Source organism: Schistocerca gregaria, chromosome 3 (assembly GCF_023897955.1).
Source record: "Schistocerca gregaria isolate iqSchGreg1 chromosome 3, iqSchGreg1.2, whole genome shotgun sequence".
Taxonomy (NCBI): domain Eukaryota; kingdom Metazoa; phylum Arthropoda; class Insecta; order Orthoptera; family Acrididae; genus Schistocerca; species Schistocerca gregaria.
Window position 1 is genome coordinate 150,433,580 of NC_064922.1, and position 288,358 is coordinate 150,721,937.

Here is a 288,358-nt window from a genome sequence, read left to right on the forward strand (position 1 = left end):
CAATAACACTGTTCCACCGATAAACCTGAAAGGACAAAGAGCTATCGAAAATTATATTTTCCGACAATTATCTGATAAATATTTTACATTGTTCAAATGTTTTTCAATCGAGAGTTTGAATCCCACTACTGGTTCTGGGTGGAATCCGAAATATAGTAATAGTCTTTTCGTCATCCTCCTAGAGACAGAGGTTTTATTATGGCCAGGCCAAAGCCCAACAAAAGAAATGAATTATTCCCCGCAAACCGGAAGAAGACGCTTCGAGTGTAACATTGACAATTACTCTCTCCCAGTTTTCCACATTTGCTACGTCGATTACAAGGCTTTTGCAACTAAGTAGTCCTTTCTTTTTAAATTTTTCTCCTAATTTCTGTTTCTAAGAACAGAGATAAAGTTGCGGAAACTATGATCCACTAATACTTATCACTGGCATTGTTATATATGAACGCTTCATAACATTTATCGACTGCATAAGCGAGTCTGTCTTGTTTTTGGTCAAAATGATGAAGTGCGGTTTTCACATAACTTTCGTGATTGGCTTAATATGCAGTTTTTAGAGGATATCAAGAAGCTTCGTCTTCAACGTAAGCTAGCAATTTCTCTATACTATTACCTGTTAACGACATATCCTCTACACCCTTACACGTTCCGTAATTTTGCGACTTCCTTTTCTGTATAAATTCCTACATCTGATCAGTGACGTTGAAGAAGCCTGGAAATCAGTAATGTTCATCTCACTTGCAATTCAAAGGCCCAGTTTCATAGATTGCCCTCGGTAACGGTGCACTGACTCTCACGAGCAGTTCTAAATATTCGAATAGTTTTTCTTTCACACTTTTGCGAGTTTCATTTTGACACACATTTCGCATTTTGTGTAAATCTCTCATACATTTATACAATACATGTTCAGGTTTTAAGAAACGTAACCGTCTTTGCAAACTGCATAAGTTTAAGCGTTTTTTCCTCTTTCGTTGAACCAAAATATTTCAGCGTTTTCTCTGACACCGAAATCTATTACTGTACATGTTTCTTTGAATATACTGTTTTTGTTCTGGACTTTGATTAGCGCAACAATCATTATTCACACTATAATTAACGGAATTGTCTGAGCTATTTCCTGTTTCTTCTAATGTTTCTAGTGAAACGTCGGCGTCATTGGAATGACTTGCTAAGACATTAACTAATAAATAACATATATACATTCTTTCGTTGTTAACTTCATTAATTTTATTTTGTAAAGCTGAAAATATTAATTGTATTCCACATTACTGTAAAACTGTGGAAGCTGCGAGAAGACAGATTCTATTAGCAAGCATATGCGAAGAAATCACAAAGAAAATTTATTCAGATTTATCTCCATCGATGCTACAAAATCAACTGCTGTTATTATGGATATTAAATGAGTTGCAAATTCGAGCGAATAGTAACTGAGAACAACTATGTCAGAAATTATTAAAGAAAACTGAAATTCACTTTACAACTCACGATCACGTTGTGCCCTGACATCTTGTTTACCGACTTCAATCAAGGATATGTACCCATTGTGTTGCGCTCGCTCTGTCAGCTACAACTGAAACGTCCCCTTAGAAAAATTGTACACGACTGGTCTATGTGAAACGTCCCCTTAGAAAAATTGTACACGACTGTGCTTAAACTGACACACAATAGTGTTTAGCGCAACGCAATCTGACTTTCAATAATCCCTACAAAAGAATGGCCCTGACTAACATTAACCTATACCTTTCACAAATCACTTACCTCACAAAAAATCTTCGTTACTCGAACTACTGCAATACAGCGAGCACCACTACTGCTAGCTAAATAAAAGATTCAAACTACTGAAGGCACTAACTACTGATAGGCATAGTTGGCGAATGAAAGATTTTAATAGAGAACAAACAATGTATTTACCTTAATAGTCATAAAATATATATATATCAGTTCATGACACCAATTCTTACAAATTTCAAAACTCCGCCATCTCTCTCCCCACGTCCACCACTGCTGGCGGCTCACCTCCAACTGCGCAACGCTACGCGCTGTTAGCATCCAGCTGCCGCTGCCAGACACTACAATGGCAGACAACAATGCAAACTAGCCACAGACTGCACACGGCACAGCCAGTGATTTTCATACAGAGCGCTACGTGGCGGCGGCGTTACCAATTAAAAAAAAACTAAACATCCTACTTACACAACTACAGCAGGGATGTACACTTCTCCAGCCACCTGACCAACTAGGAATTTAGCAAACTTCAACATTCTTTTAAAAGAACATGCAGTGTATCTCTTGCAGACAAAATTTTGACGTATTGTTTCTTTCGGTGTATTCTTCCTGCATAAGAAAATTCAGGGCAGGTGTCGACATGTTGGGATTGACAGATCCGTTGTCAACACTTTCATATCTATAGTGGTCTAGAGATAGCGTCTTTGATTATTAATCAACATGTCCTCGGTAATGGTTTATTTCCCTGGCGGGGCTTAAATCATGAATAAAAATCATCAGCAATGGAGGCCGGACATTTCCAGCATAACAAGTGACTTTCATTCTGTCAGCGGCCTTGACAAAGAGGGTGGAGGAGCGGCCGGAAATTCGGAGGAGCGGCCGGAAATTCAGGTAGTCTCTTGCCCTTTGGGCCAGTAACAGCCTCTAAAAGGTGGAAGAATAAGTAATGATCAACGGCTCTAGGCTGCACAAGGCAAGAAAACCACTGCATTAAAGTCAACTAATCTGTATCCACAGGATATGTGGCAATTTGAAAAGTGCAATTGGCAAAAGATTCCGGGCTAGTTACCTCCGGGAGGGAGCTGCCAAAGGGGAGGAGAGCATCAGAAAAAGATTATATAACCAGGGAAAGGTCTACGTGGAAGGGAGTGGAATGTCAGAGTTTGAACCTGGTAGAGAAGCTAGAAAATCTGAAAACTGAAAATGCAAAGGCTCAATCTGGATATAGTAGTGGTCAGTGAAGTGAACCAAAAAAAAATAATGTTAGGATTTCTGATCCGATGAATATAGGATAAAATCAACAGTAGCAGAAAATGATGATATAATGTGAGTATAATTCGTTATGAATAGGAAGACGGGGCGGAGCGTGGGTTAATGTGAACCGTTGAATGACATGACTATTCTCGTCATAATCGGCAGTTAACCAACACCGACAATAATAGTTCAGTTGTATCTAACGATATCACAAGCAGGAGATGAAGAGATGGAGAAAGTATATGAGGATGGGTAGTTCAGTAAGTAAAGTAGTCATGGGGGGACTGGAATGCGGTTGTAAGGGAAGGGACAGAAGGAAGAGTTTCTGGAGAAAAAGGGCTTGGTAGTAGAAATTAGACATGAGAAAGACTAACTGAGCTCAACAACAAATTTCAGATAGTAATAGCGGATACTGCGTTCAAGAATCGCAGGAGGAGAGGGTATACTTGGAAAAGGCCGCGAGACACGGGAAGATTCCAGTTAGATTACGTCGTGGTTGGGAAGAGATTCCGAAATCAGATATTGGAGTGTAAGGCGTAACCAGGAGTAGATAAAAGTTCAGATCAGAATTTAATAACGATGAAGAGAGAGCTGAAATTTAAGAGAATAATTAGGAATAATCAATGCGCAAACAAGTCTGCTGGGGTAGAACTAGGGAATGAAGAAATACGCTTGAATTTCGCTGAGGCTGTGGATACTGCGATAGTGAATAGGTCTGCAGACGGCCTGGTAGACACACCTCTGCGTGAAGTCAAGATAGCTGTTGGGAACCTGTGAAGCATCAACGATGCTAGTGAAACGTTATTGGAGTTCAGTCATTTATTCTCAATGTTTACAAATCGTGCTTCTTCCGCACCAACCTCGGCTGCTGCTTATTCAGTTTCGTGTTGGATTTCAGCTGACTTCCGTTGAGTCAGGTCAGCGGTTGCACGCCCAGCAGAAGACGTCAGCGAAGCTGGGGCCGCGGCGGACTGCAAGCAAGCAAGGAAGCTGACTGGGAAGAAATAATGGGTAATAGAAGAAATATTTCAACTGACCGATGAAAGAAGGAAGTACGAAAATGCTCAAGGAAATTCAAGAATACAGAAACACAAATCACTTACGAATGAAATAAACAGGAAGTGTTGGGAAGCTATGGCGGAAAGGCTGCATGAAAAATGTGAAGAAATCGAGAAAGAAATGATTGTCCGAAGGACTGACTCAGAGTACAGAAAGTCAAACCAGCCTTCGTAAAATTGAAAGCAAGGTTGGTAACATTAAGAGTGCAATGGGAATTCCACTGTTAAACACAGAGGAGAGGTTGGATAGGTGGAAGTACACTGATGGCCTCTATGAGGAGGGGGACTTGTCTGACGACGTGATAGAGGAAGAAACAGGAAACTGAGGGTAGAGATAGGGGATCCAGTGTTACAATCATAATTTACGAGGGGCGTTTGAATAGTCCGTGCAAAGTCCGAGAGATGGCACCACTGGCGCATATAGAGGTCATGTTCAGTTGTTAGCAGCATCTTTGGAAAGAACGCACACCAAGTTTCAGCCATATTGGTCAATTTTTTTCTGTTTGGCATTCGTGTGAATCAAGGAAGTCAAAAATGGACGAAAAAGAATTTGTGTGGTGATTAAACATTACTTTATGGAAGGCACAATGCCTCTGGAGACTAAAGAGAATCTTCATAAACACTACGGTGACTCTGCACCTTCCTTTAGAACAGTTTATAAGTTGTTTCAGATATTTCGGAGTGGTCGTATGGGCACAAGTGATGCTCTGCGTTCTGAACGCCCTGTGGAGGTTATGAATCCAGAAATCATTGATAAAATCCATGATATGGTGATGGATAACAAAAGAGCTAAGGTGCGTAAGATTGCTAGAGCTGGAGGGCATCTAGAATGAAGGCGTCCATAATATTTTGCATAAACATTTGGACACGAGTAAGCTATCCGCAAGATGGGTTCCGCGATTGCTCACTCTTGACCGAAAACGGAACCGTGTGAAGTGTTGCAAGGATGGTTGGCAGCTGCTCAGGAAGAATCCTCAGGACTTAAAGCGTCGTTTCGTTTTTGTGGGTGAAACTACTATACTCCTGAGACCAAACAACAATCTAAACAACGAGTTAGCAAGGAAGAATCTGCACCAAGAAAGATGAAGACCATTCCTTCGTCCGGAAAGGTTATGGCGAATGTCTTTTAGGATTCGCAAGGGATAATCCCTATCGACTATCTGGAATATTATTCATCGTTATTGGACAGTTTGAAAACCGAACTGCAAGAAAAACGCCGCAGAAAAGTCCGTTTCAATCACAGCAATGCACCAGCACACACCTCAGCAGTTGTGGTTGCAAAATTAATGGAAATAGGATTCCAACTCTTTTCACATCGCCCCTGTTCTCCAGACTTGGTTCCCTCGGGCTAATATTTGTTCCTCAATTTGAAAAAATGGCTGGCGGGACAACGATTTTATTCAAACGAGGAGGTGATTGCAGCAACTAATAGCTATTTTGCAGACTTGGACAGTTCCTATTATTCTGAAGGGGTCAAGAAATTAGAACACCGTTGGACGAAGTGTGTAAGTCTAAAAGGAGACTATGTGGAAAAATAAAAAAATGTTATGCCAAACACGTGAGTAGTTTTTAATTTTTGCACGGACTTTTCAAACACCCCTCGTAGAAGAGCTTTGGACGACTTAAAAACAAATAAAGCAGGAAGGATAGATAACTTTCTGTCGGAATTTATAAAATCACTGGGGGGGGGGGGGAAGTGGCAACACACCGACTATTCATCATAATGTGTAGGGTATATGAGGCTTGTGAGAGAGCTTCAGACTTTAGGAAAAATATCATCCAAGACTGCAACAGCCAACATGTGCGATAATTATCGAGCCATCAGTTTTATGGAAATAAAAGAAAGCTCCAAGAGTGGGATTAAAATTCAGGGTGAAAGGATATCAACGGTAAGATTCGTTTACGACACTACTATCCTCACTAAAAGTGAGGAAGAATTACAGGATCTGTTGAATGGAATGAATAGCGTAATGAGTGCAGAATATGGATTGAGAGTAAATAGTAGAAAGACGAAGGTAATGAGAAGGGCAGATATGAGAACAGTGAGAAATTTAGCATCGTAGTTGGTGATCATGAAGTAGATGAAGTTGTGGAATTCTGCTACCTAGGTAGCAATATAACTTATGGTGCAGGGAGCGAGGAGGATATAAACAGCGGACTAGCAATAGCAAAACGGGCTTTCCTAGCCAAGAGAAGTCTTCCAGTATCAAATGGTTCAAATGGCTCTGAGCACTATGGGACTTAACTCCTGAGGTCATCAGTCCCCTAGAACTTAGAACTACTCAAACCTAACCAACCTAAGGAAATCACACAACACCCATGCCCGCGGAAGGATTCGAACCTGCGACCGTAGCCGTTGCGCGGTTCCAGACTGCAGCACCTAGAACCGCTCGGCCACTCCGGCCGGCCTTCCAGTATCAAACATAGGTGTTAGTTCCAGGAAGAATTTTCTGAGAATGTACGTTTGGAGCCTAGAATTGTACAGTAATGTGTCATGAACTGTGGGAAAACAGGAACATAAGAGAATCGAAGCATGTGAGATGTGATGCTACTGAACAATGTTGAAAATTAGGTATACTAATAAGATAATTAATGAGGAGGTTCTCCGCAGAATCGTCGAAGATAGAATACATGGAAAACACTGGCAAGAAGTGATGGGATGATAGGACATTTGATAAGACATCAGGGAATAATTTCCATGGTACTAGAGGGAGCTATAGAGGCTAAAAAATACATAAGAAGCTAGAGATTAAAGTACGTCCAAGAAATAATTGAGAGTATAGGTTGCAAGTGTTGCTCTGAAGTGAAAGGGATGGCACAGGAGAGGAATTCGTGACAGGCCGCATCAAAGCAGTCAGAAGACTAATGCTAAAAACCGATCGTTAGTAAATAAGTCGCTAAACTGCATCGATATCTTCCATTCATCCGAGATGCTGGGTATCGCAGACACTACTAAAAGAGTAGTGGCCTAGTTCTCTAGCATTAGCGAATTTTTGTATTAAATTAACATTACAACGAATCTGTATACTGGATTATACTGTTAAAAGTGTGTATCCAAAGTAAGTTTGATTTTAGACATTTCACTTTCACTCCTTATCCTATTATGAGACTTGTATACGATGTAGCTGTGCCACGCGCCGTTGAAATTTGATATTAAATCCACATCCAGTTTTGGTAGTAATAGGTATCAGATCCTTTACATTCAGTTATCTGTGCTCTGTAATAATAGTTTCCTGTGATGCACTTAAAATATTTCTTAACATGCAGTTACTATATTTTAAAGCTCAAATGTACAGACCAGATCTCCAAAACACAAGTTATAAAACTAAGTTCTTTTCCGAAACATGGCTGTGTTTGGTGCATAGTTAATTTTTAATAGAAACATTCACTGCACGAAATACGTTCTTAAGACAAAATGACAAACAAATTAACGTTCACGAAAGAAAACAGTCTCCGAAACTGACCGCTGAAAGTTAATAGAATGCAAACGCAAGTTGTAATTTTTTAGTCACGGGTGTATTTAAGACACAGTTGTATTTTACTTCGTAACTTGCTTAGTCCAATGAAACAGTAAGTTAACATTCTGTGACGCAATTTTACGCAACATTAGTGTTGATTTTACAATTTGCAGTTGCAGTTATCACATGGCGCAGATACGCAATAAAGCGATAAGGTATCTTCACCGTGGGACAAGTGGCATAGTAGGAACACTAACTGGTTTCTTAACCTTCGTAACGTTGTGACAACGAGCACTTTGTTCCACCTACCTAGGCCGGTGACGTAACTCAAGCCGTATGAAATTACACGCAGTAGAGGTAGAGGTGATAACAGGCCGTGATAACAGCACGGCGGCAGTTTCCGCACAACCACTGCAGCATACTCCCAGCGGCGCTGTGTAAACACTTCTTTCGTCTAGTTACCACAAGAGGCAGTTTACACGTGTGACACATGCCACTGGCCCCCATTTCATGAAACGAACTGCTTCATATTTTAGGAAAAAAATGGACTCGTAGCAGTTTTCGATTCAAAACAGTAATACTGTTTAATTTTGTGTGCTTATGATTGTGCAGCACCGGAACCAGTAGATAATGGACCTAAAATTTTGTCTATTTCCCAACAACTGAAGAATATATTTGTCGTAATTCACTATAGTTAATTACAGAGTTATTACAAGTTGACACAAGAGTTATATTTACATGTTCCGTTCCATTCTGGTATGCTTTGCATTATTGCGAACTTTCGCCACAATGTCATCGAAACTGTTTTCCACAGTATGGTTGGAAACGCTACATAAAATCATTTGTTGACAGACCTTCACACCAGTCGACGTTTTTCGTTAATCGAGAGAATCGGACAACCAGAATTAGAATGAATTAACGTTAGTGATAATTAAGCTCACTTAATGGCATTTATACGATCTTCTTTTTCTTCATTCCACTCACAAATTTTGAGCACAGGCAGAGAGTCTTTGCTGTAAATCTGTGTACCATATATCGACGAACGATTTACTTTTAGACCCATTCAGACATGAGAGCATGCTCAATCTCTCCCACAAAATCCCGCAATATCAGGTTTCCACCTTTCAGCACAGAACGTAGTTCCGCTTTCGCAGCCAGTAAGAGTCCAGATTTCCATGCAAATGCATGTTACATGCATCTTTTCAAGTTTTAGCCATCTGCAATGCATCTTTCACAGATTTTTTTCTATGTAATAGCACGAATTTAGGCATTTATAATTTATATTGCATCATTTTTCTGGCTACAGTGCATAACTGCATTTATCAGAGAACTTGCATGATGCCATCTTTTAAGTCATGTTGGTAAGACTCTGCCGAGCGGTTCTAGGCGTTTCAGTCTGGAACCGCGCGGCCGCTACGGTCGCGGGTTCGAATCCTGCTTGGGGCATGGATGTTTGTGATGTCCTTAGGTTCGTTAGGTTTAAATAGTACTAAGTTCCAGGGGACTGATGACCTCAGATGTTAAGTCCCATAGTGCTCAGAGCCATTTGTTAAGGCTCTGCTCCTCAATCAGTGGTAACTTTTAGACCGTCTGCTGTTCTCCGTCTGTAAAGACTCGTTTTTCTTAGGAACCGGTTGAGTTATCCGGTTGAAATTTATACCCATTACCAAGGCGGCGAAAAAATTTAAATCTTATCTGCTGAATGGAATCAAAAGATACTGCCATTTATGTCACATACTTTGATACCTAAAAAGTCACTCATGAGAACTACAGTTGAACCATCTACATATACAGTTAAATTTTTAGCCTTAAAATCGAGTCCTACTCGCACTTTAACGGGTTTTTTCATATTAATTACGCTAAAATATTTACAGACTGTACACCACGTATTAAAATGCAGCAATAATTTGATATTTTTATTATTTCTTATGAGTACTGTGCCTAATAAATTTAAATAAAAAGTGTCCTCTAGTTGTTAAGTGATGCAGCCTCGTGTATGGTAACGGTCGAGAAAGCAATTACAATATTTTGTCCCATCCTAAAATAATTTACATGTCTAGCCCTCGCACTACATCGTGTGGCTCAAACAGCACGTCTAAAATATGGCAACGTGAATACGCTGATATCCTCCCCAAAGAGGATAAATAGCCCCATGAAATATAAAGATTTAATAAATTTGACAACATTAATTAAATCATACGCAACTATTTTTCTATTAAAGATAATCTTGAAAATACCTACCCGTATTGCCGCATTTAGAGATAAGCTGCCAGATTAAGCTATGCCATCATACCCTATTTAGCCAGATTGGGTGCATGGATATCGCTGCCTTCTCTTACTGTGATGATTCTGATCATAGTAAGTTGGTAAGAGACCGTAAATTTGCGCGTATTTGTTGACGTTAACATCTGTTTGCTTCATTCAATCGTAAAACCTTAATGGGAGCCGGAACGATGAAAAGACAAAATAAAGGTTTTTAGGTTTTTTCATTATAAAATTATTTGTAGTTTTCTGAACTAAAAAATCAAGTTTCACCCTTTTAAGTGAATTCTAAGTGTATTTTTTTATCGCTGCAAAGCTGACGCGCCGCATAAACGGTTGTAGCGACTTGGTGTGTCACCTCTGACGGCGCCGCTCGCTGGCTGCAGGCAGGGTATCTTTGCGAAATTAGACAGTGTTTTGTTTTCCAGCGTTGTATGGCTTTATCTCTGTGACAAGTTACTATCCCGTTAATTGAATTTTTCCGTTTTAGGATGTAGGCACTGATGCAGGTTGAATTAAAGACGGCAAGTGGTTTTGAAGAAAACAGATTTTTAGCGAGATTTGGTTTACATGAAATCAAATTCTGCACATTTGCCCGCGTCAATAACGAACAATTGGTGGTATCTTTCACAGTTATTGAAGGGGTTGAAAAATATTTCCAATCACCCTACAGAGGACTGGTTGTTCCAGAAAGACATAAGCTGACCAAGATTATCGGATCAAACCCTGATTTTGAATGTACGAAGCTGACGAAAAAATATTTTGTGATGCAAATGGAAAAGACTTTCACCTTATTTGGCTTAGTCTGAAATTTCTGCACTTCACTATGCGCCCTGTTATGACGCAGGAAGGTTATTTTATACGTACGAAAACGTTCTGTCACATAAGCGTTTGAGCTCATATGTAGAAAATTTGGAGCAGTTTTTGTCGTCCACTGTTTTAGAAGTTAACAGAAATGAATATAGAACTGAAGTTTGAGACCGCACACTTTTATCGCTTTGCTGCCTCATTGTACGTGTTTAGTGATATGAATGCATGCATCTGATAGTGTACGACAATGCGGCCTCTAGTCCCGGGGTTTTACTGTCGAGGATAGTCCTATGGAGCCTGTCGATAAATTTTATTCTGTTCAGAGGGCGAAACGCTATGAGTTTATCGTACGTCGCATTTTAATTTTTGACATATGGTGGAATAGTTTAGAAACAATTTGGAGATAGTACAAGTCCGGGTTTGCAATGGCAGGCAGCTGTCTTTTCTCCTCGCCGACAGTGCGAGCAGTGGAAACCTGCAACTTACTGTTGCGGATGAGTAAGACCAAGAATAAGAATACTCTAGTCACTAGGTCAATTTCATTGTGTGTCCTGACAAGGTGTAAGTAGTTAGTAGCCTAAAAATTTTATTTCACTTTAACGATGGAGAATTCTATTATTCGTAAAAAGCTGAAATTACCGCTTATATCAATAAAATAAAACTGTATCAGAACCTACGGTCATATTCTGTACCGAGGCAATTTAAAACGTTAAAAAACATGAGAACTTATTTCTAGTAGGAGACCCATAGTTCATCAGTTTTACGGGCCCCTTAAGCTGGCTCTGCTCACCAGTATATCCGCCACATACAGGGCGATACCGTGATTATGCTACAAACTTTCAGGGATGGTTGACTAGGAACAGCAAATTATCAATTTGAAGTAAGGAACCACGGTCGGGAATCGACCGAGTCGAAAGGTGTGAGCGTAAACCTACTGAAGTTCCGGTGGGGCGCTCAAACTAAGGCCCCCACTTCGGAACTTTGACCACGACGTGCAGAAACTCGGCTGGAAACCTACCAGCACCCTCAGATTATTTCCCTTCTTAATGGGCTAGTAACAGCATGCGTAACTTTGTGTCAGAGGGACCGAAAATCCTAAGTCTTCCATACAGTAATAATGATTTCCATTCACCTGCACAAATTTCGCAAGATGTAACATTTACAGCTGTTGCTCATAATGACGTCACCTAGGTCAATCCAGACGTGGCATCTTAGCATGAAGCTCTGTGGTACCCATACTAATATCCCCGTTGTCGTTTGAACAGTGTCGCAGGTAGCGAGAATTATTGTCAGGAGGTCCTCTTCAGTCTCTACAGACGTCTCGTAAACAACGCTTTTCACGTAGCTCCAGAAAAAGAAATCAGGTGGGATGAGATCAGGTGAGTGTGTTGGGCAAGAAGCAGGACGTCCACTTCCTATCTCCTTTTCAAGGAATGACTGATCGAAGTGTTCACGAACCTTGAGTCCAAAGTGAGGTGGGACCCCATTATGTTGGAGCCACACTCATTGACGAATAAGTGAGATATTTTCCAGGAACCTGGGTAGTATTTCACTAATGAATACTGTGTACACACTACACTAGTTAATATAAATGCGAAAGAAAAAGAAACGGGCGTAATACGTAATCATTGAGCATACCTGCCCTGTTGTTGACTGATAATCTGTGTTGATGGCTCTTCACAACTGTAGTGTGGGGATTCTCATTGATACAGACATGAGTACTGCGACTGTTTAGCATTTCATATCTGTTAAAACAGGTTCCATCCGTAAAAGGTACACACGCAGGAAAGCGAGGACCGATTGTACAGCGCGTAAACTTTTAGATGGCAGACCTCTCCCTAGTCGGTAAACGCGGCACGCTTCGGTAGGCAGTTTCGACTGCTGCCAACATTACGTAGCTGACTGTGTTGTACAAGGTAGCCATTGTCGCCTGCTTCGTTATTGTTTTGCGCTGTACCGTTGTGCGTGTTTTTATTGTGCAGTTGTGCTAAACATTATCAAAATGAGTGACGAGGCAGTTGCTGGCCCATCTCAGGGGTCGCCAACAACCCCTACCGGTAGGCCTACGGTTAGTTGCACCAAGGTTCCATTCCAAATCAGATGATTGGTTTTTGAGCGCATAGTAGACAAACATACATACATTCATTTATATATATATATATATATATATATATATATATATATATATATATATATATATATATTTTAATGTACATGACTATTTCAGTTTCGTCTACGAACAACATTTAAAGCGAGTTTTACTTCCAAGCCTTTCATCTGCTTTCGTGTAAGCATGACGCACTCCCCTCTCAACTCTGCCGTCTTACAGTTAACACACTGTACGGCGACGCAGGAACCATCGGCTGAACACGACACGAGACTCGAAATCAAAGCAGAAGCTAAAGCTTACGCTTTCTGTGGATGGTAGGGGTGTGGCTGCATTTCCCGTAATACGAGGTGGAATCAAAAATTTTCGGGACTGGTACTGCCATCTGGAAAGTAGGAGTAGTAGATCTTTGCACCACTAGATCGCGAGAGCTGCATATTTGATGAGTCAGTGTGGGGAGTGGTATTCAGCTGAGAGGAAGTGTTGCGTGTCCACAGTGATTTCCGTAATATTCCATGTTTGGTGTGTGGCAATTTTACGATGGATCCGCGAACCGAACAGCTCGTGCGTATCAAATTCTGTGCAAATCTCGGGAAAAGTGCTACGGAGACCGTTGCAATGATTCAATAAGTGTCAGGGGACAAAGCATGAGCCGTACGCGTGTGTTTGAGTGGCATGCTCGGTTCAGGGCCGGCATCTACATCTACATCCATACTCCGCAAGCCACCTGACGGTGTGTGGCGGCAGTGCAGACGTCGAAGATGATGCTCACACTGGAAGGCCCGTTAGCCGCACAACGCCACAGATTGTTGCCAAAATTCAACAGTTTGTTCGTGCGGATCGACATCGGACCATTCAAGACCTTGCAGATGAAGTGGATATTGGTTATGGAACATATCAACTAATGTTGACTGATGAATCGGGCATAAATCGTGTCGCTGCAAATGTTGCCAAGGATCTTGACTGCAGATCGGAAGGCACAGCATGTTGAAGTGTGCACAGACATTCGTCAGACCGCATCTGACGATCCAACCTTCATGTCACGCGTTATCACCAGCGACGAGAGCTGGATTTACGGTTAGGACCCAGAGACAAAGCAACAATCATGCCAGTGGAAGAGCCTGCGCTCTCCAAGGCCCAAAAAACCGACACAGGTGAAGAGCAAAGGGAAGAGCATGATCATCGCTTCCTTCGATACCAAGGGAATTGTGCACAAAGAATTCGTCCCACCCAGCCAAACAGTGAATTCCGCATACTACTGTGACGTTTTGCGATGGTTCTGTGAAAACATGCTGCTACGATGGCCCTAACTTTAGCGTCAAGGGAAGTGGCTGCTGCATCACGACAGCGCGCCATGTCACATGTCCTTGCTCACAAGGACCTTTTTGGCAAAAAACAACACGGCGGTTGTATCCCATCCACCATAATCGCCAGATTTGGCACATTGCGACATCGCGCTATTCCCAAAACTGAAACTCAAGTTGAAAGGCTGTCGGTTGGAGACTCTAGAGAGGATTCGAGAAGCATTGCTGGCAGTGATAAGCACCCTCACAGAACAGGACTTCCTGAAAATGTCTGACCAGTGGCAGAGGCGCTGGGACCAGTGTGTACATGCGGATGGGTACTACTTCATGGGTGATGGTGACCGAAGGTAAGATTTTCAAGAGCTGGCAGCACCAGTCCCGAAGATTTTGGGTAGCACCTCGTACTCACCACATCCTACTCTGCGAAACCATCATTTTACGTGCAACTGGTCGAATGCTGGTTACAGGAGTCCTATCCACTTCAGCAAACATTGCATCTTCTTAGTTGGGAGTGCCGGCCGGAGTGGCCGAGCAGTTCTAGGCGTAACAATCTGGAACCGCGCGACCGCTTCGGTCACAGGTTCGAATCCTGCCTCGGGCATAGGTTTCTGTGATGTCCTTAGGTTAGTTAGGTTTAAGTAGTTCTAAGTTCTAGGGGACTGGTGACCTCAGAAGTTAACCCCAATAGTGCTCAGAGCCATTTAGTCGGGAGTGCGTGTAGTCGTCGTACTGTGGTACCAATTGTCCTGCTTCACATAGTCGTTGGAACAGTCTTGGACATATGGCGTCATCCGAATATCTTCTACGCGGATATTTGGTGGCGAACAAACTTTGTGTTTGTCTGCTGCTTTTATTTGCGTTATAGGTACAGAAAGCTGGCTAAACCCTGAAATAATTTCTGCAGAAATTTTTACGAAGTCTCAGACGAAGTTCAGGAAAGATAGATTAGGCAGAATTGGTGGTGGTGTGTTTGTGTTTGTCAGTAGTGATTTATCTTGTAGTAAATTCGAAGTAGATACTCCGTGCGAATTGGTATGTGTGGAGGTTATACTTAACAGCCGAACTAAGTTAATAATTGGCTCCTTCTACCGACCTCCAGACTCCGATGATATAGTTGCTGAACAATTAAGAGAAAATTTGAGTCTCGTAACAAATAAATACCCCACTCATACGGTTATAGTTGGTGGGGACTTCAACCTTCCCGCGATATGTTGGCAAAAATACTTATTCAAAACCGGTGGTAGGCAGAAAACATCTTCCGAGATTGTCCTAAATGCTTTCTCCGAAAATTATTTCGAGCAGTTAGTCCACGAACCCACGCGAATTATAACTGGTTGCGAAAACACACTTGACCTGTTAGCCACAAACAATCCAGAGCTAATAGAGAGCATCATGATTGATACAGGGATTAGTGATCATAAGGTCGTTGTAGCTAGGCCCAATAGCGTTTCTTCCAAATCCACCAGAAACAAATGCAAAATAATTTTGTTTAAAAAAGCATATAAAGTGTCACTAGAAGCCTTCCTAGGAGACAATCTTCATTCCTTCTGAAATGACTATGCAAATGTAGACGAGATGTGGCTCAAATTCAAAGATATAGTAGCAACAGCAATTATGAGATTCAGACCTCATAAATTGGTAAGACATGGAACTGATCCCCCATGGCACACAAAATAGGTCCGAAGGCTGTTGCAGAGGCAACGGAAAAAGCATGCGAAGTTCAGAAGAACGCGAAATACCGAAGATTGGCTAAAATTTACAGACGCGCGAAATTTGGCACGTACTTCAATGCGAGATGCCTTTAATAGGTTCCACAACGAAACATTGTTTCGAAATTTGGTAGAAAATCCGAAGAAATTCTGGTCGTATGTAAAGTACACAAGCGGCAAGACGCAGCCAATACCTTCGCTGGGCAGTGCCGATGGTACTGTTACCGACGACTGTGCCGCTAAAGCACTTGTTGAACGCACTTTTCCGAAATTCCTTCACCAGGGAAGACGAATGGGATATTCCAGAATTTGAAACACGAACAGCTGCTAGCATGAGTTTCTTAGAAATAGATACATTAGGGGTTGGGAAGCAACTCAAATCGCTTGATACGGGCAAGTCTTCATGTCCAGATTGTATACCGATTAGGTTCCTTTCAGATTACGCTGATACAATAGCTCCCTACTTAGCACTCATATACAACCGCTCGCTCACTGATAGATCTGTACCTACAACCTGGAGAATTGAGCAGGTCGCACCAGTGTTTAAGAAGGGTAGTAGGGGTAATCCATCGAACTACAGACCTATATCATTGACGTCAGTTTGCAGTAGGGTTTTGGAGCATGTACTGTATTCGAACATTGTGAATCACCTCGAAGGGAACGATCTATTGATACTTAATCAGCATGGTTTCAGAAAACATCGTTCTTGTGCAACACATCTAGCTCTTTATTCGCACAAAGTAATGAATGCTATCGACAGGGAATCTCAAGTTGATTCTGTATTTCTGGATTTCCGGAAAGCTTTTGACACTGTTCCTCACAAGCGACTTCCAAACAAGCTGTGGGCCTATGGGGTATCGTCTCAGTTGTGCGACTGGATTCGTGATTTCCTGTTAGGAAGGTCGCAGCTCGTAGTAATAGACGGCAAATCATCGAGTAAAACTGAAGTGATATCAGATGTTCCCCAGGGAAGCGTCCTGGGACATCTGCTGCCCCTGATCTATATAAATGACCTGGGTGACAATCTGAGAAGTCCTCTTAGGTTGTTCGCAGATGATGCTGTAATTTACCGTCTAGTAAGGTCATCCGAAGAACAGTATCGGTTACAAAGCAGTTTAGAAAAGATTGCTGTATGGTGTGGCAGGTGGCAGTTGACGCTAAATAACGAAAAGTGTGAGGTGATCCACAAGAGTTCCAAAAGAAATCCGTTGGACTTCGATTACTCGATAAATAGTACAATTCACAAGGCTGTCAATTCAACTAAGTACCTGGGTGTTAAAATTACGAACAACTTCAGTTGAAAAGACCACATAGATAATATTGTGGGGAAGGCGAGCCAAATTGTGCGTTTCACTGGCATGACACTTAGAAGAAGTAACAAGTCCACTAAAGAGACAGCTTCCACTACAGTCTTTCCTCCTCTGTTAGAATATTGCTGCGCGGTGTGGGATCCTTACCAGGTGGGATTGACGGAGAACATCGAAAGGGTGCAACAAAGGGCAGCTCGTTTTGTATTATCACGTAATAGGGGAGATAATGTGGCAGATATGATACGCGAGTTGGGATGGAAGTCATTAAAACAAAGACGTTTTTCGTCGATGCGAGATCTATTTACGAATTTTCAGTCACCAACTTTCTCTTCCGAATGCGAAAATATTTTGTTGAGCCTAACCTACATAGGTAGGAATGATCATCAAAATAAAATAAGAGAAATCAGAGCTCGAGCAGAAAGGTTTAGCTGTTCGTATTTCCCGCGCGCTGTTCGGGAGTGGAATGGTAGAGAGATAGTATGATTGTGGTTCGATGAACCCTCTGCCAAGCACTTAAATGTGAATTACAGAGTAATCATGTAGATGTAGATGTACACGAAAATCATCTCTGGAAGTTCCGTCACTATGTGCAAGCCTATTTGATTAAGGCTACTCGACGATATTACTTCAACTTGTAAACACAGATGGCAGTGTGCTACAGTGCAGAAGTTGTATACCGCGACTGCTCATGTCCGTACACAGTTCGCCATCTGAAACCTGTACAATTGAGTGTACGTCGGCACTGCCTATGCTAAAATCTTACCAACTGCAGTACTGGTACATATATTTCACTGTGAGGGTATCAGAACGATTTTCACATATAACTTTCAACTGAATCGGATCTGGACCAGGGTCATTTACCTCATATTGATATATTTACTCTTCTGCATCATCCCTGAAAGTTTGTGTCATCATCAGGCCATCACCGTGTGTATCAGTTGGCCAGAGCCAATCTGTATTAGGTCCTGGCTATAGAGGTTAAACAAGTTTGGACAGAGAACCGAATTTTGAGGTAAATCGTTGTTAATGTTGTGGAACTACATGTGGTCGCAGTAAACTTGGAACGGGTGTTTGCTCACACATCGATTAATAAGGTGATGATTTTTATGCAGGTTCATTAAAGTCCCTTTCTGTAGCCTGAGCTATACATTCGAGAAAACCCTAGAAAAAGAAAAAAATATATTTTCTTCCTTCTCGAATCCAGTTTCGAAATAAGTGGTTAAGGAGAGGGCCTGGTCACTGCAGTTATTATTGAGGAACAGGCAGCTTCCTCAAAATGATGATGCTTCAGTATGCCTGTGCTGTTTGTGTTTAAGATCAATCGCTCTCGTAATATGTATGGCAGAGAACAATGCAAAAGGTCTGCGTCTTCGTATAAGGTGTAGGTCTTTCTTCGGTTTTGTAGTGATAAGACTGTAGCCTTTTTGAAGTTTGGTGAAAGTCTACCTGATTCCATTAGGCAGCTGAAGAAGAAAGCAAGCCAGATCCACAGAATTTGAATTGCTCCGGTTACATCCCGTCGAAGATTACAACATTCGCGCCTCAGAGATTACTTAAAGCTTCTTGCACTTCTTAACATATCAATGACTGGGAATGTAAGTCATGTCACAATCACTTGGGTCACCTTGAGCGCATGACTGTTGGTCATTGTTACATGTATTTCTTAGATTTACCATTTACCTGCCGCTTTGTAATGGTATAAATAAGTTGCATGCGAGAGTGAGAAGTTATTCGTTTCGCATAGCTGAAGGCAACTAACTTACACCAGATACGTGACCTGTAGGTGCAGTACACACTAATAACATCCACATGTTAGGTTTTGTAATCCATTATCGATAAATACGAATACAATCAGTGTGTGAATTTCCGAAGAATCTTTTCGTACCTTTGTCACATGTTTCGGACGTGTTGTGGTTGGTCACTGGCTGACGAAATATCTGCAGCGATGCTATGGAAGCACAGGACTCGTATTTTACTGCAAACAGCTGCAAATATCTTTTCCATTGAGGCTTGGAACGCTGCATAATACAATTGGCGTATCTTGGTCATAAGTGGTGGCTCGATTTGTAATATATTGATTATTCCTTGCTACTATAGTGTTACCTTGAAGCTGTGAGAAAGGAGGACAGGTGTTCCAAAGCGCGGAAGCACGTACTAGAGTATAAAGCCAGCTTGATACCAGCTCTGGGAACAGCAACGTCAGTAGACTCGGAAGGTTTAGCAAGAGAGCGAAAACTCCAAAAACTGTTGACCCAGCAGTCCCTACTCCGGGGAGCCCGAGAGACGGGGCAAAATGACGTATAACAATAATGTTATAACCCTTATTTGGCAGAGCAGTTACGTTTAGCTTTCAGCTGAACAATGTTGATACCAAATACTGACTTAGTGCAACTGCATTAACATCCCCGCCTTAGGAACAGTAGAGGGGACCTGACTAAACCATGATTGGTAGGCACCTGCAAGAGACCTACGGGATTGGCTGGATAGCTTTAAGTGGGGAAGAACGGTGTCCCCATGCGGCTCTTTAATACCCCTAGACTCCGCATTTTGGCGGAGTTCTCAGTCAGACGATCTGACCGCCGAATCCGCGTCCGCCGACTCCAATTTCGGTCCAGCTCCGCGTAAGTCTGCTCTCTCACTTGGGGTGTCTGAGTGAACACTGTCACATTCATTATGTTTTGTTTTGCAACTACGTTGTTGCCTTAAGATGCTGTTAGTGTTTGCTACTGTGGTTAGCACCCACTCCTGGGGCTTCTGCACTGGCTTCTGTTCTAACAGTCTTATTCATGCTTTTTCTAACCCTAGAACTATCCTCCAGTATATTAGTTAGTCCTGTCTGGAATAAACAACTATTTCAGAAGTCTGTATGTCCAAGAGTCTCCACAACGAGTTCCCTACCGAGTCTCGCCACCTGCATTTCCAGAGAATACCTGTAGCAGTGTTGACTTAGACAGAAGAAAACAATCAAATGCCTTCACTGTGAATTGTCCTTGTGCCTTCTGCTCTGTACCGCTCGGGAGCGCAGACTGACCAGCAACCTCTTTTTCCCTCTCCCACCTATGTCAGGACACGCCAGATTGAAAGAGCAATTTTTTTATCTGAGAAATGGAGAAACGAATGAATAACGTTTGTTGAAACAGACGTGATCGTTAGCCTCCAGTTCACGACGAATTTTCCATAGTCACAGAAGTTGTATGGGAAATCATAAGGGTCCGTCTTCTGTCTTTACGTTGTCCGTGCAGTTACCAGAGGGTCAAGAGCGACTGCACTGGACTCGCATTCGGGAGGACGACGGTTCAATCCCGTCTCTGGCCATCCTGATTTAGGTTTTCCGTGATTTCGCTAAATCGTATCAGGCAAATGCCGGGATGGTTCCTTTGAAAGGGCACGGCCGATTTCCTTCCCAATCCTTCGCTAACCCGAGCTTGCGTTGTCGACGGGACGTTAAACATTAACCACCACCACCACCAAGAGCGACTGCGGAGTGATCCCTCGTACTCTTGCTTCTCAACTCCCGTTTATGATGCAAAATACAGCGTGGTTTTAAATACATTTTCCTTACTTGAGAATAGACCCAGGAAAAACGTGATATCGTAGGAGAATGAAACTTTGTGGAAATATTTGCAAGGACATGCTGAGGACAAGTAACGAATAAACCATTGAAAGAACCACATCTGAATTGGCACAAGAGAGGGTAATATTTGTTAACTGCGCACCATATTTACGTTGCAGCTTACAAACAGACGACCATCTGCATGCACGACAGCGTGGAGCAGCAGCTGATATAACCATTTGACAATTGCGCAATGGTAGACCGTGGCATGTTAAGATGTCGTGACACCGCTCGTGTACTGCTTGCAGATAGCACATTGCTTTCAACATTCTCAGCCATGGCAATAGCAACTTCTTCAAAATTTGTGGCGCAATTGGCCGTCGACCTCTCGAGCAGCAATTCCGAAACCGCCGTTGAATTCCAACTTCCAAATCATGTTCTTCAACCCCGGTTCGGAAAGAGCACCTGTCCATATTCCTTTAATGCTTCGATACTCGCGAACAGCATTGCTGATGTTTTCATAAAACATCTTCCTTGCTCACCTTGTCCAGACCCATGCTGACTGTCTGCAGCTGTAATGCACCCTGACGCTTGTGTTTGAACCCTACTAAACACTACGCCACCGTACCAACACCGTTGCCTAACGGTAAGTCATCACACTAACACTACTAACAACGCAAATCCTGCAGCACATATTCTGATCACCATGCCTATGATGTTTGGTACCCATACAGTAAATATGTTTGTCGTCTACACTGGCTCATGTACCTAAAGTTTAACTACTACCAAATAGTATTTTCTCAGTTGTGGGCCATTCATTAATGCTAGCTGTAATATTCCAGATTTTTCTCTGTCCCAAACTGTTATGCTCAACATATGTCGATGCGTCGTTCTGTTTTCTCTATGGCAGCGATACTGATGCTCAATCAGTTAATCATGCACCAACTACCGGCCTCCGCAGCCGAGACCGATTGCCCACGCCTGTGCTGCGGCGCTAGACTCTGAGTCAACCTGGTTCGAATCCTGGTGGTGGACGAAATTTTCACTGCTCGAATTTTAGGCAGCAATGGTAGATGCCGTGAGGTTCCTGAGCAGTGGTTTCTCCAGTGTCCTGGATTTAATTCCAAACTTCTTCGCAGTGGCTCATGATGTGTGGCCAAGTTACTCTGTTGACGGCGATCCGTCTGTCAGTTGGAGATTCGAAGCTCGGCGGCACCTTTGGTGCTATGTGAGAAAAGTAAACCAAGTGCCGGCAACACCTTCTCCCCTCTCTCATCATCATCGTACATCTCAAACATTACATTACACTACACGCATCTATTATACTCATGTTGTTGTTGTTGTGATCTTCAGTCCTCAGACTGGTTTGATGCAGCTCTCCATGCTACTTTATCCTGTGCAAGCTTCTTCATCTCCCAGTACTTTTTGTCAAGTTCTGCCACAAACTCCTCTTCTCCCCAATTCTATTCAATACCACCTCATTAGTTATGTGACCTACCCATCTAATCTTCAGCATTCTTCTGTAGCACCACATTTCGAAAACTTCTATTCTCTTATTGCCCAAACTAGTTATCGACCATGTTTCACTTCCATACATGGCTACACTCCATACAAATACTTTCAGAAAAGACTTCCTGACATTTAAATCTATACACGTTGTTAACAAATTTCTCTTCTTCAGAAACGCTTTCCTTGCCATTGGCAGTCTACATTTTATATCCTCTCTACTTCGACCATCATCAGTTATTTTACTCCCTAAATAGCAAAACTCCTTTACTACTTTAAGTGTCTCATTTCCTAATCTAATTCCCTCAGCAACACCCGATATAATTTGACTACATTCCATTATACTCATTTTGCTTTTGTTGATGTTTATCTTATATCCTCCTTTCAAGACACTGTCCATTCCATTCAACTGCTCTTCCAAGTCCTTTGCTGTCTCTGACAGAATTACAATGTCATCGGCGCACATCAAAGTTTTTATTTCTTCTCCGTGACTTTTAATATCTACTCCAAATTTTTCTTTTGTTTCCTTTACTGCTTGCTCAATATACAGATTGAATAAGATCGGGGAGAGGCTACAACCCTGTCTCACTCCCTTCCCAACCACTGCTTCCCTTTCATGCCCCTCGACTCTTATAACTGCCATCTGGTTTCTGTACAAATTGTAAATAGCCTTACGCTCCCTGTATTTTACCCCTGCCACCTTTAGAATTTGAAAGAGAGTATTCCAGTCAACATCGTCAAAAGCTTTCTCTAAGTCTACAAATGCTAGAAACGTAGGTTTGCCTTTTCTTCATCTTTCTTCTAAGATAATTCGTAAAGTTAGTATTGCCTCACGTGTTCCAACATTTCTGCGGAATCCAAACTGATCTTCCCCAAGGTCCGCTTCTACCAGTTTTTCCATTCGTCTGTAAAGAATTCGCGTTAGTATTTTGCAGCTGTGACTTATTAAACTGATAGATCGGTAATTTTCACATCTGTCAACACCTGGTTTCCTTGGGATTGGAATTATTATATTCTTCCTGAAGTCTGAGGGTATTTCGGCTGTCTCATAAATCTTGCTCACCAGATGGTAGAGTTTTGTCATGACTGGCTCTCCCAAGGCCGTCAGTAGCTCTAATTGAATGTTCTCTACTCCGGGGCCTTGTTTCGACTCAGGTCTTTCAGTGCTCTGTCAAACTCTTCACGCAGTATCGTAAATCCAATTTCATCTTCATCTACATCCTCTTCCATTTCCAGTACATCGCCCTTGTATAAACCTTCTATATACTCCTTCCACCTTTCCGCCTTCCCTTCTTTGCTTAGAACTGGGTTTCCATCTGAGCTCTTGATATTCATACAAGTGGCTCTCTTTTCTCCAAATTTTCCTGTAGGCAGAATCTACCTTACCCCTCGTGAGATAAGCCTCTACATCCTTACATTTGTCGTCTAGCCATGCATGCTTAGCCATTTTGCACTTCCTGTCGATCTCATTTTTGAGAAGTTTGTATTCCTTTTTGCCTGCTTCATTTACTGCATTTTTATATTTTCTCTTTTCAGCAATTAAATTCAATATTTCTTCTGTTCCCCTCGTCTTTTTACCTACTTCATCTTCTGCTGCCTTCACTACTTCATCCCTCAGAGCTACCCATTCTTCTTCTACTGTATTTCTTTCCTCCATTCCTGTCAATTGTTCCCTTATGCTCTCCCTGGAACTCTCTACAACCTTTGGTTCTTTCAGTTTATCCAGGTCCCATCTCCTTAAATTAGCACCTTTTTGTAGTTTCTTCAGTTTTAATTTACAGTTCATAACCAATAGATTGTGGTCAGAGCCCAAATCTGCCCCCTGGAAATGTCTTACAATTTAAAACCTGATTCCTAAATCTCTGTCTTACCATTATATAATCTATCTGATACCTTTTAGTATCTCAAGGATTCAACAATGTATACAACCTTCTTTTATGATTCTTGAACCAAGTATTAGCTATGATTAAGTTAAGCTCTGTGCAAAATTCTACCAGACGGCTTTCCTTTATCTCATCATAGATTTCCTCAATTTCTTATCATCTGCAGAGCTAGTTGGCATATAAACTTGTACTACTGTAGGTGTGGGCTTCGTATCTATCTTGGCCACAATAATGCGTTCACTATGCTGTTTGTAGTAGCTTACCCGAATTCCTATTTTCCTATTCATTATTAAACCTACTCCTTCATCCCCTATTTGATTTTGTGTTTATAACCCTGTAGTCACCTGACCAAAAGTCTTGTTCCTCCTGCTACCGAACTTCACTAATTCCCACTATATCTAACTTTAACCTATCCATTTCCCTTTTTAAATTTTCTAACCTACTTGCCCGATTAAGGGATCTGACATTCCACGCTCCGACCCGTAGAACGCCAGTTTCATTTCTCCTGATAACGACATCCTCCTGTGTAGTCCCCGCCCGGACATCCGAATGGGGGACTATTTTACCTCCGGAATATTTTACCCAAGAGGAAGCCATCATCATTTAATCATACAGTAAAGCTGCATGCCCTCGGGAAAGATTACGGCCGTAGTTTCCCCTTGCTTTCAGCCGTTCGCAGTACCAGCATAGCAAGACCGTTTCGGTTATTGTTACAAGGCCAGACCAGTCAATCATCCAGACTGTTGCCCTTGCAACTACTGAAAAGGCTGCTGCCCCTCTTCAGGAACCACACGTTTGTCTGGCCTCTCAACAGATACCCCTCCGTTGTGGTTGCACCTACGGTACGGCTATCTGTATCGCTGAGGTACGCAAGCCTCCCCACCAACGGCAAGGTCCATGGTTCATGGGGGGAGGTATGTCATATAATAAGACGGAGATATTGGCATGCACGTCCAGCTATTGGGCCTGTGTTATTACGAAGGCAGTTGAGATTAAATTAGCGAGCAACCTCGCTAACAGGGATGGAGGTTTTTGTTTAAACTCTCCCTTGTCAAAAAACAGTGGGACAGAGTCAATGCTACCTCACCTGCGAGTTCGTAGTCTCACTATCGATATCTCTGACTTTGGTTATCTTTGGTGGCACTAGTGTTCAGTGTGTGTGTTATCTTTCCTGCATCAGTCCGAGAACCGAGGTTTTAAATTTTTTTAAATTTGCATGTACGTCGCCTGTCCGCTGCAGTTTGTCTTGAAAATGGCGGGGGGTGTTCTCCCGACGAAATATGGGCGGTTGCTGAAAGTGTTACCTGGCTGAATTCCCGGAAGTTATTTGAAACACATATTCCTGTACACCACAGCATCATTAGTAAACCGTCGTAGACTGCTGCCCGCCCTGTTCATCACATCATTACCGAGCGAGGTGGCGCAGTGGTTAGCACACTGGACTCGCATTCGGTAGGGCGACGGTTCAATCCCGTCTCCGGCCATCCTGATTTAGGTTTTCCGCGATTTCCCTAAATCGTTTCAGGCAAATGCCGGGATGGTTCCTTTGAAAGGGCACGGCCTATTTCCTTCCCAATCCTTCCCTAACCCGAGCTTGTGCTCCGTCTCTAATGACCTCGTTGTCGAGGGGACGTTAAACACTAACCACCACCACCATCAGATCATTAATGTACACAGAACACAATAGCGGTCCATTCACATTTCCCTGGAGCACACCTGACGATACCACAGCAACAGTTATGTATGCACTTCAAAAATTTTGATTCGTTACATAGACTTGTGCTATAACAATTCATGGCCTGATCCCCACCTACTTTGCCGTGGTGTTCTTTGGCTTTTGTCTTGTCACTCCAACTGCCGCCTGCATGGTGTAAATTAGGAATTTGCCCAGAACTAATGATGTTCTTTCTCCCCACTACTTCTCATTTCAGACGTTATCTCTGGACTGTACGTATCGCCTTATTAGTTGTAGTTTAGTTGATTGCTTAGCATAAGCAGGTGGGGCAGTTAAAGTATATACGTCGACCGCGTCACGGCAGCAGATATCGCAGTGAAGAGCGGCGGCGCTAAGTGACGTAACTCATTTCGCGCCAAGGCCACAGCACCACAGCACCGCTGAGAGAGGCCCTGATAAACAGCGGTCAGTGCCGCTCGGAACCGCGAAGCAGACACTGCTGGGGTAGTTGCAGCAGCAGCAGCAGCAGCAGCAACAACAACAACAACAACAACGGCAACAGTTCCACACACGTGCGTACTTCCTGTAACACTAGAGTGGATTGTCATTGTTGTTGCGTTCTCCAGTCCGAGGAATGGCTTGATCCTACTCTATCCCGTGCAGGTCCTTCCATCACTGCCTAAATACAACATACATTCACTCGAACCTCTTTTTCAAGCCATGCCTCTACAATTCTTATTGCTATATGACCAAATTGCTGAAGTAATATTTGATGACCAGAATGTGTCCTATCAACCTGTTCCGTCTTTCAACAAAGATGTGCTACAAACGTCTTGTTTTCCCACTTAGATTCAGTATCTCTTCATTAATTATCCGCTCTACCTCCCTCCCCGTAATTTTCAGTATGCTGTAAAGCCAGGTTTGAAAAACTTCTCTTACTTTCGTGTCTGTTATATTTACCGTCCACTTTTAACTTCCGTAGAAGGATACAATCCAGACAAAAAATATTAAATGATGACCAGGTTCTCTTTTTCGCGCGTCTGCATTTTATACCTTCTCTGCTTCGAACATCGGCAGATATTTTGCTGTCCAAATTGAAAAACTCATCTACTACATTTAATGCCTCATTCCTCAATTACATTGAGCTGCGCCTAATTTAGTTAGACTACATTCTCATTCCATTGATTTACTTTTGTTGATATCCATCTTACAACTGCTTTTGAAGACACAATGCATTCTGCTCAAATGACTGACCACCTTAGCGCCTCTGTCAGTATTACCATTTCTGCCGGAAATCTGAAAGTTTTATTTTATCCCCGTTAACTTTAACTCCCTTTCCTAATTGCTGGTTGGTTTCTATTACAACCCGTTCAATGTGAGTGTTGAACAACATTGGACGCAGGCTGCAGCCCTGTCTCACTCCGTTCTCTATTACTGCTACCCTTTTATACATTTAGACTCTTATAATTGCAGTCTGTTTCCTGCGCAAATTGTAGAAAACATTATATGTAATTTATCCCTGGTAACGGGAGAGCTTCAAAGACTGTTTTCTAGTCAACATAGGTTTACCTTTCTGTAGTCCGTCTTTAACATAAGCCCTAGGATTAGTATTTCGCCACATGTTCCGTCATTTCATCGAAATCCTTGCTGATCCCCCATGAGGTTGACTTCCACCATACTTTCCAATACTTCGCGTCGATGCTTTGCAACAGTGAAATATTAAACTCATGGTTCTGTAATATTCCAACCTGCTTTCTTTGCAATCGGAATTATTTCTTGTTGAACTATGAGGCTGTTTTGTTTGTCTCATATACCTTACGTACTAGGTGGAATACGATGTAGGAAAATGTTTTCCCAAGGATCTCGATAAGTCTGAAGTCTCGACTGAGGTCCTTCATTGCTGTCTCAAATGCTCGCAATATATCTTCTTGGTTTCATCTACTTCTTGTTCCCTTACCATGATATTGTCTTCAAGTTCGTTTCCTTTATACAGGCCCTCCACGTATTCATCACACCTTTCAGAATGACGTTACAATTATGTAATGTACTAATTATGGGCTTGAATACATATCCGGAAACACTGCGTTACGAAAATTACCGTGCGTCATGTTGTGAGTAATTTTTGTATTTGAGAGATATTCTGCGATACTGAGACAGGTATCGTCGTCTATCCTGAGTGTAGTATGTGCAAAAAGTTTGAAGTCTTAGTCAGTCCAGAAAGTTTCGAGACTGGCTTAATTATATATAACGGACTGTTTAGCTTCTGATTTTATTGCTTTAGGTGCTTTACATAGTCTCCCGCAACTTGAGTACAAGCTGTGTGAAGCTGTCAGAAAAGTTCTTATTTGGAATGACTTTCAAGTCGCTCGCCACAGTTGCTTGATTCTCAATTATGACTTCATAGCGTCGACCCTTCATCTCAATTTTTGCACGTTGCCGCTTTGTGGCCATTTGCGATAATATGTTCTAGGAAAGGACTGTCTGTGTTTTGCACTTCAGTCAAGCCGCAACAGCCATCCGCTCGTCGTTGGTTTTGCGCAGGAGTAAAAGTGAGGAGGACAAACTTTGCAGGCGTTTTTGTCTTCAAAACATTCTGGGGAGTGTCTTGAACAGTTGATTTAGAGATGTCGCTCCACTGCGATGTGTGACACATATACAGGGTGTTTCAAAAATGACCGGTATATTTGAAACGGCAATAAAAACTAAACGAGCAGCGATAGAAATACACCGTTTGTTGCAATATGCTTGGGACAACAGTACATTTTCAGGCGGAAAAACTTTCGAAATTACAGTAGTTACAATTTTCAACAACAGATGGCGCTGCAATGATGTGAAAGATATAGAAGACATCGCAGTCTGTGGGTGCGCCATTCTGTACGTCGTCTTTCTGCTGTAAGCGTGTACTGTTCACAACGTGCAAGTGTGCTGTGGACAACATGGTTTATTCCTTAGAACAGAGGATATTTCTGGTGTTGGAATTCCACCGCCTAGAACACAGTGTTGTTGCAACAAGACGAAGTTTTCAACGGAGGTTTAATGTAACCAAAGGACCGAAAAGCGATACAATAAAGGATGTGTTTGAAAAATCTCAGCGGACTGGGAACGTGACGGATGAACGTGCTGGAAAGGTGGGGCGACAGCGTACGGCAACCACAGAGGGCAACGCGGAGCTAGTGCAGCAGGTGATCCAACAGCGGCCTCGGGTTTCCATTCGCCGTGTTGCAGCTGCGGTCCAAATGACGCCAACGTCCACGTATCGTCTCATGCGCCAGAGTTTACACCTCTATCCATACAAAATTCAAACGCGGCAACCCCTCAGCGCCGCTACCATTGCTGCACCAGAGACATTCGCTTACGATATAGTGCACAGGATTGATGACGGCGATATGCATGTGGGCAGCATTTGGTTTACTGATGAGGCTTATTTTTACCTGGACGGCTTCGTCAATAAACAGAACTGGCGCATATGGGGAACCGAAAAGCCCCATGTTGCAGTCCCATCGTCCCTGCATCCTCTAAAAGTACTGGTCTGGGCCGCCATTTCTTCCAAAGGAATCATTGGCCCATTTTTCTGATCCGAAACGATTACTGCATCACGCTATCTGGACATTCTTCGTGAATTTGTGGCGGTACAGACTGCCTTAGACGACACTGCGAACACCTCGTGGTTTATGCAAGATGGTGCCCGGCCACATCGCACGGCCGACGTCTTTAATTTCCTGAATGAATATTTCGATGATAGTGTGATTGCTTTGGGCTATCCGAAACATACAGGAGGCGGCGTGGCTTGGCCTCCCTATTCGCCAGACATGAACCCCTGTGACGTCTTTCTGTGGGAACACTTGAAAGACCAGAAACAATTGAACAGCTGAAGCAGTACATCTCATCTGCATGTGAAGCCATTCCGCCAGACACGTTGTCAAAGGTTTCGGGTAATTTCATTCAGAGACTACGCCATATTATTGCTACGCATGGTGGATATGTGGAAAATATCGTACTATAGAGTTTCCCAGACTGCAGCGCCATCTGTTGTTGGCAATTGTAACTACTGTAATTTCGAAAGTTTGTCTGCCTGAAAATGTACTGTTGTCGCAAGCATATTGCAACAAACGGTGTATTTCTATCGCTGCTCGTTTCAAATATACCGGTCATTTTTGAAACACCCTGTACGTTTCTAATGCCAAGAGGGAGAGCAAACACCTCTTGTAGAATAGTTGGACATGTCTCCGAACCAGATTGAACATGTGAGTCGAGAACAGACTTTACGTGCTGTTTGTAAAACACTGCGTCGTATTGTGATGGATCTGATTGTGTTCAAATGGCTCTGAGCACTATGGGACTCAACTGCTGTGGTCATTAGTCCCCTAGAACTTAGAACTACTTAAACCTAACTAACCTAAGGACATCACACACATCCATGCCCGAGGCAGGATTCGAACCTGCGACCGTAGCATCTGATTGTGTCCTTGGGCCCTAGCAGACCCAGCGTCTTCGGATCTAACAGCAACAAGAGAAACAACAGGCAAAATCTGCGCCTCTGTTTTGACTGTCTTCCACTCGAGATAGCGACAATGGATTCGCTTTCAAAACGAATCAGCAATGTTTAGAACGTGTTAAATTAAACGTGAAAGATGAAGGAAATAAACATGACGGATGCGAGAGCCCTGGTAAAATAAGGCATATAACCCATATGTTGTAGTAGCCAAAAAAAAAAAGGTCAGCTTCAGTAATAAGTGCACAAATACAAGGAAACTTACAACAATCATGACCTGTTTCTCTTTTAATGATTACAGAAGGAAATCAATGGGCTACCAATAACAAACACTGTACTGGAACGTTGCATAAATTTACTTAAATTACCTGGAGTTGAGGATACGCTTGTAGGACATCAGCTGAAGACAAAAAACTTGTCAATAATTGCAACGGGGACATCAGTTCTTCATAATTTTTGGGATCACTGAAACTGTTGGGAGATGTGCTACAGTTTCAAAGAGGAATTAATTTGGCAGTGCAAGAAGCAGTACAAACGAAAGCTGTAATAGTAGAGGAATACTGGAATACGCAAAGCAGATTACAAGCGATGTACTGTGAATAAGGGTTGTACATAGATTATGATGATTAGAAAAGACGGCACGGCACAAAAGCAATAGAAGTGGTGGTACACTAAAAAGTGCCTGGTCTGCTTTATTACACACTGTTATTATTCCATAGTGCAAGACGCAAGAGAAGTCCACAAATTTCCAAGCATGTGTCTAATATATCTGCTGACAGTGGACAACTTTTCTTTTTCGTAGGAGTGCCTATTTTGCATAATGTCATGACTTTGAGGAATTTACAGTCTGTTCTAAATCACCGAAATCTGGAGTCCCCCTTTAATAATGTAAGCGTATTGATTGTTTCGTAACGAAAATTCAAAACAGTATGTGTTGAGTTTTGCTGTTACTGTGAGGCCTTTGGGTAACTGTTAAAAAGACTGCGTTTCCACTAGCACATTATTTGATTTCCCAATCAGAATCTGATCTTATTCCGTCGCGATGCGCTATCTTTGGTGTTATCTGATGTTTTGAATCGCAAGATATTAGTGTACTAGCACACGAGGGAAATGAATTACACCGATGCGGACTCCTGAGAAACATCGCAGTTCACAGTGTAGAGTGAGAGCGATTTCGTTAAGTGGCAAATTTCTGATATACACCGTATAAAAAAGTTAAACTACAAGGGTTGCACAGAAAGTAACACACCCCATTTTTTTCTTCAACAATGTAAAAATTGCACACATGAAAGAATGGCGCTTTATCTACACCATTTTCCCAGGTAATCTCCATCCCGTTCCATGGCCTTCCTCCAGGGCGAAACAAGGGCGTGTATGCCCTGTCGTGTGGCGGAGCCAGTGCTTCACTGTGTGAACCACCTCCTCATCGTCCTCAAAATGTATTTAACGAATGGCCTCCATTTATGACCCAAACAAGTGGAAGGCCAGACGTGTCAGGTGCGACAGCCATGAATGGTCTCCCTGACTGCTGCAAGTTGTGGAGCTCCGCCGAACCGCCTTCTGATGACCTCACCCTCTGTGCTCAGCCACTAACTGCGCTTTTGTCGACAGCAGATGCTCCACAGACTTTCTTTCTCTGCAGTGAGAAATGCAATAACGGCACGTTGCTTGTAACGTGCGTCACCTACAGATGCCATTTAAAACTGTTCTGCAGCTACGCTATCTGTCGGAAGTGACGAAAACTTGGTCCGCTCACTTAGGAAACAACAAATAATAGATATGTAATGTTTCGTATTTGGCTGAGAAACAAAATGCGGTGCGTTACTTTCTGGGCAACCCTCGTGGATCTACGAAGCAGAAAAGTAGTCTGCTGCAAGCGATTTCTGCAGCAGCCGCTGGAGATAAGAATGTCTACAGCGTGTGTTGTTTCCTCTTTGCAGGCAGTCCACTATGAATGGCGCCCCTTTGCTGCTCCTACTGCTGGCGGTGGGAGGTTCTGAGGGAGCCAAGATCTTAGCCGCGTCACCCTTTCCTGCCATCAGCCACGTGTTGCCCATGAGGCAGATAGTCCTGGAACTTGCTAAGAGGGGACATGAGGTGACATTCATCTCAACAGATCCGATGAAAGTACGTACTCTCACTCTGTCCGGTATCTCTTCAATGGAACCTAGAAATGTGTTCATTGGCGACTCCATGGAGTGCTGTGTGCACAGCGACCATATATGTTAAATTAAAAGGAAGGTCAGCGTTGGCCGTAATATTGATGAAACTTCCTGGCAGATTAAAACTGTATGCCCGACCAATACTCGAACTCGGGACCTTTGCCTTTTGCGGGCAAGTGCTCTACCAACTGAGCTACCGAAGCACGACTCACGCCCGGTACTCACAGCTTTACTTCTGCCAGTACCTCGTCTCCTACCTTCCACACTTTACAGAAGCTCTCCTGCGAACCTTGCAGAACGAGCACTCCTGAAAGAAAGTTCGAGTCTCGGTCGGGCACACAGTTTTAATCTGCCAGGAAGTTTCATATCAGCGCACACTCCACTGTAGAGTGAAAATCTCATTCTGAAAACACCCCCCAGGCTGTGGCTGAGCCATGTCTCCGCGATATCCTTTCTTTCAGGAGTGCTAGTTCTGCAAAGTTCGCAGGAGAGCTTCTGTAAAGTGTGGAAGGTAGGAGACGAGGTACTGGCAGAAGTAAAGCTGTGAGTACCGGGCGTGAGTCGTGCTTCGGTAGCTCAGTTGATAGCCGCCACGGTAGCTCATCGTGTTCGGTCAGAGAGCTGGTTGGCCTCTGTAATAAAAAACCGAGTGGAAGGACCAACAAACGAACTTGAAAGGATGAAATGTAACGTCCGCAACGACCGAACACAACGATCAAATATGAACAAAATGAAAAAAAAAGAAAGAAAAGAAGTTGGTAGAGCACTTGCCCGCGAAAGGCAAAGGTCCCGAGTTCGAGTCTCGTTCGGGCACACAGTTTTAATCTGCCAGGAAGTTTCATATCAGCGCACACTCCGCTGCAGAGTGAAAATCTCATTCCGTAATATTGGTGTTTTATTGATAGCAGAATCGATTTTCGATAACATAGTGATCATCTTCAGTGCTGTGGTGTACAAATTAAACTCAGACACTGGTATCAAGTTATCAGTAACCAAAACTGAGAACCCATCACAATAACTCGATTCTGCTATCAATAAAACATCAATATTACGGCCAACGCTGACCTTCCTTTAATTTTGTTTTAGCCAGAAATGTTTTGCCTGATATATATCATAAAGGTACTTCTCACGAAGATTATTACGAGCGACTGACCTGCAACAGCGTAATCCTGGATCATATCGCAGGATACAATAAACTGAGCAGAACAGTCCTTGTGGAGTATGCACTGAGTTCATGTTTTCTTTTTTCTTTTTTTACTTTAATGTTCTTTATAGCACTCGTGCTCAAAAAAAGAATATATTCTCGCTATCCACATCTACATTTACGTGATTACTCTGCTATTCACAATAAAGTGCCGGGTTCAATGAACGACATTCAAGCTGTCTCTCTACCGTTCTACTCCCGAACTGCGCGCGGCAAAAACGAGCACTTAAATTTTTCTGTGCGATCTGTGACTTCTCTTATTATATCGTGATGATCATTTGTCCCTATGCACTTAGGTGCCAACAGAATGTTTTCCCAATCGGAGGAGAAAACTGGTGATTGAAATGTCATGAGAAGTTCCCGTCGGAATGAAAAACGCCTTTGTTTTGATGATTGTCACTCCAATTCACGTATCATGTCTGTGGCACTATCTCCTTTATTTCGCAATGATACAAAACGAGCTACCCTTCTTGTGAACTTTTTCAATGTCATCCGTCATTTTCTGTTGTGGTCTGCAGCCTTGACTGGTTACCTGCAGCTCTCCACACCAGTGTCTTCTGTGCTTGCCTCTTCATCTCCGAATTATTACTGCAAACTTAAAGCGTTTGAAACTACAAATTCCTTGACACTTCAACGCGTGTCACTCCATCCCCCCGTTTACTCAAGTTATGGTATACGATTACTCATCTTCCCCTCCCCCCCCCCCCCCCCCACCTTTTGCCCGAATTCGATTCAGTACATCCTCATTAGTTGCGCGATCTACCAATCTCATCTTCAGCATTTGTCATTGGCACCACTTTTTAATAGCTTGTATTCTATTCTTCTCTGCATTGCTTATATACTCGAGACAAATACCTTCAGAATAGACTTCGTAACATTTACATTTATGTTACGTAGACGTTGGAAAACTTCTCTGTTTCGGGAGCGCTTTCCTTGCTATAACCTGTCTGCATTTTGTATCATTCCTACTTCGGCCATTATCAGTTATTTTTCTGCTGAAAGAGCAAAGCTCATCTACTACTTTTACTGTGTCATTTCCTAATCTAGTACCTTCACTATCACTTGATTTAATGCGAATATATTCCATTATTCTTGTATTACTTTTGTTGACGTTCATTTCATAACCACTTTTCAAGACATTCTCCACTCCGTTCAGTCTCTCTTCCAGGTTCTTCTAACAGAATTGCAATGTAGTCGCTGAACCTCAAAGATTTTATTTTTTCCCTGAACTTCAATTCAATTTCCAAATTTCTCATTGCTTTCCTTTACTGCTTACTCAGTTTAAAGGTTAGACTAGCGGTTCTAGGCGCTCAGTCCGAAACCGCGCGACTGCTACGATCGCAGGTTCGAATCCTGCCTCGGGCATGGATGTGTGTGGTGTCCTTAGGTTATTTAGGTTTAAGTACTTCTAAGTTCTAAAGGACTGATGACCACAGATGGTAAGTCCCATAGTGCTGAGAGCCAGCCAGTTTAAAGGTTAAATAAAATCTTGCATAGGCTACAACTCTGTATCACTCCCTTCTCTATATCTGCTTCCCTTTCATGCCCTTAGAGCGTTATAACTACAGTCTAGTTTCTGAAATAGTGGTAAATAACCTTTCACCTCCTGTCTTTTATTCCAGCTTCCTTCATTCTATTTCAGTCAACTTTCTCCAGAACCTTCTCTATTTCCACAAATCCTATAAACGTACATTAAGCAATCTTCTAAGATAAATAGTAGGGTCAGTATTGCCTCGCCTGTTCCAAAATGAACATCTGTTTCTAAAAGCTTTTATATTCTTCAGTAAATAATTCGTAATAGTATTTTGCAACTGTGGCTTATTGAACTCATAGCTCAGTAATATTCACACCTGTCAACACCTGCCTTCTTTGAAATTGTAATTATTACATACTTCTTGAAATCTGAAAGTATTTTGCGTGTCTCATACATCTTGCATACCAGGTAGAATACTATTGTCATTGTTGGCTCTACCAAGGATTTCAATGATTTTGAGGTAATTTGTTTACTTTTGGTGTGTTGTTTGCACTTAGATTTTTAAGCATTCTCTGAAGTTCTCCTCGCTGTATCACTTCTCCTCCTTATCTATATTCTCGTTCCTTTTCATTGTACGGTCTTCAAGTTCATTCCCATTGTACAGAAACTATTCATGTAACTTCCACTTCCCAGCCTTCATTTCTTTCCTTAGTACATGTCTGCTTTCGGAGCTACTGATATTCGTAATGCTGCTTATCCTTTCTCGAAAGGTCTCTCTGATTGTCCTGCAGACGGCATCTGTCTTTCCCCTAGTCATGTATTCTCCTACAGCCTTGCATTTCTAGTCTATTTCCTCTCGCTTAGCCATTTTGTATTATCTATCAATTTCATATTTTAAACGTCTACATTCCGTTTCGATTGCTCCATTTCAGCAGTTTTATATTTTCTCCTTTTGTCATTTAAATTCACTGTCTCCTATAGTATCTATGGATTTCTGCTAGGCCTTGTCTTTTTACTTATGTATTACTTTCCTCGTCTCTCAAAGCTACCCACTCGTCTTCCGTTGTATTACTTTCCCCTGTTCATTCAACTGCTCCCTAATGTCCTTTCTGAAACTTTCAACAAACTCTAGATCTTTTAATTACTATAGATCGCTTCTCCTTAATTTTCTGCCGCTTTGCGATTTCTTCAGTGTACGTCTGCAGTTTATAAATTTCTGAAACTCTCAACAAAACCTGCTTCTTTCAATTACTGCAGATCACATCTTCTTACTTTTCTACTCCTTTGCGATTGCGCCAGTACTAGTCTGCAGCTCTTAAGTAACAAATTATGGTCAGAGTCCTCATCTGCCCCTGGAGTCTTACAGTTAAAAATCTGATCTCGAAATCTATGTTTTACCATTATATAATGGTTGTCTTCATCTCTCCTCCATGTGTACAACCTTCTTATTTGGTTTTTGAACTACGTGTTGGCGATTATTAAATTTAATGTTCAAATTTCTACAAGGTGCCTTCCCCTTTCGTTCCATTCCCTCATTTCATGTGCCCCTAATATTTTTCCTTGCCTTCCTTTTCGTGCTACTGAATTCTAGTTCCCCATCACAATTCTCGTCTCCCTTAGTTATCTGAACAACTTCTTTTATCGGATCATCATCAGACACCAAAACACTGACAGACTGCTTTTTTAAATTTGTTAAATCTATCTATGAACGGTGCCGTTTTACGTTGGGATATCTACTCTTTTTATATAACTGCCAAAATAAATGCCTTTGTGATGATTACTTATTCCTTTATTATCAAAAACGACAATGAGTGTAAGAAGAAACAACAGTAGGTAATGATTTTAATTGTCTGACGTGTTTACTTGGCTTTCTATCGGATTATACCTCCTTGAAAAGCAACCAGTGGCAGCTCGTGCGAAGTTTTACCACTACATCCTTTTGACTTATAAGGGTAGTAAGCATCACTAAACTGAACGTATAATTTAACGTATGTAAATTGAAGTGTTAAAATATATTCAAATTGCATAATTAATCGTTTAACATTGCGAGGACTGAAATAAGATACAAAAAAGGCAACAACAGGAACCTAACCCGAAGCAACAAACTGCCATTCGATATGTCTGACCACTGGGACCTTCTCTGAGTTGGTCACAGCGCGGCTGACAACATTACAGCACATGACACTGGTTCAAATGGCTCTAAGCACTATGGGACTTAACATCTGAGGTCATCAGTCCACTAGACCCTTGAACTACTTAAACCTAACTAACCTAAGGACATCACACACATCCCTGCCCGAGGCAAGATTCGAACCTGCGACCGTGGTAGCAGCGCATTTCCAGGCTGTAGCGCCTAGAACCGCTCGGTCGCAACAGCCGGCTCATGACACTGGATTCTAATTATTGTGGAGAGAGTGCCACAAAACATGTTTTCGTCCATTTCATAGCATTCGAAGAGAAATAGCATAATTTTAGCACGATAGAACGATATTAGGATTAAATTAATACCGTCAGCTGCGCACGGGCGTTGATATAGATTAACGGAGACAGGTGAAAATGTGTGCCCCGACCGGGACTCGAACCCGGGATCTCCTGCTTACATGTCACACATGCGCACGTGCGCAGCTGATGGTATTAATTTAATTCTAATTTATATTGTCGGATCCAAAGTATTTTCTAGTCATTGTGAAGTAATTCTGTGCAAAATATGTGAGGAGCAAGTGAAGATTTCATTTCGCAACAAAGCGGTACAAGCAAACATAAAAATGCAGTTTCCAAGGCTACTGGGAAAAATATCTCTTTACTCCCAGCGGGAATTGGAAAATTGGATCAAGTCGAAAATCGCAGTTTGTATTAGACTTGTGTAAACTTTTTATTGATGCTGGTATTTCTACTCCAGAGTCCTATGTTAGAAAAGTTTTTGGGGAAGTATATGGATGAATCAGAGGTCCGTAAATCAAGTTTGCGAAAGTCTTACTTACGTGGATATTACTATGAACTAATTAGAATAATTAAAAATGAAGCAAAAACTAAAATGATCTGGATTTAGGATGTCATAAGAGATAGAAAGGTTATTTTCAGATGTCGACAGACTTGTTTCCTGTTTTAAGAGGTTGCCCTCTCAGCCTTTCATAAAGACATGCGGCATATGTACTTCAGCAGCAGCTTACTACGCTTCAGATTTCTCGAGTATAGCGAAGGTGCTTGTCGCTCAGAAGGTTGAATTATCTTCAGTTGTAACAACAAAGAAACTTCTCCTATGGAAGTGATAAATGACTTAACTTTCTATGCAGCCGAGTTTGGTTTCCGGCAGCAAGTGATCTGCCAGCTTCAAGAAACAGGGCAGCCTTTGATGTGTCAATGAAAACTGTGAATGCTGCAGTGCAAAGATTGGAGATTAAGGCAGGGAAAAGTGTAAGACTATTTTCTAATAATCCTGATTTTGCGAAACTTAGAAAAATTTCAAAAGATTTAACAAGGTGACTCTTCTGTAACACTAGAAACGGACATTACAACAGTCCAGTGTTCGATTTGCTTCAGTTTCCCCTGCAGAAATTGAGAGGTCACTTTCTCCGATGAAAAACGTATTATCTGACAGAAGACACCAGAAAATATAAAAAAGCCTTTGGCTGTCATGATAACCAACAAGCCAGCAAGTCATTGTAATCCAAAGTCTTTCAAGAAAATTTTCATTTTTATGTCAAGTAAAAACAGCAGTTTGTTTAAAATTTTCAACTTACTTTAAAAATAAAATACATCACGATGTTCTTTCAGCTATTTTTGCCTGCCTTTTTTAATGATGTACTCTTATAACGCCTAAACTCTCTAAATCTCCTAATCACTGTGGAGCTAGTTCGCATATAGATTTATTCTACTGTGGTGAGTTCTGGCAGTTTACCTATCTGGACTATGATAATGTGTTAACTACGCTGTTCATGGTAGCTTACCCATATTCTTGTTTTATACTCATTATTAGATCTGCTCCTGCGTTACCCCTACTCAATTTAGTATTTATTGAAGCGGTACAGGACACGGGGATTCGGAATGGTGAACAACTGAGCCCAGGTTCAACAGAAAAATTAAATAATTTTATTTCAGTACAATAAATGTGCATGAAGCACATCCTGCTAACACTAGTGCCATTACAGCACTGTAAGAACCCAAAATCTAAATATTACAGAGGCATTAATAAGGAACAGTATCAAGGAATAGTTTAAATAAGCCCAAGGCAGAGTAGACCACTTATTAGAATTAAAAACGTCAGTAATGCAAAATACTTTAGAGGCGCAGATGAGAAACGGTATCAAAGAATTATTTAAATGTGCCAAAAAACAGGTTACACCACTTACTAAAATTAATTTCGAAACACCAGTATGCAAAATAGTTTAATTACAACCCATCATTTACCGACGAAGAACGCCATGGACTCGGCAGGAAAACTTTGTTCAGAAGCCGTTATTTACATTTGGCAACGGAAGCAAGAGAGCAAGACACCATTCTCTTAATTTTATATGGGTGAAATTCAAATGCTTCTAGGACTCTAAAAAGGAAAAAAAAACAGCGTTAATACACATACAATAAAAAATGGTTCAAATTGCTCTAATCTCTATAGGATTTAACATCTGAGGTCATCAATCCCCTAGACTTAGAACTACTTAAACCTAACTAACCAAAGGACATCACATACATCCATGCCCGAGGCAGGATTCGAACGTGCTACCGTGTCAACAGCGTGATTCCGGACTGATGAGCGCCTAGAACCGCTCGGCCACAGTCACCGGTTACATACAGTAGCATCTTATAATAAATATATGTATTTTAAGTTAAGTAACAGCCAGCCGCTTTTTCCTTTATCATTTAAGGACGAAAACGAATTTACCAAATGATACGAGTACCAGTCAGAGGATAAGCACGAAAATAGCCTCATGTATGACACCGGCCAGACTGTAAGTAGTTACAATTACTAGAAACACGCAAAATGCACACAAGTTGCTACTGACACTCCCTCTAGGAAATTTTAAACGAAAGGAACAATTTAATGCGGGCTTCCACGAGCACTGTCAACATTAAATTACACCCAAAAACAAGTTCATTCCCTTTGTGCCCCACTATGTAATACGGTACACAGGAGGTCACCATCAACATCCGTTTTATGATGATACCCACCGCAATTGTCTCGCAGCAAATACAGCTCGGCGAAGCAGTATCGAGATAAAATTAGAAGGAACCTTCCCCAAATAAATGCTACAAACTAGCAACGTAAATGACACTAAAGATGCGACGAGTTCATACATGGCTTCCCATCACGTAGCCACCCCAGACAGGAAAACATGCCGCCGCTGTTCGTAGCAATCCTGACGTATTTGTGACTGCTTGCAGACTGTCGCCAGTGCACCTATGATTTCCCCCCCCCCCCCCCCCCTCTTGTGCCTTTGTGCGGCATCCCTCTACCGATGCGCGATTAGAAAACCAGTGCCCTTGCGGCATGCCAAAGAAACTACAAGGACTTCGGTACGATATACTATTTAAAACCGTGTAATCAGCTTGAGTTAAAGTCCTTTTTCTTCTACCACCACACTTCACTATTTCCCACTGTATCTAACTTCATTCTGTCCATTTCCCATTTTAAATTCTCTAACCTACGTACCCGATTAAGGGATCTAATTTAATTTTCCACACTGCGACTCCTAGCATATTAGGTTTTTTTTTTCCTGTTGACGACATCCTCGAGGGGATGTCCCTCCTGGGACTCGAATGGGGGACAGTCTTACCTCCGGAGTATTTTACCGAAAGATGCCATCATCATCTGACCACGCAACAGACGAGATTGCCCACATGGAAAATAAGGGCTGTAGTTTTCCCTTGTTTTCAGCCATTCGCAGTACCAGAGCAGCAAGTCATCTTGGATGATATTATAAGGTCAGATTGGTTAATAGCCTCTCTTCAGGAGCCATAACGTCTGTCTGGCGTCTGAATAGATACCCTTCGTTGTCGCTGTAGCTGCAGTACATCTGTCTGTGTTGCTGAAGCGCTCAAGCCAACCGATATTGGCAAGTAGGGAGTCTCCCATCGAACCTGTTAAATGCCTGTACCCACATTGCCAGTTTACCAGGGTCGAAATGTGTAGGGCTGAAGCCGTCACGGTTACTTTTATCACTGTTGGAAAATTCTGCAGATTGCAGCATCCTATTAATTTTATTGGTAATGATTGAATAGATGCCTGTTGTGGTTCTATTTAAATTTTTTGGTTTACAGAAGCCTATAAAAAATTTGACTGAGGTCGACATATCTCCTGCATACAAATTCCTTAGGAAGTCTGTCAACTGGATGGAGGTGGTCATGCACGAGTGGAACCCTATGCAGATGGTGTCACGGATGGCCGGTACGTCACCTCCTCTCTGTGAAGAAGGGCTTAAAAGTCCAGAGATGATGAGCTTCATAAAGTGCGTGATTTTCCTTAGTCTAAACATTCAGTTGCCTCAGTACAGAAGACACGTATCTACCTACACGTTTGCTGTTACAGGTCGCCGTCGAAGTTCGACCTGTACATCGTGGAGAGAGCGCTGGTGCCGTGCTTCTACGGCGTGGCTCACGCAGTGGGTTCCCCACCAGTGGTGGGGCTCGTGACCCTCGGAGCCTACCCTTACGCCCACTGGACACACGGCAACCCGGACAACCCTGCCTATTCGCCCTGGTGGGTCCATGCTTACCCGGACCATTTGTCGTTTTGGCAGAGGCTCTACAGCTCCTACGTGTGGCTCCACTTCAATTATCTGTGGTTCAATGTTGTGTTGCCGAAACACGACGCTATGTTGAAGAATTACTTTGGGCTTGAAGTCCCATCGATCTTCGAACTTGAGAGAAATTTCAGTCTGATGCTCATCACCAACCATTTCACCGAAAGCTACCCCAGACCTAATCTACCCAATTTCGTGGAAGTCACTGGGCTACACATCCAGCCGGATATTAAACCTCTTCCCAAGGTACAGTATATTTAGAATGTAAGCAGCGGTATTCAGTAATTTACGTGTCACTTATTCTTTTATTCAAACAGTGGTACTGTATATTCCATCATGAGGTACTTCATGGATTTGGAACAAATCGACGCTTATGTTTGTAGATAGGGTATTGTGACCGCTTCTGGGTGTGGTTCTATGTTCTAAGGATACAAAACAAAAATATCAGTAATCCCCAAAAGACATGACATTTGTACCATTTAACAGCTCCTGTAGCTTTGATAGATGGTGAGCAGAGTACACACTTCTCTACAGGTCTGCCATATCCCATAGAGCTGCCAAACTGTGTTAAGTTCGTCACCAAATAGTCTGAGATGTTTTCTGTGGCACTGTTGTTGTTGTTGTATCTCTAAATAACTACTGAAACCTACATCCTTCTGAATCTTTTTACTATATTCATCTCTTGGTCTCCCTCTACGGCTTTTACCCTGACACTACCCTCCAGCGCTAAATTGATGATCCCATCATGTCTCAGAATGTGTCCTGTCAACCGCTCCCTTCTTTTAGCCAACTTGTGCCACAGAGTTCTTGTCTCGCTAATTCTGTTCAGTACCTGTTCAATAATTACGTGATCCGCCCATCTAATCTTCAGCACTCTTCTGTAAAACCACATTTCAAAAGCTTCTACTCTGTTCTTGTCTAAACTGTTTATCGTCGATGTTTCACTTACTTGCATGGCTACGCCCCAGACAAATCAGAAAAGACTTCCTAACACTTAAGACTATATTCGATGTTAACAAATTTCTCCTCTTCACAAACGCTTTTCTTACCATTACCCGCCTACATTTTATATCCTCACTAATTCGGCCATCATGAGTTATTTGCTTGCCTAAATAGCAAAACTCATCCATTACTTTAAGTATCTTGTTTTCTAATTTTCCCTCAGCGTCACCTGATTTAATCCGACTACATTCCGTTATCGTTGTTTAGCTTTTGTCAATGTTCATCTTTCCTCATTTCTAATCACTGTCCATTCCGTTCAACTGTTATTCCAAATCTTTTACTGTCTCTGACAAACCACACAGTTTTTATTTCTTCTCCATGCACTTTGATTCCTACTTCAAATTTTTATTCAGTTTTCTTTACTGCTTGCTCCATGTACAGATTAAATCACGCCGGGGATAGGCTACAGCCTTGTCTCACTCCCTTCTCAACGACTGGTTACCTTTCGTGCCCATCAATTCTTATAACTGACATCCAGTTTCTGTAGAAGTTGTAAATAGCCTTTCGCTCCCAGTATTTTAACCCTGCTACTTTCACAAATTCAAAGAGATTATTCGAATCAACACTGTCAAAAACTTTTTCTAAATTTTCAAATGCTGTAAACATAGGTATTTCTTTCCTTAACCTATCTTCTAAGGTAAGTCGTAGGTTTGTTTGTTGTTTGGGTGAGGAGACCAGATAGCGAGGTTCAAAAATGGTTCAAATGGCTCTGAGCACTATGCGACTTAACTTCTGAGGTCATCAGTCCCCTACAACGTAGAACTACTTAAACCTAACTAACCTAAGGACGTCACACACATCCATGCTCGAGGCAGGATTCGAACCTGCGACCGTAGCGTTCGCTCGGCTCTAAACTGTAGCGCCTAGAACCGCACGGCCACTCCGGCCAGCCGACAGCGAAGTCATAGGTCTCATCGGATTAGGGTAGGACGGGGAAGGAAGTCGGCCGTGCCCTGTCAAATGAACCATCCTCGCATTTGCGGCATTTGCCTGGAGCGATTTAGGGAAATCACGGAAAACCTAAATCAGGATGGCCGGCCGCGGGATTGAACCGTCGTCCTCCCGAATGCGAGTCCAGTGTGCTAGCCGCCTTGTTCGGTCTAAGGTAAGTCGTAGGGTCAGTATTGGCTCGCGTGTTCCTGCATTTCTCCGAAATCGAAACCTATCTTCCTCGAGGTCTGCTTCTACCAGCTTTCCCATTCTTCTGTAAAGATTGGTGTTAGTATTTCGCAAGCATGACTTATAAAGCGGGTAGTTCGGTAATTTTCACAACTGTCAACACCTGCATTCTTTCGAATTGAAATTACTTCATTCTTCTTGACATGAGGATATTTCTCTTGTATCATACATCTCGCCCACCAGATGGAAGATTTTTGTCGTGGCTGGCTGTCCCAAGGTTATCAGTAGTTCTGACGGAATGTTGTCTATCCCGAGGCCTTGTTTTAGATTTAGATTTAGACTATCACATCTCCCATCTCATCTTCATCTATGGCCTCTTCCATTTCTACATTATTGACTTGTACAGATCTTTTATATACTCCTTCCGCTTTTCAGCCTTCCCTTCTATGTTTAGGAGCCCTTGATATTCATGCAGCTGATTCTCTTTTCTGCAAAGATTTCTCTAATTTTACTGTAGCTCAGTATTTATCTTTCTTCTAGTGAAATATACCTTTAAACCCTCACATTTATCCCTAGCCACTGGTGTTTAGCCATTTTGCACCTCCTGTTAATCTCATTTTTTATCCATTAGTATTCCCTTTTGGCTGCTTCCTTGGCATATTAATACCGAATAATTTGGAGGACCATTGGGAGTGAAATAGGTGTTCGGCAAACCAAAAATGTGCACGTAAAGCACTAAGAACATGTCTGCTATCACCTTAGAAGATAGAGCTGTCCGCATAATACACATCATGAAGAATGTTGTATGTTCACGGTAACATGAAAAAGGGGGCTCAAGTCTTAGTGCGGAAAATACCGCGGGAACATCACAGACCACCTCCGGCCTTAGCTTCGTACTCTGCAGATTTCGGGGTAAATGCCATGTTGCAGTGTCTCAGAACACGACGCCTAGTATCATCTGAAGAGAGACAAAAGCGTTTCGTTAGACCACACTCATTACCCCTGCCTGTTACTGTCCAATTTGTGTGTTGTTTGGTTCACTGAAGATGTGTTGCTGTAAGTGAAACACCATCCCTTGTAGTCACGTTGGGCAGTCCTCTTTGGCTTACTGAAGACGTGCTGCCGCAAGAGGTACACCATTCGCTGTAGACACCTTCAGCAGTGGTCGTTAATTCGCCAACAAATCGGGAAACTTCGTTCATAGTGTGCTCTTGGGCTCGTCCAAACACTATACTTCTTCCTGCGATTGTGTCATATCTGCGCGTCAACACACCTTACTGCACTGACTCCGTACATGCACATCGCTTCATTGTCATTATTTAAATTAGAAGGGTCTCATGACCGTTTGATACCAATTCCACACCACCTACAGCTCTTCAGAAGGAACATGGTGTTCTTTTAAGTTAAGCTGAAAAGTAACATTATGTACAAAGAGCTCAATTTTGGGTCTAACGCTAACTAAAACTGATGACATACCAATTCCCTTTTGTTTTCCTAACATTATTTCCTTAGGATTTAACTGTTTTCTTCCTTCCTGCGCTGTCGTCAGTCATACGACCACACCGCCGCCTGAGAGATCGATCCGCCGGATGCGATTCTCTCGATAAACGCAACAGAAGAACGGCTGTGTCAGCCAAAGAGTACACAGCCAGTCGCAGTACTTATGCTGGCTCCGAGGCGCCGCTGGGCCACTTCATGTGCAGCAGGAGAGTAGTGCAGTTGTGCCAGTCTACAGTTCGTAGCGGCGCTCAGTGGTCAGCCATCGCCGACGTTAGTCATCGTCAGCAGCTCAGTCATTGCTGCCATCAAGTCTTTGTAGCCCAGTTCCCAGTTAGTCTTTAAATTCGCCGAATTCGACATTCAAGATTACGAGGGATTAATACGTGACTGCAAGATTTGTGACATGTAAATTATGTCATTCTACAGACGCTTAGTCTAATCGCGTCTTCTATAATTGTCAACCAACAGATCATGGCCTACAACAAAGTTAAGTAATAAATACTTCCTTATTTTGTACTCGTGCTAATTAATTGAGTTTTCCTATTGTAGCTACCAAGCAATCTGGGCATAGTAGAACCCACGTTTCCACCACGTTGGCTCCCTCATAGTTGCTAGTACATGTTGATGGACTGGGTTACTGTGGGAGATCGAGAGCCATCACTTCCCTCACAGTTTTTCTCTGGACAACAAACAGAAAAATTCTGCGGTGTGGTAGGCTCTATGGAATCGCAATGTATTAGAAACCTAATCTTCTCAATTGTTTCCAAGGATAATTTTGCAATGGGTCCATAGCCTGCTTGATGAAGGCTCAAGCGTCCTAAACACACCTCGACGAGCCCGATAAATCACTCTATTTTGATCCCATAAAAACTGTCTAGGACTATTTGGAACAGCGGGCAAAACGTTGCTATGAACCTCTCCACAATTTGGTGAGTCTACGACTCTAGAGGATCTGATCGTCAATATGTGTCTTCAGCTGGATACGGCAACGCCATAGAAACTTGGTGACTCTCTTCCACACTGATTTGAGGCTGTTATCGAGGATGGCGCCGATGTAACTCGATGTTAGCGTAATGTCTACTGGGAGTGACTAACTTTTTGTCCAGGAGGCATGCCAGTTACACAGTGAGGGAACGGACAGCATGAATAGAGATAAAAACGTAGTGCCCAGAGTTATTGGAGTGCCATAGCGAAATTTTTCAAATATATGCGCCACACTGTATTCCATATCATAGGCATGAAAGAGAAATATCATATAGCCACTGTGCGCTAAACGGATGTTATTATACGGGGGCCATTTTCCTCTTAAGGAAAAGTTGCATTAATGCACTGTATTCTATTCTGAGGACAGACGTCCCATGTTTCAATACGGAATAAATAAAACTAAGGAAACCTTGTATAGGAGTGCGAAACTGTGCTGCGGACTCTCGGAAGTCCTGCTTAACTCACGTTGCGTGGTGGGAGCAGAATGTAAGAGAAGCTCTTGAGACAGTGCCGGTCGCGCACCTGAAAACTGAACTCAAGTGCCTGGAAAGTTTCGAGAGATAACTATGAGGAGAAGTTATTCCTTGATTATCAGCTACAGACCTACAAACTCGCTCTCTCTCTCTCTGAAATTTGCAGAAGATCAGAAAGTATCATGGGCGTGTGTATTCATGTCTGTGGAGCGTTCATCCAATAGCTCCGCTAATTCAGTAGATTGCATAGAGAGTTTTTCATTCTACTTGCATTACACCACCAGTAAGATGTCAATCAACTAATAAACAGATACGAAGAGTCGTCAAATGGAAGATGCGATGCAATGATCACATGACGTACGACTATTGCTCATTATGCTCCACAATAAACTGAACACTTCTCCACCACGAGAAATTTTTGAGTATTGTTTTATGAAACGCGGCCGGGGAGCTGTCTTTGTCTTGAATGAGATTTTCACTCTGCAGCGGAGTGTGCGCTAATGTGAAACTTCCTGGCAGATTAAAACTGTGTGCCGGACCGAGACTCGAACTCGGGACCTTTGTCTTTCGCGGACAAAAGCTCTACCACTTGCCTGCGAAAGGCAAAGGTCCCGAGTTCGAATCTCGGTCCGGAACACAGTTTTAATCTGCCAGGAAGTTTAGACCTTTGTCTTGTTCCTTTGTTGATCATCGAATTAACGCGTTCTGTTACTGTGGGCACTACAAAAAGAGGTTACCGAACAACTTATCTACTTGACTGATCAATAATTTTCGTTTCATCTTAGAGGATACAACGGGATTTATACATTCATCCCCTCCGTGTCTCACCGACAGGACATCCAGGACTGGCTGGACGGAGCTACTGAGGGTGTGATCTACTTCAGCCTGGGCACAAACGTGCTGGGAAGCACAATGCCATCCGACAAGCGACGGGCTTTTCTCGACGCTTTCTCCCAGTTGCGGCAGAGAGTGCTCTGGAAATGGGAGAAAGACGATGCGACAGACCTGCCACCTAATGTGAAACTGTCCAAGTGGATTCCACAACAATCCGTATTAGGTACGTCGATTTTATGTCAAATTGTTCAATGAACGTTGTAACTGTTGTTGTGTTCTTCAGTCCAAGGACTGGTTTGATGCAGCTCTCCATGCTGCTATATCCCGTGCAAGCTCCTTCATCTCACACTACTTACTGCAACTTACATCCTTCTGAATCTGCTTAGTGTATTCATCTCTTGGTCTCCCTCTACGATTTTTACCCTCCACGCTGCCCTCCAATGCTAAATTGGTGGTCCCTTGTTGCCTCAGAACATGTCCTACCAACTGATGCCTTCTTCTAGTCACGTTGTGCTACAAATTCCTCTTCTCCCCAATCCTATTCAACACTTCCTCATTAGTTATGTGATCTACCCATCTAATCTTCAGCATTCTTCTGTATCACCACATTTCGAAAGCTTCGATTCTCTTCTTGTCTAAACTATTTATTGCCCATATTTCACTTCCATACATGGCTACACTCCATACAAATACTTTCAGAAATGACTTCCTCACGCTTAAATCTCTACTCGATGTTAACAAATTTCTCTTCTTCATAAACGCCTTCCTTGCCATTGCCAATCAGCATTTTATGTCCTCTCTACTTCGACCACCATCAGATATTTTGCTCCGCAAATAACAAAACTCATCTACTGCTTTAAGTGTCTCGTTTCCTAATCTAATTCTCTTAGGATCACCTATATTTAATTCTACTACATTCCATTATCCTCGTTTTGCTTTTGTCGATGTTCATCTTATATCCTCCTTTCAAGACACTATCCATTCCGTTCAACTGCTGTTCCAAGTCCTTTGCTGTCTCTGACAGAATTACGATGTCATCGGCGAAGCTCGAAGTTTTTATTTCTTCTCCATGGATTTTAATACCTACTCCGAATTTTCTTTTGTTTCCTTCACTGCTTGCTCAATATACAGATTGAATAACATCGGGGAGAGACTACAACCCTGTCTCACTCCCTTCGCAACCACTGCTTCCCTTTCATGTCCCTCGACTCTTATTACTGCCATCTGGATTCTCTACAATTTGTAAATAGCCTTTCGCTCCCTGTATTTTACCCCTGCCACCTTCAGAATTTGAAAGAGAGTACTCCAGTCAACATTGTCAAAAGCTTTCTCTAAGTCTACAAATGCTAGAAACGTAGGTTTGCTCTTCCTAAATCTAGCTTCTAAGATACGTCGTAGGGTCAGTATTGTCTTACGTGTTCCAACATTTCTACGGAATCCAAACTGATCTTCCCCTAGGTCGGCTTCTACTAGTTTTTCCATTCGTCTGTAAAGTATTCGCATTAGTATTTTGCAGCTGTGACTTATTAAACTGATATTTCGATAATTTTCACATCTGTCAACACCTGCTTTCTTTGGGGTTGGAATTATTATATTCTTCTTGAAGTCTGAGAGATTTCACCTGTCTCGTACAACTTGCTCACAACTTGCTCACCAGATGAAGAGTTTTGTCAGGACTGGCTCTCCCAAGGCCGTCAATAGTTCTAATGGAATGTTGTCTACTCCCAGGGCCTTGTTTCGACTCAGGTCTTTCAGTGCTCTGTCAAACTCTTCACGCAGTATCATGTCTCCCATTTCATCTTCATCTACATCCTCTTCCATTTCCATAATTTTGTCCTCAAGTACATCACCCTTGTATAGACCCTCTGTATACTCCTTCCACCTTTCTGCTTTCCCTTCTTTGCTTAGAACTGGGTTTCCATCTGAGCTCTTGATATTCATACAAGTGGTTCTCTTATCTCCAAAGGTCTCTTTAATTTTCCTGTAGGCAGTATCTATTTTACCCTTAGTGAGATAAGCCTCTACATCCTTACATTTGTCCTCTAGCCATCCCTGCTTAGCTATTTTGCGTTTCCTGTCGATCTCATTTTTGAGATGCCTGTATTCCTTTTTGCCTGCTTCATTTACTGCATTTTTATATTTTCTCCTTTGATCAATTAAATTCAATATATTCTTCTGTTACCCAAGGATTTCTACTAACCCTCGTCTTTTTAAATACTTGATCCTCTGCTGCCTGCACTACTTCATCCCTCAAAGCTACCCATTTTTCTTCCACTGTATTTCTTTCCCCCATTCCTGTCAATTGTTCCCTTATGCTCTCCCTGAAACTCTGTACAACCTCTGGTTCTTTTAGTTTATCCAGGTCCCATGTCCCTAAATTCCCACCTTTTTGCAGTTTCTTCAGTTTTAATCTACAGGTCATAACCAATAGATTGTGGTCAGAGTCCACATCTGCCACTGGAAATGTCTTACAATTTAAAACCTGGTTCCTAAATCTCTGTCTTACCATTATATAATCTATCTGAAACCTGTCAGTATCTCCAGGCTTCTTCCATGTGTACAACCTTCTTTTATGATTCTTGAACCAAGTGTTATCTATGATTAAGTTGTGCTCTGTGCACAATTCTACCAGGCGACTTCCTCTTTCATTTCTTAGCCCCAGTCCATATTCACCTACTATGTTTCCTTCTCTCCCTTTTCCTACTACCGAATTCCAGTCACCCATAACTGTTAAATTTTCGTCACTATCTGAATAATTTCTTTTATTTCGTCATACATTTCTTCAATTTCCTCATCATCTGCAGAGCTAGTTGGCCTATGGCCTATAAACTTGTACTACTGTAGGTGTGGGCTTCGTATCTATCTTGGCCACAATAATGCGTTCAGTGTGCTGTTTGTAGTAGCTTACCGGCATTCCTATTTTCCTATTCATTATTAAACCTACTCCTGCATCACCCCTATTTGATTTTGTGTTTATAACCCTGTAGTCACCTGACCAGAAGTCTTGTTCCTCCTGCCACCGAACTTCACTGATTCCCACTATATCTAACTATAACCTATCCATTTCCCTTTTTAAATTTTCTAACCTACCTGCCCGATTAAGAGATCTGACGTTCCACGCTCCGATCCGTAGAACGTCAGTTTTCTTCTCCTGATAACGACATCCTCTTGAGTAGTCCCCGCCCGGAGATCCGAATGGGGGTCTATTTTACCTCGGAATATTTTACCCAAGAGGAAGCCATCATCATTTAATCATACAGTAAAGCTGCATGCCCTCAGGAAAAATTACGGCCGTAGTTTCCCCTTGCTTTCAGCCGTTTGCAATACCAGCACAGCAAGGCCGTTTTGGTTATTGTTACAAGGCCAGATCAGTCAGTCGTCCAGACTGTTGCCCCTGCAACTACTGAAAAGGCTGCTGCCCCTCTTCAGGAACCACACGTTTGTCTGGCCTCTCAACAGATACCCCTCCGTTGTGGTTGCACCTATGGTACGGCTATCTGTATCGCTGAGGCACGCAAGCCTCCCCACCAACGGCAAGGTCCATGGTTCATGGGGGGGAGGCTGCCTGTACCACAATATTTATATGTATTTCTTTTTATTTATACATACAACCAAAATTTCTTTTTCATTAACAAAAGATCTAACTCTGAAACTTACTTACATTCCCAATGAGTTTTGCTATTTGGGGGGCAAAATATGTGATGATGGTAGAAGTAGAGAGGATATAAAATACTGATTGGCAATGTCAAAAAAATTGTTTCCGAAGAAAAGAAATATCTTAACATAGAGTATAGATTTGAGTGTCAGGAAGTCTTTTCTGAAAGTATTTGTATGGAAGTGGAACATGGACAATAAACAGTTTAGAGACTAGAAGCATTTGAAATGGTGGTGTTACAGAAGAATGCTCAAGATTATGTTGGTGCCGTGACTGCGGTAATCAACACTGTCAACACTTACTCCGAAGTATGGAATGCTAAATTACCTCTTAATTTTTCACTAATTCACTCAATCTATCATGCTCTTATGGTTATCATTTCCTGTGATAGCATTCACCTTATTTAACGTTCAGTTGTATGCAAACTCTCTGAAGAAGAGATAATAAGAAAAGGATTAAATGTAGTACTTCTAATGCAATTGCCAAATATAACTATCTGGTCAGATTTGTCTTTCCTTGCAGTAAGTGATGGGTAGAGCATACTTAATGTTACTGCAATATGAAATACACTAATTTTTCTATTTTGATTTCATATTTGCATGCCGCGCCATTCTTTTTTCTCAGTAGAGAAGTTTTAGGCTTTGCATTGGTAGTGACAACTAATCAAAGTCAGTCAAGACTTCAAGTTCTTTTTATCTTTTTGCTACATATTTATGAAGTGATTTATTTTGTATGTTGACTATATCTCTTTTTCAATTTATTCAAAGGAAAGGTTTCATTAATTATAATAATTTCTCATAGATGAAGAAGTATTGTTGGCGCTCATTATCTCGGCCTAGAGTGCCCCAAACTCAAACGACAACGACGGGGCTGTGATTATCTACCTCATCTGTGACTGTTTTCTTTCTGTCCCATTCCCGATAGTTTGAATATCAAGACGAAAACATCCTTAATTTTCTTCTGCAACCTTCAGTACTGCAGTACAAGTTTTGTGTGTAGCTATATTCTTCTAATTAATTTTTTTTCTAAAATCTGTGATATATTTTGCTGTGTATCACTTGTGTCCCACTCATCAATCACTAAAAGAATTCAACAGATGTTTTATCTTCCAAAAATTCAAAAAGTTTTCGTATGTTAAAGTTTGATGGCCAAAGTGACTTCTGTGCCATTAGTAACACACTTGTACGATGTTCACAGCACATCCTAACGTCAAAGTCTTCATCACGCAAGGTGGCCTGCAGAGTTTCAATGAAGCCACTTACTATGGTGTTCCTTTAATCGGAATTCCATTCATGGGAGACCAGCACTACAATGTCGAAAAATTCGTAGCTGCCGAGATTGGCTACAGGTTGCAGTTCCGGCACGTCACGAAGGATACCGTTTTAGAAGCTATTCGAACAGTTCTTGGGAATCCCAGGTACAAATTTTTCTTCTGGATTTTTCAAATATTTCGTGTGGTAATAGAAATGTCGCGAATAATACAACCCATAATTGCATTGTTTTCACCATGGTTCCAGTCGAAATAACAACCAAATTTATTAATTTAAAAGTAACAATAAAACTAAATGTGATCTTAAGACTCACAGCACTGATATAACTATTCACTAAACAAGTTTAACAATCTTCATTCTCTGAAGTTACGTGGTTTCGTCGTCTTACCACACATGGGAATGAGCCTGTACCAAGGAGAAAGTAAGTGGGTCAGTTGGTCCATCATTGCTACATGGTTTATTTTTAAAATCAATATTAGATATGACTTGTTGTTGCTATTTATGCTCTACATCTACAACTACATGATTACTCAGGAATTCACTATTAAGTTCCTGGCAGAGGGTTCCTCAAACCACTTTCAAGCTGTTTCTCTACCGTTCCACTCTCGTACGCCACGCGGGAAAAGCGAACACTTAAATCTTTCTGTGCGAGATGTGATTTCTCTTATTACATTATGATAATCATTGCTGACTATGTAAGTGGGAGCCAACAAAATACTTCCACAGGCTGAGGAGCAACTTGGTGATTGAAATTTCATGAGAAGACCCAGCCGCAACGAAAAACGTCTTTGTTTTAATGATTGCCACCCCATATCCGTGGCGCTTTCTCCCCTCTTCTCCATAATTTAAAACGAACTGCCCTGCTCTGAACTTTTTCGATATCCTCCATCGCTCCTATCTGATCCGGATGCCACAGCATACAGCAGTACTCCAGAAGAGGAAGTACAAGCGTAGTGCAGGCAGTCTCTTTTAGTAGACCTTCTGCATTTTGTCAGAATCCTGCCAATAAATCGTAGTCTCTGGTTTTCTTTACCCACAACATTATCTGTGTGATCATTCCAGCATAAGTTAATCGTAATTGTAATCCCCAAGTATTTAGTTGAGTCTACGACCTTTAGATTTGTGTGATTTATTGTATAACCGAAATTTAGCGGACTGCTTTAGTTACTCTGTGTTCTTACTGTATTATAACTTCCTTTGCGGTATATCGTATGTAACACATTACATTAACTACACATGTAGTTGATGTAATGCAGTATCAAAAACTGATTGCACAATATTTGTGTGTTTCCCTACGAATTTAAAAAAAAGTGTTTTTGTTTGTTTTCCATTGTCAGCAATTAGAAGCTTACGCACGTATTTCTTGGTCTCCTTACTGCTTTCAGTTCCATTTTTGTTGATGAACCTTCTGTATTTCCTCTGTTACAGTACGTCTTTTCAATCCTCTTGTGAATAATCTCCAACTATACCAAAAATTTTAATTTATCTCATTTCGTAATCTACTTCCTGAGTACTGCACAACTGGATTTATTTCTAACAAGTTACTCTTTCAGTGCCCAGTTCTTTTCACTTCTCGGTTTGCATTTTCCAGTATCATTATCTTCATCAAACGAATGACAACTTTCATTTTCTTTTGTAACAGAAATACACTGATTGATTTCACTTAATGCGTGCCTCTACAATAATTTGTAGTTTGACTAATGTATGAGAACCTCTCCCTTTTTTAGTACCAGTTTATTTTGTGCATCTCATAATTCTTTTTGGTTAAAGTACAAAGTTAGGAGTACTGCTTCGATTGCATTCTGCTTGAGCAGTCAGTTTCCCTTCAGTTGGTTCACTTGGTTATCTTCTCTTTTAGTAGACCTTCTGCATTTTGTCAGAATCCTGCCAATAAATCGTAGTCTCTGGTTTTCTTTACCCACAACATTATCTGTGTGATCATTCCAGCATACGTTAATCGTAATTGTAATCCCCAAGTATTTAGTTGAGTCTACGGCCTTTAGATTTGTGTGATTTATTGTATAACCGAAATTTAGCGGACTGCTTTAGGTACTCTGTGTTCTTACTGTATTATAACTTTCTTTGCGATATATCGTATGTAACACATTACATTAACTACACATGTAGTTGATGTAATGCAGTATCAAAAACTGATTGCACAATGTTTGTGTGTTTCCCTACGAATTTTAAAAAAAGCGTTTTTGTTTGTTTTCCATTGTCAGCAATTAGAAGCTTACGCACGTATTTCTTGGTCTCCTTACTGCTTTCAGTTCCATTTTAGTTAATGAACCTTCTGTATTTCCTCTGTTCCAGTACGTCTTTTCAATCCTCTTGTGAATAATCTCCAACTATACCAAAAATTTTAATTTATCTCATTTCGTAATCTACTTCCTGAGTACTGCACAACTGGATTTATTTCTAACAAGTTACTCTTTCAGTGCCCAGTTCTTTTCACTTCTCGGTTTGCATTTTCCAGTATCATTATCTTCATCAAACGAATGACAACTTTCATTTTCTTTTGTAACAGAAATACACTCATTGATTTCACTTAATGCGTGCCTCTACAATAATTTGTAGTTTGACTAAGGTATGAGAACCTCTCCCTTTTTTAGTACCAGTTTATTTTGTGCATCTCATAATTCTTTTTGGTTAAAGTACAAAGTTAGGAGTACTGCTTCGATTGCATTCTGCTTGAGCAGTCAGTTTCCCTTCAGTTGGTTCACTTGGTTATCTTCTCTTTTAGTAGACCTTCTGCATTTTGTCAGAATCCTGCCAATAAATCGTAGTCTCTGGTTTTCTTTACCCACAACATTATCTGTGTGATCATTCCAGCATACGTTAATCGTAATTGTAATCCCCAAGTATTTAGTTGAGTCTACGGCCTTTAGATTTGTGTGATTTATTGTATAACCGAAATTTAGCGGACTGCTTTAGGTACTCTGTGTTCTTACTGTATTATAACTTTCTTTGCGATATATCGTATGTAACACATTACATTAACTACACATGTAGTTGATGTAATGCAGTATCAAAAACTGATTGCACAATGTTTGTGTGTTTCCCTACGAATTTTTAAAAAAGTGTTTTTGTTTGTTTTCCATTGTCAGCAATTAGAAGCTTACGCACGTATTTCTTGGTCTCCTTACTGCTTTCAGTTCCATTTTAGTTAATGAACCTTCTGTATTTCCTCTGTTCCAGTACGTCTTTTCAATCCTCTTTTGAATAATCTCCAACTATACCAAAAATTTTAATTTATCTCATTTCGTAATCTACTTCCTGAGTACTGCACAACTGGATTTATTTCTAACAAGTTACTCTTTCAGTGCCCAGTTCTTTTCACTTCTCGGTTTGCATTTTCCAGTATCATTATCTTCATCAAACGAATGACAACTTTCATTTTCTTTTGTAACAGAAATACACTCATTGATTTCACTTAATGCGTGCCTCTACAATAATTTGTAGTTTGACTAAGGTATGAGAACCTCTCCCTTTTTTAGTACCAGTTTATTTTGTGCATCTCATAATTCTTTTTGGTTAAAGTACAAAGTTAGGAGTACTGCTTCGATTGCATTCTGCTTGAGCAGTCAGTTTCCCTTCACTTGGTTATCTTTCTGACTTAAACTGATATCACATTGTAACCTAGAACAGTAACGAAGCATATGTAATTGTACTACATATTACGATTATTATTTGCTTTCTAGATAGAAAATTTTCTTATAAGAATACAATGTATATGGAAACAAACCGCCAGACACATTTTCAGTTTTCATTCTGAAAATTGATTTTTCAATTACTAAGGAAGCAATTATCAAGTCGGTGCACACAGAGACAGGCAAACAAACACACACACACACACACACACACACACACACACACACACACACACACACACACACACGCACACACACATTATACGACAACACTGCGTAGGGCAAAAACTTAAAACGAACACGGCGATCTTGGTTTTACAACGTTTGTACCAAGTAAAACAAATCGCTCCTTCTAATTACTCAGAATGAGAAAATTCAATACAAATATTGTATTCACACTTTGAAATTGCTCATAAAAGAGTTAAAATAACGTTTGAAGGCGTCCAAATGTCCTTAGCTTAAGTCAGTTTAAGTAGTGTGTAAGTTCAAAATGGTTCAAATGGCTCTGAGAACTATGGGACTTAAACTTCTGAGGTCATCAGTCCCCTAGAACTTAGAACTAATAAAACCTAACTAACCTAAGGACATCACACACATCCCGAGGCAGGATTCGAACCTGGGACCGCAGCGGTCGCGCGGTTCCAGACTGAAGCGCCTAGAACCGCTCGGCCACACCGGCCGGCAGTGTGTAAGTCTAAGGACCGATGACCTGAGCAGTTTGGTCCCTTAGGAATTCACACACATTTGAACATCTGAATGATATGATGTCTTTTTTGAAATCCAGCTGCTGGATCTCACTTAGAATGGCGGCTATCACTACGTACCGGATAACTCACAGTGTAACGTTCCGTAGAGTTATTTTTTCAGCACTGTACAGTGTAGCTGAAAACTCGCAGAAAGCGTGGGAATATAGAAGTAGATGTAGAGAAGTTAGTTCGTTCAAATTTTGGGATGTTGTGTATCGTCTAGATCAGTGGTTCCCAACAGCTGGTCCCGGGACCCCGAGGGCTCCGCGACCTACGCCAGAGGGGTCCCCAAGATGCTGTTAGAATAAAAAAATATAGTACATATATTTCGTATGATAACAGATTTTTTGTTTTGGCCGCTCAATATTTTTCGATAATAGATATTTCAAAGTTTTTTCTAAGTACCAAAAATAGAAAACTTATAAAAAGTGTCTTAATTTGTCTGTTTTAGGTATTTGATACTGTGATATGACAAGTTACCAAACATGCTCGATTTTGTTGGGAACCCCTGGTCTAGATAAACCAGAGAACTATAGAATATACACTCCTGGAAATGGAAAAAAATTGACACCGGTGTGTCAGACCCACCATACTTGCTCCGGACACTGCGAGAGGGCTGTACAAGCAATGATCACACGCACGCCACAGCGGACACACCAGGAACCGCGGTGTTGGCCGTCGAATGGCGCTAGCTGCGCAGCATTTGTGCACCGCCGCCGTCAGTGTCAGCCAGTTTGCCGTGGCATACGGAGCTCCATCGCAGTCTTTAACACTGGTAGCATGCCGCGACAGCGTGGACGTGAACCGTATGTGCAGTTGACGGACTTTGAGCGAGGGCGTATAGTGGGCATGCGGGAGGCCGGGTGGACGTACCGCCGAATTGCTCAACACGTGGGGCGTGAGGTCTCCACAGTACATCGATGTTGTCGCCAGTGGTCGGCGGAAGGTGCACGTGCCCGTCGACCTGGGACCGGACCGGAGCGACGCACGGATGCACGCCAAGACCGTAGGATCCTACGCAGTGCCGTAGGGGACCGCACCGCCACTTCCCAGCAAATTAGGGACACTGTTGCTCCTGGGGTATCGGCGAGGACCATTCGCAACCGTCTCCATGAAGCTGGGCTACGGTCCCGCACACCGTTAGGCCGTCTTCCGCTCACGCCCCAACATCGTGCAGCCCGCCTCCAGTGGTGTCGCGACAGGCGTGAATGGACGGACGAATGGAGACGTGTCATCTTCAGCGATGAGAGTCGCTTCTGCCTTGGTGCCAATGATAGTCGTATGCGTATTTGGCGCCGTGCAGGTGAGCGCCACAATCAGGACTGCATAAGACCGAGGCACACAGGGCCAACACCCGGCATCATGGTGTGGGGAGCGATCTCCTACACTGGCTGTACACCTCTGGTGATCGTCGAGGGGACACTAAATAGTGCACGGTACATCCAAACCGTCATCGAACCCATCGTTCTACCATTCCTAGACCGGCAAGGGAACTTGCTGTTCCAACAGGACAATGCACGACCGCATGTATCCCGTGCCACACAACGTGCTCTAGAAGGTGTAAGTAAACTACCCTGGCCAGCAAGATCTCCGGATCTGTCCCCCATTGAGCATGTTTGGGACTGGATGAAGCGTCGTCTCACGCGGTCTGCACGTCCAGCACGAACGCTGGTCCAACTGAGGCGCCAGGTGGAAATGGCATGGCAAGCCGTTCCACAGGACTACATCCAGCATCTCTACGATCGTCTCCATGGGAGAATAGCAGCCTGCATTGCTGCGAAAGGTGGATATATACTGTACTAGTGCCGACATTGTGCATGCTCTGTTGCCTGTGTCTTGTGCCTGTGGTTCTGTCAGTGTGATCATGTGATGTATCTGACCCCAGGAATGTGTCAATAAAGTTTCCCCTTCCTGGGACAATGAATTCACGGTGTTCTTATTTCAATTTCCAGGAGTGTAGTTAGTTATACCATGAAATGCATCGGATAAACTGCATTACGATCATATTTATTTTACGATTACCTAACAGAAAAACACCAAATAAGAATTTTTTTCTGTAAGATAGAAATTAGTGAACTCTTTCTCTGTTGCTCACTTACTAGTGAAACCTGTTTAATTGCATCACTTAACTAGTCTGGTTTCGAATATTCCGTTTAGTCTCACTATGACTGTTAAAGTTACATTATTTCCTTCAATTCGCCGGCTTGTACTTCGTCCTGTTCTGTCTTTTATCCATTCCGTTGTGTATTCGTTGAAGCATCTGTGTATCATGTTGGAGTTGACACTTATTCTAAGGCTAAATGCTTCCTGATGAGCTGTCAAACCACTGCGTATTTTCAGTTTTTGTTAGTTTGCTTCCTAATGCTTCTATTTATAAATTTCATGTCTTATCAAGTTCCTAATAGCTTTAAATCTTCTCGGAAAACATATTTCTCTCTCTGTGTTTAGTCTAACGTTCTTCTTACTGCAATTTAGCTTTCACAGTTAAAGATCAAATTTTGAACCTTGCTCTCGTATTGTGACTGACCTTACTGTTTCACACTTACCTACCAAACTAATACACTTTATGAAGATTGTAATCCACTACTGGCTACTAAAATTGCTACACCACGATGATGACGTGCTACAGACGCGAAATTTAACCGACAGGAAGAAGATGCTGTGATATGCAAATGATTAGCTTTTCAGAGCATTCACACAGAGTTGGCGCCGGTGGCGAGACCTACAACGTGCTGACATGAGAAAAGTTTCCAACCTATTTCTCGTACACAAACGGCAGTTGGCCGGAATTGCCTGGTGAAACGTTACTGTGATGCCCCGTGCAAGGAGGAGAAATGCGTAACATCATGTTTCTGACTTTGATAAAGGACGGATTGTAGCCTATCGCGATTGCGGTTTATCGTATCGCGACATTGCTGCTCGCGTTGGTCGAGATCCAATGACTGTTAGCAGAAAGTGGAATCGGTGGATTCAGGAGGGTAATACGGAACGCCGTACTGGATCCCAACGGCCTCATATCACTAGGAGTGGAGATGACAGGCATCTTATTCGCATGGCTATAACGGATCGTGCATCCACGTCTCAATCCCTGAGTCAACAGATGGGGACGTTTGCAAGACAACAATGAACAGTTCGACGACGTTTGCAGCAGCATGAACTATCAGGTCGGAGGCCGTGGCTGCGGTTACCCTTGACGCTGCATCACAGACAGGAACGCCTGTGATGGTGTACTCAACGACTAACCTGGGTGCACGAATGGCAAAACGTCATTTTTTCGGATGAATCCAGGTTCTGTTCACAGCATTACGATGGTCGCATCCGTGTTTGGCGACATCGCGGTGGACGCACATTGGAAGTGTGTATTGGTCATCGCCATACTGGCGTATCACCCGGCGTGATGGTATGGGGTACCATTGGTAACACGTCTCGGTCACCCGTTGTTCCCATTGACGGCACTTTGAACAATGGACGTTACATTTCCGATGTGTTACAACCCGTGGCTCTACCCTTCATTCGATCCCTGCGAAACCCTACATTTCAGCAGGATGATGGGCGACCGCATGTTGCAGGTCCTGTACGGGCCTTCTGGATACAGAAAATGTTCGACTGCTGCCCTGGCCAGCATATTCTCCAGATCTCTCACCAATTGAAAAAGACTGGTTAATTGTGGCTGAGCAACTAGCTCGTCACAATACGCCAGTCACTACTCTTAATGAACTGTGTTATCGTGTTGAAGCTGCATGGGTAGCTGTACCTGTACACGCCATCCAAGGCCCAGGCGTATCAAGGCCGTTATTACAGTCAGACGTGGTTGTTCTGAGTACTGATTTCTCAGGATGTATGCTCCCAGATTGCGTGAAATTATAGTCACATGTCAGTTCTAGTATAATATATTTGTCCAGTGAATACCCGTTTATCATCTGTATTTCTTCTTGGTGTAGCAGTTTAATGGCCAGTACTATAAATGCTTAATCTGCAGATGGACGTAAAGTGGGGTGACAAAAGTCATGGAATGGCGATCTGCACATATACAGGTGGCACCAGTATCGGGTACACAAGATAAAAAAGGGCAGTGCATTGGCGGAACTGTCGTTTGTACCCACATGATTCATCCGAAAGTGTTTCCGACTTCATTGTGCGTGCAGGATGGGAATTAACAGACACTGAACGCGCAAAGCCAGTTGGAGCTGGACACATGGGACATTCCAGTTCGGAAAACGCTGGGCAATTCAATATTCCGAGATCCACAGTGTCAAGAGTTTGCTGAAAATAGCAAATTTCAGGCTGAACTCAACGACCGAGAGCAGCGACTTTTCCACAGAGTTTTCAGTGCTACCAGACAAGCAGCACTATGCCGAATAAACGCAGAAATCAAGGTGGGACGTAGAACTATCGTATCACTTACGATAGTGCGGCGAAACTTGGCGTTGATGGGCTGTGGCGGCAGACGACCGACGCGAGTGCCTTTGCTAACAGCACGACGGCGCCAGCAGCGCCCCTCCTGGACTCGTGACCAATCGGGTGGACCCTAGAGGACTGGGAAACCGTGGCCTAGGCAGACGAGGCCCAATTTCAGTTGTTAACCGTTGACGGTAGGGTTCGAGTGTGGCGCAGACCCCACGAAGCCACGGACCCAAGTTGTTAACGAGGCACTGTGCAGGACGGTGTAGGCTGCGTTTAAAAGCAATGAACTGATCACTGACAGCAAATGGTTATGTTCGGCTACTTGGAGACCATTTGAATCCAATTTTTATGGATGACTGTGCGCCATGTCACCGGGCCTCAATTGTTTGCCACTGATTTGTAGAACGTTCTGGACAATTCGACCGAAATTTGCCATCCAGATCGCTCGACATGAATCCCATCGAATGACTGTGGGGCTTAATCGCAGTTATGGGTGATTTAAAGGCAGCATGGCTCACTATTCCTGCTGGGGACTTCCGTCGACTTGTTGAGTCCATGCTACGACGAGCTGCTCCCCTACGACGCGCAAAAGGAGGTCCTACATCATGTTAGGAGGTATCTCCTGGCTTTTGTCAAGTCAGTGTTTCTCTGACGTGAGACATTATCGAAAGATAAAGACCTTGCACCAGTTAATCGGCTTCAGTGCCTAAGCAACACAAATATCTACACATTAAATGCAACCACATCGGAGGTATACCAATACAGACGTCAGACTAACATACAAGGTGCATTCCATAAGTAATGCAACCAAATTCATAAAAAATCGTTTATTGAATATGTTCTTAAATAATCAAACATTTTCAAAATAGCACCCTCTTGCGTCGCTACACTTCTGGAGGCTGTCTTTCCATGCCTGGAAACCATCCTGGAATGCCTTTTCCGGAATGTTCTTTAGAGCTGATGTAACATGAGCCTGGATGCTTTCAATCGTGTCCCATTGTTTTCCTTTCATGACTCCTTTTAACCGAGGAAACAAAACCAAGTCGGCGGGAGCCAGGTCAGTACTGTAGGGAGGCTGGGGAACCAATGGGTTCTTGGTTCTGGCCAGGATGTCGCTGACAATGAAGGCACTGTGGCTTCGCGCTGTTGTGGTGAACTTTCCACGTGTCACTGATGTCGCTTCGGCAGTGCGAGACCGTCCTTTTTAGTCTTTTGAGCACTTCTAAATAGAAATCTCAGTTTACTGTAGTCCCAGTAGGTACGGATTAGTGGTGGAGAATGCCTCTGGCGTCAAAGAAGACAATGAGCATGATTTTGATCCTGGACTTGCTCAACCGAGCTTTCTTGGGATGGGGCAACGATGGGGTGTGCCACTCTGAACTCTGCCTTGTTGCCTCAGTGATAACTGAGTTTAAAAAATGAGGATCATTTTAACACATTTCCAACATTTCTCGGCACTGAAACACTCGCATGTGCTTTTGTTAGTCGGTCAACACTCTTGGGACGAGTTTGGCACACACCTTCCTCATGTTCAAATCTTCGGCCACAATGCGGAAAACGGTTGTTTTTGACATGTTTAGAGTTTGTGCTATCAATTGAAGGCTGAGCCGTCTGTCAGAGTTCAAGCAATCGCGCACACGCGTCACATTTTCGTCGACTCGTGCTGTTGATGGCCGTGCACTGCGAGGTTCGTCGTGTTCTCCTCTCGAGCCTCCATCAACGACTTGTGCCATCGCAAAACTTGTGATTTGGACAAGCTATCATTCCCAAAGGCATGCTGAAGTAAACGTTTCGGTGGCGGACTTCCCAAGTTTAACGCAAAATTTGAAAGCGTACCGTTGCTCTATAGAATGATCCATTGTGCCGTGTTACATAAACTCAAAACGGGGTTGACGGAAACGCACGTCCTGACTCTCCGGCAGCTCGCAGCCGAATGATAAACAGAGCGTTTTGAAGCTAAAACCCCCCTCCACTTATCACAGCCTGTTACAACACGCTGTGGTGTACCGTTGCGTCAGAAAAAATTGGTCGCATTACTTATCGAACTCACTCTGTATGGTTCCTGGAGAAGGGTAGCAGCGTTTTCAAAAGTTACAAGGGCAACAGTTTGAGAAAGAGACCTGTTTGGCCTTGTAGCATTAGTCATTATGCGCGTACTGTGTTGGTACTACGAAGAGCTGAAAGGGCCTACATGTTCTGAGGACATGTCGCTCTACTGTTTCATTATTTGATGATCGAATTTTATTGGGTACATTTCGCGGAGTCCCGTATTTGTATCTGCTGGCGTTCTATGGGTGCTAGGTCAGGTGAGATCAGTATTATTAGTACAAAACCAAATAGGGTTAATGCCGTAGTAGGTCTAATAATAAACAAGAAAATAGGATTGCGGATGAACTACTATAAACGTCGTTATCGTAGGACAGACAGACACAAAGAGAATAACACTAGTACAAGAAGATATATTTTAGTTCCGTACAAGATGGAATATCGAAACAAAATGTGTATTGAGATTCAACAGATATGAGGGAGACAAGAATTCAATTGTGATAGGGGGTGTGAACTGAATAGAAGAGAATGCAAGAGACGGAAAACAGTAGTTAATTAGCGCGAAGGAATGAATTTCGCACAGAGCACAATTTAATAGATCGAGTCACTTGTAAGAATAACAAGCAGATTTGGAACGGTAGAACATACACTCCTGGAAATGGAAAAAAGAACACATTGACACCGGTGTGTCAGACCCACCATACTTGCTCCGGACACTGCGAGAGGGCTGTACAAGCAATGATCACACGCACGGCACAGCGGACACACCAGGAACCGCGGTGTTGGACGTCGAATGGCGCTAGCTGCGCAGCATTTGTGCACCGTCGCCGTCAGTGTCAGCCAGTTTGCCGTGGCATACGGAGCTCCATCGCAGTCTTTAACACTGGTAGCGTGCCGCGACAGCGTGGACGTGAACCGTATGTGCAGTTGACGGACGTTGAGCGAGGGCGTATAGTGGGCATGCGGGAGGCCGGGTGGATGTACCGCCGAATTGCTCAACACGTGGAGCGTGAGGTCTCCACAGTACATCGATGTTGTCGCCAGTGGTCGGCGGAAGGTGCACGTGCCCGTCGACCTGGGACCGGACCGCAGCGACGCACAGATGAACGCCAAGACCGTAGGATCCTACGCAGTGCCGTAGGGGACCGCACCGCCACTTCCCAGTAAATTAGGGACACTGTTGCTCCTAGGGTATCGGCGATGACCATTCGCAACCGTCTCCATGAAGCTGGGCTACGGTCCCGCACACCGTTAGGCCGTCTTCCGCTCACGCCCCAACATCGTGCAGCCCGCCTCCAGTGGTGTCGCGACAGGCGTGAATGGACGGACGAATGGAGACGTGTCGTCTTCAGCGATGAGAGTCGCTTCTGCCTTGGTGCCAATGATGGTCGTATGCGTGTTTGGCGCCGTGCAGGTGAGCGCCACAATCAGGACTGCATACGACCGAGGCACACAGGGCCAACACCCGGCATCATGGTGTGGGGAGCGATCTCCTACACTGGCCGTATACCTCTGGTGATCGTCGAGGGGACACTGAATAGTGCACGGTACATCCAAACCGTCATCGAACCCATCGTTCTACCATTCCTAGACCGGCAAGGGAACTTGCTGTTCCAACAGGACAATGCACGTCCGCATGTATCCCGTGCCACCCAACGTGCTCTAGAAGGTGTAAGTCAACTAACCTGGCCAGCAAGATCTCCGGATCTGTCCCCCATTGAGCATGTTTGGGACTGGATGAAGCGTCGTCTGACGCGGTCTGCACGTCCAGCACGAACGCTGGTCCAACTGAGGCGCCAGGTGGAAATGGCATGGCAAGCCGTTCCACAGGACTACATCCAGCATCTCTACGATCGTCTCCATGGGAGAATAGCAGCCTGCATTGCTGCGAAAGGTGGATGTACACTGTACTAGAGCCGACATTGTGCATGCTCTGTTGCCTGTGTCTATGTGCCTGTGGTTCTGTCAGTGTGATCATGTGATGTATCTGACCCCAGGAATGTGTCAATAAAGTTTCCCCTTCCTGGGACAATGAATTCACGGTGTTCTTATTTCAATTTCCGGGAGTGTATCTAGGAGCATAGTCGTATATGGTGCATGTTCACAATTTGTTGAATGTGAATTGCAGATTAAAAGTGAGTAAACTACAGGAAACTAATAAATGACGGAGTGGAACCTGTAAAGAATCAGAAGTTGTTAGGAATTTCAAAGAAAGCTCTACACAACTTTTGCCTCAAACAAGAAAAGTGAACGTAATAGAAGACGAATAGGTAGCTTTGAGGGATGTAATACTGATGACAGCAGACCAACTACTAGGCATAAAGACAAGGACCAGTAGAAATTGTTTGACAGTACACGAGATAATGAATTAAAATTACAAATGGAGAAAATATAAATACGCAGCAAATGAAGTGGGCAAAAATGGATGAAGGCATCTAACAAATGAGATTGACAGTAAGTGTTAAATTGGTAAGCAGCGGTCGCTAGAGGATATGGAAACCTACAGACACGTGCATGACCCTGGGAAAGATAGACCCACGTATAACATAAATTAGTAAATGTGAAGAAAAGAGATGCAACGTCATAAATATCAAAAATCTATATACCCAGCGAGTACTAAGCAAAAATGAAAAGGTTAAAAGGTGAGGAGTAATACAAAGGAAAGAAGCTTTAGAACAATATTGTCGAAAGCTAGGAGGAAGTAGATGAAAATGAAGAGACAGATGTGATAAAGCGAGAAGATCTTCAGAGATCATTGAAGGACCTAAGACAGAACAAGGCACCTAAAGCAGACCACAGTTACTCTGATTTATTGAAATCCTAGAGAGAGAGCCAGCCATGACGAATCTATTCTAACTGGTATGCAAGTTATATGAGGCAGACGAGGGAATAAACGAGGCAATATTGACCTAAGATTTATCTTAGAAGGTAGGCTGAAGTAAGGCAATTAACATTTACAGAATTTGTTGTTTTAGAGAACGGTTTTGACAATATTGATTGGAACACACTCTTTGAAATTTTGAAGGCAGTGGGGATGAAATAAAAGGAGTGAAAGATTATCAATAGACTGAATAGAAACGACACTTCAGTTGTAAGAGGGAAGAACAGGAAAGGGGGGGAGGGGGAGGGCGATAACTGAGAAGAAAGTGAGAGAGGTTTCTAGCCTATCTCCTGTGTTAAGTTTCCTTTAATTTACGTCTATGGTCACAATCTTTTCTGTTTAACAGATTACCGGTTTCGGTCTTTAATGACCATCATAAGATCTGTCTCATAAAAGACCGAAACCGGTAATCTGTTAAACAGAAAAGATTGTGACCACAGACGTAAATAAAAGGAAACTTATTACATATACGGGTCACTGTGTTTTTTCGCAACGATGTCGCAGCTTGTATCTCCTGTGTTCTTCAGTCTGTACATTGAGCAAAGAGTTGTTGCTGCCTTCGATATTGCGGCGTCATAATGGTGAGGTCGCGTTTTGTCAGTAGGTCGAACATGGAGTGAGGGTTAGTGGTTCAGTGCAAGCCCAAAGGCGTCAGTGATACAGAAACATAAGAAATAACATTTACTCATCGAGCAGAGTTTACAAAGGTCTTCAGAGCTGCCATCAGCGTCCAGGTGAATGTGCACGTCCTGTGAAGGAGTGCTGACGCCTCATCACATTGTGACGTCACTGCAACAGGTCAGTGTCACGACCACATGCTGTGCTGGCATCGGTGATGGGTCGAGGAAGGTGCTGTCCGGCCAGAGCTTTTGCGATGAGCAAGTATAGCTGCCACCTCAGTGCCCTCAAAGACAACCCATTGTGCGCTTAGGTGGAGACTGCTCATTGTGGTCCAGGATGCTGGTTGTCGCGAAGACTTGCTACACCCTGGTCACCCACCACAAATCGACCAAGACTGCAGCCAATCCTCGCGAGTCGCCCAAGAGGTTGGTTCGAGGCGCCTCGCCAGATCTGTGCAAAGAAGGCGGTTTGCAGGTCGTTTGTGATGGCCCAATACTGGAGGAGACCTGGCGGCTCTCCAGTGTTCTCATCCACGATGATCCCGTAGGCAGAAGTGGCAGACCACGGCTGTGGTATGCGACGGGTTGGCTGGCCCTCAGTGTTGGAGTCAGCAGGCAAGTAGCAGGCTGATCATAATCGATCAGCATGTCGTTATTTCACTGAAGCTCAATAGTCTGTCATTATCTCTGGTTCTAGCGATGTGGACAGAATGACAACATGATAGAAGGTATTTTTGAGCTCCAAAAGTCTATTTAACGGATCCAGACCACACGTATGATGTAGTGGCTCTGAATGTATGAGCGCATTTCTCCTCATTTATCCGTCCTGTTAGCGCTCCTTGTCTCGCTGTGGTAATTTAAGCAACGGTTCTGGGCCGCTGAGCTCGGTCCTTTCTGTCTAAGTTTGATTTTGTGCGACATTGCACTGCTTCTGTTGTTAAGAAGAATGGCCCAATGTTCCTTCGGGCAGTGACGAATGTCTAAAGGAACAGGAACTGCAGCGACTACAGCTGTTTTGAAATACATGAAATTTATTCGGTGTTGCCAACACGAACAACCATATGCTGTATAAGAGAATGACGACAGTGAAAATGTGTTCCGGACCGGAATTCGAACCCCGATTTCCCACTTTACGCGAGCGGTTGCCTTGACCACTTTGGCTAACCACGCACGAACCATTGGCTAGACTCAAACTTCCATACGTCGTCGTTCCTGCATCACAACCTGTAAACATTATGTAATTCCTGTGCAGGCGAGGACATTTTAATGAAAGTCGCTGCCTGCTGCATGCCGGAACTTGACAGTGAAGTTAGATGCTGTTACCTCACACTGCCCTTTTATGTAGCACAGGAGTGCTTGGAGTTCTGTCCCGTTTCGAAGTCCGCTGCATTGACGGTATATCTTGTTGACATAACTGTTGGCGCAGTGATAGCCTAAACTGTTCTAAGCTCGCCTAGGAGAACTTCAACAAAATATTAAACCTGCATAGTGAAATTATTATTCTGTCCAACCCAGTAAAGGATGCCAGGGAGAAATTAATAAAGGCAATTAAAAGTTCAGGGAGAAGAAATAAAACTTTAAGGTTTTGCCGATGAATTTATAATTCTGTCAGAAACCAAAGTAGGATGATCAGTTGACTGGATCTGATAGTGTCTTGAAAGGAGGTTATGAGATGAACATCAACAAAAGTAAAACAAGGGTGGTGGAATGTACTATAATGAAATGAGGCGATGTTGATGGAATTCGATTAGGGAATATACACAAATTAGTGGTCGAGTTTGGCTTTTTAGGTAGCAAAATAACCGGCGATGGGAGGAGAATCAAGCAAAAATTTCTGAAAAGAGAAATATTTTATCATCTAATAAAAATTTAAGTATTACGAAGTCTTTTCTGAAAGTATTTACGTGTTGTATTTTATGGGAGTCAAACCTTGACTTTAAACAGATCAGACAAGAAGACAATAGAAGTTTCTGAAATATTGTGACACAGAAGAATGTAAGAAATTAGATGGGCAGATCAGTAAATATTATCACGACTGTTACAACGAAGTTACAGAATTATGGACCAAGCCGAAATGGTCTTTAGCAGTTCTTGTATCACACAAAATATTTTAACGTCAATGTCAATAGGTACATGTTAATCTCTCAGATCTACCGACTGACGCGACAGTTTTTTCATTGATACCCACATACAGGTTGTCATCTTTGTTTCTCGCCTTCTTGTCTTCCCAGCTGCTGTTACACAAGTGATGTAGGTTAAATAGATTGCAATAAAGTCTAATAGAGACCGACAGCGTTTCATTTCATTTTAAAGCCTCTTCGGTGATCAGCAGTAAGTTAAAGCACGAGAACAGTTCATGATCCTACCAAACCAAAGTTTACGAAAACCAGTGTTGTTGCAGTGACCACTGAAGATGCTTTCAAACGAAGCAAAACGCGTTTGGTCGTAACTAGACGTTACTGCAGTTGCAAAATACGGTATTTAATCTACATAACTTGGATAACTGCGTAGTATGACTAATAATTTTACTGATCTATTTCGGGCAAGTTAATTAAAAACACGTCAATATGTCTGTAGATTCATTTAGATCCTGATATTGACTCAGCTGCAATGAACTTTTGTGAAGTATTTTCAAAATATCCTGATTTTGACGGCACTCCATTCTTACCACTTTGAAAGAACTGTATTGTGTCCATTTACTCTCAAGATGTATTAATGATATCGTACGATGTCAACAGGTATCGGGAAAACATGAAGAAGCTGTCAGCAGTGTACCGTGAGCACCAGGCACAGTCGCTTCCACAAGCCATCTGGTGGATAGAATACATACTACGGCACCAGGGAGCTCCGCACCTGCGGAGCGCTGCTATGGATCTCAGCTGGTACCAGCTGCTGTTGCTAGATGTCATCGCCTTCATTCTGGTTGTGGCGACAGTTGCTGCTATTGTGCTGTACTCACTGACGAGATATCTGATGTCTGTCATATGTAAGACCAAAAAACAAAAGACTCAATGAAGAAAATTGTTTCACTAGCATCAAAGGAGTAAAGGCCTTAATGCTAGTGACAGCCATTGGCTACATAAAAAACGATACGTTATGGCTTGTTAAAGGCAAGCTATGGTTTGATAAACACCGCTGTTTGTATATTTAGCTGTTTTTCTGTATGTGTGATAGTTGTATTCGGCCACCTGCTAGAAATGTATACAAGGTGATGTGAGGGGGATTGTACAGCTAATTGTAGATTGGCTCATCTATAACGAGACATTGAACTTGCAATTAAATGTTACGTCTTCGTCTTTGATTTGTGCTGATCAAATAAATTATATTTATTTTTATAATGTGTTACCGTTTTGTAGGTAATTAACAATCAGCCTAATTTCACTTTTTACGATTTTCCTAAATAAAAAATTACTATGTTTCGCAAAATTAAAAATTAGGGCCTTTTTATGTAGAGAGCCGACAAGCAATGCGTTAAGATTAAAGAAATTTGGCAAGAGCATTGGTTAGAACCTATTACCTGCTGGTCAGAAATGTAAGTGCCCTAGTTGTCCTGTAAGCAGTTGGCTGTTTGAGAAATGGACAAATGGTATATTAAATTGACGAGCATGAGGTCTAGATTTGCAAAAATGGGTTCATTTGCTTGAAAGTAATCAAGGTAATTAAAAAAAATCAGTCATTGGTTTGAGGGAAAATTTTTGTTCGCATTTTCATAGCCAAAAATGAGTGAGGAATTGATAAATGGAGTGTCAAGTTAACTGGCGTGGGATCGCGTTGTGAAGAAGAATATTTACTTGATTGAAGATGATCAGGGTAACTAAAAATCTTCATTAGTGATTTCAGGTAAATTTGAAATATTCACCAGTAGCTGTTGCTAGCTATGTAAATGAAGTGTCAAAAAGTTCATTTCCTCAAGGAACAGCTACTTTGTATGTAAATTTTAAAAATTTTTCCTGCAAAAAAGTACTAAATTTGCCACGAAGACAAAGGACGATAAAGCTCCCAAAAAGGTGTCCATAAACTTTGAGAGTGGTCATGGCTGTGAGTGCATAGTTAGTTGTGGATCGAGTGACAGACAGCCGCGCGATGCCGTGTTGGACAGTGAAAGGGGTGTGGTAACAGGTCACGTGGGACTGCGCTGAACTGTACACAGCGGCGGCAGCTTTGACGTTCCACCTCTAGATGTCGGCGCGTTTTTGGCCCCTGCTACTGGATCATTCTGGAAGTATGAGAAATCCTGTGACTAGTAGACGTTCAGGATGATCCAAAGACACGTGATCAGAATTTCCCGTGCTCTCTGGCCGTTGGGAGGTGGCGGGGGGAAGGGAGGCAGAGGTGGGGGGGGGGGGGGAGGATGGAGTGGGGAGGGCAAAGAATTGTGGAAAAGGCCGTCATGACTGGCCAGAGGGACCAGCTAAAATGCTGAATATATCTCAATTAAAAAATGTGAACCCATTGAAGGTACTGGAAATCCGTTACCACACATAAATGGAGAAAATTATGACGAGTGCGAGGATTTAGATGCTCACAAGGACCAATGTATGGATTTTAAGTTTTTCGTGTTAAATATTTTGTGAAAAGTGTATACTTGAAAAATTAATAACTTGACGACACCTTTACCGATTTTCATAAAAGAAGTGTATATGAATAGATTTCGTAGACACCTGTCGATTATCAAAAACAGAATTGTTAGAAATATTACCAGTTTTGAAATAAAGGCTGGCATATGTATTCCCTGTGGGAAAATAGTGAATTTTAACCAAAATTTAATTAATATGTTGAAAGCAGTGTCCGTATTGCAAAATAAACATACACACATCCAAAACGTATTGCATCACCTTGGTTCTGAGAGTTCCAGAACCTGTGCAGAAAATAGAAATAGAGATCAATGTAAACGTCATTTCTGCCCTCATTACTGCTCATGAAAACCACACATTGCATGTTGTACCACCAGGCAGCGAGACCTTCAGAGGTGGTGGCCCAGATTGCTGTACACACTGGTACCTCTTAACACCCACTAGCATGTCCTCTTGCATTGATGCATGCCTGTATTCGTCGTGGCATACTATTCACAAGTTCATCAAGGCACTGTTGGTCCAGATTCTCCAACTACTCAACGGCGATCCAGCGTAGATCCCTCAGAGTGGTTGGTGGGTCATCCATAAACATCCCTTTTCAATCTACCCCAGGAATGTTCGATAGGGTTTGCATCTGGAGAACATGTTGGCCACTCTAGTCGATGTCGTTATCCTGAAGGAAATCATTCACAAAATGTTCATGATGGGGGCGCAAATTATCGTCCGTGAAGACGAATGCCTCGCCAATATGGTTGCACTACCGGTCGGAGGATGGCATTCACGTATCCTACAGCCATTAGGGCACCTTCCATGACCACCAGCAGCGTACGTCTGCCTCACATAATGCCACCCCAAAACAGTAGGTAACCTTCAACTTGCTGCACTCACTGGAGAGTGTGTCTAAAGCGTTCAGCCTGACCAGGTTGCCTCCAAACAGGTCTCTAATGAGACTGCAGAAGTAGCCCTTGGGTGGCCTGAGCAGGGCATGTCATTGACAGTTACTGTCTCTCTGTATCTCCTCCATGTCCGAACAACATCGCTTTGGTTCACTCTGAGACGCCTGGACACTTCCCTTGTTTAGAGTGTGGCCCAAAGTTACAATGCGGGCACGATCGAACCGCAGTACTGACCATGTAGGCATGGTTGAACTACAGATGCCACGAGCCGTGTTCCTCCTTCCTGGTGGAATGACTGGAACTGATCAGCTGTCGGACCCCCTCTGTCTAATAAGCATTGTTTATACATGATTGTGTACATCTTTGGGCGGGTTTACTGACACCTCTGCGCAGTCAAACAGAATGTGTCTGTGGTACAATATCCACAGTCAATGTCTCTCTTCAGGAGTTCTGGGAACCAGGGTGACGCGAAACATTTTTTGATGTGTGTGGTTCAGGGAGTATGGGTATGCTTATTGTTAATCATTAATATTGATTAACGATAATATAACGTCAAATAACGTTTTCCATGACAGAATTTACTGGAAAACTAGTGCATTTAATGAAGAACTGAGAAAATTTGCATGAATATTCATGTATAACATATGTTCATAGTGATATATTTACAGTTGCTACACGTCATAGAAAAAAGAAACTATATGTGGGAATGCAGACTTTCCCAGCAAATCTCGTGGATGGAATTTTCTTGGGTTATCGGCCGAGCCAAGGCTACGCTCTGGTGCAACATTTCGACAAGTTTTATGATGGTACCTAAAGGTTATTGCTGCTGAGTAGTTGTTCTAAACAGCAGTCAAGAATGAGAAAACCAATTGCACCTTTGTCTGCAGTTACACTACTGGCCATTAAAATTGCTACATCACGAAGATGACGTGCTACAGACGCGAAATTTAACCGACAGGAAGAAGATGCTGTGATACGCAAATGATTAGCTTTCCAGAGCATTCACACAAGGTTGGCGCCGGTGGCAACACCTATAACGTGCTGACATGAGGAAAGTTTCCAACTGAAAATGTTCAAATGTGTGTGAAATCTTATGGGACTTAACAACTAAGGTCATCAGTCACTAAGCTTACACGCACACACCCACGCCCGACTCGAACCTCCACCGGGACCAGCTGCACAGCCCTAGACCGCTCGGCTAATCCCGCGCGTCTTTCCAACCGATTTCTCATACACAAACAGCACTTGACCGGCGTTGCCTGATGAAACGTTGTTGTGATGTCTCGTGTAAGGAGGAGAAATGCGTAACATCAAGTTTCCGACTTTGATAAAGGTCGGATTGTAGCCTATCGCGATTGTGGTTTATCGTATCGCCATATTGGTCGAGATCCAATGACTGTTAGCAGAATATGGAATCAGTGCGTTCAGGAGGGTAATACGGAACGCCGTGCTGGATCCCAACGGCCTCGTATCACTAGCAATCGATATGACAGGCGACTTATCCGCATGGCTATAACGGATCGTGTAGCCACGTCTCGAACCGTGAGTCAACAGATGGGGACATTTGCAAGGCAACAACCATCTGCACGAACAGTTTGATGACGTTTGCAGCAGCATGGACTATCAACTCGGAGACCATGGCTGTGATTACCCTTGAGGCTGCATCACAGACAGGAGCGCCTGTGATGGTGTACTCAACGACGAACCTGGGTGCACGAATAGCAAAACGTCATTTTTTTCGGATGAATTCAGGTTCTGTTTACAGCATCATGATGGTATCATCCATGTTTGGCGACATCGCGGTGAACGCACATTGGGAGCGTGGCGTGATGGTATGGGGTGCCACTGGTTACACGTCTCGGTAACCTTTTGTTCGCATTGACGGCACTTTGAACAGTGCACGTTACATTTCAGATGTGTTACGACCCGTGGCTCTACCCTTCATTCGATCCCTGCGAAACCCTACATTTCAGCAGGATAATGCACGACCGCATGTTGCAGGTCCTATACGGGCTCCTCTGGATGCACAAAATGTTCGACTGCTGCCATGGCCAGTGCACCTTCCTGATCTCTCACCAATTGAAAACATCTGGTCAATGGTGGCCGAGCAACTGGCTCGTCACAATACGCCAGTCATCATCTGCATTTCTTCCTGGTGTAGCAATTTTAATGGCCAGTAGTGTAGTTGAACTTTCGGTGCTGGATCTATGCAAGGCTCTGTTCAATAACAATAGCATGATGTAGTCAGAGAGAGGAGCCGTGCATGTCTGCTTTCATACCCCACAGCTAATTAGCTGCAAATAACGAGCTGTAGCTGAAACCTGCAGTCAAATAGTCCATGCATTGGCTAGAATTGCGAGTTAATAAAATATACAGAAACACGCAATAAAAGTTAAATGAATAATTTAACAATAAAAGTTCTATTCTTATATCTGTAATTGATGTAGCCGATAGACCGCGCGACCGCTACGATCGCAGGTTCGAATCCTTCCTCGGGTATGGATGTGTGTGATGTCCTTGAGGTAGGTTTAAGTAGTTCTAAGTTCTAGGGGACTGATGACCTCAGCTGTTAAGTCCCATAGTACTCAGAGCCATTTGAACCATTATCCGATGTTGAATAATGTTTAGTCAAGAAAAAACATCTGAAATAAACGGTAAGTGGTTGTATGGTATTTAATAAAAATAGAGACAGAAAAATACCCTTCTAAAATGTAACAAAGTTACGTTCAGAGCGTTACGACAATGGTATGAAAATCCCAAACAAAGCAGTCATCAAAGATACCCAAAAAGTAATCGTGAACACAACACTTAAATCAATCACCAGCTCAAAATAGTTCACAGCTCACCATGGTGATTCCCAAATTAATGCATGCAATATGAAGAATACCAACTCATATTATATCTATCCTTAGTTTCGAAATACAAGCGGAAAAGTTTGGACTCCTACTTTGGAGCACATTCAGACAGACAGAGTCCCATTAAAAGTTAGAGTCCACCGCCCAGAATCAGTCACCTACACGACTGATAAACTCGTGTTACCACAGGCAGGTTTGCCTTATTCCAGCACTCGACACCATGTGTCCGGAATCTCTCCTTTGAGCTCTTCACCAGAAAATTCGCAGTCACCACTTGACTCCTGTAGGGTACCGCTAGTGTCTGCTTTTCCATTGGCTTAAGGCTGTCCCCATCGAAAACACAACATTCTTACATTTTACAGACATCAATTGATTCTACTTGATCACTTCCTGGACCTAACTAACATAGTACACAATATTTATGTAAAGAAATGTTGTAAACATTCGGTTACATTCAGATAATTTACAATAAATGCATGTAATAAGCCAGCATTCTTTTGCAAGTGTGCTCATGATAAATGACTACAGATTCTCCTTAAACATTGTCTAAACATTATCTATACCTTCTTAACAGAAGTGTCTTTTGGATTACTTTTAAATCGCGTTCTCTGCTAACATATGCAACTGATCGCTTTTAAATTAGCATAGTTTTTTAAAAGCGCTTCCTATCAACATTTGAATAAACTTACTGGCAAAGCCGGCCGTAGTGGCCGAGCGGTTCTAGGCGCTACAGTCTGGGACCACGCGATCGCTACATTCGCAGGTTCGAATCCTGCCTCGGGCATTGATATGTGTAATGTCTTTAGGTTAGTTAGGTTTAAGTAGTTCTAAGTTCTAGGTGACTGATGACCTCAGAAGTTAAGTCCCATAGTGCTCAGAGCCATTGGAACCTTACTGGCAAAATAATAAAATGTTGAAGAAATAGATACACAAGTATGACAAAATGTGAGTATACGTTTGGTGCATAATTGAGGAGGATACAATGTTCTGAGAAACATTTGCACAATCAAAAGTCATAAAAAATCATAAGTCAATAAATAAAATAGAAGCACATGAGTGGCTTTTAGGGATGATAGCGATGCTATCATCTGTTGTTGAAATAGTATGAAGTGTTTAAAGTTGTTAATTGAAAGGTTTGCTCTGAAAATATTTAGTCCCAGTAAATTATTACCATTTATTGTTTTAAAGATATTGAAATTATTGCTGTGTCAGTGCATACACGTCATTTTTCTTGGATCGCCGATGTATTCCCATTGGCGTTAATATTTGACCGTAAATCATTATAGACTCTCAAAGAGATGTAAGAAGCCATATTTCAGCTTGTCTGACAGTCCACCATTTCTTAGAGTATTACCTGTTCTCTTAGGCTTCAAAATTCCCTATACCTGGATTTTCTCATTTCCGGCCACGTACTCCTTGTCTCAGCACATGCACTCTCCTAGACCAGTAGCCTATGCGGAACAGCCATGGCGTGGCGTTGGGTCCACTACCATTCGGCTGTACATCAAATTCACCTTACCTCATAGCAGTTCTAGGTGGACAGTTCTCTCACCACATATCCGTAACGTTACAATTCACTACTCTTCATCTTCGGGCAAGGTGTCAGGTTCATGTCCATTGCATGTCATTATAGCCGATGGTCCACAAGCTTCCCTGCTGTGCTTGCAAAGGCTGGGTCAGTCGCATGCCTCCAGAAGAGGTGTCACATACGGTCATGGGGATAGATGTACATGGTGTTGAGGGGGTGGGGGGTAACTCCGGTGTGCTGGTGGATCCAGGTATCACGTCCTAACATTGCCTGTCTGTTCCATCTGCTGCCTTCATCGCCTTCACATCAGAGTGCTCTTGGTGTATTCTTGCAGCCACCACATCCCATGTGGAGTTCAACTGGAAACTGCTATCCTGGTTGAGTAAGTCATTATGAACCCATATCTTTACTGCCTCTTTGATTATTGAGTTCCAGAACCTGTATGTCTGGCAAAACACCTTGATCTGTTCAAAGTTAAACATACTACCTCCGTTGGAGCTGTGATATGCAACTGCAGATTTGTTCATTTGGCCAAGGCGAGTGTTTCTCACATGTTCTGAACAGCGCTGCCAAACACACTACTGAGACTGTGCAACGTATTATTTGCTACATTCACAAATGATGCAATAGGCTCCAGGTGTCCGTAGTCTTAATTTCTCTATCATTGAGCCAAGCATATTTTTTATCTTAGCCAAGAAATACAAAATAGTCCTTAGGCTATTTTTCTGCAAAGTTCTCGAAATGTTGCTACATTCACAAATGATGCAATAGGCTCCAGATGTCCGTAGTCTTAATTTCTCTATCATTGAGCCAAGCATATTTTTTATCTTAGCCAAGAAATACAAAATAGTTCTTAGGCTATTTTTCTGCAAAGTTCTCGAAATGTTGGCCATGGGTGGGTCTGAGAAATGTTCAACAGAGATGCTGCAACTTAGTGAGTACACTCTCCATGTTGCATATGTCTTGTGATCTGCGCATCGGGGTAGTGAGTACGGATGTCCAACGAGCTGGATGATGACAGCCACTGACATTTAAGTACATGTCCATCTGAGTCTTTTTTCTGTGAACAGTGTGTCCCAGCGAGCCATCAGGTTCCTTGCAAGTTATCTTCGGCGTGCAGCCACACCCTGATTGCCTATGTTTAAGCCATGCAGTTTCAAGAGCCATTTCCTCGAAGTGCTGCATATACACTCCTGGAAATTGAAATAAGAACACCGTGAATTCATTGTCCCAGGAAGGGGAAACTTTATTGACACATTCCTGGGGTCAGATACATGATCACACTGACAGAACCACAGCCACATAGACACTGGCAACAGAGCATGCACAGTGTCGGCACTAGTACAGTGTATATCCACCTTTCGCAGCAATGCAGGCTGCTATTCTCCCATGGAGACGATCGTAGAGATGCTGGATGTAGTCCTGTGGAACGGCTTGCCATGCCATTTCCACCTGGCGCCTCAGTTGGACCAGCGTTCGTGCTGGACGTGCAGACCGCGTGAGACGACGCTTCATCCAGTCCCAAACATGCTCAATGGGGGACAGATCCGGAGATCTTGCTGGCCAGGGTAGTTGACTTACACCTTCTAGAGCACGTTGGGTGGCACGGGATACATGCGGACGTGCATTCTCCTGTTGGAACAGCAAGTTCCCTTGCCGGTCTAGGAATGATGGAACGATGGGTTCGATGACGATTTGGATGTACCGTGCACTATTCAGTGTCCCCTCGACGATCACCAGAGGTGTACGGCCAGTGTAGGAGATCGCTCCCCACACCATGATGCCGGGTGTTGGCCCTGTGTGCCTCGGTCGTATGCAGTCCTGATTGTGGCGCTCTCCTGCACGGCGCCAAACACGAATACGACCATCATTGGCACCAAGGCAGAAGCGACTCTCATCGCCGAAGACGACACGTCTCCATTCGTCCCTCCATTCACGCCTGTCGCGACACCACTGGAGGCGGGCTGCACGATGTTGGGGCGTGAGCGGAAGACGGCCTAACGGTGTGCAGGACCGTAGCCCAGCTTCATGGAGACGGTTGCGAATGGTCCTCGCCGATACCCCAGGAGCAACAGTGTCCCTAATTTACTGGGAAGTGGCGGTGCGGTCCCCTACGGCACTGCGTAGGATCCTACGGTCTTGGCGTGCATCCGTGCGTCGCTGCGGTCCGGTCCCAGGTCGACGGGCACGTGCATCTTCCGCCGACCACTGGCGACAACATCGATGTACTGTGGAGACCTCACGCCCCACGTGTTGAGCAATTCGGCGGTACGTCCACCCGGCCTCCCGCATGCCCACTATACGCCCTCGCTCAAAGTGTAAGGTGTCAGGCAAATCCAACACCTTACATGAAAACCCTGACATGATAAGCAAATCCGGTAGTATGTCACATGGCTCCGAATAAATCGTGACATTAAATTAACCAGAGTAATACGAGTAACGAGTGAGCAAATGCAATACCACAGACTAACACAAGAATGCCTAAATGCATGTCGTACCTTCCCACCGTGAGGCAGACGCAGTTCCGAGGGGAGAAACGAGGACAGAAGCCGAAAGCAGATAAGGGAGGGGCTGGGCACCCACGCTGCGAGCCTACCTGTACAACTATACAACCCGCACGTTTTAGCGTCAGGCTTTTTCGCGTCTCAGGTATGTCAAGGACACTCCCCAGCCCATGTTAAAAGATAGAGCCATCCAGAAGAGCAGTATAGATCTCACGATAACGCTAAAAGGACCACACTAGCTGCAGGTTTTAGCGTGAGACTTTTTGGCGTCTCTGTTACGTTGCAAACTTTAAAAACATTGCCCCACCACGAAAGGTATAACGTTTCCCATTGGATAGACAGAATTTTTGTAGGAGGAGCTTAAGTTTAACATTGAGACCCTGATTGGTCAGATGAAAACAAAGCCAAATAGTTTTTTTTAAACTAACTTCGGTAAATTGTAGTAAGGAGAAGTTGAGAGTTAGTTCCGAGACGGCGGGCTGGATGGCTGCTGCGCCGGCCGCTGCCGCCCTGACGCTGCTTAGACACCGACAAGGTAAAGAACGCACGCGATGCCGCATTTTTGAGCGCATAAGGCTTCACTCAGAACTGCAGAAGTCTCATCTGTTACACCCCTTTTTTCCGTAATACTAATGGTGATCGTTAATTAAAACTCATGGTGTTCACATTTGCCACTTGAAGAACAGATCTGAAACGCGATGATTTTTCTTTTATATAGTTATTGAGAAGCCACATCAGCCACTGTAATTTACGACAAGTTAGATAAATTATTAAAGATAATTGAGGGTCACTGTAGACCATTCTGATAGTTTTCTCTTTTGTGAAACTTAATTTAAACCTAGATTATAGATGTGATATGGCATAGGTCATCCTTCGATCGATTGTATAACTTGGAAACCCATTTAGGGAATATTCGTTCACATTTTTGTTGAACGCTGTTGGTTTTTACCATCCTGTATTAAAACATTTCCTTTTATCAATAGTGCAATTTATAAACGATGTTTTGTGATTAGAATAAATTTCCAATGGTAAACTTAACTGCTTTTTCGACGTTATTTTACCAGCTAACTAAAAATAGGAAAGCCTTGAACCCTTTCCACTAAATTTAGTTAGTATTAAGATTCTTTTACAGGGAGTGCAGTGGAGCTGACGCTGAGATCATTAAGTATTTGGTTATATCATCGATAGTCTCACTGAACTCTTCTGAATTCTACATGTCATGTGTGGTCTGGCGTCTCCTTACCAGCAACAGGTCCCAGGTTCAAACTAGTTAATTCCCTAAAAAACACGCTCAGAGCGTCGTTGCGCGAAAGTGGTAGGGAGACACGATATAGTACAAACAGACACCACCATGAATGTTTAGAAAAGTCCGTCAACTGCACATACGGTTCACGTCCACGTTGTCACGGCATGCTACCAGTGTTAAAGACTGCGATGGAGCTCCGTATGCCACGGCAAACTGGCTGACACTGACGGCGACGGTGCACAAATGCTGCGCAGCTAGCGCCATTCGACGGCCAACACCGCGGTTCCTGGTGTGTCCGCTGTGCCGTGCGTGTGATCATTGCTTGTACAGCCCTCTCGCAGTGTCCGGAGCAAGTATGGTGGGTCTGACACACCGGTGTCAATGTGTTCTTTTTTCCATTTCCAGGAGTGTATATATAGGTTTGGGATGCCTGACGCTAAGGGTGATCATATGGTGCCTCTGGCTAACTGTTGGTAGAATTTTCCACCACACTGGAAGTAGGTGACAGTGAGTGTATGGCAGATGCACAGTGTCTTGGTCAAAGTGGCTCCTTAGTAATGTCAAGGAGTCCTTTAGAGGTACTAGTGTGAATAGGAACGTTACATAAGTGCTGTCCAGGAGATTACCCTATCACCCTTCTCCAGATATACTTCCTGACGCGTCTTCACAAATTTTGTTTAGTTTTTGACATGGTGTGAATAACCGTGGTAACAGTGACCCGCGAGATGCTTTAGTAGTGGCACCAAGTGTTTAGCTATCGCCTTTGTTGGTGAATTTATGATGTACACTATTAGGCTTAGTGGAACTTCCTTCTTTGTGGTAGGGGGAGGGGACATATAGCTGTGGCGGTAATGGTGGTCTGGGGTACAGTCTTCTGACCATATCCTTGTTCATTTCTGAATGTCTTGCAACGAGACTGATACACTATTACAAGACCCAGCCTATAAGCAAATCGAGGAAGGTCATACACCAACGGACCGCGAGGTTTGAAGCATCATGTCACGGACTGCCCAGCCCCTCCCGTCGGAAGTTAGAGTCCTCCTTCGAGCATGGGTGTGTGTTGTTCTTAGCATAAGTTAGTTTAAGTTACTTTAAGTAGTGTGTAAGTCTAGGGACCGATGATCTAATCAGTTTGGTCCCTTAGGTATTCACACACATTTGACATTTTGAACATCATACACTCCTACAAAATTCAGGAATGGAGAGAAATATGGTCAGAAAGCTGTATCAGAAGGCTGTATGCAAGAGTACCAATACCATGACAGCTGTATGGCCTCCAACAGATACACAAGACTGGAGTTCCACTACATCCAGTTGTGGACACGATAAATACACCGATATATGGGATAGCTAAACCCTTGACACAGCGACTAAATCATCTCGTGGGTGACTGTCCACACCATGTCAAAAATTCTATAGAGTGTGTGAAGTGCTTTAGGAAATGTATCTTGACAAGGGTGGCCTTCTGGTCAGTTTTGATGTCACATCGCTTGCCACACAGGTACCACTAGGGCACTCCTTGACATTACTACACCATGTGCTCACTACGACCTACTTCCAACGTAGTGCAAACAGTTAGACGGAATTGCCATGCATTGCAAACCTATGTATGGAGCCCTTCGAGGGAAAGGCTCTTGAAACCACACACCTGAAACCAAAGGTGTTCTTCTGACATGTGGACGACGCATTCGTTGTGAGGCAGCATGGTGGAGAAAACCTAGAACTTTGACCACCTGAACAGCATAAACGACAATACAAAATTCAATATGGAGGTAGAGGAAAACAGATGCGCCCCCCCCCCCCCCCCCCCCACACACACACACACAGCGTTCCACGTCCGCGAACTCCCCACCACCGTTCGCGACATCCCTTTTGAAGGCGTGCAATTGGCACAGTCATTACATTGGAGCCAGGGCAGCCTATGGTCCAGAGGCTATATTGGCACGCAATGGACACGAACATCACACTTTGTCTGAATTTAACGAGTAGAAAACTTCTCGAAACTTTCCTGTAGAACAACGCCTTGGCTCTGCTGACAAGCTTCATAGTTGGCTCATGTTGCAACGCGAGGATATAAATAGCTAGCAGCCATCGTGGCGCGAACAGTCTGGTTTTGGGGGGGGGGGGGCTAGGAGCTGAATAGATTGATTCTGGAGCAGTCATTGTGGTGAATTTTGCATGTGTGGCATGACAGTCGCATCGTGAAAGTGTTGAAATTGTTATTAAGTATGTAGAAGTGGACTTATAACATTTACGCATGTGTCACTAGCAAAAACTTTCCGGACTTTGAACTTTGAAGACCTTTTCGTCAGGATTCGTCTCAGTAGCCTGAAATTTCACCACTGACCTTAGCGAGTGATTTCCGGGACTTGTAATTTTTGCCAGATCGCAACTGAGGAACTTTAGCTTAAATTTTAAGCGACTGGGTCTCTGAATTGTTGCAAGATTTCGGATTGGGCGAGGTATCGCCTGGGTTTATTTAAGTTCTCGCATTGGCGTAATAGCGTTCAGTACTGGCAATTTATATACTTATTGTTGTAACAAAAACAGGAAACAGGCCCAGTTTTTTTATACTCTCTATTACGTGACTGTAGTGAACTCGCTTTCCGCAATTTCCTCCCTTCATTTAACTGAAAGTTCAGTTTTTTGGTTGAGGATTTTAAGGCGAATGCGACGAGTCATTGGTTAGCCACTAGACTTAACGTAACCAAATTAAAAAAAAAAAGAAAAAAAACAGCCGTTCACGGTGGCTCAACTGGAACATTGATATGATAATAATCTGCACAGTAATGCTGGGACTCCAAGCTAATTCGTTTTTTTTTTCTTTGAACATGCTTTTAACGGACGGTTTCAGTTCCTTTTTTTATTTATTTTTTACAAGTTAGTGTGTACCTGAATTGAACAGTCAAGTCGCCCATGTCAAAATTTTATCTGTTCAAGACCTATCTATTTTGCGCATACAAAATTATGTTGGTGTTTATTGAACTATCAAAAGGATTTCCTTCGAATCAAGTACTACATCCAGTACATTTACAAAACAGAAGACGCTAAGAAAGCAAATTAGGCAACAACAAGGTTGTGCATTCTGAACAAAACTTGAAACAAAATTGAAAGGATTGGTCATTTTTTTTAAAATGATTTGTCTAACGGTAAGTAATAAAGAAAATAATCAAATCACTGGACGCCCATCTGAATAATGCTCGAAATAATATGCAGCAAATGAGGTGCATCAAGTGTTACTCTAAGCTATTTCGTTTCTTACTTTTAGACAAATCATTTCGCAAAACATCTGAACGATTTTTTAATCTTCCCTTTCGTTTCCGTCACTGCTTCTTCGATGTTGTTAAGTGGGCTTCTTTTGTGTTGGCAGCGCTGTATAGCGCTTTGCATTGGATCTCTGACTGCGCTTTCTTTGTAATAGACTCTGTGACTGGTTGGACTCGGAAGTGATAGTGTAGGCTAACGATCTGCACATGTTCGACTTGGAGACTGAATATTATTCATGATTACATGCCTTTGTACTAGATGTCAGTCACGATCTATATTCCTATCTGAACTGGATGTCACATTATTAAGGTACAAAAAATACGTTATTTGGTTTGCAACAAAATCTTTCCTTTGCTAGCCACATGCCTAGTAGTAGTTAGTGGCTTTAGTAGTTAGAATCTTTTATTTAGCTGGCAGTATTGACTCTCGCTGTAATGTAGTAGTTCGCGTAATGAAGATGTTTGTAAGTGCTTGATGAACTGTATAGGTTATTGTTAGGATTTCTTTTTAGTCAGGGCCATTCTTTTGAATTAGTGATTTGAAGTCAGGTTATTCTTTTTTTGTGGAGTCAGATTGCGCTTAGGCCAGTGTTGACATGATAAGAAAAAGCAAAGAGAAAGTAGGCTCACAACGTTCAGTTTTACTCAGCTGTTTCAGAATCAGATAACTTAAAAGTTTCATCTTCTCAGTCATTCTGCAGCTTAAGTACAGATTCACACATTTAAGTAAAGAAGTTTCAATGTATAGGTTGAACTATATGGGCGAATTATTTCTTATTATTTCTTAAACCGAGTACTTCGTTCCTAGTTTTCCATTCTTATTGTTCGCTCTTGATTCTTGTAGATAGTGTACGTTACTGGTCTTTCCCTGTAGCTTATACGTATTATTCTGAGTTTTTCGATGCTCTAGGTCAGCAAATCCTATGAAGTATCTTAATTTTTTCTGCTGTATATTGTTCTTCTTAACAAGTTGGATATATGAGCTGTTAAGCTGACCTGCTATAGTTTTCGCACTTTTTGGCAGACCTGCTCGCACAGATTATCGCGCTAGCTTGTAAGATAGGGAGTCGAGACATATGCTTCAACTACGCCTCGATCTTGTACATTGGGCAGTGTGAGTGCGGTTTTCAGACGTTTTTCCACCCTCGTTCAGTCGAATGTTCAATGTCTCACAATCATTGCTCTTGGAAATGTGGTACGCAAAAATTTAAAATACCATAACACACAGAACAGCGTTTACACGACTCAAAGGCAGATGGGTCACACGACAGAAAGGATATCCAACCACGGGGTTATGTAATTCAAATTACGTGAAATAAATCTGCCAAATCGTTAGGAGGAGTCGACCCTGCACTATGGGATGAATGCTCATACTGGCTCATACAGAATCATAATGCCATCTAGGGGCAGGTGATATTTAAGATAAGTATTAAAATAGCACTGATAATGTGTCATAACTATGAAGCATATAATAAACACCCACTGGATCCTGTTAAACTGTTAATAGGGTAGGACTCACAACAGAAAAGAAAGTTTGCATCGTTCTCTTTGTTTCTGGATGTAAATGAGTGAACTATTCATTTTTTATTACGATGCTTTTCTTCCTGCTGCTAAAATGCCTGCAATTTTAAGCAAGTCAGCATCATTCTTGTCCTGTCACTGTAACAGGCAGTCTGTTGTGCTGTGAGGACTGGGTTATACTCGCTCACCTGTAACGCATTCTGTCTTTCTGACTGTAATGCTGCACTCATCTATTGCTCAGAATAGGTGATATATTTGATATAACATAAGAAAGTGAAGTATAGAAATTTTACGTTGTTTCGTGTGCGGTTGTTAAAAGCGAACGAAACCCGAAAATCTATTTCTCTTTTGGAATATATGAAGAGACAAAGGTAACTACATAGTGCGAGAAGCCATCCAACAGTAAGTTTAAAGATTCACAAGGCCCGGCAGCTATATCGCTAGTTCCATCAAGCAACGATGATGTGAACACGTTACTGATTACCAGCCACATAAGTCTGGAAGTCAGACTTCGATGACTCACTTCCCACACAAAAAACTTTTGTTTAGTTGTACTTAGTTTTGCAGCCTTTCTCAGCAGTTGAGGATGAAGGTTTCATCGCTTTGTCAAGGGTTTGAATCTAGCATATTGCCTGCCGAGCAGCAAAATAACTTCTGTAAGTATGGCCCCAGCAGGATAGGAAAGGTACATGAATGCTGTACGAGAACTTACCTGTAGCTGAAACCGTCTGCTTGGCCACAAACGCATAAAAATAATGAAAACTATGTAGGTGTGACAGCACAGTTCATAACAGAGTTTTCTGAAATTCAGACAGTTTTGTTAGTGTTTATCAATGGAGGATCTCGGATGAGTGTCCATTTCGCGGAAGAAATCATGAAGATTAATTAGCCCTTAAACGTTTCAGATAAGCTTCTGGTCGTAATTACTGATAATGTGACGAACATTAAAAATGAAACAACAAATGATGTCCAGTGGAAACATTTTGGGTGGATATCACCAACAAGCCAAACCGACCGGTGACATAATACAGAAAGAGTGTTGTTTCTATCTTCACATACAGAATATGAGTTGCTTGAATACATACTGCAGATAAGAAAAACCTGGGTTTAAGTCCAAAGCAGCTCATTCAAGACGTTCCAGCGAGGTGTAACTCCACTTATTATACGCCTCAGCGCTCAGAAAAACTGGCAGATGCTGTGAGAATAACTGCAGCGCTAATAAAGAGCTTTAGGTTTTATCAAAGAAGAACTTGATAAATTGCAAAGAACTAAATGGAATGATGGAATCACTTGTAAAATGTATGTGGGAGACAGTCGCGTTCTACTTCTTGCTGATGGTCTCGTAAATGTTTGTAAGAAAATATGAAATGAAAAATTCTCCATGGTGGTGCATAATGTGGTCACCACTCTTGGATAAAGAATGGATTACACGAATGAAAGATATTGTTTATAAAAGAAAAACAGCAGTGTCCCGGTTTTTAGAACACAGATTTAAGTTACTGGCTTGTATTGATAACGTTTCTCTCCATTCAACCACAACGCATAAATTAATGTCTTGCAAGAGAAGTTTTTCAAAAGCAATCAATGCAGTAGATGGTGGCGCACTCAAAGCCGCGCGGGATTAGCCGAGCGGTCTCAGGCGCTGCAGTCATGGACTGTGCGGCTGGTGCCGGCGGAGGTTCGAGTCCTCCATCGGGCGTGGGTTTGTGTGTTTGTCCTTAGGATAATTTAGGTTAAGTAGTGTGTAAGCTTAGGGACTGATGACCTTAGCAGTTAAGTCCCATAAGATTTCACACAAATTTGAACATTTTTTGAACTCTCTTAAGTAGAAAACATATTTAAAAGGTAATTTTTTTTTAAATACGTACTCTTGTTTGTTGCAGGATGTATGAACACACTGTTTAGTACTCCAATATATTTCAAATATATCAAAATTCCAAATGATTTGTTTAACCAAATGATATATTTAGAAAACGTTACTACAGTAATATTATGTATTTCACTTCTTTCACTATACTTTATGGCCCATGTGAAATATATCACCTTGCAGGAACTGGAGCGTTGTAACCTATCGCTCGTAATTACTATTTCAGAGTATTTCTACTGCCGTCTATCCTGGATTAGCAACGCTGTAGAACTACTCCACAGTTAGTTCCCGATTATCGTCCGATTATGTCTGCGTTTCAGTTTCAATATTTAATTAGTTTTAAGCAATAATTTAAAACCGTATGCCACGTAACACCATTACAAAGAAAAAAACTAAAAACTTAGAAGTCATTACAAGTCCGCATGCCTTATTTCACCTTCACTGCACGTTCCTGTAAGTGTATTTCTTATACTTCCGTAGCTTATTGGAATATGACAAAGCCACTTTCAAAAACACGTCAACTTAAAAATTAAACTTCGAAGAAAATACTGACGCCAGCAGGAATCGGGCATCGACGTACTTCAATGAAGAGAGGTGAAAATTTGAGCCGCACCGGAACTCGAACCCTGATCTCCTCCTTAAAGTGAGCGGTTACCTTAACTTCTTTTTTTTAATTTATTTTATTTGTTAGAGAGTAGGAGGTAATAAGTGGTATTACATATGGTGTAACAAATAACAGACATAAACAGCGTCTCTCTGTACAAAACAATCACGGACCGCGTCCGTCAAGGTGTGTTCCTCGCCGATCCCGTTGTACCTCCTGTTGGAGCCACGCACTTCTTCGTGTGTGACGATGACTCTTTCTTGTTCGGAATCATCATACTCAGTAATTACATTCTCCCACCTGGTAGGTCCCAACTGCGTAGGGGGTCAAGCAAGGCATTGCCTAAAAAAGTAGCGTAATATGCTCGATATTTCTGAGTCTGTAGAATCAGTAAGTGCCATTCTTGTGGCATATGTCTAGCACATTCTTACCGCCCTCTCGAAAAAGGTAACGTACAGTCATACCCCAAAAATTCGACTTGCTTCGGCGTGAACAACGGCCAACTATTATATTGTATTATGTAACTATATATCTAATGAGGTATTGAATAGAATTGGGGAGCAGAGGAGTTTGTGGCACAACTTGACAAGAAGAAGGGACCGGTTGGTAGGACATGTTCTGAGGCATCAAGGGACCACAAATTTAGCATTGGAGGGCAGCGTGGAGGGTACATATCGTAGAGGGAGACCAAGAGATGAATACATTAAGCACATTCAGAAGAATGTTGGCCGCAGTAAGTACTGGGAGAAGCTTGAACAGGATAGAGTAGCATGGAGAGCTGCATCAAACCATCTCAGGACTAAAGACCACAACAACAACAACAGCTATAATATTAACGTTAACTTTCTGAAAATAGACATTATGAGAAATGTAGTAGCATTATAAAGTTTATAACTTAAATACGGCAAGCAGTTACCAGTTGTGTAATTTACAATTTATAATTCTTTTGATTTATAAACTCCTGGAAATTGAAATAAGAACACCGTGAATTCATTGTCCCAGGAAGGGGAAACTTTATTGACACATTCCTGGGGTCAGATACATCACATGATCACACTGACAGAACCGCAGGCACATAGACACAGGCAACAGAGCATGCACAATGTCGGCACTAGTACAGTGTATATCCACCTTTCGCAGCAATGCAGGCTGCTATTCTCCCATGGAGTCGATCGTAGAGATGCTGGATGTAGTCCTGTGGAACGGCTTGCCATGCCATTTCCACCTGGCGCCTCAGTTGGAGCAGCGTTCGTGCTGGACGTGCAGACCGCGTGAGACGACGCTTCATCCAGTCCCAAACATGCTCAATGGGGGACAGATCCGGAGATCTTGCTGGCCAGGGTAGTTGACTTACACCTTCTAGAGCATGTTGGGTGGCACGGGATACATGCGGACGTGCATTGTCCTGTTGGAACAGCAAGTTCCCTTGCCGGTCTAGGAACGGTAGAACGATGGGTTCGATGACGGTTTGGATGTACCGTGCACTATTCAGTGTCCCTCGACGATCACCAGAGGTGTACGGCCAGTGTAGGAGATCGCTCCCCACACCATGATGCCGGGTGTTGGCCCTGTGTGCCTCGGTCGTATGCAGTCCTGATTGTGGCGCTCACCTGCACGGCGCCAAACACGCATACGACCATCATTGGCACCAAGGCAGAAGCGACTCTCATCGCTGAAGACGACACGTCTCCATTCGTCCCTCCATTCACGCCTGTCGCGACACCACTGGAGGCGGTCTGCACGATGTTGGGGCGTGAGCGGAAGACAGCCTAACGGTGTGCGGGACCGTAGCCCAGCTTCACGGAGACGGTTGCGAATGGTCCTCGCCGATACCCCAGGAGCAACAGTGTCCCTAATTTGCTGGGAAGTGGCGGTGCGGTCCCCTACGGCACTGCGTAGGATCCTACGGTCTTGGCGTGCATCCGTGCGTCGCTGTGGTCCGGTCCCAGATCGACGGGCACGTGCACCTTCCGCCGACCACTGGCGACAACATCGATGTACTGTGGAGACCTCACTCCCCACGTGTTGAGCAATTCGGCGGTACGTCCACCCAGCCACCTGCATGCCCACTATACGCCCTCGCTCAAAGTCCGTCAACTGCACATACGGTTCACGTCCACGCTGTCGCGGCATGCTACCAGTGTTAAAGACTGCGATGGAGCTCCGTATGCCACGGCAAACTGGCTGACACTGACGGCGGCGGTGCACAAATGCTGCGCAGCTAGCGCCATTCGACGGCCAACACCGCGGTTCCTGGTGTGTCCGCTGTGCCGTGCGTGTGATCATTGCTTGTACAGTCCTCTCGCAGTGTCCGGAGCAAGTATGGTGGGTCTGACACACCGGTGTCAATGTGTTCTTTTTTCCATTTCCAGGAGTGTATTATTTTCTCGTTCCATCTTAGCTCTGGAACAACAGCAGAAATCTGAAGCTAACTTTTGGAGCACACATGCCGTAGTACCAGGAAACAACCACGTCCCCTACTTGCAGTGTGGTGGTGGAGAGAGGGCAACACGTAAGGGAGGTGCTGGGCAGCTTCATTGAAGCCATAGTCTTAACAGAAAAGGCAGATGCTAGAACAGGACATTTTCCATTTCGACAGATCTCCCACTTAACTTTTAAAAGACTACAAATTACAATGATATTTGCGTTCCCAATCACATTCAGTGAATCATAGTGGCAGTCTTTTTAGTATTGTGGAATGTAGTTGACATCTCTATGTTTCTCCTACAGACAAATTTAAGTTTGTTGCTCAGCAGTGGGTTCGACCGATAATTTATTTTATCTTTGCACATGAAGGGGTGACTAAAGAGATTGTATCTATATATAAACGCATACTCGGCAAAGCCACTGTCCAGTGCGTGAAGGGTGGTACTTTTATCCTTTTTGGTTATTCTCTCCCCTGCTCCGCTCAAAAATGGAGCGAGGGAAAAATGATGGCACCTATTCCACTGCACGAGACCTTATCCCCTTTATTTTGTCCTTACGCAAAATGAACTTTGGAGACAGGAGGACCATCTTACAGGTCTGTCACAAATGCTTGTTGCCAAAATATTCTCATTAACATTTTGCGAAAAGAACGTCCTATTCCTTCCAACAAGTGCTTTTTAGGCTCGCAGAACATTTCCGTAAAACTATCATACTGGTAAAACCAATCAGTAATACATCTGTGAGCACGCCACTGAACTGCTTTCCCTTTAATCCGCCATAGTGGGGACGTAAAGCACTCGACTAGTATCCAGATACATAAGCAATAATCAATGTTGGGGTTAAATAAATGCTACAGTGAATTTATACAAGGTTTCACTTTATAATTTGCAAAATGGAGTTACACTTTTAAAAGGTTGTGAATAAACTACGTTTGTATTTACACGGTATGTAGATTTAGTTTCTTTTGCTATACAACATAGCTTAGAGTAAATAAATAACCTGGCAAGTGGATAATCAGCTAGTCTGGTGAGCTTACGAGTCATTTAGTAGACAATTTTTGCCTGAGCTGCTCGCAAGAACTCTAATATGTGTTCTTGAGCTCTGATATTAAAATCCGCATCCCGTTCATGCTACCTAATAACTGTAAGAGACCTCACATTTAATGTTGTGTAGTCTGTATATTTAAATGGGTATAAGGCAAGGTCTTTCACCCCTACCGTTCAGTCTATACATCGAAGAAGCAATTACGGAAATAAAAGAACGATTCAAGAGTGGGATTAAGGTTCAGGGTAATAGTATATATACATCTACATCTATGCTCCGCAAGCCACCTGATGGTGTGTGGCGCAGCGTACTTTGAGTACCCCTATCGGTTCTCCCATCTATTCCAGTCTCGTACTGTTCGTGGGAAGAAAGATTGTCGGTATGCCTCTGTGTGAGCTCTAATCTCTCTGATGTTATCCTCGTGGTCTCTTCCCGAGATATACGTAGGAGGGACCAATATACTGCTTGGCTCCTCGGTGAAGGTAAATCCTTGAAACTTCAACAGAATCCCGTACCGAGATACTGAACGTCCCACCTGCAGAGTCTTCCACTGAAGTTTATCAATCATATCTGTAACGCTTTCGCGATTATTAAATGATTCCGTAACGAAGCGCGCTGCTCTCCGTTGGATCTACTCTATCTCTTCTATCATCCCTATCTGGTACTGACCCCCACCGATGAGCAGTATTCAAGCAGTGGGGAACAAGCGTACTGTAACCTACTTCCTTCGTTTTCGGATTGCATTTCCTTAGGATTCTTCCAATGAATCTCAGTCTGGCATCTGCTTTACCGACGTTTAATTTTATATGGTCATTCCATTTTAAATCACTCCTAATGCCTACTCCCAGATAATTTATGTAATTAACAGCTTCCAGTTGCTGACCTGCTATATTGTAGCTAAATGATAAAGGATCTTTGTTTCTATGTATTCGCAGCACATTACACTTGTCTACATTGAGATTAAATTGCCATTCCCTGCACCAAGATTGGCTGAGTGGCTTCACTATCCTGAGTAAAAGCGGAGGAGGATTACAGGGTGTGCTGAATGGAATGAACAGTCTAATGAGTACAGAATGTTGCCTGAGAGTAAATCGAAGAAAGACGAAAGTAATGAGAAGTAGCAGAAATGAGAACAATAAGAAACTTAACATCAGAATTGGAGATCACGCGGTAGAAGAGGTTAAGAAATTCTGTTACCTAGGAAGCAAAATAATATATGATGGACGGATCAAGGAGGACATAAAAAGCACACAGGCACTGACTAAAAGGCCATTCCTGTCCAAGAAAAGTTTGAGGAAGAAATTACTAAGAATGTATTTTCGGCGCACAGCATTGTATTGTAGTGAAACACGGAATGTGGGGCAACCGCAACAGATGAGAACTGAAGAATCTGAGATGTGGTGCTACAGAAGCATGTTGAGAATTAGGTGGACTGATACTGAGGTTATTCGCAGAATCGGAGGCTGGAAGGAAAAATATGGGACATACTAACAATAAGAAAAGACAGGCTGATAGGACATGTGTTAAGACATCAAAGAATAACTTCAATGATACGAGAGACAGCTGTGGTGGATAAAAACCGTACAGGAGGACAGAGTTTGGAATACCTCTAGCAAATAATTGAGGACGTCACTTACAGCTGCTGCTCTGAGATGGAAAGGTTGGAACCCGGAGAGAAATTCGTGGCAGGCTGCATCAGACCAGTCAGAAGACTGATGACTCATAAAAAGAAGTCTGTATAGCCTGTGACGAAATACCAGTGATGCAAACAAACTGGTCTTTTAGTAATATAAACTTATCTTCCACCAATAAGAATATTTTAAAGTTCACATGTAGAGATCTGATCTCCATAGTCTAAGTTTACAATTAAAGTTTTTTTCTCAAAAAGTGCATCAATAATTTTTCACAGAAAACTATCAAATCTGTTCGATTCGTAACTCATTGAATGAAGTACTTCAATAAAAAATAAATGTCGTGTGACTAGGGCCTCCCGTCGGGTAGGCCGTTCGCCGGGCACAACTCTTTCGATTTGATACCACTTCGGCGACTTGCGCGTCGATGAGCATGAAATGATGATGATTAGGACAACACAACACCCAGTCCCGGGAATCGAACCTGGGCCCATAGGACTGACATTATGACCACTCTGCTACCAGGGGTGGACAGTCTTTCGATGTAAGCTCACTAAAAATATAAATTACCGTTAGACGATGGAATGCGACTTGCACTCTCAGTTTTAACAAGGAAACAAAACCAAAAATTACCTAGTTACTGATTTATAATTTACATTTCGCAGTGTCGTTTAAGTCTTTTCTTACTTCGAAATTTACTAAGACCTATGAAACAAGTGGTTACACTTCAGTTGCGCAACGTGGCGCAACATGATTCAGTATTCCAGTTACAGTTTGGCAGCGTTAGCGCCAGCAGATGGCGTAGATATAGGAAAGCGATAAGACGTCTTCACTCTGGAATTGGTCACGTGTTACAGTCACAGAGTGGTTACCGAAAAGCGATAACGGTGTGACATGGTGCCCTTACTCCACCAAACGACGACGCTGACATACCTCCCTACTTGTGAAACTTTGCGCAAGAGGCGAATGTGATAACAGGGCCCTGATAACACCAACAAGGAAGAACTGCTGTTCACACTCTATTCAACAGATTTCTGTAATATGCACTCACTAGAACTGGTAAACTACTGTAGGCTACTGTACGTTATGGTAAGTTACCCTACACTACGGTAATTTTCCTAGTAGCTTTGGTCTGTTAAGATAGTAACGGCATTACCTATATGCTTTATGTGTTGCATACCTATCGGGCGTTGCCTCATTTCTATCGTCTTGTTTCCGCCTGTGATTAGACTCTTACTAGGTTCCCCTAGGTAATGACAGCGGTGAACTGTTTAGCAACTGAGTGAGGATATATCTTGAGGTTACTGCAAAAACGTGTTAAGTGCCGATTTCTTGATTTTTAGGTTATGCATGCATTCTGTGTCAGAAAATGAGTATCTTTCGTCTGGAGAAACCAGGTAAGAGGAGTTGTCACTCTAAGAAGTTAACCACATGTGGCAGAAATCTGTGAAGTGCATGGTTAAATATTCTATACAGCAAAAAAATATTTAAGTACACTTAAATGCTTTGTCGATAGGCTTCTTGAAATTCTTTGAACAACAACAATCCATCAAGTGCACTTAATGGATTTCAGCAGAGAACCGCACACGATGTAACGGAGATAAATTTTATAAGTACCGGGTGATCACAAAGTCAGTATAAATTTGAAAACTTAATAAACCACGGAATAATGTAGATAGAAAGGTACAAATTGGCACACATGCTTGGAATATTTATACAGACTTTTTGATCACCCGGTATATCGTGGTATGATTATATTCCTTAGCTTCAGCTACCAGACAAGTGATGTTAAGTTGGTGTAAAATAATATTACCTTAAGTAATCAGTGTGACATCAATATTATTGTTCATTGTCTGAAAGATATCGATGATTCACTGAAAAGCCAAAGGAACTGGTACAGGCATGCGTATTCAAATCCAGAGATACGTAAAGAGGCAGAATACGGCGCTGCGGTCGGAAACGCCTATATAAGACAACAAGTGTCTGGAGCAGTTGTTAGATTGGTTACTGCTACTAAAATGGCGGGTTATCAAGATTTAAGTGAGTTTGAACGTGGTGTTATAGTTGGCGCAAGAGCGATGGGACACAGCATCTCCGAGGTAGCGATAAAGTGGGGATTTTCCCGTATGACCATTTCATGGGTGTACCGGTACTGTGAATGTCAGGAGTCCGGTAAAACATCAAATCGCGGTCATCGTTGCAGCCAGAAAAAGATCCTGCAAGACAGGGACCAACGACAACTGAAGACAATCATTCAACGTGACAGAAGTGCAACCCTTCCGAAAATTGCTGCAGATTTCAGTGCTGCGTCATCAACAAGTGTCAGCGTGCGAACCATTCAAAGAAACGTCATGGGCTTTTGGAGCCGAAGGCCCACTCGTGTACTCTTGATGACTGCACGACATAAAGCTTTAACTCGTGTACCCTTGACGACTGTACGACACAAAGCTTTACGCCTCTCCTAGGCCCGTCAACACTGACATTGGACTGTTGATGGCTGGAAATATGTTGCCCAGTCGGACGAGTCTCTTTTCAAATTGTATGGAGCAGATGGACGCGTACGGTAATGGAGACAACCTCATGAATCCGTGGACCCTGCATGTCAGCAGGGGACTGTTCAAGCTCCTGGAGCCTCTGTAATGGTGTGAGGCGTGTGCAGTTGGAGTGGTATAGGACCCATGATAGTCTAGATACGACTCTGACAGGTGACACGTACGTAAGCATCTTGTCTGATCACCTGCATCCACTCACGGTCATTGTGCGTTCCGACGAACTTGGTTAATTCAAATAGGACAATTCGACACCCCACACGTCCAGAATTGCTACAGAGTGGCCCCAGGAACACTCTTCTGAGTTTAAACAGTTCCGCTGGCCACCAAACTCCCCAGACACGAACATTATTGAGCATATCTGGGATGCCTTGCAGTGTGCTGTTGAGAAGAGATCTCTACCCCCTCGTACTATTACAGATTTAAGGACAGCGCTGCAAGGTTCATGGTGTCAATGTCCTCCATCAGTACTTCAGACATTAGTCGAGTCCTTGCCACGTCGTGTTGTGGCACTTCTGCGTGCTCACGGGGGCCCTGCACAATATTACACAGGTCTACCAATTTTGTTAGTAGACTGTGGTAAATGTGTGTTTAATATTATTCTCAACCGACAGCAACAAAGCTGGTGATTCATTGTTTGCCTCTAATAAAAAAACAAAGTGACATCAGTATTATTGTCGATTATTGTAACTGATGTGCACACAGCTGAACACCCATTGTAGCGGAAACTGCTGTGAGTTCAGTGAGTGCAGTAGCATTGTGCCAGTTGCCTACAGTGATTTGAATTCTAAAAAATGTGTTCAAGAAGCGTCCTGCTCGTTCCATTGCCCAATAAAATGATACACACAGAAGATGAAAGTTCAGATAAGCAATAAAATGGTACCCTAAACATAAACTTAATGCTTAGATACACTGATATTTTAATATGCATGAAATAATTTTATTTCTTAGTTTTATTTTAAGGAAATGGATTTGAATCTTCAAGTGCATGAACTGGATGAAGATCAGATGATGCAAGTAGAGCACACGAGCGTTGTGCAGAAGAGAAACGTTTTGAGTCTGATTGTTCCGCCAAGGATCCTGAATATGAACCAGGTTCCAGTGGTACAGGCAGTACATACCTCTTGACTAAAGAAATCAATGCTGTAAAAGATAGAAACAGTGGTAACCGATCAAGATAGAATAAAAGTGATCCCAAAAGATAAAAGAAGAATATAATAAAAAAGTATAAAACTGGATCTAAAAAACCAAAGCCAGTTAATTCTGAAAGATGTAGATACAACTGGAACAAGAATTTTTCAGATGAAATAAAGTACTCCTTTTGTAGAAGCTTCTGGAACTGCGATTATACGAGGCAAGACGATTTTATTCTTGGTATCACAGTGAGTCTAACTGCAGCATGAAGACCAAATACTTTTCAGTGGCTAAAACAACGTAGGATTCTAAGGTTTACTATTTAAATAAAGACAATGAAAAAGTCAGAGTTTGTAAGAATTTCTTTATTAAAACTTTATGTATTTCGGTTGTCATTGATACTGCATATAAAGGGAATGATGAGAGTGGACTTTTCATAGGAACTGATAAGAGAGGCATATCAATTCCATATAATAAAACTAAACCAGACGACGTGTAGAAAGTTAAAGGACACAGAGAATTTTACTGTAATGGACTCCAACTACTCAAGGAAATCCACAAAACGACTGTACTCAGAGTCGAAACTAAGCGTATCTAAAATGCATAGTTTGTACAAAGAAGAATGTTAAATTTCATATCAGTCAGCGAAATAACTTGTAGAAGAATATATCATCAGAACTATAGTTTCGCCTTCTACAAACCTAGAAAGGATTAATGTCAAAAATGTGTAAATTGTGAGAAAGCAAAGAGCTATGAAGAAAAGAAAGCACTGGAAACAGATATATCAGATGTAAAGCAGACAAGACATATATGTGTTCCGCATCTGATTTACAATCTGTCTTGCAAATACCTTTAAATGAAGTCAGTCAAATGCACAATAGTCTGAAAATCTGCTCATACGATTTCAGCATCTAAGAATTTTCGGCCCCAAGTGATACATTCTTCTAAGGTTGGACCGAGATAAACGGGAAGAAAGGTAGCTCAGAAATCGGTACCTGTGTCGTGAGTACAATAAACTGGTTCGACCAGAAATAAAACACATTTCAATCTTCTCTGACACTTGTGGGAGTCAGAACAGGAATCAAAACATAGCTGCGCTGTTCCTGTACTTGGATCAGGCAAGAAATTTAGACATTATTGAACACAAGTTTTTTGAATCTGGTCACTCATGCATGGAGTGGACAGCATGTATAGTGCCACTGAAAGCGCGAAGAAACATGTGCCTGTCTATACCGTTCAGGATTGGGTAAACATATTCGGACTAGCAAGATCAAAAAGGGTTCGAAACAAGAAAGGTTCACCTTATGCATTACACGAATTGAAACATGCACAATTGAAAGATTTATCTAAGTTTTCTGCATCTATCATTAAAAGGAGAAATACAGTCTGGGAAATAAAGTTAACTGGCAAAAAATGAAATGTTGTCGCTACCAAAAATGCTAGCAAGGAGTGACAGACTACAGGTACAATCACTCATCAGATTATAAGGAAATACATTGATTTAGTAAAGGATATTGTTTAAATATGAAAAATATTGACCTACAAGATCTTCATTCTAAGATTATCCAAATAAGTGGAAAGCAAAAGAAGTGCCTGATCACCTAGAAATTTGAACTGTTCAGTCCCACTAATCATATGCCCATTCTGTGTAATTAAAAGGTTTTATTGAATGCGTGTTAGAAACTGAGTATTACCGTGATTTAGCCTTTTCTACAAGGCACCAAATTATATCTTGAACTGAACTATTTGAAACAGTGCCAACATTGCGCACAATATCCTTTACTACCAAGCTAATATCATCAGTAAACAATAATATTTTAGAATCACATGTAATACTGAGGGTATATCGTTTATACACTCCTGGAAATGGAAAAAAGAACACATTGACACCCACCATACTTGCTCCGGACACTGCGAGAGGGCTGTACAAGCAATGATCACACGCACGGCACAGCGGACACACCAGGAACCGCGGTGTTGGCCGTCGAATGGCGCTAGCTGCGCAGCATTTGTGCACCGCCGCCGTCAGTGTCAGCCAGTTTGCCGTGGCATACGGAGCTCCATCGCAGTCTTTAACACTGGTAGCATGCCGCGACAGCGTGGACGTGAACCGTATGTGCAGTTGACGGACTTTGAGCGAGGGCGTATAGTGGGCATGCGGGAGGCCGGGTGGACGTACTGCCAAATTGCTGAACACGTGGGGCGTGAGGTCTCCACAGTACATCGATGTTGTCGCCAGTGGTCGGCGGAAGATGCACGTGCCCGTCGACCTGGGACCGGACCGCAGCGACGCACGGATGCACGCCAAGACCGTAGGATCCTACGCAGTGCCGTAGGGGACCGCACCGCCACTTCCCAGCAAATTAGGGACACTGTTGCTCCTGGGGTATCGGCGAGGACCATTCGCAACCGTCTCCATGAAGCTGGGCTACGGTCCCGCACACCGTTAGGCCGTCTTCCGCTCACGCCCCAACATCGTGCAGCCCGCCTCCAGTGGTGTCGCGACAGGCGTGAATGGAGGGACGAATGGAGACGTGTCGTCTTCAGCGATGAGAGTCGCTTGTGCCTTGGTGCCAATGATGGTCGTATGCGTGTTTGGCGCCGTGCAGGTGAGCGCCACAATCAGGACTGCATACGACCGAGGCACACAGGGCCAACACCCGGCATCATGGTGTGGGGAGCGATCTCCTACACTGGCCGTACACCTCTGGTGATCGTCGAGGGGACACTGAATAGTGCACGGTACATCCAAACCGTCATCGAACCCATCGTTCTACCATTCCTAGACCGGCAAGGGAACTTGCTGTTCCAACAGGACAATGCACGTCCGCATGTATCCCGTGCCACCCAACGTGCTCTAGAAGGTGTAAGTAACTACCCTGGCCAGCAAGACCTCCGGATCTGTCCCCCATTGAGCATGTTTGGGACTGGATGAAGCGTCGTCTCACGCGATCTGCATGTCCAGCACGAACGCTGGTCCAACTGAGGCGCCAGGTGGAAATGGCATGGCAAGCCGTTCCACAGGACTACATCCAGAATCTCTACGATCGTCTCCATGGGAGAATAGCAGCCTGCATTGCTGCGAAAGGTGGATATACACTGTACTAGTGCCGACATTGTGCATGCTCTGTTGCCAGTGTCTATGTGCCTGTGGTTCTGTCAGTGTGATCATGTGATGTATCTGACCCCAGGAATGGGTCAATAAAATTTCTCCTTCCTGGGACAATGAATTTACGGTGTTCTTATTTCAATTTCCAGGAGTGTATTTGCCATCTATGTTATCAGCGTTGTAAACTTCCTGCTACTATTCTTCCTTAACGAGCTTTATAAAACTCTCTACTGCCGTTGGATTAGCGTTTCTACATAGTTAGCAATTATATATAACATTTGTTTGAGTACAAAAACCTTTTAGTGTTAAAATTTATACATCATGGTCTGAATGGTCATTCACCCATTTACTAACAGAATGGTCGTCTGGTAGTGAAAATGAATAAAAATATTGTCTGTAGTCGTACTACTGTTCCCCTGCACACTGACAGGAGAAAATATAATCCACATCAGATCATATGAATTTACGAGATCTTCCAACATTCTTCGTCTTGCACAATCACATACAAAACTAATATTGATGTCACCACATATAACTAATTTTCGGTACTTCCTATAAAGTGAACCGAGAACCCTCTCTAGCTTGAGCACAATTGCTCTGAAAGACTTAGAGGACCTATACACAGTTTCACTAAATTCAACTGCCCCTGCACGACATTCAAATACCTGTTCAGTGCAGTGCATTGATACAGCTACGGACTCCTATAGAATAGTGTTTTTTATATACACGGCCACACCCATCCCGCGTATAACTCCCTGAAAAACAGCCAGCTAATCTGCATCCTGGTAAGTTGTACCCTGATGTACCAATAATGGCAGAGTCAGTATCTATAAGTAGTTCACTAACTATATGTCAAATACACTGCTAAATCTTTCACTACTTGAATACCTGACCTTCTTTGAAGGTGGTTCCTTTGTTAGAGAGACTTCCTTTAAGTGGGGATGTGTATCAGCTTACTTCAGTCTAAAAGAGGAGCAGCTCTAACACCAAATACTATAGGAATTTTCCCATGAGTGATCCCACCACCGCCCACTACACTGTCATCTATAAGCTTTGCCAACCTGTTGAGGTGCAGGTCATGCCTATTGAAACCCGATCTATTGATAGACTCAACTGGCTGCACTGCAATGTGAGCCATGCCCTCCGCCATCAGTGTCTTCTCAAGACCCATGTTAACACGCCTAACAGCAGCATTAAGATGAGGCCGATCATGACGCTGAAATTTCCAGGTAACCACCTACATCATATTCCCCGCCCCTATCAATACTATTCCCAGCACCACTCACAGTCACTATCAGACCCTGTTTCGTAAAATCCCTACATAACTCCCCTAAGTCAACAGTTACGTGAGCCAACCTAGCATTAGGCTTCACAATGCTGGTGAACTGGTACTCACTCCCCAACACTTCCTGCACTGCTAGCCTACACCAGTACCATGTGAACTAGCTAACAGCAGAACCTTCTTCTTTCTATATGAAACAGCACCTGTCCTAGAGTCCTTAACTAGTGAGGTCTGCTGCACATTTCTTACACCTACAGCTACGAGAGGCTCCTCTCCATTAAACTCTGACAATCGGCTAAGTCTATTGGTGATACGTAAAATACAACTCTCTGAATATGTCCTCCTCCTAGCTGCCTTCTGGCCAAATGCCAGTTCCCATTTCCCAGCGCCCTTCACCCTCCTCGTTCTATCTACACTGCTGGCCATTAAAATTGCTACACCACGAAGTTTACATGCTATAGACGCGAAATTTAACCGACAGGAAGAATATGCTGTGATATGCAAATGATTAGCTTTTCAGAGCATTCACTCATGGTTGGCGCCGGTGGCGACACCTACAACGTGCTGACATGAGGAAAGTTTCCAACCGATTTCTCATACACAAACAGCAGTTGACCGGCGTCTCCTGGTGAAACGTTGTTGTGATGCCTCGTGGAAGGAGGAGAAATGCTTACCATCACGTTTCCGACTTTGATAAAGGTCGGATTGTAGCCTACCGCGATCGCGGTTTATCGTATCGCGACATTGCTGCTCGCGTTGGACGAGATGCAATAACTGTTAGCAGAATATGGAATCGGCGGGTTCAGGAGAGTAATACGGAACTCCGTGCTGGATCCTAACGGCCTCGTATCATTAGCATTCGAGATGACAGGCATCTTATCCGCATGGCTGTATCGGATCCTGCAGCCACGTCTCGATTCCTGAGTCAACAGATGGGGACGTTTGAAAGACAACAACCATCTGCACGAACAGTTCGACTACGTTTGCAGCAGCATGGGCTATCAGCTCGGAGACCATGGCTGCGGTTACCCTTGACGCTGCATCACAGACAGGAGCACCTGCAATGGAGTACTCAACGACGAACCTGGGTGCACAACGGCAAAACGTCATTTTTTCGCATTAATCCAGGTTCTGTTTACAGCATCATGATGGTCGCATCCGCGTTTGGCGAAATCGCGGTGAACTCGCATTGGAAGCGTGTATTCGTCATCGCCATACTGGCGAATCACCAGGCGTGATGATATGGCGTGACATTGGTTACACGTCTCGGTCACCTCTTGTTCGCATTGACGGCATTTTGGACAGTGGACGTTACATTTCAGATGTGTTACGACCCGTGGCTCTACCCTTTATTCGATCCCTGCGAAACCCTACTTTTCAGCAGGATAATGCGCGACCACATGTTGCAGGTCCTGTACGGGCCTTTCTGAATACAGAAAATGTTCGACTGCTGCTCTGGCCAGCACATTATTCAGATCTCTCACCAATTGAAAACGTCTGGTCAATGGTGTCCGAGCAACTGGCTCGTCACAATATGCCAGTCACTGCTCTTGATGAACTGTGGTACCGTTTTGAAACTGCATGGGCAGCTGTACCTGTACACGCCATCCAAGCTCTGTTTGACTCAATGCCCAGGCGTATCAAGGCCGTTATTACGGCCAGAGGTGGTTGTTCTGGGTACTGATTCCTCAGGATCTGTGCATCCAAATTGTGTGAAAATGTAATCACGTGTCAGTTCTAGTATTATATATTTGTCCAATGAATACCCGTTTATCAAGTTGCATTTCTTCTTGGTGTAGCAATTTTAATGGCCAGTAGTGTCTTTACCAGGCCCTTGATAATAATGAGATCCGTACTGGGACCAAGGAGAAAAATAAAGTAAAGCTGAAAGGCATTGCTTTCCTGGCTGTCCTTGAAGAGTCTTGTGTTTTTGCAGGTGGAATTTTGAATTATTCGCTTGTAAAAGTTTATAAACGTAGTCATGGTACTGGATGGTTTACCGTGGCTATTGTTCGTTGTGGAGGTATGGAGACTATTACTGACTTGTAAGACTTGTGGATGAGAGCAGGTTACTGCGGGAACAAAAGATATCCACGTCGCCGACTTACAGAGGAAACTATAGTTCAAAGTTGCAGAGTACATGAGTGTGGAAGCTAAGTGAAAACGCCAATCATGACGTAAAGAGAAACACAATACCATATCATCAGATTTACTGAATATGTGATATTTGACGTACAGAGTACATTCAATGAGTCAAATTCAAAAAACTATGTTTGAAAACAAAACTGAGAAGAGCCTAAAGATGCTCTACAATCCCGCCTTGCCTTCGTCTGTCATATCGTCTTAGTGAAGCGTGGTGACGGAAGTAGCACAAATCTTGGAAAGTACACATTTTGTGTTATTTTTCTGTGGAATACTCTGTTCCTGTTGTACATCAAAGACTGATTGCAAGTACCCCATTTAATAAGACTGTTTAAATAACTCTAGGAACTGTATTAATTCAAGAATTAGAAAACACCTTCAATCATACGCTCACCCCATGCGACTAGTATTCTCAGAGTACTCAGAACGCTCTCATCCGTCCAATCCATCTGGACAAAACACTGTCACATTTGTCTCGGATGGAATACGCTGCACTGATACCGCCAAAAGAAGTGAATATTTTTGTCGACTGTGTTACCTGAAAAGTGAATGTAGCTACTGGTTCTTTCCCTTCCTTGGCTGGTCGGTTGATTTGGGGGAGCGGACCAGACAGCGAGGTCAATGGTCCCATCGGATTAGGGAAGGATGGGGAAGGACGTCGGCCGTGCCCTTTCAAAGGAACCATCCCGGCATTTGCCTGAAGCGATTTAGAAAAATCACGGAAAACCTAAATCAGGATGTCCTCACACGGATTTGTACCGTCGTCCTCGCCAGTGTGCTAACCACTGCACTACCACACTCGGTATCCTTCGGTTAGCACACTGGACTCGCACTCGGGAGGACGACGGTTCAATCCCGCGTGCGGCCATCCTGATTTAGGTTTTCCGTGATTTCCTTAAGTCGCTCGAGGCAAATGCGGGGATGGTTCCTTTGAAAGGGCACCGCTCAGTTGCTTCCCTTCCCTACTCCGATGAGACCGATGACCTCGCTGTTCGGTCTCTTCCCCCCAAACAACCCAACCCCCCCCCCCCCCCCTCCCCTCGGTATCCTTCCTTGTCAATTACGATGTTGTGTAACTAACATACACATTTGGGTGTAACGTCAAAATTATCAGACCATTAATTTCAAAACTTTTGTCAGCAATCGCCGATTACTAGCCAGTATTCAAAATGCAGGTTCAATCACTTGCCCATCTGAGAGAGACACCTCTTGAAAGTAGTTCGCCTTGGTCCCAGTTTTGACATTGGGAATGGTCTCAACAGGTAAATCTTCAATTCAGCTGCTTCGCGCCTAACTACTTGCAGACTGTGTGTTGAATATCACTCAGTGGACGAGCTTCATCGGTCGGCCATAGTCATACGACCATGCGGACGAACTGTTAGTCGGACGACTACGCTTCCAGTGGACGTGCAGGCTACAGGAACGTAGCGTTGGCGTGGTATGCGCAGTCAAATCAAGGACAATAATTAATCGAAACTGTTGCTGTCCTATCTTTCACCGCTTGCCTATCTCCAGGTAAAAAGCTATGTTACCTCAAGTTCTTCTGTCTTCTGACCGTTTCAGTATCGGGTATCGAACGAATAACAGGTGTTGCCGTATCAAATTATAGCACCAGGTTCAAATGGCTCTGAGCACTATGGGACTTAACATCTATGGTCATCAGTCCCCTAGAACTTAGAACTACTTAAACCTAACTAACCTAAGGACAACACACAACACCCAGCCATCACGAGGCAGAGAAAATCCCTGACCCCGCCGGGAATCGAACCCGGGAACTCGGGCGCGGGAAGCGAGAACGCTACCGCACGACCACAAGATGCGGGCTATAGCATAAGGGAAAAGGGGGAAGGTCACAGATACTTAACAGAAAAGCATTACATCAGCGGAATAATTATAAATAACACACAGTAGAAAACGAGATAGCATTTTACAGCGTGGGCCGCCACCAATCCACAATTTCGGATTTCTCTTTTTGTAGCCAGTCCTCCGAAGGAATCAGAAGGTACAAGAGAAAAGCAAGCAAGAATAAATATTCTTCTAGTTCGTTATTATCTGAGATATTGTGGAAGACAGGATACAAAGGGCGAGCAGGGAAACCCTCGTCCTATCAGCTGCGATGACCTGTGTGCAGCCACCCCACAGAGCAAGCTGTGCGATACACTAGCCGTGATTAAGGAAGGTACACGTATAGTCTCGCGGTGCAACAGGATTCCTACCACAGTGATTCTACACACGACTGACTCCATAGCAGTCGAGGCCAGTGCACCTGAAGTAAAGATGGTGGCAACTTCTGCTATAATTTTTTACAGCGGTTTAAGGGCGCCCTAGTGAGTGAGCTCCAGAACTGTTTCTCTCAAAGAGCTGTACCCAAATTAGGCTTAAAAAGATGGGCACTGAGGTTTTATTGTCCCAGGGGAGATACAGTGTGATGTCAGAAGATATCAAACTGCTTGGTATACCTTTCAAATATATTTCGGTTACTAAGCCAACCTTGGCAGGTTCCAAGGCAATGGTGAGAGTGGATGGGTAATTAACCGACTGTTTCAGTGTCAATAAAAGAGCTAAACAAGGTGATGGTCTTTCCACAGTGATTTTCAATTTGACCTTAAAAGCAATTATACGGAAACTGCAAATATCTGAACGCACACGTATAAGGTCTACGCATTTGGCTACATATGCTGATGACATCGTAGTTATTAGGAGACCAAGGACGTCATTGCAGAGAGCAGTGGTGTAACTGAAAGAAGTCGTACAGCTTAGGGGACTGGAAATTAAAAAATCAAAAGCTACATGTATGAACCTCCATAGGACAGGGGGACAATAATCTGGTTAAGTGGTCAGCAGCAGGTTTTAATTTTCAGGATGCAGGATTTTGAATACGTAGGGGATAATATTAATAAAGTATATTCCATGCGCACTGAAATAAAAGCCAGAACTTTATTGGCAATAGGTACTATTACAAATTTAGAAAAACTAATGACGTCCAAGATGATAAACCGACAGCTCAAAATGACTATATTTATGAGTTTATGATTAAGTCAGTGGTTACATATGGATGCGAAGCAAAGACGCTAACCAGCATCGATGAACAAGTCAGAATATATGAATAATATGAAAAATTTATGGGGGGATCCGAAATAATGTTTATACCTGGCCAACAAGGACCAGTTATGAGTTGGATCGTCTCACAGAAGCAGCTGTTACTGTAAGGCTAACTAAAAATAAAAGAACAGCCTGGCCGGGACATGTCTTGAGGATGGACGACGCAAGAACCACAAAAAACATATTCCAACGGAAACCGACAGGAAGAAGATTAGAAGTAAGACCACTTAAGCGATGACTGGACAACGTGGAAGACAACATCAGAGCCCTAGGAATCGGAGGATGGAGAAGGAGAGAAAACTTGGGGGCAGAATATAAGGAAACTGTTAAGAAGACAAAGACCCACGCAGGGTTTTGCAGCCACAAGAATAAGGAGATACAGTGAGGTGGCAACTCGGGAAAGAAACAGTTTCAGGAGAGGTAGCGCTGATCATTCCTGCGGCTGTTTTGTCTGGAGCGTCCGGGGAGACTTCCAAGTGCTTATGTTGGTAATTCTCCGATGATTTCTAGTGGGAACCCTCACCAAAAAAAGTTTTTTCCATGAGGTCGAGGGGGAGATTAGTGTTCAACGAGGTCACTAGAAACGGAGCACAAGCTCGAATTAGGGAAGCATGGAGAAGGAAATCAGCCGTGCCCTTTCGAAGGAACCATCCCGGCATTTGCCTTAAGCGATTTATGGAAATCACGGAAAAACTTAATCAGGATGGCTGTACTCGAACCGTCGTCTTCCCGAATGCGAGTCCAGTGTGCTAACCACTGCACTACCCCACTCGATAGCGTTCTTCCGCGGTAGTGTGTCGGTACTTCCGATTTCAACGCAATGGCTTCATTATTTACCGATTCACGACATCTTGTGACTTCCTTAAATGATGTGTTCAGCAGATATTAAAATTTCTTTAACTCCCACTATGCGATGGTCTTATATCTAAGCGATATATCGAAGGGACCAGCATACAGATATAAATTGACATTTGTATAGAAAAGGATACGTTTATCCGACTTGTCAAATATCGACGAACTGCCCCATTATTGCTGTTGGAATTTTGCCTCCTGTGTGGATCCACAATTGGAAATATTATTAATCTAACAGTTAACCGTGTTTCTTTCTAAGTGCTAGCTGACACAGCCGCTGAGGGCTGTGTATGTGTGGGTGATACGTTGCGCAGAAACCTCAGGTTTACACATTTTTTGCAGTTCATGACTGCCACTGATGGTCGGAGTAGGAGCATTACTCGTGTCAGGAACTTCGTGACAGGAACTTCTACACATGGCTGTAAAGTGTGATGGAAGATGTAATGGCCGGCCGCTTCTAGGCGTTTCAGTCCGGAACCGCGAGACTGCTAAGGTCGCAGGTTCGAATCCTGCCTGGGGCATGGATGTGTGTGATGTCCTTAGGTTAGTTAGGTGTAAGTAATTTTAAGTTTTAGGGGACTGATGTACTAAGATGGTAAGTCCCACAGTGCTCAGAGCCATTTTTTTGTAACCAAAGATGTAATGCTTGCTAAGCTGAAGACATGTGCAGGTGTGATGCAGGATGTAATGCCTGCTAAGCTGAAGAAATGTACAGAGGGCACGTCGCAACAAGTGTCATCCTATTTGGAAGAAATTTATCGCCACGGATATAAATTTGTGCAGAACATGAGCGTCCAAGCTGAAACCAAAATGTATAATTTTTGGTCATAATGATTGCTAGTAACCTTGGTTATTTTACAAATTAAGAAGAAAAAAGAAGGAAATCTTGGTAAGCAGAGATGATACGCAAGACATTTAGTAATTCATTTAAAGAAATACTCAACAAAGAAATCATTATACAAATGATGGGTTAAAGCAACGATATGTGAGCTAACGTCGTACATATACCTTTTAGCACTTTGATTCTACCTTGTTCATATGCAGAACAGGCGAAATACTGTAGATTAGCTAATGTGATTAATTTGAACTCGAGCATAGCTGAAACAGCGACCAGTAGTTATTTTCAGGATGGTGCTGTAGGAACTGGGTAGTACGTAAAGTGCTGGAAAAGTCATGCAACAAATCATAGAACGTCCATACTTCTTCAATGACTACAGGAAACCAGGAAAGTAAATCCAAATAGCAAGACGCTAACTTAAAGAGTCATACCTTACAATGTTTAATTACTGGAGCAGCTAGGACAACACACACTACACCAGACATGCAAGGAATAGTTGATATACAACAGTCTGTGGCGGACTTTAATTATGCGAAGTTGATCGGAGAAATTGCTTGTTATAAGTAATACAAATCTAGGAAAACGTACAATAAAAAAGGAGGTATTGTAAAGATAACAGCTGCCTGATTCACGGAGAGCCGAGATAGCCCAGCGGTGAGCTCGAATTTAAATTTGTTTCAGTCTGTGGCGTCATCCTTTGACTCTCACATGGTATAATCCACCTGGATTTTCAGACAAAGCACGCACTCAACAATAGATCTGTAGCTTCTAAGTGGCTCTAAACACACGTAATTCACCACACACACACACACACACACACACACACACACACACACAAAATCCCTGCATAAAAAAGGGACAGGCAAACTATTCGGCCACAAGTTAAAAAAGAGAGTGAAACACTATGAAAGTTCTCAACCCAACATCTAACATATCATAAAACTGGAAAATTAAATCAGCAGTCTATATCAATATAATAAATAAAACATGGTCTTCTTAGTACGAAACAGAAAATAAAAATCTCATTCAAGCATTTAGACAGTGCCCTGAGACACTCACATTAGATACACCAGCTTCTAACTGCATGGTCTCGTCTGCAGTAAATGATAAATCATCTTGACTGCTCTCGGTCGCTCTATCTCTATTTCTCTCCCGTTATGCGTCAGAGAGGTTCCCGAGCTACAGCTATTGCCAGCCTTGGCTGAATGTTTCCTGATAACTTCCCTGCCCAGCGACAACGTGTGCAAAACACAGAACAAGACACACACCAGTCACTTTCAAACAATTGGTGGGACTACCAAAGATAGCTCAGATGGGATCCCAACTGTGAGGCCTATGCTGCGAAAGGAAAAAAAGAGTGGGAAAACATGCATTCCAAGTCCAGAAAAAGCTAGTTATTTTCCGATTATGTAGATCTTTTCTGTCTTTATCGCGTGTGGGAGCTTATCTGTATCGTGTTACGAAAGCCGTTGACTCGCTAACAGCTGACGCACTTCAGAGGGCTGACCAAGGCACTGGACAACGAAGTGTTCGCATAGTAGGATTTTAAAAATGTGTTCAGTCGCTTAGGGGAAGTTTCTTCAATGAGAACACACGTCGACTCGCCAGTAAAATGTCTTCTTAGAGGAACACGGTATGGAAGGTATGTGTGGGAGGCCCGTGTGTCAAGCACTGAGGCCGAATGATTTTAAACCAAGAGTTCTGACAATGGTGTGAACTGTAATGAATAAAAACAGACTACAGATCATCAGCTTGGACGCTCACTGTGAGCTCAAGATGTTAAAATCTTCACGTCATGAAGAACAAAATATTCGTTTCTGACTGTTAGTTCCACGTGTCAAATGCCTCAGTTTTAGATCCTGTACCATCTATATAATACAGACACAAAATATTTGGCACAAGTCGTACATAGGATTTATCACAAACCTTGTTACGCACTTTTCGAGCCTGTAGTAGGGACTTAGTAGTTAAGGATTTGCATAGAAATATATATCCATTTTTATCTTCCAATGAAAGAAAAAACTTGCTCAAATTAACTGCCATCTTGCACTCCGACATAACGCGGATGAGGTGATGTAACGCGATTTGAGAAACACGAATGATATACCCGATTCCGTCTCCGATAATTCTGTCGTTGACGTGACGTTAACCTTAATCTTTCTGTTCTTTGTCTGAAAGTTACCCTACACTCATACTAAACTAATTACACTTTGTGCTCTGTGGTCATATGTGAGTCCTTAAAGTGGGACTCGTATCATATAAGAAAACTATCTATGAAATAATCCGAGAGCAAAAAGTTTGAGTCGATGTTGTTTTCCTGGTAATATGGAATCGTATTGTCTCGGAATATACGCTTCAGTGTTAAACTTTGTTTGCATAACCTATAAGTGTATAACAAAAATTTTGAAACTTCCTGAATATATCTGACCTATTTCGACGATGCCATATCTTTTTAGTCAAAATTCTGACACAGCTGCTTGATTATTGATACATAATCAGCATTTTTGACTGGAATTAGTTCTGGAAACTATTTGTCTCTAACACAAAGCAGTAGGAATCAAGCAGCTCAATGGCGAACGCATAAAAGAACATCTATTGTGCACATCATATCACTCAAGTTTTCTCTGTCTTGCATAATTTTCTGTGTTAGTCACCAGACGTTTATTTGACACATACAATTGTGCAGAGGACAATAAAAAGATTTGTTGCTACACTGTAGTAATCGGTTAGCAGTAGAACCACTGATAAGAGTGCTGCCAGGAAACATTCCAGTGTTAATAGTCAACAGCTAATTCTACTATGAAGTGTTTCGATATTCAAATCTGTGGAACGCAAGATATAATCATCATCTACACCATACATATTTCATTTAATTTTTTATATAGTTAAGCCTCGTCCATCCATTTGCCTACTACCCACTCCCCCTCCCACGCCCCCATTCTCTATTTCTGTGGGATCTGGTAGCAATATTTCAGAATTAGCTTTCTCCTCCATGCTTACATAAATAAGTGTAATTAATGCTGTTCTTCGCAAAACGGAATATTTGTCTGACACAAATATAAATTCCTGAAAATTTTAATATGAACGGCTTTGTTTTTAATTTTACTGGGATACGCACATGAATTGGAACTTTGATCCGTCGAGTAGATAAATTGTAAAAATGAAGGCAGCGAGTGAACATCTGAAGAGTCTGTTCGTACCGTTGCCATGTGTGTTGTTTCCTACGGCAGGAGTCTAGTGACGATGTTATTATGACTGGTCATTGCTGGTGCAGCCACGATATGACGAGGGAAGCACGGGAGTCGTTACTCACTGCAACCAACTGCAAATTTTTATATTTTTCTTTTTGACGCTTAGAAGGATGCATAATACTGTGGACGTACCTTGATCAGATCTAGTGGTACAATTGAAAGAGCATTTTTTTATAGCTATGAAATGAACTACGTTTGCTGCTACTTGAGTGACTGATAATCTGCAGACGACGACAAATCTTTCATAGTGGTAGAAGTTGGGCGTGAAACCATGAGAGCCTATCTCCTGCCTGTATGTAGTCCGCGAAACTGCCAATGAGTTCCAAGTGACTGCCGTGAGATTCACAGTACTCTTTGTTCCTCAGCTCGCGTTTATGATGCAGAATATTTTCCCGACCTTAAATAATCAATTTGTGCTACTTGTCCGTAAGATTTCAGTCGTCTTTTCCGTGGAATGGAATTAAATTGGCCGGCTAGGGTATCGAGTTCCTTTAAAAATGGGAAAAAAATGCAAATCCTTTTTAGACCCTGAGTTCAAATTGTATGCTCAATACGTCGTTCTTTTACTCTATGACACTAATACTGATGATTAATCATATATAAACTGCGTAAAGTATGTCTGGGGAACAGCTTTCCGGTAACGGCGAAATTACTCTTTTTTGGACAAAAATTTCATGTCATAAATATCCACATAATTGTGTAGGTACTACGAAATTTTTGATGACGAATTTCATTGGCCTCTCTGCTATTTGCTAATGCTCTCGGCAGTTTTATTTACATTTAGAGGTCAGCTATTATAGCACTGTCATGAAGTTCGTCAGAGGTCACACAGAGACGGAGCACAAGCTCCGGTTACAGAAGAGTGAAGAGGGAAATCAGCTGGACCCTTTCAAAAGAACCATCCCATTATTTGATGTGACTGCACCTGGGCTCTTCAGTAGTTGTGTACTCACCTGATGATGGCCGGACGTCTCTGGGCCGAAATGTCGTGGCAGAATGTCGACGGGATCCGGCTGCATACCCGGAAATTATTAGAAGATACCATTATTTGTCTGTCGTTTAGGGAAATCCGGGGAAGCTTAAATGCAGATGGCCGCAAAGAGATTTGAACACTCGTCCTTCAGCGTATGAGTCCTATGGATTAAGCACTGCGGTTACTCGCTTGACTCTTGCGCACGCACGCTCGTGTGTGTGTGTGTGTGTGTGTGTGTGTGTGTGTGTGTGTGCGTGCGTCTTTGTACCTATGTTCCATGTTTCCTCCTAAACTACTCAACCGATTTCAAACTGGCACATATTCCTTACTGTCTTGGGGTGAGAAACACCTACCTATTATAGTTCAGGAGATATGACATCATAAACAATAGGACGCGTGACAAACTGCCGCGTCATGCATGACGTTTAAATATATCGCTTCTTCGCTACTACCTCTATTCGCAATGTATTCCGTAGACAGTATACACATATTCCGCTGAATGTACCTACACAAAAGCGTACCTGAAGTTTCAATAAATTTATTCATTACTACTAACAAGGAGAGGGCACGTGCCGGGTTGCAGCTATTTGGCTTAGACTGAATGAGCAGAAGCAGGTACATATATGACCCTTGAAATTCCTAAAATATTTCGTCTGAGTGGGCCGTAGGAAAAGAGAAAACCCTCTCGAAAGATTTTTGATTACATTATGAGCGATGTTTGAATAACAACTGCGCAGTTACTGGCCCGGAGCAATCTGTAAGCGTACAGAGCGCCAATTTGGTGGCTCGAATTCGATTCCTCGTGCTACCCATTTTTTTTATTCATTGTATTTTATTTCTCGCAGTGTTAAACTATAAATTATAAAATTTAAATACAGTTTAACAACTCAATTTATATGCGTAAAATTAATATATACAGTATGCAATCAGTTATGACTTCTTCACTTTGAATAACGAATATAGTTAAACAGTTAATTTTCATAACTGGTGGAAATTTTGAATGAAAGTAATATTTTCGAAAATTCTAACAAGGAACCATCCCATTTATACTTATTGGAGGTAGTTACATTACATTTTCTTAGGTGATAATCATCAAGGAACCATTTAATACTTAAATATTGTTCACACCATGCACATTTTATGGATGCATTTTCTGAGCGAGAACTTTTGTTCCAAAATATTCTGCAGTGGAAAGCATACTTCATTTACATTTTTAAATGAGACTCTCTCCTCTGTCCGTTTTGATGCATATCAAGCATATCGAATCATCGAGGTGAAAACAGCAGCACTCAGTTGGCGCTGCACTATCGAGTGTATTTTAATTGCATCTCCCCTTGACGATAATTCTCGTTGTTGTTGTAGCAAAGCAGGGGCACTTTATAACATTTTAATTAGATTTTTGACTTGGCGATAGAAACACGTATCACAACTTTGAGCAGGAAAACTACATTTGGGCGGAATGATCTTCACAGTACACGTTACTTCGCCTTCCCCATTCCTGAATGTCTCATCATACACTGACAAATTAGCTTGACTATCCCACGAATGCAACAAAAATGGTTCAAATGGCTCTTAGCACTATTGGACTTAACATCTGAAGTCATCAGTCCCCTGATCTTAGAACTACTTAAACCTACCTAACCTAAGGACATCACACACATCCATGCCCGAGGCAGGATTCGAACCTGCGACCGGAGCGGTCGCGCGGATCCAGACTGAAGCGCCTAGACGTGCTCGGCCACATCGGCCGGCGAATGCAACAACAGAAGAAATTTATTATTAGCAACGTATGGTTTTAACGTTGTTTCCAAATATTTTGCACAAAGCTATTTTGTTAGTTTTCCTGACTTGAAGCAAGTAACGACGATATTATTACATTCTTCCTCCAATTTTTTCACGATACCAGCAAATCGAAGACCAAATTTACTTTCAGAGTTTTGCATACATAAAACTCCAAGGAGTACGAGTTTCCCTGAAGCTGTCAAACCGTATTTTGCTGCGTAAGACTGGTTGGTTTTTTCACCTAAATGGTCTTTGTAACTAGGTGTCCTGTTTCACGTTGATTTGTACTGGCATCCAGTCGGGTCAGTGTTAATTAAATAATCCAGGCTAAAGTTTGGAACTGCTTGTCTCGTTTTTACATCAAACTTCTCTGCTGCTTCCACCGTTTCTTCCAAACTTGAAACATCATTTTTGCTGACGAATTTGGTGGTTTTTGACTGTCTTATTGAACGCTTGTGTTTGAAGGCTGTTACCCAGGTATCACTAGCAATAAAGTGAAATTTTCTAATAAATATGGGAATGGGACTACCATTGCTCATTGTTGTAATGTTCTCGTCGTCACTTGTTCATAATAGCCTCGTGCGTCCTGAAATATTTCCCCCATTTCTTAGTTGATGAATTATATTTTGTCTGCTACTTCCACCGTTTCTTCCAAACTTGAAACATCATTTTTGCCCACGAATTTGCTGGTTTTTCGCTCTCTTATTGAATGCTTGTGTTTAAAGGCTGATACCCAGGAGTCAGTAGCAGAAAACTGAAATTTTTCTAATAAATATGGGAATTGCTTGGTTTCCACTTCACAATACAATAAGTTTTTATGAAAAATCATCGCAGACACTTGGTAAAATACTGCTCACAACTTACTGTAGAGGCCATTGGAGTAACTCGGAAAACAGTTGAAATCAGAAATCACCAGAAATGAATTACTTAAAAACAATTCGTGTTTAACTATATTCATTATTCAAATGAATGTAATCGTAAATAATTGTAATTTGTGTCTCGGTGGAACGACAAGCGCCGGGACGACGAACAGGAACGGAGGAGCAGAGAGGGCTGTGAGACGACGTCAGCCAACAGCACGCTGACTGGGACAGCACCACGACTGGAGCGACATCTATACGAAGAGAATAGGAGGGTCGCGCCGCGTAGCCTCGGCCGCATTGGCAGACTAGCCGTCGTACGAACGCTACAGCATTGACGTGTGAACTGAATTGTTTTGCTTCTATTGAAATTGTATACACCGAAGGACATTGATTGTTTGCATGTCGCCATTTGCTTGCGGCAGCTCTTTTGTAAATAAGCAAGGTTAAGAACTGTCAATTTAACTTACTGGAATGAACTGCATGAACATGGTTTGCTTGAGCAGTTGTCAAGCGATCCTAGAAAACAACTTACTAGGCACCTGATATAAGACGACTGGGCAGGGTACTATAATTTGTATACATTAATTATACATGCTTCAAATGAACTGTTAAACCAAATTTCAATTTTATAATAGATAGTTTAACACAGCAAGAAATAAAATACAACGAGTATAAAAGTGAGTAGCAGTATCAATCGAACTCGAACCATCCTACCGACTGCGCAACGGCACTAACTGCGCAATCGTTATTCAAACATCCTCACAACGTAATAAAAAAAGAAAAAAGAAAAAGTCGAGCGGTGTAGCGTAGTTGTTAGCACATTCGACTCGCATTCGGGAGAACGACTATTTAAAGCCGCAGGGTTTCGTTTCTAACAGAGAACCAGCAAAATGAATTCCCAGGCAGCTAGTTATCTATAAATGTATAAATAAAGAAAAATCTCACATTCCATGAGACTCTGCGCGAAGTTGTGGAATTTAAACAGGGATGTGTTGTAAAGTCTGATGATCTGGACTTAAAACAGAGATACGATGCAAAGCCTAGTGTTTAGGAACTTCACGACGCCACCAGCTCTGCTTGTCTTGACAGGCAAAATCAAGCGATGAAATGTTTTTCCACCACCAGGTGTCGAACCAGTTAACTCATCGTCTATGAGGAAGACAGCAACGACAGTTACGGATGTGCTTGAAAAAATTTGATTTACAACACAGACTTGCGTTGTGCTATAACAAAGTTTGACGTGCTCCATGTCCACTATACTCTCCTACTCTTTGTGTTTGTTCTCATTACTGCAACTGTGACTTGCTTAATATGGATGAGAACATTCCCAGAAGTACTAACGTTCCTCTTGCCGACTATTTCTCAATTCAGGCATCTGAAGTACGTGATCCACTGTTGCGAATCATCTCTTGACCTCATGAATCTCCTTTTTAGTTGCAGTCTTGTTAATTGCTTTAAAACAGGCAGGTGGGTCAAATATAGCGTATTAAGTCACCGACGGCAGGGCAGATATTGCTGTGAAGAGCGACATCGCACAGTGGCGTAATGCGGCACCTGCCAAGGCCACTACAGCGCTGAGAGGATTCCACCGCACAGCGTCTGATAAAACAGCGGTCAGTGCCGCTCCGATCTGCGAAGCAGACATTGCTCGAGAGTTGGGCAGCAGCATCAGCAGTAACAGCAACATCACAGCGCCACACGCGTGCGTGCCGTCTGGACTGGTGTGTTTGGTTCAAGACAGCTCTCCAAGCTAGTCTATAAACAGTAAGTCTGTGCATAATTCCTACAACCTACATTCACTTGAACTAGCCTCTACAATTTTTATCCCTTTACTCCCCAAATTTGTTTAACCAGTTTTTTTATTTTTATTTTTTATTTATTTTGGAGGCTGTCTTATCCACGTGTCCCGTCTCTCGTTCGTGTTGCGATACAAACCTATTGTCTCTACAGTTGAATTAAGCATGTTTTCCTTGGTTCCGATCTACCCTATAACTCTACTATTTTTTTTCCCGTCTCTGAATGTACTTGTTAGACAAGGGGCGTTCAATAAGTGAGTAGCACTTATTTTCTGGAAATAGGTTGGTTTTATTCAGGAATGCAATACACCATACTGTTACACTACTGGCCATTAAAATTGCTACACCAAGAAGAAATGCAGATCATAAACCGGTATTCATTGGACAAATATATTACACTAGAACTGACACGTGATTACATTTTCACGCAATTTCGGTGCATAGATCCTGAGAAATCAGTACCCAGAACAACCACCTCTGGCCGTAATAACGGCCTTGATACGCCTGGGCATTGAGTCAAACAGAGCTAGGATGGCGTGTACAGGTACAACTGCCCATGCAGTTTCAAAACGGTACCACAGTTCATCAAGAGTAGTAACTGGCGTATCGTGACGAGCCAGTTGCTCAGCGCTATGTGACTTAACAGCTATGGTCATCAGTCCCCTAGAACTTAGAACTACTTAAACCTAACTAACCTAAGGACATCACACACATCCATGCAGGAGGCAGGATTCGAACCTACGACCGTAGCAGTCGCACGGTTCCGAACTACACGCCTAGAACCGCGAGACCACCGCAGCCGGCAATACACGCTTCCAATGAGTTTTTACCGCGATGTCGCCAAACGCGGATGTGACCATCATGATGCTGCAAACAGAACCTGGATTCATCCGAAAACAATGACGTTTTGCCATTCGTGCACCGAGGTTCGTCGTTGAGTACTCCATCGCAGGCGCTCCTATCTGTGATGCAGCGTCAAGGGTAACCGCAGCCATGGTCTCCGAGCTAATAGTCCCCGCTGCTGCAAAGGTCGTCGAACTGTTCGTGCACACGGTTGTTGTCTTTCAAACGTCCCCATCTGTTGACTCAGGGATCGAGACGTGGCTGCACGATCCGTTACAGCCATGCGGATGAGATGCCTGTCATCTCGACTGTTAGTGATACGAGGCCATCGGTATCCAGCACGGCGTTCCGTATTACCCTCCTGAACCCAGCGATTCCATATTCTGCTAACAGTCATTGAATCTCGACCAAAGCTAGCATCAATGTCGCTATACGATAAACCGCAAACGCGATAGGCTACAAACCAAGCTTTATCAAAGTTGGAAACGTAATGGTACGCATTTCTCCTCCTTACACGAGGTATCACAACAACGTTTCACCAGGCAACGCCGGTCAATTGCTGTTTGTGTATGAGAAATGGGTTGGAAACTTTCCTCACGTCAGCACTTTGCAGGTGTCGCCACCGGCGCCAACGTGTGTAAATGCTGTGAAAAGCTAATCATTTGCATATCACAGCATTTTCTTCCTGTCGGTTAAATTTCGCGTCTGTAGCACGTCATCTTCGTGGTGTAGCAATTTTAACGGCCAGTAGTGTACCTACTCTTTCGGCTACAAAACACCATTTCTCAGCATAACCTCTGTTCTATGCGGCGGCCTTACTCCATCTAAATGGGAGATCCGATATGACCGCATGGTTCCACTGTATTGGCCGACGTCAGAGGCAACTTATTGCTGCAGCAATAACCTCTACATCATCCAACACTGCTTCACGAGGGGCGCATCCTTCATTCGGCCAAATAGATGGAAGTCGGAAGGTGCGAGATGCGGACTGCAGGGTGAATGAGGAAGAACCGTCAACTGAACTTTTGGGAGCTCTTCTCGGGTGCGCAGATTTGCGTGAGGTCTTGTCATGAAGAAGGGGAAGTTGTTTACATTTTTGTGGCGAAGAACAAGCTGAAGACGTTTCTTCAGTGTTCTGAGGGTAGCACAATACACTTCCGCGTTGATCGTTGCACCATAATGGTGGACATCAAACAGAAGAACCAATTCACGTGCCCAGCAGGCCGTCGCTATGACTTTACCGGGTGAGGGCGCGGCTTTGAACTTTTCCTTCGGAGACGAGGTGGTGTGGCACCACTCAGTAGACTGCCGTTTTGTTTCCGGTTCGAAGTGATGAATCCATGTTTCATCACCTGTGACGATTTTTGACAAAAATATGTCACGATCGATCTCTTAACGCGCCAAGAAATTCCACACAGATGGTCCTTCTTTCTTCCTTACTGTCTTCTGTTAGACGGCGATGAACCCAATGTGCACACATCTGTCAGTACCTCAACTGGTGGAGGAGTGTCAGTAGTACCAACAGACACACCCAGTTGTGCAGTGGGGTGCTTGACAGTGATTCGTCTCTCACTGGAATGAGAGTGTCCGCACGTTCCAACTCCGTGGGAGTCTCAGCTTTATGCGTCCGCCTCGTACGCGGGAGGTCGGACAGATTTGCACGATCTTATTGCGATGATTACACACGCCTCTCCCAACGACTCACCGTGCTTTTGTTCAGTGTCCGACCTTCGTAGACATTCTGCAAGCTCCCTTCAATATCTGAGAAGCTCTGGTCCGCCACCAAAAGAAACTCAATAACAACTCTCTGTTTGGAACGCATCTCCTTTACAGACGCCAATTTGAAGTCATCATATGACGCCACCACCAGTCGAAATTTCATGAAACTATAGGAGCTGAAGCGGTAATACTCCACGACATCTCGCAATAAATTCCGCATTTTTTCAACCGAAACTCGCCGTAGAAAAAAATGTTACATTACTTACCGAATACCCCTCGACATCTAAAATTCTGAAGCAAAGCTATCTCTAACTAGCCTCTAGTGAAAACGTTTTTTTTTTCTGGAAACTGATTCTACGCACATTTGCATACAAAGCTCCTGATGGAACTATTCTCCGAGAAAGGTATCTAAGGCATCTATGATTCATGCCCCGATGTGTAGCGACTTGCTTTTTAATCCGTGAGTTCTCCACATTATACTGAATTCTCGAAATAAAAATTAACGAACTGTTGTTTAATCGTAACCATTTCAGGACTCTCAGTTAATTAGCTTCGGTTGTAAAATTCATTTCAGTCAAGTGTGTCGTTCTCGAAGTAGCAAGTAGCAAAAAAAGTTATTTCATTTCGTGAAAAATTGTAAGTAATTGTTTCTCTAGTGTGAAGAGGAGGGACAAATACCTCTCATGCAATAGCTGAAAAGGCGTCCGAATCAGATTAATTGTCTGAGCCTAGGATTGACTGTTCAGTTTGTAAGACAGCACACCATATTGTGACAGACGTGGTTGTGTTTATGGGCAGTGTCAGACCCAGAATTTTCGAATCTGACGTTGATAAGAAGAAAAAAAAAGGGGGGGGGGTGTTCGTGCAGACATAATCGAAATACAATATACATCGTTTAGGAAAATCAGCGTCCCTATTTTCATTTGTCTTATGCTAGAGATTGCGACAAATGATTTACTAACAGAAATACTCAACATAAATGTACAATCTGAAAGGATGAAATATGAAGAATTCAAGAGACATTATGAAAAATAACCTATTTGTAGAAGTCAAGTGTTTGTCAAACGTCCGTTGCGGCATGTCAAACAAAAGTCAGCATCATCAACATCTACGTAAATGCAAGGAAACGTCCCACTATGATTACAGAGTTTACCTTCTTCTTTGCCTAGTGATTACAGAAGCTTCAAGCAGCAAACAATAATGCTGAAACGTCACCTACATACATTCTAAGACAAAAAGAGGCACACTGCGAAAGGTTACACAAACTGATCACAAACTGATATTCATACAGGTATCGACGAGAAATGAAAAACTTCAAACATTGGGACTAATGGATGAGTGTGTGACGCTGCGCCACAATTGCACCGCTCAGCTGGCAAAGACATGTTGATACCAGGCACAAAGTCTTTCAGAATTTCATTCCGTGTACTCAGCTAGACAGTAACTACGCCTTGCAGACAAAACCGTGACAACATACACTGATGTTAGCATTTAAGATGAGATGTATAGTTGGGTTCCAAGAAGACATTTGGAGTGATCGGCGAATCGATCGACATTTGAATAGGAGCCATGCCACTATATGACGATGTTGGCAGAAATGGGTAAACCATGGCCGAACATAGCGCCATGAAGAAAGCAGTCAACCTAAAGAGACAAAAGAACGTGAGGACAGAAGAATGGTCAAACAATGGCTGCATGGCCTCATCATACGAGAAACGTACCTTTCTTTCTTCAGTCTCTACTCAAGACACGGTGATCTCCAGAGCAGTTTACACACATCGCAGGAGATAAGCAACCAACTGCTTCACGGACGGCTTTAGCACTTTTACCACAAGTGGTTTCTATTTTACATCTGACAGGGATATACGCAAAGCACTGGCACTTAAAACAGCTCACTGTTTTGGGGAAATAAGGGCATTCTGAAAGGGAAAGGGAACATAGCTTGATATGGTCGGGAAATTTTGTGCTGTTGAAAGCAAAGGAATCCGATTTCACTGGATCGCCATCCACCCTTTTCACTTTGTTTTGCACGTCAACAATGCCTTCTTGGGTTCTCCCATTTTTCAGTTCTCTTCTAGGAATGTCAACGAGATCCCTGCAAGTCACAATACCTTTGTGTAGGTCAAGGTGTCGTGCAATTTTGTCTCTAATGCATACTCTCCAAGGCAGCCAGCTTCTTGGAGGTTAGCTGCTTGCTTGGAATTACAAGGTCCCATCAACAGGTTCTCGTTGCAGAAGTGCTTAACTTACTTTAAAGAGCCACAGGTTCCTTCTAAACCCTTTTGGATATGGAAGGACGAAACCTTCTCAAAACTACACTCTCTCCACTTGACTGTTAAAGACACATTATGACCAGCAGCAAATATTCTGTTACTGTAAATACCATAACTCTGAATATGTCCAGAATCAGGAGGATTGGCTGCACAAGCCCTCTTGTTTGATAGGGTGTTGGTATCTAGCACTGGCCCACACTCTCCACTGGGAGGAAGAAGAGAACATTTCGAAGGATGCATCCCAGTCCTGTGAGCAGCTATGTAAATAAAAGCCCACCTAGACAGAACTCCGTGTGTGTAGGTAAGCCCTACAACTGAGGTGCGTCAAGTTCATCAGAGGTTTCCTACTGTTCGATCTCTACAGCCATGCATCTTATCAGCGCACAGCAGATCTTGAGACTGAGGTGTTCTTATAGAGATTTTACCATACTCGCGATCGTAGCAATCAAGCCGAGACCCCCATTCACTATGACATACAACACTCCACAGCTGCGCCACATGGTGGTCGCTCAAGCATGCCCAAAGCTTATGGTGACAGAGGACTGGTGGCCTTTACCAGTCCCCAGCTCAGGAACCTGGGGATCGCCAGGCCCATACCCAGTAAACGAATGCTGAGCCTCTGAGAGCACGACAGTGCATGAGAACCGAGCAATCGTCAGAGAGGTACTAATAGCCCCGGATCATCATTATTAACAATTCGAAGAGCAACTGATGTTTCAGTGATCACAAGTACCATTAATAGGGACTCACAGAAAGGGGACTGACCTCATGGAGCACCTTGCGCCGGCTACCATTTTCCTCTGTATACCGGCAATCCCGCTTGGTTTGGAATCTTATTGACTGGAGCAGAATAGTCTTCTGTGATGAGGCTCGAGGCGCAATTAAGGAGTGCAGGAAAAGATCATGGCAAACATTGCCGGACTCCATAAAACGTTCTACTTGTTGTGCAAAAATATGGCAAGCCCTCCAGAGGATTTTCAGCAAACACAGTTGTTTACCAGTAGCACCAGTGATGAAACTGTGGTGTCTCCAGACCACGTCCAGAGACATTGCTCAGATTGTGACACAGCGTTTTGCAGCGACTACTACCGATGCGAGCCTGGATCCAGCGTTCCGCCGCTACCATGCTACTGCGGAGAGCGGCAATTTTTGACCTCAGAATTCTGAGTCTCACAACTGCTCTTCCTCCATGTGGGAGCGGGGATAGGCACTGTCTGAGACTCATGATACTGCACACAGTGACGATAAAATCCGTACTGCAAGCTTCGACAGTTGCCAACGGCGTCAAAGGAAATCCTCCTCGAATCTTTGAATCTGATATGGCAGACAGGTAACTTTCCAATCTTGTGGAGCGAGGCAATTCTGATACCTCTCCTCAAGCCAGAAAAGGACCACACAAGTCCCAGAAGTCACTAGAGCGTCAACGTAATGAGCACTATAGGAAAGATATTGGAGTGTCATCTGTTCTACTCCTTAGCCGCTCTCAATGTGGACTCCTGAGATTTTGGGCCACTGTCGACAAACTGGCCCTACAAGAAGCTGCTGTTTAGCAGACTTTCGTAGGTAAACATCACTTAATCGTGTTATTCTCTGATATCAGTAACATGTACGACTCTACTTGGAGAGACCGTATTCTCGAGCTACTCCATCAATGGGGCTTTTGTGGCATCTGCCCACCTTCATACGATCTCCCTTGGGGCAGTGTTTTAAGTGGTACCCTCTTTCCATAGCTATCACATCTACAGTATGGAGTCCTGTATAGAGCTGCTTGTTTGTGGACGATTTTGCTGTTTTCTGTTTCTCCTTCAGTGTTGCAACAGCGACCAATCAGTGGCAACTTACAGTGCAGAGGCTAGAGGAATAGGCTTCAATGATGGATTCTGCCTTCTGTAGAGATGTGTATATATACTTGTATTAATCATTCTCGTCGTATTTTTAATTTACCCCACTTGTGTATGGGGTACACCATTCTACATTTTAAAGACTCAGTGAGGTTTCTGGGACTCGTTTTTGACTCCAAACTGTCGTTGTTAGCACACATGAGAGACCCAAAAGTCAGAACCCAGGAGGCACTAAATACTGTATATAAACTGCCTTAGCCAGAAGTCTTAGGGAGCAGACAGGACGCGTCTCCTCCAGCTTTATAGGGATTTTGTACGTTTATGGCTGGACTAGGGCCGCATAGTGTATGGGTATCTTACCTGAAGATTAAGGACACTATCCACCATTAGGGGATTAAGCTAGCCATAGCTGGCCCTATGCCTAACCTCTGCGCTGACGCTGCAGAACAGGCACTCACCATCCGGCGGAAGCTACGCATGGGGCATCAGGCATGGAAGTTCCTCACACCTCTGACTTCGCCTTCATGTCATACTGCTTCTCGTCTACATTGGGAACGACTTTTCTCCAATCCTCCGCGAGCAAGAATGCTCTTTGAAATATGCGTGCAGAGTCACTTGGCGTGGAGCATTTACAGCCCCAAATCCAGGGGTTTAACTGCCTGCCACCATTGATATTGCAGAGTACCTGAGAAAATTTGGAAATTTGTGGTAAGTTCCTATGGGACCAAACTGCTGAGGTCATCGGTCCCTAGGCTTACACACTACCATATCTAACTTAAACTAACTTACGGTAAGGGCAACACTCACACCTTTGCTCGACGGAGAACTCGACGGGGCGAGCCGCGCGAAGTGTGGCAAGGTCCCTCAGACTGTGCGGTTACCCCGCGCGGCTGGCCCTGGGTAATTTCAGATTTACTGCAGTACCGGAGGGATTCCACTCCTGCAGATGTCTTTAATACTTTATTTTCTGCCATTTTAAGTGAGCATATCAACTGTATAGTTGGTTGCTATGTTGTTTTCCCTGAAAGAGTCCTCAAGATCCAATTGCCTCGAGACTTAACTGTATTTGACGCTGAACTACATGCCTTGTTGCGGGGGCACTGGAGCAGACGAGACATTCTTGATTGCTAAATTCATTTTCTGTGCCGGTTCTTCGAGTGCACTTCACTCTGCACCCAGCAGATAAAGTAGTTCAGAATATCTAGGATGCCCTTCTGCAACTGCTCTTAGGGAAGGCGATATCTTTCTGCTGGGTAACAGGGAAGGCGATGTCTTTCTGCTGGGTAACAGGGCACATGGGTATTGTGGTGAGCGAAAGGGCAGATGTAGCAGCCAAGCATGTGTGCCGTTACTAAGTTCAGTGTGCCATCTCCCTGTGTGCTCTCGCCTCGCCGTTAACATACAGCGTCATGCGTCGATGCCAGGATGATGGCTAGAAGTGACAGACAGTAAGCTCGGTCTAGTAAAGCGCACAATGCGGACGTGGCGTACCTCCCTCCAGCCACGTCGACGGGGCGAGGTCCTCCTTACTCGTCTGCGGACGGGCCACAGCCCTATGAGGCGTAGTTTCTTGCTCCGGCGTACAGACCACTGTGCGCCATATTTTATTAGACTGTGTTTGATTTTCCGACAGATCTACCCTCTATTTTAAGGAACGTTGAGACGATTCTGGTCAGAGTTGTAAGTTTTTGAGATTTTTCCAAGTTGTTTCTGAATATTTTAGGGAGATGTTTTTAACGTGTTAACAAGGTGACTGGCTCACGCAAGTTGATCAGCCAGCCAGTCACATTTCCCAGTGCCATTCTTGTAGCTGATAACCTTGCTGTTGAGCGCCCGTAATCTTCAAAGATACACACACACACACACACACACACACACACACACACACAAACGCGCGCGCGCGCGTCCTGTCGTCTCCCTAGGTCGACACTTCCTTCTTGACGCTGTGTTCGGTCTGGTTAACCCATTCCCGTCAACATCGTCGACCTTTTTCTTTTTATACGTGTGAGCCCCTCCACGCTCGCACAAGTATGGTGACCAACTCAAAAGGTCTACTGTCACCTCTGCATTGTTAGTATTTATTCTAATACTAGAGGAGATCGCAGGAGCGAGTAACTGCGATGTTATCCGTGCGTCTGGGTAGGGTTACCCATTAATACGGGCACATCTGGGTGATAGAAGTGGTCGAAAAAGCTCGAAAGTGTCAAGCTTGAAAGAAGAGCGGTTTGAAGGGCAGACGGAAAAAAGTGCCAAGGGAAAAAAAAACTCTCTGCGACAGTGTCAGGTTGGGTAGTATGGGCAGTAGCGGTTTCTTGCTATCTGCTACAGATCGTGCAAGGTAAGGTTATGTTGGCGGTTGTGTATCATGCATCAGTACCATAGAGGCAACGCCAGATTCTCATGGAATGATCAGTCCTGTAGAGGAGGTGAGCGCTGCTGCTGCTGGGCCGACGATGTCTCCTGAGCCAGCAGCTCCTGTAACATAGCCGTGTCGTTGTAGGTTTGGCAGTTCGATGGTCCTCAAGGAACTGGTAGCGTTATACACTCCTGGAAATTGAAATAAGAACACCGTGAATTCATTGTCCCAGGTAGGGGAAACTTTATTGACACATTCCTTGGGTTAGATACATCACATGATCACACTGACAGAACCACAGGCACATAGACACAGGCAACAGAGCATGCACAACGTCGGCACTAGTACATCTACATCTACATCTACATCTACATGACTACTCTGCAATTCACATTTAAGTGCTTGGCAGAGGGTTCATCGAACCACAATCATACTATCTCTCTACTATTCCACTCCCGAACAGCGAGCGGGAAAAACGAACACCTAAACCTTTCTGTTCGAGCTCTGATTTCTCTTATTTTATTTTGATGATCATTCCTACCTATGTAGGTTGGGCTCAACAAAATATTTTCGCATTCGGAAGAGAAAGTTGGTGACTGAAATTTCGTAAAAAGGTCTCGCCGCGACGAAAAACGTCTATGCTGTAATGACTTCCATCCCAACTCGTGTATCATATCTGCCACACTCTCTCCCCTATAACGCGATAATACAAAACGAGCTGCCCTTCTTTGCACCCTCTCGATGTCCTCCGTCAATCCCACCTGGTAAGGATCCCACACCGCGCAGCAATATTCTAACAGAGGACGAACGAGTGTAGTGTAAGCTGTCTCTTTAGTGGACTTGTTGCATCTTCTAAGTGTCCTGCCAATGAAACGCAACCTTTGGCTCGCCTTCCCGACAATATTATCTATGTGGTCCTTCCAACTGAAGTTGTTTGTAATTTTAACACCCAGGTACTTAGTTGAATTGACAGCCTTGAGAATTGTACTATTTATCGAGTAATCGAATTCCAACGGATTTCTTTTGGAACTCATGTGGATCATCTCACACTTTTCGTTATTTAGCGTCAACTGCCACCTGACACACCATACAGCAATCTTTTCTAAATCGCTTTGCAGCTGATACTGGTCTTCGGATGACCTTACTAGACGGTAAATTACAGCATCATCTGCGAACAACCTAAGAGAACTGCTCAGATTGTCACCCAGGTCATTTATATAGATCAGGAACAGTAGAGGTCCCAGGACGCTTCCCTGGGGAACACCTGATATCACTTCAGTTTTACTCGATGATTTGCCGTCTATTACTACGAACTGCGACCTTCCTGACAGGAAATCACGAATCCAGTCGCACAACTGAGACGATACCCCATAGCTCCGCAGCTTGATTAGAAGTCGCTTGTGAGGAACGGTGTCAAAAGCTTTCCGGAAATCTAGAAATACGGAATCAACTTGAGATCCCCTGTCGATAGCGGCCATTACTTCGTGCGAATAAAGAGCTAGCTGCGTTGCACAAGAGCGATGTTTTCTGAAGCCATGTTGATTACGTGTCAATAGATCGTTCCCTTCGAGGTGATTCATAATGTTTGAATACAGTATATGCTCCAAAACCCTACTGCAAACCGACGTCAATGATATAGGTCTGTAGTTAAATGGATTACTCCTACTACCCTTCTTGAACACTGGTGCGACCTGCGCAATTTTCCAATCTGTAGGTACAGATCTATCGGTGAGCGAGCGGTTGTATATGAGTGCTAAGTAGGGAGCTATAGTATCAGCGTAATCTGAAAGGAACCTAATCGGTTCATATCCACCTTTCGCACCACCTGTCGGCACTAGTACAGTGTATATCCACCTTTCGCAGCAATGCAGGCTGCTATTCTCCCATGGAGACGATCGTAGAGATGCTGGATGTAGTCCTGTGGAACGGCTTGCCATGCCATTTCCACCTGGCGCCTCAGTTGGACCAGCGTTCGTGCTGGACGTGCAGACCGCGTGAGACGACGCTTCATCCAGTCCCAAACATGCTCAATGGGGGACAGATCCGGAGATCTTGCTGGTCAGGGTAGTTGACTTACACCTTCTAGAGCACGTTGGGTGGCACGGGATACATGAGGACGTGCATTGTCCTGTTGGAACAGCAAGTTCCCTTGCCGGTCTAGGAATGGTAGAACGATGGGTTCGATGACTGTTTGGATGTACCGTGCACTATTCAGTGTCCCCTCGACGATCACCAGAGGTGTACGGCCAGTGTAGGAGATCGCTCCCCACACCATGATGCCGGGTGTTGGCCCTGTGTGCCTCGGTCGTATGCAGTCCTGATTGTGGCCCTCACCTGCACGGCGCCAAACATACGAATATCATTGGCTAAAAGGCAGAAGCGACTCTCATCGCTGAAGACGACACGTCTCCATTCGTCCCTCCATTCACGCCTGTCGCGACACCTCTGGAGGCGGGCTGCACGATGTTGGGGCGTGAGCGGAAGACGGCCTAACGGTGTGCGGGACCGTAGCCCAGCTTCATGGAGACGGTTGCGAATGGTCCTCGCCGATACCCCAGGAGCAACAGTGTCCCTAATTTGCTGGGAAGTGGCGGTGCGGTCCCCTACGGCACTGCGTAGGATCCTACGGTCTTGGCGTGCATCCGTGCGTCGCTGCGGTCTGGTCCCACGTCGACGGGCACGTGCACCTTCCGCCGACCACTGGCGACAACATCGATGTACTGTGGAGACCTCACGCCCCACGTGTTGAGCAATTCGGCGGTACGTCTACCCGGCCTCCCGCATGCCCACTATACGCCCTCGCTCAAAGTCCGTCAACTGCACATACGGTTCACGTCCACGCTGTCGCGGCATGCTACCAGTGTTAAAGACTGCGATGGAGCTCCGTATGCCACGGCAAACTGGCTGACACTGACGGCGGCGGTGCACAAATGCTGCGCAGCTAGCGCCATTCGACGGCCAACACCGCGGTTCCTGGTGTGTCCGCTGTGCCGTGCGTGTGATCATTGCTTGTACAGCCCTCTCGCAGTGTCCAGAGCAAGTATGGTGGGTCTGACACACCGGTGTCAATGTGTTCTTTTTTCCATTTCCAGGAGTGTATGTGTTGGGGGTTTGTTTGTGAGTCGTGTATGGCTTCCCTGCGATTGCCAGTTCTCATGACAGAGGCTCAGCTAGCAAGCTAGTCAGTGGCTGAAGTGCAGGGGCTCGCCTGTTTGTGTCGTTTCAGTCCCTAGGGAGTGTCTTTGGGCGCTTGTGTTTCCATCTATGGTTATGATCGTCGTTGCCCAGGTGTATGATGTGATGATTGTTCGAGTGACTTCATTTCTTGTACAGTCCCGTGGCGAGTTTTTTGAATACCTTCTGGAGAGCCTCCAGTCGGTATTCTCGGTGAAGGCCCGCAGTCCGTGTGTATCGGCGAGTATTGCTTATGATAGGTAATACCTTGTTCTGTATTTTCTGGAGGCGGTTCAGGTGTGTGGACGTTGCGTATCCCCAGACAGGAGCTGCGTATGTCATCAGCGGCCTAATCAGTGTCATGTATAATGTCCTAGACACCCTCCTATTCAGTGTACTCTTCCTGTTGAGCATAGGATAGAGTTGTTTGGGTCTCGCGTTTCTCCTGTTGGTCATGTATTGTATGTGGTCCCCCCATGTGAGCTTCCGGTCTAGCCAAACACAAAGGTATCTGACTTTCGTAGTGAAGCGTATTGGGCTTGTATGTAGTGCAATTTTGGTGTTTGCGCAGTAATTTCGGCCTGCGAGTGAACAGAACTGCCTCGCATTTGTCGACGTTTACTTTAATACGCCACTTCTTGAACCAAGCCTCGACAGTTCTGAGTGCTCTCTGTAGTCTGTTATTAATGTTTGACGGATTCCAGTATTGCGCAAGGATGGCTATTATCCGCGTAGATGGCAACCGTCGTGTTTTGTGTCTCTAAAATATCGTTAATGTAGAGATTAAACAAGAGGGGCCCTAGGATGCTACCTTGGGGTAATCCTGCGTGGATAATATGTTTTGTCGATTGTTTACCCTGAATGCCAGTGTTGAAACTTCTGTTGGTGAGGTATGAGTGTGCGAGACATACGAGTCCGTCGGGGAACCCAGCGTCCGTGAGTTTGCGGATGAGACCATTGTGCCAGAGACGATCGAAAGCTTTCTCGATGTCAAGTAACACTGACCCAGTAGCTTTGTTCGTGTTGTAGCCGTGTGTTATGTATTCTACGACTCTCAGTAGTTGTTGTGTTGTCTAGTGGTGGTTCCTCAATCCGAATTGCTCCGGGCGCAGGGTGTCATTGTTAATGCAAAACCGAGTGAATCGTTTTAGAATCAACTTCTCAACGACCTTACTGAGCGCGCTCAGCAGGCTGATGGGTCGGTAATTTTGGAGGAGGGAGTCGTCTTTCCCTGGCTTCCTGAACATTAGGACTTTGGCCGCCTTCCAATAGGCAGGGAAGTGTTGGCGTTTGAGGATGACGTTCGTAATGTAGCTAAGATATTCTATGGCTTTGACCGTGAGCTCCTGATGAACGTAGTTCTGAATGCCATCGTGACCAGGGGCTTTCCTAGGTGTGGAATGCATAATAGCCCATGTGATTTCATTTGTTGTTGTGCGTCTGATTTCTGTGCGCGCTGGCTGGAGTACAAGCTGTGTAACCACCTGGTCAGTTTCAAGTGTGAACGCTGCGTCGGAAGGAGCCAGGTTCAGTGTGAAAGACGCTGCTAGTGTGGTGGCCCTGAGCTCCGCCTTCTCCACCGCGGAGTAGGCAGGTCCCTGTAGCGTTGGGGTATAGTGTTCTTCCCTAGTGAAGTGTCAGGCCAGCTGCCACACTCCAGGGCGTGTGGTACCCATCCCAGCGAGTTTTTCATCCTACTGTGTGATCTTAAATGTACGTATTTTTTCCCGTATGATTCCCTGGAGCCTGTTAACGTGCCGTTTATACGAGTCCTCTGCCAATATCTCCTGAGACGGTTTCTCAGTGAGATAGTGTTCAGTATCTCCTGAGGCAGCGCCGCTGAATTATGTTGTGGTGGTCAAGTTGGTATGGCGTCAGCCATTGCGTCTTGGACAGCAGTGATAAGAGCTACAACAGCCGCATCGATTTGTTCTGTTTGTGTAATCTCGTGAGTTTCAGGAATACGACTCTGAAGCATTTCCTTGAACAGAGTCCAATACGCGCGACTGTAGTTCAGTATCATGCGTGGTTCGTTGTTCTGCAGTCTTCCTTCCGTGTGCAGCATTACAGGGGTGTGGTGTGAGCGCAGATCGTTTACAACCTCAAGGTTCAGAGTTACTGTTATGCCGCTGATGAGGGCCATGTCTAGCACGCCTGCCCTATGAGTCTTTGGTAAGGAATGTAAGTCGGTTCAACCGGTGCAAGTGTGATGTAGTTTCTATCTAGTGCGTGTTCGTATAGTTTTTTGCCGTTGGCGTTTCGTATATGTGAATTCCAGTCAGGGTGTTTGGCGTTTAGATCACCAGCGGCGATTATATATATGGTTCATATGACTCTGAGCACTATGGGGCTTAACATCGTAGGTCATCAGTCCCCTAGAACTTAGTACTACCTAAACCTAACTAACCATGCCCGAGGCAGGATTCGAACCTGCGACCGTAGCAGTCCCGCGGTTCCGGACTGCAACGCTAGAACCGCACGACCACCGCGGCCGGCACCAGCGGCGATTACTCGCGGTGGTACGTTGAGTAGTGAGCTGATACCTCGTGTGCTGATGTTCCTAGTTGTGTTGTAGACCGATATCAGCACTGTGTAGGCTCTGTTGAACTTGACCCTGATGGCCGTAGCCTCTAGTTTTTCAAGTAGAGGGAGCTCGATGTTCGTGAGCTCTATGTTTCTGTGTACAATGGTGGCCGTTCCGCCACCACCGCTGCCGTCCATTCGGTCGGTACGATAGACGCAATGGCCGGTGAAGTTTAAGTTGTTGTGTGGTTTGAATCTAGTTTCGCTTATGAGAGCGATGGGGATGCCCCCCTCTCCATTAGCGCCGCCAGTTCGGCTCTTCTGTTTTCGATCCCGTGTGCGTTCCAGAACAGGATCTGTGATAGTATTTGGTTATTAGCGTGAGGGGCCGGTGATTGTAGGTAGTAAAGAGCGTTGTTACAGCGTTTAGTATGTTAGCCATATGCTGGCCCGGTTGGGCTGACATATGCTCTGAGATGCCTGTTCAAATGGTTCAAATGGCTCTGAGCACTATGGGGCTTAACATCTGTGGTCATCAGTCCCCTAGAACTTAGAACTACTTAAACCTAACTAACCTAAGGACGTCACACACATCCATGCCCGAGGCAGGATTCGAACCTGCGACCGTAGCAGTCGCTCGGTTCCGGACTGCGCGCCTAGAACCGCGAGACCACCGCGGCCGGCGATTAATAATATTTCCAATTGTGGATCCACACAGGAGGCAAAATTCCAACAGCAGACTGAAGCGCCTAGAACCGCGCGGTCATACCGGCTGGCTGAGATGAGTGTACTGGAACCGCGTGACCGCTGCGGTCGCATGTTCGAATCCTACCTCGGGCATGGATGTGTGTGATGTCCTTAGGTTAGTTGGGTTTAAGTAGTTCTCAGTTGTAGGGGACTGATGACCACAGATGTTAAGTCCCATAGTGCTCAGAGCCATTTGAATTTGAGTGTAAAGATGATCGGGATCGCTCTTACGAGGTAGCCGACGATCAGGTTTTGGGGAACGCTGTTTCCAACATTCTCCCAATGTTGGTGAGGGTGCTGTTCGTGTTGGCCTGTGAGTTTGGTGCTGTATTGGCAGCCGCTGGTAAACGTCTCGGTGCTGGGGATGGGCTGGCTTGGGTGTGACTTGTTTGTGTAGCTGTGATTGTCGCCTGTGTTGCATTTGTAGTGAGTGGGTGTGTCGTGGGTGTACTGATCTGTCTGTCCGGGTTGTGTTCCCTTGTGTTGGTGTTCCGTTGCTGCTGTGGTTGTTCTGGTGAGCCCGTGTTATTCCTGGGACTTTTGTTTCTTCTTCTCCTCCTACACTGGGGTCTCGGGTTTCATCGTGTAGGTGTGTTTTCTGTGTTGTCGTGTGTGTCGGCGTCAGTGGTATCAGGCGTTGGCACTGTGCTGTTTAGGGTTGGTGGTGTGGTGGCTTCCGGCGCGGGTGCAGTTCCTTGTGTTGTCTGCATCGTCCGTGTTTCTGCTGATGGGGATGTGTTGGCTGTGTTTGCCGGGCTCTGCGCGTACTCGGCCCGTCCCGTCCCACTTACTACGCCAGCAGAGACTCCGCTCCTTACTGGTAAAGCAGGGGGAGGGGGGAGGGGGAAGGGAGGGTGTGAGAGCTGTGTGGCTGATAGCGGTGGTGTTTCTGTTGTGTATCGTCGACTAGATGCGTCTCTCCTATTCAGATATCGGGCGATTCGCCGATTAGGTGTCTTCTTTAGCCCAACTACACGTCTTCTCTCAAATGCTAACTGCATTTATTGTTCCAGTGCCTGTCTGCAAGGCATAATTACTGTCCATATGAATACACGGAATGAAATTCGCAAAAACTTTATACCGTGGTACCGATGTGTCCTCTGTTTACCAAAGCGTCAGTAACCGTATGAATATCAATTTGAAGCCAATTTGCGTAACTCCTTCGTGGTGGGTACCTTTTTTTGTGTTAGAGTGTGCATACAGTCATAAAACATTAATGTACCAGTATATGAGAAAGGAAATTGCACCAAGCCGGCCGCTGTGGCCGAGTGGTTCTAGGCCCCTCAGTCCGGAACCGCACTGCTGCTACGGTCGCAGGTTCGAATCCTGACTCGGGCATGGATGTGTGTGATGTCCTTTGGTTAGTTAAGTTTAAGTAGTTCTAAGTCTAGGGGACTGATGACCTCAGATGTTAAGTCCCATAGTGCTTAGAGACATTTCAACCTTTTTTTTTTTTGAAATTGCACCAAAATGTAACCGCGAGAAACGGCTTAATTTACAGTGCACAGTGAAACGCAGTTTCGTATAGTATTTAGCGGCAGTTTTATGATACCTATCATATTAAAAAGTGAGACTATATGTACGAAAAAGAAACGCGATCTGTTGACAGTGTTTCTGCAAAAGCTGCTAGAGGAAGAATGTCTAACCTGTTTGTTGTTTATTCTTCGCAGGCAGTGCAGTATGAACGGCGCCCCGTTGGTGATCTTATTGCTCGCCGTGGGAGGTTCAGAGTGTGCCAAGATCTTGGCCGCTTCGCCCTTTCCCGCCATCAGCCATGTGTTGCCCATGAGGCAGATAGCCCTGGAACTCGCTAGGAGGGGACACGACGTGACGTTCATCACACCAGATCCAGTCAAGGTATATACTCTCATTCTTGTCAATACAACACAAAAACGCCTACCTTTTTTACGAATTAATTCACCTAATATTTGTTACACATCCATCTCCTTCCCAGTTCACTAAACCTGATCGGATCTGCACTAGAGAAACGTCGGACGGTATCCGGAAACATATTGCAATTCTCAATAATGTTTCTTGAGTACCAACATGCTGAACTTACGTTTACTTTAATTTCATTTGTAGCGCTGTACATGCTCAAAATAACCTTTCTGAGAGGTTAAATGTTCCTAAAAGCAAGTGGAAAGTAGAATCACAATATCAGTTGTACAGTTCAAACCAAGGTTACACTTTACTTAGCAAGAAGGTACACTGGCAACAACAGTGTTAAATCACATTCGTATTATATATTGCAACATTCAGATCTCGATCTCGAGATCTCGAGATGGAGAGGAAGTGCAAAATGGCTAAGCAGGGATGGCTAGAGGACAAATGTAAGGATATAGAAGCTTATCTCACTAGGGGTAAGATAGATACTGCCTACAGGAAAATTAAAGAGACCTTTGGAGAGAAGAGAACCACTTGTATGAACATCAAGAGCTCAGATGGCAACCCAGTTCTAAGCAAAGAAGGGAAAGCAGAAAGGTGGAAGGAGTATATAGAGGGTTTATACAAGGGCGATGTACTTGAGGGCAATATTATTGAAAGGGAAGAGGATGTAGATGAAGATGAAATGGGAAATATGATACTGCGTGAAGAGTTTGACAGACCGCTGAAAGAGCTAAGTCGAAACAAGGCCCCCAGAGTAGACAACATTCCATTGGAACTACTGACGGCCTTGGGAGAGCCAGTCATGACAAAACTCTACCAGCTGGTGAGCAAGATGTATGAGACAGGCGAAATACCCTCAGACTTCAAGAAGAATATAATAATTCAAATCCCAAAGAAAGCAGGTACTGACAGATGTGAAAATTACCGAACTATCAGTTTAATAAGCCACAGCTGCAAAATACTAACGCGAATTCTTTACAGACGAATGGAAAAACTGGTAGATCAGTTTGGATTCCGTAGAAATGTTGGAACACGTGAGGCAATACTGACCTTACGACTTATCTTAGAAGAAAGATTAAGAAAAGGGAAACCTACGTTTCTAGCATTTGTAGACTTGGAGAAAGCTTTTGACAATGTTGACTGGAATACTCTCTTTCAAATTCTGAACGTGGCAGGGGTAAAACACAGGGAGCGAAAGGCTGATTACAATTTCTACAGAAACCAGATGGCAGTTGTAAGAGTCGAGGGGCGTGAAAGGGAATCAGTGGTTGGGAAACGAGTGAGACAGGGTTGTAGCCTCTCCCCGATGTTATTCAATCTGTATATTGCGCAAGCAGTAAAGGAAACAAAAGAAAAATTCGGAGTAGGTATTAAAACTCATGGAGAAGAAATAAAAACTTTGAGGTTCGCCGATGACATTGTAATTCTGTCAGAGACAGCAAAGGACTTGGAAGAGCAGTTGAACGGAATGGACAGTGTCTTGAGGATATAAGATGAACATCAGCAAAAGCAAAACAAGGAGAATGGAATGTAGTCAAATTAAATTGGGTGATGCTGAGGGAATTAGATTGGGAAATGAGACACTTAAAGTAGTAAAGGAGTTTTGCTATTTGGGGAGCAAAATAACTGATGATGGTCGAAGTAGAGAGGATATAAAATGTTGACTGGCAATGGGAAGGAAAGCGTTTCTGAAGAAGAGAAATTTGTTAACATCGAGTAAGTGTATTATTATGTATTATTATGTATTTATGTATCAGGAAGCTGTTTCTGAAAGTATTTGTATGGAGTGTAACCATGTATGGAAGTGAAACATGGACGATAAATAGTTTGGACAAGAAGAGAACAGAAGCTTTCGAAATGTGGTGTTACAGAAGAATGCTGAAGATAAGGCGGATAGATCACGTAACTAATGAGGAGGTATTGAATAGGATTGGGGAGAAGAGAAGTTTGTGGCACAACTTGACTAGAAGAAGGGATCGGTTGGTAGGACATGTTTTGAGGCATCAAGGGATCACAAATTTAGCATTGCAGGGCTGCGTGGAGGGTAAATATCGTAGAGGGAGACCAAAAGATGAATACACTAAGCAGATTCAGAAGGATGTAGGTTGCAGTAGTTACTGGGAGATGAAGAAGCTTGCACAGGACAGAGTAGCATGGAGAGCTGCATCAAACCAGTCTCAGGACTGAAGACCACAACAACAACAACAACAACAACATTCAGATCAAACTTACCGATGTCAAAATGCATAGCATTTCAAGGAAAAATAAGTTCTTACAGCAGCAAGGCAGAAAATGTGTAGAACGTAGGAAATAGACTGGAAAACCGAATCAAGATAATGAGGACATTTGTATAACGGTAAATAATGTGCCAAAAGGTAAATAAGTCCTAATATTTAAGGTCTTCTCATACTTTTTTGCTGCTAAATACCTCACTTTTAGGTCTTAGCACTTCCTTGGTGGCTATCCTGCAGATTCCAAAAACAGCGTTTGGAAACAAAAATGGTAACTACTACCGCTGCTAAATATTGCTGTTCATTTCTCATAACATAAATTTCTAACTGGAATTCAAAGTAATTGTTGTAATTGCTTCCTAAGTTGATTGGTAAATAAGCATGGAAGGTTCGAAGAGAATGACAGACTGTGAGAGATGCTGCCAGCGATGCATCGTCCGTGTGCGGAGCCTTGAAAATGTCAACGTGTTCAGTTGGTAGCATCTGATTCTGAATTTTTAGTAAGACACTACTTTTCAGACTTCGTACAATTATCCGTTTCCCTTTGTTAGGGATATATTCATATTCAACACAAAATCTACATGTTTTATTGCAAAGAAAACATGTGTTTAAGTGACAGAAAATTGTTGTCGCCAATTTCAACAAGTAACAGGGGGTTCTCGAACGTCGAGGTTCCATACTTTGCTATTATCATCGTTTTTGTGATATTTCGGAAGCGTTGGTACCAATACTGGAACATTCATATCTAAACTCTCAGCATCTTTATTTTGTAAATGTCGATGTCAATTGTACAGACTGTATCAGATATTGATGCAGGGGTCAGTGTGGAGTAAACTAGAATAAAAGTTCACACCTTGATACCGAACGGATCCTGAAGCCTCCACGATTGCTCGAGGATTTATATTATCCTCAAGTAAGTATTGCAATAATTTACTATGCTCTTGTCACGACCTACAGCACTGAATATTACACATTACTCCTCATAACTAAAACGGCCTATATTGCAAGAGATATTGGTTTTGGGACATGTAGCTATACCAAATTTTCTTCTAGTTTTGGTCAATATTACCTCCTTTATTTTAAATTTCCCTGCCTATTCCTAGTTTCTACGTGGGATGTTTGCTGTTTTTCAGAAAGGCATTATCTACTTCTCCTAGACACATCAGCGTTACGTCTTTTGGTTCTGGTAGCATGGGGTGTCGAGTGTTAGTAGAAATGCATCACATGGTTATTTTGCTAGAGAATTAGCAGCGTCACATCTATCTTTTGTATATTGTTTCTGGTGATTAGCCAATACGTGTCAGTTATTCTCAGTACCTCATGAACTGTTGGCACAACTGACTATCTCACTGTGTGGAATCATTCAGATTTTGTGGATTAATACCTGTCAGGAAGGGCTGCTGACCGTTGCTGTGAGTTTAGTCGAAAAACTTTCCATTTCCTTTTGGTTACTGACGTGTTACTATTTCGTACAATATGTACTCGTATGTCAAGACTTCATATGAAATTTACTCCTTCAAGCAGTGGTAAAAAGTATCAAAAGTACACGAAATACACATCGTTTTATTAAAAGTGAAATTTTGTAGAAAAGCGTTGTAAACATAGCTAAACAAATAGGTCATCTGATTACTTTACGCAAACTTCGATAGTAAATTTCCTCTCATGCAAATACGGCGCTGTAAACGTGTCTCAAATATATATGTAAAACAAACAAGGTCACATAAATCTCATTATACGCGGTATTTACATTCTGCGGAATCGCCGCGCTTAACGAATTCGCGTAAATCGAGATTCATTTTCTACATAAAATGTGGGACCATGTCCTCATTTACTAACGTATTCAGTTTAAAATAGAGTGTCTTAGTGTTTTTACCAACAATACTACATCTTTTTGAAACGGATTTTAATGCAAAATTTATACAATTATAAATATAGCACTGAAGCACAAAATAATATACTCTCTCGTAACCCTTTAGTTCCCTAAGACTTTGAGAGTGATACACCGTAAGAGGATGTTAATTTGTAATCCCCTGCAGCATTTCTTACAAAATGAAGGCTGCATCGATACTTGGTAGCCTTAAACCACGGTGCTATTTTTCCTTCAATGGAAATGGACTTACGGCTACACATTCGTTTCCATAACAACCCCGTTTCAACAAGGTTGAAAACCTGCTTCGCTGTGTAGCCTTCTTCTGCCACAAACTCTTTAAACTCTTCTTAAATTCCTCGTCTCCAACTTCATCTACCGCAACCGTCTCTCCTGTGATTTAAGATTGTGAAAGCCAAAACGATGCTAAAAGTGACCAAACCCACCTGAGTCTGCCGAAAAGAGTGATGGGTGTGGTGTCACCGCCAGACACCACACTTGCTAGGTGGTAGCCTTTAAATCGGCCGCGATCCGGTAGTATACGTCGGACCCGCGTGTCGCCGCTATCAGTGATCGCAGACCGAGCGCCGCCACACGGCAGGCCTAGAGAGACTTCCTAACACTCGCCCCAGTTGTACAGCCGACTTTGCTAGCGATGGTTCACTGACAAAACACGCTCTCATTTGCCGAAACGATAGTTAGCATAGCCTTCAGCTACGACATTTGCTACGACCTAGCAAGGCGCCATGATCAGTTTCTATTGATATTGTAAATCATGTACCATCAAGAGCGACGTTCGTCATTAATGAATTAAAGTTAAGTATTCCACCACCTACGTCCGTTTTTCTCAATTCTAATTCCCTTGTCATGTTCCAGACCTCACGCCAGCCTGCGTGAGCTAAAACGCGTGCATTTCGGCCTCCTGTAGTAAAGGTGTTGGCTCTCCTGCCAACCACAACAATGGGTCGTTCTCTTCTTTCGTTAAATCTCCGTACAAGCTCTTGGCTTTAGCTAGAATAGCAGTTCCAGAATCGAGACAGGCATTTGCTGTTGGCTGTGGTGCCTCCGAGCGAGATTTCATCACTCTAGTCACACTTAAGTTAATCGCATTGAGCACTTTTTCGAATTGATTCCGCATTGTCAAGAATAGTTCCCGGAGTGCGGCCAATACGTCACAAAGCACGCTGAATGTCAATAATACCTTCACCTTGTTCATAGCCATCCAAAACTTTCAACTTTGTTTCTAATGAATACTACCTTCGTACACTCTTCCTCCCTCGATAGGAACACTTTTTGCTTTTACCTAACATTTCAAATACAGATTCTGCCATGTACAACTTCATAGCTCTGCCGATCTGAAATGATGATTCACGTCTCGACAAACACGACAGAAGATGCAGCAACGCCTTACTGCTTCCACGTACTGTTAACAGAATGCAGCACTGGACTTAAAACTGAAGTCGCATATATGCGAAAACGGGGATAACGAATAATCGGCGCGTTCTACCTGTAAATGATGTAATATGATAGTCATGACCTTAATTTTTATTTTTTAGCCAGATATTTTTCCAGTTGAGAAAAATCTATGAGTGCGGTACTCGTGTAGTGCTTTCACTAAGTTTCCAGTCTCGCATCGGGCTTACCATTTGTGTGACAAAGAAACACTTAACACTGTACAGGGTCAACCTCAACTCCACCGACAAAGTTTTGACGCTTATTCTGGCATATAGGAATAATTTATATTTTGGTCCAAGAGATCCATGTTCTACGGTAGCTCGTTATAGAATAATTGGTTCTGGTCTGTCATTTAACTGCCTTTATCTTTGTCCCTGTTTTGCACGGAATATATATGAGAATACTAACGTCGGCGTTATGTAGTGTGTATCTCATCTGGAAACAAACTTGTTCCATTCACTCACGGTCCTCGCTGTTGACAACAGTAATGCCTAGTTTACTCTTCGTTCTGAACCTTGCTTTCACTACTCCTCTGTTCTCTCTCAGGTTTTGTTATTTCTGCGGTATTAGTCGCGCGTGATCGAGCAGTACGAGTATGGTTAGTGATGAGAAGTTGGCAGAGATGCACCTCGTGTACGGTCTCACCGAATACAATACAAAAACGGCACGACGATGCTACGCTGCACTCTTCCGTTAGTGGTGGTACCCACGTCACAGTATTTTTGCATCTGTATATAGTATTTCACGAGCAACCTGACCCTTCTGTATTGCTGCGCGGAGTGGCCGCGCGGTCTAGGGCGCCATGTCACGGATTGCGAGGCCCCTCCCGCCGGAGGTCCGAGTCCTCCCTCGGGCATGTGTGGGTGTGTTGTTCTCAGCATAAGTTAGTTTAAGTAGTGTGTAAGTCTCGGGACCGATGACGTCAGCAGTTTGATCCCTTAGGAATTCACACACATTTGAACATATGAACCTTCCGTGTTATGGTGATTTCTTATCACAGGCTGTTTAGCCGTTATGTTTTACCCTAAACAAAGGTGCTTGAGGTAACAAATGATGACTATGGGTTGGTGATTCCAAAATACTCAAAAAATATCCTTCAGCAACGTCCTACATTCCCTTTGTATACGGTATTACACAGTTTCGAATGCGCAATAGTACACAGGTTGAAATTCCTTTTTCTTCTTGACTTCCTGCTGCTATGGCTGCTCCTACTCCTGTTTAGTTCATTCTTCTACTCTTGTTACTGCTGGAGTTAATTTACTGATTCGTTTTAGACCAATATTAGATACTTATAATTGTGGTTGATTTTTACTTTTAAAAATACTGTCAGACAGTTTGCTGGGTGGAAACGGCGTTCTCACTGTGGATAGTCTCCCGTAGTGCTTTGTTAAGTACCTGCACCCATGTAGGCGGTCCGCTGCTGGATAAGTATGGTGTGTTGAGGCCGCCGAACTTTATTTACGATTTTAAGTGTTCTAATCAACTGACTGCTAAGTATTGAATGGATGCCTCTTATTATTCAATTTAACTTTTTCGTTTACAGAAGCCTATAAAAAATTTGACGGAGATCGACATATCTCCGACGTATAAACACCTTAGGAAGTCTGTCAGATGGATGGACCTCGCCATGCGTGACTGGAGCCCTATGGAGTTTGCGTCAGGCATACCAGGCCCGTCAGGTCCTCTCTGTGAAGATGGGCTTAACAGTCCAGAGATGATCAGCTTCTTAAAGTACGTGCAGCACTGCAAATTACTTACTCTCAATACTCAATTGCTTCAGAACAGAAGACACGTAAGTATTTACTCGCACGCTGCTGTTACAGGTCGGCGCAGACGTTCGACCTGTACATCATGGAGAGGTCGTTGTTGCCGTGCTTCTACGGCGTGGCTCACGCAGTGGGTTCCCCACCGATGGTGGGGCTCGTGACCCTCGGAGCCTACCCTTACACCCACTGGACGCACGGCAACCCGGACAACCCAGCCTATTCGCCCTGGTGGGCCCATCCTTATTCTGACCATTTGTCATTTTGGCAGAGGCTCTACAGCTCTTGCGTATGGTTCTACTTCAATTATCTGTGGTTCAACGTTATGTTACCGAAACACGACACAATACTGAAGAATTATTTTGGTCCTGAAGTGCCGTCGATCTTCGAACTGGAGAGAAATTTCAGTCTGATGCTCATCACTAACCACTTCACCCAGAGCTACCCCAGACCGAACCTACCGAATTTCGTGGAAGTCACTGGGCTACACATCCAGCCAGATGTTAAACCTCTTCCCAAGGTACAGCATTTATATTACTATATATAGTGTGAAAATTTTAGTAGTCACTAACCTAGTCTTGACTTCAACTCACAGAATGGATTCCATAGACCTGTATTCCACCATGAGAACTATCAAGGTTTCAGAAGGAGTCGAACATTTGTAGATAGAGTATTGAATCGGTAGTCGGTGTTTCACAAAGTTGTAAGCGAACCAGACAAGAAACAGTCACACCAAGGAGACTTCATGCTAGTGCCGCCTGTAGCCGTGATAATGTCCCTACTCCAAAAGCTTTTTCAGATCTAACATATCCAGGTCAAGACATGCACTGATGATTAGATTCCGCAGAGCTACCGTACTGTGGGGATGTTTGCTACATTTCATCCGCCATCTCAGATAGTCCCAGATATTTTCTGTGTCATTTAGGCCGGATTATTTATCGGGCCAGTCGAATTGCGATGAGGGCATGAGTCCTCACCAATCATAAACGTATGCATGTAACACTCTACTACCGAAGAACAATCAATACCTCCACTGCGCAATAAGAAAGGACAAGTCACTGATGACAGTATCACTAAAACAGTGTTATTAAACACGGTTTACCGAAACTCCTTCACCAAAGAAGACGAAGTAAATATTCCTGAATTCCAATCAAGAACAACTGTCAAGATGAGAAACGTAGAAGTAGATACCCTCGGTGTATCAAAGCAGCTTAAATCAATTAATAAAGGCAAGGCCTCCGGTCCAGATTGTATACCAGTCACGTTTCTTTCAGAGTATGCTGATGCAGCAGCTCCTTATTTAGCAATTAAACCGCTCGCTCAGAGAAAGTTCCGTACCTAAAGACTGGAAAATTACCCAAGTCACACCAATACCCAAAAAGGGAAATGAGTAATCCGCTGATTTACAGCCCCATATCATTAACGTCGATTTGCAGTAGGGTTTTTGAACATATACTGTGTTCTAACATTATGAATTACCTCGAAGATAACGGTTTATTGACACATACCACGGATTCAGAAAACACCGTTCTTGTGAAACACTTATACTCATGAAGTAATGAGTTCTATCGACAGGGGATGTCAAATTGATCCCATATTTTTAGATTTCCAGAAGGCTTTCGACACCGTTCCTCACAAGCGTCTTCTAACCAAACTGCTTGCCTATGGAATATCGCCGCAGTCGTGCAACTGGATTCGTGATTTTCTGTCAGAAAGGTCACAGTTTGTAGTAATAGACAGAAAGACATCGACTAAAACAGAAGTAGCATCCGGTGTTCACCAAGGAAGTGTTATACGCCCTCTATTGTTCCTAATCTATATTAACGACAAAGGAGAGCATCTGAGTAGCTCTATTAGATTGTTTGCAGATGATGCCGTCATTTACCGTCTTGTACAGTCATCAGATGACCAAAACAAATTGCAAAATGATTTAGATAAGGTACCTGTATGGTGCTGAAAGTGGCAATTGACCCTGAATAAAGAAAAGTATGAAGTTATTCACATGAGTACTAAACGAAATCCGACAAATTTCGATTACGCGATAAGGGAGATGAATCTGAAGACTGTGAATTCAACTAAATACTTAGGGATTACAATTACAAAGAACCTAAATTGAAACAATCACGTAGATAATGTTGTGGGTAGAGCAAAACCAAAGACTGCGATTCATTGGCAGAACATTAGAAGGTGCAACAGATCTACTAAGGAAACTGCTTACATCACGCTTGTCCGCCCTATTCTGGAGTACTGATGGCTGTACTGTGTGGGATCCGCATCAGGTGACGGATGTCACCAAAAATGTTCAGGGCAGCTCGTTTTGTACTATCGCGAAATAGGGGAGATATTGCCACAGACATGATACGTGAATTGGACTGGCTATTATTAAAACAAAGGCGTTTTTCTTTGCGACGGGATCTTCTCATGAAATTTCAATCAACAGTTTTCTCCTCCGACTGCGAAAACATTCTGTTAGCACCCAGCTACATAGGGAGAAATGATCATTACGATAAAATAAGAGAAATCAAGGCTCACACAGAAAAAAATTAAGTGCTCGTTTTTCCCGCGTGCCGTTCTAGAGTAGAACGGTAGAGAGACAGCTTGAAGGTGTTTCAATGAACGCTCTGCCCAGGATGTCACAGAACCACCTGTGACCTGAACTTTCATCTCCACAAACTGCTTATTAAACGCCTCATTCGGCTTTTGAAGCATACGGAACGTAGTATAATTTGAATAGTTAAAATCGTCACTTTACCACACTACACTCTTCTTGTTAGCTGTTGGAGAGCTGTTGTAGGGAGCAGCGAGCTGTAATACCTGCAGTGTGACGTAGTGATTGTCTGGTGTGGTGCAGGTCGATTTATTTTATGATAAGGCTATGCTGGCTCGTTTTCTATACTTTACACTTCTGGTTGCCGAGGATTTAAATGAACCGTGTATCTGACGTTGGGCGGGAAAGGTTTCTACTGAGTTTTGTTACTCGTAAATTTATATAAGAATACTTGGTTCGTTATCAGGTGAAAACAGCTCGAAATTGTTAAATATTACGTTATCACGACTTCAAGTGGGTGTGTCATAGTTTAAATAACAAAATTTCATTAGCTGTGAATTGTTACGTAAAATGCAAAATCATGACGTCGGTCAATGTCTTAGTTACTGTCCTTCGCTTTTCGTCACTTAAATTGGGAATTATCGTAATGATTAGAGCCATGTTCAATAATCACTTTCGTGTAATTCACAGTTACGTAATCTGCAAAGCTAAGTTTTAATTGCAAAACGATGTCATATTTCGATAAATCATTTTACTGATTTGTTGATCTCCAAAAACTTCAACTTTCACTGTTGTTCACTAACAGTTACTGAAAATCACTTCATATAATTACTACAATTATTTTCTCAAGACTTAACGAACACCTCTGACTGATCGTAGTTGCGTAAAATGAAAACTTATTTACCATTCAAAAATACCCAAATCACTGTTCAAATTACTGAAATGTTTGGTTAATTACCCTCTTGCATACAACTGGAACTTTAATCACCGTTGCTTCTTTCAACGTAGCAAACGTTACTGCTTAGTTATTTTAATTGACTTATTTCTTTTATAGGAAAACATTGTAATTGCTTATCATTCATTACGGTTCCCTCAGGTTAGTAATAATGGATAAGATGGAAGCTACTTTTACAAACTGTCTTAGGTAGAACTGATAGTCGCCGCTTCGAAATATTTTGCTGTTATTTAGTCACTAAATTAACTGCGACAGTCGCTAGCCGTATCCAAGTCTAATCAAATAATTAGTCAGATCTTACTTCATGTTTAGTCGTCGTCGGTTCATGTAAGGCATTGTTCGTTGGCACTGTGTGCCATAATGTCTTCTTGCAACTCCACAGTAAACTGGACCCACAACACTCTTCACGTTAATTGTTTTCTCTGGCGGTGATCGTACTGTACCTCATGTACTGTACTGTACCTTATACTGTGCCTGACCACACCGAGCTATGCATGTTTTAGCACCGCTACCTTACGACCAAGTCTCAACACACACGCTGCGTCACTACTGTCTCCACTGTTCTGTGTACTCGACTCCACGGTTTCACATCTCAACAACGTTCTACACTAGAATGAAAAGCCAGTCCAAGAAGCAAATTTTTACTTTTTATTCATTCCATGACTAGTTTTGGGCCGGAACCCATTTTCAAATCGTCATAACAAAGTCGAAAATGTCATTTCCGAATATGTCAAAAACGTGCAATGATCATTTACAGTGCATATAGATAACTCTAGCGTTCTACATTGTTTTGACGGCGGGCTCGAGCGATCAGTGACACTTCACGAAACTCTTTCACAACTTATAACCCTGACTAAGCCAGCGTGTGTACATACAACCAGCTTACATTGGAATACCAACAGTCCATCGATATCACGGTCTGTATTTTCAGAAGAACAACGAATTCCAAACCAGCAGCAAGTCAGCCGCATCATGTTTTCCATAGATTGTGATCAGTACGAGACGAAATTTGTGAAATGATTTGACCGAGTGGCCTGACACAACCGTTGGAAAGACGTGCCGTGTTTCGCAGATGACAGGCGAAACCATGCAGTGGTTCGAGAACAACGAAGAGAAGCTCAGTAGCTGGGATAAATTCCAGGCCGAACTGAAAAGAACGCTTAGCGACAATCAGCAGCAAGTCAACAATTAAAGACCAGTGCCCAACGTCAGCGAAAACGACACAGTCAAAAAATGGTTCAAATGGCTCTGAGCACTATGGAACTTAACATCGGAGTTCATCAGTCCCCCAGAACTTAGAACTACTTAAACGTCACACACATCCATGCCCAAGGCAGGATTCGAACCTGCGACCGTAGCAGCAGTGTGGTTCCAGACTGAAGCGCCTAGAACGGCTCGGCCACACCGGCCGGCCTACACAGTCATCCTAGGGTGGTTTGAAAAGTTCTCGGAATCACCACGAGAGGTCAGCGCCAGCGCAACGAATTCTTCAAGTGATGTTCATTGGACTGCTAACTGTAAATTCGTGCCACGTCAGTGTTCTTGGAAGGGAGCTGTGGTAGTGACGTGCTTTTGTTGAAAAAAATCGAGATTCGAGCAGTGATTAAGTACTTTCTAAAGAAAGGTATGGAAGCAAAGGACATTCATGCCGGTTTCCAAATACACTGGGAGACTCTACTCCTTCATATACAACTGTCGCCAAGTGTACAAATGAATTTAAATTTGGTGAGGGACCTTGGCTGATGATCCATGCAGTGGTCGGCCAAGATGTCTCACAACTACAGAAATCATTGCAAAAGTGCACAAAATGGTCAAGTGCGTGAAATTTCTCATGCTTGCCAGATGTCATCTGAAAGGGTATATCACATTTTAACTGAAGAATTAAAAATGAAAAAATTAGCTGCAAGATGGGTGCCACGTCTCTTGACGCTGGATCAATAAAGTTTGAGAATGGCCATATTGGAACAATGTTTGGCCCATTTTAGAAGAAACGAACAAGATGTTTTGCGCCAGTTTGTGACCAGAGATGAAACTTAGGTGCACTAATACACCCAGAGACAAACCAACAGTCAAAACAGTGGAAACATGCTGATTTTCCGCCACCAAAGAAAGCAAAGATAATTCTTTCTGCGGGAAAGGTCATGGCAGCAGTGTTCTGGGGTGCGAAGGGGAGCCTGTGTGTAAATTACCTTATCGCTAGGCAAACAATTCCTAGAGAATACCATGCCAACCTCCTGGACCAAATGCAACAAAAGATACGTGAGAAAAGACCAGGTTTAGCAAGGAAGGTATTAATTGTTGTCACACTCGCCTTATTTATCTGATATGGCTCTGTCAGACTTCCATCTCTTCCCAAAACTGAAAAGTTTCTTGGTGAACGAAGATTCACTTCAAATGGAGAATGGGTAGCTGGAACTGACAATTATTCTGCAGGCCTGTAGGAAACTCATTTTCCAGATGTGATCAAGGCACTGGAACATAGTTGGACCAAGTGCATTAATCTACAAGGAGACTACATTGAAAAATAAAAAAAACGTTTCGGTGATGTAAGTACTTTTTTCGTTAAAAGACATCATAGTCACCGTTGACTGTATATAATATGTGTTGATACTATTGCAATTTCGGCCTTATGGCCTTTTCAAGTAACACTGCAAAGTTACATTCTGTTAAAATATAAAACTATCTGACTTGACTACATGTCGTTGTCAAAATGCAGCCTTTTGACTGTGAGAGTCATTTTGACGACGACATGCACTCATGTCAAATAGTTTTATATTTTGACAGAATGTAACTTTGCAGTGTTACTGCAAAATGTCCATAAGGCCGAAATTACAATAGTAACAATAAATATTTTATACAGTCAACGGCATCTATGATGTGTTTTAAGAAATATTATATGACTGTGAATCCCAACCATGAGAAGTTAATACTTTTTTTCTATTTCATTCCGATAACTTTTCAAACCATCTTTGTATATGCAGAGTGCTTTGGCCATATGCCACGTTCTGCATCAGAATATGACAGAACCTGACAAAAGTAACACACTTGATGAAAGGAGTTGCGTAAGACGTGTACCCAGTTCCTCAGGGTAAATTATGTCACAACAACAGAATAATTCAAGAAGTGGTGGCAGCACATCGGGGACATGGAAGAGAAAAAGAGTCGGACAGAAGATATATGAGCGACTCCCTAATGTGGCCCTATGCCAGTTGTGGAAGTCCACCACTACCTCGTCTCTCTCATATGCCACGTAATGAGAGATGAAATACCGCATTTTATAGCAACAGGAACTGTCAGACAAACTAAGCAAGAAATAGCAGCTAAGAATGTCGACCCAGTGCATCAGGAGGTCACAGAGAATGTTGTAAAAGAGATGTGTCGACTGTTAGCACAGATCCTCGCCACCGTCCTAATGAGCAAGGAAAAATGGACATGGCCAACCTGGGCTTACGCCACAGCTGTCAAACGACGACCCAGCACCCGACCACCAGCTCCTCCACCAAGTATTACGCCCCATAGAAAAACAGACATTAGGAGGACAGAGGACAACACGCCTGTGTATTTCCAGTATGGACACCCAGGACACGTTTGTACGTTACTGGAGAAAAAGGAGGAGAGTTTTGGATGATTACTATTATGCTGCCAAACGTCAATCATCACAACGGTTCTATTCACGCCAGTCAACTGCAGACAGTTACAGTCACTCTGTGGGATGAAGGCATCGCCGTGCTATGGACCATGTCAACTCACCATAGCCATTCCCCGTCGCCATATAGAGATAATAGCCACTCACCTAGCTGCTTGATTCAGGTAAATTGAGAGAGGGGACCATATAGAGATAATAACCACTCATCTAGCTCCTGAATTCAGGTAAGTTAAACGAGGCGACCATCTTCGGAAATGAATGACAGTCACAAAGGTTTCAGGACATCTCATCGGCACCACCATTGACGGCCAACCTGACTGCAGGCCAGTTGACTCACGGGCTTCATGCTTATTGTCATCAACTATAGATGACTATGTCGCATGATACAAAAGCGATTGTGCTGAAAGTCATAACTGAGAAATACGTGCAACCAACAGGACTGTGTAAGGCGAGAATAACTGTCAATGACAGAACACAGCCCTTCGAATTTATCATTTTAACAGACTGTAGCCATAAAGTGATCATCATATGAGACTTCTTGCAATCATAACAAGCACTCATAGACTGTGAGTAGTGGGACAGAGCCAAAGCTAGGACAGGCTGCATTGTTGCCAAATTTATTCAAGATGGTGGCTGTCCCACACCCCCTCACCATGGGTGTAAATGTTGGACTGTCACATTTTTACGTCACTACCTCTACTCCTCCCACTGTCCACTTACCCTCTGCTCCTCCACTCCTCCACTCCCCTCCCCTACTAACCATCCTCTCCCCCACTAGCCTTCCTCTCCCCCACTTCTTCTCCCTCCACACCCTCTTGTGAATTGGTGGGAACAAGCCTCAGTCTTACTGAACTGCTGGAGAGAAAGGATGTAAGGCAATGTCTTTGTTTATTTACTTTGTTTATTTTTGTGGGTGTTATCCTCCTGAAGAACTTCCTAAATTTTAGGTGGGCAAACCGAACTGACAATTACCCTACAACATTTGTGTTTGAAATTGGCGATACCATAGAAAAAGACCCACTACAAATGAAAAAAACAGTGCCCTATAGAAAAACGCTCTGAAAATTGTTCTAAAGCCAATGAGCGAAACAAAACCATAAACTGGAACACACGGTGAAAAACTCTGAAGCAAAAACGCCTGCTACAGAGGTTAACAGATAAAAAAACACCACGGAAATTAGTGAGTGCTACCACATCAGAGGTTATAAACACTAATAACGCAATGCACACAACCACGACACTCACCACTCTTAAATATGATCGCATATTTAAAAAAATCACGCATGGAGTAGCGTCTTCCAGCTGTCTGCACATGTCCAGCTGACTTCGTGGCTCACTACTGTCTGATGCCCAGGGCAAGGAGGCTGGTACACCACCACCTTGTGACGGCGTCAGGCAAGCACTAGCTGAACTAGTGCATTGTCAGGGACAGCTATCGTACCAGGCTGCTGTGGTCCGTAATGTGGTACCTGCTTCCATCTTTTGTCTCACTACGTGCTCGCAACCAGATAGGGGTGTCCCTCACCATGCAGTCCTGCACTACCTGCTCGTGGCTGCAGTGTCACAGCTCAGTCGTGTGTTTGGGACTCCTTGCTGTGAGGCCCTCCATGTCCCCCTTTGCTGTTGCCACAGTTGACTACTGTTTTGATCTGTATTTCTCAGATGTGTATCAATTATACCAAGGAACTGGGACCTATACCTTTGTGTGGAACAGATCAAAATATTTCACTATCAAAGGCGATTCCGATTTACTGGTAACTTCTAGGACTGATTGTGCCATTGCCCACCTCGCACAGGAACCAGAGGCACCCCAGCAAAGTTTGCAGATACTTCCTTGGTGTGTGAGAACACGCAATGTTGTCTGAAAAACGACAATTTATCTCGCTAGCGGTCTACCTCGATGGTTTGAAGACCACCAAGCAGAAGTCGGCAGCTCTGTGCTTGTCAAAGATGATCCAAATACATGCATGTCCAGCAGTTATCTGCAGACTTGTTGTAATTTTTTGCTCACTGTTCCTGCAGTCCTATTGGCTGTTGCGGAAATAGTTTGGTGATCAAATTTCAAATATACCCTTATCCTGATACAGTCACCCCAATTAAACCTTCGTCTAGCTACACTTATTTCGAGTTCTCGTCGCCAATATGAAACCCTCATCATGAACATCTTCAAGTGCTGCAGTCCCAACTGCAAACGCCTTTCGCTGGATGAAGATGAATTACTGAGGTTGTGTTCGGAGTTAGGAACAAGTAGCTTTGGTGAAACAAACGACTGTTATCTCATCAGATTCTGTACCATGCATTAAACAAGTGTTATTTCATGTTAAGATTTTCCAGAAGAATTTCTCTGCACATCTTCAACTAGTGTGTTACCCACGCCAAAGAAACTCTTCGGTGCTTACCCCTGCTGATGCCTCTTCCCATATCCGCAGGAAACTTTTATGGTCTTTTTTTTATATTTAGTACCAAGTTGAATGCCTCCTCGCTCCTGTGACACAGTGTGAATGCACCCTTACAGCCCCAAATACCACCTTCACTGAGAAACACATATCGTATACAGTAGTGTACCAGGGTGTATGTTTATATGATTCAAGTTTTAGCACCCATATGTTGGGAATAATCTTGCGATTTATCTGCTCACTAAGCTGGAAAATCTGTCGCGGGAGATTGATAAACAATGCAGCACCGAAATTTCCATGTCTGAGTCAAAGAAGAAGGATTATTTGTAAAAGAAAATAGTTGACTATCATATCTATATGCAGCGATTGGGTTGGAAAGCGGAAACTCCTCATAGGACAATTGTCATCTAATGGAGAAGTTCCACAATGCCGCCCATAACACATGAAACCGGAAGTGTGAATTACCACCATGCATACCTGTCTCCTTCCATAATTTGAGAGGGTATGATGCACACTTTTTTTTTGTTGAGCACTTGGATGATGTCGGTATGGAGAAAGATCAGGTCAGTGTCCTGCCTGAGAGAGCGAAGAAATAAATTTCTTTCTCCAAACGAATGACCCCAAGTATTACGCTCCGCTTCTTAGACTCATTACGTTACATGCAGGCACCACTCCAGAAACTTGTTCAAACTCTGCCTCCGCAGAATATACACATTACTCGAGCTGCTTATTCCGATGACATAAGGTTTCGTCTTGTGACAAGGAAGAAAGTTTTCCCATATGAGTATCTGGATTGTATGGGAAAACTCAACGACATCAGACTGTCCAACACAACTGCATTCACCAGTAATCTTATAGGCGATATCATATCGGATGCACAATATGTGCGTGCTGTGAATGTTTAGCAGGAGTTTTACATCCCAAATTTGGGAGAGTATACAAAACTTGACATGGACATGGACATGCACTTGCTTTTCGTTGTTGTAGAGAATTTCTGGAGTGTATACATGACCACCTTACGCTCTTTATGCTACATTTTATTACACAGCACTAGCATCAGTCAATAATAGTTCGTTGCTAACCATCGTTTTCTTGCACATGGTATCCCAAGACAATTGACATGGTGATTTGTCAAGGACACGTTCGAGGAAAAAGCATTGAGACATCTTAAGCAAAAGGGCCGTCTGTTTCCATGTTTACGCAACTGGGCGGAAAGAAGGTGCGAAATGATATAATGATAATTACTTCTCTCCTTGCTTCCCTCATCTGACAATAGAAGCGTGTTCACATGTATTTTACGCTGACATACAAAGTTTTATAAGATGGATGGGCCTGAGAGTACGGTTCGAAAATATACCATCATTTGAACTGCACTCGCCCAGGGCATAAATGTGAACCAATATGACACGATTCTGTGCCTCAAATTTAGAAACGTCCTGGGATTTTACAGGAAAATCGACACGGTCGAAGTTATATAAACATTAATATTATGACTGCATCGAGTTAAGCACTCTGGATGCACATTATAATTTATCTTAAAAGTCAGGAGAGACAACGTAAAGCAATATTCATGGTCGTTTTTGACATTAATAGATGTCTTCTCGTCAGCTATATCGTCAAGAAGCTTGATATTGCTGGACCAACCATTGACTAGACAATGAACATCCATATGGATGTATAGGTGTATTACTGGGCTGTGTGCTTTAGCAGAGCCTCATGTTCCACCTTGGAAAACTTGCCCCTTGTTGCACACAATGTGAAATCTTTAATCCACATACTGATTGAGGTGCTCCGTTTTACTACTCCATTAGTTCTCCCCCAAATGCAGGTGATTTTGCTCTCCTCTGCAACACCATTGTGTTTTGAGGGATATGTGCGCTTCTAACACAGCACTGCACTACACTTAATGGAGGGGTAATCTGGATGATTGGCGAGCTGGGTGATTACTCTGTCTAGCAGGGGGAAGCAAGTGTTTAGAATCCCTATTAGGTCTTTATATACCCTACAGGGTTCCCAGTCCTGGAGAATGAGATACGCTCATCAACTGCAACTGCAATCATGATACTCTGGCTTCCTACTATTGAAACATTATAACTAGAGGTGGGCTACTCTTGTCAGTCTTCATCACCCTAGCTGGAACAGTAGGACTTGGGCGATGCAGGTCTGAATGATGGTGGCGATGCATAACGACCTGCATAAGGCCAGTGGGAGCAACCAGGCTGGGGTGATATGGGTCTGCTGGATGGTACAGCTATCCCAACTCTAGATGCTCATGGTGGTATTTTGACAGCTGGAGTAGTTAGCATCTCCATGGATGCCAGTGTATTAAAGTAGAATGGGGGCAGTGGAGGCGGCAGTGGCAGAGACAGCATCCCATGTGGCTGAAAGCTTCATCCTGCAGGGCGAGGCATGCCTGACAGGGCATTACCATCTCTCTTTGCACCCAAGCCACAGTGCTCTGTGATGGTTCATCTGTGAAGAGAGAGAGAAAGAGAATAACTCTACCTGCATGCTACCATTACTCCTGAAACTAAAGAAAGAGCACCTGTTAAATATAATAATTACCTAATTTCCAACCTCCCAAAGTGATATCTCTTCCTAGATGTCTACATTATATGGGATGCGTGTAGCCCAGTTGGGCTTTGGGGGGATTGTGGTTCATAGTACTCCCCTCCCCCCCCTCACACGCTATTTTCAACATCCAGCCTGGCATGAGCGAGCGGGATTCTGGGAGTTGTTCTTCGTCCACTAACTGCTCCAGCATCCCACCACTCTCAGGGGCCACTGACCTGTGCCCACTGTAACAAAAGAAATGGAATTGGAAACTTACTTTTCTAAAATATGTACTACTACTACTACTATTACTACTACTACAATACCTGATTTCTGTGTACTTACATACAGAAAAACTTCAAGGAGGGGGCGCTGAAGACATCTTTTTAATTTTACCGTAATAAAAAATAACCAAGTCACATGCATTCTATAGAGGGCCTACATAGTAAAAATTGGTTTTAGGAATCTTCTCAAAAGTAACTATTACCAGAGATATACGCATCAATAGTTTCCCATGTCTAACTCGTATTACATTATTAGAAAAAATATTGTTACAAGTCTCATAACAATATTTTTACTGAGAAACTACTATGAATTACTATTATTAATACCTCACAATCAACTGATAACTCTCACTGTTGACTAATCTTCACACTTGCACTTGCTACAACTAGGACTTTTAACTTACTCATTCTTCAGTCTTTATATTTCTGCTTCTGAATGTAAAGTAGCTTCCTACTCGGCGAATAGTCCGTATTTACGAGAGTTGAATGAAAAGTAATGCCCCCACATTCGTTAATTGGGTATGTATGGGGATATTTAAATAAATCAAACGCAGAAATAATCCTTAGAATGTGATCTTTAATTACCAATATTCACTTTTTCACATAATCACCAGCCAATTGGGTACATTTCTGCTAACGATGAGCAAGTTTTCTGAAGCCGTCACGGAAGAAGTCGACACTCTGTTTCAACAACCACAGTCTCACAGTTCTCTCAAAGTCTTCATCAGAAGCATAAGGATGTCTCCGCAAATCGTCTTTCAGTGTCGGGCACAGATGGGCTTCAGACAGTGCTAAATCTGGATTGTGTGGAGGATGCCATACGGTGGAGAGATTCAGTTTCTGAATTTCTGCTGTGGTGGCACGTGAAGTGTGTGGTTTGGCATTGTCATGCCGCAGGAATCATTCCCCTTTTTTTCGGACCCTTGTTAGCCATCGATTCATAGTTTACAGCATTGTGAAGTACAGCTCTGAATTTATTGTTGTTCCACGATCAAGGAAATCAACATGGATAATACCATCTGCGTCCCAGAAAACCATGTTTTTTTCAGCTGAGGGCTGCGTCTTGAATTTCTTTTTCTGGGGCCAGTTTTTGTGTCGATATTCCATAGACTGACGTTTCGTCTCCGGGTCGTAATGGTGTACCCACGTTTCGTTTCCTGTCATAATTGATTGGAGAAAGCCATCACCTTCATTCTCGTAACGCGAGAGGAGTTCCTGGCAAATTTCAAGGCCGTGTGCTTTCATTTCAGGAGTCAGCATCTGGTGTAGCCATCGTGCACAGATCTTCCGATAGCCAAGCAAAACAATAGCGTAACCCACACGTTCTTGTTAAAGGCCGACTGTACTTGCAATTTCTATTTGAGTGATTAGACAATCGTCCTGAATCAATATGTCAAAGTTTTCCTTGTGAAACTCGGTGGCTGCTGTCACAGACGCGGCACTCTTTGTTTGTCACGCAGGTCAGATGTTCCCGCTTCAACGTCTTTAATCTTACTCGCCCTACAACGTACAGTTCTCACATCAACACAATCACCATAAACTGCTTTCATTATCTGATGAATCTCCTTTGGTGTGACACCTTCTGTTGTCAAGAAATAAATGACTGCACGTCGCTTAAATCGCATTGACCGACCGTCTCCGCAGGGTTTTATCCTTTACATTGCAACGACACAACCGTTCAATGCTAAGACTTCCTGCAAACTGGAACTGTAGAGAAGAGGCTACGGAACAAGCCATTGCCTGTCGCATACCAATGCTGCCAACTGTTGATGAGTTACGACGGTGGAGGCATTACTTTTCAGTCAACTCTCGTATAAAGCTAGGTTCTCTGAACAAGAAAATAGTAGAATATTTGCGACTTTTCTCGAATAAATGCCAGACAGAACCACTACAATGGCCACGGCTTTTCTCGTAGGTATGTGTTAGGTATCTATGTGCCAGAAAGAAACGTATAAAACGCGAAGACGCGGACGCGCGTACTACATAGGAAAATACAACTCCTCGATAACTCGATTCAGTCGAGTCTACTGACGAAAAAAACGAACGAATAGCGTACGGGCTGACTGGGGGGGGGGGGGGGGGGCGGCGCTGTGCCAATGCTGGCGGCCCTTCAAGGTGGGTTGAGGAGGGGGGGGGGGGGGGGGGAGAAGGGAGGAGGCGTTGCGCGCCCACCATACGTGTCCGTCACTGCTTACATGATGATTTCGAGGGAAACTCCCCACTGTAATATCTCTCAACAAGCACAGGTATTTGGTCGAGATCGTGTACTTTAACAAGAAAAAAAAATGTAAACGCATTCTTCTCCTAACGTAAATATACTACCAGATTTGAAGACAAAAAGTTATGTATTTACAGGGTTGATGGAAGGACCGCTGGAAAAGGTTGTTTCTGAGGTTGTGTAACCATCACTTCTGTTTCAGCTTCCAGGCGTCGAATTAGTTGCCCCTACACTTCATGGATGTACACTGTTACTAAAAGAAAAAAAAGAAAAAAACCTGGAAAACACATAACTACTAAATCCAAACGAGAGTATAGAAATACTAATAGAAAAACATGCAGCTGCATGGTGGAAAATAACATAGTTGTTTTTGACGAGAGCTGCTTGTTCCTAAAGCATTTTAACACAGACACACACAAATCCACTAGAATGCAACTTGATACTGAATCAGGAGAACGAGACACCGTAAAAGTTTCCAGTTGGTACAGGAAGAGGCATCAGCAGTGAGAACCACCAAAGAGTAGCTTTGGCTAGGCTATCACATTGGGTGAAGGCATGTAGAGGAATTGTTTTGAAAAACCTTATCACCAAATAACATTCGTTTAACGTGTGATTCTATGTCCAACCAAATAACAATCGCTTTTTAATGAGAGTTACTTGTTCCTAAATACGAACACAAACATGCACTGAAGATGAATGTACACTATTGGCCATTAAAATTGCTATACCAAGAAGAGATGCAGTTGATAAACGGGTATTCATTGGATAAATATATTATACTAGAACTGACATGGGATTACATTTTCACGCAATTTGGGTGGATAGATCCTGAGAAATCAGTACCCAGAACAACCACCTCTGGCCGTATTAACGGCCTTGATACGCCTGGGCATTGAGTCAGAGCTAGGATGGCGGGTATTTATTTATTTATTTATTGTTCCGTGGGACCACATTAAGGAGAAGTCTCCATGGTCATGGAACGAGTCAATACAAGAAATTATAACACGATTGTAGAAACAGATAAAATGAAATATAAGAAACATAATCGGTTGTAGATTGTAGAAACAAATAAAATGAAATATAAGAAACATATCCAGGCGACAAGTCGTTAGTTTAAATAAGGAAAATCAAGAGTGTAACACTGGAATTTGCTTAATTTTTTTAGCTCTTCCAGGAGCTCCTCGACAGAATAGAAGGAGTGAGCCATGAGGAAACTCTTCAGTTTAACTTATAAGTGTTTGGGCTACTGCTAAGATTATTGAGTTCTTGTGGTAGCTTATTGAAAACGGATGCAGCAGAGTACTGCACTCCTTTCTGCACAAGAGTCAAGGAAGTGCATTCCACACGCAGATTTGATTTCTGCCTATTACAGGTACAGCTGCCCATGCACCTTCAGCACGATACCACAGTTCATCAAGAGTAGTGACTGGCATATTGTGACGAGCCAGTTGCTCGGTCACCATTGACCAGACCTTTTCAATTGGTGAGAGATCTGGAGAATGTGCTGGCCAGGGCAGCAGTCGAATATTTTCTGTATCCAGAAAGGCCCGTAAAGGATCTGCAACATGCGGTAGTGCATTATCCTGCTGAAATGTAGGGTTTAGCAGGGATCGAATGAAGGGTAGAGCCACGGGTCGTAACACATCTTAAATGTAACGTCCACTGTTCAAAGTGCCGTCAATGCGAACAAGAGGTGACCGAGACATGTAACCAGTGGCATCCCATACCATCACGCCGGGTGATACGCCAGTATGGCGATGACTAATACACGCTTCCGATGTGCGTGCACCGTGATGTCGCCAAAAAAAATGACGTTTTGCCATTCGTGCAACCAGGTTCGTCGTTGAGTACACCATATCAGGCGCTCCTCTCTGTGATGCAGCGTCAAAGGCAACCGCAGTCATGGTCTCCGAGCTGATAGTCCGTGCTGCTGCAAACGTCGTCGAACTGTTTGTGCAGGTGGTTGTTGTCTTGCAAATGTCCCCATCTGTTGAATCAGGGATCGAGACGTGGCTGCACGATCCGTTACAGCCATGCGGATGAGATGCCTGTCATCTCGACTGTTAGTGATATGAGGCCGTTGGGATTCAGCACGGCGTTCCGTATTACCCTCCTGAACCCACCTATTCCATATTCTGCTAACAGTCATTGGATCTAGACCACCTCGAGCAGTAATGTCGCGATACGATAAACCAAAATCGCGATAGGCTACAATCCAACCTTTATCAAACGTGATGGTACCCATTTCTCTTCCTTACACGAGGCATCACAATAACGTTTCACCATGCAGCGCCGGTCAACTGCTGTTTGTGTATGAGAAATCTGTTGGAAACTTCCCTCATGTCAACACGTTGTAGGTGTCGCCACCAGAGCCAACCTTGTGTGAATGCTCTGAAAAGCTAATCATTTGCATATCACAACATCTTCTTCCTGTCGGTTAAATTTCGTGTCTGTAGTACGTCATCTTCGTGGTGTAGCAATTTTAATGGCCAGTAGTATATGTGATTGTATTTACGGTTGGTGGGTGTCGTTGCTGTTGTGTGTATTGCATTAGCAGCAGTTTTAACCTTCAGCTCGATAGCACTCGGCAATTTCGTGGCATTTTTTTATCTGTTAACATCGGTAGCAAACTTTTTTCTTCGATGTTTTGCGATGCGTAGGCCAGTTTACGGTTTGCTTCAATTATCGTTTTTAGAACAACTTCCAGAGCGTTTTTCGTCGATGTTTCGTTTGTGATATGTGGTTTTGTCATGTGCTATGATCAGACAGTTTATAAATCGTTTTTCTTCGAAGTTTCTCGGCCTGTAGGCCAGGTGATGTTTTTGTTTCAGTTATCGTTTATAGAACAACTTTCAGAGTATTTTTCATTGATGATTTTTATGATACGTGGTTTTTCTAGTGTGTTATGATCAGACAGTCCGCCACAGGTAGCTGAGTGGTCAGCGCGACGGAATGTCACTCCTAATGGCCTGGTTTCGACTCCTCGCTGGGTCGGAGATTTTCTCCGCTCAGGGACTAGGTGTTGTGTTCTCCTTATCATTATCATTTAATCCCCATCGACACGCAAGTCGCCGAAGTGGTATCAACTCAAAAGACTTGCACCAGGCGAATGGTCTGCCCTACTGGGGGCCTAGCCACACGGCATTTACATTTCCATGATCAGACATTTTTCTTCGAAGTTTTTCGATATGCAGGCCAGATGATGGTTTTGTTTGAGTTATTATTTACAGAACAATTTCCAGAGCTATTGTTTTCTATCATATCCTCAATTTCAAGCACCAAGGCTGTAGGATAATTGTCAGTTCGGTTTTGCTGCCAAAAATTTAAGAAATTATTCAGCAGGATAACACTCCCAAAAATAAGTAAAGTAAATAAATACACCATCTTACATCCTTCCTCTCCAGAAGCTCAGCACAGGCTGAGACTTTTTCCTGCCAGCTCACAAATGAGGGACGGCCACGGAATTGGTGAGGGTTGGTGGAAAGTGGGGGAGGGTAGAGGAAGTGGGGGAGGGGAAGGAGGGGGGTGTCATCAACAATGCGACATTTCCCCATCTTCGCTCCAGGATGAGAGAAGAGACAATATCATGAAGAAAATTGCCAATTCAGGCTGCCGCAACTTTGGCTTCGCCCTATGACTATTGTAGACGATCATATCTCCAGAACGACGAGCCATTCTAACAATCACACGCAACAGAGACTGCACTAGAGTGTTGTTTGCCAATGGAGACATTGTTACCCCACTGTCATCAACGAGACGAGCTCCTGCTGTCAATCGAAATGCTCAGTTAAACTGTGAAACTTTTGTAGAGTGTTAAAAGCTGCTGTGCCTCACAAAAGAAATTAATATACCAGCGAAGATCGTAAGCATCGTAAGTAGTCAAGAAAATTTTTGAATCACTGACAGTCTCGAGGAACAATAACTGCAATAACTCATTCCTATGGGTATGTGCAGAGGGACAGCCAAAACAGTCCAGAAAGGTCACTTTAATATCATCTACGAAGAATCGTGCTGCGCTAGAGATAAGACAACGCAGAGGAGGAGACACTATAGAAACGCCCATGTGATATGGACTAACTGAGGAATTAAGTTGGCGATTAAAGCAGTTTTGCGATATTTTTCGGATTCTTTCAAATCTGGAGTAGAGAAAAGACCAGGTGACCCATGGTAAAACGCCGTATCAGCATTGCGGATCATCCATGAATTAGCCACCACTCACATGAAGTGTCGCCATCTGAACGAGGGATAGTCCGGGACAAAATGGAGAAGATGCTGCGAGATATCATTGAACACTCAGGGAGTTGTTGACTCTATCCTGTGATCATTGTAAAGAAGAATCTTGATACGTGACGATTCCACGTCGGCAACCGACGACTGAACATAATCATGAAGAAAGATATCCGTCCATTGTGTCAACTATGTACGTCCAGACAGGGTACCGATAAATCGAGGCTGACAAGTCTGATTGTGAACATTAAACATAGCGTTGATGTACTTCATTGGGGGACATGATGAAAATGTGTGCCCCGAACGGTACTCCAACTCGGGATCTCCTGCTTGGATGGCAGACGCTCTATCCATCTGAGCCACCGGGGGCACAGAGGATACTGCGCCTGTAGGGACTTATCCCCACGCTCCCCGTGAGACCCACATTCCCAACACGTCCACACCACTACATTCGTAGTGCGCCTAATAGATGTTTGCCCATCACACTCATTACTCGTGGCAGATTAATCTACCAAGTCCCGTACGTGTTCGGGCATAGCGTGTGCGTTCGCACAAGGAGGTCAATGACCGGGAAGCCATATTTTAACTGTATATGACGGGTAGTATCTGTTCCCGAAAAAATAGTTACCGTTGATGACCATGCAGCTTTGCTAGAAATGAAATGATAATTAAATGGGCACACATTTTCAACATGTCCCCAATGAAGTACATCAACGCCTGTTACCAGCTAGGGTATCCATTTAATTACCATTTCATTTCTAGCCAAGCTGCAGGGTCATCAACGGTAACTGTTCTTTCGGGAACAGATACTACCGTCATATATGATTGTGAACAGACTGCATTCACAACTCCTTACGTCGTTCATGTGTTTAAAGTTTTGGCATTTGGACTGTGCAACGTTCCAGCCACCTTCGAACATACGATGAACAACGTGTTTCGAGACATGGGCGACGTGTCTGGGCTGTTTGAATGATATGTTAGGTTCTCAAAGTCATTTGAAGAGCACCTAAGATGACCGACAACCTTTTTGAAATAGGTCTTAACTTTATGCCTACACCTAAACCTGAAAAATTGCCTCTTCGTTGTGCAAGAGATAAAAGTGTTGGGGCACCTAGTGAATAACAATGGAGTCTAACCCACTCCAGAGAAAATAAAAGTAGTCTCAGCTTTTCTGATTCCTCAACACATTCGTGATGTGAGAAGTTTTCTTCGAATGTGCTCATGCTACAGCGATTCGTAAAAGAATTTTGTATCAAGGCACTCCCCTTGCAAGAACTACCACAGGGAGACGCGAAATTCTCCTGGAACGACGTACAAGAAATATCTATCTTGTCCTTAAGGAGGCGCTAGAATTGTGTGCAGTCCTAACATTGTACAACGAGAATGCTGAGACAGAACACCGAGGCTAGCGGTTATGGAATAAGTGCAGTTCTTCAAGAAGGTGTTAGATAGCGTGATAGCTTATGCTTCCAAAGTATCTCAAAGTCTGGGATGAACTAGTTTACAAACGAGAAGAGCACTTTGCAGTTGTTAGGATCATCAACAGGTGCCATCCTCCAGATTTATTTCTCAAACCATTCACTGTTGTGATGGGCCTACATTCCCTATACAGAGCATTGTATAAGAGGAAATACTATCCATAAATGATAAGAAAACAATGTTTTGACAACAAAGCAGATCAGCATGTTATAAGGTTTTTTTTCATTTTAGAGGAAATGGTAATTTCAGCGGATAAAATATTACTCATCCCCTTCAAAGACCACAGGGATCGCTTTTAATCGCTGGAGAACTGGTAGAATGTGGTCATACGACCCTCCTAACGCAAGTCATGGCTGCGAAGAGGCATGCCTGTGCCAGTCGGCTGTATACAATCAGCCCAGCAAGTTGGTTGACATGGAAACGTAACAAAATGGCGGTAAGGAGCTACCGCATTGGACCTGCCTATGATCACACCATGAGCGAAGTTGACAGATTTGTTGGTATATCAACGGGGGCTGTCCAGCATAACTGCAAAGGAATGGTGTACCAATAGCAGCTTTGTAACACCCCGTAAGAACAGAATCTACTAATCCTAGAGATAGGAGGCGACAGTCACGTTTCTCTGTTTGAGAAGTATTCATTGTAGCTGACCTCAACACCCTGGTTCTAGATGTTGTCAAAGGTCCTCTGCACGACAGTGCCGGCAGATACTCGTGTTCTGATCGTGTTCCTACGTCCTCTTCACTATGAGTGTCGACCTTCGTAGTTTTGCGATCGTCGAGTTGGTTTTCAGTTTCCTTGAGCCTCCCATAGTCGCAAACACCATAACAAGAAAAAAGTGGTACCCCCAGACGCTGTATTTCCAGGAGAGGCTGCTATGAGCAGTGTTGCATCGTTCGCCGGGCGTCAAATGTGAAGTTGAGGCTTGTAACCCTTCATCAAGAAGATAAAAGTGCAGAAACGCTGTCCCAGTCATGTGTATGACGCCTACTACAGTCGGGAGAGGTAGAGCTGTATTGCATGCAGTTTCATATAATGGTTAGCGTTCCACAATAGCATGTGACGGTCGCCAATTCAGTCTTTGCCACAAATAGTTTTTTGTTCTTCACTATTTATCAGTGACAATATGTTTGCTGCTGTTAATGAATTCAATCCTATCTCAAACTTTTCTGGAAGATCCTCTAAACACCTTATGTTTGTAACGCTGTTATAATTTGAAGTATTCGACGTTTGTGTAAATAGCAGCACTCCCCGCTCAGGAGGTTAGTTCTGGTGCGGCTGTACGCTAGCGTTCGTAGAAAACATGCTTTTGTTTCTGTGTTGTGCGTTGCCGAGCGAATGTTGTGATGAAAAACGCATGCAGTGTACAAACTGAGTCGGTTACCTTGCAAATTGCAATTGCTAACACCGCCACATAAGGTTGCGCGTATTCTGACGTCGTAACCACACTCAGGTCCAGCTCCGAAAGCAGGGTTGTCAGTGATATACGATTATCTGTAATACGTATAGCCCTGCTCCTGGAATAAGATTGTAGTTTTGAGATTTGTACAAACAACTACAGTTCTGAACAGTAAATGAAATTTCCTTCATCTTTGAATAACTGACTAATAACAAATCAGACTTCGCTCAAATTAGCTATATACGTTCAAAGAAAGATGTGTTAAATACGTCAAACATTCACTCAGGCGGTCCGATTTATCAACACGTGACGATAAGGCAATCCATTGCGACATTGTGGTATTGTCAATCACATATACAGGGTGGTCCATTGATCGTGACCGGGCCAAATATCTCACGAAATATGCGTCAAACGAAAAAACTACAAGGAACGAAACTTGTATAGCTTGAAGGGGGAAACCAGATGGCGCTATGGTTGGCCTGCTAGATGGCGCTGCCATAGGTCAAACAGATGTCAACAGCGTTTTTTTTTTTTTTTAAATAGGAACCCCGATTTTTATTAAATATTCGTGTAGTACGTAAAGAAATGTGAATATTTCAATTGGACCACTTTTTTCGCTTTGTGATAGATGGCGCTGTAATAGTCACAAACGTATAAGTACGTGGTATTACGTAACATTCCGCCAGTGCGGACGGTATTTGCTTCCTGATATTTTACCCGTGTTAAAATGAACCGTTTACCAATTGCGGAAAAGATCGATATCGTGTTGATGTATGGCTATTGTGATTAAAATGCCCAACGGGCGTGTGATATGTATGCTGCTCGGTATCCTGAATGACGTCATCCAAGTGTCCGGACCGATCGCCTGATAGTTACGTTATTTAAGGAAACAGGAAGTGTTCAGCCACATGTGAAACGTCAACCACGAGCTGCAACAAATGATGATGCCAAAGTAGATGTTTTAGCTGCTTTCGCGGCTAATCAGCACATCAGTAGCAGACAAACTGCGCGAAAACTGGGAATCTCAAAAACCTTGGTGTTGAGAATGCTGCATCAACATCGACTGCACCCGTACCATATTTCTATGCACCAGGAATTGCATGGCGACGACTTTGAACGTCGTGTACAGTTCTGCCACTGGGCACAAGAGAAATGACAGTTTTTTGCACGCGTTCTATTTAACGATGAAGCGTCATTCACCTACAGCAGTAACGTAAACCGGCATAATATGCACTATTGGGCAACGGAAAATCCACGATGGCTGCTACAAGTGGAACATCAGCGACCTTGGTGGGTTAATGTATGGTGCGGCATTATGGGAGGAATGATAAATGGCCCCCATTTTTACGATGGCAATCTAAATGTTACACTGTATGCTGATTTCCTACGTAGTGTTCTACCGATGTTACAACAAGATGTTTCACTGCATGACACAATGGCGATGTACTTCCAACATGATGGATATTCGGCACATAGCTCGCGTGCGTTTGAAGCGGTACTGAATAGCATATTTCATGACAGGTCGATTGGTCCGCACGTTCACCGGATCTGAAGTCCCCGGATTTCTTTCTGGGGGGAATGTTGAAGGATATTTGCTATCGTGATCCACCGACAACGCTGACAACATGCGTCAGCGCAATGTCAATATATGTGCGAGCATTACGGAAGGCGAACTACTCGCAGTTGAGAGGAATGTCGTTACACGTATTGCCAGATGCATTGACGTTGACGGACATCATTTTGAGCATTTATTGCATTAATGTGGTATTTACAGGTAATCACGCAGTAACAGCATGCGTTCTCAGAAATGATAAGTTCACAAAGGTACAAGTATCACATTGTAACAAACGAAATAATATGTTCAAACGTACCTACGTTCTGTATTTTAATTTAAAAAACCTACCTGTTACCAACTGTTCGTCTAAAATTGTGAGCCATATTTTGTGACTATCACAAAACGAAAAAAGTGGCCCAAGTGAAACATTCATATTTCTTTACTTATTACACCAATATATAATAAAAATGGGGGTTCCTAGGCGCTTCAGTCTGGAACCGCAGGCCTGCAACGACGCACGTTGAATCCTGTCTCAGCCATGGATGTTTGTGATGTCCTTAGGTTAGTTAGATTTAAATAGTTCTAAGTTCTAGGGGATTCATGACCTCAAATGTTAAGTCCCATAGTGCTCAGTGTCATTTGAACCATTTTGAGCCTATTAAAAAAATAACGCAGTTGATATCTGTTTGACCTATGGCAGCGCCATCTAGCAGACCAACCATAGCGCCATCTGGTTTCCTCCTTCAAGCTACACAAGTTTCGTTCTTTGTAGTTTTTGTCGTTTGACGCTTAATTCGTGAGATCAATGTACCACCCTGTATACGCGTCCTCAATCCCTTTACTACTTGATACGTTTAGATGCCAGTACTGTTCCTCGTATGTTCCTTATATACTTCAGTGTCCTGAGGCAAATAATTCTTTTGCTAATGATAACAAAATTATATTAGCTGAACACGACAAGAGTGTTTCTGACAGAGAGGCAAATTAAACCCTCAAGGAACTTTACATTTGGTCAACATCCAAAAAACTTACTTAGAACCAAAAGAAAACAAATACTTTACATTTCAGTCTGAAGAGCGGAAATGACACTGTCAAAGAACAAAATGGTGGTACCTCTATAGATTGAGTAATAAACAAACAATTTCTAGGAATAAATACTACATGTCCTTTGAAGTATTGATACTTGTAAACAGTTTACCAACAGCATGTTTTGCCCTCAGAACCATGCCGTAAGAGTGTAACAGCCACTGCCTTTTAGTTATATACTATTCATACATCGAGTTAACTCTTAGCTACAGAATTTTTTTCTGGAGAACAAATGCTCAAAACATAAACACAGTTTTCGGGCAATGAAAAACTCCCATTAGAATAATAATCAAAATTATTAATTGGATTTATTGTAAAGATCTGTTCAAAAGAGTGAGGCATTTAAGTACAACACTGAGCACATTTACCAACCATTCATGTACATAACAACCTATACAACAGCTGTACAGACGGATCTGGCTATAACAAAAGCACTAAATTTAGACTGAAATAACATTTACCAAGAAAGAATAAACATGAAACTCTACTTTCTACCAAGAAACTGCCCAAGCAGAAGCAATAGTCTACAAAAGCGCACTCATGGTACCGGTGAAATAAATCAGTGTTACCACTGAGCTTCGCATACACTGAAGCGCCAAAGAAACCGTAATAGGCGCCCGTATTCAAATACAGGCATGTAAACAGGCAGAATACAGCACTGCGGTCGGTAACGCCTATATAAAACAACAAGTGTCTGGCGCAGTTGCTAGATCGGTTACTGCTGCTACAATGGCAGGTTATCAAGATTTAAGTGCGTTTGAACGTGGTGTTATAGTCGGCACACGAGCGATAGGACGCAGCATCTCCGAGCTAGCGATGGAGTGAGGATTTTTCCACACGACGATTTCACGAGTGTACCGTGAATATCAGGAATCGGGAAAAACATGAAATCTCTGACATGGCTGCTGCCGGAAAAAGATCCTGCAAGAACAGGACTAACGACGAATGAAGAGAAACGTTCAACGTGACAAAAGTGCAACCCTTCCGCAAATTGCTGCAGATTTCCGTGTTGGGCTATCAAAAAATGTCACCGTGTGACCCATTCAACGAAAAATCATCTATAAGGGCTTTCGAAGGCGAAGACCCAATCGTACACCCTTGACGACTGTACGACACAAAGCTTTAAGCCTCTCCTGGGCCCGTCAACACTGACATTGGAGTGTTGATGACTGGAAGCATGTTGCCTGGTTGGACGAGTCTCGTTTCAAATTGTGTCCAGCGGATGGACGTGTACGGGTATGGAGACAACCTCATGAATCCAAATCCAGTCTGATCACCTGATCCATTCATGTCCATTGTGCTTTTCGATGGACTTGGACAATTCCAGCAGGACACGTCCAGAATTGCTACAGAGTGGCTTCAGGAACACTCTTCTGAGGTTAAACACTTCTGCTGGCCACCAAACTCCGCAGACATGAACATTATTGGACGTATCTGGGATTCCATGCAACGTGCTGTGCAGAAGAGATCTCCGCTCCCTCTTACTCTTACGGATTTATGGACAGTCCTGCAGGATTCATGGTGTCGATTGTCACTAGAACTGCTTCAGACAATAGTCGAGTCCATGCCACGCCGTGTTGCGGCACTTCTATGCGGTCGCGTAGGCCCTGCACGGTGTTAGACAGGTGTACCAGTTTCTTTCGCTCTTCAGTGTCTATGCTCCTGGTCTGACGAACACTGAAGCACCCCAATGCACATCGACTACCAGCTAAACCACTCCGATTGAAAATGTCTGGGACTCTTTGAAAACAGTGGTTGAAACGCAGCAGTCCGTACCCCAGCAGTACGTTAGTTCTACAGGATCTAATAACCACCAACGAGTAGCTTCCGCACGATATGACGAACCTCAGCCCTTAGTCGTCACTGGATGCGGATACGGATGGGCACGTGGTGGTCAGAACACCGCTCTCCCGTCCGTTGTTAGTTTTCGTGACCGGTGCTACTTCTCTATCAAGTAGTTCCTCAACTGGCCTCACGAGGGCTGGGTGCCCCCCCCCCCCCCCTTGCCAACAACATTCGGAAGACCTGGACGGTGACCCATCCAAGTGCTAGCCAAGCCCGACAGCGCTTAACTTCGGTGATACGACGGAAAGCGTTGGCATGGCGACTTTATACTATTGAGATGTTGAGACTGTGGTAGTCTGGCAGCACCCAGGCGCAGCTATTAGGCTCAGTTTTCGACAGCAAACAGTTTGGGATGCACACCGTTATGTCGTGTCTCAATTCCCTCACTTCATAATCATCATCAACGTCCGTCAAATGGGTGACATGTGGCCCTTCCGAGTCGGCCTACTATATAGGACCCCTGCAAGTTCTTCCATTTCTCCTGATATTGATCTTACCGCTGCCAGTTCACTCCAGCTGTCTTTTTTAAGTCTCTGCCCCGTCTGCCCGGTTGTCTTCCCCTTGGTCTTTTTTGATGAATTTGGCTCCAATCTACCACTTAATTTGACCACATGCCTTCTTTTCCCCGAGCCACATGACCAGCCCATTTCCTCCTTAATAGAGTGAACACGTTTTGATCCTGTGACATGTTTAAGTATTGATCTATCCATGACAACAGGAGGGATATCTCCAACATGACAGCGTACCACTACTGTCATTTTTTTTATGGGCAGTCACAAAGGCAGTCTATGCGACTAATTGATCTTCTTGATACTTGTATAACTTCCGTTTCTCCTCAGAGCATGTACTGTGTTTCGCCTACAGGATATTCAGTATTGGCTGGATGAAGCCACTGAAGGTGTTATCTACTTCAGCCTGGGTACCAATGTACTGAGTAGCACAATGCCACCAGAAAAGCGAAGGGCTTTCCTCGACGCCTTCTCCCAGCTGCCGCAGAGGGTGCTCTGGAAATGGGAGGAGGACGACACGACAGACCTGCCACCTAACGTCAAACTGTCCAAGTGGTTACCACAACAGTCAGTACTTGGTATGTCGCATTTTTATATCATAGTATTTTATTACCGCTGTTATTATTATTATTGTTGTTGTTGTAGTCATGTTTATGAAGAACCCCTGTGAATTAGTGTTTCTGATGGAATTTGGTATCTATGTACTTACAGCTATTTGCGACTGGAGGAATGTATCACTGATGAAATTTAAGTGCATGGTCGCTTGAGAGCCCGGTAGCGGTAACTCTGTGCAGTGACGTGAATCTCCGTGAAAAGCATCATTATATATATATATATATATATATATATATATATATATATATATATATATATATATCTACTATTTTATTTATTTACTGCATATTTAGCCTGACTATATTAGGACCTTAAGACCCTCTCTTACATCTGACAAGCCACAACACACACAAAAAATATGGAATAACAATCACAATGATAATAAATTTCACTATTAATAGAAAATAATAATAGGCAATAATAATAAATAATGAAATGATCGTATGGCAGTGTTGGCCGGGAGGTCCCATGAAAGGCAGTTCGGCCGCCGGATTAGAAGGTCTTTTTAGTTGACGTCACTTCGGCTACTTGCGAATCAATGATAACGAATGACACTCAACACCCAGTCATCTCGAGGCAGAGAGAATCCTTGACCCCGCCGCGATTCGAACCCGGTATCCCGTGCGTGGGAAGCGAGAACGCTACCACAAAACCACGAGTTGCGGACATAATAAATATTAAAACAGTAACAGCAGTAATTATGATAAAAATAATGGTGGTATTAAGAATGATACCGATTATTATTATATAATAAATTCAATAATAATAATATTGTACATTATTAATAAAAATAAACACTGGGAGAAATAATAGTAACAGTAATTACAATAATAAAATAATGGAGACAAAAGTAATGTTGAATAATGTAGCAGTTTTGAAGCCTCGTTCGAATTAGAGAAGTGGAAGGAATAATGAAAGAGGAAAAGATCGAAGTAAAAGTGACAATGGGTGTTAGGAAAGGGGAGTATTTCAGTAGAGAACTGTGTAGACGAGGGAAGGGAAAAGTGGGGGGGGGGGGAGGGGGAGATGACGAGAGTGAGCTACAGACAACTATGTGGAAGAGGTTGCAACTGCAGTATAAGGTGGGCCATTAGCTGTCTTTTGAAGTTTGAAAGGACTTTAATTTCACTAATATTTTGAAGAGGATTGTTCCAAAGTAGGTTCTTTATACAGAAAATGATTCAGAAAACATGGTAGTGGTACAGGGTGTTTGCCAAAGAACTCTCTAGTTTCAATGTGTTCTAGAATCTATACAAAGTGACGTATACTATTCTAGTTTGTGGTGTTTGATTCATCAACTCTCCAAGTTTGGCTCCCCTGCAATTGGCAGGTCTGATTGACCTTGAACGGCATCAGTGCTGTTTTTTCCCACTGTTCCCTCAGTTCAGTCCAGGCGTGCGTGCAATGCAGTGCAGCGCACCTCAGCAACATTTCATGTCAGTGGAACGGTTAATCGTCATAACTGCAGAATTTGGGGGGAGAGCATCCACATGAAGTTATTCAGCGTCAACTGACTCTACCAAAATTTAATGTCTGGTGTGGTTTGATGGAAGATTGGTGCTTTCATTTTTGTAGAAAGAACAATACTTCGGGACGTTTATTGCTGCGACATGTTCTCAGAGTACGTCATGCCCCCCATGGACGATACCGAGGCGGAAAAGGGGCTTGTGTTTTTCCAATAAGATGGCGCCCACCTCATTACAGAAACCATGTGCGTGCGGCTCTTAACACTCGCTTTCCAGGAAGGTGGATAGGCAAGGGCTGGCCCAATACCTTGGCCACCACGAAGCCCAAACTAAACTTCACTGGACTTTTTTTTTGGGGCCACATCAAAAAACGTTGTGTACAGTGAAAAGATCAGAGACGTCAATCATTTATGGGTAAGAATCGTCGCGGCGGTTGGGACAGTTACACCTGAAATGTTGGTGAATAAGTGGCGAGAAGTGGAATATCGTCTCGACGTGTGCTGGGCAACAAATGGGTCCCACGTTGACGTTTATTAACATTAAACAAAACTTTAAGTCATTCTATTTCATGTTATGTACTCAATGACGTAATTTTTCATTAATTTCCCCATTACATGTATGCTTAAAACTAGGGATTTCTTTTTCGAACACCCTGTATGGGGTTGTACAGATACAATTTTACTTTGCGAGAACGATTGTTTCTACTGTATCGTTCAGATACTAGTGTAAGAGTTGAAGCTAAATAAGAAAGATTACAATGATTGAGAAACGACAGACAAAACACATGGTATGATAATCTGTACGCTTATCGCCACGTAGCCACAATAATTGTCCTTAGGTGGGAGTGATAGGATCGAAATAGCTTACGTCAGAAATGTATTGCACACAAGGATTCATCCAATCGGCGTGAATTCTCATACGAAAGTTCTTGGAGAGTACTGTCACCATAATCAAGGAGGGATAGTATTAGTGACTCTGTGAGTTGCTTTTTAATCTCGATGGGAAATGCTTTTTTTTAATATTTCTGTAGCGAATGAAATGAAGATGATACCTGCTTACAGAATTCAGTTGAGTGTTCAGTCCAGTCTAAACGACGGTCAGTATCTTCATTAGAAATAGAAAAGGTTATTTCTGTGCTGTTTAGGATTAAGACTGAAATAGATTCTCTGAAATGAGGTGTAATAAGTCTTTTTTCAACAACTAAGACTGCATTTTAGATGGGTTAAGTTTCAAACGTACGAGGGTAATCCCAAAAGTAAGGTCTCCTATTTTTTTATAAGAACATACACCTGTTTATTTCTGCAATGGTTTACATCAGTTTACAGCTTGAACATTTAGCTATTTATCGACATAATCACCATTTATGTCGATGCATTTTTGTAGACGCTGTGGCAGTTTTTGTATGCCCATGTCATACCAGCTCGCCACAATGCCTCTTCTTTTACCTCGTCGTCGGAGCTGAGTCGCTGGGACCACAATTAACGCTGACAGATACTGTGCGACTCTGAAAAAACTCAAACGGGCGATGATGAGCAAGGGCCTACACATTCTCCATGACAAAGCTCGCCCACACATCTCTCGGCAAACCGTTGCTCTCCTGCAACAGTTTCAGTGGAACATAATCACCCACCCACCCTATGGTCCTGACTTGGCGCCCAGTGACTATCACCTGTTCCCTAAGTTAAAAGAACATTTGACCGGAAAGCGATTCAGCTCTGACGACGAGGTGAAAGAAAAGGTCCATAGCTTTCTGAACAGCATGGCGGCGAGCTGGTATGACATGGGCATACAAAAACTGTCACAGCGTCTACAAAAATGCATCGTCAGAAATGGTGATTACGTCGAAAAATAGCTAAATGTTCAAGCTGTAAACCGATGTAAACCTTTGTAGAAATAAACTGATCTGTGTACTTATAAAAAAATAGGAGACCTTACTTTCGGGATTACCCTCGTATGTTCTGCTCTCACTTTGGTAAAGAAAGTAAGTCAGTATTTATGTGTTCTATGGCTGTGCACAGGTTTGTTAGGCTTACACCTACGTGTAACTGAAGGCCGTCAGTATATAAACGGTATAGGCAATGGGAGATTGCCGGCCGGTGTGGCCGTGCGGTTCTAGGCTCTTCAGTCTGGAACCGCGTGACTGCTACGGTCGCAGGTTCGAATCCTGCCTCGGGCATGGATGTGTGTGATGTCCTTACGTTAGTTAGGTTTAATTAGTTCTAAGTTCTAGGCGACTGATGACCTCAGAAGTTAAGCCACATAGTGCTCAGAGCCATTTGAACCATATTTGAATGGGAGATAATAGGCGACACATGTGTAACATATAATGAGAAAAGTAATGGGCCCGATACGGATCCTTTTGGGATCACTATACTACATTCCTCGACCGTAACCACATTATTCCGATCATTAACTCTGTTGATGGGATGTAGGGTATGAATGGAACCATTGTACTGCACTTGAAGAAAATTTTTTGCTTAATAATTTAGCCAATACAATATCAAAGTTGACACTGTCGAAAGCTTTGCTGAAATCCAAAATGAACACAATAGCCGCCTGTTGTTAGTCCATAGCTCGTTTCAGTTCGTCAGTCACTTTTAGGTGCTTCTGTTTTTCTGGAAGCCTGACTGGTATTCGTCCAGAATGGTATTTTATGTTAAATAATATGTAAACTGTTTTGTTAACAGTAAACATTTTGCAGCCTGACGAGATGTTTTTGTTGTGCACCTTGACACTGCCAGTTCTACATCTACATGCAGATACATACTCTGTAAACAACTATGATGTGCATGGTAGGGGGCACTTTGCATGGTTCATCATATTATGAATTTTGCCATTACTTTCGCGTGTGGAGCGCGGGAACTATGGTTGCCTGAATTCATCTTTGTTTCATGTAATTAGTCAAATTTTGTCTTCAGAATCTCCGTGGAAGCACTGCATAGGAGGCTGAAGAATATCTCTAGATTATTCGCTAGAGTAACTTCAAAAATGGTTCAAATGGCTCTGAGCACTATGGGACTTAACATCTGTGGTCATCAGTCCCCTAGAACTTAGAACTACTTAAACCTAACTAACCTAAGGACAGCATACACATCCATGCCCGAGGCAGGATTCGAACCTGCGACCGTAGCAGTCCTGCGGTTCCGGACTGTAGCGCCTAGAACCGCACGGCCACCGCGGTCGGCTGGAGTGACTGGTGGCTATCTTTTCCACGTTTCCGTGACGCTCAAACTAACCTGTGGTCCTTCTCGCCGACCTTCTTTGTATGTGATCTTACGCACTTGAGCAGTTTTGTAGGATGGGTTCCACTTTTGTTTTGTAAGCATTCTCCCTTTTAGGCTGTTGGCATTTCCCTAGTATCCTACGAATGAGGCGAAGTCTGCCGCCAAATTTAGTTGCGACTGAGGATATGAGATCGTTCCATTTCATATTCCTACAAAGTGTTACACCCAGGTATTTGTATGAGTTTACTGATACCAACTGTGACCTACTGACATTGCTGACATTGTAGTCATGAGATACTATTTCCTTGTTCATATGAGGTCCACATTTTACAGTTTGGAACCGCGTGGCCGTTACGGTCGCAGGTTCGAATCCTGCCTCGGGCATGGATGTGTGTGATGTCCTTAGGTTAGTTAGGTTTAAGTAGTTCTAAGTACTAGGGGACTGATGACCTCAGATGTTAGGTCCCATAGTGCTCAGAGCCATTTGAACCAGTCCCACATTTCAAATTTCTGGACATTTAAGAAAAGCAGCCAATATCTCAACCACTCTGAAATTTTTGCAGGTCTTTACTGGATATTTGTGGTGCCTTTTGAAGATAAAATGGTTCAAATGGCTCTGAGCACTATGGGACTTAACTTCTGAGGTCATCAGTCTGCTAGAACTTAGAACTACTTAAACCTAACTAACCTAAGGACATCACACACATCCATGCCCGTGGCAGGATTTGAACCTGCGACCGTAGCGGTCGCGCGGTTCCATGTTGTAGCGCCTACAACCGCTCGGCCACTTCGGCCAGCTTATGAAGATACGTTCATTGTAGTTAACTACATGATCTGCAAAGAGCCTATGTAACAATCAACATATTTTAGGAGGTGGTGTCCCATAGATCTCATATGTTTGAAAAATATCACATTGCCGCCTTGAGCTCCTGTTAAAATACTGTATTTATACAACCTGTCGCCTCTGTGTGATATGAATCTATTCGCCGTGCTAACGCCGATTACAGTTTTAACACCAACATGTGCACTCCATAGCACAGTTTTTATGGACTGGCTACGTAATTCACATTACGATTTGACAACAGGTGTATTATTCGTGGTTTAACCACCTGACGATCATGATCTAATGCGTCAACTAATACGATGCTGTGAATACTTTCATGAACCTGATGACGATCAGACGACTGAAAATAGTTGTGTATGTAAAATATTTTACGAGCAGCTCAAGATGCTAACACGACATTTTTCAAGTAACTATTAGTATTGTCTGCCACGTCATAAATTCAAACGCAAACAACACGGGTCCGAACGTATTTCGGTTGATGTGTCTCTACCTAAGATACTATCTCGTCGTCCTTACCAATAACTCTCAACGCAGGCACCAATTTTGTTCGATATTCCATACAACTGTACCTTTTTAAAGAAAACGGTGGTGCAGTATCGAGTTAAATGCTTTTCGGAGGACAGGAAATCCTGCGTCCACCTGACTGGCTTCATCCATGGTCTTCACGATGTCACCTGAGAAAAGCGCAAGTTTGGTTTCGCACTATTCATGTTTTAGGAATCCATGTTGATTAGCGTGGAGGAGGTCATTGTGTTCGAGTTACCTCATTGTGTTTGAGCTCAGAAGATGGACGTCAATCAGAATGGACGGTAGTTTTGTTGGTCGCTTGTATTGAAAACAGATACTGTTCCCTTGTTGTTACTATTGTTACTGTTCCATTGATGAGTGAAGATTACATTATTGGATAAACAGATTGTGAAGGTTTTTGAATTTGAGGGAAGATATTTTTATCCCAGAAGACACTCGTGTCAGTACCATGATCTGTCTGCAAAGGCTTTCCATTCACAACAGCACAGACTTTCTGTCAAAGAAAGGTTATCGTTGTAGAACGGTGGGATGACGGCTATGCTGTAAAAAGGAAATGGGAAACATTTTGAAAGTTGTAATACTTCCATCAAACGGGTAATAAGGTAGAAGGAAGATTGGCGTGTAACCCTCCATCGTTGCTAAACGCTATAAGGTAGAAGGAAGATTGGCGTGTAACCCTCCATCGTTGCTAAACGCTATAAGAACAAGCTTGAGGAACAAAAACGGCCGTTTCCGCTTCGAAAGAACCGTGCAGTTTTCACTCTGCTCGTTTTAGAAAAACCACCTGCAATGCAAACCTCGATAGCCGAAAAGGGGTTTGAAACGCATTATTCCAAGATTCGAGTACTGCAACAGATGTACTCAAAGAAGTCCAATATTTATCAGCGAAGTTCTACATCGTTAACACTAATGCAAAGATTAACAACAGTTCATTATAAATGTTTATATGATATCTGCGTTGCACTGTCATGGTATTAGGACTTTGTAGATCAGTTTATTAGAGGTCACCTTCACCAACTAGTGGATAATGTTAGTGGCTTCTCTGAGGTCTTGGTTTCATCTTCTTGTGACCATTAGGTATTTTTATGAAGTGAAATGGTCTGAAATGTGGCCTGCTGGGTATCGTGACGTCATATGAAGAACTATATCAACATAAAAACTAGCACTATGACACGCAAACCTTCGAAATTGCATCGATTCCGAAGGTTTTACCAGGGCTGCCAGTGGCAGAAATTTATTTACAAAAATTTGTATTTACACATAATAGTCATAGGAGTAAGATTTCTGTTACATTACCAGTAGCACTAACTTTGTACATTAGGTGCATTACCCTGCGATGGCGATGGCAAGCAACACTTAATGCGGAATATAGGGAGCTAAATTACTACTTAATTTTTGACTAATTCACTAAATCTATCTCCCTCTTATAGTTTTCTTGTCCTCTGACAGAGAATAAGAGAAATGAAGCAAATGATTTAATGTAGTGTTCCTAGTGCAGTTACCGAGTATAATTACCTGGCTAGAATACTCTTCGCCTGCGGTTAAGTGCTCGGTAGAGTATAATCAATGATTCTGCAAGGCGAAAGGATTAGTGTTCGTATTTTAATTTCAGACTTCCATGCCAAATGATATGTTCTACCTCAAAAGAAAAGTTTTATTATTTCCATTATTGTAAAAAAGTGCAACGCTTCTAAGGAACTGTGAGAAAAGCATAAAAACTCATTGGTGCTACAACAAATTTATGATTTTTTAACATCAGTCTTCAGACTAATTTGATGCGACCCTTCACGGCTTCCTCTCCTTCTCTAACCTCTTCATCTCAGAGCAGTACCTGCACACAACATCCTCAGTTATTTGTTACATACATTCCAATCTCTGTCTTATACGACAGTTTTCACACTCTACTGCTACACCTTGTCCCTTGCAAGTTATTTCATAAGATCTTAAAACGAGGGCGTGCTGTAAAATAATGCCCCCGAATTTTATTTTGTGAAAACTCTTAAGGCTTTTTAAATCAGACAAACATTGTTAACATTCTACATCTTAATTCTTCTGGTCTACATGTATTTGTTTCTCTATATAGTCGCCCTGGCGGTGAACACATTTCTCCCAACGAGAGACCAGTTTGTTGATACGGTCACTGTAGAATATTTGACAGTGTTGACGGAACACAACCTCACCTCTGATTGCACCGTTTCATCACTATCAAAGTGAAGTCCTCGGAAGTGTTCTTTATGTTGTGTTTGGCAGGAGAGCCAACCGTGTTCCTAAAGGAGGCCGAAATGCACGCGTTTTAGCTGACGCAGGCTGGCGTGAGGTCTGTAACATGACAAGGGAATTAGAATTGAGAAAAACGGACGTAGCTGGTGGAATACTTAACTTTAATCCATTAACGGAGAACATCGCTCTTTATGGTACATAATTCACAATATCAATAGTACGGATACTGGCGCCTTGCTAGGTCGTAGCAAATAACGTAGCTGAAGGCTATACTAACTACCGTCTCGGCAAATGGGAGCGTAGAAGTCAGTGAAGCATCGCTAGCAAAGTCGGCTGTACAACTGGGGCGAGTGCTAGGAAGTCTCTCTAGACATGCCGTGTGGCGGCGCGCGGTCTACAATCACTGATAGTGGCGACACGCGGGTCCGACGTATACTACCGGACCGCGGCCGATTTAACGGCTACTACCTAACAAGTGTGGTGTCTGGCGGTGACACCACACTTTAAGTTACGGAAACAGATGAAAATCGGATGGGCCAAGTCGGGACTCATGATCGATGATCATTGACAGTAAACGAAAGGCGTCGGATTGTTAAAAGATTTAGCAGCTCTCGTGTGTGTTATGGCGTTGCCATGCTGCAGGAGAGGGTGATTCATCTCTGCACGAACTCTTCGAATTCGACACACTATTACCGCAAGCTGTTTTCGCACGCACCGACAAGTTACATTACACCCTGCCCATGTCCGCCTGGTTAGCTGGGTGGTAACGTGCTCGTCTTCCATGCAAGCGGGCCTGGGTTCGATTCCCGGCCGGGTTGCGGATTTTATCCGCTCGGGAACTGGGTGTTGTGTTGTCCTTATCTTCATTTCACACTCATTACCGGTGCGGAAGTCGTCCAATGTGGTGTCGACTGAAATAAGACTTGCATTTGGCGGCCGATCTCCCCCATATGAGGCCTCCCGGCCAACGATGCCATACGCTCATTTCTACACTCCTGGAAATTGAAATAAGAACACCGTGAATTCATTGTCCCAGGAAGGGGAAACTTTATTGACACATTCCTGGAGTCAGATACATCACATGATCACACTGACAGAACCACAGGCACATAGACACAGGCAACAGAGCATGCACAATGTCGGCACTAGTACAGTGTATATCCACCTTTCTCAGCAATGCAGGCTGCTATTCTCCCATGGAGACGATCGTAGAGATGCTGGATGTTGTCCTGTGGAACGGCTTGCCATGCCAATTCCACCTGGCGCCTCAGTTGGACCAGCGTTCGTGCTGGACGTGCAGACCGCGTGAGACGACGCTTCATCCAGTCCCAAACATGCTCAATGGGGGACAGATCCGGAGATCTTGCTGGCCAGGGTAGTTGACTTACACCTTCTAGAGCACGTTGGGTGGCACGGGATACATGCGGACGTGCTTTGTCCTGTTGGACCAGCAAGTTCCCTTGCCGGTCTAGGAATGGTAGAACGATGGGTTCGATGACGGTTTGGATGTACCGTGCACTATTCAATGTCCCCTCGACGATCACCAGAGGTGTACGGCCAGTGTAGGAGATCGCTCCCCACACCATGATGCCGGGTGTTGGCCCTGTGTGCCTCGGTCGTATGCAGTCCTGATTGTGGCGCTCACCTGCACGGCGCCAAACACGCATACGACCATCATTGGCACCAAGGCAGAAGCGACTCTCATCGCTGAAGATGACACGTCTCATTCGTCCCTCCATTCACGCCTGTCTCGACACCACTGGAGGCGGGCTGCACGATGTTGGGGTGTGAGCGGAAGACGGCCTAACGGTGTGCGGGACCGTAGCCCAGCTTCATGGAGACGGTTGCGAATGGTCCTCGCCGATACCCCAGGAGCAACAGTGTCCCTGATTTGCTGGGAAGTGGCGGTGCGGTCCCCTACGGCACTGCGTAGGATCCTACGGTCTTGGCGTGCATCCGTGCGTCGCTGCGGTCCGTTCCCAGGTCGACGGGCACGTGCACCTTCCGCCGACCACTGGCGACAACATCGATGTACTGTGGAGACCTCACGCCCCACGTGTTGAGCAATTCGGTGGTACGTCCACCCGGCCTCCCGCATGCCCACTATACGCCCTCGCTCAAAGTCCGTCAACTGCACATACGGTTCACGTCCACGCTGTCGCGGCATGCTACCAGTGTTAAAGACTGCGATGGAGCTCCGTATGCCACGGCAAACTGGCTGACACTGACGGCGGCGGTGCACAAATGCTGCGCAGCAAGCGCCATTCGACGGCCAACACCGCGGTTCCTGGTATGTCCGCTGTGCCGTGCGTGTGATCATTGCTTGAACAGCCCTCTCGCAGTGTCCGGAGCAAGTATGGTGGGTCTGACACACCGGTGTCAATGTGTTCTTTTCTCCATTTCCAGGAGTGTATTTTTACCCCGCCATTTTAGATGCTACAATTCGGAGCCCTCTAGCGGTAGAGGTTTCCAAATATTTACACATGAAGAATAAAGATGTAGAATATTAATAACTCTTGTTTTATTTAAAAAGCTTTAAGAGTTTTCATGTAAAAAGCTCGGAGGCATTTGTTTTCATCACCCCTTCGTTAACATTGTATACAATTTGTAATGTGGCAGCGATATGAGGGCACATTGACCACGCCCACGTCTTGTTACGTAAGTAACGTAATAAAGTCAGTAGATAAAAAGAAGAAATGGTAGCTGAATATCTTTTAACTCCGTCAGACTAGATACTGATTGCAAAAAATGGTTCAAATGGCTCTGAGCACTATGGGACTCAACTGCTGTGGTCATTAGTCCCCTAGAACGTAGAACTACTTAAACCTAACTAACCTAAGGACATCACACACATCCATGCCCGAGGCAGGATTCGAACCTGCGACCGTAGCAGTCGCACGGTTCCGGACTGCGCTCCTAGAACCACGAGACCACCGCGGCCGGCTACTGATTGCAATCCAGATAGTAATCCGACTTCTGAATACGTAGACACCAAAATTTTAATTCCCTGGAGTGAACGACAGCCACGTCCCATCCTAGTAGCGCTGAGGGCCGCTGAGAGCCCAGTAAAATACCTATCACACATGGCAACGGCAGAACGAAGCATAGGGACGGTCCTGCAGTACTGATGCAAGGTTTCTACGGACGCAGTCTGAGAGGTCAGACACCTCTTAACAATGAGCAATTGAACTCATCTCAAATCCTGAAAGGTGGAAGAACAAAAAATAGTCCATCCAGGAAAATACATTTCTGAGACGTATCATGGCCTTCAAGTTATTTCTAGCTGTGTTACTAGAAAGTTGACGTTAGAGGAATCTCTGTAACACATAATAACATCAAAAGTGTGAATAATAGGAAAACACAATTGGCAGGAAAGATATAAGTAGGGGCGACAGACCATTGTTTAAGGCAGAATGCTTTTGCTGTCGGCCGAGACAAGCTCTGTGGCTGATAATAGTTCAATCTCAGTGGCGCAATAAACTTTGTAATCGTTCATCTTATGTTGACAAATTGAACCTATGAACAGTCGCATTGGCAGTGACTTAAACCCTAGAAAAATTTGGCAGTTAAACAATAATCGTCAATTGTTGTTGAATTTTATCAACAACATACTTCTTAAAGAGGGACTGATCTGCAGGTAGGTTCTAGATCCTGAAAATATCTTTTAGCACACTCATAGTACATCAACGCACGAGTAATACCGACTTCATTATCACCACAAAAAATTTTGCAATAAGTTTAAGGGAAAAATTTGAAACATCTATGGAATCGTGTAGAAAAATTCATTAAAAACAATAAATAAATCTTTATAGCAGCAGCAAGTCATCCACAACTTTAAATTTTTTTCATCTTATTATCAAAGGTTAATAGACAGATTTATTTTGTGTAATTACTGTAGCTGTTTGTTAACATGTTCAAAGACAATATTTCATCTGCTTCTGCAGTTTCTCATCGCGAAGAACTTTTACTGTTTCTGACGTGCCCTAAATCCTAAACAACGACAGTGGGGCTTAACGTATTTAGCTGATCTATAATTTTTCTCCTTTCGTTCCATTTCTGAAAATTTGAACCATTAAGAGCAAAACACCCCGCATATTCCTATGCAACATTCAGTACTGCATTATACACGTGCAATTTTTGGTAACTAATTTATTCTTTTGTGAAAATTTGTTCTAAAATCTTTGGCGTATTTTGCTGGGAGTTATATGTGTCTCACTTAATCAGTGAGTAGGAAAACTCGATAGATTTTTTTACTCTTCAAAAATCTGCAATATCTTCGTGTTTCATAGTTTGACGATTACAGTGGTTTCTTGGTGTTAATGACGCATTTGAATGATATCCACAGCACATCCTAACGTGAAGGTCTTCATCACCCAAGGCGGCCTGCAGAGTTTCAATGAAGCCACTTACTATGGTGTCCCTTTAATTGGGATTCCATTCATGGGAGACCAGCACTACAACGTTGAAAAAATGGTAACTGCCGAAATTGGCTACAGGCTGCAATTTCGGCATGTCACGATGGATACTGTTTTAGAGGCTATACGAACGGTTCTTGAGAATCCCAGGTAAGGATTTTTTCTTTCGCATTATCCATTTTTTCATTAGTGATGTGTATTGGATGAAATAGTACAAATGCTGCAAATACCGCAACTCATGATTTGATTGAATTAATTCAGTCTCTGTTGAAATTAGGATCTAGTTGATTCATTTCCAAAAAAGTATATAATTGACAAGACACACAGCACAGATACAATAATGCACTAAACGAGTTTAAAGTGCTGCACTCCGTACTATGATACGGTTTTGTCATCTCGTCACACCCTGCAATAAGTCACCACCACGTAGAAAGTAATTCGTTCAATAAGGCTTACACTTTTATATGGTTTTTGGTTAAAAACAAAACCGTTTGGTGTCGTTATTTATCCTATTGTTAACTAGCTATCCAAGAAGTCGTTTATTACACGTTACATCAGCAACGCAAGTTTAGGTCATTTTCTCTACTTTCAGCACCGACAGTGCCTTCCTCTGTGGTTGTAAGTGTGCTTCTTTCCAAATTTAAAATTTTTTATATTTGTGTATTTTACATTGTATCAGCAATTATAAGTTTGCACTCGTGTTCCTAGATCTCATTCACTTGCTTATATTCTATTTGATTTAATGGAACCTCCTTTATTTCTGTTCTTCGGATATTTCTTCCCAGCCCTCTTTTGCACAGTCTTCAATTATATCTGCAAATTTTATGTAATCCTGTAGTACTGTATTTTCTTTCTACTACAGGTTACTTTCATTTCCCAAATTTGTCTCTAACAAGTTACTGTTTCAGTGCGTTGCTTGCTATTGTTGACGAAACTACATTCTGTCTGAGCAATCACTACCCCTTGGTTAAGCTATCGTTCTGGCATTTCTGTGGCGGGCTTCTTTTACTGAGGTAGTACGTAGCTACTGCACGTTGTACGAGCAATGTTTTATTCGGTTCAAAAGAGGAAGAGAGAGAGAGAAGGAGAGAGAGCAGACAGCTGAGGAGAAAGCTTGCGGTGTGTGTGGCAGAGAGCGGCGAGGAAAAAGTCCGAAAATTATTGTACCCTGCTGAATGGATTTGAATTTGAGCATTCTGTGGCATTGTTCGCCTGAAATGTTACTTGCTACGTATTATGATAAGAATCGACATGTGGCAGATGTAGCAAATTAAATAGGCAGCGTCGCGGAGAGGCCGCGTGGTTTGAGGCGCCATGTCACTGACCGCGCGGCGCCTACCGTCGGAGGTTCGAGTCCTCCCTCGGGCATGGGTGCGTGTGTTATTCTTAGCATAGATTAGTTTAAGTAGTGTGTAAGTCTAGGGACCGGTGACCTCAACAGTTTGGTCCCTTAGAAGTTCACACACATTTGGACATAAGCAGATAAAAAATGATGAAATATATGAGTACCAGCTAATATTTCACAGAAAATGTATTACCCGCTTTTTGTCCAATCTAACTATTTCTAATTGACTGAGCTTTAAAATACAATGCAGAATTTGTTGAGACTTTCTCATGTCTGAAAAAGGGCTCGAAGTAATTTATTAGCTGTTGATAGAACTTGTGACAGTTTCTGTAGCGTGCACGTCCTGCTTTCAAAATGAACTTTCACTTCTTATTATTTACTCTTTCTCCTTGCCGAAGACTCCATTCTTTTCGTGAACAAATCAGTGTCCCTATCGTCAGACGATACAGGAAATGTCGTTTTCTGAGCAGATCACACACCTCGCAGTAAGCAGACGTTTTATTGTACAATCAGCCACGTTCTGAAAAAAAAAGGGAGAAGCTTTGGGCCAATCAACCAGGAAAAAGAGAAGTAGTCAACATTCGATAGCGGCTGATTGTCAGTCGTCTAAGCTGTGCACAGCCTTGTCCAAATTCCCACGCTACGTTAAACTGCCGTGGTCGGCTGTCTGCGTTTTTAAAAACTGTTACTAAGTTCTGAGGCTTTTGTAACTGTAGTATCAAACGTCAAACAACTGACTAAAAGAGCACACTACAGCCGAGAACACAGACGGAGATTGTGAAATTATGTGATTATTGTTTGTTTGCTATATAGAAAAAAATTCTTACAGTAGTATTCTGTACATAGAAACAAACCATCAGACACATTTTTATACACGAAATTTGAAATTTTAATTGGTTACCCTTAAACCGCGACCAACAGCAGCTCCAAGGAACGCGCCAGGCAGTAGATTCCTTGAACTCTAATGAACAGTCCTGTACAAGTGAACATCGAGCTTGGACGTATATCTTTGAGTAGTCTCTTGTCTGAAGTCTCTAGATCAGGGGTGCTCAACCTTTTAGCTACCAGGGCCACGTTGGAAGAAGACAGTATACTTAAAACTACTAACATAACACCTGAGAAAAAAATAGAGAAAGAACGGGACGGACCAACAAAGAACAGTATCGTGTGGCAGGAGTTTCAGATTGAAAATGTTCAGTTTATCGTAACTTTACATAAACAGAGATTTATGGAATTTATTTTCTTCCAGTCATGTGATAGACGCAAGCTTCTTGGGGCCCACTGATGTTTGCTTTGGGCCGCATGCAGCCCACAGGACGCGTATTGGACATCCCTGATCTACCTAAAACAAAGAACAGTAATATATAATGGTTTATACCGTAACAAAGTGAATTACATGGCAAAAGGTCCTGCTGTAGGAACATCAGCAACTGAGCATTATAGCAGAAGTTGAAAATACCACTTCAGTTGCAAGGTATTTTTATTTCTCAGTGCTTAAGCAGCGACCGCTTTCGGATTATTACATGTCAATTATGGGGTGTGAGACTGAAAATAAACAAGAGTCTGGAGCTAATAGTAAACATGAGAAAACAAAAACGAAGTACGCTTTTAGAAATCAGCGGTTCAGGCTCGGTGCGATAAAAAAAAAAAAGGCAATACCAAGGCAACACCAGCAAATACACGGAACGACTACACACATAAAGAAGTATTGAATGAAGACCAGGACACATTTTGTGCTGCTACCTCGAGCGCCGCGAGGGACAGTACAATACACTACTGGCCATTAAAATTGCTACACCAAGAAGAAATGCAGATGATAAACGGGTATTCATTGGACAAATATATTATACTAGAACAGACGTGTGATTACATTTTCACGCATTTGGGTGCATAGATCCTGAGAAACCATGATGCGACCATCATGATGCTGTAAACATCCGAAAAAATGACTTTTGCCATTCGTGCACCCAGGTTCGTCGTCGAGTACACTATCGCAGGCGCTAGTGTCTGTGATGCAGCGTCAAAGGTAACCGCAGCCACGGTCTCCGAGCTGATAGTCCATGCTGCTGCAAACGTCGTCGAACTGTTCGTGCAGATGGTTGTTGTCTTGCAAACGTCCCCATCTGTTGACTTATCGATCGAGACGTGGCTGCACGATCCGTTACAGCCATGCGGATAAGATGCCTGTCATCTCGACTGCTAGTGATACGAGAGCGCAGAGCACGGACTAGCGTACACGGAGAAGGAAGCAAATTGGTGAACCAGATTGGCGAAAGTACTGCCATCTCTTGACGGGAAGAGCATCGCGGGACCAACTAGCCCGGCCGTTCACAATTTGAATTAGTGATTTACAAGCAAAAGCAAAAACTATTACGAAAAAGTTGCATGAAAAGCATTAACGGCGCATTATGAGCGGTAAAGGAACATATTGGATAACAGAGGCAATACGGAACTGCAGTGCAGCTCCTAACTGGAAGCCGGTGACCTAACGTGTCATGGAACAATTGTATGCACTTGAAAATGCAACAAGATTGTTTACACCATGTTATGCGTAGGACATGGAACGTGTAATGAACCTACAGACATGCACTTGGTCATTGGTGCTGCAGGAACTATGGCAGGAGCACGACATTTGTGCGCGGAACGTTGTCCAAACAGACGAATACCAAATCAGAGAACATTTGCTGCTGTGGATCGTCGTCTCCGTGAAAAGGGCCCATTAGAAGCAGAGTTCCATCCTCAGGATTGACCACGGAATGTACAAACGAGTGATACAAATGTTAGACAACAATACTTTAGATTGCGTACGCTCTGTGTTCATGTTCTAAATGCTAATTCTTGCAGAGAACTCTAAGTGATGATCTCCGTCATCCATACAAGGTGTGTAAGGTACAGGACTTCTTCTACCCACTGATTTTCCAATTCGAAACGACTGTGCCATACATTTTTTGCAGCAAAGAATACTGACTCGCGACATCGCAAACATTGTTCTGTGGACTGTTGAATCGTATTTCACCCACGAAGGAATGTTCAACAGTCCCAACTCCCATGTGTTATTTCGTAAAAATCCTCGAAATATGTCTTTCCATTGTTTTCAAGAACGATTTTCAGTTAATGTTTTCGCTGGGATTATCCACAACCAAGCAGATGGGCCTTACATTCTTCCACACCGTCTAACTGCTCGTATTTACCTCGTATTTCTTGAACATATGCGCCGCTTCAAGCCAGAAGACGCATGTTCTTCCAGCTTGCTGGGATACTTCCCCATTTCACAAATCGAGTGAGAGGATTTTTGGACAGACAATACCCTGGACTCTGTATTGGATTTAATGGACGAGTTCACTGGCCTGCAAGATCACCAGATCTCACACCACTTCATTTTCATCTTTGGAGCCTCGTGGAGGCTTGTGTGTATCAAACTCCTATAAACACTGCAGAAGAACTCGTAGCTCGAATTGCTACTGCTGCAGGAGACGTCAGAGATCAAGCCAATGAAACATTACCCGGTGTTTACCGTTCCGTGGTTCGACGACTTGAGTTATGCCATCAAGTCATTGATGCAAACTTCGAGTACTTACAGGAGTAATCACAATGTACAGTGATGTTTCTTCCAGGCAAAACGAAAGCACTTAAGCGTTGTCTAACGCACTAATTATGAGTCAGAGATCCCATGTTCATATACTTAAATTCATTGTCTATATCCAACATCACAAAATTTCTGCACTTGTTTCTGAAACGCCCGATATATAGACAGAGATATAAACATTGCATGTAATAGAAGAGGGAGAAACAAGGCTTATATATGTATAATTTAAGTATATACCAATTATAAAACTTATGTTGTGCCATGGAAAAGCAATGCCTAATTGACAAACGTGGTGGATCTAAAGTGCCAAGTTATGTGTCAAGATCACAAACATTATATAATTCATCACATTATAATTATTCATTTAAGAAGCTTTATCTTTTGGCAGAGTCCAAAATTCTCAATTCTGTGTTTTACGTGTAAAAGGCTACAAATAGTTTCTTAGATTTAATAAAATCTTAGAAATAGTTGCAGTGGATGGAGCATTAGCTCAAATGTGCAATGACTTATCTAGTGTGGAAAAATTGTACTATGGTAAACTAAAGATGCCATTTTGACATTGCTTCTCCATGACATAATGTAAGTTTCACAATCTGTCTATACTTAAATTGTACTTATGTAAGCCTCGTTTTTTCATCTTCCATTATAGGCAACGATTTATGTTATATTTATAGAAATTTTCAGAAACACTTGAAATGGCCTAAAGTAAAGGCCAAAACAGGTAGTGGAGTCAGTAACGTTCTCAGCGCCATTTGGAGCAAGCTGTCATGAATTGAGATGGATAAGTATGTCAGTATACCCCCAGATTCAATTGTGCCTTGTATTTTACTGAGGTGTCATGGGTTCCCTGCGAAATATTGTAAAAACCTCTAGATTTTGCTTACAAATAACATGCAATACCTACATATAATAATAACCTATTCGTTGTCTTTGTACTTTGAAAGAACTAAATTGTGTTCATTTACGCTCAAGATGTGCTAATGGTATGATATGATGTCAACAGTTACCATGAAAACATGAAGAGGTTGTCAGCAATATACCGTGATCACCAGGCACAGTCGCTGCCACAAGCCATCTGGTGGATAGAATATGTACTGCGGCACCATGGAGCACCACATCTGCGAAGTGCTGCCATGGATCTCACTTGGTACCAGTTGTTGCTGCTAGATGTCACTGCCTTCCTACTGCTCATCACAATAATTGCTGCTGTTATGTTGTACTCAGTGGCTAACTATCTAATGTCTCACATATTTAAGACAAAAAAGCACAAGACTCAATGATGAACGACTTCTCATTCGCATTAAAGGACTGAAGCAACATTCATAACTGTCTTCCTTTGGCTACATCGAAAACAATGTATTATGGCACTGTACACACAAGATGATGTGTCTTGGCATTTATCATTGTTTTTGTTCATGCGTGTTAGCTGTACATGCCCATATACGAGGGGCACATCACATTTAGTTACAGGTGGTCACATGGATACTGAGACATCGCCTTCGAAATTAAAAACTAAATTTTCTAGATTTCATGTGTGCGTACAAAATATAGTATATTCATTTTTGTAATGTACAGCTATGCCGAATAATAGAATACCTCATTTCAATTTTATAACTTTTGTTTATAAACAATGAGTAGGAGTTACAAAATGAGAAGCAGAAAAAATCGATTTATTTACTGCTGAGACCTGACAAGCATTGCATTAATACTAAAGAAAGTAGGCATGATCATTGGCTGGAAAGTTAGATATAACAGGTGAAAATGTAATTGTCCTGGCTGTTATCCACAACTGCACTTGCATATCAATAGTTTTGTTACGATCAGTGATGGTGAGTAAGTAAGCTAGTCACTTATAAATGTCTGTGTATGTGGTGCTGTATAGACATATGTATAAAATTTCTATGCAGTGTCAGTATGAAGTTACCTAATGACTGTGTTTGACTTATTTTACTGTATGTCGAATCTGAAAGCATGTATTATATTTCGAATTATATTTAATGCGTTACATTCGTAAAAAAGTAGTTCCGCTCACCTAGTGCTGGATGTCAGATTTTGCTACAGATCAACACATAACATCCGTTTCTTCCTTCCATATCGCCGGCCGCGGTGGTCTCGCGGTTCTAGGCGCGCAGTCCGGAACCGTGCGACTGCTACGGTCGCAGGTTCGAATCCTGCCTCGGGCATGGATGTGTGTGATGTCCTTAGGTTAGTTAGGTTTAAGTAGTTCTAAGTTCTAAGGGACTAATGACCACAGCAGTTGAGTCCCATAGTGCTCAGAGCCATTTGAATTTTTTTTCCTTCCATATCAATGCATTGTAGTGCCTAGATTTTTCATCTATCCCCCTAAAATAAATAATTTATGATTAACATAATCAGTTAATAAATAGATCATAATGAAACGTGCAGAGCCTCTCCAAAAGCCTCCCATGTTCCACATGTAAAGGTACGCTGTATCTCTGTTTGACCCACATGCTTCAAATGATGCTGTCATTGTGAGTTTTTCAAGCACCTCAGAAGCTGCAAGAGTCGCTTGATGCTAAGCATCTAAAAAGCGACGGGCTTGTGATTGTTGTAATGTCTCTGTAACTCTTAAGGCTGACTGCCATTCTACATCCAAGTTCCGTTGGACATGAGAGTTCCCCGAAGTTCGCTGAATTTCAGTAACTTTCGATCAAGCTCTCTTAGGACTGTGCGCTAAATCAGACATGTTTGCAAAGGCTCATTACAATAGTTTAAAATATGGTTATCAGGCTTAGCATAAGGTCTTGTTGCTGTAACTTCACAAAATCTTTTCAGCTATACCAGGTAGTGTAGCTACTCAATATGATAAATCGCACATATAGTAACATTGGATTTCCACTGTCACGTTATAATGTATAAAGATTAACACCAAGAGTCGCCGACCACCACACTATGGTTGTCTGCATCCCGCTCGCATATATCATATCGGAAAATATTAATAATACTGAAACAAAATACAACTTTCTACAGTAGTCTCTGTTCTTCCTCAGGGTCCAAGCTAACTGCATATCAGATTTTATCAGAATCGCTTCATCCGTAGAGTCATGTAAAGAAAACAATCAGAGTTACTTTCGCCTTTAATAATGTTGTTATTAGTATGGAAGTATGGATTCAACGCATTGAGAACTGGATCAGCATAGTATTTACTAGTTTGAATTATATTATGTAAAACATATTAACCAATAAAAACATTTTCACGATAACGATAAAGGTTCAGAAGTGAAAGAGTAATAGCCTTTTCAGAATGTAAATATTTTTCTGTAATTCGTCTAACATTCTACAAATCACTAAATATCGTACTAAATACACTGTAAAGCAACGTATGTTCTTCCTCAGGGCTCAAGCTATCTCATACCAATTTCATGGTCATTGGTTCAGTGATGTAGTCATGAAAACGTAAGACACATGATTTCTTTCCCGTTTATAATATTAATGTGGAAGTGAGGATTGGTATGGATTAAGCACGTTCAGGACTGTATAAACATTGATTCTAGTTGTTACTTCCAGCTGCGATCGTATATAAGTGTAATTAAATGAAATGTGCCCTATATCTTTATTGGTCAGGAGAACCCGGTGGGGATTTTTGGGGGATTGGTGCAAGTCTTTTTATTTGACACCACTTCGGCGACTTGGGAGTCTACGATGATAAAATAACGATGAAAAGAACAGACACATCCACTTGAAAGCAGAAAAATACGACGCGGCTGGGAACTGAACCCAGGCACCCACGAATGTGAAACAGCAATAGTAACTGGATGACGACGAGATGTTTATTCAAATTTGAAGACAACAAAGAATTTATAAGAGACACATGATGCTCAGTGGCTAAAATGTGACGGGTTGTGTCTGATATTAGTATGGAAGTATTGATCAACCATGTACAGGATTGTATTTATTGTGTTGAATCGTACCTTGCAGAATACATCAAATAATAATAAATATTTTAATAAATTTGATGAAGAGCGAAAGACAAAGAGTAAACGCTTTTTTCAAAGTGTAATTATCGTTGCATATTTCATGTTATATTCTTTGAATTAGTAAATGTGTTGTAATATTTACTTTCTAAAATAAATTATGTTCCTCCTCAGCAGTTGAACCATCTCCACACCAAATTTCCTCCATATCGCTTCAGCTATTTGGCCGTGAAAGCATAACGGGCAGAGGTATAATATTAATATGTGTTAATTATTGTATAAGTAATTGGCTGTTGAATTAAACTATATGCAACTTTTATCGATTGAATGGTATTCTTGTGTACATAGTTCCGTGTAGTCAGTGCGTACACAGCTTTCCCACTAGAGCGCACCCCACTAAGCACAACAGCCAAGGCGCAGCGCTCGTCCGTCTCTACACTACGAGATGGCGCTGCATTAGAGACGGACCAAATTCTGCTTCCGCCGATCTGCGTATTAATATGTAATGCAGCGAATGAGATTCCTGCTAACGTAGAACCTTTTCTCCTTGCAGATCACACTCACGCAGTGACATCTGAACACGCGAGGTATTATAACGAGTGTACAGACCTCCGATTAGCCAGTCTGATTTTTGTCTGCACCAGTCTGTACCAGTCTGCATTAGTCTGTACCAGTCTATAGTCAAGTTTCAGTCTGCGCCTAATGAGATTATCGTAATCCTGTACATAGCCATGAAGATAAATGTATAGACACTTTGTCAAGTAGATATGTGAGAGTAAGATTAAAGTACCAAGACCAAAGGAACTTCAGATTGTCAATTGTAAACAGCATCCAGAATCAAGTTGCGTAATGTCTATGCTTTTTATTATTTTAATAAATGTGTGTGAAAATTAATCAAGTTCTGTTTAAAGTTGGTCACCGCCAATCTGCTACTCTAAGTGTGCAAGTGGCATTTCTATCGTCTGACCTAGCGGCAGAAGATAAACACGCCACGATAAGACCACGAGACATATTGCTGACACTCGCCTACTTCGTTAGAGCGACATGTCAAAAAATCTGATGGTGTGTGTACCGAAGGACTTACAGTACGCACACCACAGGCCTGCTGTATGCACTAAATTCCCTTTCTTTTTGGCACCAATGCTGCTTAGGAGACAGAACCTGTCAGCTTCGAAATGGCGTCACACACAGTAGTAACTAAGTCTTAAGTGGAGTCATAGAGCTACAACTTCTTCGCGAAATGATAAACATTATGTGCTACGTTTTGCTATGAGGCTCCATCTGATACAAATAATTTTTTTATCTCTAAAACAAAGTTCCTGTCTTTGTTTTTTATATGTATCAGGTGTAAAATATTGAGTAAGGTATTGTAGTTAATGTGATTTTAAGAAGAATGATGCAGTGATCCTACGGACATGCATGTACATCCAAAACGTACAGGCACTGCTGCCACTATAGCCATTACGAAATACAGGAAATGTATTGGCAGCTGCAAATGCCAACAACCACCAGCTGTGTAAGGGAATACCGGGAACAACAATTTGTCGAGTGCCAATCCATTACAAATTTTCGCTGTCGTCATTCCCTGATTTGCTGATGATTGTATGTAGCCCCAACTGTGAATATATTTTAGGTATATAATAGTGAGTTTTGTAGCACTATAGTTTCATTTGAAATGGTTCAGTTTTTACACGAAAGCGATTTATGTAATATTGTCAAAAAACACAATAATTACACCTGGTACTTTTAAATAACAGCGAAAAATTAACTGCAAACTTCATAAAAGTGCAAGACTATGGCTCAAAAGGATTACAAAACAATTTTTAAGTGCCAAACCTGCAGCTGCATTTTATGATGGAACCAAATACCAATAAACCATAGTCATTAAAAGTGTTAGAATAGAAGTGATCCCACATTTAGCAACACTACTAACATTTACTTTCAAAGTAAATTTCGTATATCCATGTAAGAGTATGTTGTTCGTGAAAGACAGCTCATGAATCCACAGCCAACCAACAGCAGAAAGAACCAATGCAGAACAGGCTAAAGAAACAATTGTTTTGAATTCTACATCAACACCATATACAATAGGAGGCTTGCCTACATGTTTTCCAAAATTACTGATAGTAAAGGAGAAACTGGTATATTGGCACATCAGCTCCACAAACTTTCACTCAAAACAACGACGTGCACGCATTGACAGCAACCTACCCACAGGTTATAGAGTAGTAGAAGTGAAATCACAAAGTAGAACACTTGTGCTGTACAAGATACGTGGTGTGTGAGAATGACATGCACGCAGAGAAAGCTGTTAAATTACGAGTAAATGATATACACTACCGGCGATTAAAATTGCTATATCAAGAAGAAATGCAGATGATAAACGAGTATTCATTGGACAAATATATTATACTAGAACTGACATGTGATTACATTTTCACGCAATTTAGGTGCATAGATCCTGAGAAATCAGTACCCAGAACAACCACCTCTGTCCGTAATAACGGCCTTGATACGCCTGGGCATTGAATCAAACAGAGCTTGGATGGCGTGTAAAGGTACAGCTGCCCATACAGCTTCAACACGATACTACAGTTCATCAAGAGTAGTGACTGGCGTATTGTGACGAGCCAGTTGCTCGGCCACCATTGACCGGACGTTTTCAATTGGTGAGAGGTCTGGAGAATGTGCTGGCCAGGGCAGCAGTCGAACATTTTCTGTATCCACAAAAGCCGGTACAGGACCTGCAACATGCGGTGGTTTATTGTCCTGCTGAAATGTAGGGTTTCGCAGAGATCGAATGAAGGGTAGAGCCACGGGTCGTAACACATCTGAAGGGTAACGTCCACTGTCCAAAGTGCCATCAATGCGAACAAGAGGTGACCGAGACGTGTAGCCAATGGCACCCCATACCATCACGCCGGGTGATACACCAGTATGGCGATGACGAATCACGCTTCCAATGTGCGTTCACCGCGATGCCGCCAAAAACGGATGCGACCATCATTATGCTGTAAACAGAACCTGGATTCATCCGAAAAAAAGACGTTTTGCCATTCGTGCACCCATGTACGTTGTTGAGTACACCATCTCAGGCGCTCCTGTCTGTGATACAGCGTCAAGGGTAACCGCAGCCATGGTCTCCGAGCTGATAAGACCATGCTGCTGCAAAAGCCGTCGAACTGTTCGTGCAAGTGGTTATTGTCTTGCAAACTTCCCTGTGTGTTGACTCAGGGATCGATACGCGGCTGCACGATCCTTTATGGTCATGAGGATACGATGCCTGTCATCTAGACTCCTAGTGATATGAGGCCGTTGGGATCCAGCACGGCGTTCCGTATTACGCTCTTGAACCCACTGATTCCATATTCTGCTAACAGTCACTGGATCTCGACCAAAGCGAGCAGCAATGTCGCGATACGATAAACCGCACTCGTGATAGGCTACAATCCGACCTTTATCAAAGTCGGAAACGTGATGGTACGCATTGCTCCTCCTTACACGAGGCATCACAACAACGTTTCAGCAGGCAACGCCAGTGAACTGCTGTTTGTGTATGAGAAATCGGTTGGAAACTTTCCTCATGTCAGCACGTTGTATGTGTCGCCAACGGCGCCAACCTTGTGTGAATTCTTTGAAAAGCTAATCATTTGCATATCACAGCATCTTCTTCCTGTCGGTTAAATTTCGCGTCTGTGGCACGTGATCTTTATGGTGTAGCAATTTTAATGGCCAGTAAAGTAGCTTTAAAATTACGAATTTGGTTCAGCAGCATGCATCAACACTCAGGCATTAGTTACCTACCAAGTATGCTATCCCATTGTAAGGCAAGCAAAGAACTGTTAACATATTGAAACAGCTTGATTAGACACCCACTGAGGTGGGTGATAGTGGAGGGTGGATCGAAGCCAGGACGCTGAAGTACTCAGAGATTATGGAGGGAGTGTGTGATGATGTGAGTGAATGGCTGTTAGATGCCAGCTGAGACGTTTGTGAAATAAAGGGTGTCCGACATAAAACCTGTATATCTCACATACCAGTTAATCATCTCTAGTTGAATTGCTTGTGAAGTGGCAGCATTGTGTCAAAAGAGAACTACACGGTATTTTATCGGAAAAGCGAGTGTACGTGTGTGTGTTTGTGCGTCAGCTGTTGTGAGAATCACGCATTCTTAAGTTGTTAAAAAAGAGGGTAGTTTGGATTACAACAGCGAACTGATATTGTGGAATGTTACATAAAGACAGGTTCCATCAAAGAATGCAAAGAAATGTCTCAAGCAAGTTATCTTAGTAGGAAACTCCCAACGACCAACACTGCTCGTGATCTGTACAGGGAATTCAGAATGTGCAGAGGGACAGGCGAGTGACAGTGGGGACCCCTCAAACTATATACAAAATATGTATGGACATTACGAGAGGTCCCTGCAAGTCGGTAGAGAGGTTATTTTCTATCTGTGCACAATTAACAGATGCAGAGAAGCTCCAAGCAATACTCGAATAAGATGGGGCAATCGCTCAATATCAATCGAAAGTATAGCCAACTCACAAACGTGTTCCCTGGAGACATACTTGTCAGTAGAGGCTGTTGGCGTCCCAAGGTCCCTGCACTTAAGATTTTCATTTATTGGGCACACTAAAAAGCAGAGTGTATGTTGAAAATCCTCGCACAATAGACGATCATAAACGGAACTTTAGTAGAGAAATTAACCACATCGCACCTGCAGAATTACGGTGTGGTTAATTTCTCGCACATGAAGACAGCTATAGCTCTGTGCCCATGGCCACCACTTCCAGCATCTCTTATAAACAGGTCACTAAATGTTTTGTAACGTTACTATGAACAATTCGTTTTTAGTTAGTTGATTTTATTCATATCTCAGGCTTGAGACGTACCGGTTTTTTGTGGGACACCTTTTGACAACATAAGCATTTATTACTAAGAGTACAACAGTAACCCAGGCATCACTCCAGGTAGCCAATGCTCATAGGTCAGAAGTAACCAGGGTGTGCTGCTGTCAGTGTGTGGCCAGCCTGGTCACAGCAGTGAAAACGGAGGTGGCGCAAGGCCACTGAGTTTGTAGTACGTTTACTGTACACCAGCTGCACTGCCTAATGATAGCCAAACATCTTGGCACAATGTGTGCTGATGCCCACCAGGTCATGCTGTGGCCCTGAAAACAGGAGCAACAACCTGCAGGAGCAGGACCAAGCACCATGATTCCTTGCCCTTGAGACCTTGAAAGACCAGCTGCACATATGTTGGCTTGTACTGTAGACCACCAGGAACCCTGATGGTTAGAAGTCGCTTAGTCCGCCACATCATATGCAGCACAAACAGCAGCGCTGTGACTGACAGCAAGCAAGGCCCCATGTTGGGACTTGCAGTTCCCTACAAGATTGTAGACAGCTAGATGAGTAGATGGCAGACCGAAATAGGGCCCTCCTTGTAGCTGGATGCTGGCCGTCACAGTATGTCTAGCTGAAATTGAGAAATATTTGTATGGGCCTGGTGATTTTTTTGTTATGTTACTGTACTGGTCAGTCCATAATGGAGCTATGGCCTCGACATGTGTAAATCAGGCCGCCCACATTGTGGTTGCTCCATCTTTCTGTTGTGTCTGTACCGTGGAGTCTCAGGTCACCTAACCTGGTGACAGTATGAAGGAGCTGTGTTGATGGTGCAAGCATAACATCACCATTGTTACATGAAATTGTAACAAAAAGCCTTCAAACATCACTAAAGTAACACTAAATTGTAACTCATTGCCCCTTGCATTACTGTTTATGAAACAGTGAGAAATAGCACCATGCTTCGCCAGTGTTATACAAAATACTAACAAATTACTCCATACATCACCACTGTTACATATAATTGTATCAAAGTTCCCTATATGTTGCTGAATAGGCAAGTGGAGACTTGTTACGACAAGTTATGTCTGGTTCCAACAAGGATAAGTGAGAAGTCAGCAAGTTGAGGCTAGTTAATACCTACAAGTCAAGACTTGTTCCAACAAGCGAAATGCTTAGTCAGAAAGTTGAGACTGTTCACTAATCATATGTACAAAACCAAGCATATTTCCCCCTTATGTTACATAGTTAAAGTGAGGAGGGCGGCAACATGAATGAAGGTGTGATGTAAGAGAGGCTGAGTTAAGATGTGTACATTTCCTTAACCAACAGTATCAACTTGCTGACTGAGCGTTTTGGTTGTTAGAACCAGTCTTGAATTCCTGGCACCGACAACTCTCAGCTTGCTGATTAATCACTCTTGCTTGCTGGAACAAGTTTCAACTTGTCATAATAAATCTCAACCTGCTTAGTCAGTGACATATAGAGCAATTCATTAAAATTTTGTGGAACATTGCTGATGTGTGGGGTAATATATTACAGTCTTGTGGAACGCTGATGATATATGGGGTATTTGTTAAAATTTCGTGTAAAAATGATGATTTATGGAAGAATTTGTTACATTTTAGTATAACAGTAGTGGTGTATGTGGGCATTTCATTACAATTTTTGTAACAATGGTGATGTATGGGGAGGCAATTTGTTAAAATGTCGTTTGATGCTTATGACTGCTGGGTTCTGGTGTTCCTATTATATATTGTTAATACACTATTTTCCTTCATTGTTGAATAAATCCATTCATTTAGTAGTGGTAGTGACCATGATTCAAGAAGTACCAGTAATTTTATATACTGACCATTATTAATCCAATAGCATCCATCATGTGTTCTAGGTAATGATAGTCATCATGATAGGGATAATTGCAATCATCACATCATGTGACAATCATTGTCCCAATAGGGTCCAACTTGCATTCCGGATAATGGGAATCACAACAACTGGAGTAATGGCAATCAGGCACACACCAACAGACAGCTTCTGGTGTTAGAATACTATAGGGAATCCAATTGCTGACACCCACTGGCCAGTTATGGCACATACACTGTAACAATGCTTTTAGGGTATGGTACAATTTGTTGCAGTTTCTTATGATGCTGATCTGTGACATTGTGATGTATGGGACAGTTTGTTAAAACATCATGTGAAATGGTGATAAGTGGGCTAATTTGTTACAATTTCTTGTAACTATGGTAATTTATGGGTTAACTTCACTTTATTACAGCCAAACTGTAACAAAGTGAAGTTTAGGGTAATTTGTTACTATTTTGCTGTAAATGTGACAATTTATTGAGGAATTTGTTACAACAAGACAATGTATTTGGCAATTTGCAATAATTTTGCTAGAAATGATTATGTTTCTACTTTTTGGTAAAATGAAGATGTATGGAGGGAGAACTGCTTTGTAGTCTCCAGTGTATGGTGCCATAAGCTAGCAGTATCAGCAGAAGACAACAAATATTTGTATCTCAATTAAAGTTAATATCCTAGCATTGAGTTGCTGTAATATTTGGATGACTTTGAGAAGTAGTAATTTCTTATCTATATGGATGTATATAATTACTGTTCGGTATGTTGTTTCATCAGTGCATGACAGCAAAAGCCAATCTTGACAAGTTCACTTTAGATTAGGCAAGCAGTTGTGCCACGCATATTTTTCAAATGTCCCAGAAGAAATATTTACATATTTTCTTAAAAAACACAGAGTTTTTAGTTTCTTTAAAGTGTGGCCCAATAACCAAACTACGTTCACTGCCAAGTGCAGCTTAACCTGCAAGTTACATCAGTAGTACTAATACGTAAGCCATGCATATTTTTATATTGCTATAGGACAATTAAGTTAAGGACAGTAGTGCCAAATGTGTTGGGAACTTGAAATCTTTGTGTATTTTGATAAACTTATTTATTTTGCTGCAAACAACATATTTTTGAGGCATGGAACTTCCCTCTTTGTGTAGCTTACAATCATTGCCCTTGATAATGCTTTGTTAATGTTTTATTTGGTACATTAGGAAGTTATACTTGTGTATCACTGAAGTATGTATTTTAAGTGATAACACAAATTAAATATCTCGTCAAATTGCATCATTTTTGTAAGGTTTGTTAACGCATGAGAAAATGTGATGTCGATGACTAAAAATGCTGTCACAGGTATGTTGAAGATAAAAATCAACAAAGAGGATGTATTAGACAGTCAATAAAGTTAATTATAGTTTTGTTGAGACATTATCTTCTTCCACCCTAAAACGGTGCTTGGTCAGTTCGTTTTTGTACTACCAGTAACATACCCATCCTTAGATCTAAGATTATGTATCAACTAATACTGCATAATGTCAATTTAGCTGAACATGTCATAGTGTTTTGTATAGTTTTGCAGGACGTTTTAGATGTGGAAATAGTGCTGGGGCACTTAATCTGAGAGTTGACATTGATATTTTAGGAGTCATGTGTAAGATACAGAAAAATTTATTCTTCCAGTAGTATCCACATTAATTTAGCTAACATGTGTTTCATAGATGTGTGTTAGATGTGAAAATACTCCAAGTTACACCTTTTATCTATTCTTGACATGCATTTTGGATGTTGAAACACTAGAAGTTTCACGTTTTACATATTTTGACAGAAATTTTGGATATGAAAAGAACATACTAGCTTTTGAGACAAAATTTGTGTTGCTGATGAAGCTTATGTATTTTCACTCATTTTTAATAGCTTTTTACTTGTCCGCTAGGTACAAATTTTCTATTGATTTGAAACTAACTACCCCATTACGAGAGAGTTGAACGTTTCATCATAGCTCAGAATTGAATGAGAGTGAGAAATTAGCTAGCTTTCGGGCCTGGTATATGGTGGAGGGTACCTCCTTTTTCTTCCTACCTATCTGTTAGATACAAATTTTGCAATTGATTTCAAACTAACTTTCTTATTAGATACCTGAAACAAATATATGACAGTTCAATACTAACTCGATTTCTTCTATGGTATGTGGGGTAATGTCTTTGCTTTTCTGTCTGTCTCTCTGTTCAGTACAAATTTTGCTAGTGATTTTAAACTAATTTCCCAATGAGCCAGAGATTAGAAACTTTCAGTATACGTCAGAAATGTGTGAAAATACAGTACTAACTCGACTTCTTGTCTGGTGTGTGACAAAGTGTACTTTGTTTATTACTGCTCTTTTCCCTTTTTCTGTTCCAGTCGGGAATGTTTTATGGTAAGAATGAGTGCTGGTAAGGTTCTATGTGAGCATGATTTTCTCTGTAACTTTTGGCTTCACAGTCTTTTCACTAATGTACATAATAGGAAGCAATAAATTGGTTGACTCAGATTAATGAGAATCTGTAATGAAGCTGATATTTACCTCATGTCTCTCTTGTAATCACATCAGAATGTTTTAAATAGATTGCAAGGTTTCAGACACACACAAGATCACAAAGCAGGAGATAATTCTTTAAATAATGAACTTCATAATTAGGCAAGTATTTAAAATGGATTAATGTATATAATAATTTCTCCTATCGCATATGCATTTCTAATCCATAGTAAAAGTCTCGAAAATCTGTGGTTCTAAATTTTTAATAGCTGTGACAGGACTTGCAAAATCTGAAGCAGTTGTAAGGAGTGCAGTCATTACCTGTCATTGAGAAAAATCACACAACAGTTCATATCATTGCAATGAAAATTGTTTCTGACTTAGGTGAATTATCCATGGAGCAACTGCATGCACCCGCGTTTATCGTTTTCAATTTTATAACTCGTAGCTGCTAAAAATTTATAAGCACACATATTAAGTATCATCTGTATGTGGTTAAAATTTGTATGGGACAAGGAGAAATTATTTTATACTTTTCAGTACCTTTTTAAAACGTGTTATATTTAAATACGTTTTTATGTTCATAATTATTTGATAAAAGGCACCTCCATATTACACATGAAAATACTGTAAGTTACGCCTTGTATATATGTTTACAGACATTTAAGATGTCCAAATAATATTATGACACTTGATACAACCATTGTGTGTGCGCGCGGGCGTGTGCATGTGTCTGAGGGTGTATGTGTGTGAGCATATTTATTTCTCGCAGATATTTTAAATGTGGAAATGCTGTAAGTTACTCCGTTATTGTTAACGTCATTGTATATTTTTGACATGGGTATATCATGGAGCACGTGCTCATATATTTTTGATAAATAGTGCAGATAACTTTAATGTGAAAGTGTTTGATTTGGGGCTGCATTGTGACTTAAGCAAGTGTGGTTGGCACAGCGACTGAACTATGCTTGTTGTCAAATGCTGCTTAACCCATGAGGTGGATCACTACTGCTAAGTTACAACCATATTATCAGTTTCATCACGTAGTTTTGATAAATAATCGAATACTATTGAACATGACGCCAACTGACATGAAATTCACATCGTTCGGATACTTTTGTTCATGGCATCAACTTATCATATATAGCTTTCAATGTCTAACCACAGTGACATCAACCCATTTCGGATTGGGACAACATTGCTCTACCACTTTTTTAGACAATGAACACATGGAATCGGAGTTCAAGGGCGGTCTAAGTGTTCCCGAAGCTGCCAAAACCATCTTGGCAATTTTTCCTGATGTGTAATGTATCACTTTTCTCGATCGGATTCTATGAAGACATTAGTGGCTCACATATCAAACCATCAAAGCGAAAGGTACAATGAGGACTGCATTTGTATGGCTAAAAGCTTTGTTTAGGCACGGATACTGTCTTCAAGAATTGTTTGCAAGGATGCAGACGATATGTACCTTGGCCCGCCTGTTACCTGGATTTGAAGCCTGTAGACCTTTTCTGTGGGGAAATCTGAAACTCGCTGTCTACAAGGACATAATAACTACATCCGACGATATACAACCGTGTATTACTGCAGGCTGCTCGGAAATCTCCACTGATGCTAGAACGTGTACAGCAGTTGTTCCATACCTGACTGGAAGTGTGTATTGCCGCTGATGGTCATTTTGAACACAACCTGTGGTGGTCAAATGTCTCGTAACTTGTCCGAATCCACATAACTAATGGATGCACTTGGGTTCTTCTTTAGTATATGCTGCCACATGTATTGTACAAGTGTTGGTGTGGCAACTTTTAACAATACAATATCTCTCGTAAACGACTCGCACTAGAAACCTGCAACAAACACCTCCGAAATTCTAATTTATTCTGCTTCTCGTTTGTTGATGTCAGTAGTCTTTGTTCCATATAAAAAGTATATGTTGACACAAAAACACATTTTATACGTATTATGACGACAGTAGTAGGGTGAGGGAAGTGCAAACACATTTTTTCGTGCAGGTTGCATACATTCAGGGCCAAAAAAATATTCAAGAGCAAACCTATTGTTATGCTAATTGATTTATAACCTGCTGGTGGTTGATTAATGACCCCTGGAGATAATCTATCCTTCCAAGACACCCTCACCTCTCCCCCGGCACCTCCTTCTCTCTCCCCCCTCTTGGAAACCCCCAACCCTCCACCCTCCCCCTCGCTGACACAAGCACACTTTTGATACCAAATTAATCGACTAATTAATTAAATTATTCTCTTAATTAACCCATTCCCCTCCTGGAAAATCCCCCTGCACTCCCCTCATTGCCTTCACTTCCCCTCCTTATAAAAAAAATAGAATCGCTTAGTTTGTGCAGAGCTGTTGGTGTGAAAGGTGCATGTATTACCCTGTCCAGCAACTACCTGTCCTAATTATGTAATTCCACTGCTGCAGGTTGGAGGTGTTGCCTTGTTGGAAAACTTTCGAATGTGTGCTCACCTTGACATGAAGAGATGAATCGAGCTAGAGTGCAATACCATCTCTCGTTCCCTGCCTCACCACCCCTCCCAGAAAAAAAATTTGTGGGAAAAGTCGTTGAGCTGTTGGACTGGAAGGATCCCACAACAGGAAATTCAATTACATTGCAGAAGGTATAATAATATATTGTTTATTTATAAATTTCGATTGGTGAGGGAAGCACATTTTTTTCTGCTCTTTATTTAATTTTAATAGATGTATGTATTGTAAAATTCCTTGGACAGAATAATAAGTAGGTAAATATATGTTTTTTTATTGTGCAAGGAATACTGTCATGAAATCAATGTCAACATCACTCACCACACGTAATTACACTGTTAAAAAACTTCCGCTCATGTCTTCTCACTGACCATAGAGCAGAGCTGTCAGGGGCCCCCGCGGCCACGTCGTTGTCTCAGCATGCCTATGCAATTGCCGCTTCATCTTGACTACACCACACGTCACTTCCCTTTGATATTTTATCCCTATGAAACCACCACCACTCTCTCTCAGGCGGCTACTTTGAGTTTGTGAGTGAATCAGTATGTGCTAACACACACAGACCAAGATGTTCCCCCACCCTCCCCACTCCCCAAACAGACCTGCCACTCATCGTTGGTATATCCCAGTGTTCTCATGTTTCCGGCACAACGGAAACCTGTTGCTCACGAAACAAAGACATTACAGAAGAACTACGTAGAGTCTGTCATGTGTCACGAGAAACCACGCGAACCTCCCCCTTGTCCTAAACAAAGTAACGGAAACACCCAGACCTTCTGAAAACGCTGGGCTGTGGAAGTCTTGGAAATAGGTCCCCCACTCTATCAGATTGATTGACTAACTAATTAACTTGATACCTTTTGTGTGGCAAGGTTTTTCTTTTCATCCTGTTGGTGGATACTAGGACTGGTATATGCTGTGAGGAATTCTGGGATTTCCAAATCCTACTCTTCGCCATTCCAGATTTTTTTCTTGCACCCTATTGGTGAATAATGGTACAGGTGGGTCGTTTGGCAGGAAGTCTATTATATTGGAGGTATTTGATAATTTAAAATTTCAACTCAGTTGCATTATGTCCTAAAAACAATTTGCAGGATATGAGGCTAAGGTTCGACTGGAGTGTGCTTGCAATACCACTATTGAAAACAATAAATTAATCAATCGGAAATTGCTATTGGTTTTTAAAGCAAAGAAACGTGCAATGAATGCATAATGGAGGTCCAGGTGGAAGGAACTTGAAACATTTTACGTAAATCACTTGTGCTACTGACTCTGTAGAATCATTGTCGTTTTTGGATTCCATACTATGAAGATACTGGGAAGAGAGAAATGATCACAGAATATAAACACACACTCCTAAGGCTACACGGTTCTCCACTTAAGCATACTATAAAGTTAAAGCAGGGTGATTCCAGAGTTGCGGTATATGTTTCAAGCAAATTTAATATACGTGGCGAGAAGTGATGTCATGATCACATGAGCAGACGTGACATGAAAACGGTAAAATTACGGAAATTTACGGAAAAGGAAATTGACGGAAAACATGCATAAATTGAGGAACAATACGCCAAATGCGGGGAAATTGAGAGAGAATGAGGAAGTACATGTCTGCTTGGTGCACGAAAATCCTTGTACATGGGAATGAGTATGTGACATCAAGAGGAATACAAGAAAAACTAGAAATAAAAGCACTAGGACCCATGGGAACCATAATGTGATCATAGGACAACGATAAGATGGCTGGAATAGGCTGTTTCAATGACCTAAATATACAAATTTATAAATGTCACATCACAAGCACAGGCATGACACAAAAGTTATCGGCAACCACCTTACAGATTTTTACAATGTGTCCTTAGCTGAAGAGCATTGTACTGCTAGCTTGGGAACTGAAATATACAACTACAGAATTGATCGTGTTTTTGACTCTGTGTTATCTAACAAACAATATTTACAATGTGCTATTCTGTACTCTTAGCCAATCACAACTATGCTATGTCAGCTAACGAATGCCTTATGCAACAGTTGCTGTATGGTTTTTAACTACATTCTGGTGTACGTCTATTGAAGTAATAGGGATACATACAAGCTGACTGATGTCTTTGATGCTTTCCTGAAAAAGCGAGCCATCTGCCTCTAAAATAACATGGATTTGTGTTAAAGGATAATAGAAAGTAGTTGGAGTAATCGGTTGAGGGGTGTTGTGTCAAAGTATGATTTAATGATAGACTTATGATGCATTCTACAGAAAGGGAGATGTTGCGTCTGGTCATTTATCACACATTTACCAATTTTTACCTTTGTTATCTCGAGGTGTATCATTTTTGTGGTGTAACCTGCGTTCTATTCAGATACAACTGCGTGTTCAGTGAGTGACATAGAGCACTATCTATTCGGAATCGTTAACAACAAACCACTCCATACCGCAGTCAGCAGAGGACTTCCAACGAATGTATGATGAATCATGTCCAACAAACCGATGAAAAATCTATTTCGGAACACTCCTCAAGACAAGTGAAGATGCAATGCCAAGTACTACATTCCCATGTCGTATCTTGGACATGTATAGAGTCTTCAGTTTCATAACTGCGATGATTCTAAGCTAGTGACAGCGATTTGTGAGGTACTGCAATCCCTGTGTACACATTTTCTTGACAGATGTTGTGCATGGAAGGGACTGTGTTCTGTTCATGGAGTTAGGGCAGCAATGTGTGTAATTTCACATGTCAAACACCGCTGTTATGCGTTTGTTCAAATGGTTCAAATGGCTCTGAGCACTATGGGACTTAGCGGCTGAGATCATCAGTCGCCTAGAACTTAGAACTAATCAAACCCAACTAACCTAAGGACATCACGCACATCCATGCCCGAGGCAGGATTCGAACCTGCGACCGTATCGGTCGCTCGGCTCCGGACTGCCGCGCCTAGAACCGTACGGCCACATCGGCCGGCTATGCGTTTGTCTGTTTCTTCTTAAGATGTCGTTGTTTCATGCATTTTCCATTGCTGATGATCATTTTATAGGACTGTTGCGAGCATAGCATAATTTCCGAACCGTAACTGTATGTGAACAGTGAGCGCTATATCTCTTGAAAGCTATATAGCGCATAGATCACAAAGAATGTATACGTTTTTTCCTTTGGTATAGAAGGTAGTAGTTTTATTATATTTAAATTTCTCGTCATAGTGAGTGGAATCGAGAACTTGGCAGGATGAATGTGTGTCAGTTGTTGGAAATATATTTCCTGCTTTGAAGTATTAACAGCATGAGTCCAAGCAACTAATATTTTGGGAAGCACATTGTTTTAATGTTACAGCAAAATTGAGCGCAGAACCGTATTGCCTTAGGAGAGTGTGTTTAGTTTTTATGATCATTTCTCCCTTTCCAGTACTCTGTCAGTTGTTTTTGTACTGGTCTTCAGTCCTGAGACTGGTTTGATGCAGCTCTCCATGCTACTCTATCCTGTGCGAGCTTCTTCATCTCCCAGTACCTACTGCAACCTACATCCTTCTGAATCTGCTTAGTGTATTCATCTCTTGGTCTCTCTCTACGATTTTTACCCTCTACGCTGCCCTCCGATACTAAATTGGTGATGGCTTGATGCCTCAGAACATGTCCTACCAACCGATTTCTTCTTCTAGTCACGTTGTGCCACAAACCTTTCCTCTCCCCAATCCTATTCAATACCTCCTCATTAGTTATGTGATCTACCCATCTAATCTACAGCATTCTTCTGTACCACCACATTTTGAAAGCTTCTGTTCTCTTATTGTAAAAAAACTATTTATCGTCCATGTTGACTTCCATACATGGCAACACTACATACAAATACTTTCAGAAATGACTTCCTGACACTTAAATCTATACTCGATATTAACAATTTTCTCTTCTTCAGAAACGCTTTCCTTGGCATTGCCAGTCTACATTTTCTATCCTCTCTACTTCAACCATCATCAGATATTTTGCTCCACAAATACAAAACTTCTTTACTACTTCAAGTGTCTCATTTCCTAATCTAATTCTCTCACCATCACCCCACTTAATTCAACTACATTCCATTATCCTCGTTTTGCTTAAGTTGTGTTCATCTTATAACCTCCTTTCAATACACGGTCCATTCCGTTCAACTGCTCTTCCAAGTCCTTTGCTGTCTCTGACGGAATAACAGTGTCATCGGCGAACCTCAAAGTTTTTATTTCTTCTCCATGGATTTTAATACTACTACGTATTTTTCTTTTGTTTCCTTTATTGTTTGCTCAGTATACAGATTGAATAACATCGGGGAGAGGCTACAACCATGCCTCTCTCCCTTCCCAACCACTGCTTCCCTTTCTTTCCCCTCGACTCTTGTAACTGCTATCTGGTTTCTGTGCAAAATGTAAATAGCCTTTCGCTCCTTGTATTTTACCCCTGCCACCTTCAGAATTTGAAAGAGTATTTCAGTCAACATTGTCAAAAGCTTTCTCTAAGTCTACAAATGCTAGGGACGTAGGTTTGTCTTTCCTTAATCTTTCTTCTAAGGTGAGTCGTAAAGTCAGTATTGACTCACATGTTCCAACATTTCTGCGGAATCCAAACTGATCTTCCCGTAGGTCCGCTTCTACCAATTTTCCCATTCGTCTGAAAAGAATTCGTATTTTGCAGCTGTGACTTATTAAAGTGATAGTTCGCTAATTTTCACATCTGTCAACACCTGCTTTCTTTGGGATTGCAATAATTATATTCTTCTTGTAGTCTGAGGGTATTTTTTCTGTCTCATACATCTTGCTCACCAGATGATAGAGTTTTGTCAGGACTGGCTCTCCCAAGGCTGTCAGTAGTTCTAATGGAATGTTGTCTACTCCCGGGGTCTTGTTTCGACTCAGGTCTTTCAGTGCTCTGTCAAACTCTTCACGCTGTATCATATTTCCCATTTCATCTTCATCTACATCCTCTTCCATTTCCATAATACTGTCCTCAAGTATATCGCCCTTGTATAGACCCTCTATATACTCCTTCCACCTTTCTGCTTTCCCTTCTTTGCTTAGAACTGGGTTTCCATCTGAGCTCTTGATGTTCATACAAGTTGTTCTCTTCTCTTTTCTCCAAAGGTCTCTTTAATTTTCCTGTAGGCAGTATCTATCTTACCCCTAGTGAGATAAGCGTCTACATCCTTGCATTTGTCTTCTAGCCATCGCTGCTTAGCCATTTTGCACTTCCTGTCGATCTCATTTTTGAGACGTTTGTATCTCCTGCTTCATTTACTGCATTTTTGTATTTTCTCCTTTCATCAATTAAATTCAATATTTCTTCTGTTAGCCAAGGATTTCTACCAGCCCACGTCTTTTTACCTATTTGATCCTCTGCTGCCTTCACTACTTCATCCCTCAAAGCTACCTATTCTTCTTCTATTGTATTTCTTTCCCCCATTCCTGTCAATTTTTTCCTTATACTCTCCCTGAAACTCTGTACAACCTCTGGTTTAGTCAGTTTATCCAGATCCCATCTACTTAAATTCCCACCTTTTTGCAGTTTCTTCAGTTTTAATCTACAGTTCATAACCAATAGATTGGGGTCAGAGTACACATCTGCCCCTGGAATTGTCTTACAATTTAAAACCTGGTTCCTAAAGCTCTGTCTTACCATTATATAATGTATCTGAAACCTGTCAGTATCTCCAAGCTTCTTCCATGTATAGAACCTTCTTTTCTGATTCTTGAACCAAGTGTTAGCTATGATTAAGATATGCTCTGTGCAAAATTCTACCAGGCGGCTTCCTCTTTCATTCCTTCCCCCCAATCCATATTCACCTGCTATGTTTTCTTCTCTCCCTTTTCCTACTATCGAATTCCAGTCACCCATGACTATTAAATCTTCATCTCCCTTCACTATCTGAATAATTTCTGTTATCTCCTCATACATTTCTTCTATTTCTTCGTCACCTGCAGAGCTAGTTGGCATATAAACTTGTACTACTGTAGTAGGCGTGGGCTTTGTGTCTATCTTGGCCACAATAATGCGTTCACTACGCTCTTTGTAGTAGCTTACCCGCACTCCTATTTTTTATTCATTATTAAAACTACTCCTGCATTAACCCTATTTTATTTTGTATTTATAACCCTTTATTCACTTTGTCAGTATGGAATCGAAACACTACAACAACTCTACAGAATTGATAGCACCAGTGATTTATGTAAAATATTTCAAACTTCTTCGCCTGAAGCTCAATTATGCATACATCATTAAATTCTTTTGCTTCTTAATTGTCTGTTGTTATCACCGCGACACTCTCAGATATATCAGGCTCATGTTACTATACACCGATGAGAAATGCTAAACTCCTCAGCACGCAAGCATCTAGAGAGATCATGTGTAATTGAATGGCTGATGTGAGTAATACAGGTACAGAACAGTCTTCGCATAATGGCAGTTTCAGAATTGGAATGAGAATACCAGTCATATCATTAGGATCAATCGGTAAAAATTAGGAAAAGGTATTATACTCTTTGCAAAAGCAAAATATAAAAGTGTATTGATTATGTAGGACTCAGCTCGTTCTTTTCCCTGACGAAACATCGTATATAGTGGGTATAGTACCGTTCTACTTCTACTCAGATTCACACTAAATTGGAGACTATGTTGCATAGAGCATTGGTTAACGAAGGGGTAGCTCATTTCGAAATGGAGGGCACAGTGCTAGATCTTTGAATCTCCAACTTTATCCTGCGAACGTGAGAATACTTTGTGACTCTCATCCGCATAGGGAGAGTTGAGAAATCATAATAAAATCTCACCAAATGTGTGAAGTGTTTCAGCTAAGGAACATAACTTTTGTACGTCCCCTCTGCTGGTGGCTATTTTCTACTCTAAGAAACAGTGATGTAGGCAATCTAACAGGGTTCGTAATATGCCCACATGTATATGACCCTCGCAAAGTAACGTAGGGGATGGTTTAGCAATGATACAGAAACTGAGAACTGTGCTCCAATGGCATCATCTGATAGCATCACCAATGAGACGTCTTCTTGACGTGACAACTCATGGAGAGCAGTGGTTCGGACCTCGAGTAATTGAGTACATTGCGTTCAAATTACGGAAAACCAGGTAAAATTATGAAAACTAATGGAAAATACGTAAGTCTGATGAAAATAAGAAATGTCGAGAGATGAGGGTAGTTACATGCCCGCCTGAGTGTATGAAAATCATTCCATTCCTCCTGATATGAGATTGACAACTGACGGTGTGTACTATTCATACGGGTTTAAGGCCTCCAGAATACGCCCTTATTCCACATGTTATTATGCACTGCAAGTCATAAAAGTGAAGGGTCAGTGTCCAAAGAGATGGGAATAAGGACGACCACCGCCTAGGACACAGACACAACGATCATATATTTGGGTGCAATATGCGCCACCAATATGACGAATCAATAGTACGGGTCTTTTCGAAAACAGAGCACTATGACATTTTCTATCCCATCAGTGTGGATGATGAGATTAGATGTAGAGCTCATCACCTTCGGATAACTGCTTGGAAATGATCCACAGTGCCGCAAACTCTTCCAGGTTCCATACATAGAGATGTCTTCCACATTTCTGTTCACAAGAAACATCGTCTCTGTCTTTTATTTCAATCACTCTGTGTGTTGTGGGAGCAGCTAAGTTTACACCATGTGATGTTCAGCTTTATGTGAGAGTCAGTGGATCGAAAGATGTTAATATCGGTTTTGCACCTGACACGGATCTCAAAGGCATGATTGAAGAAAAGAATGTATTGTTGTGCAGGTAGTCATACACTAATTTGATGTGTAACGGCAAAAAACTATGTATCAAACTGATTATGAAACCGAACCCTCTATTGTGATTTATAGTCTGTGGGATATGGTCTTCCTCCAGTACTGGCGACAAAACTTCGCACAAGTCTGTGGAAGTGACTTCGATCACTGGTCACTTGCTCCAATGAACCAATACATTATATTCAATGCGATTGGCATATATGGTCGATGTCAATATGCAGACAGTATCTGTTTCCAATATATCGAAAGAAAGAGGCATGGTGAAATCTTATTGAGTTATCTACTAGGTGACGTTAGTAAAGATTTTATAGTTAGTAGTTTTATTGCGTTGAATGTTGCGATAATAACGAGGAAGGGGAGAGAAAAAAGAGAGAGAGACTCTGACACCGTTACACTCTCGTATTTCTAGCATGGTAATCATAGGAATACGATAAGGGGGATAAGGACATGTACAGGAGGATATTTGTAGACTGTCATTCAGAATAGATGAATTGTGTGTGTTACGCTTCTGAATTCCTTTGTGCACTGTAAGTAGTGTGTTATTTTTCTCGTTGTTATAGCTCTCTACCTAGGCACAGAAGGATAGGGCTCCAGAAGACCTTCTAACTATGGAACAGTGCTGTCGGAACATGATGGGATTTCGAGGGAATTAATAGGGATCTGTGACTTGTCTGTGGCATCAGTTCTTCCCGCTCTGGCAAACGCCAGCTATTGTACAAGAACGTAAGTAACGTAAATAAAAGATACGAGGGCTTTTTAATTGTAATTGCGCCCTTCATTCTTCGACAAAATACATGATAACGACAATGTAGCGGGAAGGTTTCGCTACTGGGAAGCGGCAATGTATCGAGCACGTTTCGCTAATGGGAAGCTTTGGTGGGCCGAGTAAAACAACACTCAGCTGGTGTGAGAGTGGACATACCATCATTTTCCGGGTACTATACATCTATAATTGATAATCATGCCACTACTCGAGATGCTGTTGGGATGTAAAGCTACTTTAGCTACTGTTCCGACATATCACCAGATGTGTGCGAGAAGTGATTAGACTACAATTCGCGTAAAAAATTGTGTACGTCTAGTCGTAACGGGAGGATAGATTTGACGTGGTGAATTGTGATATCAACGTACTGAGGAATGTATCCGACCGTAAGGTGTGACAGACTCAAAAAAAAAAAAAAAAATAGTTCAATTGGCTCTAAGCACTATAACATCTGAGGTCATCAGTCCCCTAGAACTTAGAACTACTTAAGCGTAACTAACCTAAGGACATCCCAAACATCCATGCCCGAGGCAGGATTCGAACCTGCGACCGTAGCAGCAGCGCAGTGCCGGACTGAAGCGCCTAGAACCGTTCGGCCGCAGCTGCCGGCTGACAAATTCATTTCGTAAACACCTGCACAATATACTAATGCAAGGGCTCAACTGGACTGCTATAGTGTACAAACAGGGCAGGTAATACGTCTGTAACAAAGAGAATACACAGAACGTCCTCTCATCGGCTCCTCTAAGCAGATCCATGCACGTTCTTTGTCGCACTATCAACTGTTATGTTTATTACAGAACACCAACCCCCTTATCAGTGATGTTCATTCAACCCTTTCGTTCGCAGGAGCGCTGTTGATTATCGCCTAGTGCCAGACGCCTGTGCTTTGTAACACTTTTATGAGACAGCCTTGGGGGGATATAGCACCTTCCGGACGTGCTGGCTGAAAATATCTGCAGTCTATTCTCGAATCTGATTGGCTGGAAGACTTAAATGTCAGATAATTTCCTAGATCTGAAGAGAATCGAGACACCTACATAGTGTGTGTATGTGTGTGTGTGTGTGGGTGTGTGTGTGTGTGTGTGTGTGTGTGTGTGTGTGTGATTATGCCAAATTGTTTAGACGCTATATAAATATAAACGATAATCGGAAATGTGTATGTTACTGTGGTAAGCGTTCCGACGTGTGCAAAGAAAATGACTGTGTCCGATCATAATGGAGGTATAGATTTGACATAGAAAACTTCATTTTCATTGCATCCATAGCCTTAAGGGAGATGAAAGAGTTTACGTGGAAAATTATGTCCAGTCGTAAGATGAACACAGATTTATGTGGGAATTGATGTTTCCAGAGCTGAAGTCGTCAGGAGGAGGTATTTCTGATACTTCACTCATCGCCGAATGTCACCAGATTCTCACTACGATGGTAATATTTTATTGTAATTATACTGACAAATATGTGGCTGGTTTCCTTGGAACCCAGGTGCATGGCGGAGGTAGCTGGTAACCGGAACAAATGGAGATTTCAGGCTTAAGGCGCGAGCCGCTGATGAGCCTGCTGAACAGGTAAGGCCAGGGTACATCGGCAACTAGCGCCACGCGACCTCTTGCCTGGGGCACTGCGTGTGGACATCAGTACATGAGAGCGCGTGAAGTACAATCGTTCCAGTGATCTCCAACATCTAACCATGGCAACTATTACTATGGAATGGAACGTGGTTTAAGTGTGTGGTGTCTATTGCTTCTCAATCGAGTCCAGTGGACTCTGTCTTGCACCGGAAATGAAGTGGTATTCATTGTTATTACTATCCTACCATGTGGTAGACCCTTCCTCCTCCTCCTCCTCCTCCTCCTCGTTCTGCATCCTGATGTAGTTCAGAGAACAAACTTACGGATTATATAGTGACATGAAAACATTAAATTCCCGATTGATGAATTTATTGTTTCTGGTAATGGTACTGCAAGCACACTGAAGGTAAACCCCAGCCCCATCTCCTGCAAATCGTTTAAGGACATTGTGGAACTGAATTGAAATTTTAAATTCTCAGATACTTCCAACATAATGGACTTTATGACAAATAAGCCACCTGTGCCAGTGTCCACCAACAGGACATAAGGAAAAAATCTCGAATTGGGAAGAGTAGGGTTTGGAAACTGGGCACGTGTGGGATAAAATCCCAGATTTCCCCACCACATATACCAGTCATAGTATCCACCAATAGGATGATAGGAAAAACTGTACCACAAAGAGGACATCAAGTTAATTAATTAGTCAATCAATCTGATAGAGTGGGGGACCTATTTTCAAGACATTCGCATCACAGCGTTTTCAGAAGGGCTGGGGATTCCCCAGGTATCCGCTACTTTGTGCAGGACAACGTAGGGGTGAGTGTGGTCTCTGGTGGCACATGACAGACGCTACCTATTTCTTGTGGAATACCTTTGTCCCACCTACTACAGGTTTCCACAGCGCCAGAAGCGTGAGAACACTGGGATATACCAACGACCAGCACAGCGTGAGGTCTGCATGACAAGTGTGGCGAGGGAGAGAGGGAGGGGGGAACATCTTCGTCTCTGTGTGTTTGCACACTTTGGTTCACTCACAAACAGAAAGTAGTCATTGGAGAGAGAGTGGTGATGGTTTCACAGGTATCAAATCTCAGAGGGCTCCTGCCACCTAATGCCTCACTCAACAGGGGCTAACACATGTGTAGACCTCCAATTCCGCCTTGGCTGGCAGTAGTGGCCTATGGTGTGGCCATAGTGAAGCGATCGGCACGTGGGCACACTAAGATGCAATGTCCTGGCCGGAGCAGCCCCCATCAAGTCTCCCTGTGGCAGGTGTGAAGACACACTTGGATTTTTTTCAGCAGTGTAATTATATGTGGTGAGCATAGTTGACGTTGGTTTCGTGATGGTATTCCTTGTGTGGTGGAAAAAATCTATTTAAATATTTTATAATTTCTTTTTGATGTATTTTACAAAAACTGCATCTTCCAAAATTAACTAAATAGCAGCGAATGATGAGTTTTCCTGCCAAATAAAGATATCCAACCCCTGAAAATTGAATTTTATAAGTAAACAATATATCATTATACCCTCTACAATCTAGCTGAATTTCCAGGATGGGATCCTCCCGGCCCACCAGCACAGCGACTTTGCCCCAGAGTTTTTTGTGAGATAGATTGGGGAGGGAGGGGGCGAGGGATGGGTGGTGGGTAGTGTCCTCTGGTGGTGATATTGTGCACTAGTTCAGTCGACCCCTGCACGTCAAGGTGAGCACAAACGCGGATATTCTCCAACACCTTCAATCTGAAGCAGTGTGATTACGTAATTGGTACATGTAGTTGCTGGACGTGATAATACTTGCACCTCCCACACCAACAGCTCTGCACAGACTGCGCGATTTTCTCGCACATTTGTTTCCAGGTGGGGAGGGGGGGGGGGGGAGCAGTGGGCTGGGGGATTTTCCAAGAGGGGAAGAGGAGGTAACTGAGTGATCAATTTAATTAGTCAGTTAATGTGATACCAAAAGTGCACTTGTATCAGCAAGGAGGAGGGGGTGAGTTGGGGATTTCCCAGAAGAATGGCATGGATGTGTGTGATGTCCTTAGGTTATTTAGGTTTAAGTAGTTCTAAGTTCTAGGGCACTGATGACCTCAGATGTTAAGTCCCATAGTGCTCAGAGCCATTTGAACCAGAAGGATGAGAAGCTGTTGTGGGGTTTCTCAGAAGATGGATTATCCCTGTAGGGTCATAAATCAAACCCCAGGGTGTCATAAATCAATTAGCATAACAATAGGTTTGCTCCTAAATGTATTTTTGCGCCTGAATATGTGCAACCTGCACGAAGAAATTTTGTGCCCTTAGCCCCCTTACCCTACTACTTACATCTGATGATTGGCTAACAGTATGAGATCCTGATACAAATCTGTTTTGTGAAAACCGCACATCGATAGCCTTTTGAATTTCCACGATATCTGCAGTGGAAGTTTTAGGTGATGGACCCTGTACATACAGGCGAAAAATATTCAACTGTGTGTGAAATCTTATGGGACTTAACTGCTAAGGTCATCAGTCCCTAAGCTTACACACTACTTAACCTAAATTATCCTACACACCCATTCCTGAGGGAGGACTCGAACCTCCGCTGGGACCCATACAGGTGACTCAAGTGTGGAAGTAGAGTGCTGTGTCATTACAAGAGGTGTGTCTGCTAAGCAAATGTATTTTAAAACAGAGTATTTGGTTGAAGGATAGTTGGCTGAAAAGCTGCCATGTAGTATCTGGGCTATGTAAGCAGACGGTTTGCTTTGCTTCACCCTTACACCTGGATATGTGGCTAAAAGCATTTTATGAGGATTTGCACTTGAATAGTAGCAACTATTAACGTACAACTTATACAAGATACAAATATGTTTCGAAGTTTTACCGTCCTTCGAAGTAGTCACCAGCATTATGCTTAACCTGTTACGAGCAATGTGGAACTCGTGGATACCCTTTGCAGTGCCAGTTGAGTTCGTAGTTCGAGGGAGTTGTTTATTTCCCAACGAATCTCTGTAACTGTTCTGTAGTGAAGTTCATGAAGTGCTTTCATCAATTTAGGAATCATTTTGACGCCACAAGGGCTTAAGTCGGGGAACTTTGGTTTATGGTATAGCTCTTCCCAGCACTATTGACAGAACAAATCAGTCATAACTTGCGCCATATGCACCTGTAAAATGACGGGCAGGTCCTGCAGAAAGTGTCGCCGCTTCTTCCTCTAAGCTGTTCGTTTTTGGAAGACAGCCTGAGACAACCTTAAAGAAAGCAGCGGCAACACTTTATGCAGGACCCACCCGTCATTTTGGGGGACAATGCGCGGGTGTGTCTGCCGCAAGTTGTGACTGATTTGTTCGATCAATACAGCTGAAAAGTTCTGTACGACCCACCACACCCCTCGGACTTACGCTCCTGTGACTTCAGCTTGATTCCTAAATTGATGTAAGCTCTTCATGGCATACGCTTCTGTAATGTTAGAGAGGTTTGTTGGTCAACAGACTGCTCCACTCGAACTAATAACACGACTGACGCTTATAAGAGTATTTTCTGGCATCCATTTAGACAGAAACGGATTTACACAACGCTGGTCACTACTTTTAAGGACAGCGAAACTTCAAAATGTGAATCTACTTTGCATAAGTTGTAAATAAATGGCTGTTACTATTAGAGTTCCAACCCTCACATCCACATCCACGTACGAGTACGTGCTCAGAGGGCGATTGTCCAGTGCTTGTCATCCTCTATTTAGTTTCACTATTTTAGTTCCAGGGTGGAAAAAATGTTGCTTATGGTCCTGTTTACGAACTGTAATCTCCATTTTTTAACCCTTACCGTCTCTACCAGAGATGAACAAAGGATGCAGGAGAATCATTCTGCACTTTGTCCCAACCGTCGATTGTCTAAACTTCCTCAAAAGCGTTTCACTAAAAATACGTCTTTGACGATGGAAAGCAGACCCCTAATTCGTTTGTAACAGGTGAATTAAATACATAGGCGACTGGTTTTGAGTTTCTCACTTACGTTGAGGACTTTTTTATTTTGTACTCCCAAATTAACTAAGGCCAAAGTAACACGATGTTAACGTTACATGGCGCAACGTGGTGCAACCGTAGACAGTGTTCTATTTATGGTTTTGGACTTTCAGCACGAGAAGATGGCGTAGATACAAAATAAAGCGATAAGGTATCTTCTCCGTGAGCCATATTGCACATTAGAAGAACTGACTGATTACCTAACAGCGATAACGGTGCGACACGCGCAATTCATTCCTAGATACGTAGACGCTGACATAACTGCCCACGTGTGAAACTGTTCGCGACAGACGAAGGTGATAACAGGCCCCTAATAACACCAACACGGAAACAGTGACACACAACTACAGCGGGAGACTCCTAGCGGCGACTTCTGGAAACTCACAGCTCACTCACTGTATGTAGGACGCTTCCAGCAAAACTCTTCTTTCTTGCAGGTACCACCGTATCAGCCATGCACAGCGTGAAGTCGAGGTCTAGACACAAAATTTAGGAGATCGTTCAGGATGTTTACTGAGTAATTTAGTGTAAGGGAACGGCATCCATCCCTGCTCTATTCGTGAATGGTACCTGGAACATTCTTCCACCTCTCCAAAGTGCATGTTTTATGGCTTCAGCATCACATTTTGCTGGACGGTTTTGGAATTCCATGTCGCCCTGCGATATGGTGTAATAGGCTGGTGTTCCTCGTGTGCTCGTTGTAAATTGATAACGTAATAATTGAAGCTTCCTGGCAGATTAAAACTGTGAGCCCGACCGAGACTCGAACTCGGGACCTTTGCCTTTCACGGGCAAGCGCTCTACCATCTGAGCTACCGAAGCACAACTCACGCCCGGTACTCACAGCTTTAATTCTGCCAGTATCCGTCTCCTACCTTCCAAACTTTACAGAAGCTCTCCTGCGAAACTTGCAGAACTAGCACTCCTGAAAGAAAGGATATTGCGGAGACATGGCTTAGCCACAGCCTGGGGGATGTTTCCAGAATGAGATTTTCACTCTGCAGCGGAGTGTGCGCTGATATGAAACTTCCTGACAGATTAAACTGTGTGCCCGACCGAGACTCGAACTCGGGACCTTTGCCTTTCACGGGCAAGCGCTGTACCATCTGAGCTACCGAAGCACAACTCACGCCCGGTACTCACAGCGCACACTCCGCTGCAGAGCGAAAATCTCATTCTGGAAACGTAATAATTATTTATCAGATTTGGTACACCAACAATCTTTGTTCTTGCGAAAGTACTGTCACATAAATGAAAATGCCTCCAACAAGCAGTCGCCAAAATTTTCAAAACAAAACATAGAGTAATGCAGCAATCTGCAAATGCAAAACTTCCTGATGTGGTTGCCGTTATTGTGGAAAAGACTCCAGAATAGCGCCATTGTGTCTATTTCACTGCATGCTATGAACTCATACGTGAGGTGAATATGGGCCACCTCTTTATCAGCAAACCTGTCATACTTCGCCATCAGTGCTAACATTCAACTGACGGTAGCTGGGCGCTTCAGTCCGTAACCGCGCTGCTGCTACGGTCGCAGCTTCGAATCCTTCCTCGGGCATGGATGTGTGTGATATCCTTAGGGTGGTTAGGTTTAAGTATTTCTAAGTCTAGGGGACTGATGACCTCAGATGTTAAGTCTCATAGTGCGTAGAGCCATTTGGTTTTTGACAGTACCTAGAAAACGGAATCGAGCGTTACTGATTGCAAACATGATGGCGGAGAGTAAAGCAGGCATTAATGTTGTCAACAATAAAGTACCGTGAGTGAATGGACAAGTTTGTTTTTGGACAAGACACGTAGTCATACCACCCAGATTTGCACTGTTGTGCAGGTATTTTCAGTGTAATATGGATACAAAGACGCGTGGTGTCTGGATGACTCTGTAAATGACCATGGGTGAGTGTGGGTACCTTGCACATAAATACTCAGGAAATATCTCTTAACTGTTTCAAAATTTGTGTGGGCACAACACCTGTAGTTGCCTTACAGTTATTAAATGTTTTTAAAATCCTTGTTCACAATTAGTAAAATGTGCTTGTATTTTACCCCACATATTTCATTTTATAGATGTTACATTTAATTTTGATTTTTTATCTGACCATGTGACTGTAAATAGCATAAAACGATCGTCTTGATCATGGAAGATCGATACCTTCATGTACATAAATTCTCTAGTTCATTCCAAACTTTCTTCTAAATTAATTTTTAAAAATGGTTGCAGACTCGCTTATCATCACCAGAGAAAATACTTGCTAGCAGAAGCAGCAAGGATGACGTCAGCGTCGAACTTCTTCCACTTAAGCTTCCATCAAATATTCACTAAGCCTTCCTCTGACTTGTAAACAGGCAAAAAAAGAAAATTAATCATTAGTTTCGAACTACCCTGAGATGATTTTTAACAGTTGTGAGACAGAGGGCGTACTACCCGAATGGGCGGCATTGTTCTCGTGCATAAACAGTTAAGACACTTTTCTGAGTATAATTGAATAACCCTTATGCAAACAAACTGCTCACTTGCGCTCTGAGTCGTGCTTATTTATGATTTAGTTAATGGCCGATAACTGTAGTATTAATTACTGTAATTTATGATCCAAATTGATCGCCAAGTTGTCTACAATCACCCAGTTGTCTGATTGCTTTTAGCCTAGTTTTAATGACCATAGTTTGTGACCCAGAAATGGCACCTGCCCTCATCTACTTGTGTGGTGCATTCCTATTGATCCGCTCCTCCCCTTTCCACACACACACACACACACACACACACACACACACACACTGACATCTCCACTATTCAGGTACGCAGCATCATGAGCCAGGATTTGTGCTCTGTACATCGCCCTGTCAACAGCAGCACCAGAAGCAACAGCCAATATCAGTGATATTCGCAATTTACTTTTTTTTTTTTGTTTCTTTTTTTCGAGTAGAGTATCGCGCTCAATGACATTTTTTGCGACGTATGACAATCATCACTTTGAATGCCACGCAAACACGATAATGTATGATACTATTTACGGTTTTGGACTAATTCGTTGCTGTCTCGCCGATTCTGTCTCACTTTTCAAGAAGACACACATAAATTGGGACTTTAAATGTTGAAAGACTATAACTACATGTAAAACCTACAACCTCACCAGCCTACGACGCCATTTGGAGCTTTGGGACTATTAGTTGCAGTTTTACCGATTTATTTCCACTTGTGAAGGAGACACAGCTAAATATGAGACCCTAATTGTTTGACATACACGATCGTAATGCAATATTTAAACAAGTTATATTGTTACCCGAAAAGGTTATTATTTAAGAGTCTGCACAGTGCAACAGGTACACTCGTGCTACATTTTTTCACTGTAAGGAATTTATCCCTGCACTGTTCGAAAATGATTCAAATGCCTCTGAGCACTATGGGACTGAACTTCTGAGGTCATCAGTCGCCTAGAACTTAGAACTACTTAAACCTAACTAACCTAAGGACACCACACACATCCATGCCCGAGGCAGGAGTCGCACCTGCGACGATAGCGGTCGCGCGGTTTCAGACTGTAGTGCCTAGAACCGCTCGGCCACTCTGGCCGGCCCCTGCACTGTTATTAGAATGTTAAGTCACTATAACATAGCCTGTTAGGGATCTGATGCTATAAGATTACTTTGTAAATGTGAAATAATGACAGAAAATTTGAGTAGGCACATATACACACACACACACACACACACACAAGTAACACATACGGCAATTAAAATAACACTGGTTCAATGCACAGTAATAGGGCGGAAAGAAGGCCGACAACATTTACTTCTTTATTTAAAACAATCAAAAAAATTCAGCATGGGCTCTCCTGCTATATATCCAAAGAGCGCACGAGCACATAAACTAATGGCCATTAAAATAGCTACACCACGAAGATGACGTGCTACAGACACGGAATTTAACGTACAGGAAGAAGATGCTGTGATATACAAATGATTAGCTTTTCACAGCATTCACACAAGGTTAGCGCCTGAGCCGACACCTACAACGTGCTGACATGAGGAAAGTTTCAAACCGATTTCTCATACACAAACAGCAGTTGACCGGCGTTGCCTGGTGAAATGTTGTTGTGATGGCCCGTGTAAGGAGGAGAAATGCGTACTATAACGTTTCCGACTTTGATAAAGGTCGAATTGAAGCCTATCGCGATTGCGGTTTATCGTCGAGATCCAATGACTGTTAGCAGAATCTGGAATCGGTGGGTTCAGGAGGATATTACGGAACGCCGTGCTGGACCCCAACGGCCTCGTAGCACTAGCAGTCGAGATGGCAGGCATCTTATCCACATGGCTGTAACGGATCGTGCAGCCACGTCTCGATCCCTGAGTCAACAGATGGGGACGTTTGCAGGACAACAACCATCTACGACGTTCGCAGCAGCATGGACTATTAGCTCGGAGACCATGGCTGCGGTTACCCTTAACGCTGCATCACAGACAGGAGCGCCTGCGATAGTGTACTCAACGACGAACCTGGGTGCACGAATGGCAAAACGTCATTTTTTCGGATGAATCCAGGTTCTGTTTACATTATCACGATGGTCGCATCCATGTTTGGTGACATCGCGGTGAACTGTAGCGCCTAGAACCGCTCGGCCACGTCGGCCGGCTTGGAAGCGTTTATTCGTCATCGCCATACTGGCGTGTTACACGGCGTGATGGTATGGGGTGCCATTGGTTACACTTCTCGTTCACCTCTTGTTCGCATTGACGGCACTTTGAACAGTGGGCGTTACATTTCAGATGTGTTACGACCCGTATCTCTACCCTTCATTCGATCCCTGCGAAACCCTACATTTCAGCAGGATAATGCACGACCGCATGTTGCAGGTCCTGTACGGGTCTTTCTGGATACAGAAAATGTTCGACTGCTGCCCTGGCCAGCATATTCTCCACATGTCTCACCAACTGAAAACGTCTGGTCGGTCAGTGGTGGCCGATCAACTGGCTCGTCACAATACGCCAGTCACTACTCTTGATGAGCTGTGGTATCGTGTTGAAGCCGCATGGGCAGCTGTACCTGTACACGCCATGCAAGCTCTGTTTGGCTCAATGCCCAAGCGTATCAAGGCCATTATTACGGCGAGAGATGGTTGTCCTGGGTACTGATTTCTCAGGATCTGTGTACCCAAACTGCGTGAAATGTAATCACATGTCAGTTCTAGTATAATATATTTGTCCAATGAATAACCGTTTATAATCTGCATTTCTTCTTGGCGTAGCAATTTTAATGTATGTATAACCTGTCACTTAGTCATCGGGGACATTCCAGAAATGTGACGTTATTAACATTCCATCACCGTGGCACACTTTTTCCTTAGCAAGACATAATATAACCCTTTTTGCAGTGTCTACACCATACTTAAACTGCCACAGGGGTAGCGCACTGCGTGCAGCCAGGGTCACGTGTCTCCGGCAGAGATGCTAGCTCGGCATTCCCTCGCTGATTAAACGTGTACGCTGACAATTATTGAACTATATGAAACAAACGTAAATTAGTTACCGACTGCTGCGCGCACACACTTTATTCGACATGCTAACGTCACTACAGATATTCCGATTTAGATTACTACATGTTCGATATGGATGCCATTATTGGCGATGCTGTGGCGCAGACGAATAGCGAAATTCTGCATGACCGATGAATTGTCGGAATATCGATGACCTCCTGAATGACTGTTTTCAGCTCAGAAACGGTTTTGGGGTTAATGCTGCACACCTTCTCTTTAACACAGTCTTACAAAAAGGAGTCGCATGTAGAGAATGTAGCGGCCAATCCAGGCCCAGAACCAGAATGCGGTCCCCAAAGCGCTCCTCCAGGACTTCAAACACTCTTCCGCTTGTATGGGGTCGAGCTCCGTCTTTCATGAACCAAATCTTGTAGAAATGAAGGTCACTTTGGATAACATGGATGAAATGTCTTCCAAAACTTTCACATATCGTTTGGTAGTCACCGTGCCATCAAGGAATATCGCACCGATTATTCCGTGACTGGACATTGAAAAATGATTCGTATGGCTCTAAGCACTATGGGACTTAACATCTGAGGTCATCAGTACCCTAGACCTAAAACTACGTATACCTAACTAACCTACGACATCACACACATCCATGCCCGAGGCAGGATTCGAACCTGCGACCGTAGCAGCCGGGTGGTTCCGAACTGAAGCGCCTAGACTGGACACTGAACACCATACAGTCACCCGTTCAGGGTGAAAGGACTTCTCGATCGCAAAGTGCGGATTCTCAGTCCCCCATATGCGCCAATTTTTTTATTAATGAACCCATCCAAATGAAAGAGGGCTCCGTTGCTAAACCAAACCATTCAAGCGCATACTAATTCAAATCATGTCCCGCGACCAACCGAGGGGTTTGAACGTCCTAAAGCAAACCGTTCAGAAATTATGACGACTTTATTTCAAATAGTTCAATAACTGTCACCCTGTATCATTCACTACTCCAAAGCGTCGAAAAAAGTTATTTCGCTGCAGATACAGATCTTGCGCTGCTGTCACTCATCGCTGCTCTATTCTGAATGATACATCGAACATTCTTCCTTTTCTCCATAGTACAGCTTTCACGGCTTCAGTACCACTGACTCAGTTGGTTTTGCAATATGAGGCCGCACTGTGATTCTCTCTCTATGGATCTCCCTTCGTGTTGTTTTGGTGCTGACAGTGTTCGTGAGCGCTACATTCATTTCTGCACTGACTTTGCAGCTTTGGTCCTCTTATTTTTCGTTACAATCGTCGTCGGCGAACGCCCGCCACGGACCCTCAACACTCACTTTCGCCTGTGTTGTGAACTGGGAGTTCTTGTTTTTTACTTTTCCATTATACAGTATAAATGTTCGATATGTCGCCTCTTGAAACACCAAAATACTTCGGGTACCTTGGTCACAGAAGTACCCACCGTGCGAGCACCAACTACTTTCCCATGTTCGAATTGCCTTAAACAAGATAAAATGTCCACACAACTACACAGAATACTTTTCTCATCATGACCAACAAATGCACTGTAGTGAGGACGTTACACAGATTCCGTTCACGGTCAAATACAACAGTGCTTGGCTCGAATCTGCATTTTATGTTCGAGCACGTATTTCTCACACCTTTTTTCGTATTTTCACCCAACCTCTCTATTTCTTCCATCTGCAGTAGGATCCTTGAAGTAATTTCTTCAGTAGGGATCTGCCAAAGACTATTAGATACATACATCACCTCATGGCCTTAAGATATGTGGAATTGCAGTACAGTTGCGAGATCTCGAGTGGAGGAGTGTGAGTAACAAATGGATTCAACTGAATTTACATCAGAGCTGCTCATACACTCAATGCTTCCCCTTTTAACTACCTCCTTAAGCTATGTCCAATGGAGGAATATACGCTATAAAACATTAATAATCATGACCCTGTAGGTGAGTAGTGAAAATGGCTGCACATGAGCTACACTATGTTGTTGTTGTTGTTGTTGTTGTTGTGGTCTTCAGTCCTCAGACTGGTTTGATGCAGCTCTCCATGCTACTCTATCCTGTGCAAGCTTCTTCATCTCCCAGTACCTACTGCAACCTACATCCTTCTGAATCTGCTTAGTGTATTCATCTCTTGGTCTCCCTCTACGATTTTGACCCTCCACGCTGCCCTCCAATGCTAAATTTGTGATCCCTTGATGCCTCAAAACATGTCCTACCAACCGGTCCCTTCTTTTTGTCAAGTTGTGCCACAAACTCCTCTTCTCCCAAATTCTATTCAATACCTCCTCATTAGTTATGTGATCTACCCATCTAATCTTCAGCATTCTTCTGTAGCACCACATTTCGAAAGCTTCTATTCTCTTCTTGTCCAAACTATTTATCGTCCATGTTTCACTTCCATACATGGCTACACTCCATACAAATACTTTCAGAAACGACTTCCTGGCATTTAAATCTATACACGATGTTAACAAATTTCTCTCCTTCAGAAACGCTTTCCTTGCCATTGCCAGTCTACATTTTATATCCTCTCTACTTCGAACATCATCAGTTATTTTACTCCCTAAATAGCAAAACTCCTTTACTACTTTAAGTGTCTCATTTCCTAATCTAATTCCCTCAGCATCACCCGATTTAATTTGACTACATTCCATTATCCTCGTTTTGCTTTTGTTGATGTTCATCTTATATACTCCTCTCAAGACACTGTCCATTCCATTCAACTGCTCTTCCAAGTCCTTTGCTGTCTCTGACAGAATTACTGTGTCATCGACGAACCTCAAAGTTTTTATTTCTTCTCCATGAATTTTAATACCTACTCCAAATTTTTCTTTTGTTTCCTTTACTGCCTGCTCAATATACATATTCAATAACATCGGGGAGAGGCTACAACCCTGTCTCACTCCCTTCCCAACCACTGTTTCCCTTTCATGCCCCTCGACTCTTATAATTGCCAACTGGTTTCTGTACAAATTGTAAATAGCCTTACGCTCCCTGTATTTTACCCCTGCCACCTTTAGAATTTGAAAGAGAGTATTCCAGTCAACATTTTCAAAAGCTTTCTCTAAGTCTACAAATGCTAGGAACGTAGGTTTGCCTTTTCTTAATCTTTCTTCTAAGATAAGTCGTAAGGTTAGTATTGCCTCACGTGTTCTAACATTTCTGCGGAATCCAAACTGATCTTCCCCAAGGTCCGCTACATGGCCATTAAAATTGCTACACCATGAAGATGACGTGCTACAGACGCGAAATTTAGCCGTAAGGAAGAAGATGCTGTGATATGCAAATTATTAGCTTTTCAGGACGTCCCCATTCGGTTGGCGCCGGTTGCGACACCTACAACGTGCTGACATGAGGAAAGTTTCCAACCGATTTCTCATACACAAACAGCAGTTGACCGGCGTTGACTGGTGAAACGTTGTTGTGATGCCTCGTGTAAGGAGGAGAAATGCGTACCATCACGTTTCCGACTTTGATAAAGATCGGAATGTAGCCCATTGCGATTGCGGTTTATCGTATCGCAACATCGCAGCTCGCGTTTGTCGAGATCCAATGACTGTTAGCATAATATGGAATCGGTGGGTTCAGGAGGATATTACGGAACGCCGTGCTGGACCCCAACGGCCTCGTAGCACTAGCAGTCGAGATGGCAGGCATCTTATCCACATGGCTGTAACGGATCGTGCAGCCACGTCTCGATCCCTGAGTCAACAGATGGGGACGTTTGCAGGACAACAACCATCTACGACGTTCGCAGCAGCATGGACTATTAGCTCGGAGACCATGGCTGCGGTTACCCTTAACGCTGCATCACAGACAGGAGCGCCTGCGATAGTGTACTCAACGACGAACCTGGGTGCACGAATGGCAAAACGTCATTTTTTCGGATGAATCCAGGTTCTGTTTACATTATCACGATGGTCGCATCCATGTTTGGTGACATCGCGGTGAACTGTAGCGCCTAGAACCGCTCGGCCACGTCGGCCGGCTTGGAAGCGTTTATTCGTCATCGCCATACTGGCGTGTTACACGGCGTGATGGTATGGGGTGCCATTGGTTACACTTCTCGTTCACCTCTTGTTCGCATTGACGGCACTTTGAACAGTGGGCGTTACATTTCAGATGTGTTACGACCCGTATCTCTACCCTTCATTCGATCCCTGCGAAACCCTACATTTCAGCAGGATAATGCACGACCGCATGTTGCAGGTCCTGTACGGGTCTTTCTGGATACAGAAAATGTTCGACTGCTGCCCTGGCCAGCATATTCTCCACATGTCTCACCAACTGAAAACGTCTGGTCGGTCAGTGGTGGCCGATCAACTGGCTCGTCACAATACGCCAGTCACTACTCTTGATGAGCTGTGGTATCGTGTTGAAGCCGCATGGGCAGCTGTACCTGTACACGCCATGCAAGCTCTGTTTGGCTCAATGCCCAAGCGTATCAAGGCCATTATTACGGCGAGAGATGGTTGTCCTGGGTACTGATTTCTCAGGATCTGTGTACCCAAACTGCGTGAAATGTAATCACATGTCAGTTCTAGTATAATATATTTGTCCAATGAATAACCGTTTATAATCTGCATTTCTTCTTGGCGTAGCAATTTTAATGTATGTATAACCTGTCACTTAGTCATTGGGGACATTCCAGAAATGTGACGTTATTAACATTCCATCACCGTGGCACACTTTTTCCTTAGCAAGACATAATATAACCCTTTTTGCAGTGTCTACACCATACTTAAACTGCCACAGGGGTAGCGCACTGCGTGCAGCCAGGGTCACGTGTCTCCGGCAGAGATGCTAGCTCGGCATTCCCTCGCTGATTAAACGTGTACGCTGACAATTATTGAACTATATGAAACAAACGTAAATTAGTTACCGACTGCTGCGCGCACACACTTTATTCGACATGCTAACGTCACTACAGATATTCCGATTTAGATTACTACATGTTCGATATGGATGCCATTATTGGCGATGCTGTGGCGCAGACGAATAGCGAAATTCTGCATGACCGATGAATTGTCGGAATATCGATGACCTCCTGAATGACTGTTTTCAGCTCAGAAACGGTTTTGGGGTTAATGCTACACACCTTCTCTTTAACACAGTCTTACAAAAAGGAGTCGCATGTAGAGAATGTAGCGGCCAATCCAGGCCCAGAACCAGAATGCGGTCCCCAAAGCGCTCCTCCAGGACTTCAAACACTCTTCCGCTTGTATGGGGTCGAGCTCCGTCTTTCATGAACCAAATCTTGTAGAAATGAATGTCACTTTGGATAACATGGATGAAATGTCTTCCAAAACTTTCACATATCGTTTGGTAGTCACCGTGCCATCAAGGAATATCGCACCGATTATTCCGTGACTGGACATTGAAAAATGATTCGTATGGCTCTAAGCACTATGGGACTTAACATCTGAGGTCATCAGTACCCTAGACCTAAAACTACGTATACCTAACTAACCTACGACATCACACACATCCATGCCCGAGGCAGGATTCGAACCTGCGACCGTAGCAGCCGGGTGGTTCCGAACTGAAGCGCCTAGACTGGACACTGAACACCATACAGTCACCCGTTCAGGGTGAAAGGACTTCTCGATCGCAAAGTGCGGATTCTCAGTCCCCCATATGCGCCAATTTTTTTATTAATGAACCCATCCAAATGAAAGAGGGCTCCGTTGCTAAACCAAACCATTCAAGCGCATACTAATTCAAATCATGTCCCGCGACCAACCGAGGGGTTTGAACGTCCTAAAGCAAACCGTTCAGAAATTATGACGACTTTATTTCAAATAGTTCAATAACTGTCACCCTGTATCATTCACTACTCCAAAGCGTCGAAAAAAGTTATTTCGCTGCAGATACAGATCTTGCGCTGCTGTCACTCATCGCTGCTCTATTCTGAATGATACATCGAACATTCTTCCTTTTCTCCATAGTACAGCTTTCACGGCTTCAGTACCACTGACTCAGTTGGTTTTGCAATATGAGGCCGCACTGTGATTCTCTCTCTATGGATCTCCCTTCGTGTTGTTTTGGTGCTGACAGTGTTCGTGAGCGCTACATTCATTTCTGCACTGACTTTGCAGCTTTGGTCCTCTTATTTTTCGTTACAATCGTCGTCGGCGAACGCCCGCCACGGACCCTCAACACTCACTTTCGCCTGTGTTGTGAACTGGGAGTTCTTGTTTTTTACTTTTCCATTATACAGTATAAATGTTCGATATGTCGCCTCTTGAAACACCAAAATACTTCGGGTACCTTGGTCACAGAAGTACCCACCGTGCGAGCACCAACTACTTTCCCATGTTCGAATTGCCTTAAACAAGATAAAATGTCCACACAACTACACAGAATACTTTTCTCATCATGACCAACAAATGCACTGTAGTGAGGACGTTACACAGATTCCGTTCACGGTCAAATACAACAGTGCTTGGCTCGAATCTGCATTTTATGTTCGAGCACGTATTTCTCACACCTTTTTTCGTATTTTCACCCAACCTCTCTATTTCTTCCATCTGCAGTAGGATCCTTGAAGTAATTTCTTCAGTAGGGATCTGCCAAAGACTATTAGATACATACATCACCTCATGGCCTTAAGATATGTGGAATTGCAGTACAGTTGCGAGATCTCGAGTGGAGGAGTGTGAGTAACAAATGGATTCAACTGAATTTACATCAGAGCTGCTCATACACTCAATGCTTCCCCTTTTAACTACCTCCTTAAGCTATGTCCAATGGAGGAATATACGCTATAAAACATTAATAATCATGACCCTGTAGGTGAGTAGTGAAAATGGCTGCACATGAGCTACACTATGTTGTTGTTGTTGTTGTTGTTGTTGTGGTCTTCAGTCCTCAGACTGGTTTGATGCAGCTCTCCATGCTACTCTATCCTGTGCAAGCTTCTTCATCTCCCAGTACCTACTGCAACCTACATCCTTCTGAATCTGCTTAGTGTATTCATCTCTTGGTCTCCCTCTACGATTTTGACCCTCCACGCTGCCCTCCAATGCTAAATTTGTGATCCCTTGATGCCTCAAAACATGTCCTACCAACCGGTCCCTTCTTTTTGTCAAGTTGTGCCACAAACTCCTCTTCTCCCAAATTCTATTCAATACCTCCTCATTAGTTATGTGATCTACCCATCTAATCTTCAGCATTCTTCTGTAGCACCACATTTCGAAAGCTTCTATTCTCTTCTTGTCCAAACTATTTATCGTCCATGTTTCACTTCCATACATGGCTACACTCCATACAAATACTTTCAGAAACGACTTCCTGGCATTTAAATCTATACACGATGTTAACAAATTTCTCTTCTTCAGAAACGCTTTCCTTGCCATTGCCAGTCTACATTTTATATCCTCTCTACTTCGAACATCATCAGTTATTTTACTCCCTAAATAGCAAAACTCCTTTACTACTTTAAGTGTCTCATTTCCTAATCTAATTCCCTCAGCATCACCCGATTTAATTTGACTACATTCCATTATCCTCGTTTTGCTTTTGTTGATGTTCATCTTATATACTCCTCTCAAGACACTGTCCATTCCATTCAACTGCTCTTCCAAGTCCTTTGCTGTCTCTGACAGAATTACTGTGTCATCGACGAACCTCAAAGTTTTTATTTCTTCTCCATGAATTTTAATACCTACTCCAAATTTTTCTTTTGTTTCCTTTACTGCCTGCTCAATATACATATTCAATAACATCGGGGAGAGGCTACAACCCTGTCTCACTCCCTTCCCAACCACTGTTTCCCTTTCATGCCCCTCGACTCTTATAATTGCCAACTGGTTTCTGTACAAATTGTAAATAGCCTTACGCTCCCTGTATTTTACCCCTGCCACCTTTAGAATTTGAAAGAGAGTATTCCAGTCAACATTTTCAAAAGCTTTCTCTAAGTCTACAAATGCTAGGAACGTAGGTTTGCCTTTTCTTAATCTTTCTTCTAAGATAAGTCGTAAGGTTAGTATTGCCTCACGTGTTCTAACATTTCTGCGGAATCCAAACTGATCTTCCCCAAGGTCCGCTACATGGCCATTAAAATTGCTACACCATGAAGATGACGTGCTACAGACGCGAAATTTAGCCGTCAGGAAGAAGATGCTGTGATATGCAAATTATTAGCTTTTCAGGACGTCCCCATTCGGTTGGCGCCGGTTGCGACACCTACAACGTGCTGACATGAGGAAAGTTTCCAACCGATTTCTCATACACAAACAGCAGTTGACCGGCGTTGACTGGTGAAACGTTGTTGTGATGCCTCGTGTAAGGAGGAGAAATGCGTACCATCACGTTTCCGACTTTGATAAAGATCGGAATGTAGCCCATTGCGATTGCGGTTTATCGTATCGCAACATCGCAGCTCGCGTTTGTCGAGATCCAATGACTGTTAGCATAATATGGAATCGGTGGGTTCAGGAGGATATTACGGAACGCCGTGCTGGACCCCAACGGCCTCGTAGCACTAGCAGTCGAGATGGCAGGCATCTTATCCACATGGCTGTAACGGATCGTGCAGCCACGTCTCGATCCCTGAGTCAACAGATGGGGACGTTTGCAGGACAACAACCATCTACGACGTTCGCAGCAGCATGGACTATTAGCTCGGAGACCATGGCTGCGGTTACCCTTAACGCTGCATCACAGACAGGAGCGCCTGCGATAGTGTACTCAACGACGAACCTGGGTGCACGAATGGCAAAACGTCATTTTTTCGGATGAATCCAGGTTCTGTTTACATTATCACGATGGTCGCATCCATGTTTGGTGACATCGCGGTGAACTGTAGCGCCTAGAACCGCTCGGCCACGTCGGCCGGCTTGGAAGCGTTTATTCGTCATCGCCATACTGGCGTGTTACACGGCGTGATGGTATGGGGTGCCATTGGTTACACTTCTCGTTCACCTCTTGTTCGCATTGACGGCACTTTGAACAGTGGGCGTTACATTTCAGATGTGTTACGACCCGTATCTCTACCCTTCATTCGATCCCTGCGAAACCCTACATTTCAGCAGGATAATGCACGACCGCATGTTGCAGGTCCTGTACGGGTCTTTCTGGATACAGAAAATGTTCGACTGCTGCCCTGGCCAGCATATTCTCCACATGTCTCACCAACTGAAAACGTCTGGTCGGTCAGTGGTGGCCGATCAACTGGCTCGTCACAATACGCCAGTCACTACTCTTGATGAGCTGTGGTATCGTGTTGCAGCCGCATGGGCAGCTGTACCTGCACACGCCATGCAAGCTCTGTTTGGCTCAATGCCCAAGCGTATCAAGGCCATTATTACGGCGAGAGATGGTTGTCCTGGGTACTGATTTCTCAGGATCTGTGTACCCAAACTGCGTGAAATGTAATCACATGTCAGTTCTAGTATAATATATTTGTCCAATGAATAACCGTTTATAATCTGCATTTCTTCTTGGCGTAGCAATTTTAATGTATGTATAACCTGTCACTTAGTCATTGGGGACATCAAAATATCGCAGTAACGTTAGTCTGTAAATAAAGTTGTATATTGGTATCGTTATTCGCTTACTATTCTAGAAGAGTATTTTTGTGGTCATGTGCCGCGTTGCCAGAAAATTTGGGGTAGGTTTCTAATTCGTAATGTCTTCATTTTGAATAGCTACGACTTCCGACTTCCATTATTATCTGGAAGCTGTATTTGTTTTACGTTATGTCTGGAAGGAGAATGCTAAAAAGAGGGGGTGAAAGACACAACACAGAGCTACACAGACACAATTTTTGCATAGAGAGAGTAACAGGAATCTGGACATTCATAATGATAATGCAACTGGTTTTTTTTAATGTTACATTTAAAGGTGCACTGAAGGTAATTTAATATGTCACAGCTGCAAAATACCAACACGAATTCTTTACAGACAAATGGAAAAACTGGTAGAAGCCGACCTCGGGGAAGATCAATTTGGATTCCGTAAAATATTGGAACACGTGAGGCAATACTGCCCTTACGACTTATCCTAGAAAAAGATTAAGGAAAGGCAAACCTACCTTTCTAGCATTTGTAGACTTAGAGAAAGCTTTTGAGAATGTTGACTGGAATACTCTCTTTCAAATTCTAAAGGTGGCAGGGGTAAAATACAGGGAACGAAAGGCTATTTACAATTTGTACAGAAACCAGATGGCAGTTGAAAGAGTCGAGGGGCATGAAAGGGAAGCAGTGGTTGGGAAGGGAGTGAGACAGGGTTGTAGCCTCTCCCCAATGTTATTCAATCTGTATATTGAACAAGCAGCATAGGAAACAAAAGAAAAATTCGGAGTAGGTATTAAAAAACCATGGAGAAGAAGTAAAAACTTTGAGGTTCACCGAAGACATTGTAATTCTGTCAGAGACAGCAAAGGACTTGGAAGAGCAGTTGAACGGAATGGACAGTGTATTGAAAGTAGGATATAAGATGAACATCAACAAAAGCGAAACGAGGATAATGCAATGTAGTCGAATTAAGTCAGGTGATGCTGAGGGAAGTAGATTACGAAATGAGACACTTAAAGTAATAATGAATTTTGCTATTTGGGGAGCAAAATAACTTATGATGGTCGAAGTAGAGAGGATATAAAATGTAGACTGGCAATGGCAAAGAAAGCGTTTCTGAAGAGGAGAAATTTGTTAACATCGAGTATAGATTTAAATGTCAGGAAGTCGTTTCTGAATGTATTTGTATGGAGCGTAGCCATGTATGGAAGTGAAACATGGGCAATAAATAGTTTGGACAAGAAGAGAATAGAAGCTTTCGAAATGTGGTGCTACAGAAGAATGCTGAAGATTAGATGGGTAGATCACATAACTAATGAGGAGGTATTGAATAGAATTGGGGAGAAGAGGAGTTTGTGGCACAACTTGACGAGAAGAAGGGACCGGTTGGTAGGACATGTTCTTTGGCATCAATGGATCACAAATTTAGAATTGGAGGGTAGCGTGGAGGGTAAAACTCGTAGAGGGAGACCAAGAGATGAATACACTAAGCAGATTCAGAAGGATGTAGGTTGCAGTAAGTACTGGGAGATGAAGAAACGTCCGCAGCTCGTGGCCGTGCGGTAGCGATCTCGCTTCCCGCGCCCTGGTTCGATTCCCAGTGGGGTCAGGGATTTTCTCTGCTTCGTGCTGACTGGGTGTTGTGTGATGTCCTTAGGTTAGTTAGGTTTAAGTAGTTCTCAGTTCTAGGGGACTGATGACCATAGATGTTAATTCCCATAGTGCTCATAGCCATTTGAACCATTTGTGATGAAGAAACTTGCACAGGATATGGTAGCATGGAGGGCTGCATCAAACCAGTCTCAGGACTGGAGACCACAACAACAACAACAAGGTAAATCAAATCATTTTGACGATTACAATTGCCGTTGGATGAATTTACAGTGCAGATTTCGTTATGCGGAACATTTCACATCAGAGGTTAATCGTACCCGCTACAACGGCACTCACATTGTGTTGGCATAAGGGAAAAGTTAATTTGTCGGCGTTAACAGAAATTTTATTTTTCTACGCATTTCAAATGAAGTAAGAATTTTAGAGAAATCAAAGAATTATTTCTATCATATGTGTAGCTACAATGCCGGATCTCTTGTGGTCACTTCTGACGCTGAAATTTCAGACACAGTTTTAAGAGGAGTAAAAAGAAATACACTTTTTTAAATCATCGGTTAGGTCCAATGACTTTCATGTGTAGTGTTCCCCGTGTTACGTGCAGCGAAATTTTTGTGACATCAACACAGTTGGTCGAATTTCAACCACAGGGGATCCTGATATTAATAAAATGATATAAAATAAAAAGAAAAAAATAGAGAGAAATGAGTGTAAAGACGCCGTAAGAGGCTTGTAACGTTTCGCAGTACTTGCGGGAATGTGTTACGGCTTTTGATGTTAAAATGAATACCACTGTCGGTACGGGGCAAGGTCAGTCATGGGAGGAGATCCAGGGAGGAGAGGGAGAGGGGTAGAGGGAGAGGGGTAGAGGGGAGGTCGTCCAGTGTGAATTGAGTTCCCTGCTGCACCCCCACATTGCTCTTATCCAACAGGGATCATTCGAGTTATCTGATCTGTCGTGAGAGCACCATTTGATCAGTTTCTGTAACAAATCGTTGTTTACAAATCACCCTACAGATCGGAGGGCGGCGCGTCGCAACACCATGATCACGTGCGACGCCAGCGTCTATAGCGACGTCAGGGCCGCACGTAGGCTTCGTTAAAATGATGTGCGAATTAGCGAGCGCACCAACGTTGTCTGTCGTGTCGCGATGGCGTGGCCTCGCTACACACACACATCCACACACACACACACACACACACACACACACACACACATGCTTCTATTTTTTCCGCAGACGCTGCGTCGCGCACGAGCTCATTGAGGGCCGCCGGAGCAACATTTTACAAACATAGTGAGACGATGTGAGTGGAGAGATCAATAATAAAAAACTTATTCCACTAATCGAGATTTCTGAGTGCACAAATTCGACTTGCACACATTTTAGTTACATTGCCTGGCACCCATAGAACAACATGCACTGTATTTGCATTATCGGCCAGTCCAATCACTACCTGAGGTAAAACTCACGTAATTATAGATTAGACTCTACTCCTTTTTCCCAATATTTGCGTAACCGAGATGTACTGCGGATGACAGTCACCTCAGGCCCTGACATGAGATAGTGCCACCCACAATTTCCCACTAAAATACATGCTATTAACGGCTACCCACCCAGTCGCTTGAGAACTTTCAAAGCGTAAACAAGTCGTTGCGAATAATGTTGTTTACGGTCAGTAACAGCTTAAACAAGAGTGCCTGTAAAAGAAAAAGAAAAAAATAGAGAGAAATGAGTGTAAAGACGCCGTAAGAGGCTTGTAACGTTTCGCAGTACTTGCGGGAATGTGTTACGGCTTTTGATGTTAAAATGAATACCACTGTCGGTACGGGGCAAGGTCAGTCATGGGAGGAGATCCAGGGAGGAGAGGGAGAGGGGTAGAGGGAGAGGGGTAGAGGGGAGGTCGTCCAGTGTGAATTGAGTTCCCTGCTGCACCCCCACATTGCTCTTATCCAACAGGGATCATTCGAGTTATCTGATCTGTCGTGAGAGCACCATTTGATCAGTTTCTGTAACAAATCGTTGTTTACAAATCACCCTACAGATCGGAGGGCGGCGCGTCGCAACACCATGATCACGTGCGACGCCAGCGTCTATAGCGACGTCAGGGCCGCACGTAGGCTTCGTTAAAATGATGTGCGAATTAGCGAGCGCACCAACGTTGTCTGTCGTGTCGCGATGGCGTGGCCTCGCTACACACACACATCCACACACACACACACACACACACACACACACACACACATGCTTCTATTTTTTCCGCAGACGCTGCGTCGCGCACGAGCTCATTGAGGGCCGCCGGAGCAACATTTTACAAACATAGTGAGACGATGTGAGTGGAGAGATCAATAATAAAAAACTTATTCCACTAATCGAGATTTCTGAGTGCACAAATTCGACTTGCACACATTTTAGTTACATTGCCTGGCACCCATAGAACAACATGCACTGTATTTGCATTATCGGCCAGTCCAATCACTACCTGAGGTAAAACTCACGTAATTATAGATTAGACTCTACTCCTTTTTCCCAATATTTGCGTAACCGAGATGTACTGCGGATGACAGTCACCTCAGGCCCTGACATGAGATAGTGCCACCCACAATTTCCCACTAAAATACATGCTATTAACGGCTACCCACCCAGTCGCTTGAGAACTTTCAAAGCGTAAACAAGTCGTTGCGAATAATGTTGTTTACGGTCAGTAACAGCTTAAACAAGAGTGCCTGTAAACGTTTCAGTGTCAGTGACATTGAAGTAAAATCCTCTTGAAGTAATGCATTTATTTTTCCATAGGAGAGCAGATGTCGTCATAGAAGTCATAATCGTCAATCAACATTTATTTACTAAGAACAGATACCATCTTAGTAAATAAATATAGTTAAAGCTCACCGGCCACTTGACCATTCTTCTTCTTCTGTTCGGATGCACAAACAGAACCCGAACTCTTACGGGGATCGGCAACGCGCCGCGAGTAATGAGTATAATGGGCGAGGGCACTACGAATGTAGTGCGGGACAATACGTTGAGTGTGTGGGTTTCGCGGGAGGCGTGCCAGAGATAAATCCCTGCAGTCGCGCTATCCTCTGTGTCCTCGGTGGCTCAGATGGTTAGAGCATCTGCCATGTAAGCAGGAGATCCCGATCGGGGCACACATTTTCATCTGTCCCCGTTGACGTATTGTAAGCAGCTAAGGGTGTTCATTTCATTGTAATTTCAATATTTATTTTACACATTTGTGATAAATGGAAGAATAAAACACAAAGTTTGCTTCGGGGCACAGAGCACTACAATGGTGAATGTCGCAGAAATGGCTGGCCCGAGTAGCCGAGTGGTTCTAGGCGCTACAGTCTGGAGCCACGCGACAGCTACGGTCGCAGGTTCGAATCCTACTTCGGGCATGGATGTGTGTGATGTCCTTAGGTTAGTTAGGTTTAAGTAGTTATAAGTTCTAGGGGAGTGATGACCTTAGCACTTAAGTCTCATAGTGCTCAGAGCCATTCCAAACATTTGCAGAAATGGCGTAGTGTACCTTCAGTCGTATCGCAAGAGAAGCACCAGTATTAATGCCCATGTCATTGTTATTCTCAATCGGAATGTTGAGTGAAACCGTATTCTGATTCCACGTTTCCTCTCCCAACGTCATCCACATCAAGTTTGATACCCATACCGGAATGTAACAATTTGTATTAGAAACTATTCGTGCTTCTCTCTACTCCTAAGGCGTATTGTACTAAAAAAACAAATCTTTGACGTATGTAATAAGCACACTCACGGATGATGTACACTGACGTGACAAAAGTCATGGGACACAGCCTGATATCATGTCGGACCTCCTTTTGCCTAGCGTAGTGAAGCCGTTGAGAGCCCCACGCAGAAATATTGAGCCATGCTGTGTCTATAGTTGTTCATAACTCAGGAAGTGCTGCCAGTGCAGCATTTTCTGCATGAACTGACATCTCGATTACGTCCCAAACATTTTGGATGGGATTCATGTCGGGCGATCTGAGTCGCCAAATCGTTTGCTCAAATTGTCCAGAATGTTCTTCAAACCAATCACAAACAATTGTAGGCCACTGAAATACCTCATTTTCATCCATAAAAATTAAAACGTTTTTGGGAACCACGAAGTCCTCCAATGACTGCAAACGATCAAAATTGGTTCAGTTGAACCAGAGGACCTAGTACAGTCCATGCAAACACAGCCCATACCATTATGGAGAAACCACCATCTCCCGCAGTGCCTCATTGACAACTTGGGTCAATGGCTTCATGGAGTCTGTTAATCATATGAACCCTACCATCAACGCTTACCAACTGAAACTGGGACCCTTCTGCCCAGGCCACGATTTTCCAGTCGTGTAGTGTCCAACTGATATGGTCACGAGCCCAGGAGAGGCACTGCAGGTGATGTGCTGTTAATAAAAGGCACTTGCGTAGGTCGTCTGCTGCCGTAGCCCATTAACGCCACATTTCACCGCACTGTCGTACATACGTTCGTCGTATGTCCCACATTGATTTCTGCAGTTATTTCGCGCAGTGTTGCCTGTCTATTAGCACTGAGAACTCTATGCAAACACCGATGCTCTCGGTTGTTAAGTGAACGCCGTCGGCCACTGCGGTGTCTGTGCAGAGAGGTACTGCCTGTAAGTTGGTATTATCGGCACGCTCTTGACACTATGGATCTCGGAGGAGTGAATTCCCCATTGAGTTCCGAAACAGATTGTGCCATGTGTCGAGCCCCAATTGCTATTTCGCATTCACCGTCTGTTAATTTCCGGAGCGTGTCCATAATTACGTCGGAAACCTTTGCACATGAGCAACTGAGTGCAACAGACAGTTCCGCCACTGCACTGTCCTGTTATACCTTGGGTACGAAATACTACCGCCACCTGTATACAGGGTGGTCCATTGATCATGACCGGGCCAAATATCTCACGAAATAAGCGTCAAACGAAAAAACAACAAAAAACGAAAGTTGTCTAGCTTGAAGGGGGAAACCAGATGGCGCTATGGTTGACCCGTTAGATGGCGCTGCCATAGGTCGAACGGATATCAACTGCGTTTTTTTAATTAGGAACTCCCATTTTTTATTACATATTCGTGTAGTACGTAAAGAAATATGAATGTTTTACTTGGGCCACGTTTTTAACGTTGTGATATATGGCGCAAACGTTTAAGTACATGGTATCACGTATCAATCTGCCAGTGCCGACGGTATTTGCTTCGTGATACATTACCCGTGTTAAAATGGACCGTTTACCAACTGCGGAAAAGGTCGATATCGTGTTGATGTATAGCTATTGTGATCAAAATGCCCAACGGGCTTGTGCTACGTATGCTGCTCGGTTTCATGGACATCATCCAAGTGTCCGGACGCCTCGCCAGATAGTTACATTATTTAAGGAAACAGGAAGTGTTCAGCCACATGTGAAACGTCAACCACGACCTGCAACAAACGATAATGCCCGAATAGGTGTTTCAGGTGCGGTCGCGGCTAATCCACACGTCAGTAGCAGACAAATTGCACGAGAATCGGGAATCTCAAAAACGTCGGTGTTGAGAATGCTACGTCAACATCGATTCCACCCCAGCATATTTCTAAGCACCAGGCATTGCATGGCGACGACTTTGAACGTCGTTTACAGTTCTGCCACTGGGTACAAGAGAAATTACGAGACGATGACAGATTTTTTGCAAGCGTTCTATTTAGCGACGAAGCGTCATTCACCAACAGCGGTAACGTAAACCGGCATAATATGCACTATTTGGCAATGGAAGATCCACGATGGCTGCGACAAGTGGAACATCAGCGACCTTGGCGGGTTAATGTATGGTGCGGCATTATGGGAGGAAGGATAATTGGCCCCTATTTTATCGATGGAAATCTAAATGGTGCAATTTACGCCGATTTCCTACATAATGTTCTACCGATGTTACTACAAGATGTTTCACTGCATGACACAATGGCGATGTACTTCCAACATGATGGATGTCAGGCAAATAGCTCGCGTGCGGTTGAAGAGGTATTGAATAGCCTATTTCATGACAGGTGGATTGGTCGTCGATGTACCATACCATGGCCCGCACGTTCACCGGACCTGACGTCCCCAGATTTCTTTCTGTGGGGAAAGTTGAAGGATATTTGCTATCGTGCTCCACCAACAACGCCTGACAACATGCGTCAGCGCATTGCCAATGCATGTGCGAACATTACGGAAGGCGAACTTCTCGCTGTTGAGAGGAATGTCGTTACACGTACTGCCAATGCATTGAGATTGACGAACATCATTTTGAGCATTCATTGCATTAATGTAGTATTTACAGGTAATCACGCTGTAACAGCATGCGTTCTCAGAAATGATAAGTTCACGAAGGTACATGTATCACATTGGAACAACCGAAATAAAATGTTCAAACGTACCTACGTTCCGTATTTCAATTTAAAAAACCTACCTGTTACCAACTGTTCGTCTAAAACTGTGAGCCATATGTTGGTGACTATTACAGCGCCATCTATCACAAATCGAAAAAGGTTGTCCAACTAAAACATTCATATTTCATTACGTACTACACGAATATGTAATAAAAAATGGGAGTTCATATTTAAAAAACGCAACTGATATCCGTTTGACCTAGGGCAGCGCCATCTAGCGGGCCAACTATAGCGCCATCTGGTTTCCCCCTTCAAGCTAGACAAGTTTCGTTCTTAGTATTATACAACACATTGTTCTATTTTGGACTGGAAAATATTAAAAATTGATAGCTGTGGTGTTTAGATGGATTCCTGCAGCACATGCTGTTTACAGGAGGTGAAGCACTGCCTTCTTCCCAATACCAGAACTGCAACTCTTAAATGTGCTGCATCATAGGCAACAGGTCATGAGAAACCCCCCCCCCCCCCCACCCCTCTTCCCTTTACTACCAATACCTTTTTCTTCATGCAGACTGAGGAAGCACACATACTTTTTTTATTACGAAAAAGGGGGAATCTATAAATACAACAGTGAAGATAATGCCATCGTTCATTCACTGTTTGTATATCTGCTCAATTCGTGAGGCACCTGTGTCAGGTATGGAGGACATTAAAAAACCTGTTTCCTGCAAGCATCCATTAGAGGAATCTACTCACAGTTCTCTTCATAAAGATTGGAAAGACATGATAATGGGAGATCGTTTGACGGTTTATTTGTATTACCCAGAAATCAGGGGATGTATATAAGCAGGAATATTATTCAGCAAGTTAACGCAATGCATCAAAAAGGTATAATAATGCTTTACTTCAGGGGTGGTTCCCGAGACAGAGCTCCACTTGCTGGAACTGCATACAATTTCTGATATCATCAACGACTCTTCTTCTCCCAGCACGCAAGAAGAAAAGTTGAACACTTTGAGAATGGAAGGACATGATGGTGATAGCCTATTCAGCTTACCAAGCAATCAAGAGATGCATATGAGCAGGAATGCACCTCTGTCAGTGCAGTAGCACAACAAATGTTCCACCATCACTGCTTTTCTCTACAGACTATGAATCACTGCATTCAGTGTGTGATTTCACTGATGTATCAAAAAAGAATAATAAACAATGTCTGCATACAAAATTCCCCTATCCCCTCAATCTCATCTAGCTCTACAGTTTTGTTAATGATGATTTTATAAGCACCAGTCACATGAGTTAGGAGGGAAAAACAGGATCACAGCAATGTGTTGCAACACTTGCCAGGCCATATTCACCCATCTCTCTAATTACTATAACTTATGTATTTTACAGACAGCAAGATGTGACAGTTTGTTTTTGTAACCCTAGTATCCTGGACTTATGATGACATAATAAATATTACATCTTACCAAAAAAAGAGATGATCTAGCAGCTCTCTAGCAATGCATTAGCCATGAAACTACATACACTATGTGATGAAAAGTATCTGGACACCCACAAAAACATACGTTTTTCATATTAGGTGCATTGCGCTGCCACTTACTGCCAGGTACTCCATATCAGCAACCTCAGTAGTCATTAGACATCGTGAGAGAGCAGAATGGGGCACTCCACAGAACTCACGGACTTCGAATGTGGTCAGTTGATTGGGTGTCACTTGTGTCATATGTCTGTATGCGAGATTTCCACACTCCTAAACATCCCTGCATCCACTGTCTCTGATGTGATAGTGAAGTGGAAACGTGAAGGGACATGCACAGCACAAAAGTGTACTGGCCGGCCTCATCTGTTGACTGACAGAGACCACTGAGAGTTAAGAGGGTCGTAATGTGTAATAGGCAAACATCTATCCAGGCCATCACACAGGAATTCCAAACTGCATCAGGATCCCCTGCAAGTACTATGAAAGTTTCGCGGTATGTGAGAAAACTTGTATTTCATGGTCGAGTGGCTGCTCATAAGAAACACATCACGCTGGTAAAGGCCAAATGACACTTTGCTTTGTGTAAAGAACGTAAATATTGGCCGATTGAACAGTGGAAAAATGTTGTGTGGAGTGATGAATCACGAAACACAATGTGGCGATCCGATGGCAGGGTGTGCATATGGTGAATGCCTGGTGAACGTCACCTGCTAGTGTGTGTAGTGCCAACAGTAAAATTCGGAGGTGGTAGTGTTATGGTACAGTCATGTTTTTCATAGAGTGGGCTTGCACCCCTTGTTGTTTTGTATGGCACAGGCCTACATTCATGTCTTAAGCACCTTATTGCTTCCCATTGTTGAAGAGCAATTCGGGAATGGTGACTACATCTTTCAGCATGATTGAGCACCTGTTCGTAATGCACGGCCTGTGGCAGAGTGGTTAAACGACAATAATGTCCCTGTAATGGACTGACCTGCACAGAGTCCTGACCTGACTCTTATAGAACACCTTTGCGATACCTCTCCTCAGTGCAGCACTCAGTGAAGAATGGGATGTAATTCCCCAAGAAACCTTCCAGCACCTGATTGAATGTATGCCTGCGAGAGTGGAAGCTGTCAAAAAGGGTAAGGGTGGGCCAACACCATATTGAATTCCAGCGTTATCGATGGAAGGCACCACGAACTTGCAAGTCATTTTCACCCAGGTGCCGGATAGTTTTGATCACATAGTGTATGGGACAAGCATCAGCTTCCAATGTGATGGAAAAACATCAGTCAGTGTCATATCAAGTATTTGAAGTATGGTAGGGAGTCACACATACTGTAGTAACAATAATGCAGAGTCACATCTCATATTATTATTTTTTGTTTCATGTGCAGAAAGCATCAGTCCTACATGCATGCATGTAAACTCACGGTCATGTTGTATCTGACCATATGTACATCATTGCGTGTCACCTAACATTACTGTGTTTATTATTATGTCTCCAAGGAAAGAGCTGCAGGTTTCTTCATAAAATCAATAGCAAGAAAAATAATGATAATTCCATGAAAATGCTCTTTACTGTAGTTGAAGCACATGACTGGCACATAGCACATGAGGAAAGTGGGGGCCAAATTTAACACGAACATTACTCTCACTTCTTCCTGGATGCAGAGCAGTGGTGGAAGCTCTCACAGTCACATAGACTTCTGATGCTGCTTTCAGAGAATATCATGGAGGCTTAGTATTAACAATATGCCTCGCAGTAACTTTTGAATCTCTATTCTGGCAAATATTATCGTCAAAATCCTTACCGTACACACCAATTATGAACAGGCACTTGGAAAACCATACATGTTCCAATAGTGCATGTCAGCTGGGAAGCTATTGGGAAAGAGTAATAGGTTCTAATATGTAATTATGTACTTTGTACCTCAGGTAATGGTTGGACTAGCGGACAGCACATATACAGTGCATGTTCCATGGATTCCAGGCAATATAATTAAAATGTACACACATTTAATTTATATATTTATACATATCAATTATCAGGATGTTTCTCTCTCTGCTTATGCCACAACAGTGTGTTTGCAAAATGTCACACTCTATTTGCAGAGAGATCACAACATGTGTTACGGGCATTTGTCTAAGTGTGTGTAGGGTACATAGTATAGGTGTAGCATCAATTTCTGTATCGACACTTGTGTTGTATGTGATGCTGACATCACTACATCTCTCTCCAATCAGTCAAATAATTTTTAAATTGTTATTTATGCCAAAAATCGATCAAAGCACAGAACTCGAATGATACCTGTTGGATGACAGAAATCTGCTGGGGGGTTGGGGGGAGCTCAGTTCACATTCAACGGCCTCCCCCTCTAGACCTCTCCCTCCCCCAACCCCTGTCCCCCCCCCCCCCCCCCCCTTGCCTGAACTTCCCACATTCCAACACTGGTCTTCAATATGAGCAATATGACACACAAGACTGTAACTCATATGTTTTTTCCATTTTCACCGTCTCCTCCCTCTTTTGCTCCCACTGCTTCAATCTCAATTGATCTCCCTTTCTGTTTTCCTATCACTTTTGTCACTGACCATCAAAATCTCCTCTCCCTTTTGCTGCCACTGCTATTGTTTTCATTCATCTCTCTTTCTTTGCCACTTTCTCTCTCCTACCTTCACTGTCTCATCTCTCTTTCTCTCCCACTGGCATTGTTTCCTCTCTCTTCCAATGTTACTTTCTTTGCTGCTCCCTTTCAGCATGAAAAAGCACAAATATATTCTCATGGCAAAGTTTTTAATGAGGAAGGCGAAATGAGTATTCAGGCAGCTTGTTCCCCACTTTTCCGTCAGAGTCTTTTAAAGCGGCACATATTCTGCTTTAATCTGCTCCAACAGGAGTGTTTTTCCGCTGTTTGCCTTCTTTTTACTGCTACAGCCAGGTATGCTGCTTATATGAAGACGAATTCTGCATGCCAGTCAATTTTGTACAGATCATTTACATGCTTCAATACAGTTATATGCTTTGAGACATACAAACAACAAATAACTAAGTGTAATATAAGGTTAACACAAAATAGTTTACTTTACATTTTTTCAGTAGAGTTTGCTCATAGATCACAATTCATCAAAAATGCCCAGCTTATGATTTGTTTCTTAAAAGATTAAAATTGTATTAGGAATATTTTACTGAATTTGCAATATTTCCAGTTTTAGTACTTTGGGCATATTTGTTTAGGCGTCAAGTGACCATTATTCAGAGACAACGAGTCAGAGTTTCATTGGTAAACGAAATACTGACTAAGAACATAGTTTGGTAACCTCAGAACCATTGTGATGACCCTACAACACTTGCCATGTGCTCACTACATCATTTAAAACCACAGTTATGCATCAGACAGGTACAACATGAATATTTTATGTGCACATGTACAGTAATTTTAAATTGATAGATCTCGGTAATGGATAATGATACCGAGATATGTTTCATGGTTCCCCGAGAAAAAACATCTTAAGAGCATACAGTGAAAAGTTCGGCAATCCGCCATGAACAGAAATTACAGCAGTATCCACCCCCAAAAATCATGGTTTTTTGGGGTTTTCTCAAGAATCATCCATGCTTTTATAAATCACCTAAGGGCCACTCTAGACCACACCTAATGCAAAAGAACCAATCAATTTCCTCTATTTGCCTAGTCTGGACGAAGTGTGTAACGTTTAAATTCTGACACTGTGATGTAGGATAGCTACAGTATGCCCATTCTCCTGATAGGTATACAAATGGTTTTTAGGCCAAGGGATATCCAAAACACTTGACTCCTTCTCTGATCAATATAAACCGAGATATGACCTTCTGAAAAATGGCGTTTTGGAACCTATTGCCACTGTGCACAGTCTCACACAGACTGGTTATAGATAATTTTATTCCCATGTATAGAAATTTTCTCCAGGAAGAGTATCGTTCCTTACTTGCACTAATTCTAAGGAAAACTGACTCGGGTAGGAAAATTAGTTTACAGAGTCGTCGGCTAACAGGCGTCAGGACAGCAATGGACCCACTGGTACTATATCAAGAACAATATGTGCACACAGAAATGTGTAAAGCATTCAGACAGCATGCAAATTCAGCTAATGATGAATGTATGCCGAATTACGCTGAGAAATTTATTAAATTGAATGATCAGATGAATCAAAGAATGAACATCTCACAAAAGTTCATTGTTAACTAATGTGTATGTCATGCCTCTATTCCAGCATAAACATGAGTCTATGTGAGTATCTGAAAACACCAAATCTGCCCAATCCACCTGTTGAAATACCATGGCAGAATGAAATGTTACTAGATTTAACACATAAAAAGTCTTCTTACAAGTCATGCAGAAACTAATTTGAAAATGAAGAATGTGCTTACCAAAAGAAAGAAGATGAATAACTTCCACACCTTCCATTGTTCATTATTGTGCAGATCATGCCCTTATCGAGCATAAAATTCAGGCTGTGTGAGCATCTGCTCACAACAAATCTGTCTGATCCAATTAATGAAAAACCACAGAAGAAAGAAATGTCACTTCACTTTACTTACATAAAAGGCAATCTTACATGTCACATAGAAAGTAATTTTCAAAATATATAACAGAAGAATCTACTTACAAAAAAAAGAAAATGAATAAACCTCCACACCTTTCATTGTTAATTATTGTGCAGGTCATGAATCCTTTCCAGCATAAATGTGACGCCGTGTGAGTATCCACTCACACCAAATCTGCCTGATCCACCAGCTGAAAAACCACGGAAGAAAGAAATGTTACTAGGTTTTACATATATAAAAGGTCATCTTACAAGTCATGAAGAAAGTAGTTTCAAAAATATATAAAAAAAAGGTACATACCAAAAGAAACAAAATGTGTAAACCTCTGTTCACCTTTCATTGTTAACTACTCTGTAGGTCATGCCTCTTTCCAAGCACACATTTGAGGCCATGTGACCATCCGCACACACCAAAACTGACAGATCCACCTGCTGAAAAACCACAGAAGAAAGAAATGTTACTAGATTTTACATATATAAAAGGAAATCTTACAAGTCAAGCAGAAAGAAATTTTAAAAATATGTAACAGAAGAACGTTCCTAGGAAAAGAAAGTAGATGCGTACACCACAGCACCTTTCATTGTTAACTATTGTGTAGGTCTTGCCTCTTTTCCAGCATAAGTTTCAGGCCATGTGAGTATCGGCTCACAACAAATCTGACTGATCCACCTGCTGAACAACAACAGACAAAAGAAATGTTACTACATTTTACATAGATGATTAGTTATCTTACAAATAATGCAGAACATGATTTTAAAAATATATAAGATAAGAAAGATTTTACCAAAAAAAAAAAAAGAATATGCACAAACATCCAGACCTTTCATTGTTAACTGTTGTGTAGGTCAGGCCTCTTTTTCCAGCATAAATTTGAGGCTGTGTGAGTATCCACTCACTCCACATGCACCCCTTCCACCTGCAGAAATACCACAGAAGAATGAAATGTAACAAGATTTTACATATATACAAGGTCATTCTACAAGTCAAGAAGAAAACAATTTTAAAAATATATAACACAAGAAACTACATAAATAAAGAAAGAAGATGCATTAAACTCCGCACCTTTCACTGTTAACTATTGCGTATTTAATGCCTCTTTTCCAGCATAAATTTAAGGCCGTGTGAGTATCCGCTCACACCAAATCTGCCTGATGAGCTTGCTGAAACACCACAGATGCAGGAAATGTTACTAGATTTTACATATGTAAAAGGTTGTCTTACTAGTCATGCAGCAAATAATTTGGCAAATAAATAACAGAAGAAAGTACTTACAAAAGAATGTAGTTGGATAAATATTCTCAGCATTTATTGTTAAATATTGTGTAATCAATGCCTCTTTTCCAGCATAAATTTGAGGCAGTTTGAGTATTAGCTCACACAAAATCTGCCCGATGAGCTTGCTGGACAACCACAGAAGAAGGAAATGTTACTAGATTTTACATATGTAAATGGTCGTCTTACAAGTCATGGATGGATATAAATATATAACACAAGTAAGTGCTTACCAAATACGTGAATTTCGATAAACATCCACAAGCTTCATTGTAAGCTATTGCATAGGTCATGCCTTTTTTCCAGCATAAATTTGAGGCCTTGTGCATATCCGCTCACTCCAAATCTGCATGACCCACCTGCTGAAATACCACAGAAGAATGAAATATTACAATATTTTACATATATAAAAAGTCATCTTACAATAAATACAACAAGTAATTTGATAAATTTGGAATGAAAGAAATTACTCATGAAAAGAAAGAAGATGCATAAGTATCGTTGCCCTTCATTGTGAATTATTGTGTAATTAATGGCATTTTTCCAGGACAGATTTGTAGCTATATGAGTATCTGCTCACACCAAATCTGCCAGATGAGCTTGCTGAACCACCACAGAAGCAAAAGATGTTAATAGATTTCACGTATGTAAAAGTTCATCTTACAAGTCATGCAGAACGTTATTTTAAAAATGTATTAAAGAATTAAGGGCTTAGAAGATAAAAGAATTTGGATAAACTTCCGCAAGCTTCATTGCTAACTACTGCGTAGGTGAGACCTCTTTTCCAGCATACATTTGAGGCCATACGTGTATCTGCTCACTCCAAATCTGCCTGATCCACATGCGAAAATACTACAAAAGAATAAATGGTACAAGACTAAACACATATAAATGGACATCTTACAAGTCATGCAGCAAGTACTTTGAAAAATATGTAAGAAAGAAGATGCATAAATATCCGCACCCTTCATTGTGAACTATTGTGTAATTAGTGCCTCTTTTCCAGCATAAATTTAAGTCCATGTGAGTATCCGCTCACACCAAATCTGCACGATTAGCTTGCTAAACCATGATAGAAGCCAGAAATGCTACTAGATTTTACATATGAGAAGTTTGTCTTACAGGTCATGCAGAGTGATTTTTTAAAATATATAACAGAAGTAAGGGCGTACCAAATAAAAGAATTTCTATTAACATCCGCAAGCTTCATTTGTAAGTATTGCGTAGGTCATGCCTCTTCTCCAGCATATGTTAGAGGCCAAGTGAGTATCCGCCCACTCCAAATCTGCCCGCTTCACCTGCTGAAATACCACAGAGGAATGAAATGTTACAAGATTTTAAATATATAAAAGGTTATCTTACAAGTCATGCAATGAGTGATTTGAAAAATTTATAATGGAAGAATGTACTTATCAAAAGAAAGAAGATGCATAAGTATCCTAGCACTTCATTGTAAATTATTGTCTAATTAATGGCTCTTTTTCATCATAGATTTGAGGCCGTGTGGGTATCATCTCACACCCAATCTGCCTGATGATCTTATGGAAACACCACAGAAGCATTAAAAGTTACTAGATTTTACGTATATAAAAAGTCATCTTACAAGAAATTGAGCAAGTAATTTCAAAAATACGTTACGAAAGAAAGCACTTACCGAAAGAAGGACGATTCATAAATATCCACACTTTTCATTGTTAATTAATGTGTAACTAATGCCTATTTCCAGCACAAATTTGAGGCCATGTGAGTATCCACTCACAAAAAATTGGCCCAATGAGCATGCTGAAACACCAAAGAAGCAGGAAATGTTACTAGATTTTACAAATGAAAAAGGTCATCTTACAAGTCATGCAGAAAGTTATTTTGAAAAATATAACAGGTATAAGGGCTCACCAAATAAAAGAATTTGGATAAACATCAGCAAGCTGCATTGTAAGCTAATGCTTGGTCATACCTCTTTTCCAGCTAAAATTTGAGCCCTTGTGAGTATCTGCTCACTCAAAATCTGCCTGATCCACCTGCTGAAATACCACAGAAGAATGAATTGTTACAATATTTTACATATATAAAAGGTCATCTTACAAGTAATGCAACGAGTAATTTGATAAAATTATAACGAAAGAAATTACTCACCAATAGAAAGAAGATGCATAAGTATCCTTGCGCTTCATTGTGAACTATTGTGTAATTAATGTCTCTTGTGCAGTTTAAATGTGAGATCGTGTGAGTATCAGCACACACGAAATTAAAGACTCTCCTCCAGCACAAATTTGAGGCCGTGTGAGTTTTTGCTCACTCCAAATCTGCCCGATGAGCTTGCTGAAACACCACAGGAGAGGGAAATGTTACTAGATTTTACAAATGTAAAAGGTCATATTACATGTCATGCAGAAAGTTATTTTAAAAATTTATAACAGAAGTAAGATCTTACCAAACAAAAGAATTTGGAAGAACATCTCCAATCTTCATTGTTAACTATTGCGTAGGTGATGCTTTTTTTCCAACATAAATTTGAGGCTGAGTGAGTATGCACTCACTCCAAATCTGTCAATCCATCTGCTAAAAATACCACAGAAAAATGAAATGTTACAAGATTTTACATATATAATACATCATCTCACAAGTCCTGCAGCAAGTAATTTGAAAAATACATTACAGTAGAAAGTACTTACCAAAAGAAAGAAGATGCGTAGATTTTGGCACCCCTTACTGTTAACTATTTTGTAATTAATGCCCCTTTTCGAGCATAAATTTGAGGCCATGTCAGTATCTGATCACATCAAATCTGCCCAATGAGCTTGCTGAAACACAACCTAAGCAGGAAATGTTACTAGATTTTATACATGTAATAAGTTGTCTTGCAGGTCATGCAGTAAGTTACTTTAAAAATATATAACAGAAGTAAGACTTACAAAATAAAAGAATTTGGATAAAAATTCGCAAGCTTCACTGTTAATTATGCCTCCTTTCCAGCATAAATATGAGGCTCTGTGAGTTGTTTGTTGTTGTGGTCTTCAGTCCTGAGACTGGTCTAATGCAGCTCTCCATGCTACTCTATCCTGTGCAAGCCTCTTCATCTCCCAGTACCCACTGCAACCTACATCCTTCTGAATCTGCGTAGTGTAGTCATCTCTTGGTCTCCCTGTACGATTTTTACCCTCCACGCTGCCCTCCAATACTAAATTGGTGATCTCTTGATACCTTAGAACATGTACTACCAACCGATCCCTTCTTCTGGTCAAGTTATGCCACAAACTTCTCTTCTCCCCAATCCTATTCAATACTTCCTCATTAGTTATGTGATCTACCCATCTAATCTTCAGCATTCTTCTGTAGCACCGCATTTTGAAAGCTTCTATTCTCTTCTTGTCCAAACTATTTATTGTCCACGTTTCACTTCCATACATGGCTACACTCCATACAATTATTTTCAGAAATGTCTTCCTCACACTTAAATCTATACTCGATGTTAACAAATTTCTCTTCTACAGAAACGCTTTCCTTGCCATTGCCAGTCTACATTTTATATCCTCTCTACTTCGACCATCATCAGTTATTTTGCTCCCCAAATAACAAAACTCCTTTACTACTTTAAGTGTCTCATTTCCTAATCTAATACCCTCAACATAACCCGACTTAATGTGACTACATTCCATTATCCTCAATTTGCTTTTGTTGTTGTTCATCTTATATCCTCCTTTCAAGACACAATCCATTCCGTTCAACTGCTCTTCCAAGTCGTTTGCTATCTCTGACAGAATTATAATTTCATCGGCGAACCTCAAAGTTTTTATTTCTTCTCCATGGATTTTAATACGTACTCCGAACTTTTCTTTTGTTTCCTTCACTGCTTGCTCAATATACAGATTGAATAACATCGGGGAGAGGCTACAACACTGTCTCACTCCCTTCCCAACCACTGCTTCCCTTTCATGTCCCTCGACTCTTGTAACTGCCATTTGGTTTCTGTACAAATTGTAAATAGCCTTTCGCTCCCTGTATTTTACCCCTGCCACCTTTAGAATTTGAAAGAGAGTATTCCAGTCAACATTGTCAAAAGCTTTCTCTAAGTCTACAAATGCCAGAAACATAGGTTTGCCCTTCTTTAATCTAGCTTCCAAGATAAGTCGTAGGGTCAGTATTACCTTACGTGTTGCAACATTTCTACAGAATCCAAAGTGATCTTACCCAAGGTCGGCTTCTACCAGTTTTTCCATTCGTCTGTAACGAATTTGCGTTAGTATTTTGCAGCTGTGACTTATTAAACTGATAGTTTGGTAATTTTCACATCTGTCAACACCTGCTTTCTTTGGGATTGGAATTATTATATTCTTCTTGAAGTCTGAGGGTATTTCGTCTGTCTCATACATCTTGCTCACCAGATGGTAGAGTTTTGTCATGACTGGCTCTCCCAAGGCCGTCAGTAGTTCCAATGAAATGTTGTCTATTCTGCGGGCGTTGTTTCGACTCAGGTCTTTCAGTGCTCTGTCAAACTCTTCCTGCAGTACCGTATCTCCCATTTCATATTGATCTACATCCTCTTCCATTTCCATAATATTGTCCTCAAGTACATCGCCCTTCTATAGCCCCTCTATATACTCCGTCCACCTTTCTGCTTTCCCTTGTTTGCTTAGAACTGGGTTTCCATCTGAGCTCTTGATGTTCATATGAGTGGTTCTCTTATCTCCAAAGATCTCTTTATTTTCCTGTAGGCAGTATCTATCTTACCTCTAGTGAGGTACGCCTCTACATCCTTACATTTGTCATCTAACCATCCCTGCTTAGCTATTTTGCACTTCCTGTCGATCTCATTTTTGAGATGTTTGTATTCCTTTTTGCCTGCTTCATTTACTGCATTTTTATATTTTCTCCTTTCATCAATTAAATTCAATACTTCTTCTGTTACCCAACGATTTCGACTAGCCCTTGTCTTTTTACCTACTTGATCCTCTGCTGCCTTCACTACTTCATCCCTCAAAGCTACCCATTCTTCCTCTACTGTATTTCTTTCCCCCATTTCTGTCAATTGTTCCCTTATGCTCTCCCTGAAACTCTGTACAACATCTGGTTCTTTCAGTTTATCCAGGTCCCATCTCCTTAATTTCCCACATTTTAGCAGTTTCTTCAGTTTTAACCTACAGGTCAGAACCAATAGATTGTGGTCAGAGTCCACATCTGCTCATGGAAATGTCTTACAATTTAAAACCTGGTTCCCAAATCTCTGTCTTACCATTATATAATCTATCTGATACCTTTTAGTAAGGGCTTACCACATAAAATTATTTGGATTAAGATCCACAAGCATCAGTGCTAAATATTGCGTCGCCGATGCCTCCTTTCCAGCATAAATATGAGGCTCTGTGAGTGTCCATTCACTCCAAATCTGCCCGATCCACCTGCTGAAATACCACAGACGAATGAAGTGTTACACGATTTCACATATTATTTCATTCAAGTCATGCAGCAAATACATAAAAAAATATATAACGCAAGAAAGTACTTACCAAAAGAACAATGATGCATAAATATACGCACTCTCCAGTGTTAACTGTAGTGTAGTAATGTCGCTTTTCGACCATAAAATTGAGCCTGTGTGAGTAACGTCTCACACCAAAACATGCCGAAGAGAATGCTGAAACACCACGGAAAAAGGAAATGTTACTATTTTTAATTAATGTAAAAGTTCGCCATACAACTTATGCGGAAAGTTATTTTACAAATATATAACAGAACTAAGGGCTTACCACATAAAATTATTTGGATAAAGATCCATAAGTTTCACTCTTAAATATTGCGTAGCCAATGCTTACTTTCCAGCATAAAAATGAGGCTGTGTGAGTGTCCGCTCACACCAATACTTCCCGGTCCACCTGCTGAAATGCCACAGAAGAATGAAATGTTACACAATTTTACATATATAAAAGGTCATCTTTCATGTCATGCAGCAAGTAAGGTTAAAAATACATAACGGAAGAAATTACTCATCTAAAGAACGACGATGCGTTAATACACGCACCATCAAGTGTTAACTCTAGTGTAATTAATGCCTCTTTTTGGGCATAAATTTGAGGCCATGTGAGTATCGTCTCACACCAAATGTAGCTGAAGAGCTTGCTGAAACTCGACAGATGCAGGAAACGTTACTAGATTTTACTTATGTAAAAGGTCGCCTTACAAGACATGTGGAACGTTATTTTAAAAATATATAACAGAAAAAGGGATTACCTCATAAAATTATTTGGATAAACATCCGCAAGCCTCACTGTTAAATATTGCGTAGCCAATGCCTCCTTTCCAGCACAAATATGAGGCTCTGTGAGTATCGTCTCACACCAAATCTAGCCGACGAACTTGCTGAAACACCAAAGAAGCGGGAAATGGTACTTGACTTTACTCATGTAAAAGGTCGCATTACAAGTTACTTGGAATGTTATTTTAAAAATATATTACAGAAGTAAGGGGTTACCACATTAATTTGTTTGGGTAAAGTTCCGCAAGCTTCACTGTTAAATATTGCGTAGCTGATGCCTACTTTCCAGCAGAAATACGATGCTGTGTGAGTGTCCGCTCACTCCAAATCTGCTCAGTCCACCTGCTGACATACCACAGAAGAATGAAATGCTACAAACTTTTTACATATATAAAATGTCATCTTTCAACTCATACAGCAAGTAAGGTGAAAAATACATAACGGAAATAATTACGTACCAAAAGAACGACGATGCATAAATATACGCCCCCTCCAGTGTTAACTCTAGTGTAATTAATGCCTCTTTTAGTTCATAAATCTGAGGCCGAGTGAGTATCGTCTCACACCAAATCTAGCCGAAGAGCTTGCTGAAACACCACAGAAGTAGGAAATGTTACTAGATTTCACTTTTCCAAAATGTCGAGTTACAAGTCATGTGGAACGTTATTTTAAAAATATATAACAGAAGTAAGGGCTTACCACATAAAGTTATTTATATAAAGATCTGCAAGCTTCACTGTTAAATATTGCATAGCCAATGCCTCCTTTCCAGGATAAATATGAGGCTCTCTGAGTGTCCGCTCACTCCAAATCTTCCAGGTCCACCTGCTGATATACCACAGAAGAATGAAATGCTTCAAAATTTTACATATATAAAAGGTCATCATATAACTAATACAGCAAGTAAGGTGAAAAAAACATAACGAAAGAAATTACTTACCAAAAGAACGACAATGCATAAATATACACCCCTCCAGTGTTAACTCTAGTGTAATTAATAACTGTTTTCGGGCATAATTCTGAGGCTATGTGAGTATCGTCCCACACCAAATGTAGCCCAAGAGCTTGCTGAAACACCACAGAAGCAAGAAATGATACTGGATTTTACTCATGTATAAGGTCGCCTTACAAGTCACATGGAATGTTATATTAAAAAAATTTAAAACTGTAGTAAAAACTTACCTCATAAAATTATTTGGATAAGAAAATGCAAACTTCACTGGAGAATATTGCGTAGCCAATGCCTCCTTTGTAGCATAAATATGAGAATTTGTGAGTGTCCTCTCACTCCAAATCTGCCCGGTCCACCTGCTGACATACCATAGAAGAATGAAATGCTTCAACATTTTACATATATAAAAGGTCATCTTTTGACTCATATAGCAACTAAGGTGAAAAATACATAACTGCAGAAATTATTTACCAAATCAACAATGATGAATAACATACGCCCCCTCCAGTGTTAACTCTAGTGTAATTAATGCCTCTGAGGCTGTGTGAGTATTGTCTCACATCAAATCTTGCCTAAGAGCTTGCTGAAGCACCACAGAAGCAGGATATGTTACTGGATTTTACTTATGTAAAAGGTCGCATTGCAAGTCATGTGGAACGTTATTTTAAAAGTATATAACAGATGTAAGGTTTTACCACATAAAATTATTTGGATAAAGATCCGTAAGCTTTGCTGTTAAATATTACATAGCCGATGCCTCCTTTCCAGCATAAATGTGAGGCTCTGTGAATGTCCGCCCACTACAAATCTGTCCGGACCAACTGCTGACATACCACAGAGGATTGAAATACTACAACATTTTACAAATATATAAGGTCATCTTTCAATTCATACAGCAAATAAGGTGAAAAACACATAACGGAAGAAATTACTTACCAAAAGGAGGATGATGCATAACTATACGCCCCCTCCAGTGTTAACTCTAGTATAATTAATGCCTCTTTAAGGGAATTTATCTGAGGCAGTGTGAGTATCATCTCACACCAAATCTTGAAGAATAGCTTGCTGAAACATCACAGATGTCAGAAATGTTACTGGATGTCGCCTTACAAGTCATGTGGAATGTTATTTTAAAAATATATAACAGAAGTAAGGGCTTACCACATAAAATTATTTGGATAAAGATCCGCAAGCTTCACTGTTAAATATTGCGTAGCCGATGCCTCCCTTCCAGCATATGAGCAATATGAGACTCCCTTTGTGTCCGCTCACTCCAAATCTGCCCGGTCCACCTGCTGACGTACCACAGAAGAATTAAATGCTACAACATTTTACATGTATAAAAGGTGATCTTTCAACTCATTCGACAAGTGAGGTAAAAAATACATAACACAAGAAATTACTTACCAAAAGAACAATGATGCATAAATATACGCTCCCTCCAGTGTTAACTCTAGTGAAATTAATGCCTCTTTTCGGGCATAAAACTGAGACTGTGTGACTATAATCTCACACCAAATCTAGCCGAAGAGCTTGCTGAAACACCACAGAAGCCGAAAAGAGACGGGATTTTACTTATGTAAAAGGTCGCCTTACAATTCATGTGGAACGTTGTTTTAAAAATATATATAAACTCATACAGGAAGTAAATTGAAAAACAAATAACTTACAAACAAATTACTTACTAAAAGAACAATGATGTATAAATATACAACCCCTACATTGCTTACTCTTGTATAATTGATACCTCTTTTTGACATACCACAAAAGAATGAAATGCTACAACATTTTACATATATAAAAGGTCACCTTTCAACTCATACAGCAAGTAAGGTGAAAAACGAATAATGGAAGAAATCATTTTCCAAAATAAGGATGATGCATAAATCTACAACCCCATTATTGTTAACTCTAGTGTAATTAATGCCACTTTTCGGGCATAAATCTGAGGCCGTGTGAGTATCGTATCACACCAAATCTAGCCGAAGAGTTCACTAAATCACTGTAGAAGCTGGAAATGTTACTGGATTTTACTTATGTAAAAGGTCGCTTTACAACTTAATTTTCAAAATATTTAACAGAAGTATGGGTTTACCACATAAAATTATTTGGATAAAGATCCTCAAGCTTCATTGTTAAATATAGCATAGCTGATACCACTTTCCAGCATAAATATGAGGCTCTGTGAGTGTCCGCTCACTTCAAATCTGCCAGGTCCACCTGCTGACATACCACAGAAGAACGAAATGCTACAACATTTTACATATATAAAACGTCAACTTTCAACTCATACAGCAAGTAAAGTTAGAAATACATAATGGAAGAAATTACTTTCCAAAATAACGATGATGCTTAAATATACTCCCACTCCAGTGTTAACTCTAGAGTAATTAATGCCCCATTTCGAGAATAAATCTATAGCCATGTGAATATCATCTCACACCAAATCTAGCCGAAGAGCTTTCTCAAACACCACAGAAGTAGGAAAGTTACTGGATTTTACTTATCTAAAAGGTTGCCTTAAAAGTCATGTGGATTGTTATTTTAAAAATATTTAACAGAAGTAAGGGCTTACCACATAAAATTATTTGGATAAAGATCCGCAAGCTGCACTGTTAAATATTGTGTAGCCGATGCCTCCCTTCCAGCATATGAGCAATATGAGACTCCCTTGGTGTCCGCTCACTCCAAATCTGCCCGGTCCACCTGCTGACGTACCACAGAAGAATTAAATGCTACAACATTTTACATGTATAAAAGGTGATCTTTCAACTCATTCGACAAGTGAGGTAAAAAATACATAACACAAGAAATTACTTACCAAAAGAACAATGATGCATAAATATACGCTCCCTCCAGTGTTAACTCTTGTGTAATTAATGCCTCTTTTTGGGCATAAATGTGACGCTGTGTGAGTATAGTCACACAGCAAATCTAGCCGTAGAGCTTCCTGAAAGACCACAGAAGCAGGAAACATTACTGGACTTTACTTCTGTAAAAGTTCGCCTTACAATTCATGTGGAGCATTATTTTAAAAATATATAACAGAAGTAAGGGCTTACCACATAAAATTATTAGGGTAATGATCCGCAAGCTTCACTGTTAAATATTGTGTAGCCGATGCCTCCTTTCCAGCATAAATATGAGGCTCAGTGAGTCTCCGCTCACTCCAAATCTGCCCGGTCAACGTGCTGACATACCACATAAGAATGAAATGCTACAATATTATATATATATATATAATAGGTCATCTTTCAACTCATACAGCAAGTAAGGTGAAAAATACATAACGGAAGAAATTACTTACCAAAAGATGGATGATGCATCAATATTCACCCCCTCCAGTGTTAAATTTAGTGTAATTAATGCCTCTTTTCGGCCATAAATCTAACCTCGTGTGAGTATCGTCTCACACCAAATCTACCAGAAGAGCTTGCTGAAACACCACAAAAGCAGGAAATGTTACTGAATTTTACATATGTTAAACGTCGTCTTACAAGTCATATGGAACGTTATTTCAAAAATATATTACAGAAGTAAGGGCTTACCACATAAAAATACTTGGATAGAGATCCGCAGGCTTCACTGTTAAATATTACGTAGCCGATGCCTCCTTTCTAGCATAAATATGAGGCTCTGTGAGTCTCCGCTCACTCCAAATCAGTCTGGTCCACCTGCTGAAATACCACAGAAGAATGAAATGCTACAACATTTTATATATATAACAGGTCATCTTCCAACTCATACTGCAAGTAAGGTGAAAAATACATAACGGAAGAAATTACTTACCAAAAGAACGATTATGCATAAATATACGCCCCCTCCAGTGTTAGCTCTAGTGTAATTAATGCCTCTTTAAGGGAATTTATCTGAGGCAGTGTAAGTATCATCTCACACCAAATCTTGAAGAAGAGCTTGCTGAAACATCACAGATGTCAGAAATGTTACTGGATGTCGCCTTACAAGTCATGTGGAATGTTATTTTAAAAATATATAACAGAAGTAATGGCTTACCACATGTTATTACTTGGATAAAGAACCACAAGCTTCACTGTTAAATATTGCGTAGCCGATGCCTCCCTTCCAGCATATGAGCAATATGAGACTCCCTTTGTGTCCGCTCACTCCAAATCTGCCCGGTCCACCTGCTGACGTACCACAGAAGAATTAAATGCTACAACATTTTACATGTATAAAAGGTGATCTTTCAACTGATTCGACTAGTGAGGTAAAAAATACATAACACAAGAAATTACTTACCAAAAGAACAATGATGCATAAATATACGCTCCCTCCACTGTTAACTCTAGTGTAATTAATGCCTCTTTTCGGGCATAAAACTGAGACTGTGTGACTATAATCTCACACCAAATCTAGCCGAAGAGCTTGCTGAAACACCACAGAAGCCGGAAAGGAGACGGGATTTTACTTATGTAAAAGGTCGCCTTACAATTCATATGGAACGTTGTTTTAAAAATATATATAAACTCATACAGGAAGTAAATTGAAAAACAAATAACTTACAAACAAATTACTTACTAAAAGAACAATGATGTATAAATATACAACCCCTACATTGCTTACTCTTGTGTAATTGATACCTCTTTTTGACATACCACAAAAGAATGAAATGCTACAACATTTTACATATATAAAAGGTCACCTTTCAACTCATACAGCAAGTAAGGTGAAAAACGAATAATGGAAGAAATCATTTTCCAAAATAAGGATGATGCATAAATCTACAACCCCATTATTGTTAACTCTAGTGTAATTAATGCCACTTTTCGGGCATAAATCTGAGGCCGTGTGAGTACCGTATCACACCAAATCTAGCCGAATAGTTCGCTAAATCACTGTAGAAGCTGGATATGTTACTGGATTTTACTTACGTAAAAGGTCGCTTTACAACTTTATTTTCAAAATATTTAACAGAAGTATGGGTTTACCACATAAAATTATTTGGATAAAGATCCTCAAGCTTCATTGTTAAATATAGCATAGCTGATACCACTTTCCAGCATAAATATGAGGCTCTGTGAGTGTCCGCTCACTTCAAATCTGCCAGGTCCACCTGCTGACATGCCACAGAAGAACGAAATGCTACAACATTTTACATATATAAAACGTCAACTTTCAACTCATACAGCAAGTAAAGTTAGAAATACATAATGGAAGAAATTACTTTCCAAAATAACGATGATACATAAATATACTCCCACTCCAGTGTTAACTCTAGAGTAATTAATGCCCCATTTCGAGAATAAATCTATAGCCATGTGAATATCATCTCACACCAAATCTAGCCGAAGAGCTTTCTCAAACACCACAGAAGTAGGAAAGTTACTGGATTTTACTTATCTAAAAGGTCGCCTTAAAAGTCATGTGGATTGTTATTTTAAAAATATATAACAGAAGTAAGGGCTTACCACATAAAATTATTTGGGTTAGCTCTAGTGTAATTAATGCCTCTTTTCGAGCATAAATTTGATGCCGTGTGAGTATCCTCTCACACCAAATCTAGCCGAAGAGCTTGCTGAAACACCACAGAAGCAGGAAATGTTACTGGATTTTACTCATGTAAAAGATCGCCTTACAAGTCATGTGGAAAGTTATTTTAAAAATACACTCCAGGAAATCGAAAAAAGAACACATTGACACCGGTGTGTCAGACCCACCATACTTGCTCTGGACACTGCGAGAGGGCTGTACAAGCTATGATCACACGCACGGCATATCGGACACACCAGGAACCGCGGTGTTGGCCGTCGAATGGCGCTAGCTGCGCAGCATTTGTGCACCGCCGCCGTCAGTGTCAGCCAGTTTGCCGTGGCATACGTAGCTCCATCGCAGTCTTTAACACTGGTAGCATGCTGCGACAGCGTGGACGTGAACCGTATCTGCAGTTGAGGGACATTGAGCGACGGCGTATAGTGGGCATGCGGGAGGCCGGGTGGACGTACCGCCGAATTGCTCAACACGTGGGGCGTGAGGTCTCCACAGTACATCGATGTTGTCGCCAGTGGTCGGCGGAAGGTGCACGTGCCCGTCGACCTGGGACCGGACCGCAGCGACTCACGGATGCACGCCAAGACCTTAGGATCCTACGCAGTGCCGTAGGGGACCGCACCACCACTTCCCAGCAAATTAGGGACACTGTTGCTCCTGGGGTATCGGCGAGGACCATTCGCAACTGTCTCCATGAAGCTAGGCTACGGTCCCGCACACCGTTAGGCCGTCTTCCGCTCATGCCCCAACATCGTGCAGCCCGCCTCCAGTGGTGTCGCGACAGGCGTGAATGGAGGGACGAATGGAGATGTGTCGTCTTCAGCGATGAGAGTCGCTTCTGCCTTGGTGCCAATGATGGTCGTATGTGTGTTTGGCGCCGTGCAGGTGAGCGCCACAATCAGGACTGCATATGACCGAGGCACACAGGGCCAACACCCGGCATCATGGTGTGGGGAGCGATCTCCTACACTGGCCGTACACCTCTGGTGATCATCGAGGGGACACTGAATAATGCACGGTACATCCAAACCGTCATCGAACCCATCGTTCTACCATTCCTAGACCGGCAAGGGAACCTGCTGTTCCAACGGGACAATGCACTTCCGCATGTATCCCGTGCCACCCAACGTGCTCTAGAAGGTGTAAGTCAACTACCCTGGCCAGCAAGATCTCCGGATCTGTCCCCCATTGAGCATGTTTGGGACTGGATGAAGCGTCGTCTCACGCGGTCTGCACGTCCAGCACGAACGCTGGTCCAACTGAGGCGCCATGTGGAAATGGCATCGCAAGCCGTTCCACAGGACTACATCCAGCATCTTTACGATCGTCTCCATGGGAGAATAGCAGCCTGCATTGCTGCGAAAGTGGATATACACTGTACTAGGGCCGACATAGTGCATGCTCTGTTGCCTGTGTCTATGTGCCTGTGGTTCTGTCAGTGTGATCATGTGATGTATCTTACCCCAGGAATGTGTCAATATGGTCTCCCCTTCCTGGGACAATGAATTCACGATGTTCTTATTTCAATTTCCAGGAGTGTATATAACAGAAGTAATGGCTTACCACATGTTATTATTTGGATAAAGAACCGCAAGCTTCACTGTTAAATATAGCGTAGACGATGCCTCCTTTCTAGCATAAATATGAGGCTCTGTGAGTGTCAGCTCACTCCAAATCTGTCCGGTCCACCTGCTGAAATACCACAGAAGAATGAAATGCTACAACATTTTACATATATAAAAGGTCATCTTCCAACTCATACTGCAAGTAAGGTGAAAAATACGTAACGGAAGAAATTACTTACCAAAAGAACGATTATGCATAAATATACGCCCCCTCCAGTGTTAGCTCTAGTGTAATTAATGCCTCTTTTCGAGCATAAATTTGATGCCGTGTGAGTATCCTCTCACACCAAATCTAGCCGAAGAGCTTGCTGAAACACCACAGAAGCAGGAAATCTTACTGCATTTTACTCACATAAAAGGTCGCCTTACAAGTCATGTGGAAAGTTATTTTAAAAATATATAACAGAAGTAATGGCTTACCACATGTTATTACTTGGATAAAGAACCACAAGCTTCACTGTTAAATATAGCGTAGACGATGCCTCCTTTCAAGCATAAATATGAGGCTCTGTGAGTGTCCGCTCACTTCAAATCTGTCTGGTCCACCTGCTTAAATACTACAGAAGAATGAAATGCTACAACATTTTACATATATAAAAGGTCATCTTCCAACTCATACTGCAAGTAAGGTGAAAAATACATAACGGAAGAAATTACTTACCAAAAGAACGATTATGCATAAATATACGCCCCCTCCAGTGTTAAAACTAGTGTAATCAAAGCCTCTTTTCGAGCATAAATTTGATGCTGTGTGAGTATCCTCTCACACCAAATCGAGCCGAAGAGCTTGCTGAAACACCACAGAAGCAGGAAATGTTACTGGATTTTACTCATGTAAAAGGTCGCCTTACAAGTCATGTGGAAAGTTATTTTAAAAATATATAACAGAAGTAATGGCTTACCACATGTTATTATTTGGATAAAGAAACGCAAGCTTCACTGTTAAATATAGCGTAGACGATGCCTCCTTTCAAGCATAAATATGAGGCTCTGTGAGTGTCCGCTCACTCCAAATCTGTCTGGTCCACCTGCTGAAATACCACAGAAGAATGAAATGCTACAACATTTCACATATATAAAAAGTCATCTTCCAACTCATACTGCAAGTAAGGTGAAAAATACATAACGGAAGAAATTACTTACCAAAAGAACGATTATGCATAAATATACGCCCCCTCCAGCGTTAGCTCTAGAGTAATTAATGCCTCTTTTCAAGCATAAATTTGATGCCGTGTGAGTATCCTTTCACACCAAATCTAGCCGAAGAGCTTGCTGAAACACCACAGAAGCAGGAAATGTTACTGGATTTTACTCTTGTAAAAGGTCGCCTTACAAGTCATGTGGAAAGTTATTTTAAAAATATATAACAGAAGTAATGGCTTACCACATGTTATTATTTGGATAAAGAACCACAAGCTTCACTGTTAAATATAGCGTAGACGATGCCTCCTTTCAAGCATAAATATGAGGCTCTGTGAGTGTCCGCTCACTCCAAATCAGTCTGGTCCACCTGCTGAAATACCACAGAAGAATGAAATGCTACAACATTTTACATATATAAAAGGTCATCTTCCAACTCATACTGCAAGTAAGGTGAAAAATACATAACGGAAGAAATTACTTACCAAAAGAACGATTATGCATAAATATACGCCCCCTCCAGTGTTAGCTCTAGTGTAATTAATGCCTCTTTTCGAGCATAAATTTGATGCCGTGTGAGTATCCTCTCACACCAAATCTAGCCGAAGAGCTTGCTGAAACACCACAGAAGCAGGAAATGTTACTGGATTTTACTCATGTAAAAGGTCGCCTTACAAGTCATGTGGAAAGTTATTTTAAAAATATATAACAGAAGTAATGGCTTACCACATGTTATTACTTGGATAAAGAACCACAAGCTTCACTGTTAAATATAGCGTAGACGATGCCTCCTTTCTAGCATAAATATGAGGCTCTGTGAGTGTCAGCTCACTCCAAATCTGTCCGGTCCACCTGCTGAAATACCACAGAAGAATGAAATGCTACAACATTTTACATATATAAAAGGTCATCTTCCAACTCATACTGCAAGTAAGGTGAAAAATACGTAACGGAAGAAATTACTTACCAAAAGAACGATTATGCATAAATATACGCCCCCTCCAGTGTTAGCTCTAGTGTAATTAATGCCTCTTTTCGAGCATAAATTTGATGCCGTGTGAGTATCCTCTCACACCAAATCTAGCCGAAGAGCTTGCTGAAACACCACAGAAGCAGGAAATCTTACTGCATTTTACTCACATAAAAGGTCGCCTTACAAGTCATGTGGAAAGTTATTTTAAAAATATATAACAGAAGTAATGGCTTACCACATGTTATTACTTGGATAAAGAACCACAAGCTTCACTGTTAAATATAGCGTAGACGATGCCTCCTTTCAAGCATAAATATGAGGCTCTGTGAGTGTCCGCTCACTTCAAATCTGTCTGGTCCACCTGCTTAAATACTACAGAAGAATGAAATGCTACAACATTTTACATATATAAAAGGTCATCTTCCAACTCATACTGCAAGTAAGGTGAAAAATACATAACGGAAGAAATTACTTACCAAAAGAACGATTATGCATAAATATACGCCCCCTCCAGTGTTAAAACTAGTGTAATCAAAGCCTCTTTTCGAGCATAAATTTGATGCTGTGTGAGTATCCTCTCACACCAAATCGAGCCGAAGAGCTTGCTGAAACACCACAGAAGCAGGAAATGTTACTGGATTTTACTCATGTAAAAGGTCGCCTTACAAGTCATGTGGAAAGTTATTTTAAAAATATATAACAGAAGTAATGGCTTACCACATGTTATTATTTGGATAAAGAAACGCAAGCTTCACTGTTAAATATAGCGTAGACGATGCCTCCTTTCAAGCATAAATATGAGGCTCTGTGAGTGTCCGCTCACTCCAAATCTGTCTGGTCCACCTGCTGAAATACCACAGAAGAATGAAATGCTACAACATTTCACATATATAAAAAGTCATCTTCCAACTCATACTGCAAGTAAGGTGAAAAATACATAACGGAAGAAATTACTTACCAAAAGAACGATTATGCATAAATATACGCCCCCTCCAGCGTTAGCTCTAGAGTAATTAATGCCTCTTTTCAAGCATAAATTTGATGCCGTGTGAGTATCCTTTCACACCAAATCTAGCCGAAGAGCTTGCTGAAACACCACAGAAGCAGGAAATGTTACTGGATTTTACTCTTGTAAAAGGTCGCCTTACAAGTCATGTGGAAAGTTATTTTAAAAATATATAACAGAAGTAATGGCTTACCACATGTTATTATTTGGATAAAGAACCACAAGCTTCACTGTTAAATATAGCGTAGACGATGCCTCCTTTCAAGCATAAATATGAGGCTCTGTGAGTGTCCGCTCACTCCAAATCAGTCTGGTCCACCTGCTGAAATACCACAGAAGAATGAAATGCTACAACATTTTACATATATAAAAGGTCATCTTCCAACTCATACTGCAAGTAAGGTGAAAAATACATAACGGAAGAAATTACTTACCAAAAGAACGATTATGCATAAATATACGCCCCCTCCAGTGTTAGCTCTAGTGTAATTAATGCCTCTTTTCGAGCATAAATTTGATGCCGTGTGAGTATCCTCTCACACCAAATCTAGCCGAAGAGCTTGCTGAAACACCACAGAAGCAGGAAATGTTACTGGATTTTACTCATGTAAAAGGTCGCCTTACAAGTCATGTGGAAAGTTATTTTAAAAATATATAACAGAAGTAATGGCTTACCACATGTTATTATTTGGATAAAGAACCGCAATCTTCACTGTTAAATATAGCGTAGACGATTCCTCCTTTCAAGCATAAAGATGAGGCTCTGTGAGTGTCCGCTCACTTCAAATCTGTCTGGTCCACCTGCTTAAATACTACAGAAGAATGAAATGCTACAAAATTTTACATATATAAAAGGTCATCTTCCAACTCATACTGCAAGTAAGGTGAAAAATACATAACGGAAGAAATTACTTACCAAAAGAACGATTATGCATAAATATACGCCCCCTCCCGTGTTAGCTCTAGTGTAATTAATGCCTCTTTTCGAGCATAAATTTGATGCCGTGTGAGTATCCTCTCACACCAAATCTAGCCGAAGAGCTTGCTGAAACACCACAGAAGCAGGAAATGTTACTGGATTTTACTCTTGTAAAAGGTCGCCTTACAAGTCATGTGGAAAGTTATTTTAAAAATATATAACAGAAGTAATGGCTTACCACATGTTATTATTTGGATAAAGAACCGCAAGCTTCACTGTTAAATATAGCGTAGACGATGCCTCCTTTCAAGCATAAATATGAGGCTCTGTGAGTGTCCGCTCACTATAAATCTGTCTGGTCCACCTGCTGAAATACCACAGAAGAATGAAATGCTACAACATTTTACATATATAAAAGGTCATCTTCCAACTCATACTGCAAGTAAGGTGAAAAATACATAATGGAAGAAATTACTTACCAAAACAACGATTATGCATAAATATACGCAACCTCCAGTGTTAACACTAGTGTAATTAAAGCCTCTTTTCGAGCATAAATTTGATGCCGTGTGAGTATCCTCTCACACCAAATCTAGCCGAAGAGCTTGCTGAAACACCACAGAAGCAGGAAATGTTACTGGATTTTACTCATGTAAAAGGTCGCCTTACAAGTCATGTGGAAACTAATTTTAAAAATATATAACAGAAGTAATGGCTTACCACATGTTTTTATTTGGATAAAGAACCACAAGCTTCACTGTTAAATATAGCGTACACGATGCCTCCTTCTAGCATAAATATGAGGCTCTGTGAGTGTCCGCTCACTCCAAATCAGTCTGGTCCACCTGCTGAAATACCACAGAAGAATGAAATGCTACAACATTTTACATATATAAAAGGTCATCTTCCAACTCATACTGCAAGTAAGGTGAAAAATACGTAACGGAAGAAATTACTTACCAAAAGAACGATTATGCATAAATATACGCCCCCTCCAGTGTTAACACTAGTGTAATTAATGGCTCTTTTCGAGTATAAATTTGATGCCGTGTGAGTATCCTCTCACACCAAATCTAGCCGAAGAGCTTGCTGAAACACCACAGAAGCAGGAAATGTTACTGGATTTTACTCTTGTAAAAGGTCGCCTTACAAGTCATGTGGAAAGTTATTTTAAAAATATATACAGAAGTAATGGCTTACCACATGTTATTATTTGGATAAAGAACCGCAAGCTTCACTGTTAAACATAGCGTAGATGATGCCTCCTTCCAAGCATAAATATGAGGCTCTGTGAGTGTCCGCTCACTCCAAATCTGTCTGGTCCACCTGCTGAAATACCACAGAAGAATGAATTGCTACAACATTTTACATATATAAAAGGTCATCTTCACACTCATACTGCAAGTAAGGTGAAAAATACATAACGGTAGAAATTACTTACCAAAAGAACGATTATGCATAAATATACGCCCCCTCCAGTGTTAGTTCTAGTGTAATTAATGCCTCTTTTCGAGCATAAATTTGATGCCGTGTGAGTATCCTCTCACACCAAATCTAGCCGAAGAGCTTGCTGAAACACCACAGAAGCAGGAAATGTTACTGGATTTTAGTCTTGTAAAAGGTCGCCTTACAAGTCATGTGGAAAGTTATTTTAAAAATATATAACAGAAGTAATGGCATGCCACATGTTATTATTTGGATAAAGAACCGCAAGCTTCATTGTTAAATATAGCGTAGACGATGCCTAATTTCAAGCATAAATATGAGGCTCTGTGAGTGTCCACTCACTCCAAATCTGTCTGGTCCACCTGCTGAAATACCACAAAAAAATGAAAAGCTACAACCTTTTACATATATAAAAGCTCATATTACAACTCATACTGCAAGTAAGGTGAAAAATACATAACGGAAGAAATTACTTACCAAAAGAACGATTATGCATAAATATACGCCCCCTCCAGTGTTAGCTCTAGTGTAATTAATGCCTCTTTTCGAGCATAAATTTGATGCCGTGTGAGTATCCTCTCACACCAAATCTAGCCGAAGAGCTTGCTGAAACACCACAGAAGCAGGAAATGTTACTGGATTTTACTCATGTAAAAGGTCGCCTTACAAGTCATGTGGAAAGTTATTTTTAAAATATAAAACAGAAGTAATGGCTTACAACATGTTATTATTTGGATAAAGAAACGCAAGCTTCACTGTTAAATATAGCGTAGACGATGCCTCCTTTCAAGCATAAATATGAGGCTCTGTGAGTGTCCACTCACTAAAAAATCTGTCTGGTCCACCTGCTAAAATACCACAAAAGAATGAAATGCTACAACCTTTTACATGTATAAAAGCTCATCTTCCAACTCATACTGCAAGTAAGGTGAAAAATACATAACGGAAGAAATTACTACCAAAAGAACAATTATGCATAAATATACGCCCCCTCCAGTGTTAGCTCTAGAGTAATTAATGCCTCTTTTCGAGCATAAATTTGATGCCGTGTGAGTATCCTCTCACACCAAATCTAGCCGAAGAGCTTGCTGAAACACTACAGAAGCAGGAAATGTTACTGGATTTTACTCATGTAAAAGGTCGCCTTACAAGTCATGTGGAAAGTTATTTTAAAAATATATAACAGAAGTAATGGCTTACCACATGTTTTTATTTGGATAAAGAACCACAAGCTTCACTGTTAAATATAGCGTAGACGATGCCTAATTTCAAGCATAAATATGAGGCTCTGTGAGTGTCCGCTCACTCCAAATCAGTCTGGTCCACCTGCTGAAATACCACAAAAGAATGAAATGCTACAACATTTTACATATATAAAAGGTCATCTTCCAACTCATACTGCAAGTAAGGTGAAAAATACGTAACGGAAGAAATTACTTACCAAAAGAACGATTATGCATAAATATACACCCCCTCTAGTGTTAGCTCTAGTGTAATTAATGCCTCTTTTCGAGCATAAATTTGATGCCGTGTGAGTATCCTCTCACACCAAATCTAGCCGAAGAGCTTGCTGAAACACCACAGAAGCAGGAAATGTTACTGGATTTTACTCATGTAAAAGGTCGCCTTACTAGTCATGTGGAAAGTTATTTTAAAAATATATAACAGAAGTAATGGCATGCCACATGTTATTATTTGGATAAAGAACCGCAAGCTTCATTGTTAAATATAGCGTAGACGATGCCTAATTTCAAGCATAAATATGAGGCTCTGTGAGTGTCCACTCACTCCAAATCTGTCTGGTCCACCTGCTGAAATACCACAAAAGAATGAAATGCTACAACCTTTTACATATATAAAAGCTCATATTACAACTCATACTGCAAGTAAGGTGAAAAATACATAACGGAAGAAATTACTTACCAAAAGAACGATTATGCATAAATATACGCCCCCTCCAGTGTTAGCTCTAGTGTAATTAATGCCTCTTTTCGAGCATAAATTTGATGCCGTGTGAGTATCCTCTCACACCAAATCTAGCCGAAGAGCTTGCTGAAACACCACAGAAGCAGGAAATGTTACTGGATTTTACTTATGTAAAAGGTCGCCTTACAAGTCATGTGGAATGTTATTTTAAAAATATATACAGAAGTAATGGCTTACCACATGTTATTATTTGGATAAAGAACCGCAAGCTTCACTGTTAAACATAGCGTAGACGATGCCTCCTTCCAAGCATAAATATGAGGCTCTGTGAGTGTCCGCTCACTCCAGATCTGTCTGGTCCACCTGCTGAAATACCACAGAAGAATGAAATGCTACAACATTTTACATATATAAAAGGTCATCTTCCAACTCATACTGCAAGTAAGGTGAAAAATACGTAACGGAAGAAATTACTTACCAAAAGAACGATTATGCATAAATATACGCCCCCTCCAGTGTTAGCTCTAGTGTAATTAATGCCTCTTTTCGAGCATAAATTTGATGCCGTGTGAGTATCCTCTCACACCAAATCTAGCCGAAGAGCTTGCTGAAACACCATAGAAGCAGGAAATGTTACTGGATTTTACTCATGTAAAAGGTCGCCTTACAAGTCATGTGGAAAGTTATTTTAAAAATATATAACAGAAGTAATGGCATACCACATGTTATTATTTGGATAAAGAACCGCAAGCTTCATTGTTAAATATAGAGTGGACGATGCCTCCTTTCAAGCATAAATATGAGGCTCTGTGAGTGTCCACTCACTCCAAATCTGTCTGGTCCACCTGCTGAAATACCACAAAAGAATGAAATGCTACAACCTTTTACATATATAAAAGCTCATCTTACAACTCATACTGCAAGTAAGGTGAAAAATACATAACGGAAGAAATTACTTACCAAAAGAACGATTATGCATAAATATACGCCCCCTCCAGTGTTAGCTCTAGTGTAATTAATGCCTCTTTTCGAGCATAGATTTGATGCTGTGTGAGTATCCTCTCACACCAAATCTAGCCGAAGAGCTTGCTGAAACACCACAGAAGCAGGAAATGTTACTGGATTTTACTCATGTAAAAGGTCACTTACAAGTCATGTGGAAAGTTATTTTTAAAATATATAACAGAAGTAATGGCTTACCACATGTTATTATTTGGATAAAGAACCGCAAGCTTCACTGTTAAATATAGCGTAGACGATGCCTCCTTTCAAGCATAAATATGAGGCTCTGTGAGTGTCCGCTCACTCCAAATCAGTCTGGTCCACCTGCTGAAATACCACAGAAGAATGAAATGCTACAACATTTTACATATATAAAAGGTCATCTTCCAACTCATACTGCAAGTAAGGTGAAAAATACGTAACGGAAGAAATTACATACCAAAAGAACGATTATGCATAAATATACGCCCCCTCCAATGTTAGCTCTAGTGTAATTAATGCCTCTTTTCGAGCATAAATTTGATGCCGTGTGAGTATCCTCTCACACCAAATCTAGCCGAAGAGCTTGCTGAAACACCACAGAAGCAGGAAATGTTACTGGATTTTACTCATGTAAAAGGTCGCCTTACAAGTCATGTGGAAAGTTATTTTAAAAATATATAACAGAAGTAATGGCTTACCACATGTTATTATTTGGATAAAGAACCGCAAGCTTCACTGTTAAATATAGAGTAGACGATGCCTCCTTTCAAGCATAAATATGAGGCTCTGTGAGTGTACGCTCACTCCAAATCTGTCTGGTCCACCTGCTTAAATACCACAGAAGAATGAAATGCTACAACATTTTACATATATAAAAGGTCATCTTCCAACTCATACTGCAAGTAAGGTGAAAAATACATAACGGAAGAAATTACTTACCAAAAGAACGATTATGCATAAATATACACCCCCTCCAGTGTTAACACTATTGTAATTAATGGCTCTTTTCGAGTATAAATTTGACGCCGTGTGAGTATCCTCTCACACCAAATCTAGCCGAAGAGCTTGCTGAAACACCACAGAAGCAGGAAATGTTACTGGATTTTACTTATGTAAAAGGTCGCCTTACAAGTCATGTGGAAACTTATTTTAAAAATATATACAGAAGTAATGGCTTACCACATGTTTTTATTTGGATAAAGAACCGCAAGCTTCACTGTTAAACATAGCGTAGACGATGCCTCCTTCCAAGCATAAATATGAGGCTCTGTGAGTGTCCGCTCACTCCAAATCTGTCTGGTCCACCTGCTGAAATACCACAGAAGAATGAAATGCTACAACATTTTACATATATAAAAGGTCATCTTCCAACTCATACTGCAATTAAGGTGAAAAATACATAACGGAAGAAATTACTTACCAAAAGAACGATTATGCATAAATATACGCCCCCTCCAGTGTTAGCTCTAGTGTAATTAATGCCTCTTTTCGAGCATAAATTTGATGCCGTGTGAGTATCCTCTCACACCAAATCTAGCCGAAGAGCTTGCTGAAACACCACAGAAGCATGAAATGTTACTGGATTTTACTCATGTAAAAGGTCGCCTTACAAGTCATGTGGAAAGTTATTTTAAAAATATATAACAGAAGTAATGGCTTACCACATGTTATTATTTGGATAAAGAAACGCAAGCTTCACTGTTAAATATAGCGTAGACGATGCCTCCTTTCAAGCATGAATATGAGGCGCTGTGAGTGTCCGCTCACTCCAAATCAGTCTGGTCCACCTGCTGAAATACCACAGAAGAATTAAATGCTACAACATTTTACATATATAAAAGGTCATCTTCCAACTCATACTTCAAGTAAGGTGAAAAATCCATAACGGAAGAAATTACTTACCAAAAGAACGATTATGCATAAATATACGCCCCCTCCAGTGTTATTTCTAGTGTAATTAATGCCTCTTTTCAAGCATTAATTTGATGCCGTGTGAGTATCCTCTCACACCAAATCTAGCCGAAGAGCTTGCTGAAACACCACAGCAGCAGGAAATGTTACTGGATTTTACTTATGTAAAAGGTCGCCTTACAAGTCATGTGGAAAGTTATTTTAAAAATATATAACAGAAGTAATGGCTTACCACATGTTATTATTTGGATAAAGAACCGCAAGCTTCACTGTTAAATATAGCGTAGACGATGCCTCCTTTCAAGTATAAATATGAGGCTCTGTGAGTGTCCGCTCACTCCAAATCTGTCTGGTCCACCTGCTGAAATACCACAGAAGAATGAAATGCTACAACATTTTACATATATAAAAGGTCATCTTCCAACTCATACTGCAAGTAAGGTGAAAAATACATAATGGAAGAAATTACTTACCAAAAGAACGATTATGCATAAATATACGCCCCCTCCAGTGTTAGCTCTAGTGTAATTAATGCCTCTTTTCGAGCATAAATTTGATGCCGTGTGAGTATCCTCTCACACCAAATCTAGCCGAAGAGCTTGCTGAAACACCACAGAAGCATGAAATGTTACTGGATTTTACTCATGTAAAAGGTCGCCTTACAAGTCATGTGGAAAGTTATTTTAAAAATATATAACAGAAGTAATGGCTTACCACATGTTATTATTTGGATAAAGAACCGCAAGCTTCACTGTTAAATATAGCGTAGACGATGCCTCCTTTCAAGCATAAATATGAGGCTCTGTGAGTGTCCGCTCACTATAAATCTGTCTGCTCCACCTGCTGAAATACCACAGAAGAATGAAATGCTACAACATTTTACTTATATAAAAGGTCATCTTCCAACTCATACTGCAAGTAAGGTGAAAAATACATAATGGAAGAAATTACTTACCAAAACAACGATTATGCATAAATATACGCCCCCTCCAGTGTTAACACTAGTGTAATTAATGCCTCTTTTCGAGCATAAATTTGATGCCGTGTGAGTATCCTCTCACACCAAATCTAGCCGAAGAGCTTGCTGAAACACCACAGAAGCAGGAAATGTTACTGGATCTTACTCATGTAAAAGGTCTCCTTACAAGTCATGTGGAAAGTTATTTTAAAAATATATAACAGAAGTAATGGCTTACCACATGTTAATATTTGGATAAAGAACCGCAAGCTTCACTGTTAAACATAGCGTAGACGATGCCTCCTTCCAAGCATAAATATGAGGCTCTGTGAGTGTCCGCTCACTCCAAATCTGTCTTGTCCACCTGCTGAAATACCACAGAAGAAAGAAATGCTACAACATTTTACATATATAAAAGGTCATCTTCCAACTCATACTGCAAGTAAGGTGAAAAATACATAATGGAAGAAATTACTTACCAAAAGAACGATTATGCATAAATATACGCCCCCTCCAGTGTTAACACTAGTGTAATTAATGCCTCTTTTCGAGCATAAATTTGATGCCGTGTGAGTATCCTCTCACACCAAATCTAGCCGAAGAGCTTGCTGAAACACCACAGAAGCAGGAAATGTTACTGGATTTTACTCATGTAAAAGGTCTCCTTACAAGTCATGTGGAAAGTAATTTTAAGAATATATACAGAAGTAATGGCTTACCACATGTTATTATTTGGATAAAGAACCGCAAGCTTCACTGTTAAATATAGCGTAGACGATGCCTCCTTTCAAGCATAAATATGAGGCTCTGTGAGTGTCCGCTCACTCCAAATCTGTCTGGTCCACCTGCTGAAATACCACAGAAGAATGAAATGCTACAACATTTTACATATATAAAAGGTCATCTTCCAACTCATACTGCAAGTAAGGTGAAAAATACATAACGGAAGAAATTACTTACCAAAAGAACGATTATGCATAAATATACGCCCCCTCCCGTGTTAGCTCTAGTGTAATTAATGCCTCTTTTCGAGCATAAATTTGATGCCGTGTGAGTATCCTCTCACACCAAATCTAGCCGAAGAGCTTGCTGAAACACCACAGAAGCAGGAAATGTTACTGGATTTTACTCTTGTAAAAGGTCGCCTTACAAGTCATGTGGAAAGTTATTTTAAAAATATATAACAGAAGTAATGGCTTACCACATGTTATTATTTGGATAAAGAACCGCAAGCTTCACTGTTAAATATAGCGTAGACGATGCCTCCTTTCAAGCATAAATATGAGGCTCTGTGAGTGTCCGCTCACTATAAATCTGTCTGGTCCACCTGCTGAAATACCACAGAAGAATGAAATGCTACAACATTTTACATATATAAAAGGTCATCTTCCAACTCATACTGCAAGTAAGGTGAAAAATACATAATGGAAGAAATTACTTACCAAAACAACGATTATGCATAAATATACGCCCCCTCCAGTGTTAACACTAGTGTAATTAAAGCCTCTTTTCGAGCATAAATTTGATGCCGTGTGAGTATCCTCTCACACCAAATCTAGCCGAAGAGCTTGATGAAGCACCACAGAAGCAGGAAATGTTACTGGATCTTACTCATGTAAAAGGTCTCCTTACAAGTCATGTGGAAAGTTATTTTAAAAATATATAACAGAAGTAATGGCTTACCGCATGTTAATATTTGGATAAAGAACCGCAAGCTTCACTGTTAAACATAGCGTAGATGATGCCTCCTTCCAAGCATAAATATGAGGCTCTGTGAGTGTCCGCTCACTCCAAATCTGTCTTGTCCACCTGCTGAAATACCACAGAAGAAAGAAATGCTACAACATTTTACATATATAAAAGGTCATCTTCCAACTCATACTGCAAGTAAGGTGAAAAATACATAATGGAAGAAATTACTTACCAAAAGAACGATTATGCATAAATATACGCCCCCTCCAGTGTTAACACTAGTGTAATTAATGCCTCTTTTCGAACATAAATTTGATGCCGTGTGAGTATCCTCTCACACCAAATCTAGCCGAAGAGCTTGCTGAAACACCACAGAAGCAGGAAATGTTACTGGATTTTACTCATGTAAAAGGTCTCCTTACAAGTCATGTGGAAAGTAATTTTAAGAATATATACAGAAGTAATGGCTTACCACATGTTATTATTTGGATAAAGAACCGCAAGCTTCACTGTTAAACATAGCGTAGACGATGCCTCCTTCCAAGCATAAATATGAGGCTCTGTGAGTGTCCGCTCACTCCAAATCTGTCTGGTCCACCTGCTGAAATACCACAGAAGAATGAAATGCTACAACATTTTACATATATAAAAGATCATCTTCCAACTCATACTGCAAGTAAGGTGAAAAATACATAACGGAAGAAATTACTTACCAAAAGAACGATTATGCATAAATATACGCCCCCTCCCGTGTTAGCTCTAGTGTAATTAATGCCTCTTTTCGAGCATAAATTTGATGCCGTGTGAGTATCCTCTCACACCAAATCTAGCCGAAGAGCTTGCTGAAACACCACAGAAGCAGGAAATGTTACTGGATTTTACTCTTGTAAAAGGTCGCCTTACAAGTCATGTGGAAAGTTATTTTAAAAATATATAACAGAAGTAATGGCTTACCACATGTTATTATTTGGATAAAGAACCGCAAGCTTCACTGTTAAATATAGCGTAGACGATGCCTCCTTTCAAGCATAAATATGAGGCTCTGTGAGTGTCCGCTCACTATAAATCTGTCTGGTCCACCTGCTGAAATACCACAGAAGAATGAAATGCTACAACATTTTACATATATAAAAGGTCATCTTCCAACTCATACTGCAAGTAAGGTGAAAAATACATAATGGAAGAAATTACTTACCAAAACAACGATTATGCATAAATATACGCCCCCTCCAGTGTTAACACTAGTGTAATTAAAGCCTCTTTTCGAGCATAAATTTGATGCCGTGTGAGTATCCTCTCACACCAAATCTAGCCGAAGAGCTTGCTGAAGCACCACAGAAGCAGGAAATGTTACTGGATCTTACTCATGTAAAAGGTCTCCTTACAAGTCATGTGGAAAGTTATTTTAAAAATATATAACAGAAGTAATGGCTTACCACATGTTAATATTTGGATAAAGAACCGCAAGCTTCACTGTTAAACATAGCGTAGACGATGCCTCCTTCCAAGCATAAATATGAGGCTCTGTGAGTGTCCGCTCACTCCAAATCTGTCTTGTCCACCTGCTGAAATACCACAGAAGAAAGAAATGCTACAACATTTTACATATATAAAAGGTCATCTTCCAACTCATACTGCAAGTAAGGTGAAAAATACATAATGGAAGAAATTACTTACCAAAAGAACGATTATGCATAAATATACGCCCCCTCCAGTGTTAACACTAGTGTAATTAATGCCTCTTTTCGAGCATAAATTTGATGCCGTGTGAGTATCCTCTCACACCAAATCTAGCCGAAGAGCTTGCTGAAACACCACAGAAGCAGGAAATGTTACTGGATTTTACTCATGTAAAAGGTCTCCTTACAAGTCATGTGGAAAGTAATTTTAAGAATATATACAGAAGTAATGGCTTACCACATGTTATTATTTGGATAAAGAACCGCAAGCTTCACTGTTAAACATAGCGTAGACGATGCCTCCTTCCAAGCATAAATATGAGGCTCTGTGAGTGTCCGCTCACTCCAAATCTGTCTGGTCCACCTGCTGAAATACCACAGAAGAATGAAATGCTACAACATTTTACATATATAAAAGATCATCTTCCAACTCATACTGCAAGTAAGGTGAAAAATACATAACGGAAGAAATTACTTACCAAAAGAACGATTATGCATAAATATACGCCCCCTCCCGTGTTAGCTCTAGTGTAATTAATGCCTCTTTTCGAGCATAAATTTGATGCCGTGTGAGTATCCTCTCACACCAAATCTAGCCGAAGAGCTTGCTGAAACACCACAGAAGCAGGAAATGTTACTGGATTTTACTCTTGTAAAAGGTCGCCTTACAAGTCATGTGGAAAGTTATTTTAAAAATATATAACAGAAGTAATGGCTTACCACATGTTATTATTTGGATAAAGAACCGCAAGCTTCACTGTTAAATATAGCGTAGACGATGCCTCCTTTCAAGCATAAATATGAGGCTCTGTGAGTGTCCGCTCACTCAAAATCTGTCTGGTCCACCTGCTGAAATACCACAGAAGAATGAAATGCTACAACATTTTACATATATAAAAGGTCATCTTCCAACACATACTGCAAGTAAGGTGAAAAATACATAACGGAAGAAATTACTTACCAAAAGAACGATTATGCATAAATATACGCCCCCTCCAGTGTTAGCTCTAGTGTAATTAATGCCTCTTTTCGAGCATAAATTTGATGCCGTGTGAGTATCCTCTCACACCAAATCTAGCCGAAGAGCTTGCTGAAACACCACAGAAGCAGGAAATGTTACTGGATTTTACTTATGTAAAAGGTCGCCTTACAAGTCATGTGGAAAGTTATTTTAAAAATATATACAGAAGTAATGGCTTACCACATGTTGATATTTGGATAAAGAACCGCAAGCTTCACTGTTAAACATAGCGTAGACGATGCCTCCTTCCAAGCATAAATATGAGGCTCTGTGAGTGTCCGCTCACTCCAAATCTGTCTGGTCCACCTGCTGAAATACAACAGAAGAAAGAAATGCTACAACATTTTACATATATAAAAGGTCATCTTCCAACTCATACTGCAAGTAAGGTGAAAAATACATAATGAAAGAAATTACTTACCAAAAGAACGATTATGCATAAATATACGCCCCCTCCAGTGTTAACACTAGTGTAATTAATGCCTCTTTTCGAGCATAAATTTGATGCCGTGTGGGTATCCTCTCACACCAAATCTAGCCGAAGAGCTTGCTGAAACACCACAGAAGCAGGAAATGATACTGGATTTTACTCATGTAAAAGGTCGCCTTACAAGTCATGTGGAAAGTTATTTTAAAAATATATAACAGAAGTAATGGCTTACCACATGTTATTATTTGGATAAAGAACCGCAAGCTTCACTGTTAAATATAGCATAGATGATGCCTCCTTTCAAGCATAAATATGAGGCTCTGTGAGTTTCCGCTCACTCCAAATCTGTCTGGTCCACCTGCTGAAATACCACAGAAGAATGAAATGCTACAACATTTTACATATATAAAAGGTCATCTTCCAACTCATACTGCAAGTAAGGTGAAAAATACAAAACGGAAGAAATTACTTACCATAAGAACGATTATGCATACATACACGACCCCTCCAGTGTTAGCCCTAGTGTAATTAATGCCTCTTTTCGAGCAAAAATTGGATACCGTGTGAGTATCCTCTCACACCAAATCTAGCCGAAGAGCTTGCTGAAACACCGCAGAAGCAGGAAATGTTACTGGATTTTACTTATGTAAAAGGTCACCTTACAAGTCATGTGGAAAGTTATTTTAAAAATATATAACAGAAGTAATGGCTTACCACATGTTATTATTTGGATAAAGAACTGCAAGCTTCACTGTTAAATATAGCGTAGACGATGCCTCCTTTCAAGCATAAATATGAGGCTCTGTGAGTGTCCGCTCACTACAAATCTGTCTGGTCCACCTGCTGAAATACCACAGAAGAATGAAATGCTACAACATTTTACATATATAAAAGGTCATCTTCCAACTCATACTGCAAGTAAGGTGAAAAATACATAACGGAAGAAATTACTTACCAAAAGAATGATTATGCATAAATATACGCCCCCTCCAGTGTTAGCTCTAGTGTAATTAATGCCTCTTTTCGAGCATAAATTTGATGCCGTGTGAGTATCCTCTCACACCAAATCTAGCCGAAGAGCTTGCTGAAACACCACAGAAGCAGGAAATGTTACTGGATTTTACTTATGTAAAAGGTCGCCTTACAAGTCATGTGGAAAGTTATTTTAAAAATATATACAGAAGTAATGTCTTACCACATGTTAATATTTGGATAAAGAACCGCAAGCTTCACTGTTAAACATAGCGTAGACGATGCCTCCTTCCAAGCATAAATATGAGGCTCTGTGAGTGTCCGCTCACTCCAAATCTGTCTGGTCCACCTGCTGAAATACCACAGAAGAAAGAAATGCTACAACATTTTACATATATAAAAGGTCATCTTCCAACTCATACTGCAAGTAAGGTGAAAAATACATAACGGAAGAAATTACTTACCAAAAGAACGATTATGCATAAATATACGCCCCCTCCAGTGTTAGCTCTAGTGTAATTAATGCCTCTTTTCGAGCATAAACTTGATGCCGTGTGAGTATCCTCTCACACCAAATCTAGCCGAAGAGCTTGCTGAAACACCACAGAAGCAGGAAATGTTACTGGATTTTACTCTTGTAAAACGTCGCCTTACAAGTCATGTGGAAAGTTATTTTAAAAATATATGACAGAAGTAATGGCATACCACATGTTATTATTTGGATAAAGAACCGCAAGCTTCACTGTTAAATATAGCGTAGACGATGCCTCCTTTCAAGCATAAATATGAGGCTCTGTGAGAGTCCACTCACTCCAAATCAGTCTGGTCCACCTGCTGAAATACCACAGAAGAATGAAATGCTACAACATTTTACATATATAAAAGGACATTTTCCAACTCATACTGCAAGTGAGGTGAAAAATACATAACGGAAGAAATTACTTACCAAAAGAACGATTATGCATAAATATACGCCCCCTCCAGTGTTAGCTCTAGTGTAATTAATGCCTCTTTTCGAGCATAAATTTGATGCCGTGTGAGTGTCCTCTCACAACAAATCTAGCCGAAGAGCTTGCTGAAACACCACAGAAGCAGGAAATGTTACTAGATTTTACTCTTGTAAAAGGTCACCTTACAAGTCATGTGGAAAGTTATTTTAAAAATATATAACAGAAGTAATGGCTTACCACATGTTATTATTTGGATAAAGAACCGCAAGCTTCACTGTTAAATATAGCGTAGACGATGCCTCCTTTCAAGCATAAATATGAGGCTCTGTGAGTGTACGCTCACTCCAAATCAGTCTGGTCCACCTGCTGAAATACCACAAAAGAATGAAATGCTACAACCTTTTACATATGTAAAAGCTCATCTTCCAACTCATACTGCAAGTAAGGTGAAAAATACATAACGGAAGAAACTACTTACCAAAAGAACAATTATGCATAAATATACGCCCCCTCCAGTGTTAGCTCTAGTGTAATTAATGCCTCTTTTCGAGCATAAATTTGATGCCGTGTGAGTATCCTCTCACACCAAATCTAGCCGAAGAGCTTGCTGAAACACCACAGAAGCAGGAAATGTTACTGGATTTTACTCATGTAAAAGGTCGCCTTACAAGTCATGTGGAAAGTTATTTTAAAAATATATAACAGAAGTAATGGCTTACCACATGTTATTATTTGGATAAAGAACCGCAAGCTTCACTGTTAAATATAGCGTAGACGATGCTTCCTTTCAAGCATAAATATGAGGCTCTGTGAGTGTCCGCTCACTCCAAATCTGTCTGGTCCACCTGCTGAAATACCACAGAAGAATGAAATGCTACAACATTTTACATATATAAAAGGTCATCTTCCAACTCATACTGCAAGTAAGGTGAAAAATACATAATGGAAGAAATTACTTACCAAAACAAGGATTATGCATAAATATACGCCCCCTCCTGTGTTAACACTAGTGTAATTAATGCCTCTTTTCGAGCAAAAATTGGATACCGTGTGAGTATCCTCTCACACCAAATCTAGCCGAAGAGCTTGCTGAAACACCACAGAAGCAGGAAATGTTACTGGATTTTACTCATGTAAAAGGTCACCTTACAAGTCATGTGGAAAGTTATTTTAAAAATATATACAGAAGTAATGGCTTACCACATGTTATTATTTGGATAAAGAACCGCAAGCTTCACTGTTAAATATAGCGTAGACGATGCCTCCTTTCAAGCATAAATATGAGGCTCTGTGAGTGTCCGCTCACTACAAATCTGTCTGGTCCACCTGCTGAAATACCACAGAAGAATGAAATGCTACAACATTTTACATATATAAAAGGTCATCTTCCAACTCATACTGCAAGTAAGGTGAAAAATACATAACGGAAGAAATTACTTACCAAAAGAGCGATTATGCATAAATATACGCCCCCTCCAGTGTTAGCTCTAGTGTAATTAATGCCTCTTTTCGAGCATAAATTTGATGCCGTGTGAGTATCCTCTCACACCAAAACTAGCCGAAGAGCTTGCTGAAACACCACAGAAGCAGGAAATGTTACTGGATTTTACTTATGTAAAAGGTCGCCTTACAAGTCATGTGAAAAGCTATTTTAAAAATATATAACAGAAGTAATGGCATAACACATGTTATTATTTGGATAAAAAACCGCAAGCTTCGTTGTTAAATATAGCGTAGACGATGCCTCCTTCCAAGCATAAATATGAGGCTCTGTGAGTGTGCACTCACTCCAAATCTGTCTGGTCCACCTGCTGAAATACCACAAAAGAATGAAATGCTACAACCTTTTACATATATAAAAGCTCATCTTCCAACTCATACTGCAAGTAAGGTGAAAAATACATAACGGAAGAAATTACTTACCAAAAGAACGATTATGCATAAATATACGCCCCCTCCAGTGTTAGCTCTAGTGTAATTAATGCCTCTTTTCGAGCATAAATTTGATGCCGTGTGAGTATCCTCTCACACCAAATCTAGCCGAAGAGCTTGCTGAAACACCACAGAAGCAGGAAATGTTACTGGATTTTACTCTTGTAAAACGTCGCCTTACAAGTCATGTGGAAAGTTATTTTAAAAATATATAACAGAAGTAATGGCATACCACATGTTATTATTTGGATAAAGAACCGCAAGCTTCACTGTTAAATATAGCGTAGACGATGCCTCCTTTCAAGCATAAATATGAGGCTCTGTGAGAGTCCACTCACTCCAAATCAGTCTGGTCCACCTGCTGAAATACCACAGAAGAATGAAATGCTACAACATTTTACATATATAAAAGGACATCTTCCAACTCATACTACAAGTAAGGTGAAAAATACATAACGGAAGAAATTACTTACCAAAAGAACGATTATGCATAAATATACGCCCCCTCCAGTGTTAGCTCTAGTGTAATTAATGCCTCTTTTCGAGCATAAATTTGATGCCGTGTGAGTATCCTCTCACAACAAATCTAGCCGAAGAGCTTGCTGAAACACCACAGAAGCAGGAAATGTTACTGGAATTTACTCTTGTAAAAGGTCACCTTACAAGTCATGTGGAAAGTTATTTTAAAAATATATAACAGAAGTAATGGCTTACCACATGTTATTATTTGGATAAAGAACCGCAAGCTTCACTGTTAAATATAGCGTAGACGATGCCTCCTTTCAAGCATAAATATGAGGCTCTGTGAGTGTACGCTCACTCCAAATCTGTCTGGTCCACCTGCTGAAATACCACAAAAGAATGAAATGCTACAACCTTTTACATATGTAAAAGCTCATCTTCCAACTCATACTGCAAGTAAGGTGAAAAATACATAACGGAAGAAACTACTTACCAAAAGAACAATTATGCATAAATATACGCCCCCTCCAGTGTTAGCTCTAGTGTAATTAATGCCTCTTTTCAAGCATAAATTTGATGCCGTGTGAGTATCCTCTCACACCAAATCTAGCCGAAGAGCTTGCTGAAACACCACAGAAGCAAGAAATGTTACTGGATTTTACTCATGTAAAAGGTCGCCTTACAAGTCATGTGGAAAGTTATTTTAAAAATATATACAGAAGTAATGGCTTACCACATGTTATTATTTGGATAAACAACCGCAAGCTTCACTGTTAAATATAGCGTAGACGATGCCTCCTTTCAAGCATAAATATGAGGCTCTGTGAGAGTCCACACACTACAAATCAGTCTGGTCCACCTGCTGAAATACCACAGAAGAATGAAATGCTACAACCTTTTACATATATAAAAGGTCATCTTCCAACTCATACTGCAAGTAAGGTGAAAAATACATTACGGAAGAAATTACTTACCAAAAGAACGATTATGCATAAATATACGCCCCCTCCAGTGTTAGCTCTAGTGTAATTAATGCCTCTTTTCGAGCATAAATTTGATGCTGTGTGAGTATCCTCTCACACCAAATCTAGCCGAAGAGCTTGCTGAAACACCACAGAAGCAGGAAATGTTGCTGGATTTTACTCATGTAAAAGGTCGCCTTACAAGTCATGTGGAAAGTTATTTTAAAAATATATAACAGAAGTAATAGCTTACCACATGTTATTATTTGGATAAAGAAACGCAAGCTTCACTGTTAAATATAGCGTAGACGATGCCTCCTTTCAAGCATGAATATGAGGCGCTGTGAGTGTCCGCTCACTCTAAATCAGTCTGGTCCACCTGCTGAAATACCACAGAAGAATTAAATGCTACAACATTTTACATATATAAAAGGTCATCTTCCAACTCATACTGCAAGTAAGGTGAAAAATACATAACGGAAGAAATTACTTACCAAAAGAACGATTATGCATAAATATACGCCCCCTCCAGTGTTAGCTCTAGTGTAATTAATGCCTCTTTTCGAGCATAAATTTGATGCCGTGTGAGTATCCTCTCACACCAAATCTAGCCGAAGAGCTTGCTGAAACACCACAGAAGCAGGAAATGTTACTGGATTTTACTCATGTAAAATGTCGCCTTACAAGTCATGTGGAAAGTTATTTTTAAAATATATAAGAGAAGTAATGGCTTACCACATGTTATTATTTGGATAAAGAACCGCAAGCTTCACTGTTAAATATAGCGTAGACGATGCCTCCTTTCAAGCATAAATATGAGGCTCTGTGAGAATCCACTCACACCAAATCTGTCTGGTCCACCTGCTGAAATACCACAGAAGAATGAAATGCTACAAAATTTTACATATATAAAAGGTCATCTTCCAACTCATACTGCAAGTAAGGTGAAAAATACAAAACGGAAGAAATTACTTACCAAAAGAATGATTATGCATAAATATACGCCCCCTCCAGTGTTAGCTCTAGTGTAATTAATGCCTCATTTCGAGCATAAATTTGATGCTGTGTGAGTATCCTCTCACACCAAATCTAGCCGAAGAGCTTGCTGAAACACCACAGAAGCAGGAAATGTTACTGGATTTTACTCATGTAAAAGGTCGCCTTACAAGTCATGTGAAAAGTTATTTTAAAAATAAATAACAGAAGTAATGGCTTACCACATGTTATTATTCGGATAAAGAACCGCAAGCTTCACTGTTAAATATAGCGTAGACGATGCCTCCTTTCAAGCATAAATATGAGGCTCTGTGAGTGTCCGCTCACTCCAAATCTGTCTGGTCCACCTGCTGAAATACCACAGAAGAATGAAATGCTACAACATTTTACATATATAAAAGGTCATCTTCCAACTCATACTGCAAGTAAGGTGAAAAATACATAACGGAAGAAATTACTTACCAAAAGAACGATTATGCATAAATATACGCCCCCTCCAGTGTTAGCTCTAGTGTAATTAATGCCTCTTTTCGAGCATAAATTTGATGCCGTGTGAGTATCCTCTCACACCAAATCTAGCCGAAGAGCTTGCTGAAACACCACAGAAGCAGGAAATGTTACTGGATTTTACTCATGTAAAAGGTCGCCTTACAAGTCATGTGGAAAGTTATTTTAAAAATATATAACAGAAGTAATGGCTTACCACATGTTATTATTTGGATAAAGAACCGCAAGCTTCACTGTTAAATATAGCGTAGACGATGCTTCCTTTCAAGCATAAATATGAGGCTCTGTGAGTGTCCGCTCACTCCAAATCTGTCTGGTCCACCTGCTGAAATACCACAGAAGAATGAAATGCTACAACATTTTACATATATAAAAGGTCATCTTCCAACTCATACTGCAAGTAAGGTGAAAAATACATAACGGAAGAAATTACTTACCAAAAGAACGATTATGCATAAATATACGCCCCCTCCAGTGTTAACACTAGTGTAATTAATGCCTCTTTTCGAGCATAAATTTGATGCCGTGTGAGTATCCTCTCACACCAAATCTAGCCGAAGAGCTTGCTGAAACACCACAGAAGCAGGAAATGTTACTGGATTTTACTCTTGTAAAAGATCGCCTTACAAGTCATGTAGAAAGTTACTTTAAAAATATATACAGAAGTAATGGCTTACCACATGTTAATATTTGGATAAAGAACCGCAAGCTTCACTGTTAAACATAGCGTAGACGATGCCTCCTTCCAAGCATAAATATGAGGCTCTGTGAGTGTCCGCTCACTCCAAATCTGTCTGGTCCACCTGCTGAAATACCACAGAAGAATGAAATGCTACAACATTTTGCATATATAAAAGGTCATCTTCCAACTCATACTGCAAGTAAGGTGAAAAATACATAACGGAAGAAATTACTTACCAAAAGAACGATTATGCATAAATATACGCCCCCTCCAGTGTTAGCTCTAGTGTAATTAATGCCTCTTTTCGAGCATAAATTTGATGCCGTGTGAGTATCCTCTCACACCAAATCTAGCCGAAGAGCTTGCTGAAACACCACAGAAGCAGGAAATGTTACTGGATTTTACTCTTGTAAAACGTCGCCTTACAAGTCATGTGGAAAGTTATTTTAAAAATATATAACAGAAGTAATGGCATACCACATGTTATTATTTGGATAAAGAACCGCAAGCTTCATTGTTAAATATAGCGTAGACGATGCCTCCTTTCAAGCATAAATATGAGGCTCTGTGAGTGTCCACTCACTCCAAATCTGTCTGGTCCACCTGCTGAAATACACAAAAGAATGAAATGCTACAACCTTTTACATATATAAAAGGTCATCTTCCAACTCATACTGCAAGTAAGGTGAAAAATACATAACGGAAGAAATTACTTACCAAAAGAACGATTATGCATAAATATACGCCCCCTCCAGTGTTAACACTAGTGTAATTAATGCCTCTTTTCGAGCAAAAATTGGATGCCGTGTGAGTATCCTCTCACACCAAATCTAGCCGAAGAGCTTGCTGAAACACCACAGAAGCAGGAAATGTTACTGGATTTTACTTATGTAAAAGATCGCCTTACAAGTCATGTAGAAAGTTATTTTAAAAATATATACAGAAGTAATGGCTTACCACATGTTATTATTTGGATAAAGAACCGCAAGCTTCACTGTTAAATATAGCGTAGACGATGCCTCCTTCCAAGCATAAATATGAGGCTCTGTGAGTGTCCGCTCACTCCAAATCTGTCTGATCCACCTGCTGAAATACCACAGAAGAATGAAATGCTACAACATTTTACATATATAAAAGGTCATTTTCCAACTCATACTGCAAGTAAGGTGAAAAATACATAACGGAAGAAATTACTTACCAAAAGAATGATTATGCATAAATATACGCCCCCTCCAGTGTTAGCTCTAGTGTAATTAATGCCTCTTTTCGAGCATAAATTTGATGCCGTGTGAGTATCCTCTCACACCAAAACTAGCCGAAGAGCTTGCTGAAACACCACAGAAGCAGGAAATGTTACTGGATTTTACTCTTGTAAAAGGTCGCCTTACAAGTCATGTGGAAAGTTATTTTAAAAGTATATAACAGAAGTAATGGCATAACACATGTTATTATTTGGATAAAGAACCACAAGCTTCGTTGTTAAATATAGCGTAGACGATGCCTCCTTTCAAGCATAAATATGAGGCTCTGTGAGTGTGCACTCACTCCAAATCTGTCTGGTCCACCTGCTGAAATACACAAAAGAATGAAATGCTACAACCTTTTACATATATAAAAGGTCATCATCCAACTCATACTGCAAGTAAGGTGAAAAATACATAATGGAAGAAATTACTTACCAAAAGAACGATTATGCATAAATATACGCCCCCCCCAGTGTTAGCTCTAGTGTAATTAATGCCTCTTTTCGAGCATAAATTTGATGCCGTGTGAGAATCCTCTCACACCAAATCTAGCCGAAGAGCTTGCTGAAACACCACAGAAGCAGGAAATGTTACTGGATTTTACTCATGTAAAAGGTCGCCTTACAAGTCATGTGGAAAGTTATTTTAAAAATATATAACAGAAGTAATGGCTTACCACATGTTATTATTTGGATAAAGAACCGCAAGCTTCACTGTTAAATATAGCGTAGACGATGCCTCCTTTCAAGCATAAATATGAGGCTCTGTGAGTGTCCGCTCACTCCAAATCTGTCTGGTCCACCTGCTGAAATACCACAGAAGAATGAAATGCTACAACATTTTACATATATAAAAGGTCATCTTCCAACTCATACTGCAAGTAAGGTGAAAAATACATAACGGAAGAAATTACTTACCAAAAGAACGATTATGCATAAATATACGCCCCCTCCAGTGTTAGCTCTAGTGTAATTAATGCCTCTTTTCGAGCATAAATTTGATGCCGTGTGAGTATCCTCTCACACCAAATCTAGCCGAAGAGCTTGCTGAAACACCACAGAAGCAGGAAATGTTACTGGATTTTACTCATGTAAGAGGTCGCCTTACAAGTCATGTGGAAAGTTATTTTAAAAATATATAACAGAAGTAATGGCTTACCACATGTTATTATTTGGATAAAGAACCGCAAGCTTCACTGTTAAATATAGCGTAGACGATGCTTCCTTTCAAGCATAAATATGAGGCTCTGTGAGTGTCGCTCACTCCAAATCTGTCTGGTCCACCTGCTGAAATACCACAGAAGAATGAAATGCTACAACATTTTACATATATAAAAGGTCTTCTTCCAACTCATACTGCAAGTAAGGTGAAAAATACATAATGGAAGAAATTACTTACCAAAAGAACGATTATGCATAAATATACGCCCCCTCCAGTGTTAACACTAGTGTAAAAAATGCCTCTTTTCGAGCATAAATTTGATGCCGTGTGAGTATCCTCTCACACCAAATCTAGCCGAAGAGCTTGCTGAAACACCACAGAAGCAGGAAATGTTACTGGATTTTACTTATGTAAAAGGTCGCCTTACAAGTCATGTGGAAAGTTATTTTAAAAATATATACAGAAGTAATGGCTTACCACATGTTATTATTTGGATAAAGAACTGCAAGCTTCACTGTTAAATATAGCGTAGACGATGCCTCCTTTCAAGCATAAATATAAGGCTCTGTGAGTGTCCGCTCACTACAAATCTGTCTGGTCCACCTGCTGAAATACCACAGAAGAATGAAATGCTACAACATTTTACATATATAAAAGGTCATCGTCCAACTCATACTGCAAGTAAGGTGAAAAATACATAATGGAAGAAATTACTTACCAAAAGAACGATTATGCATAAATATACGCCCCCTCCAGTGTTAACACTAGTGTAATTAATGCCTCTTTTCGAGCATAAATTTGATGCCGTGTGAGTATCCTCTCACACCAAATCTAGCCAAAGAGCTTGCTGAAACACCACAGAAGCAGGAAATGTTACTGGATTTTACTCATGTAAAAGGTCGCCTTACAAGTCATGTGGAAAGTTATTTTAAAAATATATAACAGAAGTAATGGCTTACCACATGTTATTATTTGGATAAAGAACCGCAAGCTTCACTGTTAAATATAGCGTAGACGATGCCTCCTTTCAAGCATAAATATGAGGCTCTGTGAGTGTCCGCTCACTCCAAATCTGTCTGGTCCACCTGCTGAAAAACCACAGAAGAATGAAATGCTACAACATTTTACATATATAAAAGGTCATCTTCCAACTCATACTGCAAGTAAGGTGAAAAATACATAACGGAAGAAATTACTTACCAAAAGAACGATTATGCATAAATATACGCCCCCTCCAGTGTTAACACTAGTGTAATTAATGCCTCTTTTCGAGCAAAAATTGGATGCCGTGTGAGTATCCTCTCACACCAAATCTAGCCGAAGAGCTTGCTGAAACACCACAGAAGCAGGAAATGTTACTGGATTTTACTTATGTAAAAGGTCACCTTACAAGTCATGTGGAAAGTTATTTTAAAAATATATACAGAAGTAATGGCTTACCACATGTTATTATTTGGATAAAGAACCGCAAGCTTCACTGTTAAATATAGCGTAGACGATGCCTCCTTCCAAGCATAAATATGAGGCTCTGTGAGTGTCCGCTCACTCCAAATCTGTCTGGTCCACCTGCTGAAATACCACAGAAGAATGAAATGCTACAACATTTTACATATATAAAAGGTCATTTTCCAACTCATACTGCAAGTAAGGTGAAAAATACATAACGGAAGAAATTACTTACCAAAAGAATGATTATGCATAAATATACGCCCCCTCCAGTGTTAGCTCTAGTGTAATTAATGCCTCTTTTCGAGCATAAATTTGATGCCGTGTGAGTATCCTCTCACACCAAAACTAGCCGAAGAGCTTGCTGAAACACCACAGAAGCAGGAAATGTTACTGGATTTTAC

General features: G+C 42.1%; 2 protein-coding genes across 2 annotated transcripts; both read left to right on the plus strand.

Annotated features, from left to right (window-relative positions):
• The first annotated feature begins 26,088 nt into the window (after positions 1-26,088).
• On the plus strand, positions 26,089-70,169 carry LOC126354284 (UDP-glucosyltransferase 2-like). Its single transcript, XM_050003827.1, has 7 exons — positions 26,089-26,186; positions 32,047-32,233; positions 41,202-41,389; positions 41,470-41,929; positions 47,596-47,818; positions 52,448-52,667; positions 69,607-70,169. The coding sequence occupies exons 2-7, from the start codon at positions 32,057-32,059 to the stop codon at positions 69,881-69,883; spliced, it is 1,545 nt and encodes a 514-aa protein (XP_049859784.1). The 5' UTR covers positions 26,089-26,186; positions 32,047-32,056; the 3' UTR covers positions 69,884-70,169.
• A 13,728-nt stretch (positions 70,170-83,897) lies between these two features.
• LOC126354285 (UDP-glucosyltransferase 2-like) lies at positions 83,898-188,166 on the plus strand. The gene is made up of 8 exons (XM_050003829.1): positions 83,898-84,047; positions 116,176-116,472; positions 133,651-133,837; positions 140,964-141,151; positions 141,244-141,703; positions 168,239-168,461; positions 181,126-181,345; positions 187,130-188,166. The coding sequence occupies exons 3-8, from the start codon at positions 133,661-133,663 to the stop codon at positions 187,404-187,406; spliced, it is 1,545 nt and encodes a 514-aa protein (XP_049859786.1). The 5' UTR covers positions 83,898-84,047; positions 116,176-116,472; positions 133,651-133,660; the 3' UTR covers positions 187,407-188,166.
• Positions 188,167-288,358: the final 100,192 nt, after the last annotated feature.

What these genes read in the sequence shown, in the direction of transcription:
- LOC126354284 (XM_050003827.1), top strand. Translation starts at nt 32,057, where the DNA reads ATGAATGGCGCCCCTTTGCTGCTCCTACTGCTGGCGGTGGGAGGTTCT. An exon ending in TCTCAACAGATCCGATGAAA is followed by an intron (nt 32,234 to 41,201) that starts GTACGTACTCTC and finishes TTTGGTTTACAG; the next exon opens with AAGCCTATAAAAAATTTGAC. An exon ending in ACAGTTCTTGGGAATCCCAG is followed by an intron (nt 52,668 to 69,606) that starts GTACAAATTTTT and finishes CGATGTCAACAG; the next exon opens with GTATCGGGAAAACATGAAGA.
- LOC126354285 (XM_050003829.1), top strand. Translation starts at nt 133,661, where the DNA reads ATGAACGGCGCCCCGTTGGTGATCTTATTGCTCGCCGTGGGAGGTTCA. An exon ending in TCACACCAGATCCAGTCAAG is followed by an intron (nt 133,838 to 140,963) that starts GTATATACTCTC and finishes TTTCGTTTACAG; the next exon opens with AAGCCTATAAAAAATTTGAC. An exon ending in ATGTTAAACCTCTTCCCAAG is followed by an intron (nt 141,704 to 168,238) that starts GTACAGCATTTA and finishes TTTCGCCTACAG; the next exon opens with GATATTCAGTATTGGCTGGA.